Below are 281,883 nucleotides of genomic sequence, written 5' to 3' on the forward strand. Positions count from 1 at the left end.
GGACTTACTGTGTTTCAGGTCTTTGTGTTTCTGGGCTGATCTCAGCGGAAAACGTGAGCGACGACATCAGCGTTCCTCTGCAGGTTAAACTGATCCGGATCAATGTGATTGACCTCTGACCCCTGCGGCGCACAATGTGTGTAGGCCACGGGAGGATTAATGGGCTTATTTATCAGCTCACGTGAACAGAACCCGGTCCAGTTTGTGGTTTTCAGGTCAGAGACTCGGTACACAGAAACCTCTGTCCACCAGATCAGCACAGAACAGATTATTCACCAGTTTGGATTATTGAGAGCAAACTGAGATCATAAAAAACAAAAAGTTCAGTGTCACAAGTTTCAGAAACAGACTGTATGAGACGATCGTGTGAATGAAGCTTTTATTAGTGACACTTTGACCCAACACGTTCAGGAATAATCTACATTAAAAGTTTGTTTTTTTTAATGCCGATTCAAACACATCCGCTGGCTGTTTCATTAAAATGGTTTATTTACGTTTTAAGCATTATTCTGTTATTTTTTTGCGCACTCGATCCAAGGCTTTAGTGTGCTGCAGCGGACGGACGTGGCTCTGAGACGTCTAAAACACATTTTCCACCCAAATACCATCAACTCTCTTTGCGCTGCCTCATTTGAATGAACCTCCCACCTGTTTGTTCATCTCCTCTCACCTGAGCACCGTGCGCTCCGCGCTGGGCATCAAAACACCTGGTACTTAATGTATCTGACCTGTATTATAGTGTATTTTTTATATATATATGACGTGACAGTGAGCTGTTGTAGCGAAAGACTTTCCCCTCTGGGATGAATACAGTATTTCTGATTCTGAAAACACCACACCGACGGGCAAAGAGAGTTTAAAGTTCGGGTAAATACCGAGCGGTCGGAGCGCTGCTGGAGCTGGTCGTTGCCCCGCCACGAAAACACGTCCCTCAGACAAAATCTAGAAATAGCCGACACAATGAACAACTGAAGGTCGCTGATTTCTCTTCTGTGGTTGGATCTGAAACCTGACGGGAACACACGATGGACGCTGTGGATAGAAAGATAAATGTACCTCTGTCACCGGTTTGAATCTGCTCAGGGGGCTTCGCTGCCTTTCCCTCCCCACATTATTAAAAAAAACAAGAACAGGATCAATCAGCCCGATTGATCATCTGCAGATAACAAGTGAAACTTCCTGTGTTTCCTCCTGCAGCGGCGTCATCGCCATTAACTCCACCCTGAGCTTTGAGCTGCAGCCCGAGGAGGACGACCACCGCCGCCACCAGGGGGGGGAGGAGGAGGAGGAGGGAGGAGGGGAGAGTGGAGGAGATGGGAGTGGAGGGAGCGGAGGAGGAGGAGGAAGAGATGAAGATGGAGGAGTCCACCTGCTGTTCTCCACCAGCCCTCTGGAGGGCGACGGTGCTGGAGGCTGCGGGGTTTCTCACGCCGCTGTCCCCCCCATCCACAGCTCCACTCACACGCACAGGGTGAGGCAGAAACTCCCCCATCGGGACAAACGGTCAGCAGCTGGGTTAGAAAATGTCTGCTTCTTTGTTAAAAAGTCAGAGGTACAAAAACTGAAGAGAGAGATCAGCTACAACTAATACCCAGGGTGCATTTCACCAGCAAACACACGGCCAATCACAGAGCTTCACATTCTGCTGTGAGCTAAAGTTAAAGATCACACTGTCGAGAAAACTGATTTTACAATCTGCGGTTTAAAGGTGGAGTACGTGATACTGGAGGAATCCAATACACGACAAACACCGCGATACAGAGCGAACAACGCTATGTCACTAATGTTAGCTAGGTTTCAGGTTAGCTTAGCCAGGCTGTGGGTTAGCTTAGCTAGGTTTCAGGTTAGCTTAGCTAGGTTGTGGGTTAGCAGACTGTCGCTACAGCTGCTGCTGCTAAGCTAACAGCCAGAGAGGACGAGACGGTTTCCCAGAGCAGCACAGCAGCTCCAGACAGCGACGCTCACAACTCTCCTGCTGCTACAGCTAACATCACAACAGCAGCAGATCTTAAACTAGAGAGTCAGCTGAATGTTTGCGGGCAGGTCGTTTAATGTCACCTGACGCACACATCGTGGCTGAACAGTGCTGTGCGGCTCGGTCCGAGCCTCTCTGTGTTTCCCGTTCACAGAGCCGGGGCTGAGTACGAACACCGGAGGGTTTTCAGCGCTCACACTGAACGCACAGCTAGCGGACCGCGAGGAATTAACAAAAAGACGTGTATTGGAGTAGAATCGCTGACCCCACCTTTAAATCAGTTCACTTTCAGATTCAGGCTCAGTTTTCTGACTGGCTTCTTCTCCATAGCAACAGCAGCTGAGGCTCATGGGTATTGTAGTATTTAGAGCCGCCCACCAAACAGACAGACAGAACCGGATTTCTCTAACAAAAAGTTAAAATAAAGTTGTAACATTGAGGAGATCATTAAAATAAAAGATGACAATGGGGATTTACTGTGGGGAAAATACTGACGGGACCAGCAGGTCGTCCACTTTGCGTCGTGTCGTGTCGAAGATGAGTTGTGTAGTTAGTCTTCCTGCAGTGGTGGTCGGGGCAGCGGCTGCTGTCAGGTAACGTGTTGCCATGACAGTTGTTTTTTGCTCCGCCTGCAGAGGAAGAGAGACATCCTGTCTGAGACCAAATACATCGAGCTGGTGCTGGTGGTCGATAACCAGGAGGTCAGTGTGTTTTCATTATTGATTAATCTGCTGATTCTTTTCTTAATTAATTGATTGAAAGAGTTTTCCACTGATTTATCATTACACTCCTATAAAACCTGTCAGACTCATGATGGAGTGTTTAAAAAAAAATAAAAGGATCCAAATAGAAACAGCAGAACCAGAGATATAACCTTCTATTGTTCCACACATTATTCTCCTTTGTCAAAACCTGGTCGTGGAGCGTCATGCTAGTAGCAGCTAACGTAGCCTGCAGCAGAGAGGAGCAGCGGGCTGCAGAGCTAGCTCCACACCAGCACAACACGTAGCCTCCAGCCCCAACCGACGCTGACTCAGGTGACATCACTTGAGGACATTTATCAGCTCCCTCTGAGACACTAAAGGCTTTATACTGCTTTTAAAACATCTGCAGTAGAACTCCCCAACACCTGGAGACACACTGATGTGGAAAATCACTGGAGTTCACCTTTAATCGTAAAACAGCAAAAAAAAATATCTCGTTTTGTCCAACAGTCCAAATCCAAAGATGTTCAGTTTACTGTGATGGAAAACAGAGAATATCTGAGTCACTTGTGTTACTGGAACTAGGAAATGTTTGTCTTTGCTTTGCTTAGTGTTTTTCTGCAGTAATGTCTTTTTGACACAAGATGGCGGCAGTTCATTTAATTCAAAATCAACTAAATGACAGAAACTGCATAACTGGCATCGCCTCTTAATGACTCGCTGTGTATTTGAATTTAAACGTTTGTGTTTTTCGCAGTTTCTGAATTACCAGAAGAACAATAAGACCATCATCTACCGCATGCTGGACGTGGCCAACCAGGTGGACTGGGTGAGAGCCGCGACCTCTGACCTCCCTGTAACCGTGAACCGTGTGAATCTGCTGTAGAAGAAGAACCGAGCCGTCTCCCTTCTGTCTGTTTCAGTTCTACCGTCCTCTGAACGTCCGGGTAGCGCTGACCGGTCTGGAGATCTGGAGCGACCGCGATAAGATCCGGGTGGAGAAGAGTCCCACCGACACCCTCAACAACTTCCTGGAGTGGAGGACCAGAGAGCTGCTGCCGCGCCTTCGCCACGACAACGCCCAGCTCGTCATGTAGGAGGACAGCGGCGTTTAACGGAATAAAAGCTTTGGATTGTGATTGATTATGATGTCACAGGTTCATTGTTATTTTGCAGGGGGGGTTCTTTTGATGGCACCACAGTGGGGATGGCGTCTCAGTCGTCCATGTGCTCCAGAGACCGGTCGGGTGGAGTCAACGTGGTGAGCGGACGCTGCTTTGTTTCATAGCCAGGAAACAGCCGAGGCGGAGACTGTGTAGTGCGATGTCGTGGGTTTAAATCCAGTAGAAGTTACTGTCATTGTCTCCATGTACAATATTCAGTGTGCAGGGGAACCGGTCGCATTAATCGAGCTTTCTTCTGTTTATAGAGCTGAGAAGTGCGAGGAGGTATTTTGAGTTCCCATTAATTTTTCCCGGAGACAGTGTTGGTGTTGGAGCACTTTTACAGTTTGCATCAGCATGAAACTCTCCCGCTGAACTAAAGATGAACAACTGGTTCTTTGATAAATAGTCAAAGGTACAAGAAGCCTGTGAGAGCCTGAGAGAAGTCACCTACAACTCCCAAGGTGCATTTCACTAATTAACATCCAGTCACAGAGCTTAAAATCCTGCTACGTGCTCCGGTACAGATTACAGTGTTGACAAAACTGAATTTGGGGGGGGAATTCAGCAACTATGACGCCACATTTTGTTTACACCTGAAGTGAAGAAGCATTTTAAAATGGCTTCAGCTCTGATTCACACATCTGACTGGCTTCTTCTCCATGGCAACGGCAGCTGAGGTTCATGGGTACTGTAGTATTTAGAGCCGTCCACCAAACTGACAGAAAAACCCTGATTTGTCAGAAACAAAGTGTAAATAATTCAAACTGGTGGTCAGAATATAAACATTCAGATCATTTGAGAAAATGTTTAAATGGGAAAACAGAATGTGATAAACATACATCCCACTTCACAACTCTTTTAAATTCTTCAAGTCTCTACGAGGTGATTTCCATAGAAATGAACTGAAACCAGGAAGTGAGCCAGTCTAAAAACCTGTCTCTCTCTCAGGACCACCTGGTCAGTGTGTTGGGCGTCGCCTCCACTGTAGCTCATGAACTCGGTCACAACTTGGGGATGAGTCACGACACCGCCGAGCGCCGCTGCTCCTGTCAGAACGAACCGCGGCTCGGAGGATGCATCATGGAACCCTCAACCGGGTCAGTACCAGAATATTTAACGTAGTCACCGGGTACGGCACCGGCTGTCACTTCATCAGAGAGTCAAGTTTGAACAAGTTCGAACTAACATGTAATTCCATGAGTTATATAAATTCATGAGCTTCTGTCACCCCCGAGGATGAGTGTGGTGAGAAGTCGACTGCCTCACTTGGGTTGCAGCAGCTGAGTCCTCAGATTTGTTCAGTGGTTGTGGAGTAACACATCTGCTTTTTACAAAGTCGCAAACAGTCTCATCTTTGTAGGTCATTTTACCGTCTCCTGTACAGCTAGCTGTAGTAACTAATTGCTTTCCAGATAAGATTTTATATACAAAACAAATATAATAAGCTTATAAAATGCATTGTTCAAGATTAAACCACTGGTTTCCAACCTTTCTGTCTTGTGACCCTTTTACAGAAAGTCTACTTGGGGCCCCTTGTCACATGTTTTAGTGTCTCTCATCTCACGACCCTTCAGATTTATCTGGTGACCCTTTGGAGGGGCCAACCCCTAGGTTGGGAACCACTGGACTAAACTAGCTAAATGTATATAAAGCAGTTAAAACTAGCTGACTGTATATAAAGTAGTTAAAACTAGCTAGCTGTATATAAAGTAGTTAAAACTAGCTAACTGTATATAAAGCAGATAAAACTAACTGTAGTTAAAACTAGCTAACTGTATATAAAGTAGTTAAAACTAGCTAATTGTATATAAAGCAGTTAAAACTAACTAACTGTAGTTAAAACTAGCTAACTGTATATAAAACAGTTAAAACTAGCTAACTGTGTATAAAGTAGTTAAAACTAGCTGACTGTATATAAAGTAGTTAAAACTAGCTAACTGTACATAAAGCAGTTAAAACTAGCTAACTGTGTATAAAGCAGTTAAAACTAGCTAACTGTATATAAAGTAGTTAAAACTAGCTAACTGTATATAAAGCAGTTAAAACTAACTAACTGTAGTTAAAACTAGCTAACTGTATATAAAGTAGTTAAAACTAGCTAACTGTATATAAAGCAGTTAAAACTAACTAACTGTAGTTAAAACTAGCTAACTGTATATAAAACAGTTAAAACTAGCTAACTGTGTATAAAGTAGTTAAAACTAGCTAACTGTACATAAAGCAGTTAAAACTAACTAACTGTAGTTAAAACTAGCTAACTATATAAAGCAGTTAAAACTAGCTAGCTGTATATAAAGTAGTTAAAACTAACTAACTGTATATAAAGCAGATAAAACTAACTAACTGTAGTTAAAACTAGCTAACTGTATATAAAGTAGTTCAAACTAGCTAACTGTATATAAAGCAGTTAAAACTAACTGTAGTTAAAACTAGCTAACTGTATATAAAGCTGTTAAAACTAGCTAACTGTATATAAAGCAGTTAAAACTAGCTAACTGTACATAAAGCAGTTAAAACTAGCTAACTGTATATAAAGCAGTTAAAACTAGCTAACTGTATATAAAGCGGTTAAAACTAACTAACTGTATATAAAGCAGTTAAAACTAACTGTATGTTAAAACTAGCTAACTGTATATAAAGCAGTTAAAACTAGCTAACTGTGTATAAAGCGGTTAAAACTAACTTACTGTATGTTAAAACTAGCTAACTGTATATAAAGCAGTTAAAACTAACTAACTGTAGTTAAAACTAGCTAACTGTATATAAAGCAGTTAAAACTAACTAACTGTAGTTAAAACTAGCTAACTGTATATAAAACAGTTAAAACTAGCTAACTGTGTATAAAGTAGTTAAAACTAGCTAACTGTATATAAAGTAGTTAAAACTAACTAACTGTAGTTAAAACTAGCTAACTGTACATAAAGCAGTTAAAACTAACTAACTGTAGTTAAAACTAGCTAACTATATAAAGCAGTTAAAACTAGCTAACTGTAGTTAAAACTAGCTAACTGTATATAAAACAGTTAAAACTAGCTAACTGTGTATAAAGTAGTTAAAACTAGCTGACTGTATATAAAGTAGTTAAAACTAGCTAACTGTACATAAAGCAGTTAAAACTAGCTAACTGTGTATAAAGCAGTTAAAACTAGCTAACTGTATATAAAGTAGTTAAAACTAGCTAACTGTATATAAAGCAGTTAAAACTAACTAACTGTAGTTAAAACTAGCTAACTGTATATAAAGTAGTTAAAACTAGCTAACTGTATATAAAGCAGTTAAAACTAACTAACTGTAGTTAAAACTAGCTAACTGTATATAAAACAGTTAAAACTAGCTAACTGTGTATAAAGTAGTTAAAACTAGCTAACTGTACATAAAGCAGTTAAAACTAACTAACTGTAGTTAAAACTAGCTAACTATATAAAGCAGTTAAAACTAACTAACTGTAGTTAAAACTAGCTAACTATATAAAGCAGTTAAAACTAGCTAGCTGTATATAAAGTAGTTAAAACTAACTAACTGTATATAAAGCAGATAAAACTAACTAACTGTAGACAAAACTAGCTAACTGTATATAAAGTAGTTAAAACTAGCTAACTGTATATAAAGCTGTTAAAACTAGCTAACTGTACATAAAGCAGTTAAAACTAGCTAACTGTATATAAAGCAGTTAAAACTAGCTAACTGTATATAAAGCGGTTAAAACTAACTAACTGTATATAAAGCAGTTAAAACTAACTGTATGTTAAAACTAGCTAACTGTATATAAAGCAGTTAAAACTAACTGTATGTTAAAACTAGCTAACTGTATATAAAGCAGTTAAAACTAGCTAACTGTGTATAAAGCGGTTAAAACTAACTAACTGTATGTTAAAACTAGCTAACTGTATGTAAAGTAGTTAAAACTAGCTAACTGTATATAAAGCAGTTAAAACTAACTGTAGTTAAAACTAGCTAACTGTATATAAAGCAGTTAAAACTAACTAACTGTAGTTAAAACTAGCTAACTGTATATAAAACAGTTAAAACTAGCTAACTGTGTATAAAGTAGTTAAAACTAGCTAACTGTATATAAAGTAGTTAAAACTAACTAACTGTAGTTAAAACTAGCTAACTGTACATAAAGCAGTTAAAACTAACTAACTGTAGTTAAAACTAGCTAACTATATAAAGCAGTTAAAACTAGCTAGCTGTATATAAAGTAGTTAAAACTAGCTAGCTGTATATAAAGTAGTTAAAACTAGCTAACTGTATATAAAGCAGATAAAACTAACTGTAGTTAAAACTAGCTAACTGTATATAAAGCTGTTAAAACTAGCTAACTGTATATAAAGCAGTTAAAACTAGCTAACTGTACATAAAGCAGTTAAAACTAGCTAACTGTATATAAAGCAGTTAAATCTAGCTAACAACTGTATATAAAGCAGTTAAAACTAGCTAACTGTGTATAAAGCAGTTAAAACTAACTAACTGTATATAAAGCAGATAAAACTAACTGTAGTTAAAACTAGCTAACTGTATATAAAGCTGTTAAAACTAGCTAACTGTATATAAAGCAGTTAAAACTAGCTAACTGTACATAAAGCAGTTAAAACTAGCTAACTGTATATAAAGCAGTTAAAACTAGCTAACAACTGTATATAAAGCAGTTAAAACTAGCTAACTGTGTATAAAGCGGTTAAAACTAGCTAACTGTATATAAAGCAGTTAAAACTAGCTAACAACTGTATATAAAGCAGTTAAAACTAGCTAACTGTATATAAAGCAGTTAAAACTAGCTAACTGTACATAAAGCAGTTAAAACTAGCTAACTGTATATAAAGCAGTTAAAACTAGCTAACAACTGTATATAAAGCAGTTAAAACTAGCTAACTGTATATAAAGTAGTTAAAACTAGCTAGCTGTATATAAAGTAGTTAAAACTAGCTAACTGTATATAAAGCAGATAAAACTAACTAACTGTAGTTAAAACTAGCTAACTGTATATAAAGCAGTTAAAACTAGCTAACTGTATATAAAGCAGTTAAAACTAGCTAACTGTATGTTAAAACTAGCTAACTGTATATAAAGCAGTTAAAACTAACTGTATGTTAAAACTAGCTAACTGTATATAAAGCAGTTAAAACTAGCTAACTGTGTATAAAGCGGTTAAAACTAACTAACTGTATGTTAAAACTAGCTAACTGTATGTAAAGCAGCTAAAACTAGCTAACTGCATATAAAGTAGTTAAAACTAGCTCCACCTCGAGCAGCTACAACAGTAAAATGCTGCTCTAACGTTGATGCTTCAGTATTAACAATCTAATGTCAGAAAGAATCAGAATCAGTCACAGGAGACGTTTTACTGGAGAACCAGTACTTTTCCGTTGATACTTTAACTACATTTTGCTGATGATACTTCAGTACTTTCACTTAAGCAGAATGCAGGACTTTTACTTGTAATAAAGTATTTTTACATTCTGGTATTGGTACTTTTATTTAAGTAAAGGATCTGAATACTTCTTCCACCTCTGCTGTTTTAGTTGCAGTACCGTGGGCTGCCGTATTCAGCTCTCTTAATACCTGTGACCTCTGACCCTCAGGTTCATGCCCGGTCAGCAGTTCAGCAGCTGCAGCGCTGCAGATCTGTCCGTCAGCCTGCTGCACGGCGGCGGTATGTGTCTGTTCAACGTACCGCAGCCGGACCGTCTGCTGGGAGGACCTCGCTGTGGAAACCTGTACGTGGAGAGAGGAGAGGAGTGTGACTGCGGCCTGCGGGAGGTACTCACCTGTATACCTGTCTACCTGTCTGCCTGCTGTCTGATTGCCTATAAGCTACTGTTTTTTCAGGCATTAGTAGAAATAACAACACTGAGTTATTTTTAAGCAACTTTGTGTTGTCTGCAGTAACAATATAAAACAAAACTGTCCAATCAGGTTCCTTGTGGAGACAGGTCACACATGTTTCTTCTGTATGAGAGGCGTCTTACGTGTTGTTCGTCCTGTTGATGTGTTGCTGTGCTCTGATTGGTCAGGAGTGTGAGGACCCCTGCTGTAACGCCTCCACCTGTCAGCTGGTTCCTGGAGCTCAGTGCTCGTCTGACGGCATCTGCTGCCACGACTGCAAGGTCAGCCTGACCCGACACACTCGGACACGTGATGTTAATGTTTCTGTCAAACTCTGTTTAAATGCAACCCCCTTCCTCAGTTGCGGGCGGCAGGTTTGGTGTGTCGCGAGCCGCTCGGAGAGTGTGACCTCCCAGAGTTCTGCACAGGCTCCTCCCCTCACTGCCCCCCCAACGTCTTCCTGCAGAACGGAGAGCCCTGCGAGGACAGCGCCTCCTACTGCTACGGAGGAGTCTGCGCCAGCATTGACACACAGTGCCAGATGCTGTGGGGACCCAGTAAGACACCAGTTTATACTGGTCCAACTACAGCTAAAACCAGTTTATGCTGAGCCTAAACCATTTTCTACGGAACAGAAAGCAGTTTATACGTAGGCTAAACCAGTTTACACTGCTCTTAAACTAGTTCATACTGGTCCTGTTAGTTTATACTGAACCGTAACGAGTTTACAATGGACCTAAACCCGGTTATATGGAACTAAGACTAGTTTATACTGAGTCAAAACGTGTTTATACTCAGCAGTTAATACAGAACCAAAACCAGTTTATACTGAGCTGTTTATATTGAGCAAAAAACCTGTTTACACTGGACCATATATCGAGCTAAAACCCTTTTAATAGTGTGCCAAAAAACTGTTTACACCGAGCCAAGACCAATTTATACTAGTTCAATTATTACATACATATCCTAAACCAGTTTATACTGGTCCAGTAAGTTTATGCTGAGCCTAAACCAGTTTACACCAAGCCCGATTTGTTAAGCAGCTCTGATTAATCAGTTCACACTGACCCAAAGCCAGTTCTGGTCTAAAACCAGTTCACCTGTGTGTCTGTCTGTCTGTCTGTCTCAGATGCAACCAGCGCTCCAGCCGTCTGTTTCTCGTCAGTCAACAAACAGGGAAACAAATATGGAAACTGTGGTCAGCTGACCAACGGCTCCTACGTCCCCTGTGGAAACTCGTGAGTACACAGACCGTTAAAGTGCCTGTCTGTCTGCTGCGTGTGTTTTACGTCTGTTTGGTCAGTGGCTGTGTCTAAATCCTGTGATGCCGCTGTGTTGCAGTGACGTCCACTGCGGCAGGATCCAGTGCCAGGGAGGGAGGGAGCGCCCCCTGCTGGGCACCAACGCAGAGATCCTCACCACCACGGTGCGCTTCAACCACAGCGACCTGGTCTGCAGAGGAACCTTCTTCCACTTGGGCGACGACGTGTCGGACCCCGCCACTGTGGCCCAGGGCACCGCCTGCGGCCCCGGCAAGGTCAGACAGCACCCCCGCAGGCCTGGAGGAACTAATAGAGCTTAGGTTTCAGAAAGAACTAAACAATGTCCCCTATCTGTAAAATCAAGTATGAAGAGAAAAAATAAATATTGAACACAACAGCGCTTTAAAGTTGGACAGCAGTGTCATGGAACATCTCAGTTTGACACGAATTATCTTTGATCATCTAGATGCTGTAAATATTCTCTATTCTTTGTTCATGGAAAAGTTTAATTAAAGATTTATTTTAAAGTGTTTTTGTGTTTTAGGCCTGTTTGAACCAGAAGTGTCAGGACGTGTCGGTGTTCGGTGTGGACGAATGCCACAGGAAGTGTAACGGTCACGGGGTGAGTGGAGGACGGCTATAAGGGTCAGTTATACTTTGGCAAGAAAGTGTAAGATGAGAAAAGTTCTGGGTTGCAAGAACTTTGTCACATGACACATTTTATAGTTATAGTTCAGTCGAACTCTAAATATAAAGTTTTGAGGGAGCAGATTGATCAGCAGAATACACAAAGATAACATTTGTCCTTGTTCAGAATTGCCTTCGCTGTCATCCAGTCAGGTCTGTGGGATGCTTGTGGTGACATCACCAACCTTACAAAATATGAGCAGGTACACCACACCTGTCCCCTGTGTTCAGACCTGCTGTCTGGGCATCAGAATGGGCACCACTTTTGTCCCATGTTACACTTTTTCTCCAAAGAGAAAACTACATTAAATGTCTCTGAGTTTCTGTTAAAGGGCCAGTAATTTAAAGTAACACGTAAAAGTACTTTGAGCAACACAAACTAAATCTGACTGATTAGAGACTGCTGGAGGGAAGAGAGAGAATAGGATTTTTTACTAAGGAGCAGGAAGCAGGACGCTGAACCCAGGTCAGATGACCTTTGTTGACCTGTAACCTGGAGCTTGTGAGTCTTTGGTTTCAAGGCTCTTCTGTATTTTACAAACCATGGCGTTTCGGATATACGTCGTTAAACAGACGGCAGCAGGACGTGTCTGCTCTGTTCAATTCAATTTTATTTATATAGCGCCAATTCATAACAGAAGTTATCTCATTGCACTTTTCCTACAGAGCAGGTCTAGACCGAACTCTTTATAATGTTATTTCCCACCAAATCCCACCATGAGCAAGCACTTGGCCACAGCGGCAAGGAAAAACTTCCTTTTAAGAGGCAGAAACCTCGAGCAGAACCAGACTCAATGGTGGGCGGCCATCAGAGAGAGAGAGAGATGTTTTGGGAGAGAGGGAGGCACAATGCAAAGACCACTATTTTTTTAAATAGTAGAAATGTAATTATAGTGTTAATATTAATAAATTAGTAATAATAGGAATGACAGCCATAGGAGTAATGTCAGCATCAGTAACAGAGCCAATAACAACAACTGTAGTAGCAATTGTCGAGCAGGAACACGGGGGCAGCAGGTGGCCCACAACCACAGATCCAGACTCTGCAGGAACACGGGGGCAGCAGGTGGCCCACAACCACAGATCCAGACTCTGCAGGAACACGGGGGCAGCAGGTGGCCCACAACCACAGATCCAGACTCTGCAGGAACACGGGGGCAGCAGGTGGCCCACAACCACAGATCCAGACTCTGCAGGAACACGGGGGCAGCAGGTGGCCCACAACCACAGATCCAGACTTTGCAGGAACACAGGGGCAGCAGGTGGCCCACAACCACAGATCCAGACTCTGCAGGAACACGGGGGCAGCAGGTGGCCCACAACCACAGATCCAGACTCTGCAGGAACACGGGGGCAGCAGGTGGCCCACAACCACAGATCCAGACTCTGCAGGAACACGGGGGCAGCAGGTGGCCCACAACCACAGATCCAGACTCTGCAGGAACACGGGGGCAGCAGGTGGCCCACAACCACAGATCCAGACTTTGCAGGAACACAGGGGCAGCAGGTGGCCCATAACCACAGATCCAGACTCTGCAGGAACACGGGGGCAGCAGGTGGCCCACAACCACAGATCCAGACTCTGCAGGAACACGGGGGCAGCAGGTGGCCCACAACCATAGATCCAGACTCTGCAGGAACACGGGGGCAGCAGGTGGCCCACAACCACAGATCCAGACTCTGCAGGAACACGGGGGCAGCAGGTGGCCCACAACCACAGATCCAGACTCTGCAGCTCCGGAGGCAGAAATACCTGCTGAAAGCGACAGAAGGAGAGAGGAGAGAGACGAGAAAGCACAGAACTACGGGAGAGAGAAGATGTCGAGTTAGTAACATGCAGTAATGGGATAAAAATACATACAGGTGGAGAGGGAGAGGAGGAGAGAGGTGCATCATGGGAAGTCTCCCAGCAGTCTAGGCCTATAGCAGCATAACTAAGGGATGGTTCAGGACTCACCTGAGCCAGCCCTAACTATAAGCTTTATCAAAGAGGAAAGTCTTAAGCTTACTCTTAAATGTGGAGACGGTGTCTGCCTCCCGAACCCAAACTGGGACCTGGTTCCACAGGAGAGGAGCTTGATACCTGAAGGCTCTGGCTCCCGGTCTACTTTTGGAGACTCTAGGAACCACAAGGAACCCTGCATCCTGGGAGCTCTGTTATGAAGTGCCATTAATATTGATTCAGACTTTCTTTCACGTTTACATGAATGACTTTTAAACATCGAAATCCTAAAATGAATTGAAGGGTATGTGTACGTGATGTGTTGTGGTTCTTTAGAACCCTTTTATTTTTTACGGGTTGACAGTACCACGAACTCGTCCCCACAGCGGGTGGGAAACAACGGAAACAAGAGCAGAACCAGAGGCAATAAATACATGCTGCATTATGGGAGCTGAGGTTTCTACAGTTGAAGTGGGACTTTACAGACCGTGTGACTGTGTCAGTAACCTGCTGTGTTTTCGTGTTTCAGGTGTGTAACAGTAATAAGAACTGTCACTGCGATGTGGGCTGGGCTCCACCTGACTGCAGGTACTCCGGTCACGGAGGCAGCGTGGACAGCGGGCCGGCCAGAGCTGCTCGAGGTACCACGCTCTGAAAAATACTGTATGAATAAGACTGGCGTGCGCCTTCTCTCTCCGGTTAATCCCGTGCCTCTCCCTCTCTCTGTTCAGAGTCTGACCCGGTCCGAGCGGCTCTGCTCGTCATCTTCCTCTTCATCCTGCCCGTGGTCCTCCTCTTCCTCGCGCTGCGCTTCCCTCGTTTCCGTCAGAGTCTCTTCTGTCTGGGACCCAACAGCCCGTTTCATAAAGCTCGACAACACAACCGGTAATGTGTGTGTGTGTGTGTGTGTGTGCGCAATCAGTAAATTCAGGATTTTGTTATTTTCATTATCTTGTGTTTTATACAAAGTAATGAAAATAATACATCGTCTTTATTTTATAAGCAGCCTATAAAACATTAATAAATGGTTTATAACACTATAATACACACTGTATTAGTAGTTTGGGGCAGATAAAAGGACACTTCTTTATGAATATATTCATTAATATTTATAAGCACAGTTAATGAATGTTTGATAGCAGTATAACATAGTTGTAAATATATATCATCATATGTGTTTACATTTCTATAATCAGTTAATGAATTCTTTATAACGCACTAAAATTAATATATGCTAGTATGTTAATATATTATAATTGGTAATACATTACTTTTTATTCTCATAAAATTAGGATTGCATTCTTAAAATATTACATTTTTGTAAACTTTTGACTTAATTCTTATAATATTACAACTTTTTTGTAAAACAATGACTTCAGTTTTCAGTTTCATGCTTTATTACACATTTTGTTAATTGTAAAATTACTACAAGGTATGCAGTAGTTGATAAAAGGCGTCCTTATATCTGCTGAAAGCGACATTATGTGTTTAAGTGTGTTATAACTTATTTAATAACTCACTCGAGTCTGATTCTGGTTTTCTTACCCACGATGCAGTGTGACTCACTGTGAGATGTTGGGTTTGGAGTTTGACCCCGCCCACGTCTCCAGGTACTGCTGGTCCAGCCGGGACCTGCTGGGTCCTGGTCTGTAGTCTGTCCCTGTAGAGTCAGAGAGGTGGAGTTTTTAATGTCTGACAGACTTTAAATGTTAGCAATGTAAATCTAATTATATTTTAAATCTTCACCTCACTGACTGTCCTCTCAGATCTGATCACACCTGCAGAGGAAAACCACCTCAGAACTGAAAGCTGCACCGATCCAGATTTCACCGCTCCTGTAGTCTCACAGTCAGCCAGTCACCTCTCAGAAATGAGGATTCGTGGTATGAATCTGTATTCTAAGACGTGCCGACTGTCCGGAAGTCACTGAGGAAATAAGATGGATAAACGCTGGTCAGGCCAGAGAGGTTTCTGGGTAATGAAGTCCTTAAAGCTTAAACGGAGAATGCACAGGTGCAGCTTTAAGTCTGTTTGCTGGGCAGGTTGTTGTAGTTTAGTCTCTCCTACACGTCTTTGTGCTGATGTGTGATCGGCCATCAAGTCATTTTTAATCGGAAGATGAAATTCTTCTACCTGTTTACTACCTGTTCCAGCCAAGCCGACAGATTTCTCCCACTGTAATGCAGACCCTGAACTCCTCATGTTAACCCATCGACTGCTTGCTGAGCAGCACCAGCTGTAACTGCTGTGTTTATGTGATGTGTTAGTTATTATTTAGTATTGTGGCTGTGATGACCTTTATAGACCTGTGCTGTTGTTGCTGTCACATCTTCCACCAGTTTAGCTGTTTGGTCGTTAAAGTGAACAGCAGGAAATAGTTTCGGTGGCGATCCTCCCAGATCCTGACACACACGGCGGGGGAAGAAGCACTCAGTAAAAGTACCAACACCACAGTGTAGAAATACTCTGTTACAAGTAAAGGGCATGGATTCAAATTTTTACTTAAGTTAAAGTACAAAAGTATTAGCATCAAAATATACTTAAAGTATCAAAAGTAAAAGTACTGATTATGCAGAACGGCCCATTACTGGATTATAATTATCGCTGCATTCGTGTGTTCATCGCTTTAATGTTGCGGCAGGTGACGGTGGAGCTCACGTTAATGACTTTATGTAAATGGTAAATGGCTACTGTTAAACAGCGCTTTTATCCAAAGTGCTTTACGAGGTTTTTGCTGCTTGTTCACGCTCGCGCACCGACGGCAGCGAGCCGCAGGCTGCTGGCCAGCCGTCGGGAGCAGTTTGGGGTTCAGGACAGGAGGAGGTGGGGATCGAACCGCCGACCCTGTGATCAGCGGACTGACTAACTGAGCCACAGCCGCCCCCGATTATATTTTGCATTAATCACAATCTGCAAAGAAGCTAATGTTGTCAAATAAATAGTAAAGTAAAAGCGTGAAGTAGCATTTACCCAAGTAAAGTACAAATACCTCAAATTGTACTTAAGTACAGTGCTCGAGTAAATGTACTTAGTTAGTAGACGTCTAAAGTTAAGCCTCGTTAAATATATTACATTTGTTCCTCTGTTCTCTTTTCCTGAAGAATAATGTGGTAATATTAGGAGCCTGTTTATGACGTTAGCTGTGGGACGATGACAGAGTTTTCTAGCTGCTTCATCAGCGTTTTTTTAATTGAACACCTTGTCAGGACGCCGGTGATGGAGCGAGTGGACGGCAGGAACGGAGAGCAGGTCCGACCTCTGAGATACCACCTGAACCCACCGACTGACATCCCGCTGACCGTGCCCCACAAAGAGGTAACCATAGCAACCTCACCGCCACTGACTCCACCCCCCAGCCAGACTCCCACAGGCCTGTTTTCTGAATTCTTCTGCATAACGAGGTGCGGTGCGATATGTCAAATCGACGTGGGCTTATGGGAAATGGTGTTTGCTAAAGGCCGCTAAAGAAAGAAATATTAAATAAACAACAATGTTGGATTTCTGGAACAGGAACCTGAAGTTCTGGTTTCACTGCGGCTCTCTGCAGCAGTGGTTCCTGAACCTCAGCGCCTCTTTTTATACGGATTCTTCTTTTCATGGAAACCGTCCGAAGAGCATTTTGAAATTTGTGAACTATTATGTAAAAAAACCCCAAAAAAACCAAACATCTTTCAACGTGGATTCATTGTGAAAGGAAAAGTAGAAGGAAGTGACATAATATCACAGCTGTTCTTTCCCCCTCACATTAACACGCCTGCTTGTTTGACCTTTGACCTCTGGTAGATGCTCTTCTCCAGTGCATGTATCAGCTGTCACTCTGCCTCTGCTTCCTGTTTTCTCTCCTATCAGGTTCGTGACAGACCTGCTCCTCCCACTAAGCCACTCCCCCCTGACCCCGCCCTAAAACCCCCACCGCAGGTAACCTCACCTGACCACACCTGGAGGTGTTAACGTCTGTGTCGATGTGCTTCGTGTGTCGCTGCTGCTAACCAACAGTTTATACTCCTGTCAGTTATTGTCTGATCAGCGTTTCTGTCTCGTCGTCGTTCTCGTGCAGTCACTGTTGTCCTGGTCCGGCTGTGCATGATCTGTGTGAGGGGTTTTGTCTGAAGTAGAGGTCTTCACGGGTCCAAACCTCTGGACCTGATCTGAAAGAGACCGTCAGAACCTGTCAAAAACACTGAGCAAACGCTCAACAAACTCTTTAAACGGAACATCAGATTTGATGCAAAGACGAGTAGTTTTACCTCTTTGTGTTTCTGTTCTTTCGACTTGTTCCTCGTGTCGGCAAAGAGCGCCTCCGTTTCTCCTGAATTTTAATTTTTCTGCCTCAAAAAACACATTTTCTCCTGTCGTCATGATGATGATGATGATGATGATGATGATGATGATGATGCACCATGAGATCCGAGCTGAATCCAAATGTTCGGACTTCACGAGTTCCCGTGAAGTTTTTGGGTGCCTCGGTCGGTCCAAATCCACAATTCATCACATGAAGCCTCAGGCGGACTTTCTGCTTCCAGAGAGTCCGCTTGCTGTGATGACATCACCAGACTTCGCTCAGAAATGTACCCATAATGCACTCTGATATGGATATGTCATGTAGTGACGTCTGATACACAGAATATCCACAAGTTGTCACTATCAATATCTCAAAGTTCGCTTCATCCCCTGCGCCCTCACAGACGTGACGCGCCGACAGTGAGCGCATCGCGGTCCAGAGGTGGACGTCTGGGTTCAGCCACGTGGAGTCACCCTGGATCCATTCGGGTATTAGACATACTGACCCACAGACCTGAGATCTGCGGCTACACATCAGGACCCTGCCAGACCCGATTAGGTCTGCAGATCATTTCTGAGATCAGTTCTCCGATACTAGGAGTGGACTGGACCTGTGAAGACCAGCAGGCTTATGTGAAAATATTTATTGATGTGATCTGTGTCTAAAATTAAAGGTATCGTTCGGATTTTTTCACTTAAGTGGGTTTAAGATGCAACAGTAATATCTGAGAGCAGAAGACGTAACCGTCCTCAGCAGGATTCTGATGAGAACTGATGTTTGGCTCTTTGTGTCAGGAACATTTTAATTCATTTGATGAAACGCAGCACGAAACGTGGCGTTACATCGTTGCTGCTGTTCACGTTGTCCTGGCCACGGTATCCGTCCGTAGTCCAGTAAATAACTTACCTGAAAAATCGGAACTGTCCCTGTAGCTCTGCGGCTCACCTGCTCGATATCGATCAGTTTCCCCCGAAGATCAAACAGCACGACACAAAAAGAAACAGAAACCTTTGATCGGGATCGGGGGAAACGATCCAAACACTGATCTGCTGCTCTTCTCACTTTGATTTCTGCTGCTCCAACACAGCGACCGGCCCCCCCCAGCAAGCCTCTGCCCCCCGACCCCCCCAACCAGGTACAGTCACCGCTACCTGTAGTGTGTAGTGTTACTGTCCGTCCTGTGTTTGTCTGTGCAGAGATCAGGTGGGTTCTGTTGCAGGCTGCAGCGCCGCCTGCTGGTTGGAGGAGCAAAGTAACGTCCCAAAGACCAATCGGTGCCGGTCACACCAGAAACTGGTACAGTGAAAATGGTCGTTGTGAAACAGGCTTAAAATCAGTCTCGTGTTTTTCTTACTGTTCACAAATCTCACGTTCGGACTCAAACCAGCAACGCGTCGCTCCGTCTCTCAGCGCCGTCTGACTTCCTGTCTGCGGCACTCAGCTGCGAGCCCATTGGTTCCTGCTGAAGATCTTTAAAAACACAGATCTGTAGTTTCCTGTTTAAAAAGGCTCAGTAGTTTCCTCAAACAGCTGCTCGCACTTCAGACTGTTTTCAGCGGTGGATGCATTTGACCTTTTAAGTGCAGTGGTTCAAACTATCTTTTTCATTATTGATTAATCTGCTGATTATTAACGATTAATGAGTCCAAGGTAACATCTTAAAGTTGCTTGTTCTGTCCGAACCTGATCCAACCAAAGACTGGGGGAAAAAAACATTTGAGAAGTTTAAACCAGTGACTTCAACTCTTAACTAATTATTGAAATCGCGGTCAATGAATCTTTTGACTAATCGTTCTATATCTTGTTAGTAGCTTCAGTTCACAGGTGGTTCTGCTCATTCCAGCTAGCTAACCACTCCTGTGTGATGACTGAGTGCAGATAAATGCATTCGGAAGGTGACACACAGCTAATACAGTAGCTTCTCTGGCTCTCTGTCAGCACTGTGAGGATTTACTTCAGCTCCACGAGTGGATCCACTGATTTCAGTCTGAAATTTCACGGATTAATGCTGGTGTGACCGGCACTTTACAGCACGATTTGATTGTTGCTCTTTCTGTTTTTACATTTTCCTTCCCTTTTAATGTTCCGTTCTGTTTCTGTCTGCATGCCACACTAATAATAATAATAATAATAATAGTTTAAGGATATTTTTAAATTAGCAGGAAAAGCAACTGGAGAACGTAAAAGAAAAGCTGAAATCCTCGCAGCGTGCTGTAAGTGTAAAACATCTTCTCATCTTTCTGGTACTGAAGCTTCGCTCTTCTCTCTTCCTCCTCGCTAACCTTCCAGCTGCTGGTGAGCCGACCAGCTCCACCCAACAAGCCCCTCCCCCCTGACCCCGTCACACCTGGACAGGTACACCACACCTGCATGCAGGCAGCTGTTAGCATGTCGCTCGCATGCACTTAGCACGTAGAAAGAATCTGATAGCGCTGCACACTGAAAGAAGTGATGAGAAGGTGACGTGTAATTCTGCCTGATTGCTCGGTGTAATCTTTGTTTCTGATTGGTGAATCGTGATGAGATGGACTGATTTTACTGGTTGAATCAGGAGCCAATGAGGGTCATGGAGATGTGGTTTGATGGGAGGTGATTGATTGGACGTGAATGCTTTGATCAGACTACATGATACCCAACGTGGGGCGTTCAGGAACAGAAACGAACATCGGGCGTTCCAGATGCTGGCTTTACATTAACACTGAGGGCGATGGAATCACCTGTACTATAATGTCTTACCTGATAAATTCAATCTAATTCAGCACTAACTCCATCAGTGCGATGACAGAGTCGTGTCATACTCAACATTCGGCTCAAATCGTTCTGTTTTTATTCACTAATCCATCCACTTCTGCTTCGCTGCTTTTTCTTTTGCTACGAGCAGCGGAAATCAGTCCCTGCAGATGTTTCTCATTAAACGTTTCCTCGTAAAAGCTTTCTGAACAGCTGAAAGGCTTCTGATTTGAAACACGGTTGCGAGAACTGTTGAGTTTCGTTGACGGCAGATTAAAAGTGATAAAACAGCATCTCTGTTAACAGAAGCGGCGGCGTGGCGAGTGTGATACTCCGTGGAGACATCACGGCGCTGGAATGATAAATGAAGTGATGTGGTTTTCTAAATTTGAATAACTGAATGAAGTAGTCCCTCATTCGTCCAGGAGTGATCTATCGTAGAAAAGGTTTCAGTCGTGGTCGTCTGGACGCTGTTTTCAGAATCAAGACGTTTCGGCTCCCATCCGGAAGTCATTCTCAATTGTGAAAAAACGGGACGGGAACTAGAAATTTAAGCTACTCTGTGTTACATAAGCCCCGCCCTCAGGGAGGAGTCTACCTGAGCAATGTAGTTTACTCCATTCAGTGCAGTGAGGAAAACTGCAAAGAGTGGTACACAGGTGAGACCAAACAGCCACTTCACAAAAGACTTTATCAGCACAGACGACACGCTAACTCAGGATTACAGAGCGCCGTGCGTTTGCATCTAAAAGCTACAAACCGCACATTTGAAGACAGCGAGGTGAAGATTCTAAGTAGAGAGAAGAGTTGGTTTGAAAGAGGAGTCAAAGAAGCCATTTTTGTGAGAAAAGAAAACCCCTCTTTGAACAGAAATGGTGGTCTGAGATTCAACCTGCCCAAAGTTTACCACAGTGTGTTAACACCGTGGTCAAGCCAATCACATGCTAATCAGGTACTTAACAGTGATGAGGGAGGTGCAGCCAGAAAACAATAGGCCTGATTACTGATTACTGGGCCATCATGGAAACTATTAGGTCAGTTTCAGGTGAAACTAGCTAATCAACAGATACTCAGGTAGACTCCTCCCTGAGGGCGGGGCTTAAGCAACACAGAGTAGCTTAAATTTCTGAGTTCTCAGACCATTTTCACAATTGAGAATGACTTCCTGATGGGAGCCGAAACGTCTTGATTCTGAAAACAGCGTCCAGACGACTACGACTGAAACCTTTTCTACGATAACTGAATGAAGTGTTAATGAAACTGAAAATTAACACAAACTGTAAACCTGTGGTGGAACTGGTCTTTTAGTTTAACGCTATAACTGGTGTTTGTGTTGCTGTGACACGAGGTGAGTGAAAGAGAGTAAAAACTTTATTGTTAACACTCACGTAGCAACTTTCTGTTTCGCTGAGATTAATATTTTTTCCCATGATTCTCTCTTCAGGTCTCTGTCCCATCCAAACCCGTGGTGCCCGTAAAGCCCCGCCTTTTGGTCCCGCCGTCCCACCCCCACCTCCCCCCTCACCCCGGCTACACCTCCAACACCAAACCGCCACAACACAGAGCCGTCGCACCTGCAGCCGGTCCCAACAGGTACGACTGTCCCACTAAGTAGAGATTCAGACCCTCGCGGACTTGTTTGAAAGTCACATTACTTGAAAGAAAAGACATTTTGGAAAGTCAGGAATTTATTTATTTTTTATTTTTTTACATAATTTCTGTGCAGAAACCAGAAATGAAGATGAGGGGGGGAATAATGTCAAAAATATTGTGTCACTTTACTTTAATGTTTTCAGTACAACTTGGTAATAAGACCCAGTTTACAGTGTTAATATACATGATTTATATTATATACGTAACATCACACAGTGGACAGTATTTCCAGGCAGGAGTTCGGCTGCGCGGAGGTGTTACAGGTGTCGCGAAAAATCTCCGTCACGAGTTCCTAGAGTCCAAGGTGGCGTCATCAAACCCTTGTTTTTTCCAACCAACAGAAAGACAAATCAAAAATTAATAAAATCGATTATGAAAATAGTTGCTAATTAATTTTCTGTCGATTGACTAATCGTTGCAGCTCTAATTAAGATACAGTTTCTTATGATAAAAAAATTTAAGGCGATGAATTTTCTTGTTTGTTTTGACAGAAAAGAGCTCCCACAGTCGACCTCTTGAGTCGTCTAATTTTTTATCAGGCTCTTTTTTGTTATTTATTCTTATTAATAATTTTTAAAAAAGGGCAAAGTCGTTTTCTTCTAACAAAGAAAAGGACGAAACAGAACACCTTAAAACAGCAACTGTTGCTTTGTGTCTCTGCAGACGACCTCCTGCTCCTCCGATTCGACCCGCAAACCCTCAGAAAGTCGACTCGTCTCCGCTTTGACCTCCGAACAACAAACTCGGCGTCTGCGGACAGACGTTACCTTCCGGCCTGTAAGCCTCCTAAAGATGAAGATGACTTTATTATCCAGTTTGCACTCAGTCATCGGATTCCTCACTTAATCCTTCATGAACTGTAAATAAAAGGTCAGTGCCTTGCTCAGCAGCGCCTCGGCAGCGATGATCTGGACACCCGGGAATTGAACCCCCGACCTTTGACCGACGGCTGCTGGAGATGATGTCACATTAAAGTGTCTTGGTGTCAGCGACACAGCGCCCCCTGGAGCCAGCGGGGGGGGTTCAGTGCCTTGCTCAAGAACCCTGAGACGGGACTCAAACCTGCGTGTCTCAAAGTAAAGACTAATTAGCAGAGTGGTTCCCAAACTGTGGTCCAGGCCCCTCTGCAGGGCCCGCAGGACGTTCCGCAGGAAATTCAAAATATCTTTTAAGTTTCAAACGTGATTTATTTTAATTTTTTTTAAGCAAAATAACTGAATGTAGAAGTTTTTCTTCGCTCCTGCAGCTCGGACGGACCAAACTTTAACAAATCTTCATGATATCATCGCGGAGTCGGACGTAACCTTCATCTAATGGACTTAATATATTTTTAAAGGGGATTGAATCGTCATCGGATTGGACATTAAAAAGACTTGAGATCCTGGATTAAAGGATTAAAGGACGGCGGCAGATTTACGATGTGTTGGCGGAAAAAACTGTTCGGGGGGGAAATCCTGAGATTTTGAAAATGAAGTTGAGAAATTTTAGAAAAAAGTCATAATTTTGTGGAACATTTTTTAAAAATATTTTGAGAATAAAGTATTAATATGTCAAGAAAATAGTTGTGATATTACGAGTATGAAGTCAAAGTACTACAAGAGAAAGCTTGCTTCGACAGCTTTATTCTCAAAATGTTACAACTTTAATCTCGAAATGTTGCGACTTTATCGTCGAAGTTTCTCGACTTAATTATAAACATTTTTCAACGTAATTCTCTAAATGTTTTTCTCAAATTATCGCATTATTTCCAAAATATTACAGTTTTATTCTCTAAATATTATGACCTTTTACTTGTAACCTCACGACTTTTTAAAAATATAAATATATTTGGACTTGATTTGGACCGTCGTAAAGGATTTTATTTTAACTCTTTAGAATTGTCTCCGGGCTTCTTGACTGCTGCAACGAAGGAGCCGCCTTCGCTGATGTGGCCAAGAAACTGCCGGAGACCCGAACCCACGTCCTGGATTTTCGGACGACGAGATCCTTGCTGGACTTAAGCCTTACCAGGAGAACTGGTTCTGTCCCAGTAACCCCGCCTGTTTCTGCTGGGAGATGTCGTGATTCCGTGTGCTGGATCAGGTTTTTATTTTTCTAACCCGCCTTGAGATTTCTATCGGAGACAGCCGGGAATGTAATGAATGTTCGTAACGTTACGCCAAAGACGAGATGATGAATGTCATATAAGAGATGCTGTAAGATTATCTGATGTGTGGAAAATGTTTTGCCTTTTTCCCCGGTGCTGGGTGTAGTGGGATGTTTCTCGTGACTAGTAGAGATGATGGATGATACCGAAGCTCGTTTCACTCCTGTGGTGTCACAGTTTCACGACTTTGTGTCGGAGTTTGTGTCAAATAAAGAAAAGCAAGTGACCGATGACGTCCGGAGCTTCAGACGTCTCGCTGCTTCAGAAAGATTCTTTCAGTTTGACCGTTTTGAAAGTTTAGCAGCTAAACTCTGTGAAGTTTCCACCTGATACCAAGTAATAATGTAATAAAAGTCATCAGCTCATTTAATGAATATCACATCACATTGTGAGTCAACCATGAAGTTAAAACACAAGTCCACAGCGACACTAAACTACACCAGGAAGGTTTGTTAATATTTAATGTCAGTAAAAACATTTTATATCTAAGCTTTTTATTAAATATTTTACTGTAACGTGTTGCAACATTTCCTTTATTGCTCACATATGAGACTAAAACTTTTCACATCAGAGAGAAAGCCCCGCAGCGCCATCAGCCTTCATCCGTCCATCACTAATAACTAGTGCTGATATCAGCGCAATACTTTATCAATACCTTTGACAAATGTTAAACAAAACCCTTTATATCATTGAACAAAAGAAACCAAAGTTCTCAGATGTTACATGTCGAAACACAAGCAGCAACTAAATAAATAGTCTAAAACTAAAAACTCGTCTGGAACTATCTGATCCGAGTCAACAACATCACGAAACATATTTGATAACAGTGTTTGGACAGTTTTGGAAATCTCTTGCTACAGATGTTGAGGTTGGATGCTCAGCCCTGTTCTCACCCAGACTCAGGTGAGAAGATAAAGTCAAAGCAGAGTTTTATACCCGAAGAAGACCACCTCTGCTTACGCCACGAAATATTAGTCCAATAACGTGACGTGTCACCTTTTGTTTCTGTGAGCTGTTCACTGTCATCACTCATTTTTTACAGTGGACGCCAGAGTCTCCACCTCCACAGAGACTAAACTGTTCAAAGGCGTCAGCCAGCGGTGGAGGAAGTATTCACATCCTTTACTGCAGTGAAAGTACTGACGCCACACTGTGAAAATACTCCACTACAGGTAAAAGTCCTGCATCCAAACCTCACTGCAGTAAAAGTATGAAGTATAATCAGCTAAATGTACTTAAAGTGCGACAGTGAAAGTCGGGCTTCTTGACTGCTGCAACGAAGGAGCCGCCTTCGCTGATGTGGCCAAGAAACTGCCGGAGACCCGAACCCACGTCCTGGATTTTCGTACGACGAGATCTTTGCTGGACTTAAGCCTTACCAGGAGAACTGGTTCTGTCCCAGTAACCCCGCCTGTTTCTGCTGGGAGATGTCGTGATTCCGTGTGCTGGATCAGGTTTTTATTTTTCTAACCCGCCTTGAGATTTCTATCGGAGACAGCCGGGAATGTAATGAATGTTCGTAACGTTACGCCAAAGACGAGATGATGAATGTCATATAAGAGATGCCAGAAGAGTCTGCACAGAGACTAAACTGTTCAAAGGCGTCAGCCAGTAAAACGCTTCCTGTCAGTGTTTTATTATATCTGATGTTTCTGGATTCATATTCCTGCTGCATTCATGTGTGTGTTGCATTTTACTGCTGCAGATGTTTCAGGTCGAGCTCATTTTAACTGCTTTATATCCTGTTGGGCAGTTTAACCTGCAGCAATGCATCATGGTCTATAAGGTCATCACGTGTTTGCAGCGTCGCTGTCCTGTGAGAACCACGTATCTCTAAAAAGTCTCCCTGAGCTCAGAGAAACAGCCTGTTTTCAGCTCTGTGACGATGCGTTTCCCAGCTGATCCGAGGGGGGGTTAAAGAGTTTATTCAGCTTCAGGAGGAGGAGGAGTTTCCTCAGCACATGAAGGAAACTCTTCATCCTTCAGCTCGTCACAAACACCTGGAGATACGAGGTTTCCACTGGACAGGAAGGGGATGAAACACTGTGATCTGTAAACTGAAGCCGTCAGACAAACGCAGCGCAGTGAAAAGTAGGAGAGTAGAAGTGTAAAGTAGCATGAAATCGAAATACTCAAGTGAAGTACAAGTACAAATACAGCAGTGTGAAAAAGTGTTTGCCCCCTTCCTGATTTCTTATTTTTTTTGCATGTTTGTCACTTAAATGTTTCAGATCAAACAAATTTAAATATTAGTCAAAGATAACACAAATAAACACAAAATGCTGTTTTTAAATGAAGGTTGTTATTATTAAGGGAAAACAAAATCCAAACCTACATGGCCCTGTGTGAAATAGTGATTGCCCCCTAAACCTAATAACTGGTTGCTCCACCCTTAGCAGCAACAACTGCAATCAAGCGTTTGCGATAACTTGCAGTGAGTCTTTTACAGCGCTGTGGAGGAGTTTTGGCCCACTCATCTTTGCAGAACTGTTGTAATTCAGCCACATTGGAGGGTTTTCGAGCATGAACTGCCTTTTTAAGGTCATGCCACAGCATCTCAACAGGATTCAGGTCAGGACTTTGACTAGGCCGCTCCAAAGTCTTCATTTTGTTCTTCTTCAGCCATTCAGAGACGCCACAACAACATCCAGAGAACTGCAGGCCTCACTTGCCTCAGTTAAGGTCAGTGTTCATGACTCCACCAGAATACCAACCTTCATTTAAAAACTGCATTTTGTCTTTACTTGTGTTATCTTTGACACCACTGTATACACAGATAAGTAACATGGGAATAGCCGTCAATCTCGGAGATCCAACTCTTCTAATAAGTTGCTAGCGAGCATGTAAGAAGCCTAGCTAGTAAGGAAGCTATATTTGTTATCTGTTTGACACAACATGAAGCAATGGAGCTGTATATATTGTCCAGTTATTTGTCACAAAGTACTTAGCAATTTAAATATTGTATAAGTGGTGCACCTTATACAGCAGGTAAAATAATGTATTGAACACCATTTTTCTCAGTGAATATATTTCTAAAGGTGCTATTTACATGAAATTTTCACCAGATGTTTGTAACAACCCACACATGCAAAGAAATCTAACCATAGATGTCCGTAAATTAAGTTATGTGTTATAATACGGTGTCGTCCCTCATTCGTCCAGCAGTGCTCCATCGTAGAAAAGGTTTCAGTCGTAGTCGTCTGGACGCTGTCTTCAGAATCAAGACGTTTCGGCTCCCATCCGGAAGTCATTCTCAATTGTGAAAATGGTCTGAGAACTCAGAGATTTAAGCTACTCTGTGTTGCTTAAGCCCCGCCCCCAGGGAGGAGTCTACCTGAGTATCTGTTGATTAGCTAGTTTCACCTGAAACTGACCTAACTGTTTCCATGATGGCCCAGTAATCAGTAATCAGGCCTATTGTTTTCTGGCTGCACCTCCCTCAACACTGTTAAGTAGCTGATTAGCATGTGATTGGCTTGACCACGGTGTTAATACAACGGTTTAGTGTATTAACACCTTGGTCAAGCCAATCACATGCTAATCAGCTACTTAAGAAAACAATAGGCCTGATTACTGATTACTGGGCCATCGTGGAAACAAAAGAAGGGCAGTTTCAGGTGAGTCACGGCGGTTGAGTGCATTACTTATCGTTTTCTTTGAAACAGTTGTACCTGCTAATCCCAGGTCCTTCTGAAGCTGTCCACAAGTGGTCCTCGGCGCTTGAACAACTCTTCTGATAATTCTTTTCACTCCTCTGTCAGAAATCTTGCGAGGAGCACCTGGTCGTGGCCGGTTTATGGCGAAATGATGTTCTTTCCACGTCCGGATTACGGCCCCAACGGCGCTCACTGGAACATTCAGAAGTTTTCAAATCCTTCTGTAACAAACGCCATCAGTATGTTTTGCAACAATAAGGTTGCGAAGGTCTTGAGAGAGCTCTTTGCTTTTACCCATCACGAGATGTTTCTTCTGTGACACCTTTTTATAGGCCATCAGTTGGGACTGAACCAGCCGATATTAATTTGCACTGACAAGGGGCAGGACTGCTTTCTAATTACTGACTGTCTTGGCTTTCCAGGCCTTTTTGCACCTCCCTTTCTTCATGTGTTCAATACTTTTTCCCCCTGTGTCATTTAACATTATAACACATAACTTAATTTACGGACATCTATGGTTAGATTTCTTTGCATGTGTCGATTTCCTGAGTTGTTACCAACACCTGGTGAAAATTTCATGTCAATAGCACCTTTAGAAATATATTTACTGTGAAAAATGGTGACGTGTTCAATAGTTATTTTACCTGCTGTAGAAGGTGCAGCAGTCCACCACTGGATGTTAATAAAAGTCAACAAGTTTGCATAAAGAGAGGAAAAAATGCTTAAATAATATCTTAAGGCAAGTGAATAGGGCAAAAAATAACCATCAGATATCACCGTGTTTTCTGAAATGTTATGTTTAAATATGCAAATGATGCCTTATCTAATTAAATATGCGCTAATTTGCATGTATTTCCAGACCAAACATCTGGTTCAAACTTCTTGTTTCATTTTGTTGACATATTAGAGTCAAAGGTTTTTACGGGGGGAATTTTGGAAATCTCATTTTATCACTCCAAAAATCAGAAAATACTGTCAACAGCCATAAAAATCCATTTTCGCCATGTTTTTAGGAATAAAATGTCATAAATCAGGCTGTGAAGGATATATGAACAAAGCCCTCATTTAAAACCTTCAGAATATATAAAGTTTGGTGCATGTAAGTGCTACTGAAGTGGAGATTTCTGGCTCAGAGTATGAGACAAAACTCATTTTGAGAAAATGGTATCTGTATTGTAAAATTTAATACATGTTGCAACACACAACAGTTATGTTATGGAAGCAAAAAAGCCCCAAAACTTTAAAATTGACCAGTGCATGAAAAAACAATGTTTTTGCCTGGAGCGTCTCCCCTTAAAGGGACAGTTCACCCCAAACACGAAGCTACACCTGTCTCCTCTCACCTGCAGCGCTGGATGGTTTCGCTGCGAGCTGCAGAGGTCTGGAGATATCGGCCTTTGTTGAATATAACGGGACAACATGGCGCTCGGCTTGTGGAGCTCAAAGCGCCCAAAACATACATTTAAAAACTCAACAGCAGCGTCTCTTTATAACAGCACTACGGGTAAGAGGAAAAATCTGTCTTTGATTTTGGGGTGAACTGTCCCTTTAACGTCGACACAGGAAGCTTCTCTTTCTACTGAACTTCACTAAAGTGCTCTTTCAGCCCTCCCGACCTCGGGCCGCAGAGAAGAGGAAGCTGTGGCGAGTCTCCCTGAGTGTTTCTACTCAGTCACACTCTTTCAGCGCTGAGTGTCGGCAGCACGTTTACAGCTGAGGACGAATAGATCTCAGTCTTCATCCGTCCATCATCTGCTCCTCTGCTCCTCCGTCATGGCTCCATCAGTCGTCCTTCTCCTCCTCCTCGGCCTGCTGAGCTCCGCCAGCTCGCTGTCTCCTCCACGAACCTCCTTCCTCCTCAGTAAGTCCGAAAAACATTTCTGATCGATTATCAATCATTCAGTATCCTGTCTTCTGGGCGCGTGTTTGTGTCACTGCAGGAAGAATAAATGAAGATCTAATGATTCAGAAATGCGTCTCTTTTTAATCAGAAAAAAGATTCTCATAGTTGCATTGATTTTAGTATTCTGTGCTTTTATGAATCAATACTCACATTGTTAACTGCTATAACTTTTCTTTTATTTAGTGAGTCTGGGTGAGGCATTTCTGAAATGTTTTAGGCGCTGCGACTGACGATTCTTTTCATTATTGATAATCGTTTCATCTGTAAAATGTCAGAAAATAACAGAAATGCTCATCACCGTTTCCCAGAGTTCGAGAGACGTCTTCAGATGTCCAAAGAGATTCGGTTTATTATCTGAAACACAAACCAGGAAATATTCACGTTTGAGAAGCTGGAACAAGTGAATTTATGGCTTTTTTTTAATCAAAAGGCTAATTGATTAATCGAACTGAATCCATGTAAGATTGTATCATTTGTTGTATATTTTAATGTCATTTAATATATTTTTAGATAATTTATTCGTATATTGTGGATTGTATTATTATATGTCAGCATTTTAATATGACAGATAGTAGATTCTTGATTATTCGGTGTCATTGTGTACACGTTTCCTCTCAGCGTTGGTCGTGAGGCCGTGTTGCGACACAGTTTGGTCACACGTTCAGCTCGACGTCCAGGATGATGTTTGTTAAAAAGGACTCAACACAACTTCAGTCTGTTTGATATAAACAGGAAAATGATGTAACAGAAAGTTTGGGTGGAAATTCGAGGTCAAGTGTTTGGTATTTAGTAAGCAGTGAAGTTCCCACTTGAGGACGTACTTGCAGTAACAGCCACAGAGCCTGTTAAAGCAAAAGTTTCACAGTTAGTGAAGTCCTCTTCTTCTCTTCCTCTCCGAGAGTCCGAGGTTCAGACCGACGCCTCTCTCAGCCAGCAGCTGCTTAGCTTAGCTTAGCATAAAGACTGGAAACGGGGGGAAACAGCTAGCCTGGCAGCAGAGTCCACCTCCCAGCAGCTCTGAAGCTCAGCGTCTTATTAACACGTTACATCTGTTAGTTTCATCCGAACTTGGTCGCAGCCAAGAAATAGTCTGTCACGTAACACTTTGGTTTCTGTAACATGTTAATTACTGGACATCCTAAAAAGTGTACATTTGAGCACCACAAGTCACTGTGAATGAGGCGGCTGTGGCTCGGGAGGCAGAGCGGGGCCTTGGGTATATAACCGCAGCCATTTGGTGAAATTAGACTTTCACGATAACTCGCCTAAAATCTTTAATAACCAAAGCTGCGTCACATCTGAACCGTCCATCCACCTGACAGCTGATCAAGGAGTCAGATTACACCCTGACATCAAGTGAATAAATAAATAAATATATATATATGTATATGCATATATATATAAATATGCAGGGAGGACTGATGAGATAAAACACATCTCCTGCACAGTCATTGACACACACCGTTATGTCCCTGTGACTGTAACAAACATGTTGCAGCAGTGATGTGCACACAGTTTGTTTCTCATAATGATGCCACACATTTCCTGTCTGCACAGTAACTGACGCTCGGAGAGGTTTTAATGTGACATTTCCATGAAGGCGTAGGTCTGCGTGTGTCGATGCATTATCTCACCAGATGTGACTCATCAGAGCGTCGTCATAAAAGCAGCTCCTCTTTGTCCATCTGACGAATGCGTGTATTAAATTATCTTGTTGAATTAAAACATGCAGCTTGGTCTTAAATCTTGACAAAAGGACATTATTGGTAGTAAGTACAGTGTTCCTCCTGTCCTCTGTTTTATTAATGTGAGTTTAAGATAATTTTTTGCCTGTATTTGATAGTGACAGGTGAAGAGGTAGACAGGAAACGGGGAGGGAGAGCACATGTGCTGTAGCCGGTCGACTACCGAGGCGCTCCCGTTGATGTGAGTTTAGGAGAACTCAGATCCACTCTCACAAAAATGGAAAAATCAGAGCAGATGTGCTGCAGTTTGGCCGGACGAGACGCAGCGTCCCTGTTCGTCTTAACCTTGAACTGTAGCTGAAATGTGGCCTGAAGGGAAAACATCGTGTTTACGTCAACTGCAGGTCTGAGACGGGACGTCACGTCAGACATGGCGCGCACCTGTCCACGCACCGCTTACTGCACCGACACTGAAGCTTGGCACAGGAAGTAAATCGTGTGTTTCAGGGGCCCGTTCTGCAAAGGTGATTTTCAACCGCCGCCTACACGCAGATCGCGAAATGGTGGCAGCTTCACATTTTAAAATGATCGTCTGGGTTCTACAGGTGTCTCACCTGCTGTCTCACCTGCTCACGCACAGGCTGGTGTTTGTTTTGATCAGTGAAAAGTGTCAAAATTACCGTGAAAGAAAATAATGTCGCAAATGCTTGTCACCGCGGTGTCGACAGTGATGGTCTCAGTAGCTTCAAAACTTCAAGCCATGCCAGAGCTTTTACTCTGCAGTTTATATGAAACTGAGCTCAAAGGACACTGTCCTCCATTTTGGACTCTGTAGTGCGGCCAAACCAGCTCAGTAAAGTCAGTTTGTCTTTTCCCAATTGTGTAAACTTCCTGTTTCCACTTGTGACTCTCCATACGGCAACAATTTAATCTACACGAGCTGAAGCAAGTGTCACTTTACCGTGCTAACAGTCGTTCTTTACGGCTGTGGTGAGAGTGGCAAACGTTAAGTGACTTTAACATAAACCACACAAACTGAGACTGATGATGACTCATGGATAGCAACAGAAATCTTTGGATGCTGTTATGATACCTGAGTTTCGATACTTTGAGGAATATGAACACATTTTCCTACAAAACCTTTTTTTTTTTTATTGAGCAAAAGAAGCTAAAGGTTTCAAATGCCGCTCCAGTTTTCACCCTCCACTGGCTCCCTGTTGCTGCTCGCATGAAGTTCAAGTCAAGTCACTAATACTCGCCCACCTACCTGAATTCCCTCATTCAGGTGAGCCTTCTCGTTCACTATGATCTGCTAATGAACAATGACTTGCCCTGCCGTCTCCTGTGTGCTCCCTCGTTGGTTGGATGAGTTACTGAACTCGAGTCGGTCAGCAGAATCTCTTCGCTTGACGTCGTACCTCTTCTGTTAGTACTTATTGTCTCTGTCTCTATCTCTTGGTCCTTCTCTAGCTTTTTAAAAAAAAAAAAAGAATTTAATTTGCGAGGTACATATGATACTTTACGCACCTGCAGTCTTGTGGCACTTGAATCAGGTGGAACATGAACTGAGTGCACTTTTTCTCGAAGGCCTCACTTTGGCTTGGATTGTACCTCATTTGTGCGTCCCTTTGGACGAAAGCCAAATGAGTAAACATAATGTAAAATGCAAAACAAAGGAATGACTACTTGTGACCCCTTGACAAAGTGTCTTTCGGTTGTGACCAGTTCAAATTGAAATCTGTATTTAGCCGTGTAGATCGTGTGAATAACATGAAACTGTCTGATGCTATCTCCATCATACTGCTTGTGTTCTTATTTTAAACTCTTATCACTGTTCAGATGTTGTGCAGCTCCTGTGACACTGATAGATCAGATACAGACCGTGAGTTTCTCTGCAGCTCCGAACCACATCCTCTCCAGACCTGAACCCACACTGTCGGCCTCAGCCTCTGAAACAGGAAGTGGTGCTGTCTCTGTGTCGTCAGCTGACTACAGAAGCAGACGATGTGTTGTTGGTGCTATTTATCGCTCTCTGTTCTCTCACCTCCCGATTTACACTTACTTATTTACCAAAAACCAGGTCTTTGGTTAGTCCCCATCAATATGAAGTTAGATGTGAGAAAACCACATGACCGTAACAACCTGTTTCCACTCACGCTGAGAACAGGTGCATTGTGGGAAGGCTGGGGGCTCCTGAGGCCACTGACAAACTGCAACTCAGTCTTTTATTGTTCGAGAATAAATTATATTTGTTTAGAAACTGATTCAGCCAAGATTTCAGTTGTAGTTTAATTAGATCTGCCTTCGACACAGGTGACCATACAATGCTGCTGAACAGACTGGAAACTGGGCTCTCAGGCTCAGTGTTAAAGTGTTTTGAGTCATATCTTCAGGACAGGAACTATAATATGCATCTGAGTGGACCAACATGATGTGTGGCGTTCCCCAAGGATCAATCCTCGGCCCTCATCTAGTTAACATTTACATGCTATTATACAAAACAATAACATCAGCTATCATAATTATGCAGATGACACCCAGGTTTACCTTGTTCTGCAGCTGAACCAAAAACCAAGAATAACTGTTTGTGTAATTACTTACAGACTATTTTAACATGCAAACATACCGCGAGAACCCAGCCAGCCAGGTCTAAATTCAAACCTTCGTGCCTCCGTGCTGTGAAGTGACAGCGCTAACCACTGCACTGTCGCCTTACTTTGCACTATGGCGCTGCCTTAAATTTGTAAGTAAATGTTTTCATTTTGTGTCGTTGACTCGACGCTGCTCGCTGACTCCTCTCAGTGGTGTTTGTGTCCAGACTCTGCAGACAGACCTCTGGTCCTCTACAGCCTCCCCGACGTCCACAACACAACCACACTGTTGCTAAGCGACGATGGATCCACCCTGTACGTAGGGGCACGGGACGCCATCCTCTCATTGGACGTCAGTCAGAGTGATGTCATCAACCTGAAGAAGAAGGTGAGCTCTCTCGACTCCCATGATGCTTTGATTTATAGAGTTATTCTTTTGTAAAGTTTTTTTTATTGATCCCTGATGCATTCAGACTCAGCAGTGTGTCTGTCTGTCTGTCTCTTGTCCAGGTGGAGTGGAGTCCATCTGAGAACGAAATAAACGATTGTAAATATAAAGGGAAGAACCCAACGGTAATTATGAACACACCTCCATCCTCTGATTTATTAAATGATTTTTAGCTCTTGTCTTGTTTGGTGGGAATGGTTTCCTCTCAGTGAAATGTTGCAATGCTAAGCTAAATGTTGTTGTTCTTTAAATGAATGTGTTTGTCCGACTTGTGGCGCGACTACGACTGGAGTCGAAGTGATCCTTGGAAAGTCGACTCACTGAAGGTGGAAAGCCTGTTGTCGGATCCTCCTGATCTGCGCCCAGCAACGCTGCGTCTTTGTAGTCTCGACGCCACAAACCGTACAAATGTGGATAAGAGAGCACATTTTTCAGACGGTCTTTCCTGTCAGACATTCGTAGTGTTGTTCACATGAAAAGTGACAGAACTAGTGAAGTATAAAAAAAAGAGAACAGAGAGAGAAACTGTCTGAGCTCATGTCTCACTTACTTTCACACCTCCACGCCTGACCAATCAAATCAAATCAACATCCTTTATTGGCACAAGTGTAACAAAGACACTGTCGCCACAGCGTCAAGTAATAATGAGATTAAAAGAAAAAAAAAAATCATAATTAATAAAATCAGGAAAATAGCAGAAGTGTGTTTGTGACAGAGTGTGTTTCATGTCCTGGTGGGGACTCTAACCCACGGGGACTTGTCTTGTGTCACCGACGGCTTTCTGAGGGTTAAGACCTGGTTTTAGGGGTTCAGGTTACAGTTGGGTTAAGGTTTGGGTGAGGGGCTAGGGAAAGCATCATGTCAGTGACAATGTATTTAGCTCCTGCATTACAGCCTCCATCAGACAGTGAGAATCAGTATAAGAGCAAGGAATTATTCAAAACTGTCAAAGAGTTAAAGTATTCACAGTTTGAAGTGTGTGAGATTATCAGCTTGTTGGTTTTTACACAAAAAGGCCTTAACAGCGTTGCGTTGAGTTGATCAGTTGTTCACTTTGGTCCAGAGTGAGAACTCTCACCTGAGAATATTTATGCTTTTGAGAGAACGAACCCTTTAGATTTTAGGTTTGGTTTTACATTTAAATCGATCCACCAAATAAATTACGATAAAATTGGAAATCGGTTATTGCTCTTCCCATAATAGTGGTATTATAACAAAAACGCTACTTCAAACTTCGTTTTTAGGTTCCTTTATAGATACCTAATGCTTTCTGATACATAACGTTGTATTTGCATCTTTACCACAAAGAGCACTGCTGTCTTATCTTTGCCTGGTGTTTAATTCTGGCTGTTTAGGAGAATACTGACTGTAGACAAGTCTGTAATGAGTCTGGACAGTCAGGATAATGTTCCCCCCAGTGGAAACGATTCCCCGGCACACGGGGCTCTGTTTTCATGGCAGTTTGGTATCTTCCTCACCTTGAATTTCGCTCTGCATCTCATTTTGAATCAGCTTCTGGAACTGGTAAAGTGGTGAATTTGTCAAAAAGAGCAAATTAAATTCTCGGAGTAACATCGACTGTGGAATAATGCTGAAAATATAAATAAATAAACCATTTTTATTGTGGCGCCATATATTTCTGCGTTGCTGCGTGTTCACGTCGTGTCAAACGCTGCGCAGAACAAAGAAAGCTTCAAAAAACAGAGTTTCACAACAAAAACTGTCACGCGGTTAAGCTTGATAGCCGATTGTCTGTCTGCAGGTCGACTGTCCAAACTTCGTGCATGTTCTGCAGCCGATAAACTCCACCCATCTCTACGCCTGCGGCAGCTACGCCTACAGCCCCCATGATGCCTACATCGTAAGTCAACACAGGAACACTGAATAATTCTGGTTGATTAACACCTTTTTGTTTAAGGTTTTCTCCGGTTCAGACGTGATTTCGATGATTCTACAGTTCAGTTCAGCCTCTGTGTGTGTTTTCTTCTCCTTCAGGACGCAGAAAGCTTCTCCATGGTCCAACAAGGCGGAGCTAAAGGTCGCTGTCCGTTCAGCCCCTTCCAGAGGAACGCCGCCATCACCATCGGTACTGACTTTAATATATTGGCTGAGTTATAGATGTAACGGGAGTCAATGGAGCTTCAAAACACGTCAGTAATAGGCTTTAATGCATTACGGTATATAATTCATAAACCTCGCGTACAGTTGATCAGTGTGTACAATACTGAGCATTTTGGAATTTAAATACTGTACACGAGCTGAGATAAATATAATGGAGGTTAATGGGTCTCCATAGGCTTTAATGCAATATGTATCTCATAATAACTGTCATCATCACGAGCTTATGTACAGTTGATCAGTGTGCAATAGGCATTTTGAATATAACGTAATATAATGGATGTGTATTAGGTTGTTTTTTGAATATTAATAACTCAAGAAGTATAACAGTTATCAATAAGAAAAGTCATAGCTGCCATCTGCAAAGAATTACGCATGATTTGACATATCAGTTGTCTTGGTAGCATTAAAACTGATGGAGGAGACGCGTACTAAATGTAAATAAAAAAACATGTTTTGCATAACAGATGCATTAAATATGCAAATACTGTAAAGCCACAGGAAACTACATAAGATTATATCAACATATAATTAATATATGGAGCATAATCAGTTTTTGAGTGCAGGGAACACAAATATCAGTCTGCAAGTTCAGTATTTTGTTTCTAAACTGGAGTTGAGGTTGTCGGTCACACGTGTTCTGGTGCTCCACGTGCAGACGGCGAACTGTTCACCGCCACCACAACTGACTTCAGAGGAGTCAAACCACAGATTTCTCGACACTTCAGCAAAGATGGCCGCCCGGACGTCAGCCAGGACTCGTCCGTCAGCTTACTGGAGGGTGAGTGAAACAAGAGCGTTGCATTCATTGGTGAACTGATTAGTCAGTCAAGAGATTCATAGACGATTGATCGTTAGATAGTAGAGACGGCAAAGGCAGGGGGCAGAGAGGGGCGGGGCCGGACTCGAACCCGGGCCCTGCGGCGAGGGCTCAGCCTTAATAACGGCCTCTACCAGGTGAGCTAACGGGGCGCCCCCTCCCTTTGCGTTTTAAACTGTTGGTCAGGCTGAATAAGCAGAAATGGCGAGAGAATGAGAACAAAGTGTTGTGGTGAGTCGCAGACGAACAGGAAAAGGGGAAGAAAGAATAAAGGTGTGAGAAAGAGACTGAATGCAAGTTTACAGCTTGAAGAGTAAAGCACAGTGTCACAGAGTCTGCCATGATCCAAACTATGTCGGGTTTGTAGGTTTACCATAGGTTCGTTTTGGATTGGGTCCAACATTTAGGACCAGGGAAGACACACGGAGGTTCAGAGCCTTACCAATTTGATCCTCAGGCTGGAGCCACGCCTCCCGAACCCGAGGCTAAAGCCGAGTCCGTGAGGACAGGAGAAGTCAGTCATTGGTCACCTCAGAGTCTTGGTATATGACATCATGGTAGGGGAGGGGCCAGATTAACTCACGGGGAAAGTGCTTCCTGTACGTGTGTTTTGTAGGAAATGTAGTGCCGCCCAGATTACGTTTGTTATCTACATAATGAAGAAACGTTGTTAATTAAAGTATCCGACAAGCCGCAAAATGTTGATACTGAAAACATCAGTAAAATGTTCATTGATAACGTATTTATCTGATCGTAAATATCCACTCTTGCGATACAATATCTACTTGTAGCAACTACAGCATTATTAAGCTGTTTATGGTTCTGTTTAGACTCTCACGGCACATGGTTAGGGAAAGATCGTGGTCTGGTTTAATACGGAACCGAAACCACAATCTTTACAATTACAGCAATACAACAATGTTTTGTGCGACTTTTTGAGCCCAGCGGTCTTAAGAAATTAAAATGCTGACATTTAAAAGCCATAAAAACCTCATCATCAAATACTCCACATGCATTTCTATCACCTCGCACACTTTCAACCAAACCACACTGCAGTGAGGTTGCAAAAAACGACAGACTGTACTTCCTATTTTCCGCCCCAATGATTCATTTCCTTTTTCTCAATAAAATCACTCAAATTTTCTAGACGGATCTCACACTTCCATGTTTAAAAGGCCACACATGTTTTAGTCCATTATCTAAAAACCCTGTATACTGTGTGCGCTCTTACTTATGGAACCTCAGTTTCTTGATCGATAACTGTCAAGTTACGAATCTGGCATCAAATGTCTGGACATCATTTTAAAAACTGATGATGTGATTTGAAAAATGAGCAGCAAAAAGAATTAGTAGTTAATAAGGTACAACGTGCAAAAACAAAGATGTGGTCCTTTAAAATATTCCTGTATTGTCACATCTGAATCTTTCTCTTTCACTCAGCTGAAAACTTTATCTGCTCTCAGATCTCTTTTCCCCACATTCAGACCACATGGCACAGCACCCTCATCTTCCTCATCTGTAATCACTTCCTGTATTCCAGAGCCAGTGTTTGTCAGCTCGTCGTTGGACCCATCAGACAGGAAACTCTACTTCTTCTTTAGTGAAGTTGGGAAAGAGTTCAGCTTCACAGAGGAGTTGCGAATCGCCCGGGTGGCCCAAGTCTGCAAGGTGACAGTAAACACAGAGAGGAGCCGCCGACTGCAGAGTGGGATGGTTTATAAAGTAATAACATTAAAGTTTGTTCTGTCTTCGTTGGCTTTCAAGGATGATGTTGGTGGACAGAGGACTCTGCAGAAGAAGTGGACGTCCTTTGCCAAAGCCCCTCTGCTCTGTCAGTCTCCTAAACAGCTTCCCTTCAATGATCTCCAGGACGTGTTCACCCTCCAGCCACCGGAGGGCGGCGACGCCTCAGACACTCTGTTCTACGGCGTCTTCAACTCTCAGTGGTAGGAAGACGATAGCTAAACCTCCGGCCTCCGTTTTTGGTGTCAGCCTTCGGATTTGCGACACCAACCGCAGGACCTAGTGATAGCGATGCTGTTTGGGTCGTTCTGTTCTTCTGTCCATCTCAACTTCCACTGGCCAGACTTTCATGAAATGACAATGTGCCCATTTGATTTTATCGTTCCTGTCTATAAGTGGAAGGTTTGGTCTGATGGTGGAACTATAGAAGAGGTCAGGGGGTTATTAAAATCATCAGCATTTACCCTCTGGGGAAACACATTTTATGTAGGTGTTGAGATACTCTAGACCGAAGTGTATGACCGACTTACTAAACTACATTTCCAACCTTAGCTCAGCTGCTACCAGGGCGAGTCAAGTCAAGTCAAGCCAGGTTTATTTACACAGCCCAAAATGAGAAATTTGTCTCGAAGCAGAAGACTTTACAACGTCTCCAACATACGACACCATCTGACACCATGACGAGAGCGAAAGAGGAGGGATCCCTCCTTCAGGACAGACAGACATGCAGAGTAGACAGAAAGACCAGGAGTAGAATTACATCTACTCCCGGACAGTGAAAATGTTAAGTAAGTAAAGCACGTAAACTATAATAATTGTAATAAGATAAAGAGTGATGGGTAAGATTCTTTGCCGAGAGATGACCTGACAGGACACATACACAGAATCACGAGTCGATCTTCAATCAGGCTGGATTTATTTATTTATCAGCTGAGGAGCATTACAAGGAATACTCAAAGAACCAAGAAAAGCTTAATGTGTATACACCATTCTAGAAATTGACCTTTAACCTTAGTTGGGGCCCTTCTTGGTTACCTTCAAAACATATTTATCTTACTTTCCTGGACCCCCAAGACACATCTGGAAACTCTTTTTCATTGGGGCCCTGTCCCTTTACGTTACCTCATGTCTTTCCTGACCCTGCAGCCACATCACGTTGCAAACCGATGTGGTCCCAGTCCAGTTGATATAGATAAACATATCGTAGAAAAGGTTTCAGTCGCAGTCATCTGGACACTGTTTTCAGAAGAAAGACGTTTCGGCTCCCATCCGGAAGTCATTCTCAATTGTGAAAATGGTCTGAGAACTCAGAAATTTAAGCTACTCTGTGTTGCTTAAGCCCCGCCCTCAGGGAGGAGTCTACCTGAGTATCTGCTGATTACCTGCCTAGTTTCACCTGAAACTGACCTTTTGTTTCGAAACGTCTTGATTCTGAAAACACTGTCCAGATGACTACGACTGAAACCTTTTCTACGATTCTCCGTCAGTGGCTCATTCATCAGCTGTATGGCTATCAGCTGACTAGTAGTGCCCAATCATATTTGTGCGTGGTCGTTATAATCTCACACTTCTCACCATCACTCTGCTGATAACCTCTTGCCATCCCCTCCTCATTATGTGCTATATAAGTGATATTGTTGATTTAAGTCAGATTTAATATCACGTGTGTGTTTATTTAGGGGGATTAGTTCTCCCAGCAGAATCCTTGTTGCTGCTCAGATTCTTTAAAAAGGCTACAAGCCTTTTTCACCAACTGTATAACCATTTGCTATAAATGATCATCGTCTCAACATAAGTGTTTCTCACTGACCTGAAAACAAGTGAAACTAGTCCACAGTAATCGATGTTGGAGATAAGATATTACAACTAAAAAATGTATTTTGTTATGTATTTTTTCAGTTCAGCAGCAGTCCTCTCAGTAATAACATGAGTATTATCTCTGGTCTGGTTCAGGTCCTCGGGTCCAGAATCTGCCGTGTGCGTCTTTAAGCTGCAGGACATCAGGGCAGCGTTCACTAAAAGCTACAGGACCTTCAACATGCAGACCTACCAGTGGAGTCCAATGCTGGAAAAACGCTCCTACCTGGGAAAGGTGGGAAGGTCACTTTCACACAAAATGTAGGGTCAAATGTAGAATAACCTAAGATAGCCATGTTGCACCAGGCAGGTGAGGGAGGTCTTTTGGTAATATGTTAGCCATAAGTCCTTGTTTTTATTGTTTTTTGTTTTGAACTTGTAGTAGCATATACAAGAACTAAAACAAGAGACAGCTGCACACTGGTCGAAAAGCCCCCACCCCAATACACCCACCAACATACAATCAAACAAACAAAACAACCAAACAAACAAAAACAAAATGGTTGCCAGAGTAGCAAATTATTGTCCACGCCTGCCCAGATACGCTGTATCTCTAGTGTCCACAGCCGCCGTGACGGGGTGAAATGATCAGTACACTGTCACAGCCAAGTATTTGTTAAACTGGATTTATTGTTTCTGATGATCTTTAAAAAAACTGAGAAGGTCGTGTAACAACACCGCTGTTCTTTCCAGAATCCTCAAAGACTCTTCTGAACATCTGGATTAAAAATATCTGCTGCATGGTAAAGATTTTTACCCTCTATTTCCTAATTCAAACAAAAATGGTAGCTGGAAATGGTATATCTGCCTGCTCTTTTCGTACGACACAAGAAAAATACAAACACGTTATTGTGTATTAAAATATAAAATAAAGGCATGTAACGTTAATCTAGACAAATATAACTGATCAGAAGACTTTTGGTTGGTAAGTGCTGTCAAAAGACCTTTTGGGTTTTTTAAAGATCGTCAGGGATTTATCTTTCAAAAAAACTAATGCCGAGCTCCGTGACTCCACTTTAATGATAATACATGAGCAACACAAACTGGGAGTTTGTTTTGCAGTGTTACTGCCCCCTGGTGGTCACAATTAGCTTCAGGCAGTTTATATCTTAACCACATTAAATTTAAGACTGCAACCCAACATAAACAACTTACACAGAAAAAGTAACACATAAAATACTACAACATTTTACATTCTTAAATGACTAATTTCACATTAACATATTACTAAAACACATTATTTCTTACATAACAACCCCACACACGATGTGATGTACACACACACTCTACAGATCAGATAAAGTGAAGTGTAAAAAACTGTTATTACAGAACAAAGGGAAATGGCGTCCCTCAGGGTTTGATTCTAGGCCCGGTTTTGTTCTCATTTTAACCAATTTTCACTCTGGGCCTGTTTTATTTAAAATACTGATTTAACGCTGTCATCAGATGTTACCGTGTGACTCTCCCTCCATGTTCTTCTGACAGTGTGGGCTGGACAACGCTTCAGATTCTGACTTAGCAGAGGTGAAGAGGAGTTTCCTGACCAGCGACAGTGTAAAACCAGTCGGAGTCGGTCCGGTTCTTGTTTCTTCAGCGCAGCAATACAGTCGCGTGGCTGCCATGAGGACTCAGGCAGCCAATGGAAAACAGTATACTGTCCTTTTCCTTCTTACAGGTGAGACGTCCTTCCAAACCGTACTGATGATATTCATAATGAGGACAGTTTTAACCTCGATATAACAGGCCTGAAAAAGGTTATTTTGCTGCTGTGTCACCTGGAAATCTGTATTCTCTATTAAAAATTATTCATCATCTCTCTCTCTCATGTCCAGAGTCTGGATTCCTCCACAAAGTGGTTTTGCTTGATCGGGGTGCACAGGTCATTGAGGAGATTCAGGTCTTCACACAACCTCAGCTGGTCAAAAGCATCATCCTCTCGTCCTCCAAGGTAAACCTCACACCTTCGGGGCAGGTTGAAATATTTTACAAAACAGTCTAAATGGACTCATTGGGTTATATGACCCTACCTACTGTGAGAGGATTTAGATTTGAAGATTTTTCAACAGGTAGAGATTATGCTTTACTATTCATACTTTAAATCTGTGTCTCTAGCTGCATTAGGCCATTATGGCCAATGTTACCATGACAAATACCATGATATACAGCGAACAACGACACAGTAACTAACGTTAGCTAGGTTTCGGGTTAGCTTAGCTAAGTTGTGGGTTAGCAAACTGTCGCTACAGCTGCTGCTGCAAAGCTAACAGCCGGAGAGGACGAGACGGTTTCCCAGAGCAGCACAGCAGCTCCAGACAGCGACGCTCACAACTCTCCTGCTGCTACAGCTAACATCACAACAACAGCAGATCTTAAACTAGAAAGTCAGCTGAATGTCCGCGGGCAGGTCGTTTAACGTCACCTGATACACACATCGTGGCTGGGTCAGTGTTGTGCGGCTCGGTCCGAGCCTCTTTGTGTTTCCCGTTCGCAGAGCCGGGGCTGAGTACGAACACCGGAGGGGTTTCAGCGCTCACACTGAACGCACAGCTAGCAGACCGCGAGGAGAGATTCGCTGAATTAACAAAAAGACGTGTATTGGATTAGAATCGCTGACCCCACCTTTAAGTATGAATTGTGATGTTAAAAATATTAGTAATTGTTAGTAATCAGTATTAGTATTGAGTAGAAACAAAATACTTTTCAACTGCTATCAATAAACATTTATTGGAAAGAGTTAAAATGTATTTATCTTATCATTAGTTTATTGGAATATTAAATATAAATATTAAACAATCAGAAAATAACGTTTTTATTTCTCTGATTCACTGCTTCTTGCTAACCAGGCTCCCTCTCTTCATCACAGCTGCTCGTTGAGCCAGGGAGGAGGCTTAGCAGTTTTAATCTAATAAATAAACACAATAAACTGACAAAATGTCAAGAAAGGAAATATTCTTACACCTATCTTCCTTATCAAACAGAAAAATACAACCGTACGCTTTCTGGATTCAGGTTTCTCTCTTTCACCGAGCTAACTGCCTCGTTAACTCATCCTAAAACTCTTCACTGAAACTCGACGGAAACAAAATAACGTACGCTCTGCTCATATCATGTTCACGGCTCAGCGCGAGAGGAGGTTTGTGCAGCTGCTTCAGCTTTAACACGTTTTTACCGGTATAAAATCTTCTTGTGTCTTAATGTCCTCACACTGTGTGAGCTAGCTAGCGTTTGGCATATCGATCGAAAAAATTGACAGACCTGTCAGCCAATAAAAAACAAGTATTTCCACGTGTTTTCCTGTAAACCCTCTGATTGGTCGATTAGAAGAGGGTATTAGAGAAGAGGGAGAATTAAATAAAATCTCTTCTGGGCTACAGCCCCGGATGTCCAGGCCGGGCGACGCCCATGGTAAAAAAAAAAAGTCCTGGGTTCAAAGTTCGCACCATTCTGAATGACCTAAAATTTACTTTACTAAAAATGTATATGTATATATATTTGGTAATTCAGGGAAAAGAGAATTACACTACAGTGTCTGGAATCACTCTCTCATCTGTAACTTGGCTTTTATCTGTTTGATTACACAGCTGAGCCGTGAGTGCAGTTTCTGTCTTTTTACCCTCAGTGCTATAATCAGAATATCTTGTTTCCTCGCGCAGTTTTAAAACGTTTTTGGCCAGAAATATACAACGGTGCGTCATCTGGATAATGACAACGTTTGAAATAGTAATGTCAAATAATGATACAAATTGGGAGTAAAGAAAACAGAAATTCTACCATCTAATTCTACCTTCCTACCAAGTACCAAGGAAATGAAATCATGATCTAAAGCTGCTTCGTTAGATGTGAAAGATCAGTGAGGTTGGTTTGGGCTGAGCAAAAGCTTTGCATGCGGATGACGAATATTTGATGATTGGTTAATATTTTACATGCATATTACAGAGCACATGTCACAGTGCTTTCTGGTCCTGTAGGGAGTTCTCTATGTGGGGACATCGGAGGGCGTGACCGCTGTACCTGTGGCCAAGTGCTCGATCTACAGAACCTGCAGCCAGTGTATTCTGGCCAGAGATCCTCTGTGTGGATGGAGCCGGACCAGGAGGGTCTGCACCGGCCTGGACGGCAGTGACGAGAACATGTAAGTGAAAATGTTTTATTGTTCTGTAAAATCTTTATAGAGCCTCACAGGTTAAGAAATTCAGCTACTACCGAGGGCACTGAGGTCCTCTGTATTTGGGGGGATGTGGGAGTTTTATGTATAACTTTAACTGTACATGGAAATACTCTAATCAACTCTAGTATTACATTTTATATCAGATTCTGTGGAGGTGGCCTTTATATAAGCAGACAGGCTTTTTTTATTTTGGTGTGGTTGAAGGAAAATGGTCACAGTTGCCATATTTATTTAAAAAAATATTAAGAATGTCCAATAACTTAACCGTTAGCTTTGATTTAAGGTGGCTGCTTTCTTTGCTTCCATGCACATTTTTTTTTACTTTTACATAAAAATACTTCCAGGCACCTGAAATGATTAGTTAAATGATTAGACAACGGATGGTTACATGGAGAGTTTTTGATGTGATACCAATTATAACAGCAGCAGTTATCATTTCAGCTGCAGTAGTCTTATTACCAAGAGCCCTTGTTATAGTGCAGTATTAATAGTAATAGCAGTAGTACATATATCAATGGTATTATTAGCAGTAAAAGTGCACAGGCCCTGTTTAGACCAAGTATGAGGACGCTGCCAAAAGGCCAAACCTACCAACAGCAAGTACAAGTCAACGATAATCCACAACCTGTCAAATTCTGTCACCACATAGCAGCGCTCAAAGTATTCAGTATAATATCTTTATAGTTTGTGTTGCAACCTTGAACTAAATATTGCTTCACCACTCCATTCAGTAGGGGGATCTGTAGCAGCTTTCCATCAATGAGGATTCATTTAGAAGGCAGATGAGTCCAGAAATGCTAACAAGTCCTACCTGCAGTAGGCTTTACTAACATTTCGTGAGCATCAATAACTTAAAGTAAATTACAGGAGCAGATTAAGTAATGAAAGAAACTGACATTTTGCTCAAACAAAGTAGAAAAGGTTTTGCTTTTCTATCGCACGTTGTACGTGGTCTAATGCGCACACTAACCTGTTCGTATCTATCCTGAGTCCAGAGATCTATTTAAAATGTGTTTCGATGCAGCGCAGGCGGGCTGCGAGTCTCAAACGTATCTCGAGTGAGTCGTTTTAATAACTAAATAGCACCATCGGCCCTGTGTAATGACTGACAGGCTGTCCGTTTTCTCCTCAGGGCTCAAAACCTGGAGGACGGCAATGTGGAAGAGGAATGTCAGAGACAAACCAAGGCCAGCCTGGACAGAGGTAACATCTTCCTCGCTGAAAGATTATAAATCTACTGACAGATCTGAAACATCTCCAATTCATTTTAGAATCATTTAGAAAGCTATTACTGGCTGAAGTTAATACCTGATCTTAAGAGTCTCTAACATTTCGGAGATTTGACCTTTTTAAGTTATTTTCTGTAACCAGACTAAGAGTCTACAGCCATGCAAGCAGCTCTGTGAGGCTGCACTTACACAGCGGTGCCAACATCAGCATGCTAACATGCTCAAAACAAAAATGCTAACATGTTGATGTTTCGCAGGTATAATGTTTGTTCAACATCTTAGTTTAGCGTGTTAGCATGCTAACATTAGCTGATCAGCAGTAGACACAGAGCGCAGCTGAGGCTGATGGGAGCGTCAGCAGCTCTGCAGGTGTTTGGTCAGAAACCAAAGTGTCGGACACGTTAACATGTCGACCTGATGGCGGCGCTAGATGGAAAGTCAGAGGATCAGCAGAGTTATTACAGTTCATCCTGAGGGGAGCGTGAACGATGAAGCACGTCTCATCACAGTCCAGGAGTTTTATTTCACTTAAAACCAAAAACGTCAACCTCATGGTGGCGCTAGAGGGGATCATCATAGTCAGTAGGATTCATTGTCTGGGCACCATGCATATCTGTTCATGGCAATCCATCCAATAGTTATTGAGATATTTCACTCTGAGCCAAACATTTCAAAATTGGAGTGGAGGCAGAGGAAAATTCAGGGGATCACAAAAGTCAGTAGGATTCATCCTCCAGGGAACACGAACGTCTGTGTACAATTTAATGACAATCCAACCGATAGTTGTTGAGATATTTCAGTCTGGACCAAGGCGGTGTTGCGATCCATAGAGCCGTGCTGCTAGCATGACTGAAAACAGTGAGCCTTACTCAGCACCATCAGCGCCTCTCACTTGTGTTTAATCTGAACTTTTCTGTCCTGCAGAAGTCATCGTTCAATTATACAAGGCAGTGAAGCTTCAGTGTCGGAAACCTTCCAACCTGGCCACCCTGACCTGGACCTCCTCCCGATTCCAAAACCTGCCACGGGAACTCTTTATCCAGTCAGCTGACGGCGGTTTGAGCTTCCACGCCACCGCCGACACCTTCGGGACCTATCGCTGTGAGGCAGAGGAAGGCGCGTACAAGGAGGTAGTCGCAAGCTATGTCGTCCGAACCGTTGCTTCTCCTCGCTCCGTGAGTCCGATTCCACAACCCGTGACCACCGACAAAGACGAGTCCTACGAGGACATTGTAACGGAGAAACCAGTGACTACTATGATACGACCTTCGGGGGAGCCAGACTACAAGATCAACGACAAAGATGAGGAATTCGAGCCAGTTCTAAAAGACAAGGGCGTGGATTCGAACATCATCCCGACCTCCAGAAAGGACACCCAGTCCGGGAAGAAGCCGCTTGATGACAGTCAGGTGACATCAGAGAAGAATTACTACAGCGAGCTGGTTGTTGTGTCCCTCCTGCTGGCCGCCTGCATCTGCGTCCTGGTGCTCGCAGCGCTCCACGTGTGGCGCCAGAGGAAAACTGGCCTCAAAATGAATCTGGTCGGTCCAGACGAGGGCAGCAAAACAAACCGGTCTATGGAGAGCGTCCCCTCTCTGAGCAGCCCGGAGGATCCCGAGGTGAAGGTGGTGGAGTAACGCCGTTGCGGTGAATGGACGCCTTACGGTATCTCAACGTTTGCCTTCGAGAGCTCGTCTCGCGAGCCTACGTCGAAACACTTCAGCAGAATCTGTCACAAACTGCTTGTTTCCGAGGCAAAGTTGATCCTGAAATCATTTTTCACGTAGTTTAAGTGAAGATTTAATCACTGATTTAGTGCGACGATGAACTGGTCCATCCGACACCGATCGGTGTTCGGTTTAAATGGGGGTGAAATTAATATATAGACGTTAAAATATTTTGCGTTTTATTAGACAGAAATGTGTAACAGCGATGTTTAAATGCAGGTTGAATAACTTTCTTTTTTAAATTAAATTATCCGTCTATATGTTTAGAATCAGGGATCGTGCTGCGTGAACATCGTCTGCTGTTGATGTGTTTGAATGTCACGAACACAGCTGCTTTTCGCCGCGTGGATGAATGTAAACAGAATGAAATGTGAAACCTGCTGTGAATGTAAAGAGGGCCGGGAACAATATATATCGATATATCAGTAATAATCAATAACACGTGAAATCTGCAAAAAAAGTTACAGTCAGAAAGAAGTTAGAAGGAAACCGTTTGACGTGTTTGTGTTTTTCTGTTGAACGCTGTCGCCCCCCCGTGTCTCAGATTAAAACTACAGAATGCGATCATGTTGATTAATTATCGTTGTCCCTCGATATTGATTCATCAACATTTGCCCGGCGCTAAATGTAATTCTAATTTTGTTTCCAGTGTGTGTTTTACTGATGAAGATGATGTTGATCTCTGATGAATCCTGATAGTGTACAGATCCGTTTGTTTTTAAAAATATCTGCAGGGATTCAAACTTTGAAGAAGTTGTTTTGCTCTTATAGAGTATTGATCTGTCTTTCAGCGCAGATATAAAAACTCCTTTAATGATCCTCAAACAGCTTTTTCAAAAAGAAATTCTGATCCTGATGGTCAAATAAAAGTTTTTCAACACACAAAACGCGCTTTTGAGTGTTTTATCAGCGTGGCCTTTTATTTTTATCGCAGGTTCGAGTTCCAGCACGTCGACGCGTTGCCGTCTGTGTTCAGAATGTGTAAAACTGATCGCCAGATATTAATTCTCTGAAGCCAGGCGTTCAGATTTTGACATTTTAAAGGTGATTTAAATCTTTACCAGATAAAAACAACAATATTACTTATTGGTTTTATTACATTACTTTTATTTGTCTTGGCTTTATTCTTGCGATATGACTTTTTCTTGTAAAATTCACTGTTACAGCTTCAGTGACACAAACGCACTCGTTAGTCTTCAGTCAAAATTAGATTTGCGTGTAAAAAGTTCCGAATGAATTGATTATAAATATATATATATATTGTTGTTTAACATAAAAACATCTGGAACCAAAAAGAGCAGATTACAAACCTTCAGTCCATCCAGCTGCTGCTGGGAAAACACATCTAACAAATGTTGTCAAACTGAAATGCAAAAGTGTTTCAGTAGAATTTTCCTTTAATTGTATCAGTGGGTTCAAGAAAAAAACACATTAGAAATTGATTTTCTTTTTAATTAGTTCAACATTCAACCAAAAGATAGATTTTCAGCGAAATATTCCTTTAAACTAACTTAAAAATCATCTCTTTAAACAAAGTGTCCCATGTCTGTTGCATTAGAGTGGATCTGCTCATCTAACGAAATAAAAAACTTTCTCTAAATGTCGGTGAGACGTAATCGACAGTCTTTATGTAACAGTTTCTACATGATTAAAATCTGCAGCACCAGCTTGAAGCTGAGGTCTGACCTTTGACCTGAGTCGAGTTCATTGTTACCTGTGGATTCTTGGAAGTGATGCTGTGCTGGCTATGCTGCCTTCAGGTGTTATCGGAATGACGCCAATCTGGGAAGTCAGCGGCCAAAACTGTGTCTTACCTACACGCCTGATACATACTAACCCGAGCAGGTTTTAAGTCAAAATAAATGTACTCACAGATGTCAATATGACTTTATAATTGTAATACTTTTTAATGATGAGTTTTAATGATGCACATTGACAGCTGCTGATGTGTTTATGCGTCTCTTTTGTGTAGATACGTGATATTGTTAAATATGTTATGTGTGTTTTTATTTGACAGTAAATCGAATAATATCTGTTGTATCATACAAGAGAAACAAAAGTAATTAAATACTGTTTTTGCTGTAAAGTCGTTTTTTTTTTTAAATTTCCACTCGAAAGTAATTTATTTGGCCGGTGTGTCACATTTACGAGTTTTCGATGAGCACCTGAAGGCAGCAAAGTTTAACCAAGTTTGGAAACTTCCGCATCTCCGCCTGAAAACTGCGAATAAACTGCAGGTAAACTGTTCTAATTTCATCAAACAGCACAATACATTTGAAGATATTTAAGAGAAGATGTTTACTTTTACACTTATGCCGCCGTATGGTCAGAAAACTTTAGCTAACGTTTCTGCGCCACAAACAGTTTAGCATGTGTCGCTACGTTAGCTCAGCTAGCAGCGGTCTGTTTGTCTGGCTGTTGTTTTTAATAACACAATAAATGGGAACGTAAAGTCTTTTTTAATAACACGTATTAAATATTAAAGAGCCAGCACTTAACACGTGAGTGAAGTGAACATGTCATTCCTGAGAATTAGCATATCCCGGCCATGCAATGTAGAACTCTACACCAGACTCCATTTAAATTTCAGCGAATTTAAGATTTCTCAGCATAGCAAGAGCTGTAGACACCTGCTTGAGAAAGTTTTAAGAGCGTCCATGACTGCAGGGACTCTTCTGGTAAATTCGGTGCATGTATTATAATCTAGTGTATCTAGTAACCGTAGCAAATTATTTGATTATTAAAATCAACACATCAGTTCACACGTTGCAACGCGATAGAAATAGAAATTAGAATTTGAAGTCCTACAGCCGCAGTTTAGTGGATAATGTGTAAAACAAACAGCAGCAGAGTGGAAGCAAGGCGGCTAAACTAAGACAACAAAATCCGCTTTTAGTGGCACAAAGCTTCATTTTAAGGTTATGATGTGAAATCTGTAACAGTGGAAATATTTCACATGTTGTTGTAGCTGATTGATTTAAATGTCACGTTCAGCTGTGAGCCTAAATAACAGGAACACTGCTCCACCTTTACCAGCTTACAGCAGTGCACTGTGGGACTTGTAGTTCTAGACACAGTCTGTCTATATGAGGGACGTGTTTTTCAGTCATGATGACTCACCAGCTGTTTTATTTGTTTTTATTTTTTTCCCAGAGTTCCCTCTGAGCTCCTGTGACCTCTGACCTCTGCCATGACGTCCACGTCCATCGCCACGCTCGGTGGGGTGGTGGTCGTCACTCAGGTCATTCCCCAGGATGAGAAAGCCATCCCGCTCCAGACTCCTGCCACCGCCCCACAGGCCCCGCCCCCAGCCACGAAGGCCCCGCCCCCATCTCCCGCAAAGATGAACGACATGACGAGGACCTTCCTGAGGGGCGAGCCGCTGGGCCTCGGGGTCAGACACTGAAACAGATCAGAAATTATGGTTCACGCTGGTTCTGTGTTTTTACCTGTTTCTGCAGATTTAATGGACGCTTCAATCCAGAGCGCTTTGTTCATTTGTCAGTTCTTTGCAGTGAGATTTGGTGAGGGGTCCGTGGAGCGGTGCCTCCCCAGGGCGGTGCGAGAGAGTTAAGGGGGGGGTGAAAGGGATAGGTGCATGCAGGTGTCGTAAAAACAACAGGAAGTCACTTATTGTAGTTTGGCTTTTGATTTGGCAACAAAAATCGCACTTGTCCTTCTCAGAGTCATAACTCGGTGAGATCTGAACTCGCAGACACGATACTCATATTTTTAGGTTCGGTGCGACTCGCACGTCCAGAGGACGTCATCGTCTCTGACGTCCGTCCAGAATAAACCTCCAGAAACCAGCTGAGACACCAGAGAAGAAAGCCGCTGCAGAACCTGCCTGAGAATCCTGCTGTTTCTAAGTTTCCTTCAGTCTCGCAGTGATCCAGAGACAGCTGTCTGTCCGTCCACGGGTCCACTGCAGACAGGAGCTGCTGACTGCTGGTTCGGCTGCTCTGACGGGACAGTCTGACTGCATGTGAACACATACAGGCTAAAAAACACTTCACTGACTCCATGGCAGCAGGGATGCGATGAAGGGGGCACTGGGAGGGGGGGCCCACAGAGTCAGGCTTTGAAAACCCCTGTTTTAGAGTGTAAAGCTCCACTGCAGAATTTAAACGCAGGACTTGTACTTTTACTGCAATAATAGAGGACTGTGTGTGTGTTTCAGGTTGTTCAGATCTCCGTCGGCCTGCTCTGCATTCTGTTCAGTCTGACCGCCGCCTACTCTCCGATCCTGATGGTCCACGCTCCGCTCTGCCTCGCTGTCGCTGTACGTAAACATGACTCGCTCACAACAAGTAACAGATTACTGATTAACAGCTGTGAGCAGCCGGAGGTAGAACAGAGTCTGTGACGTTAAAACAACCTGTGTCTCTGCTGTGGTTCAGTTCGTGGTCTCCGGCTCTCTGGCCGTGGCGGCGGCGAGACGGACTTCAGTCACACTGGTGAGTTCTCACACCTCATCTGTCCTTTTGTTGTATTCACACTCAAAGCTTCTGGATGGACGTGGAGGGAGACTGAACACGTGATTCAGCTACAGGATGGGACATGTTTTGTCTTTGTTTGACGCCGGTGAGACGTCCACTGTCTTCGCTCCTCTGGTTCTGTTTATGGGGAAATAGCACATATAGACAGGAAGTGGAACTGAACCGTCTGCACACGGCACCGCAGTTAGACATGTGAAAACATGTAAGATTTTTTGTTAAATACGATATATGCATGTAGTGTATTACTATAATGTAGTTTTCATTTTTTATATATATGTTGGCTGTTCAGTGTATATGTACAGTATATCTGTATATACTGTGTGTGTGTGTGTGTGTGTGTATATATATATATATATATATATATATACACACACACACACACATAGTGGTGTGCAAAAGTGTTTGCCACCTTTTAAATATAAGTCAAAGATAACACAAGTAAACGCAAAGTGCAGTTTTTAAATGAAGGTTGTTATTATTAAGGGAAAACAAAATCCAAACCTACATGGCCCTGTGTGAACAAGTGATTGCCCCCTAAACCTAATAACTGGTTGCTCCACCCTTAGCAGCAACAACTGCAACCAAGCGTTTGCGATAACTTGCAATGAGTCTTTTACAGCGCTGTGGAGGAGTTTTGGCCCACTCATCTTTGCAGAATTGTTGTAATTCAACCACATTGGAGGGTTTTCGATGATCCAAAACACACCAGCAAGTCCACCTCTGAATGGCTGAAGAAGAACAAAATGAAGACTTTGGAGCGGCCTAGTCAAAGTCCTGACCTGAATCCTATTGAGATGCTGTGGCGTGACCTTAAAAAGGCAGTTCATGCTCGAAAACCCTCCAATGTGGCTGAATTACAACAATTCTGCACAGATGAGTGGTGGGCCGAAACTCCTCCACAGCGCTGTAAAAGACTCGCTGCAAGTTATCGCAAACGCTTGGTTGCAGTTGTTGCTGCTAAGGGTGGAGCAACCAGTTATTAGGTTTAGGCGGCAATCACTCTTTCACACAGGGCCATGTAGGTTTGGATTTTGTTTTCCCTTAATAATAACAACCTTCATTTAAAAACTGCATTTTGTGTTTACTTGTGTTATCTTTGACTAATATTTAAATTTGTTTGATGATCTGAAACATTTAAGTGTGACAAACATGCAAAAAAATAAGAAATCAGGAAGGCAAACACTTTTTCACACCGCTGTGTGTGTGTGTGTGTGTGTGTGTGTGTGTGTGTGTGTGTGTGTAAATTTCTGTTCAAACGTGGGAACAAATTAAATATTTAACTGTAATGACGTTCGAATTCAAAATGCACAGTAACAAGATTCGAAAAGGGATTTGAAAGGATTCGGATCCGATGAGCAGATTCCAGTAAGAGGACGGGTTTTAGTGAATGGCTCAGACCTCAGCTGGACTCTGTGTGTTTGCTGTGGGTGCAGGTCTGGGCGTCTCTGGTGTGGAACCTGATCAGCGTCGTGCTCGGCCTGGTGGGCGTGGCTTATGTCTGCTGGCTGCTGGCCGATCGCCCCCCCTCTGAACGGTTCTGTGGTACCAAGACCGTCGGGCAGTTCGTGAGCACTAATTACGAGTGCATCAACACGATCTGGATACTGAATGTAAGTTCATGTGACTGATCCGGGCCTCGGGTCCAGACTGTTCAGGTCTACGGGACTGAACGCGTCCCCTCAGGACCCGGAATCACGTTATGATGTTATATTGAATATGTATCAGCAACGAGCGACGGACGGACTTAAATTCTAGCGTCTTTTTTAAAAGAATGATCTGTAAATAAAAAGAGATTTAACTTAAATGAAAGAGTCGGATCAGACCCAGCGTCAGCAGCCAATCAGTGTTAAAGGATTCTGATCGGGTCCCTAACGAGACATTTTGTTTGTTTTAAAGGTGAAGTTTCTCTTTAATCGCTTGTAATGCGGTAAATTACATTTTAACCAAAGTTATTTTACTTCCTGTCTGGTTTAGAAAGACTGAGGCGGGATTATTAATACTGGAATATTGTAATAATGTTCGAACAGAGCTGGAAGACCAGATAACACAGTTTGATTGTTTCTCCGAATATCTGAAGTTTGACGCTAAAATCTGCAACCAGGAGCTGGTAACGTGTGTGTGTGTGTGTGTGTGTTTCCTCTGGTGTGTGTGTTGCAGGTGTGCGTGTACGGACTCCTCGGTCTCGTCCTGGTTCTGCTCGTCCTGCAGGTTTGTGTCGCCGTCACTGTCTGCGTTTTCTCTGGCAAAGCCATCAGACGCCGCGACCGCCGCCCCCCCATCACGGTGAGGCGCTTTACTTCAGACACTTTCAAGCTGTTTTTTATATTTAACATGTTTTTAATGTTCTGAGCAGGATTTAATTCGGTTCGAGCAGCTAGTTAACCGCAGCAGCACAGCCAGAGTAATTCCCACGGCACTGTAGCGGTGATTTTAGGAAACAGTTAAATATAAAAGTTGTCTCCTTGTTAATTATTTAGCTTTGTTTATGTTGAGTTTATTCTGGAAAACAATGAAATATATAATAAGAAGGAGTCATGAAATCTTACAGTTAGTTATGGTCATTAATCCTCCACAGAGCGGATTTTTAATCTGTGCAAAGTTTCTCAATAAGAGCTAATCATGTGGCAGCCGAAGGGTTAAGGCACATCACTTCCGCTGTAGACAGGAAGTTAAAGCTCTAAGTAACGCGCTCAGAGCACTTCCTTGTTCACCTGGGCAGACAGAACATCGCCTCACTTGCTGCTTTTAGGCCATTTGGCGAGAAAGCTACCGAGCGTTTAGCTCCTTTTACCAGCTGCCCTCCGTGAGCTCGGACGTACAGTCTGTCACGAACCGGTTACCAGGCAGGCTCTAATGAGAGACGCTGTCCAGGTGCATGATGGGAAATGTAGGATCCGGTGTTTTGGGAGTCAGATTCAGGATATCTCCACCTCTGCTGCTCAGATTTAGAGCTTTTTAATCCGTCGCTCACAAGTCCAAGCACTTTATGGAAGTGACAGACGAAGACTAAACAGTTAACATGATGATGATGATGATGATGATGATGATGAGTTTTTGGTTTGACCTTTGACCTCCAGGTGGAGGTCCATGATGGCAGCGCTCTGCTGTCCGGTGCAGCGTCGCAGCTCGGCAGCGACGTCGACCTGTTGGACAGCGAAGACTAGCAAACCTCCACATCGCCTCCAAACTCACCGTGAGCGAGGAGGACAAAACCTCTGAATGCCACTAGTATACTGCAGTAATACCACAGTAATACTGCAGTAATACCACAGTAATACTGCAGTAATACTACAGTAATACTGCAGTAATACTACAGTAATACTGCAGCAGAGTACATCATATTCTGACTCTGGCTGTCTTTCTAATCTGTAATCATCTTTCCAGCAGTTTCTCTCTCTCTGCTCGCCATCTGTCCATTTCTGCTGCTTTGTCACTTTGACAGGGGTCACACGGTCATCGTGTGACGCTGCATTGTGGGTAATGTAGGGGTTAATCTGCTAAAGTTGTGATTGTGTTTAAATATGGAGCAGATGATACAGACTCTAGTCTTGTGTTTTATTTCAAGAACTGGAACTGTAATGCACAGTCAGCCGTCAACAGAGAGGGCAAACTGAATGATGACGCTTTGCAAACAGCAGGAATCTGAGTTTAAAGATGGATGTTTTGCTCAAATAACTGAAACTTAATACATTTTATTTTCATGCCCGAATTCATCAGAAGACACTAAAAGTAAAGAGTGACTTCTTGAAAGCTTTTCACAGGTTATCTAATGTTTGTCCCAAGCCAAGGCAAAATTAAACAGACACATTCTTGAAGGGAGTCTGGTGACTTTGCGCCAGTATCACAAATGAGCATATTTACAGTAACTGTTCAATAGGTGTGTGAATTTAGAAGAGTTGGAAATGACCTTCAAGTCGTTATCCATCATGAATTTAGTTAAGTCGGGTAAAAAAACAAATCCTTCTTCTTATGAAGCTACAATAAAAGCAAGCAAAGGCAGAGATAACGTGCTCTAAACCAAACTCTACCAGAATTGTCACAAAAGCAATTGCTGCGGTACTTGGGCACACAGCATTTCTAAAACACATTTACCAACAAAAACAAAGGTATTACGGTATTTTAACGAAGCTTAGTCGAGATTAATCTGCCACAGGGACGCAGCCGACTGCTGGCTTCAGGTCTGGTTCCTCGGGTCTGCAGGAGCCCAGCAGAGGGCACACATCAGACCGGTCCCAGTGGGAAAGGAATATAGTACAAATTAAACAATATTAATAAAAATTGAATAAGAAATAACATCATATGGATTTACAGTGATAATGAAGTGTGATCGTTGACACTGTATAATAGATAATGAGTTCATGTCTGTAAATTATATGAAGTCACTTTATGACCCTGGGAGTGGAATCCGGCCCGGTCTGTTCATTGTGACAGCAGTTACTTGCCTTTTTCCATAGAACCTGTAGTGATGCTGGAATCAGACCACACAGAGCTCCGATTGGTCGAGATAAAACGTGCAGTCTGTCGCGTCTCCGAGCCAGAGGTGTTCAGACACACCTCAGGAGGATTTCATGGTGCTTTCAAACACGCGGTGACTGACTGAGTCAAAACTCAGATCTGAACACACATTTTTAGATCGATCGTCTCTGAGTAAACCTCATGAATCAGCTGAGACGCCAGAGCAGAAAGCGGCTGCAGAACCTGCCTGAGAATCCTGCTGTTTCTAAGTTTCCTTCAGTCTCGCAGTGATCCAGAGACAGCTGTCTGTCCGTCCACGGGTCCACTGCAGACAGGAGCTGCTGACTGCTGGTTCGGCTGCTCTGATGGCGGGGAAGTTAAAGTTAGTCTCACTTAATTTTACTGATTTGAACACTTGCGTATGCTCTGATATGGTGTTTTCACCTGAAAGGTGGCAGAAATCAGTGTGCACTTCACTGAGTAACTAAACCACAGTGAGAGCTTTTCTTAGCGACAGAAATGAAAAGTCAGATGTGATGGATGAAAATGTGTAAACGTTCCAGTAGCCGAGATGAAAGTGTTTGCGCTCTGAGAGGCTTCTCCTGTGTCTTTGTTCCTCTAAGCGTTTCTGTTTGTACACAACGGTGATTCAATAAACTGAAGCTTTTTCTCACTGAAGAAACATCAGCGCAATCTGCAGACTTTGCTTTTATAAATGTAGATATATTTTCACTTGAATGTGTACCTGCTGTCATCTAATTCAGTTTGTTTGGATCAAACCTATAATAATATGAACTAATCAGTATGTAGAGAACAGCCACATTTATTGATTTCAGATTATAATTCTCTGTTTTCATTTGTGAGACGCCTGTGTGTGTGTGTGTGTGTGTGTGTGTGTGTGTGTGACAACAGGAAGTCCAAAGATTCGCACACAAACCAATCAGATTGTTCCTTTTCTTCAGCGTCACACAGTCCTTTTTATCCATTACACAATATCTGATGAAAACTTCCTGCGTCAGCACTAACAGCAGTTTATCTGCACTGAAACACAACAGAACAGAGCGTGTGTCATATATTCAGTAATTACAGGACTTTAATTAAAGCAGGACTTTTACTCCTAACAGAGTATTTCTACACTGTGGTGTCTGTACTTTTACTGAAGGACAGGATGTGAGTACTTCTTCCACCCAGCACACACGCATATATTAATATATTAAGGGGTGGGGGGGTTGTAACCTCCCCAATACTCATAATGATGAATGAAAAATATGAGCCGTTATAAAACACGATAAAGTGGTTGGTTTTCTCACGTGGCTGAAGATATGCTGAAGTGATAAATATCCATTTTTACTAAAACTGGAACAACAAATTGAAACTTTACAAACTTGGTGCTTTTATACAAAAGTGAGTGATTTTACGCACGAGGTGGTATCCTGCAAGCTTCCGGCTTTTATTGTGAAGTTCGTAACCGGATGTAGAATCCGGTAAAGTGGGCCGTTAGCGGTGTCGCGCCTCTCTACCGGCAGGTTTTCTACTCTTTCTGGCGGTGTCTATTCTTACAATACACATCGAAATGTCTTGAAATGTCGACAATAAAACCCGTAGAAGTTAAAACAGAAAAGCCGTTGTATTTCCGCTGAATGTCGGCGTTGACTGTTAGCTAACGGGTCAGTTAGCTGCTGTTCGAGCTTCAGTCCGACGTGTTGCCTGTTTAGGTCAGTTAGTTAGTTAGTTAACGTTAGTCTGCTGTGTTAGCAACATGCTAACTGCTCCTGTGAGATTAGAGAAGTGGATGAAGATGATTTTACTTAGATGTTAAGCAGCTAAATGGCATTAAAAACATAAAAAATGATCAGTAATATTGTGCATCAAGAGCCTAAAACGAGCTAATGCTCTCAGCTAATGTAACAGAGAGTTCACACCGCAAGTCTTAATGCTCAGATCAGATTTTTTTTTTTTTTGCTCAGATCCGATTTTTTGTTTGGCTGTTCACATTACTTTTTAAAATGTGGCCTATATCTGATTCCAGTGTGAACTGTCTGAGGTTTCAAACTAACCCGCATGCGCAAAAGAACAACAACAATGACGTCAGACGCAGCACGCGGTCGCGCTAAAGTTCGGGAGGTTATGGAGGAAGTAAGCATTTTCGCGGTTAGTGGAGGATCCTTCCAGTTGAGCTTGAGTTGAAGTTTCTCCCCATGTGCTAATCAGGTCTAACACCTCCCTCTCCCTGCGCTGACTCGCTCCATCGCTGTTCTCCACATCTGGTCAAGTTTTTAATGTTACTGTCTGTCGTGTCTGGGGCTGACTCGCCGGCGCATAACTGTGACAAATGTCGACGCAGATTGACGTAAAAGTCGCATCAAATCCGCCTTGGTTGTTCACACTGCGGCCGCATTGAAAAAAAATCAGATCTGGGTCTGATTCAGGACCACATATGTATGTGGTCTAAATCTGATTTGAAAAAAAATCAGATCTGGGCAAGATTTGAGCGTTCACACTACCTCTGAAGAGGTCTGACCTGGTCACTTGACCCCCCAAAAAATCGGATTTGGGCCACTTTTGCCTGCAGTGTGAACGGGGCCTTATTCTCGTTGTCATTTGTTCCAAATGTGTTCGTTGTTTTAATAATTAAACGTTTTCCTTTCCTTCCCCCCGGCTGTGTGACTGTGAAGCGTTCAGTTTGGCGCCACCTTCAGGCCAAAACTCCTCTCGCACACAACAAATATCCAAATCTACTGGTAAGATTTTTATAAACTCACTTTTACAGTTTTCTCCAGTTGCTAACAAGCTGTTCAACACTGAAACCACATTTTCAGAACTCTTCACACAGTCAAACAGCTGATCTCACCTACAAAACCAAACACCGGCAACACGTCTCATTCAGAAACACACATTTCATTCACACACTGACCTGAAACACTAACAACAGGCAGCGTCACATGACGGATGAACTCTTCTTTTTTAAAGTTTCACTGATTTTAAATACTGTAACACAGTTTCACTTTATTTATTTAAATTTTTATATGAATATAGAACTTGAGAATTAGAACCAAAAGGTGAAAAAAGAGGGGAAAGCTCCAGGGCTGCAGTGATAATAAATAAAGAATAAATAAAATGCTTCCTACACGTTACTGCAACAACATGTGCAGCTGTTCGTTACAGTAAATCACAGCGATGCTTCCAGTCTGCTCTCTGTCCTCATCAGCATCACAGCTGATAAACTTCCTGCTGGACGTCCGATCCGTCCGGCGGCCTGCAGGAGACACGTCTCCGCTGCCTCCAGGGTTTCAGTTTACTTTCAGCAGTTTAAAAGAATTACTGCGGAAATGCTCATCGTTCTGTTTTGAACGTGTGTGTGATCATTTTGAATGCAGTGTGCACCTGTCCAGGTGCAGGCTCCACCTGGACAGGTGCTCAACATGTTAAAACATGTAGTATTTGAGGTATTAATGCTTTTATGCACGTTTCCATAGACTGCCATTAAGAAGTATCCATAAAACAATTGATACTGTCCAGTATATTCAAAATAATCTCCTAAATCTGCTCAGCGTGTTTCCTGCAGTGACCCGTTCAGACCCCGTTAACGTTAACAGACCTGCTGCTTGCTCTCGTCTTCCGGCGCAGGTGAGGAAGCGTCATGGATAAAGTGAGGAGGATCCTGGTTCACGTTTGTAAGGAGCGAGCGGCTCCGCAGCGAGCTCGGTTCGTTCAGGTCAGTGCAGATTATTTAAAGGGCCGGCTACCAGCGCACGTCACCAAACATTCTTACTGATTTGAATTGCTTTATGTTACACCTGGAGTCAGTTCGGCTCACGTCATATTTCTTCTTCTTCTTCTGCTGTCAGAGTGTAACCGGTCACTTCAGCGACTGCGGCGCTGACCAGGTGGAGGTGAACTGCTCTCTGGAGAAAAACCAGCTCATCCTCTACAGAGGAGACAAAGGACGAGGGATTCCTCTGAAGGTCAGACACACGAAACCTTCTGTCTTTAGAGGATAAAGCTGCCGATATTCAATATTTCTCTTACTGTCAACAAATCTCAACGTGTCTCTCCGTCTCTCAGCGCCGTCTCACTTCCTGTCTGCGGCGCTCAGCTGCGAGCCCGTTGGTTCCTGCTGAAGATCTTTAAAAACACAGATCTGTAGTTTCCTGTTTAAAAAGGCTCAGTAGTTTCCTCAAACAGCTGCTCGCTGTAGTTTCTATCAGACCAACAGGAGGAAACAGTGCATCTGTTGGGGACTATTTCCAGCGGCGGATGAATCCACGTGTGGTGCTGTAGTGAGTGTTTGGGGCAGCAGGACGGTGTGTGTGGGGCGGAGTCAGAATAAACTACAGTGTGTGTGTTCATGCTGATACTCACACACACACCTGTGTGACTGTTCATTCAGGATTTGTTGACAAGAAGAGAAAACACAGAATATGATCAGAACTCTAATATTTACCCCTCCACCTCTGTAACATCCCTCTCGTCCTTTTCTGTCCTAGAGGCCCGCCTTCTGTCCCATCAAACACCTGTCAGTCACGGAGGCAGCTGCGATCCCATTGGACGTCCAGCAGCGTGGAATAGATGTGGGCGTGGCCATAATCCTGCAGACAGCCAATCAGAGAGTGTTGCTGACGCGACGGGCGAAGGAGCTTCGGATATTTCCCAACGTCTGGGTTCCTCCAGGTCTGACACACACTGATGTCGGGTAAAGGGGCAGGTGCATTATGGGAAACGTAGGACCGAGTGTTTTTGGACTAAATGTCAGGATGTCTCCACCTCTGCTGCTCAGATTTGGACCGTTCTGTTTTTAATCTGTCTCTTCTGAGTCCCCCAACTTTATGGAAGTGCGATACTACATAACTGCAGTGGCCCTTTAACACACATCGTATTTAACACGCACGCACACACACACAAACCTCTGTAGGAGTGTTTTTGTGTTTTTAATCTTTCATGGCTTTGTTTTTTCTAGGCGGCCATCTTGAGCCAGATGAGACGGTAAATAATGAATTCAAATGATTTTATGTGACTTGTGCACAGTGCGTCTTCTTTAAAGTGTCATTCACGCCAGAGTAAACCTTTTGTATTGTGTGTGTGTGTGTGGGTGTAGCTGCTGGATGCGGGCCTCAGGGAGCTGATGGAGGAAACTGGACTGAAACTGGAACAAGAGGAAGTTTCTCCAGAAATACTGGGACTCTGGGAGGTGAGGCAGACACACAGACAAAGACATGTACTAAAGTAAAAACTCAAACCAGACTCATTAAAGAAAACTGTATATTTTTAGTTGTCTAGTTTCAATTCAGTTCAGTTTAATTTTATTTATCAGAATCAGAAAGACTTTATTGATCCTGAAGGGAAACTCTTTGTTACAGCAGCTCGCCTTTACGTCAGCGCACACAGGAGGAAGTGCTAGCAAAATATATAATACACTATAAAAACTATAAAAACAGGTCAGAAAGTAAATGAAGTATCAGGTGGGTATAAGTATAAGATAAAATAAGTGTGACGTACCAGGTGGGTTTACCGGCAGATGATGATAATACAGTATAATAATACAATGTAATAATATAAGTAATAAGCAGAGGTGCATGTACTGTCGAGTTAATATATAGCGCCAATTCATAACAGAAGTTATCTCACTGCACTCTTCCTATAGAGCAGGTCTAGACCGTACTCTTTATAATATTATTTACAGAGACCCAACAAATCCCACCATGAGCAAGCACTTGGCCACAGCGGCAAGGAAAGACTTCCTTTGAGAGGCAGAAACCTCGAGCAGAACCAGACTCAGGGGGGGCGGCCGTCCACCCGCTGCCGGGTTAACTAGACAGGAAGTGAAAATAATAATAATAAATAACGTTCCACGGGCCATTCTCAACACGTTTCTATATGTCTACATGTCTCTATATTCCACAATAACCCCTTTTTGGCTGCATAAAATAATGTTTTAAGTTTGTGTGATGTTTACTAGTTTAATGTATTGAATCAGTTTTGAACCTCGGGGCTCCTCAACCTGCCACAGAACTATAACTGGAGGTTTGACGACCGACAACATGTCAGTCAGACAGCTTTGAAGTTGGAGGTGGATGTTTTGACTCTTTTGATGGAGCTGCCTGCGTCCAGTCTTTGTGCTAAGCTAGGCTAAACATGTCCTGGACCCGTCTCTGTAATGAGAAGAGTTTTCTGCTTTAATACATGCATTAATGGTGAACATTTAAAGGTATATTTGACTAAAATCAACCCCGTCTGTCTCCTGTCCTTCTGTCTGTCCTTCAGTCAGTGTACCCTCCCATGCTGTCCAGAGGACTTCCTCAGAGACATCACATCGTCATCTACATGCTGCTGCACTCCTCCCTCTCTCACCTGCAGCTACAGGTACTTTGTGACTGTGGACATGGCTTTGACGTGACGTGACCTCAGTACGTGACAGTATGGTATCCGTGTCGTGTCTTCAGTAGTTTTCCTGTCTGGTTGTCTGCAGGCCTCTCTGAGCCCGTCTCCTGCCGAGGTCAGCGCCTGTCTGTGGGCCGACAGCCGGCTGGTCAGAGCCATCGTGTCCTCCGCGGACGGAGAGGACGCTGAGGTTCGAGTGGACGGCCTGCCGAGCAGCATCAGGTATTACTGTCTGTGGACGTCAGCGAGCCAGTGTTTTGAACGAAAACCCCGATCCTGCACCGGAAATAAGACTGAAATATATTTTCTTTAATATTAATGTTTTAATTTAATCAGGTGTCTCAAACCTCAAACTGCCTCAAACCGCCCTCCTCTTTTTTTGTAATGTTTGAAAAATAATGGTGTCTCGTGGGTCAAATGTTCGGCCTCGTGATGCCGTCAGACGGTAGTTTGAGACCCCTGGTCAAAACTTCTCCTGGCAGGTAAATGATTTTAGTGAATTTCAGACCCCGCATGTAGCTGCAGATGTTTCCAGACTAGTTTCAGTTCCTGCACCGACCTCTTTGTGTTAAAGCAGTCTGTCTGCTGTAAGTGTGATGTGTGTTTCTTTCTCTACGTGACCTTTTTATTGTTATGAAAACAAACCGTGTACGATAAGCACGCAGGCCTCAAGAGGACATTTAATAAGCACAAGTATATTACAGTGAAATTCTGATTGCGTCATACTGATCCAGCTCAGAGCTCATCTTGTCGAGTACTAACTTCCTCCTGACCACTGTGACCTTTGACCTCCGGCTGTGTTTCCAGTGTGTCGCAGGTTTCCACAGACGGAGCTCTGAGTGACTCCACTCTGCCTCTGACGGTGTTCGTCAGCCAGGCGCCGGTCAGCGGCCCGGACGTGGAGCGGGTCAGCACCGGGACCAAGTTCGCCCTGGAGCTGTGGCTGAGGAGCCTGGAGGCCTCTGACCTCTGACCTCTGACACCCCGACCCTGCAGGCATCAGGAAGGACGGCTCTGGATCAGAGAAATGACCCTCTCTGTAAATGTCACTTTTATTTTTATGTACTTTAAATCTCATCTTTGTTTTTCAATAAAACACACCTGAAACAGAAATGACTCTCCAACAGTACCTGAGGCTCCCCGGGTGGCAGCGCGGACATCTTAAAGCCCGGACCGCCTCGCGGCCCTCAGTGGCGTTGTTTTCTCAGGAAGCAGGGGCCAGACTCCCTTATTATGCAAATCACTATCATTTCAATAAAAATATTTAATATATTCCTTTTGTCACATAGCAGGCAGTTCTGAGTTAAATGTAACACCCATCCCGTCTCCATCTGCAATGACTTATTACTAAATCTACGCTTTCTGCAATTACATGACAACTGCGCAAACTCCATCTGCTGATGAAGATCAAGTGATGTGACAGAAAACATCAAAACAGCTATTAAATGGCCCTTGAGGTGAAACTATTTTGTTCACAATTTAATGCAAAAAAAAACAAACACTTCAGACTTTGACTGCTTTGACTGTGGATGTATTTCATCCATCTTTTCATTGTTTCTTTAAATTGGTGAAACAGCGCCCCTCCGGGATTTAACGGCTGGTAAGCGTCGGTCTGTGTGGTCAGAGGTGGTATTGCAGCCTCGACGGCACCGCCAATCACGTCCAGTTTACAAGCGAGAAGCAGGTGAGGCTGATTAAAAGATTAAAACGTCTTATCAAACGGTCAGATATCGGAAATAAACTGTCAGGTGAGCTGTCGCACTCTGGCCTCACAACATACAAATCATAGCAAGTTAAGTTAGTAACGTTAATTTAATCAAATGTTTATTTTGCTAGATTAGCTATTTTAGCTAGCGGCAGCGATGGCGGGAGAAGTTCTGTTAACAAACAAACAAAATGGCGTCGCAGCAACAAAGTGCAGCGGGACGTTAAAGTTACCTGAAGAGGAAATGGCGCAGTTCGCCTCCATGAAGGAGAGGAATATAAACAGTGTGAGTGAATTACAGCCTCTGCCGTCTGTAGGCCCGGTGTCTTCTTCCTTCCTGACTGTATCTGTCTTGTTGTTGTCGTGGAGGTGACAGCGAAGGGTGATCTAACGTTAGCAAGGTTAGCTTAAATGTACTGCCTTGCTTTTCCTGGACACTGTTACTGTCACACATAAACACTATACATTTAGAAATAATTTACTATTTTCCAAGTACTGTAATCAAGTACTGTTTTGGCATACTTGTACTTTTACTTGAGTATTTCCATTTTGTGCTGCTTTATACTTCTGCTCCACTACATCGCAGAGGTTGCACTTTTTACTGCTCTACGTTTATTTGAACATTAAAACGCTCTTACATGTGCAGTATTTGTTAGTGATTAAAAAACAGAATAATATAAATATTTGAAAGGAGCCATTCTGCATAATGAGTGCTTTTAGTAACATTACAATAACTCAGGACTTGTCCTTGTAATGGAGTATTTTTAGACTTTAGCACTTCTTCCACCCTGATTTTCCTGTGTTTTGTTTTTAGCCGCACTCTGTAATGAGTTAAACGTCCCTATTAAAGCCTCCAAATCTGCTTTTCAGACATTTTAATACGTTCTGCCCCAATGTATGTGAAAACATTTTAGTTAAAATAAAAGTGTCAGCTCATTTATACCAATTTCTAATGTTTTTATTGTTGAATTTGTCAAAATGTCAAAAGTCTGGCATGGGCTTAATGGGCACCTAACATAAACTGTCTTAAAAAAAAAAACAAACTATATAATTACTGATGTTCTGAGGATAGTAAATGAGTCAATGTCAGGATATACAGTTAAACAAATAACTTTAATTGATTTTCAAATGTTAATTTTAAACATTCAGGCTAGTAGTTTGGAAACACCGTTAAAAACAAGAAAGAAGTCGACATCTCTGCAGTTCCCAGCTCCTCCTGGGCTCAACGTAGGCCTTAATGTATACAGTCACATATATAATAATATGATATTTAAATATGAGTATTAATTATCTGAGTTATGGAGCCGATTCATCGGCTGAGTCAAAATTAGCGAGGAAAATCCCTTTATGGTTATTCTACCCACGTGACATTTAAAAAAACAACTATATGAAATAAATCTATATACGGTGCACGAACATAACATGAAAAGTAAATATTGATCATGCAGAGAAGGTATCCCACCCCAGACTGATTACGCCACCAGCTAAACACACACATGTACTGTCTAATTAACAGTATAATAAAATAAACTGCATACAGTAATGTAAACTACATGCTTACGATGCAGCATGTGGTCTGTTTGCTAACATGCTAAACTCATATTTTCATTTCAGAAGAAACAAGATTTCTAATCCAAGTAATATTCTAACATTTGTCTTATTTAAAAACACTAATCACTTCAATTTGTTTCTGATAACAAATGAGCGTTTATCAAAAACAGGAGGAGAAATATGCAAAAACTGGAAACCAAAACCTCTCCTGGGATCATTGTCAGTATCGACAAATCTGATTGGCTTAAAATAAAGTGTCATTCATGTAACGAGCAGCTCCATTGGAAGAAACAACACACAGCAAAAAATTGTTTTTAAAAAATATGGTGCGTGGGCTTAATAATGACGTTTACCCTCATTAATGACTGAGGTTATTATTATATTTATAATTGTTTATTAGATAGATTTCCTTAACAACTATTTTAGATATTTTATTAACTGTATCACAGATATGTTTTAATATAAACTGTCACAGATTATATGGCACTAAATGTTGAAGTATATCAAACATCGTCTGCATGTTTATATTGATTTCTTTTTCACGTAAATGAACAAATGTTTCTCCTTTTTAATGAGGCGATGAGACACGTAGCACCAGATTTACGTCTTTATTTAAAACTGTGGAACAAATCGGGTCCAAAGAACATTTGATATATATATTTATTATTATTATTATTATTATTATTATTATATATTGAGATATTTCAGGTCCATCGGAGCCGAGTCAGTTTATTGATCTGTTGGTGAGCTGATTGGCTCTTTATTAACTCACGTCATCAAAATAAGCAAAATAAGCAGGTCTTAGTCGATAAAGTCCATCGAAAGAAAATTAATCTGCAACTATTTTAATAACTGATCAATCATTCAAGACAGTTTTCAAGCAAAAATGCCAAACAGCTCGTCAAATGTGAGAATTTGCTGCCTTTTCTCGTCTGCTGGTCGGACAAGACGTTTGATGGCATTTTTCACAGTGTTACGAACCGAATGAATAATTGATTATTCCAGAAGATAATCAGCAGTTTAATCGCTGATGAAAACAATCAGAGCTGCTTTTAGTGTTAAAAGTTTAAGTAAGCGCTTTAACTCAAAATGCGGAGACTGTCGCGTCCCTTCTCTGCCGGCTGCTGTGGAGCTTCACCTGTGCTCGCACCTGAGCCTTCAGGCCAGCAGGTGGCAGTGCGGGCCAGACTGTAAGCACCTCAGCTCCGCAGACATCAGAGCATGTCTGCAGGCGGGCCTGTTGCCAAGCTTCGGGGCCAACGGAGAGACGTTTCTTGGTCTTGAGAAGCTGTTTATTAACTGACACGCTCGCTCTGCGCTGCACGTCTGAGCTCTGCCCGGCTACAGACAGAATGAATTAAAGTGAAACACAGCGTGCAGGAGACAAATCATGGTTTATGTATGTATGTGCATGTACACACACCTTAGAATTCACCGTGGCGGTGTTTTTATGGCCCAAAAAACCCAAATCATCTAGCCCTGGCAGCTGGATAGGCACCGCGACTGATCCAGTTAAATTGGCCAGAGCCTACTTTAGTATTCATGACTTAATTCCTGGGGTTTTTTAGATTCACACACACACTCACACATTTTGAGTTTTCACTTTATTCTTCTTTCACCTCTTTAGTTTCTTTTGTCCTTGTTGTTCTGAGATGTGCAGAAGCCTAAATAGTAAACAGTTAGGACAATTTAATACAAAAGCCTGAAAATCAGCAACAGACGCTCAGATAAACCTTTTCTGAAACTGAATTTATGATCACAACCAACTGGTCGCTTTTAAACAGAGAGAACTTTTCTAAATGTCCTGTTTGTTTCTGTTGATGTTGGGAAAACAGACACATTGCAGACTTTTATTAATAATGATGTTTTATTTGTTTGATCCCTGCAGACCGAAGCAGACGTCGCACCTTCAGACAGAAGAAAAAGCAGCAGCGACGTCAGTTCGGATCAGAAGTGAAGCTGCAGAGTCATCGCTGATATTTCTGTCCTGTCGGAGGCGGAGCATGAAGGCGACCCACCTGAGGCGGTCAGGTCTGTACACGCCGCCTGCACGGTGGATTTTATGGCCGTAGACTAGATTCACGTCGGAGACGTCCAGAGTAACACAGCTGATATCAGAGTGGCTCCTGAATGTCTTCGAGATGGATTCAGACTAGCTCGTTTGTGTCATGATGATACTTTAGACGCAGCAGTTCCACCTGCAGATAGTTCGTGACGCGCTGGATGTTGAGAAGTCTGGTTGTAAAAACTGGACCAGATCGCAGCTTTCTTTCATTAACTCGTTATTGTAATTTGACAGTGAGACCGTTCAATGAACCCCTGAGCTGATCCACAGGGTTTCTGTGTTTGATTCTGGGACAGCAGGGAGTCTAAGAGGCGCTCAGGTGAATTAACGCTGACAGGAAATGAATCACGTTAATGAAACAGCCGAGCCCAGTGACGCCATAGAAGCGGACCGTCTTTGTTCTGGTGCTGTTTGCAGGACGGGACGACGGAGGAGGGACGACCTGCGAGCCAGTCACATCTTTAACTCTACGGTCAGTTACGTAAGAGTCACAAAATAAAATCTGGAAACGTTTAATTCAGCTGCAAGTTTCAAACTGAACAGGATTAATTTCAAAGCTTCCTTTTTAATGTGTTAAATCTCTGCCGTCTCTGCTGCTCCAGTGTTGTAACATTTTAAACTGAAACGGCTCCATTTTGAGTCAACACAAAGTTTTATGGGAAGTTTTGTGAACACATTCTTACGACCGGACAGTCAGACCAGCAAAAAAATGGTTAAAAAAAACTTTATTTATATCTTGTAAATGTATTTTACTAAACCAGGTTTTCATTTAAAATATGCAGCTCAGCTGTTAAAGCTCCCATGTGCAGGATTAGGAAATGTCTTACTTTGGCGCCCGTCATGAACTGCTTTCAGTGCAGTACATTCTGCGACAGCTTTACCTGGTCAGGTATGACCAGCAACATGTGGTGGCTAATGTTCGCAAACCGTAGCTAGATGTTGCCGTGTGACTGGTGCTACTGACGTCACGTGTTACACGGCGTTCTGGCATTTAAAATGATTGTGTAGTCACCGCTTGTGGTCATAGTTCAGCAGCAGTTGCACCTGTAGTCTACCTGTCAATCAGCCGTAGGTGTGGCCCGCCCGGGGCGAGGTCAGGTCTCAGGTCGTCACGCTGCTCCGGTGAAAGCGGTGAAAGAAAAAGTGAACGTCAACAGCCGAGCCCTGCCGCCCGTCAAACACTGACAGGCGTTCCCTTTGATACCACACGCCTGAGTACACACCTGAGTCACCAGCTTTAACTGGTCACCTGTCAGTCCGTATGAAGCCCCGCCTCTTCCCCTCAGTCAGCAGCCTGGATTTTTGTTTCTCTGCAGCATGAAGACAGCCGGTCCCAGAGCTGTGCAGGATAACTGATCTAATCAAGTGAAACTTTTAACAGCAACGTGAATGATGGCTCTGTTCCAGCGATTATTGCAATGCAGCAAATAATAACTTTATTAGTTACGACCGTGATTGACGAGTCAAAGTCTCCTTCAGTCTGGATTCACTGACTAACATTTATTCTGAAAATCTGCCCTGAGAATAAGTGAATTTGTCTCCCGAGAAAACTTTTTGTAGGGAGAAGTAGTGAGTTCACGAACACATGAAATATAGATATTAATGAGGTCCAAACGGGGGAAAAACACTGGAGAGAAAACTGGTTTTGAGGAAAATTAACAAAATTTAAAGAGATAAAACTAGTTTGACGCACATGAAGAAAATGACTGAATGGAAAGTTACGTGACGACTTTTATTCACAAGAAATACCTGACCAGAAACATCCACCTGAATGTGGCTTTCGGTCGCGTTGAACGGTAAACGGAGCCTCTTCATGCTGATATCACCTCCATCGCTGGCGTATCGGACGCTGCCTCGCTCCACGCCTCGCCTTCTTTGTCTCTGGGAAGCTCTTTGTGATGAAGCCGGTTTGTTGGAGGAATAAACCTGGATTTCGGTTGAAAAACAGGAATCGCACCTGCGACACCGAGGATCCACTTTCAAACTGGGATTTTCCTGCTTCAAAACACAATACGGAACAAACTGGGACACTGACGCTGCTGCCAAACGGAAATATGATTATTAACAGCAGCTGCAGCGACAAAAACACATAATAGTCATCAAACATGACATCAAGTTAGTGTTTAACAATTCCTGTTTTTAAAATGTGTCCAATAAAAACTGTAATGGCAGTGATGATAATATCAACACATTTAAAATATAATATATTGGCACTAAAATAAGAGTTAATATGGTATCAAATTAAGCATTTTGTGTGTTTTTAAATGTTCAAAATATGATTTTAAAAAGCTTCATAAGTGGAATCGATTATCATCAGTGGCAGTTACAATAAGCTCACGTATAAAAAACAGTTATAGTCATAACAGCTGACTTTTATATCAAACAGTGTTAACTCAGTGTGAACATTTATAACATAATTATTATTCTCAAATAAAATATCAGAAAATATTTAATACAAAACAGTAATAGTTGTGACAATAATTAATATTAATAGCAGGATTTAGATTTTTGACACATTTACAGGATCAAATATATCAATGTGACTTTTTTAAAAGAATTTAATACGTAATTATAAATAATTATTGCAAGTCTAAAATACATACAGTACAGAAATAGTGACAATTATCACAACAAACTTAAAAGAAAATAGGAAAATAAAAGCAGTTTTTTGTACTGAACAACTTTTATAGATGTAAAAAAAAAACATGAGCAGAGCCAATAAATGGAAATAAGATTAATATTAGTGTCAGTTATAGCAAAACAAAAATTACATTTTTTTAAATAATATAGTAAAATAGTCACAACTAGAACTGTTTCAAATCTGATTAAAACAAATTTAATTATTTTATAATTGGTATAAATTATACGACACAATATTATCACAACAAATTTAAAAGAGAGAAATTGTAAAAAACATGAAACTATCGGTGAAGTAACAGAGCAGGAAGTGGGAGGCGGCGCCGCTTCTGGACGCGATTTTTAACATTTTCCTTTAAACGGTCCTGTTAGCGGCGCACGTCACAGAAGGCGAAGCTCTGTGATTGGATGGCTCTCGCTGAAATGCACCTTTTTTGGAGTCGTAGGTAACTTCTGCTCCGAGGTTTTAACGTCGACAGGCTTCTTGTGCCTTCGACTGTCAGAGAAGCAGATACTTTCCGAGGCGGTCGCCGATCTGACGGTGGAGCAGACGCCGATCCGAAGACCGCGAGTCACATGACGTCGGACTTTCACTTCCAGAACCAGAGGCGCCCAGAAAACTCCCCCCACTTCCAAAACAGCGACTGTTTTATAATACAATATAAGCACTTTTTGTTGTATAAAACACATTTTTAATATATATATATATATATATATATATATATATATATATGATAAGCAGAGCTAATGAATGGGGGGAAATGATAATTAATATTAGTGGCAGTGGAAATAATCTCAAAACAATTTAACAGAGAAAATGTAAAGAACCGTAATCGTAACAACGGTAACATTTATATGAAACAATGAGTTAGAGGGACAGTTCATTCACCGGGGCTTTTTATTTTGTTTATTTTTTATTTACAGGCCGACGTCTCCAGACCTCTGCAGCGCTGCAGGTGAGAGGAGACAGGTGTAGCTTCGTGTTTGGGGTGAACTGTCCCTTTTTTAAGATTTTGTTGTATGGTCTAATTACGTCCTTAATATACATATTTTAAATGTATATGAAGGATGTAATGCAAAACAGTCATAGCAGTGACAATATCTTAAATAAAAAAGGCAATATATAAAAAATAGCAATGACTCAATTAATGAATATAGTAAAACAATTTTATCAGTACAAAATATAATTATGATTTTATCGTGACAATTCTGTAATTTTCAGCTCTTTTTAAAAAGAAAAGGCTTGTCATTATTAGCAGACAATAAAAAAGCTAATGAGAGAAACAATACAAGTGTTAGAGGTTCATTAAACTCAGGACTGTAACTTTAAAAACAGTGAAACACAAAGCGTGTTCAAGTGATTTTGTCCCGTGTTGGTCTTCCTCTCTGCCGGCCGCTGAGCCGTAGAGCGTCGTTACTGGTTGACCGTGTACATCCCCGTCCGGCTCTTCGTCGGCCTATCCAGTTCCTCCTGAAAAAGACAGAGGATGATGATGATGGGACGAGCGCCGAGGGCAGAGCAAATATTTGCTTTAAAGCCACAGTTTGACGAGGGTCGGGCAACGGCTACCGAGCTGGCATATGATGCCGTCCACGGCGAAGCATCTTTACTTGTCCTCCCTGTTTTGTAATAGGAGTAGCGTGGACAGGGCAGTGCGTAGTGAGCGGGCAGGAGAGTGACGGTGGCGCCGACCGCAGCAGCTTTAAGTCACCGCGTTACGATGGGAGAGGGCTCAGTGGCCGACGGCTGTTAGCCAACATGTTGCCCGATCTTCTCGTTTGCCTTTGGGCCTACAAAAACTCTAAACTTATTCAAACGATAATCCAAAGGACAACGTGTTACAGTGCCTGTCAGTGGGAATCAGAAACACTTTATTGATCCGCGAGGGGAAACTCTTCGTTACAGCTGCTCGCTGTCACGTCACGCAGGAGAGGAAGTACTAATAGAATAGAAACAGACATAATAATCAATAAGTCTACAAACGAGAGGGACCCAGGTGGGACGGTGAGGTCACAGGGAGCAGAGGTGAAGACGGTGCAGGACTTTAAGTACTTAGGGTCAACGGTTCAGAGCGATGGAGACTGTGGAGAAGAGGTGAAGAGGCGAGTGCGAGCAGGTTGGAGCGGGTGGAGAAAAGTGTCAGGTGTGTTGTGTGATAAAAGAGTCTCAGCAGGAATGAAAGGAAAGGTGTTGGAGACGGCGGTGAGACCAGCGATGTTGGACAGCTTAGAGACAGCGGCGCTGAAGGAAAGACAAGAGGCAGAGCTGGAGGCAGCAGAGCTGAAGATGCTGAGGTTCTCTTTGGGAGGGACGAGGACGGACAGGATCAGGAACGAGGACATCAGAGGGACAGCTCATGTTAGATGTTTGGGAGATAAAGTCAGAGAGGACAGATCGAGGTGGTTTGGACGTGTTCAGAGGAGAGACTGTGAATATATTGGTAGAAGGATGCTGAGGCTGGAGCTGCCAGGCAGGAGGTCTAGAGGAAGACCAGAGAGGAGGTTTATGGATGTAGTGAGAGAGGACATGAAGCTAACTGGTGTGAGTGAAGAGGACGCAGAGGACAGGGTTAGACGGAGGCACATGATTCGCTGTGGCGACCCCTGAAAGGGAGCAGCCGAGAGGAGAAGAAGAATCAATGAGTCTACAAGCAAATCGAAATATGATACACTATAATACACCTAATCAAAATAAGTACAAGTGGGTATGAAGTATAAAGCTAAGCGTACAGTTCAATGTAATAAGTTGAGTGTAGCAGATTTAACCAGCTTATTAGTCGGTGGATATTACACAGCAGTAATACAGTTTAATAAATATCAACAAACATGGAATCATTAAACTGAGAACAGAGAATATTGCACAATATTTCAGGTATTGCAGTAATGTTAATGATCCAATGTCCAGTTGAGTAATATCAGTGCCAGTTTCCCCGACACTTCCTCGTGCGGCGCAGAAATAATTTAACAAAAAGAGCTGAACAACACAGCAAAGTGTTGCACTGAGCTGCAAGTAAAAATCAATGCCTGTTAGCAACATTAAGATAATAGTGCTATGTTATTTCTTAATGTAATTAAGAAGAAACTAACAAATAATATAAGTAATAACCAATATTATGTAGCATTAATAAGGAGTTGCTTACATAACTAAAATATTAGTAACATACAAGCGGCAGCCTCCGGGTCTGAAAACTGAAGCCAGTATTCGTTCTAACGGCCTGCAGGGGGCGCCGCCGCCGCCGCCGCTGGCTGCAATAAGAAATCCGACCCAGCTTCTCACTTTATTACCTCAGTAAACGGTTTCCTACGGAGTTCACGGTCTCAGTCGCTAGTTTCAAGTCTTCTTCAGTACGGCACGATGTTCATTTAGTAAATTACGGTCCCATTTAGAGTAAAACAGACGATACAGCAGGGTTTGCTTTAGGGCGGGGCTACAGGTCGTTACCACGGCGACCTGTGAGGCGATGCGTTTACACCGCGTACGTTTAACTAGCCGTGAACTTTGTTTTTGGGTGTCGTCGTGTTTTTTTTTTCGTCTGAGAACTTTGACCCTTTCGGTGTTTTCAGTTCACGAAGTTAACAGTTAAAAATGTCTCCGAGGAGTCGGTAAGCACATTTTGTTTTCATCCTGGTTTTCGCTAGCCGAAATTAGCATCCCGATTTAATATCACAGTTGATGTGAATTACGGATGCACATGCTGAACCTAGCTAGCTAGCTCCACCCTCTCGTCCAAATATGGTCACTTCTGGCTCCAAAAAAAACCAAGATGGCGACCTCGAAGGCTTCAAAACGGTGGTCCGCAAACCAATGGGTGAAGCCACGGTGGCTACGTCCGCTTCTTTTATACAAACTAAGTTAGCATATTTGCTAACAGTTATCACAATGCTACTTACAATAGTTAAGAGTTGCAAATGTGACAAAAAAGTTACCAATACAAGTTAATTAATCGCTAATAGTAACTAAGAAGAAACTAACAATAAATATTAGTATTATGATGAAGAGTTCATAGTGTTCGGAAGATGTTACTTCACTGAAATTAATTATATTCAGGAGCTAATGTAGCATAATTACTGTTATCACAATGCTACTTACATTAGCTAAGAGTTGCTAATGTTTTACAGTATAAAGAGCTGAGCAACACAGTCAATAAAAACAGAAACTAAGCTGTTACTAACACGTACTGATGTATTACTTAGAGTCATTTAGATGCTAAAGCGCTGCTAACAGTTAATAATTTATCAGCACAGAGACACTTCAGCCGATGCAGCTGAGCAACACGGATGAAAAGTGAATAAAAAGAAATTAAGATGCAACATGTGTTAAAGCTGGAGTTCAGGACGAGTTCACGCAGCGCTGATCGAGCCGTCACCGACAGGTAAGCGCGCTAATCACAGGAGCTGAAACAAATTTACTATTTTTATCTCTGGAGTCAGACTCACGCCCACTGACTGCTGTTGTGTGTCCTTGTTGTCACGGTGACAATCGCATTAGGTGGGTGCCACCTTTTTTATTTCTCCATGTTCCCTGAGCAAATGTTGACTGTGACTCATTTAAAATACAAAAAAAACAAAACAGGATTAACTGTTGCAGTAACCTCCCCGAGCCAACACACACACACCCGTTCAGATCTGACAGACGTCACAGCGTGGACGGGACTGATTCAATCTGCATCATAATACCAGACTTTCACAAAGAGTAAGATAGCAGCTGATTGACTTCATATAGTAATAATTTATCTTGCAGCATGAACGCTATCAGAAGAAAGCTACTTGGCAGATCCGAAGAAAAATGGTTAAACGATGTCGCGTTGCAACCACAACTACGAACATATAACCCGATCAAGCACAAATTACGGCCCCGAATCTTGTGTTACAGCGAACTCATGAAGGGGTCAAAGGTCTGTAGTTTGATGTAGTTTTTCTGTATGATGAGTTAAGAAGATCTATATTAAATGAAATGTCAAACTCCAGAAACGCTCCGGTGCACTGACGATGACAGACGGGAATGGTTGTTTTAATTTTAATGCTTTTAAGTTGGCTGCCTTGGAAAAAAAAAAGCCAAGATGGTTTATTAGTTTAGTATTACTTGTGACTGACGCGCTGCTCCGACTTCTTCTTTTCTTTCTCTTTAGTTATGTTCGTGCTGCTGCTCACGTCTCTCTTTTTTCCGAATAATGGCGTCCTGTAAGCGCGTTTGGTTCCCGAGCGTGTTGTGTACGCGCGACTCGGTAATACAATCAAAAAACATAAACGAGCCCTCGGCCCCGTTGTGTCCCTGCTGCTTCTGAACAGACGAGTACACAGTGATGAACTCTTTCCCAGGCGTCACATTACAGCACACAAAGACACAAACACACACACACAAAGGGCGGTGTGTGTGTTTGTGTTTGTGTGTAGCTGCGGTTGTGAGCACCGGCTCCTGACAAACCACTGTCCTTGTGAGGACATTAGCGTTGTGATGTGTCCTCATAGATGTTTGTATTCAGAGATGTTTGACTTTCATACGTGCGGTCTAGACCTGCTCTGCATGAAGTGTGTGTGTGTGAATGAATATTTATATATATATCCAGACGATGTTCTGACAGACGAAGAAGAACAACAAAATGAAGACTTTGGAGCGGCCTGGTCAAAGTCCTGACCTGAATCCTATTGAGATGCTGTGGCGTGACCTTAAAAAGGCAGTTCATGCTCGAAAACCCTCCAATGTGGCTGAATTACAACAGTTCTGCAGAGATGAGTGGGCCAAAACTCCTCCACAGCGCTGTAAAAGACTCATTGCAAGTTATCGCAAACACTTGACTGCAGTTGTTGCTGCTAAGGGTGGAGCAACCAGTTATTAGGTTTAGGGGGCAATCACTTTTTCACACAGGGCCATGTAGGTTTGGATTTTGTTTCCCCTTAATAATAACAACCTTCATTTAAAAACTGCATTTTGTGTTTACTTGTGTTATCTTTGACTAATATTTAAATTAGTTTGATGATCTGAAACATTTAAGTGTGACAAACATGCAAAAAAATAAGAAATCAGGAAGCGGGCGAACACTTTTGCACACCGCTGTGTATAAGAATATAAACAAACTGAATTGAGCTTACGTATGGTTTCCCGTTGGGCCCTTCGAAGCGGCTGTGCGTGGTGTACAGAGGGATGTCGTCTCTGTGGCTCAGATGGTCGTAGGGACTGAAGCCTTTGTAGCGCCCCCTATAGCAGCAGCACCACACCAGCTGCAGAGGAAAATACTGACTTTGAATATGCAAACAGCTGACAAAGAGTACACTGAGCATGGGGGGGGGTAGACCATCTAAATAGAGGAATACAGCAACATTTACACACAAGGGTCTATTTTTGAGGCCTGAAATTCACTTGTGAATGTATGTAAATCTGCAAATTTATTGGCAATTGACTTTAAATAATCTGAAATAATTCGTTTTGTTTGTTACTGAATTTGTCTTAACACAAATACAGGAAAACTCTCGTGTTTGTAGTTGAAAAGACGTCCGGTCCCTGCTGCGTCTCGGCTTATTGAACCTCTCCTGCGCTCACCTGTATTGTGTTTTACAGTTTTTTTACAATACATTTAACAAGTTTCCTAAACTCTTAACACGTTAGCACAGCATCCGTCTTTGTAGGCTAAACACTTAACACACGTCTTGTTGCTTTGATACAAAATGCACACAGTTAACACCGATTTAAAACGCTTGAACTGCTTTTACACACGAGCTCAAAGACCAAAACAACTTTACACTTTACAGTCAGATTTACAAACGCTTTCACGCTGTATGTCAGAACAGAGAACATGTTCTGAACGTAACTCATACAGGCTAAAGTCAAAGCGAACAGCTGCAAACACAAATATATTCCCTGTGTTTTATTCCACTGCTAATGAGAAACAGCTGATTGCAGTTATGCAAATATATAAATCGCAGCTGATTCCCATCAGGAACCGCACTCAGGTGCTTCAGTCACATGATCACATGTTCTGAAAGAACTCTTTGGGCTGATCTTCTGTGGAAAAGGAACAATATACATGCATTTACTAAACCCAACAGAACAACGATGTAGAGGATTCAGAAGAAACTACAAAACACAATCTGTGATCAATACAATACACTGTCTGCTGTATCAGGGCAGACCTGACTCACAGAAGACTGCAGTTTCTGTCGTTTCAGCTGCTGATAGTGTTTCTCTGTCACTGTGTTACGACTGACTAAATGTTGCTGTTGGAAGAGAACATGTGTTCGTGTTTTGAATAATTATTTGATTTTAAAACGTGTTTGCAGTGTTTTGTTAGACGCAGTGTATAGTGTGTTAGTTTATTATTGTATTTTGAAAATCAGTTTTGGGGGTTTAGATTACAATGTGTGATTCTGAGCATGAAATTTAACCATTTTGCCAGTTGTGTGTTTTAGGCGTGTTGGTGCGTTAAGAGTTTGGGAAAGTTGTTAAATGTATCGAAAAAACTGTAATACAGCAAACCTCACAATTTATTTGTTCTCATTTAAACATTTTTCAGTTTTTGTCGACAGACTAAAAAATCACATGTTAACCGGGGAGTCGTTACCAAGCTGCTGCGCTGCGTTTTTGTTAAAATCCTTATTTTACATTTGCAACAATGTCGGACAAAATCAACACGAATACAGGTTAAAGACAACAATCTGTGCTGTGCGTTCGGCTATACTGACGTTTAAAATGATCGATCGCAGAAAGCTGGAGGCGACTTTCTGCAAAAGCTCAGTTTTGGGGTCAGAAAAACGCGTTCATACGTTCCACCTGCTTAATGTTTTCTAATATGCACCATTCAGGAAATACAGGTACAAGACGGCACAGGAAGTACAGTGATTAAACCGAGTAACGTGCAGCCACGACGCGTCCGTTTCCATCGAAACGCGTTTTCAATCTGCTGTAAAACAAAAAAATGGTGACAAAACAGCTGTGGACATTAGAACCGGGACAGAGCCGGATTCAAAAACACGTCAGGTGTTGGTAGGCGTGTTTCTGAACTTCGGATAGAGCCGGGCTAGCTGTTTCCCCCTGCTTCCAGTCTTTATGCTAAGCTAGGCTAACCACGTCCTGGCTCCAGCTCCGCACTTAACACACAAACACTCACCAGTCCGATCAGCAGCAGGATCAGCAGCAGCAGAACCAGAGCTGCCAGGACCAGCAGAGCTATGCCCCACCCAGGAACGCCGCCGCCGCCGGCCGGGGGCGTGCTCGTGCTCGGGCTCTTGGATGTGATTGGTTTATTCGGGGAAACAGAAACAGGTGAGCTGCTGGCTCTTGTAGTTCTTGTTGCCATGGTATCAGTAGACGGCTTCGCGGCGGACGTAGAGCTGACGTGAGTGTTGTTGCCAGGGGAAACCGTTGCGGCGTGTGTGGTGTTTGTCGTCGTGGTGACAGAAGAACCGTTTGTTGTGTGGTGCTCAGTACCGTTTGGAGGGGTGGCTGTCGTGGCAGCGTGGGGCGGCGTCGTGTTGCGGGATCCATGTGTTTCTGCTGTGGTGGGACTGGACTGGGTGACGATGTGGTCAGAGGTGGAGTTGACGGTGTGACTGGTTTCACTGGTTGTGGTGGGTCCGTGCGTTGTTCTGTGGTCACTGGTGGATCCATGCGTTGTTCTGTGGTCGCTGGTGGGACTGGGCAGACTGGTGGTGGACCCGTGCGTTGTTCTGTGGTCGCTGGTGGGACTGGGCAGACTGGTGGTGGACCCGTGCGTTGTTCTGTGGTCGCTGGTGGGACTGGGCAGACTGGTGGTGGACCCGTGCGTTGTCGTGCGGTCGCTGGTGGGACCGGTTTCTCTCCTGGTGGTTGAACTGGTCGAGCTGGAGGTGTGATCGGTTGTCATGGGTACGGTGTGTGTAGAAACATCCTGAGACGGTGAGGCGGTCGTCAGGGCAGCAGGAGTCGTGGAGGACGCTGAAGAATGAGCAGAAGAAGAAAAACTGTGATTTCTGGCCCCCAGAAGAAAAGTCAGATAAACGTAGCGGCGCTATGAATGTTTGTTTCCGCTCTCATGTCTGTACGGCAAATAAGAGGCTACAGCTGGTTAGCTTAGCTTAGCATCAGCACCGGAAACTGCTAGCCTGGCTCTGCGCCTTTTTCCTCCTGGGCAGATTAAACCACATTTATTTCACTAAACTTAGTTTTGATGTTCCAAGTCTCATCAGCCCATTTTGATTAAATATAAACTTCTTCTCACCTCACGGACACTCGGCCCGATGGCCTCATGAGGAGTTTCTGTTATAGTCTACTTATTACTATTAAAGTCAGTATTGTTTTTTTATTATTTTGTCACTGATGTTCTGCTTTTCTTTGTCTCGTGCGACAGAAAGTGAACCTCTTTGGGTTTTGGACTGTTGGTCAGATAAAACAAGACATTGATGGACATTTTTTCAGACTGAACAATTTATTGGTTAATGTAGAAATGAATTGGCAGATTAATAAACATTGTAAAGAATCATTAGTCAGAGCGCTAAACAAGATATTATAAGACCCTTGCTGGACCTCTTCTCCTAGACTTCCTTTTTTGAAAACCCTCCTCACGTGTCTGTAAACTGAAGGAAAATTCTCTCTAATCTCTCTGATACATTTTTTTTTTTTTGTCATCTAGAAATTCATTTGTCCCCAGTGAAACAAACTTTCAGAAAAAGTATAAAACGCAGCAGGTAAGAAGATTAGGTATTTTCTTACCTGAGGCGGCGACGGCGAGAGCGAGCCAGAGTGCGAGCAGCGTCTCCATCTTTCTGCAGGAAATCCGACAGTTTGTGACAAAGATCTCAGTGTGAGCGGCTGCTGGAGTCTGTTTCCAGCCAGAGAAAGACTCCTTTATACACCTGCACACAGGTGGAGGAGGAGGAGGAGGAGGAGGAGGAGGAGGGGCACTCTCCCGTCATGCCCTGGGATTTCCAGCAGGAACAGGGCTCCACTCTGTGGTCACAGACCCAGGAAACTGCACATCGACTCTAAGCATGCAAACTAACTGGATTTTTATTTTTATTTTAATAATTCCTACAAGGATGTAAATTACAGTCGAACAAACTGTCCAGAATATCTGATATTCAGGAAATATGTGAGACCAAAGAACAAGGACCTTCTGTATCAAGTGCGGGCAGCAGTTAATGCTGATTTCCATTATTTAATTATATTTTTATTGATCTAAAAATAAAATAAAAAAATAATCGAAAATAATGAAAACAGTTTGAAGAGTCCAAGGTTTCGTCTTCACATGTCCAAAGAGATTCAATTTACTGATATAAAACATAAAATCTGAGAAACTGACACCAGCTTGAGTTTTAAGTTTTTTATAAATGACCTAATCGATCACTAAAGTTGTTGCTGATTAATTCTGTTAATTGATAAATTGTGCAAATTATTAATTGTCTTTGTTTTCTGGCTTTCTGTTGAGATGACATCATCAGGGTTGTGTGACGACCAATCAGTGGAGTCCTCCTTCAGCTTTCATTTGGATCGGCGAGTTTTTCCATCGGTTGGTCGTTTCCGTCATTCTGTGAGCCGACACCCACCTGTGACTGGCCGAGACACCTGTCCGTCAAGGTAAACATTCACAACACAAACTTGTCTTTAAAAAGTCTCGATTGTTTGCCTCGTTCATCGAACACTCGTACGATCCCTGAGAGCTCAACGGAAATGAGTAAACGTTCTCATTGAATTGATAAGCTATAATCGACGATTATAATAAAAACTTTCCAACATTGACGGATAATCAAACAACTAAGCGTGTGTCCAGGTGTCAAACGGGTGAAGCGGTTTTGTCCATTTGCTTGTTTTCTTAAGTTGCAGTGAGCACTCAGGGCCACCGTACTTTGTGTTTAGTGCTAATTAGCAAATGTTAGCATTTAGCTCAAAGCGGCGCACTGGAGCTCCACTGCTACCAACTAATGCTGCGGTTTGATCACAGCAGCACCTGGTGGACGTTAGAGGAAGTGCAGCTGAGGGATCACAGAGACGAACAGCAGAGAGACTTTAAAATGCTTTTTTTTATTGATCATTAAAAACTGAAGGGATGATGTCATTGGTTTAGCTGTAGGCGTCTTTCTCAGTCTGCGATTGGCTGGATGGTGCAGCCACTGGGAGCTCAGGGGTCAATGCAGGCTGGACAGGCTCCGCCCCTGACTCACCTGGAGACACAGAGACAAGAGTCAAACTTTTTACACCCTGAGCCCCAGTTTATTCAGATTTAATATTTTATACCAACGTTGAGTTAAATAATTAATTAAAGGCCCATTTTCATCCACTCAATACAATTTAATATCTCCAAAGGTAAACAAGAGCAGACCTTCGCTAGAGAAGGACAGCAGTAGAAAACTATTACAACTATTGATTATATCAGAGATTTAACGGGGGTTCAGTAGAGCGGACTCTACTGGGTTCCTCTCACCACTCAGGCGGGTCAGTCTGGTTCCCAGTTGGCTCCAGAAGGAGCAGGAGCTCTGACTCAGACCCTGATTCTGTCGAAGGGCGGGGCTTAGCTGCAGGTAGGTGGGCGGAGCCTCAGAGGACAGGACCTGCTGCCAGCGGGGCAGACCTGACTCCCCCGACACAGGCGACGGGTTCGGGTTCCTGGTGGGGAAAAAACAAAACCGCGATTATCTAACGCTCATCTATAACGTGGCCGAGTGATTATTAGTCGAGTGTTTTCATCTGACCCGGTCCGGACGAAGCTGGAGACGTAGGTCATCGCGGCCAGAGAGAGGCGTCGGTCAGAGGAAGTGAAACGCTGAGAGCTCATTGGCTGATGAGGAGACCCGAACACAAACTGAACGTCTAGAGGAACCGACACATCAGCCCTGCACACAGGAAACAGGAAACAGTCATCGATATCTCTGATCAGTGCTGGGGCACGCTATGCTAACATTAGCCGAGTCGTCACGTACAGGTAAAATGTGAGTCCCCTGAAAAGTGGAAATACTCCGAGTACTTTCATACCTGTTGTGAGCGCTGGTGGCAGGCTGGTGGTACAGGAAGACGTTAGCTTTGCTGTTAGCCCAGTGGCTAGCCATCTGCAGGCTGGGACAGATGATGAACAGATCTCTGCAACACAGTTCATTTGTCCGTTTAGCGGCCGGATATCAAAGCCTGCCGGTCCGATAGCTCCCGGTAAACTCTGATTTAAAAAACGGTTTTGTGCCGGTAAAGCTCACTGATCTGACCTGGTGGCGTTGTCGAGCGCTCTGGAGAACAGGTTGTACCCAGCAGCCGAGGGACTGTGATCCAGAGAGTAGAACCAGGACGCCGCCTCCTTCAGCAGGTCACTTCCTGTCTCTCCACCCAGCGAGCGGCTCAGAGCTTCGTAAAACGCCGTCTTACCGTCAGCTCGACCCTGCAGAGCCTCAAAGTCCTGAACACACAGAAGAAGAGAGGAAACGTTTCATCAGGAGACGCGCGCTTCCTTGTGGACTCTGTAAGGGTTTATAGGGAAGCGTGACCTCTGACCTTTATCCGGCGAGCTCGGCTGATCAGACCGTCGTGTTCGGATGTTCCCAGCAGCAGGTCGACTCTGTGGAAGGACGATGGAGAGACGGACTGACGGACCGGAGACCAGGACTGAAACGGACCGCTGACCGCCAACAGCTGCAACACAAGACGGGTCAGACACGTAGAACCTGGACTTTTCTCTTTCAGACCTTCGTGATTAACCCGCCCTACCTTGGTCTGAGCAGCGTTCAGCGCGTGCGCAGGCGCCGCTCTGAGGCAGGCGGCCACGTCGTCGTCGTCAGCGGGGTCAGAGGTCACGCAGCCGAGCTCTGTGGCCAGATCGACCGCCTGACGCCTGGAGGCGGAGCGAGTCTGAAGCAGTGACGGAGAAAACACAGAACCGCCCTGCAGGAGCAGAAACACCGCCGCCGCGTCAGTGGATGAAAGTTCAGTTACAGTTACTGTGGTTGTATGCTCCTTACAGGTGATTGGTTTGCAGGTGAGCTCAGGTGAGGGGAAGAGAGCAGTTCTCACCATCAGCATCATGCGCTGGAACAGAGGAGGGGAGGAGAGGAGGTGAAGGCTGGTGATGTCGGCACCATGTCGCTCCGCCCCAATCGTCACTCTCCTGTCGTCTCCGCCCACCAGAGAGATGTGGGCGTTAACCCAACGAAGCACCGCCTCCTGGTCCGACAGACCGTAGTTGCCATGGAGACCTGACGAACCTACAGAGGTTTAAAGTAAGTAACTCAGTAAGGTGTGTATAGATATATAATCTGACACACACACACCTGTGCTCAGGAAGCCCAGCGCAGCGGTTCTGTAGCCGGCTGTTACCACGACGATATTTCCCACAGCAGCGAGGGTGGAGCCATCCAACAGTCCTGGGTTCTGATTGGCCGAAGGGTTGATGAAGAAGACCAGAACTGGGACACGCCCCCTCTGTTTCACACACACAGGTCAGCTGTTACAGGTGACTTAATTATCATTAATTAAGCAACATTAAAGTGTTTATGGTGCCGGGAAGAAGTACTCAGATGTTTTAGCATCAAAATAAACTTAATATATAATTATTATATAAAGCTGCAGTACTGAGGACTCACCAGAGCAGCAGGAGAGAAGACGTTCAGGTAGAGACAGTCCTCGCTGGAGGCTGCAGACTCGACGTCACCTGGCTGGATACAACTGGGACTGAAGGACAGACAGTTTCGGTTGTTTAGTTTAGTTTTTGACGTCTTGACAGGTAGATGACAGACAGGTAGTTACCGGGGTTTGGTGGCGTCCCAGGTTCCCATCCAATCGGCTGGCTGAGCTACTTCAAAGCGGAGTGATCCTATTGGTGGACGGGCGTACGGGACTCCCAGGAACTGGACGACCGTCTTCCTGTCCGAGCCCAGAGCTGTTTCCACGGCAACACCCTGCAGAGTCCCATGACCGGGGACGAAGACAGACGTGACCGACGGCAACCACTCTGAGAACAAAAACAGGTGAGCGCAGCGGGAATCAAACCATCATCCTCTCAGAAACTGTGCTATTCTCCACTGTGATTGGTTGATTGGCTCACCTGTCCTCAGGTACACCCGGGGGGCGGGCTCTCTGATGACCAGCCTGCAGGAGGGGGCGGAGCTGGGGGCGGAGCTTAACCCACAGAATGTGGTGTCGGGGTAGAGGACACAGCGAGTGGCGGACTCTGCCTCACTGAGTGACACAGCGACACAAGACTCCGCCTCCTGACAGGCTGAAACAGGAAGTAAACAGGAAGGTCAGGGGCTGCCACTTCCTGTTTGAAGTACGTCACAAAGAATAGTTTGTTGCTTTTTTTTTTTTTTTTTTTAAAGCGGTGGTTACCATGGAGACACCAGTCCCTCGTCTTGTCAGGGTCGGTGGCGATGTCACGGCTCACGTGGATGACATCATACGTAGAGACAGACGGGTCGACGAGGACCGATGAGTCCGAGAGGAGACTCCACTGATCCAGAGACACTGAGACACACAGATATTCAAGTATTAGCAGTAATGGCCGTAGTACAGGACCAGGACCAGGACCAGACACTGGCAGTGCTGGTAGTAACAGTAGTTCGTGTAGTTGTAGTCTTGTAGTCTCTCACCGTTGTTGGTGGTTGTTGGCAGGGTGAAGGGAGGACAGAGAGCGGGAGAAGAAGTCCACTGGTTCACTGAAAACACAAACATGTCGATAAATCTTCTTCAACTCAAATAAAACTGGAATCCTTGTTATCGGCCCCAACACATCACTAAACAAATACTGCCCCCTACTGGCTGCCTGTCGCAACACGTCGAGCCTGTTGCAGGAAGCCTCGGTGACCTGTTTGACAGCAGTTTGTTTTGAGCAACGTGTCACTGAGCTCGTCCAATCGTGTTTCTATCACCTCAGAAACAAAAATCTGATCTATTTTAAATCTTAGTGACGCAGAAACTGTTGTACGTGCTTTTATCTCCTCACGCCTCGATTATTGTAACAGCCTGTTCACTCGTCTTAATCTAAAAACTCTGACAGACTGCAGACTGTACAGGACTCTGCTGCTCGGCTGTAAACCAGGACCAGGTGCGACCACATCACACCTGGTTCAGCCTCTTTACATCGGCTCCCTGTTGGTTTCAGGATTAATTTTAAGATCTTGTTGATGACTTTTAAGGCTCTTCATGGCCCCAGATTATATTTTAGACCTTGTAATCCCTTATGAACCTTCATGTAGTCTGAGATCTTCGGGCAGGGGTCTCCTGTCTGTTCCTGAGTCCAGGATGGAAACTAAGGGGGACAGAGCTTTGGCCATCAGGGCCCCGAGGCTCTGGAACAACCTGCCCGAAGACATCAGGCTGTCTGAGTCAGAGTCTTCGTTTAAGTCTCGTCTCAAAACACATTTTTATCTGAAAGCAGATCCTGATTTTACCTGAACTGGTTATTTTATTTCTCTTGTTGTGAAGCACTTTGTACTTTGTTTTGATAAGCGCTGTATAAATAAAGTTTTATTGTTATTAGAACTGGGCCTGTGTGTATGTGTATTCAGTACCAGGTTTCTGGTACCAGCCGAAGGGGTCCGGTGTGGTCTTCACTGCAGACGGCCTGCAGTCCTGAGTCCTCCAGGTCGTCGTGTCGTCCTCACCGCAGGTCTGAACCCCGAGACTGATCAGAGACAGACACACGACGCCTGACCCACCTGCAACACACACACACACACAGTAAATGTCGGACTTTAACAGATTTTTGTTCACATCCTTTACGAAGTGGCTCCTCTGGTTTTACAATATTCAGCATTTATAACTTATTTTGTTATGAAGAATAGATATTTGATAACAAGTTTCAATATTCAACATAAATATCTTCCATTTTATTTGTATTTCAGTTGTTCTGTTGTTGACTTTTACACGAACGACACGCACGTGGTTACCACGGTTACCTGGTGATTTGGCGTCTCGGACGAAGCCGATACCGCGGCAACAGGGATCCTCATCACAGCGCCGCTCACACTCCATGAACCTGAACACACACACACACACACACCTGGTCAGGTGATGCTGTCAGATGAAAACCACGTATCTCCAAAGTGCCAACACTAGAGGAACTAAGACAACTGTCCTTTCTCTTCTCATCGTCCTCAGACCAACTTCTGTTTCTGTTTCGACTGTGAACCACAGCGTCGGGGCCGTTCTGACACTTTGTAATTTTACAAGAAAAATGTGAAACTTGAAACGGCTCAGAGCGGGTCGGCGGTTCGATCCCCGGCTCCTCAGCACCAAAGCACTTTGACTTTCTGCTGTGTTTGAAATGTGTTACAAAAATAAAGTTTGCTGGTTTGTAAAATAGTTTCAAAAGAGTGAAAAATATCATCGCGCCTGGAGACACGTCGTTATGGCTGGATAATCAATGAAGATTAAAACTGCGTGTGTGTGTGTGTGTGTGTGTGTGTTACCCCTCAGACAGCAGTGTGTTTCCTCTCAGACTGACTCGGCTGCGAACAGAGTAGGAAACCATCTTCTGAAAGGAAACTCGCTCATAGAAACTCTTCACCGGTCCGGACAGATCCACTGGAAACACACAGTGTAAGAGGTAAACCTGCTGACCTGGTCTCTCTCTCCCTTCCTGCTGTGATTTTGTTGTTTGCCGTTTGTTTACCCTTCTTGCTGTAGGTGTTGCTGGGCGTCCTGTCCAGCAGGGGGCGACAGGGCCGTCTCAGAGGTGTGTCGTACGCTCCACAGACTCTGCTGTTCGGATACAACGAGCAGCTGAAGAAACCGGCTGCGTCGGCGTCTCTGAGGTCGGCGACAGAACACCGCCGCTCCTCGTCGCAGCCTGAAACACAGCCGTGATATTCACTCGTCTTCGTCACTATAAAAGTGGAACGAGGAGCACAAACTAGTCCAGAAGTTCTCTGTTGTTTATCACAGTGTGTGACATACGTGCGAGACACCAGAGCAGTGCCTGCTGGGAGTTGTAGTTCTCCTTGTTGAGCCAGAAGGAGAGCGTGGGGAGTTTTCTCTGAGGATCCACGAGGACGTCGTCGTCTGACAGAGACTCAAACTTCAGCCGCACCGACGCTGAACACAAGAGCAGAGTGGACACTGGCATCTGGAACATTTACTCAACTGCACTACATTCATCTGACGGCTTCAGTTACGAGTTACTTTACAAACTAAGATTTCTGCACAAAGCATATGAAAATATACACGAACAGCTGATTAGTTAAATGATGTTTGAAGTCAGTTTCTCCTGTAAATCCCTTCCTGGCTGCAGCTGCTCAGATGTGCAGATCTGCTGCTTTTCCTCTGAACGACTGTAATAACTGTGATGTTTGTTAATAACGTCGAGCTTCGGACTGTCGGTCGGACACGACGACACGCTGAAGGCGTCGCTTTGGGCTCTGGGTCGTCGTGACGGCGTTTCTCACCGTTTTCACCAGTTTTCCAAACCGATCGATCGATCGATGGATCGACGGAGAAAAGAATGGGCAGATGGATCCAGAATGAAAAGCATCATCAGCTGCAGTCCGATACAAACCGGTTCAACATGAGCTCCGGCTCCACCAGCTGCAGCAGCAACATCCTGCTTTACATTAATGCACGAGGAATAATAACCTGATGATAGAATATATAACAGCACAGCAGCCACAGGGACGCTGCACTGCTTTAATGCTTTAAGGGCTTTTTCCTGATCACACTTTCACTGCAGCAGAGGGTTTCAGTGTGTGTCAGTGCTTTTACTGCAGTAACGGGTCTGACTACTTCCTGCAACACCGGCTGCAACGAACATTTGTTTTCATTATGTGCAGATTATTTTCTGGATTGATCGATTGATCCTTTGGTCAATGAAATGTCAGGAAAAAGTCCATCACAAGTTCCCAATGAGCTCTCATATCCGACACCTTCACAGTTCTTTTAAAATGCATTTTATAGCATTTCTTTTCTAGGTGAACCTAAATTCTACATGTTTATATAATTCATTATAAGTCTTGACTGCAAATATTCACAACAAATTCACAAGTCTTGAGTTTTAAAATCCTGGATGTTCTGAAAAAAACGCAACACGTCCTCCGTTGAAGCTTTGAGACTTTGTGTTTTGGTCCTACTTCCGTTTCTCAACACACTTTATCCTGAAACCAGTTCGGAGGTGATACAAACCGTCCAGAGGAGGACTGAGTTCTGCTGCTGCACAGGAACCAGAACCAGAACCACCAGCTGCTGACTCGGCGTCTGACAAACAACAACAACAAACAACAACAGTGAGAAACACTAGAAAACACATCATCATCATCATCTTCACTCTGGCACCGCAGGAAAGGTCATTATTCCTCTGTACGGTGGCCTTTTAAGGACATCTCAGATGTTTGTGTGTATCTTTGCAGAACACGTTAGCATGCTGACTTGGCTTAAAGCTCCCCTGTGGAGTTTTCTCGTAAACAGACAAAAGCTTCTGTTTCCATTCAGCGTTTCTCTCAAAAACTCATCATCACGAATCCTTAAACTCTGACCAGCGAGTTCGAAGTATTTCCTTCCTCGCAAAACATTTGCAAAGCTGCTTCACTCGCATCCGTGTTCACTAGCTTGTAGCGACGTTTCGCTCGAAGCAGACGACTGGAAACCGCCTCGCTTCACCGCGCCAAACATCACATGACCAAACGAGGCCCCGGTACGTTACTGGAGACTCTTTAAAAGTCGTCAGTGTTTAGAATATTTACAATGAAAGCTCTCGTTTTTTTGACTCGTCACTACTCAGCAGGTGTCGCCACTGACTGTCAAATGCTTTGAAACGAAGAACCATTTTAAACACAACAGGCTGACAGACCCGCGCAGTCCAGATCGCCGTCTTGCTGAGTGCATTGCACGATGGTTAGTGACGGTCTGACCTGCTGCAGAGGCGCCGCCGTTTCTCTCCACGAGCCGCAGAAGCGAAATGCTTGATGGGAAACGTCGTGCCAACAGATCGAGCCGAGCGCTCGTTGGGCGTTTATCATTCCTCACCATCATTCCTCAAAGCAGTAACACGTATTTACTGATTTCTGACGCCTTGGTGCATAAATGCAAACTGGTCAAAACCACTGATGATTGGAGAAGTTAATAAGTGGGTATTGTGCCTTTACATGTATTGATTTGTTTTAAAACTTGAGTCACTTGGGATTCCTATTACAGCAACGAAGAACGCTAATGCTGCTTCCACCACTGCAAGTGGAGTCAAGCTAACTCCGAGCTGCTTTTTGACACCCCCGCAACCGTCTACTCTCGAGGAACGCCGCAACTCCTCTCAGACGAGCCGGACTGCTTCACGTCGAGTCAGAGCTTCGTTTCCTCGTCACGACTAGCTCGCGGTCTTCTTCTGCGCTGCCTTTCTTGGCGCGTTAGATCAGTGGAATCATTGCGTCACGTGTGCGCGTGAACAAACAAACTCACTCATAAAAACATTTCTCCGTGGCGCCTAAAGATCAGAAACTCCACAGGGGCGAATGCTAACGTCATGCTAATGTAAAAGTACAGCTGAGCGTCACTATAAGGGACAAGATAAAATGTCTGAAGGTACCGGTGTTCAGGTAGACGGCCTGGAAGCTGACGATGGAGGCCTGGTAGTCCTCCTTGTTCTTACTGTCAGCCGGCAGAGCCGAATCAGCTGCTCGGACAAACATCATCAGAAACAGGAAACAGAAGACCGTTAGCGTCTGTGTGTATTTTAATCAGACAGTAATTTAGTTTTTTCAGTTTGGTTATTTTTTTTTTACTGATGGTGAACTTTTGTCCTCCGAAGTCGAACGCGAAGCTCCTCTGCTGTTCGTTGTAGGTTAGCCCCGCCCCACAGATACGATTGGCTGCTCCCTGTCCAATCACATCCCAGTCCCGGTCCCCGCACAGCAAGACTGACGGCGCTCTCAGCCAACCACAGAGCAGAGAACCTGAGGGGGGGAGGGGCAGAGGAGGAAGTGAGATGCTCCGCCTCCGAGGTTTTATTCATTCATCTATTCAGTCATTCACTCACTAATTAATTGATTATACATTTCATTTATTCACCCAGCTCACTCACTACTTTACTCTTGTTATCTATTCGTTCATTCACTCAGGTGACGTGTGTCTCCATGGTAACGCACCTCCGTTCAGGCTGCTCTGGCTGAGGATGAAGCCGTCGCAGCAGGCGTCGCGGCTGCAGCCGTCCTGACAGACACGGTGAGCGTCAGAGAGAGACGCCCGTCCGGAGGAGAACACCTGAGTCCTGAACACACCTGAGACCGCCTTCCTCATCCTCATCCTCACGAAACTCTGCTGCTGCTGCCGCGAGGAAAACTCCGCCCCTGAAACACACACAGGTACACACACACACACCTGTTGACTGCGCGTCTGTCATTTTGTCAGATGTCAGTCATCTGGTTGCCATGGTTACCTTTCTTCCTGATGACCAGCAGATCTGAAGCTCCGCCCCTCACTCTCAGGGAGCAGCTCAGCCAATCAAACAGCTCGGCCCGAGGATTACCCAGAAACCCACTGGTCTGAAAACAATAAAAGCCAGGTTTAATCAGCGTCACTGAGGATCCCTGTAGAAGACGCTTAATGATAATTAGAATATAAACCAGTAAAAAGGCACCTTATGAATCAATCACGACACCCGATAACCACGTGTAAATCAAGACTTCATTGATTAGAAGGAATATAATTATTTAGTGAATACAGGAAGTGTGAGAAGCTGCTGGTTAAAAACGTTTCTTCTAAAATGTTCCTCAGGATAAAAACTGCCACCTTTTAATTATTTCAAACTTTTCTCTGTTTGGTGGACGGCTCCAAATACTACATTACCCATGAGCCTCAGCTGCTGTTGCCATGGTGAAGCAGCAGCAAATTTAGAACTCGTTCTTAAACCCGTCGCCATGGTTGCTGAATTGACCCCAAACTGATCCAGAAACTTAAAATCAGCTTTCTCAACAGCGTGATCTTTAGCTTCAGCTCACAACAGAACGTGAAGCTCTGGGATTGGACGTTTGTTGGTGAAATGCACCCTGGGAGTCGTAGTTGACTTCTCTCCTTCATGCCCACGGGCTTCTTGTACTTTTTAATCATAAAACAGATATTTACAACACAGCTGTTCATCTTTCGGCCCGATGACTCACCAGAGACCGGAGCGTCATGTGTTATCGACTGCTATCCTCAAACTTTGATCGTTGTGAACGACGTCAATGCAGCTAATTTACTGGGAAAGCTGTTGTTGTCACCCTCCATGTGTGTGTGTGTGTGTGTGTGTGTACCTGCTGGGAGGTGTTGCAGTGTGTGTTCAGTGTGTGTGTGCTGTACAGTTCACACTGAGTCCGTCTGTTGAACAGCGCCACATGGTGGCAGGACGGCTCCACTGCACAGGCTGAGACAGACGACACAAACACAGACCACAACAACACCGTCAGCAACAAACAGCTGAGCCTGTCAGAGTAAGACCTCTGACCTTTAAAGGTGGGGTAGGCAAATCTACTCCAATACACGTCTTTTTGTTAATTCAGCGAATCTCTCCTCGCGGTCCGCTAGCTGTCCGTTCAGTGTGAGCGCTGAAACCCTCCGGTGTTCGTACTCGGACCGAGCCGCACAGCACTGTTCCAGCCACGATGTGTGCGTCAGGTGACGTTAAACAACCTGCCCGCAAACACTCAGCTGACTTTCTAGTTTAAGATCTGTTGTTGTGCTGTTAGCAGCAGGAGAGTTGTGAGCGTCGCTGTCTGGAGCGGCTGTGCTGCTCTGGGAAACCGTCCCGTCCTCTCTGGCTGTTAGCTTAGCAGCAGCAGCTGTAGCGACAGTTTGCTAACCCACAGCCGAGCTAAGCTAACACACAGCCTAGCTAACGTTAGTGACATTACTTGCTGAGTCGTTGTTCGCTCTGTATCGTGGTATTTGTCGTGGTGTTGGATTTCTCCAGAATCACATACCCCACCTTTAAAAAGGACCGTACCGCTGTTTGTAAAGGTTTAAGCCAACTGACGCTAAATCACATGAACTTCACATCATCTGCAGATTATTTTCAAATCATCCTTCGGTTTCTAGATCGATCTCCTTCCTTCCAGGCAGCAACTGGTTTCAGCTCATTTCATCACAGTCGGTGAACTTTCTGATCTTTGTAAAAGTGAAATTACCATCATGAGGTAACGCAGCTGACAGCAGTTGTTGGGCTAAAACACAGGTGTCAAACTCAAATTTGGCCCGCAGTGTATTTATATTTGACCCGCGAGGCAATATCAAATGACTACTAGAGCTGGCTCGCCGGTATTATACAGCGCATTCACCGCTAATACTACAAATCCCATAATGCTCTGCTGTTGATGACAGGACCCAGAAACGCCCTCTCTGACAGTAAAACAGGAGCTTTTTGGACAGGTGGGCGGCAGAATACCTGTTTACCTGTGTGAAAGACACACCTGTTCGTCTCGTATGTGCAGCCGACGTGGCTTTAACTAAGGAGCACAGCATCAGACGGCGCTGTCTCGCTGTCAGCGTGCCAGATGGGTGTTCAGATGTGATTCTTGGGCACGGAGAGTCAATAAATTATTAATTTCCCTAGATTTTTGTCGGAATAAACACATTAAAAAGAAATTGCATCATATAGGAAGCTAAAAAATACATAAAAATAATATCAAAAATAAATATATTTTACATTGAAATTTGGTTCAAAGCAAATGTCAATTCTAATATTTTCATTTCCCTGTAATGTTGTCGGGGACTGTATATCGTACGGTAATAAGCGTTGCTTGTTCCATGTTAAAAGGTTCATTTGTTCAATGTCGGCCCGCTGTGTATTTGAGTTTGACAGCCCTGTGCTGAAACATAAGAAAAACACCGTAATGGTCCTTTAAAGCTGCTTCATCTTTATCACATTATGTACATTTTACTTTGCTATTATACTTTATATGTTGAATTTCGATCCTTTAGGAGCCTTATTTCACGACACAAACTCTCTGTTTGTGACAAAAACACCTGTGAACACGACTGTTATTTCACTCTGGTTAAAATGAACGGCGCGCGTCACCTTGGACGCAGGTTGTGAGGTCAGAGGTCAGTGTTTGCAGGACTTCAGTGTCTTCAGCTCCGACAATCAGATCTGATCCAGGAACAGCCTGAAACCTGATGAGAACTGCAACACACACACACGCATTATAAAAGAACACAAATTAATCTAAAGTCATAAAAAAAAGAATTGCTGCTCTCTGATTGGCTGCTGAGACTTCACCTGAGCACTCGTCATCGGTCAGAGGCTTGTCACTGTCGGTCCACTCAAGCTCCGCCCCCTCACTGTTGAAACATCTCCACCTGTCCGACAGGAAGTCAGGCTGCGCTGACAGGAAGTCACCTCGCTCTGAACACCGCAGGCCCCGCCTCTGACACTCTGTCACACCTGACACACACAGACAGGTAAATAATGGACTCAGTTTATATCTTTGCTGTCATTTTTAACGTCTTTTTACAAACAAGCCAGAAGCTGTAAACATGGAGTCACATGACTGACAGGCAACTCACTGATTGGACAGTTTTGGTGATGTCATCCTGCATGATCACAAAGAGCTCACAGATCAATTACTGATCATCAGCTTTATTAGTCCAGACTGACAGGACCTCACCTGTCAGAAACAGTGACAAACCAACACCCCAATCTCCCACCCAGCTGTCAGAGGAAGAGTTGCATTGTGGGTAATGTAGGAATAAAAAGACGACATCTCTGGTTCTGCTGCAGCGATCTTAATCCTTTTCTTTTTTTTACCTGTCCATCGTGAGTCCGACAGAGTTACAGGAGCGACGTGATAAACCAGTAAAGTTCTCTTCTGATAGTCGTTCAGCTTTTTAATTCCTGCTAAGATCACGAAACCAGTATCACACCACAAACGAACAGAACGGAGACTCTTTTTCAGGCGGTCTCGGTCCGGTTGTTCAGCTTTCACACCATTAAAATCTAAAGGGTTCATCCTCTAGAGAGCAGGAACGTTACTAAGTACATTTACTCAAGTACTTGTACTTTTCTTGAGTATTTCCATATTCTGCTACTTTATACTTTCACAACCATTTTGAGAAAAAAAATAAAATAAAAATCAGTGTGTAGTCGTTTCTCCTCGTCATGTTTCAGTCTGAGTTGTTTTCAGTTCCACCAAAGAGACATTTGTCCTCTAAACTTCTCACATGGTTTCATTTTAAAACTGTTTGAGATTCACAGTTAAAATTATCTGATATTTCTCCAAAAATCAAAGATTAGAGAAAAGACCCCTCAGATTTATCTGGTGACCCTTTGGAGGGGCCCGACCCCTAGGTTGGGAAACTCTGGACTAAACTAGCTAACTGTGTATATTAAAACTAGCTAACTGTATATATTAAAACTAGCAAACTGTGTATAAAGTGGTTAAAACTAGCTAACTGTGTATAAAGTGGTTAAATGTACTGCAACACTGACCAGTAGACGTCAAACTGTCGGAGGACTCACATTGATTGACAGATGATGCTCCAGCAGGTGAGGAGCCTCTGGGACACTTGTTGCAGAGGTCCCGCCCCTCTTCATCCTGATAGGTTCCCTGAGGACACAGAAGACACGCCCCCTCCCTGGAGAAACTCCCAGCAGGACAAACAACTGCGGAAACAGACGGACAGACTAAATCCCTGTCTGTCAGCTGTATCTCCAGGACAGACACTGAGGCATCATGGGAGTTTGAGCCCCTCTGATGCGAAGGTCAGGTGTCAGAGGTCAAAGGTCACAGACAAAACACCGACCAAATATTGCCGTCAGCTGTGACGAACGAACGACATAAACTCACCGCAGCCTTCGCCGTCACTGTCCAGGTGGTAACCACGGGAACAGCCAAAGCTTGGTGTTGTCATGGAAACCAGTTTGCGTTCTGACGTGAACACGGACCGGATATTACCCAGAAGTCCTCGGACCCCCTCCAGGAGTCTGGACTCGTTCAGAAACAGACCTGATTTAAAAAACATAAAATAAAACAGCACGTCAACATGAGAATCCAGAATGCCTTAAAAGAAAGTGATGAGACAAGAGACGGAGAAATTATCCAGTAATTCACAAGAAGAAAAAGGAAACAAAATACAGAAATATGTTTTTCTTCCTCAGATTTATCTTGTTCCCAGCCTGAAGTTGGACCTGTATTCTACCTGTACCAAATTTACCTGAAAAACTCAGAGTCGTGAAGTCCTAAATTCTGTTCTATCAGCAAAAGAACAAAACAGCATTTTTTTTGAATGGAGTCTGGTAGACAGTTTCTCCCTCAGCGTTAGTGAGACAGGTTGTCTGAACTCGTCTGTCTCTGCTCACCGATGTCGTGGAGGTCGGGGAGGTCGGAGGTCGGGAGGTCAGACAGCTCGGCGGTCCACCTGACTGCCAACTTCAGCGTGTCGCCGCCGCCGCCACACTGCAGACGCACCGACGAATCGTCGCACACCGACACCGAGCGACCTGACATGGGAAGCTACAATCACGCACACACACAGATAAAAACTTCACTTTTGATGAAGATGTTTTATGAGTCTGTGGTGGCCGGTGCTGTCCTGTATGCTGTTGCATGCTGGGGCAGCGGGCTGAGGGTAGCGGACGCCAACAGACTCAACAAACTGATCCGTAAGGCCGGTGACATTGTGGGGGTGGAGCTGGACTCTCTGGCGGTGGTGTCAGAGAGGAGGATGCTGGGTAAACTACACGCCATCTTGGACAGCGTCTCCCACCCGCTCCATGACGTGCTGGTCAAACAAAGGAGCGCCTTCAGCGGAAGACTCATCCCCCCACAATGCACCACAGAGCGCCACAGGAAGTCCTTCCTGCCTGTGGCCATCAGACTCTTTAACTCCTCCCTCTAAGTGTCAGTCTGTATGACCCGAAGTCACTAAACTGGACACTGATCATTAACATCTCTGCAATACTTGAGATAATTGAGCAATATTCTGTTTAATACTCCCGTGCAATATTAGTTTTTCCTATTTATTATTCATACCTCCATTACTGCTGTGCAATATCTTAATAATCTCAATAAGCTACACTTAACTCAACAGTACATGCACCTCTGCTTATTACTTATATTATTACATTGTATTAATATACTGTATTATCATCATCAGCCGGTAAACCCACCTGGTACTTCATTTACTTTCTGACCTGTTTCTATAGTTTTTATAGTGTATTATATTGTTTGCTAGTACTTCCTCCTGTGTGACTGACGTAAAGACGAGCTGCTGTAACAAAGAGTTTCCCTTCAGGATCAATAAAGTGTTTCTGACTCTGACTGTCTGCCAGCCTGCTGTGTACGCTGCTACAGATCCAAAGGCAGATTCAAAATATACTAATTTTCTATATTAAAACAGGCTCTGTGGACTTCTTTCTTTTAAATCATGTTGGTCTGTGTAACGTCAGACATTCAGAAAATGAATAAATCACCTGAGAATTATAACAGAAATAATAATAATAATGATAGAAACATATATACACTGTGCTGTTTTTCATAAATCATGGAAGCCCATTTCCATCAAGAAAAAAAGACACATGAAAGGTTTTCACGGTGCACAGCGTCGTCGAAGTGGAAGGTGTGGGACAGGTAAGTTCAGTGTTCACCTGTGCAGAGCAGAGCCCCCTGCTGGTCATCATGTTGAACAACAGAGACTGTAAGCTGCTGATCTGAGAGCAGGACGACAACGACGTCCAGAGCTGAGAGGACGACACCGACTGCAGAGGCTGAGAGACTGCGCGCGCACACACACACACACACACACACACACACACACACACACACACACATATGCATAAACACACACACACAGTGTTTAGACAGAGTAAAATAAAATAGTCCAAAAGGTTTATTTGTCACAAAGAGCGTTCGTGTTGTGAAATGCAATGTGACGTTCTTGTAGAAGAACTTCCTCTTTTATCAAAAGCAATTTTAAATTTATTTGCTGGTTTACATCAAGAATTATTGGTAAAACACAAAAAAAGGCACGTGAGATTATCAACGTGACGAAGCCGCTGCCATCAGAGACGTTTAGATCGTCTGAACGTAAAACAAAGAGGAAGTTTGGTTTTATTGAGGGCAGTTCCTCTCGTGTACAGATAAATGCAGCTGTGCTATTGATCCCTTCGTATTAACACTGCGACTGATTTGTGTAATCGAGTTCTTCCCTTTGCAGGCTCGTCTGCCTCGAGCGGCTCGAGGGACAAATAAAGTTTTTTGAACTGAATTGAAAGACAAATAAAAACATAACAGAAACATGGAAATATACGTGAAAAAGTTTCACAGCTGCAAATATGTAATGCGCATGGCAGTCCAAAACCTGCATTAATCAATTATATTTTTGATATTGACTAATATGGACAGAGCTTTTGCCATCAGGGCCCCGAGGCTCTGGAACAACCTGCCCGAAGACATCAGGCTGTCTGAGTCAGAGTCTTCGTTTAAGTCTCGTCTCAAAACACATTTTTATCTGAAAGCAGATCCTGATCTTACCTGAACTGGCTGTTTATTTTATTGCTTTAGTGTGTTTTATTTCTTAATATTTCGTCATTCACCGTGATATCTTGTTGTGAAGCACTTTGTACGTTGTTTTGATAAGTGCTCTATAAATAAAGTTTTATTATTATAATGTTTTGAAGTTCCTCTGGTGGCAAAAACTGGATCGACGCAGCTTTAACGTTACAGTGTTAAAGAACCATAACAGTGTTTTGTTAAAGCCCAATATCTACGCACGGCGCCCACTTCAACCTGACTTGTGTTTGCAGGATCGACACCGACGCTACCCGGCGGGAAGAAATCTAAAACGTTAAGACGAGCTGTGTGGTGCTTCAGAGGTCGGGGCTCTTACTCTGACAGGCTCCCCTCAGCGGTTTGTCGTCCCAGCGCCGACTCTCGGTCACGCACAGGAAGCTGCTGACAGGAAGCGAGTTCTGGTAACCGCGGTGACAGACGAGATCGCAGCTCTGACGACCGTCGGCTGCTGGGCGGCAGACCAGTGCACCATGGGTAACGCCGGAGTCGGGACAGAGAGGACCTGGAGAGGGGAACAACAACAACCAATCAGCAGCCTCCTCTGAGCTGAAGCGCGTCTGGCTGCAGTTCCTCTGACGTCCACTAGATGCTGCTGTGGTCAAACTGGCTGTTGAAGTGAATGAGAAAACTTTCTACAGCAAGTTCAGCTCTCAGCAGATTCACTGGGCTTCTTCTACTTCTTCAAAATAAACCTAATTTTAACGAGATGCTGAGGCTCAGAGAGGGGGGTGTTAGCGCTCACGGTCACATGACGGCGTCCGTCCCGTCTGTCGAGGCGTTCGGGTCCCGCCCACTTCCTGCCCGTCCTCAGAGACGCACCAACAGGAAGTGACATCACACTGCAGTGGGACGAAGGAGCCGTCGGGGCGACACTGGAAACCCTGCAGCTCACACCAGCTGGGACCTGAACGCACCACACACAGTTTACCAGTTTACTGACTGAAGTGTAACAGTGAACACATCACTGAGAGTGTGTGTGTGTGTGTGTGTGTGTACATGTCAGCTGTCCTGCGGGGCTCCGTGTTGCCGTCTGCATCGTCTCTCCGGTCACAGGGTTCACACACCAGCCTGCAGCGCCTCCTGTCTGCAGCACCGAGAAACGACCGTCCTGAAACGCACACACACACACACACCATCACCGACCGATTCGGTGTTTAGAGGTTTCGAAGAGATTCATACACATTTAAACTTCAAAAGGAAATGACACGAAATTCAAAAGTGAAAAAAAGAAAATGTCAACATGTATTTCAGAGGCAAAGAGTAAAAAAATAAATGTAAGCTAAAGAGTGTTTCTGTGTGTTTCTGTGTGTGTGTGTTTCTGTGTGTGTGTGTGTGTTTCTGTGTGTGCGCATTTCTGTGTTTCTGTGTTTGTGTGTGCGTTTCTGTGTGTGCATTTCTGTGTGTGTTTGTGTGTGTTTCTGTGTGTGTGCGTTCCTACCTCCTCACACTTTGGGCGGTAAGGTGAAGTGGTGGAAAGGTCAGATCCTTTCATCCAACCAGAGAGCAGCGTGTGAGCCCGAGCTCTCTGACAGCGAGTCGGACCTGCAGGACAACACACACACACACACACACACACACACACACACACGTGTTATTACGAACAAACGCTCCCGTCTGGTGTCGGATGATGCGTTTGTCTCGGAGCTGTTCTGTAACATCTCCAACGCTCCTGATGTTGAAGACGATGAAGAGACATTTTAAAACATTGTTTTCCTGACGTACAGCGCGCCCGGCGTGCGCCCCTCACCTGCGCTCCTCACCTGCGCCCCTCACCTGCGCCCCTCACCTGCGCCCCTCACCTGCGCTCCTCACCTGCGCCGCCTTTTGGGATCTGTTGGGTCTCTGTAAATAGTATTATAAAGAGGTCCGGACCCGCTCTGCAGGAAGAGTGCAGTGAGATAACTTCTGCTATGAACTGGCGCTGTATGAATAAAGTTTTCTAGCGGTTTTTAGACGCGCATAAAGTTAAAACGTTCTCAACTTTTCAGCTCCGTCGCTCCGTCTCTCAGCGCCGTCTGACTTCCTGTCTGCGGTGCTCCGGTGAGCAGGCGTGGGACGATGATCCCGGCCAAAATATGGCACTGAAACATGCTGCAGTCACTTCCCCTGACATTTGGTTAAGAAACATATTTTTATTGCATCGCAGATAGGACACACATCTTTAGTGAAAAACAAACTAACAGTCTTAAATGAGGTGATCATGAATCATAAAGTCGCGCTGCATAAATAAAGGATAAATAAATAAAAAACAGCAACATCGTGCGAGTCTGGTCTACTCTTCACTCCTCTGCCAGGATGTCAAACGGTAAAGACAACAATTGCATCACTATGTATAATTTACCCGACTTAAGAGATACAGTAATTATCCTTTAACGTGAATAAAGTCCTGGCGTCGTGGCATAAAGTCAAACTGTGCTAATTACAAAACCTTTGCTGTCAGCCAACAGTACGGCAGTGAGACGCGTTAATCAGTAAACGACTGCATGTTAACGAGCCAGACAGCTTTTCCGAGTCACTCGTGAGGATTTTCAAAATTATCCCGATAATGATAATTCACCACGATCAACTTCGGTGTTTTTTTAATCGCGATCGGCCCGTTCCCCACTAGTGAGCGGTGTGTGTGGGGCGGAGTCAGAATAAACTACAGTGTGTGTGTGTGTTCGTGGTCAAGCAAAGGAGCACCTTCAGCGGAAGACTCATCCCCCCACAATGCACCACAGAGCGCCACAGGAAGTCCTTCCTGCCTGTGGCCATCAGACTCTTTAACTCCTCCCTCTAAGTGTCAGTCTGTATGACCCGAAGTCACTAAACTGGACATTGATCATTAACATCTCTGCAATACTTGACACAGTGTGTAATATCCTGTGTTAATACTCCTGATCAATATTTAGTTTTTTGTATTTATTATTCATACCTCCATTACTGCTGTTGCACCACGGCTTATATCTCTTATTACAATATTCTCTGTTTAATACTGCTGTGCAATATCCTCCGTCTCATAATCATCTTAATAAGCTGCACTTAACTTGACAGTTCATGCACTATTACTTATTACTTCTGAATCAGAATCAGAAACCCTTTATTGATCCTGAAGGGAAACTCTTCGTTACAGCAGCTCGCCTTTACGTCAGCGCACACAGGAGGAAGTACTAGCAAACAATATAAAACACTATAAAACTATAAAACAGGTCAGAAAGTAAATGAAGTACCAGGTGGGTTTACCGGCTGATGGTGATAATACAGTATAATAATACAATGTAATAATATAAGTAATAAGTAGAGGTGCAGCAGCAGTAATGGAGGTATGAATAATAAATAGGAAAAATGGCGTGTAGTTTACCCAGCATCCTCCTCTCTGACACCACCGCCAGAGAGTCCAGCTCCGCCCCCACAATGTCACTTATATTATTACATTGTGTTATTACACCATACATACTTATCAACCGGTAAACCCACTTTGTACTTCACACTTATTTTATTTTATACTTATACCCACCTGGTACTTAATGTATCTGACCTGGATTATATGTTTTGCTCAGTGCTTCTCTTCCTGTGTGACTGACTGACAGCGAGCTGCTGTAACGAAGAGTTTCCCCTCGGGGATCAATAAAGTGTTTGATTCTGATTGTGATGGAGGAACATGTCAGCCGGTGCAGCAGAGCGGCTCGCTGATGTGTTTTAATAGTTTCTGGACAACGACGGAGGAAGAAGATCCATCAGCTGTGACTCACACACACACACCTGTTAGCAGAAACAGGAAGTGTTAAAGAAGGTATAAAATCTGACTCCTGCGTACTTTTATGCATTTGTGTGTGTGTGTGAGTGTGAGAGTGTGTGTGTGTCTGTGTGTGTGTGTGTGTGTGTGTGTGTGTGTGGGGTCTCACATTTCGGCAGGTGGAGTGAGCGGCCGGTCAGAGACTCAGGGATGTACTCTCCATCTTCATCAACACACCAACACTGACCTGAACGCACACACAGAGTGATGAAGCAGTGTAAACACACCTTCACATGTATTTAATGTGTGTGTGTGTGAGAGTGTGTGTGTGTGTGAGTGTGTGTGTGTGTGAGAGTGTGTGTGTGTGAGAGAGTGTGTGAGTCTCTGTGTGTGAGAGTGTGTGTGTGTGTGAGAGTGTGTGTGTGTGTGTGTGAGTGTGTGTGTGTGAGAGACACCTGTGCTGTGGTAACACTGTGTGTGAGAGAGTGTGTGAGTCTCTGTGTGTGAGAGTGTGTGTGTGTGAGAGTGTGTGTGTGTGTGTGAGTGTGTGTGTGTCTGTGAGTGAGTGTGTGTGTGTGTGTGTGTGTGAGAGACACCTGTGCTGTGGTAACACTGTGTGTGCAGCCAGCGTCCGTCAGCGTCACACTGTGGCGTGAACAGCTGGTACGAACGACGCTGAGGAGGCAGGAACATCTGGAGAGCTGAAAAACATCATCATCATCATCATCATCATCGTCGTGACTCTCCGTGAGCCCTTCAGAGACTCCACAGGTGCCAATAACGATCGTTTGACAGATATGGGAATAAGAGCTAAATATGGATTAATATTCATGCTGATCATTTTCTGTAAACTGCCGTTAACTGTAACGGAGTCTCTCTGCGGGTTCATTTCTACAGAAACGAACTGAAACCAATCAAATCGATCTGAAAGCTGACGGACGATTCAGAAAACGATCAGCAGGAACACGAAGTGACAATCTGTGTCCGAAACTAAAAACATTCAACGTGGAAATTTACTCTGAGATCGAAGAACTTCGGATTTATTTCCAGGAATTTTCTATGACGTTCATCTTAATTTCTACTTTTGACAGAATCAACATCTGACTGCGACTCACTGGAGAAAGCAGCCAATCGCAGAGCAGCTTTGGAGCGGCTCAGCAGCCTATCAGAGATCTGCAGCTCCTCCTGCGGTTGGCTGACCCGGAGCTCCTCTGGGGTCAGACGCAGACCTTCAGCCAATAGGAATCCATATCCCAGAGGGAGGTGGGAGGAGTTAGAGAGCGCGATGACGCTCTTCACTTCCTGCCTGAACGCGGCGACCTCAGCGAACGCCTGAGAGCACCGACCTGCAAGTTAGCATCAAGCTCTGGTTAGTGTCGCTAACAGGTTAGCATACAGCTCAGTATTTTATTGCGTTTCCTCTTTATTATACTCGTTATGTCATTAGTTAGTGGTTATTCTGCTGGTTTGTGTCACCGCTGGTAACCAGCGCAGTTAGCCCGGTTTAACAAGTTAGCGTGTGAGACGTGGGCAGGTGAAAACAGTCCGTCTGCCATTTGCTGGTCTTCTGTGCCTGATGATGTCGCGCAGACTGACATCACCTGGATGCTTTTATGATTCTAACGATAATAATGCTTTCTTCATTATGAAAGGCGACATTTCACATTCACAAACTTCAAATAAACAAAAAAGAAACATTATTTTACCAGAATCTCACCTCGCCTAAATAAAAAAAGTTTGTAATATAAATCAAACCGTTCTTTTTCATTTTAAATGTGATAACATGCATACAGGGTTTATACATTTATATAATATATTTCCATGCTCTGAAACATCTGCGGTAAAGATAGAAAAGTGGCATCAAAGTTGTGGTTGAGAAGCACCGAAGCAGCTTCACTTTGGTTTAATACGCTGCTGTTTTCAGCAGAGACGAGACAGCAGAAAGGAAATAATCCCATAAAACTGCAAAAACGTCTTAAGAGACTTTGTATGCAGCAAAAGTCAGATCTTCCCAAAGTGGTTTCCTGCTGCACTTAGTGTCTAAAGTATGTCGAACGTATGTGGGATTAAAGCAAACTCAGCAGTTTGTTCTGACCTGCAGAGGACTGAAGCGTCTGTGTTGATCCCTCTGGACCTGAAACAACAGAAACACAGAGCAGAGCACGATAAGATTTCCATCACTTCCTGATCGCCTTCCCTGTAGCGCCATCTTCAGGACAAACTTTACGACTGGAAGACCGGATAAATCCCCTGGCTGCTGGTGACACTGCAGCCTCGAGGGGAACTCAGTTTAACCTTAAAATGAATAAGATCTGCCGGTGACGGTCCGACCAAAGAGTGATTTCCCCCTTGTTTTATTTTAACACATTTTAGCGGTTAAATGAACGTAAGATAAGAGGGAAGTCTTAAAAACTAAACATGATTTGGTACAGCTGAAATATGTTTTATTGCTCTCTCATCCTGTTAATCATCTAGCGACCCTTCAGATTTGTCTCATCGGCCCTTGTGGGGGTCACGACCCCCGTGTTGGGAGCCGCCGGTCCGAAGACATCAGTTTGAGAAGTTCCCTGCAGCTCTTCGTAGTTTCAGAAATGTTCCTGAACTTTTTAAAAACGCAACAACATGTAAAATCTTGTGTGTCAGCCTCATAGTGTGATGTCTTACAGGTGACGGCGCCCCCTGCTGACGCAGCGGTCACTGGTTTTCCCTGAGCGTCCACACAGAAGCAGCGCGATCCCACGCACTGCAGCGGCAGGAAGTCTCCGTCCTCAGAGCACGCCGGGATGTGGATTTCGGCGCCGGCCGCCATGTTTCCTTTCACCTTCAGCGCCGTCGCCCGCTCGCTCTCACAGCGGGACGGACATCGAGGTCGACGGCCGGCGGTACGCGACCCCGCGACCTCCTGACCCAGAGGATCGACACACCAGCACTCTCCGCCCCGACACTGAACCTCCTGGAAACCACCGCTGGACGAGCAGCTCGGGACGAAGACGGCCGCCGCATCCTCCTCCCCGTCTCCGGAGCAGGACCGCAGCAGAGGAGTCAGAACCTGGAACGCCAACAAACATGGACTGAAGCACAACATTTCGTCTCGACGGCGCTCTGGAGTTATCGGAAATGTTTGGAGCGCACGGAAACGGTTCGGCCTGGATGTTACCTCCAGCCTACTTGCTGGAGTAGTAAACCAGTTATTAGTCAGACCCCATGTGTTTCCAGGGAAACAGAGAAAACAGAGCGAATTGCCCGACAGTATAAAAACATTTTGATTATATCTTTTATTTTGTCGGTAACTGTTGTGTAATCCCAATATTACACTCGAGGGTTTGACGTCATCATTGGCTCGACAGCGATGCGGCCGGGAGGCGCACGCCCCCCCCCCTCGTGTAATATTGCTTAAGTAGCTACCGACCGCATTCTCAGGACATGAACTGTAGATACTGAAGCGCCTCAGACCCCTTTAGAGCTTAACGACCCCATGATGTTTCACCCTCAGGACAAACTTTACGTTTTTAGCTCTATGAACAGACGTTGTGTATATATTATCTCGAGGTACTTGTACTTCACTGCAGTATTTCCATTTCTTGCAGCTTTCTGCTTCCACTCCGCCACGTCTCAGAGGGAATATTGGACTTTTCCCTACGTTTGTCTGACGGCTTCAGTTTACAGATCACAGTGTTTCAGCCCCTTCCTGTCCAACCTCGTATCTCCAGGTGTTAGTGATGAGCTGAAGGATGAAGAGTTTCCTTCATGTGCTGAGGAAACTCTCCTCCTCCTGAAGCTGAATAAACTCTTTAACCCCCCCTCGGATCAGCTGGGAAACGCATCGTCACAGAGCTGAAAACAGGCTGTTTCTCTGAGCTCAGGAAGACTTTTTAGAGATACGTGGTTCTCACAGGACGGCGACGCTGCAGACACGTGATGATCTTATAGACCATGATGCATTGCTGCAGGTTAAACTGCCCAACAGGATATAAAGCAGTTAGAATGAGCTCCTCGTGTGTTCTCAGATGTATTTTGAGCTCCCGGCTCTTTGTTTACCTCAGAGTGAGGTGTGTGATCAGGTGTTGGAGGGTGTGTTGTGTCTGACCTGGTCCAGTGAGCGTGAGCTGCTGAGCCCCCTCAGAGTGTGCTGGAGGGCAGAGAGGAAGGCGGGGTCCTCCAGAGCTCTGCTGACAGACCGGACCAGGTCCCGGTTCTTCTGGAGGCTGACGGTGACACTCTGAGAGGAGAGCCGGTCCAGACCCAGGGCCCCTCGAGCTCCCACCGCCCCGCTGAAGTTAAAGGAGGCGGCGTTCTTCAGGAGCTTCCCGCCAAACAGGTTCTCCTGGAGGCGACGAGGGGAGGAGCGAGCCAGAGCCTGCAGAGCCCCGTCCACCGAGGGGAAGAGACCGTGGAGGACTTCGACCAGGTGAGACAGGAAGGAGGTCGGATCCGCCTCCACCGGCAGGAGCTCCCTGAGAGGACGGAGGAGGGGGAGACAGGAGGCCGGAGATCCGCCGGAGGGGGCCCGGAAAGGAGGATCAACGGGACCGGAGAAGAGCTGGGACAGAGCCAGGCGACGCTGAGAGAGACAGTCACCAAGACCTGAACCTGGAGGAGGAGGAGGAGGAGGAGAGGGGTAAAGAAAAGAGATTAGAATAAACGACATAAGACAAGAATGGAATGAGAGAAGAGAAGAGATATAAGGATAAGAGATGATAAGAAAGAGATTCAGAAGAGATGAGATGAGATAAAGGAGATTGAAAGAGAACATATGAGTTGAGGAAAGACATGTTCCAGGAGACTCACTGCAGACCAGGGAGTCTCCGTGCTGTCGTGTCCCAGGAAGCTCCCTCCCTGTGGGGTCGACACACCAGCACTGCCCCCCCCGCTGACACTGTCTGGAGGCGAAGGATCCTCCGGTCTCACAGGACGGGACGAAAATGCTGGACGCCGCCATCGCTGCCCGCCGCTCCTCCTCACAGGGAGAGGGACCTGAGAGAGAGAGGGGCGAGAGACGGATCCAACTCCTGTTTAAAACCAGTCGAAACCAGCGTTAACTGGTCCAGATGTTACCTCTCAAGTTTCCTAAAATGGGTAGTTTACAGTGCTCACCTCGTTACTGTCGTTTACTAAACAGTTTAACTGGTCTAAACTAGTACAGATCTTTAGATCCAGCGTATGCTGTCACGACAAGTTTAAACCAGTCTAATCCAGTTTAATGTCACAAACGCGTGGACCACACCAGTAGCTTAAACCAGTCATAACTAGTCCCTGAAGCTCCCTGAAATGGTCAGTTTAATACTTTAACCCAGCTGAACGCAGATGAGTTTACATCTGAAGTGTCCGGCGAGGGCGAGGCGGACTCCCAGCATCCTCCTCTGCAGGACTCTGTAGATGCTGGTCTGAGAGAAGGAGCGGAGACCGGACCGAAGACCGGAGAAGGCCGAGTCGTACACCTCAGACAGGAGGAGCTCCACACCTGCGCAGGAAGCACACACCTTCACCACCAATCACCTTCATATAATGACGTTTTGTACAGTTTAGGGGTCAACTACCAACTCAGTTTGTATTACCTGTGTGTGTGTGTGTGTGTGTGTGTGTGTGTGTGTGTGTGTGTGTGCGCGTACCTGTGCCCTCCAGCTCTCTGCCTCTGCTGTCTGAACAGAAGCAGTAGGAGGAAACCATCGGGAAAAACTTCCTGAAACTACTGAACGTCTCAAAGGCTTCTGGGAACCTGAAACAACACAACACACAGACAGACAGGTGTGTTACCTGTTGAAGGCAGAAGGACAGACAGGTGTGTTACCTGTTGAAGGCAGAAGGACAGACAGGTGTGTTACCTGTTGAAGGCAGAAGGACAGACAGACAGGTGTGTTACCTGTTGAAGGCAGACAGACAGACAGGTGTGTTACCTGTTGAAGGCAGACAGACAGACAGGTGTGTTACCTGTTGAAGGCAGACAGACAGACAGACAGGTGTGTTACCTGTTGAAGGCAGACAGACAGACAGACAGGTGTGTTACCTGTTGAAGGCAGACAGACAGACAGACAGGTGTGTTACCTGTTGAAGGCAGAAGGACAGACAGACAGGTGTGTTACCTGTTGAAGGCAGAAGGACAGACAGACAGGTGTGTTACCTGTTGAAGGCAGAAGGACAGACAGACAGGTGTGTTACCTGTTGAAGGCAGAAGGACAGACAGACAGGTGTGTTACCTGTTGAAGGCAGAAGGACAGACAGACAGGTGTGTTACCTGTTGAAGGCAGACAGACAGACAGGTGTGTTACCTGTTGAAGGCAGACAGACAGACAGACAGGTGTGTTACCTGTTGAAGGCAGAGACAGACAGACAGACAGGTGTGTTACCTGTTGAAGGCAGACAGACAGACGGACAGGTGTGTTACCTGTTGAAGGCAGACAGACAGACGGACAGGTGTGTTACCTGTTGAAGGCAGACAGACAGACAGACAGGTGTGTTACCTGTTGAAGGCAGACAGACAGACAGACAGACAGACAGGTGTGTTACCTGTTTAAGGCAGACAGACAGAAGACAGGTGTGTTACCTGTTGAAAGGCAGACAGACAGACAGACAGACAGGTGTGTTACCTGTTGAAGGCAGACAGACAGACAGGTGTGTTACCTGTTGAAGGCAGAGACAGACAGACAGACAGGTGTGTTACCTGTTGAAGAAGACAGACAGACAGACAGGTGTGTTACCTGTTGAAGGCAGAGACAGACAGACAGACAGGTGTGTTACCTGTTGAAGGCAGACAGACAGACAGACAGACAGGTGTGTTACCTGTTGAAGCAGCAGACAGACAGACAGACAGGTGTGTTACCTGTTGAAGGCAGACAGACAGACAGACAGACAGGTGTGTTACCTGTTGAAGGCAGCAGACAGACAGACAGACAGGTGTGTTACCTGTTGAAGGCAGAGACAGACAGACAGACAGGTGTGTTACCTGTTGAAGGAAGACAGACAGACGGACAGGTGTGTTACCTGTTGAAGGCAGACAGACAGACAGACAGGTGTGTTACCTGTTGAAGACAGACAGACGGACAGGTGTGTTTACCTGTTGAAGGCAGACAGACAGACAGGTGTGTTACCTGTTGAAGACAGACAGACAGACGGACAGGTGTGTTACCTGTTGAAGGCAGACAGACAGACAGACAGGTGTGTTACCTGTTGAAGGCAGACAGACAGACGGACAGGTGTGTTACCTGTTGAAGGCAGAAGGACAGACAGACAGACAGGTGTGTTACCTGTTGAAGGCAGACAGACAGACAGACAGGTGTGTTACCTGTTGAAGGCAGACAGACAGACAGACAGACAGACAGGTGTGTTACCTGTTGAAGGCAGAAGGACAGACAGGTGTGTTACCTGTTGAAGGCAGAAGGACAGACAGGTGTGTTACCTGTTGAAGGCAGAAGGACAGACAGACAGGTGTGTTACCTGTTGAAGGCAGAAGGACAGACAGACAGGTGTGTTACCTGTTGAAGGCAGAAGGACAGACAGACAGGTGTGTTACCTGTTGAAGGCAGAAGGACAGACAGACAGGTGTGTTACCTGTTGAAGGCAGACAGACAGACAGGTGTGTTACCTGTTGAAGGCAGACAGACAGACAGGTGTGTTACCTGTTGAAGGCAGACAGACAGACAGGTGTGTTACCTGTTGAAGGCAGACAGACAGACAGACAGGTGTGTTACCTGTTGAAGGCAGACAGACAGACAGACAGGTGTGTTACCTGTTGAAGGCAGAAGGACAGACAGACAGGTGTGTTACCTGTTGAAGGCAGAAGGACAGACAGACAGGTGTGTTACCTGTTGAAGGCAGAAGGACAGACAGACAGGTGTGTTACCTGTTGAAGGCAGAAGGACAGACAGACAGGTGTGTTACCTGTTGAAGGCAGAAGGACAGACAGACAGGTGTGTTACCTGTTGAAGGCAGAAGGACAGACAGACAGGTGTGTTACCTGTTGAAGGCAGACAGACAGACAGGTGTGTTACCTGTTGAAGGCAGAGACAGACAGACAGACAGGTGTGTTACCTGTTGAAGGCAGACAGACAGACAGACAGGTGTGTTACCTGTTGAAGGCAGAGACAGACAGACAGACAGGTGTGTTACCTGTTGAAGGCAGACAGACAGACGGACAGGTGTGTTACCTGTTGAAGGCAGACAGACAGACGGACAGGTGTGTTACCTGTTGAAGGCAGACAGACAGACAGACAGGTGTGTTACCTGTTGAAGGCAGACAGACAGACAGACAGACAGACAGGTGTGTTACCTGTTTAAGGCAGACAGAAAGACAGGTGTGTTACCTGTTGAAGGCAGAAGGACAGACAGACAGGTGTGTTACCTGTTGAAGGCAGACAGACAGACAGGTGTGTTACCTGTTGAAGGCAGACAGACAGACAGGTGTGTTACCTGTTGAAGGCAGAGACAGACAGACAGACAGGTGTGTTACCTGTTGAAGGCAGACAGACAGACAGACAGGTGTGTTACCTGTTGAAGGCAGAGACAGACAGACAGACAGGTGTGTTACCTGTTGAAGGCAGACAGACAGACGGACAGGTGTGTTACCTGTTGAAGGCAGAGACAGACAGACAGACAGGTGTGTTACCTGTTGAAGGCAGACAGACAGACAGGTGTGTTACCTGTTGAAGGCAGAGACAGACAGACAGACAGGTGTGTTACCTGTTGAAGGCAGAGACAGACAGACAGACAGGTGTGTTACCTGTTGAAGACAGACAGACGGACAGGTGTGTTACCTGTTGAAGGCAGACAGACAGACAGGTGTGTTACCTGTTGAAGACAGACAGACGGACAGGTGTGTTACCTGTTGAAGGCAGACAGACAGACAGACGGACAGGTGTGTTACCTGTTGAAGGCAGACAGACAGACAGACAGGTGTGTTACCTGTTGAAGGCAGACAGACAGACAGACGGACAGGTGTGTTACCTGTTGAAGGCAGACAGACAGACAGACAGGTGTGTTACCTGTTGAAGGCAGACAGACAGACGGACAGGTGTGTTACCTGTTGAAGGCAGACAGACAGACAGACAGGTGTGTTACCTGTTGAAGGCCTGCAGCAGATCCAGCTCTGTTCTGTCGGTCATGTTGATGAATTGACACTGAACAGGGAGGAAGCTGCCGTCTTCGGCGCACTGCGGGGGAGAGCGAGACCCGGAGGTGTGGAGGAGACGCCGCGACCTCACCTCACAGCTGCCAGGACCTGCAGGTCAAAGGTCACGCGGTCAGTCACCTGATGATCTCAGGCAGTCAGTTAAAACACACTTAAACACAACATTGGGCTTATTATTTGTACTGAACTAAACACCAATCAGAGGTGCTGTTTCTGGAGGTGGGTGTCCACCTGTTTTCACGCTCCGCAGAACGAGCTTCCTGTCCGAGGCGTGGAAGCTGTTTGAATAACTGCTGACGTCATGAAGCCTGAAGAGCTGAGAGCATCAGCTGTGCGTGGAGCGATGAGGAGGCTGGAGCCTTCCTCACATGAACACACGACGCCGACAGAAGCGTCACGTTTCCAACATCTGAGCTTTTAATGACGTCGTCTCGCCGCGTCCTCTTCTTCTGCGGCGCTTTAACGGCAGCGGCTGGAGGATCAGCTCCACCAGCTGTTCATCTCCATCAGCCAATGAGCTCGCGTTCTCGCAGCTCATGTCTTGAGCTGAGTCAGTTAACTTATATCTTCTTGTTGGAGTATCCAAAGTAGTAATCGTGTCAGCGGTATGAGTACTATCAGTAGTATCAGCAGTATTTGTACTTACAGCGCTGAGGGGTCCCGGTCTGTCTGGTCCCGTAGAGCTCCATGCCGTCCTGGTCCACGCACCAACACTGCCCCCTGCTGGAGTCACACTGAACTGACTCAAAGAGTCCTGAAGGAGAACACTGCAGGACCGACTGCAGCTGGCAGGGAGACGCACCTGCAGACAGAGACAGACAGGTGGAGAGAGAGAGAGAGAGAGACAGGTAGACAGAGACAGGTAGAGAGAGAGAGAGAGAGACAGGTAGAGAGAGAGAGAGAGAGACAGGTAGAGAGAGAGAGACAGAGAGAGACAGGTAGAGAGAGAGAGAGAGACAGAAAGAGAGACAGGTGGAGAGAGAGAGAGAGACAGGTAGAGGGAGAGAGACAGGTAGAGCGAGAGACAGGTAGAGAGAGAGACAGGTAGAGAGAGAGACAGGTAGAGAGAGACACAGGTAGAGAGAGACAGGTAGAGAGAAAGAGAGAGAGAGACACAGGTAGAGAGAAAGAGAGAGAGAGACAGGTAGAGAGAGAGAGACAGAGAGAGACAGGTAGAGACAGAGACAGGTAGAGAGAGAGAGAAAGAGACAGGTAGAGAGAGAGACAGGTAGAGAGAGAGAGAGGTAGAGAGAGAGAGAAAGAGACAGAGAGAGAGACAGAGACAGGTAGAGACAGAGACAGGTAGAGACACATTCAGATGATCTTAACCATCTGACTGCACCAGTGATCGATATGGAACTGATATCTTGGAGTTTCATGTTGTAAATAATTTGATCGTCTTCTTCATGTCGAATATCACCTGATGAAGACGAAACATCGTAATTGTGCTCAAGGACGTAATGTCCACCTGGGGGGGGGGGGGGGCGCCCTCGCTTTTAATACCGGATGAGAGAACAGACGCTTTTTTGCATTTCTTTTTTGGGAGGGGTTGTACTACCATTATTATGGAAATCACTTATTTATCAATAACTTATTTCATCTTAATGTCTTATTTGCTAGATTTGTATTATTAAAAATTTAAATCAAATAAAATGTGAAAAAATGTTTTTATAGTTTTTTTATTTACTTACTACTCTTGTGAGACTGTTTTTGTCTACGCACCACAGTCTAATTGTAATAAAAACATCTAAACACAAGAATTTGAAAACACAAAGATGGGAAACACAACTTACAAAAACAACTCACATATACGGTATATCTATATAACATGTGATCAGTAACAGCTGTGATCAATCAAAACGTGTTAAAGTGTCGTCGTGTTTCTCACAGTGAGGAGCAGAGCTGTTGGTTCGAGTCCCGACGACCTCCTGACCTTTAGCATCAACGCACCAGCACTCCTGACCCCGCCCACTGCACTGCACAGGTCTACACACACACACACACACACACACACACACACACGTAACTTTACTGGTAAACAGCGAATAAGACATTTTGTTATCAAACTTCAAAAAATAAATGTAATGATGGGATGTTATTTGCTTAAATATGCTGATGAAAAATTTGCGATAAAAACAGTGAAATGATGCTCCATTGCGTAAAAATCGTAAAAAGTTGGCTGAATGCTCAGTTTGTCCGTTCGGGCCCTCCTCAGAAGTCAGTTTGATTTATAACTCGGGCCGAGGCATTACATACGGTCTCTTTATTTAGACCTGTGTGGTGGACTAACAGCGTGGAGCCATCATCAGGTCTAAATGATTGTGTTTCATTCTATATTCTCTAACTTTCAGTTCACGTCGTCAGTTTTCTATTTCATTTCTAATTGTTTTCTGAACGGCATTCTTTAAAACACAGATGTAGAAATACAGGCTACAGGTAGCTAGTTATCTGTATCAAGCTCCTCTCCTGTGGAACCAGGTCCCAGTTTGGGTTCAGGAGGCAGACACCATCTCCACATTTAAGAGTAAGCTTAAGACTTTCCTCTGTGATAAAGCTTATAGTTAGAGCTGGCTCAGGTGAGCCCTGAACCATCCCTTAGTTATGCTGCTATAGGCCTAGACTGCCGGGAGACTTCCCATGATGCACCTCTTTCCTCTCTCCTCCTCTCCATCTCCGTCTGTTTGCATTTTTATCCCATTACTGCATGTTACTAACTCAACATCTTCTCTCTCCCGTAGTTCTGTGCTTTCTCGTTTCTCTCCTCTCTCCTTCTGTCGCTTTCAACAGGTATTTCTGCCTCCGGAGCTGCAGAGTCTGGATCTGTGGTTGTGAGCCACCTGCTGCCCCGTGTTCCTGCAGAGTCTGGATCTGTGGTTGTGAGCCACCTGCTGCCCCCGTGTTCCTGCAGAGTCTGGATCTGTGGTTGTGGGCCACCTGCTGCCCCGTGTTCCTGCAGAGTCTGGATCTGTGGTTGTGGGCCACCTGCTGCCCCCGTGTTCCTGCTCGACAACTGCTACTACAGTTGTTGTTATTGGCTCTGTTACTGATGCTGACATTTTTCCTATAGCTGTCATTCCTATTATTACTAATTTATTAATATTAACACTATAATTACATTTCTACTATTTTAAAAATTCTTGGTGGTCTTTGCATTGTGCCTCCCTCTCCCCCCCTTTCCCAAAACCTCTCTCTCTCTCTCTGATGGCCGCCCCCCCTGAGTCTGGTTCTGCTCGAGGTTTCTGCCTCTTAAAGGAAGTCTTTCCTTGCTGCTGTGGCCAAGTGCTTGCTCATGGTGGGATTTGTTGGGTCTCTGTAAATAACATTATAAAGAGTTCGGTCTAGACCTGCTCTGTAGGAAAAGTACAATGAGATAACTTCTGTTATGAATTGGCGCTATATGAATACAATTGAAAATACATTGAATTGAATAGATACATACCTGAACCTGCCATCCTCTGTACATTGAGGGACGGCACCTTGTTGCTTGGCAACAGCCACGCCCCTTAGCGACTCACACTGGCTCAGGGTCTCCGACTCCAGCTGGTACTCTGGACGACAACAGCAGAAAACAGTGACATCATCAGCAAACAATGACAACAATAAATAATTAGCAAATAATTACATTTACAATTTTCTGCATCATTGAACACAGAGCAACACAGGAGAACAACATGTCAAGTTTTAGTTTACAAACTGAGTCAAGGGCAATGATTTTATTGTCTCCAGAAAAAGAAAACTTAATAATTTTTTTTAAAAAACTTGAAAACACACTATTCACAAAAACATGTAATAAACTCAGTTAAGAATACAAGAATTTCAAAAACATAGCCCCACTGAGTTACACACAATCCTTTACAAGCATACAAACACACATCTCACTTTACCTGGCTTACAACCATCCTGCAGTTACTTCACTGCTATGTCAGAGTACCGAACTGACTTTCACAAGTTTTGTCTCAAAATGGCCTCACTGCCAAGCTAACCACAGCAGAAACAGAGAAGTGGGATAGAAAGGGAGGGAAAAGCAGCATGTTGCACATCCTGTTTCCTCACATGTTTCAAAATGCTCTCAGCTCCGGTGCTGAATGCTAGCAGAGTCTGCTAAACTACTCCTGAACCAGAGCAGGCTTGGCACTACTTCCTCTACTCCCATCCAGTGTGATCAACACTTCAGCTCACAGAGCTGTCGGCAGCCAATCAGGAGAGACGATGATCATGTCAGATACCCATTAAAAAGGTATTAAAACATGAGCCTTGAATGATATAGTAGTATTTGTAAGTAAGGTGTAATGATGAAAACGCATCAGTAATAATAATATACATCTATAGATAATAAAAAGCAAGATTCACCAAATAAATAAAATAGTAAACGGACTGTACTTGTATAGCGCCTTTCTAGTCACACTACACGTCATTCACCCCATTCACACACTGACGGCAGGTGCGATTAGAGGACGACCCGCTCTACCACTAAGCCACCGCCGCCAGCTGGATGTTAAAGAAAGAATCTGTTTCAAGTCAACTTGGAAAATTCTTAGTCTGGTATTTTAATTCTATCCCACACACACCGTCCTGCTGCCCCAAACACTCACTACAGCACCACATGTGGATTCATCCGCCGCTGGAAATAGTCCCCAACAGATGCACTATTTCCTCCTGTTGGTTTGATAAAAACTACAGCGAGCAGCTGTTTGATGTTTAAAAAGGCTCAGTAATTTCCTCAAACTATATACCTTGTTTTTAAAAATTTACGACTTCAGCGGGAACCAATGGGCTCGGAGCTGAGAGCCGCAGACAGGAAGTCAGACGGTACTGAGAGACGGACCGACGTGCTGCTGGTTTGAGGCTGAACATGAGATTTGTTGATAGTAAGAAAATAGAGAATAATGTCGGCCTAAGACTAACATTTCTATTTGTTTACCTGAAGCTTTGCCCTGCGGCAGCTCCGGGCAGCAGACCAGGATGCAGGCGATGCGGAGCAGCCAGGCCATTGTCTCCGTGGTGACAGACTGAGCATCGCTGCCTCTTTATAAAGCTGCAGATCTGCTGAGTCACCGTGAGGAGGACCGACAGAACAACACACCCTTCATCCCTCCTCCCTCCTCTTCTCTGTCCTCGTCTGTCCGTCTCGGTGGAACCAAGAGTCCTCGACCACGATTCAGGAGGCGGGCAGCGAGCTGTGACGCCCTCTGACTGGACGAGAGGATCTCTGAAGCACAGATGATGGGGGTCAGTGTTCAGTGTGACGTCGGTTATTGTTATTCCAGCACACTGAAGCTGTCTCACCTGAGGACCAGGTGAAAATGTGCATGTTTCCACACTGACAGAACATTTGTAGTAAAAGAAGAAATATATTTTACCCCATATCACAGGATTGTTTGTATTTTGGTTCCCGTTCTTTTATATATCAAAGTTCAGTTTGAAAAAGGAGAGTGGAGAAGAGTCTACACCAAGTGAATTCACTCAAACACGAGTGATAAAGAGTCTTAATGCTAGCAGCTCTGTGAGGCTGCACTTAGACACAGCTGTGCTTTGAGCTAAATGCTAACATCAGCAGGCTAACTTGTTCGCAATGGTAACGCTAACATGCTGATGTTTAGTAAGTGTATAATGTTCACCATCTTAGCTTAGCGTGTTAGCATGCTAGCATTAGCTAATTAGCAATAAACACAAAGTACAGCTGAGGCTGATGGGAACGTCATTAGTTCTGCAGGTATTTGGTCATAAACCAAAGCTAAAAACAAGGACAACAAAGCTTAACAAAGATAGTTCAATGTACCTATTATTAACATAACATACAATATATATGAGTAATCTATTATCTGCAAAGTATCGTAACTTGCCGAGGGACTGCAGATGAAAATGAGCTTTAAGCTAACTCTGTTACAATACATCATGGTAACATTTATGTTTCATATTGTAGACGCTTCCTTACAAATAAAACACATGTCTATAAACAGTATATACAGCGTGCAGGATTTATATTTGACAACGATTCTTCTTCCACTAGTTGTTGAGGTATTTCAGTCCGGACCAAAGTGGCGGACAGACTGACAGACTAATGCGGCCATCCATAGAGTCGTGCTGCTAGCATGACTAAAAACGATGCAAAATGTCTGGCTATATATCACTGCATCATGTCCTTTCCTCTGTCCACCTTCATTGGATGATACAACCGTTCTCCTAAACAGATACTGTTTCTCACCAAAATAAGGTGTCAACATCACAGGAAATGTTAACACACACACACGGTAATGCTTCTTGAGAAAAAAAAAGGATGAAGTAACCACAAAGACATTTAAAGCAGCCTCTCAGCTTGACAGCCAGTCAGTGTCTTAATCAGCACTAGTTTGATAGTAACCGTAGTTTGATCAAACATCTGAACGAGAAAAAGGTTAAATTAAGAAAGTAAGGATGGCGTTTTGGGACAAAAAGATTCCCTGGGGCTTTCTGTTAATGCTGACTGGTAAGACACGGACTTTATCTAAGTTACTGTATGTTACTTTAATCTTTTCTGAAACGATACATGTCTTTGCTGCTATTTTTGTCACAGTTTGTCTCCTGTTTAGTTCACTCTGCATTTTCTATCAGCGTTTTAACACGTAAGCACTCGCTCTAAAGGTCCTTTATTCCTAAACTCAGCCGTCATCGCCGTGTTGTGCGTTTCCAGGTGCTGTGGGTCAAAGCGTGAACTACCCAGATCCTGTTTGTGCTGTGAAAGGATCGACTGTCACCCTCCCCTGCACCTTCACACCGCTGAAGTCCGTCATTCAGAACGGAAGAGAAGTTTCCATAGAGATCATCAGAGTCGTCTGGTGCCAGAACTATGCCATTTGTCAGGGCCCCGCCCCGTCTGTGTACGACAGTGAATCAAACAACAACAGTCCTCGTTACAAATACCTGGGAGACAAGAAGGGAAACTGCACTTTACAGATCTCAGATTTACAGGAGGACGACGACGCGACTCTTCGCTTCAGAATGGAGGCTGATAAAAACAGAGGACATCATACTGGCCAATCAGGAGTGAAGCTCACAGTCACTGGTAAGAGCATCATATGATGATCCTATAGTGGCAATAAAAATAATAACTGATCATTTTTTCACTGAGAGCCAGGCTGTCTTTTGCAGGAACACCCCGTTCATATTAACACAGTTACAAACGGTCACACCTAAAGGCTGCCCAGTACACCCGCAGGATCTGCTGGGGGTTAAACGTCTTGCTCAAAGGCACCTCAGAGGTTGTAAACAGAGAAAAATGTCCACAACAGTTTACCAGAGTCCAAGGTGACGTCTAAGCTGCTATGGTTTCGGGTTTTAGTTCAGTGACTTTCTGTTTTATTTTCTTCCTCGTGCGTCTTGGTTAACTTCACTTCCTGTCTTGGTATGTTTCCCACCTGTGCGATTGTCTGCCCGCCTTGATTAGCTGCACCTGTCCCTTTGTTGTCCTTCCCTAGTGTATTTAGTCCATGTGTCAGGTCGCCAGCGTCTGTCCCCGTGTTTGCTGTGCATTTCTGGTTTGTCATTAGTTCAGTTTTTGTATTTCCTCTTCTGTTCTTTGCATCAGCCTGCTCCCACTGGTTTTAGTTGCCTGCCTCTTTTGTTTGACTTGTATCTGCTGTTGTTATTAAAGCTTGCTTTTATTTCTTCAATTTCAATCTTGCATTTGAGTCGTTTTTTGCACAACTAACGTAAACATCTTTTGTTTTGTCCGACCAACAGTCCATGTCCCAAAGATATTCAGTTTACTATCATAAAGACAATGAAAAGCAGAAAATCCGCACATTGGAGAGCCTGGATCAAGCAGATGTGGCATTTTTGCTTGAAAAACAATAAATTATAATAAATTATTTATCAAAATTGTTCCAGTTTGATTTTTCTGTCGAGCAACTAATTGTTTCAGCTCTATAAATAAACTAGGCCTAATTGAAGACATCAGTAAGTGACTTTAAATGGTGACTTCAAGCTCTGACAAGTCTTAAACACATAACTTTGCTCAAAACTATGTACTAAATGTAAATATTAAATATTTATAATGAAAATTAATTTTACATTACACTGATTTAGATTGGACTCGCATGGAGATAAACAGCTGCAGCGGTGACAGACAGGTGAGAAGAGGTGAAACCGTCACGCTGTGCTGCACTGCAGACTGTACTGTCCACCCACTGGAGATCACCTGGTTCAGAGATGGCCACGCCCTCTCAGAGTCCGGCCCCGCCTTCCACCTCAGCTCTCTGACCCCAGAGGATTCTGGGAACTACACCTGTAGACTTGAAGACGTCAGGACGCTCTCCCCGCCGTACAGCCTGCATGTGGAGGCTGAAGAGGAAGGTTTGTTTGATCAGTTTTCTCTGTGGTGGAAATATTATTTATACTCACACAGAGTTGTGAAGAGGGAGGAAGCCATTACCATTTATTTCTTTAAACGATCTCTTTAATGTTACTGACCGCAGAAACTCAGGACTCTCCTGGATAATGCGACGATCACACGGGTTTATGTTCTGACCACCAGTTTGAATTTTTCACATTTAGTTTCTGAGAAATCACGTCAGTTTGGCTCACAGGTCTAAATACTACAATACCCATATGCCTCAGCTGCGGTTGCTATGGAGAAGCAGACAGTCGGAGGTAAAGCCTGGTGTATGCTTGACGCAGTGTCCCCGGCATGAGGGGCTGCGGGCCAAAATGACGTCATCGCGCCTTTCGCGTCGAGCCGCAAGCTGTCACGCCGCTTGTCTGAATTTCAACATGGACGCCAAAGGTAGACTTTCCGAGCAGGTTCGCCTCTACAAACACCTCTACCGCCCTTTTTTGAGAGACCACGGGTACAGCCACATGACTCAGTTCACGGAGAGAGATCGCCGCCACCACACAGGCAACATGAGTCCTTCTCTAAGAGAGCGTGGGAAAGTATGAGGGATCGCCATGTTGATAATTCTTCGGTAACTCGTTGACTTCTTGCTTATTCACAGGATATTTTGTTTGTACGCCCCCTGGCGTGTCGGAGAATATAGCAACGAAGGAGGCGGCTTGTTGTTAATGACGTATCGAAACGATCCAACCAACGTGGGACTGAACGGTCTCCGGCCATTAATATACCTGGGCGGCACTGCATCACCTGATCGGCCTTTATAGAGACCGCCGATCAAACTATTTAGAATGAAGATCGGCCGATAACGATCGCTGGCCGATCACTCTGAGCATCGGCGCCGTAGCGAATTCAAAATGCTTCTTCGCTGAACAAATGTTTACCGAACTCTACGAAACTGAGCAAGAGTCTGGAAGTGAACTGGTTTAAGTTTGCGTTTTCAGTTTCCTCAACAGTGTAAACTTTAGCTTTAACCCCCATCAGCAGCACACGTAACCGAACGTGAAGCTCTGGGATTGGACGTTTGTTGGTGAAATGCACCCTGGGAGTCGTAGTTGACTTCTCTCCTTCGTGCCCACGGGCTTCTTGTACCTTTTTAAAATCATAAAACAGATATTTTCTAACACAGCTGTTCATCTTTCGGTCCGATGATTCGACAGGAGAGTTTCGCCAGAGACCGGAGCAGACAGAACTGTTAGTCACCAACATCGTCTTTTACTTCTGGAACTACGGGCGCTTGATTTATCTCCACCCACTTCACAACTCTATATTGCACTTGACTGAGATTTAAAGTATTTCTTGCTTTTAGAAGCCAGCTCATAATTCCTTGTGTTTGTTTTGACTTGCGTACTTATTTGGTCTAAGCTGTAATGATCAAAAAGAGAATACATTTATTTGATTGAACAGCAGTTGACAAAATCTCACCTCGAGGTCGATTTACTAGCTTCTCTGGTGCTTTCAAATCACATCACATGATCTTCATAAGTCTTCATCATCACTTGAAGACCAAAATGGGCATTTGAACATCTACACTTTCGTGACAACATGTGCTGCTGACTGAAACGATAACATCAGAATTCAGAGAACGTATAGAAAAAGATAACAGAGTGGATCTTCCTGATGTTTCAGTCCATCTGATCTGCTTCACAGGAACAAACGGTGGAACAGCTGACGTACTGCTGGCCGTTCGCCTGCTTCTCTTCACTCTGCACACCGTGCTCATTGTCATAGTGGCAGCCATTGTCATCAAAAGGTAACGTTCACCTACACGAACCAAAATCACACCAGCGTGGTTCCTGCTGCTTCGTGTGCCTGTATTCATTACTCAGCCGTGAGAGAGTTTCCATAATCAATCCCACATTCACTGCCAACTGAAATGAAATGTTCTTGTCTGCTACAGCAACACATCTGCTCTGTAAATCACTTGTCCTGTGTTCTCCTTTGAGAAAAACATCAGAAACCAAGAGGGAGACATTTGTATTTCATATATTTTTTGGTTTCACGACGCCGGCCACAAGTTCTGCATTAATTCGATGGAATACAGTTACTTCTGTTTCTACGCAGATAAAAGACCTTATTTCAATACAACCGATCAAATCTTGCACGAAGCAGTGACATCAGTGATGTATCATAGGCAGAGCAGACGGTCACACTGAGCCGATCAGCAGCTACACAACAACCACATATTAGCTTCACGCTAACGTCTCCTCCTCCTCCAACTTACAAGCAAAATCTTCTTTTCCTTTCGGCTGTTCCCTTTCAGGTGTCGCCACAGCGAATCATGTGCCTCCGTCTAACCCTGTCCTCTGCGTCCTCTTCACTCACACCAGTTAGCTTCATGTCCTCTCTCACTACATCCATAAATCTCCTCTCTGGTCTTCCTCTAGACCTCCTGCCTGGCAGCTCCAACCTCAGCATCCTTCTACCAATATATTCACAGTCTCTCCTCTGAACACGTCCAAACCACCTCGATCTGTCCTCTCTGACTTTATCTCCGAAACATCTAACATGAGCTGTCCCTCTGATGTCCTCATTCCTGATCCTGTCCGTCCTCGTCCCTCCCAAAGAGAACCTCAGCATCTTAAGCTCTGCTGCCTCCAGCTCTGCCTCTTGTCTTTCCTTCAGTGCCGCTGTCTCTAAGCTGTACAACATCGCTGGTCTCACCACCGTCTCAAACACCTTTCCTTTCATTCCTGCTGAGACTCTTTTATCACACAACACACCTGACACTTTTCTCCACCCGCTCCAACCTGCTCGCACTCGCCTCTTCACCTCTTTCCCACAGTCTCCATCGCTCTGAACCGTTGACCCTAAGTACTTAAAGTCCTGCACCTTCTTCACCTCTGCTCCCTGTGACCTCACCGTCCCACCTGGGTCCCTCTCATTGACGCACATGTATTCTGTCTTACTGCGGCTAAGCTTCATTCCTCTGTTTTCCAGAGCAGACCTCCATCTCTCTAGATTTTCCTCCACCTGCTCCCTGCTCTCACTACAAATCACAATGTCATCCGCAAACATCACAGTCCATGGAGGTTCCTGTCTAACCTCATCTGTCGGCCCGTCCATCACCAGAGCAAACAAGAAGGGGCTCAGAGCCGATCCTTGATGCAGACCCACCTCCACCTTGAACTCCTCCGTCACACCTACAGCACACCTCACCACGGTCTTACAGCTCTCATACCTGTCCTGCACCACCCTAACATACTTCTCTGCCACTCCAGATTTCCTCATACAATACCACAGCTCCTCTCTCGGCACCCTGTCATACGCTTTCTCTAAATCTACAAAGACACAATGCAACTCCCTGTGACCTTCTCTGTACTTCTCCATCAGCATCCTCAGAGCAAATACTGCATCTGTTGTACTCTTTCTAGGCATGAAACCATATTGCTGCTCACAAATGCTCACCTCTGCCCTTAGCCTAGCTTCCACTACTCTTTCCCACAACTTCATTGTATGGCTCATCAGCTTTATTCCTCTGTAGTTGCCACAGCTCTGCACATCTCCCTTGTTCTTAAAAATTGGCACCAGTACACTTCTCCATTCCTCAGGCATCCTGTCACTCTCCAAGATCTTGTTAAACAAACTAGTCAGAAACTCTACTGCCACCTCTCCTAGACACTTCCATACCTCCACAGGTATGTCATCAGGACCAACTGCCTTTCCACTCTTCATCCTCTTCAACGTACTCCTCACTTCACTCTTGCTAATCTTTGATACTTCCTGCTCCACACCAGTCACCTCTTCTACTCTTCGTTCCCTTTCATTTTCCACATTCATCAACTCTTCAAAGTACTCCTTCCATCTTCCCATCACACTCCTGACACCTGTCAATACATTTCCATCCTTATCTTTAATCACCCTAACCTGCTGCAGATCCTTCCCATCTCTATCTCTTTGTCTGGCCAACCTGTACAAATCCACCTCTCCCTCTTTAGTGTCCAACCTAGCATACAAGACCTCATATGCTCTTTGTTTGGCCTTTGCCACCTCTACCTTCACCTTACGCTGCATCTCCCTGTACTCCTGTCTACTCTCTTCAGTCCTCTCAGTGTCCCACTTCTTCTTAGCTAACCTCTTTCTCTGTATACACTCCTGCACTTCCTCGTTCCACCACCAAGTCTCCTTGTCCACTATCCTCTTTCCAGATGACACACCGAGTACCCTCCTACCTGTCTCCCTGATCACAGTAGCTGTAGTGGTCCAGTCATCTGGGAGCGCTTCCTGACCACCCAGAGTCTGTCTCAGCTCCTCCCTGAAAACTACACGACATTCTTCCTTTTTCAACTTCCACCACTTCGTCCTCTGCTCTGTCTTTGTCCTCTTCATCTTCCTCACCACCAGAGTCATTTTACACACTACCATCCTGCGTTGTCTGGCTACACTCTCCCCTACCACTACTTTACAGTCACTGGTCTCTTTCAGATTACAATGTCTACACAAGATGTAGTCCACCTGAGTGCTTCTACCTCCGCTCTTATATGTCACCCTATGTCCCTGCCTCTTCTGGAAGAAAGTGTTCACTACAGCCATTTCCATCCTCTTTGCAAAGTCTACCACCATCTGTCCTTCTGCGTTCCTGTCCTGAAGACCAAACCTGCCCATCACATTCTCATCACCTCTGTTCCCTTCACCTACATGCCCATTGAAATCTGCACCAATCACCACTCTCTCACCTCTGGGGATGCTCTGCATTACTTCATCTAACTCACTCCAGAATTTCTCCTTCTCTTCTAACTCACATCCTACCTGTGGGGCATAACCTCTCACAACATTGAACATCACCCCTTCAATTTCCAGCTTCAGACTCATCAACCTGTCTGATACTCTTTTCACCTCTAGAACATTCCTCACAAACTCCTCTTTCAGGATAACTCCTACTCTGTTTCTCTTCCTATCTGACCCATGGTAGAACAACTTGAACCCTGCTCCTAAGCTTCTAGCCTTGCTACCTTTCCACCTGGTCTCCTGGACACACAGTATGTCCACCTTCCTTCTCTGCATCATGTCAATCAACTCTCTAGCTTTCCCTGTCATAGTCCCAACATTCAAAGTCCCTACTGTCAGTCCTACATTCTTAGCTTTCCTCTTTTCTCTCTGCCTACAAACACACCTTCCTCCTCTCCTTCTTCGTCTTTACCAACAGTAGTCCAATTTCCACCGCTACCCTGTAGGTCAACAGCACCAGTAGCGGTCGTTAACCCGGGCCCCGACCGATCCGGTATGGAAGTCATTTTCACAATTCGCATTTTTAATTTGGCATGTGTTTTACGTCGGATGCCCTTCCTGACACAACCCTCTGCATTTATCCAGACTTGGGACTGGCACAAGAAGACACTGGCTTGTGCCCCCATGCAGTTGCATTAACTTACAAACAATATAAAGTTATTATTGCATTTTGGAGTGAAGTCACATCTTAGATTCTTTATTTTTACATCTCCACAGGACGCGTCTGCGAGACAGCAGCTGCAGCAGCAAAGAGCTGAAAGACGTGGCGGTGCAGGTGGATCACTGACGATCGCATCAGACAGACATGGTTTTCAGTACGTAAGTTCGAGCCTTCGGGTCTTTATGGAGGGTCTCTGAGCGTTCAGCCCTGCCGCTGAACAGGTTGTTATTGCACAGGAAGAGGAAACGGCCTCCTGTCAGAGGAGGACGACACTGATGGAACATTTCTGCCGTTTAAAGCTGATAAAAACATCAACAAAGTCATAATTTCCATGTGCCAGAGACCCAACAAATCCCACCATGAGCAAGCACTTGGCCACAGCGGCAAGGAAAAACTTCCTTTAAGAGGCAGAAACCTCGAGCAGAACCAGACTCGGGGGGCGGCCATCCGCCGCTGCCAGGTTAGGTTTTGAGAGAGAGAGAGAGAGAGAGAGAGACAGGTAGAGACAGAGAGAGGGAAGCACAATGCAACCAACCTTTATTTTAATTTTTTTTTTTACTTTATTAACAACACCAAGCGGTCATTCAGTCGCTGAGCTAGAGCTGGTGTTCCTTTTTTTGTTAATTACTGCCCTTTCACTGCATACGAGAGTGATAATTAGTGTGAACGTGAAAAATTATTTGGTGCGACTGACTGAGTTCTGACGTCCACGTTGGCTTCATCAGACTCTCTCTCCTCCTCCTCATCAAAGCTCAGAGCAAAAAACATTCAGGTTCAAAAGACAAAGCGCCTCCAGCAGCAGCTCAGATCAGCGGTCACTGATTAATGTTAATTATGTGAGAAACGCGATGACAGAACAAAAGTAAACTTGTCTGAACTCGACCAAAGATCGTCTGCGAGGGAAGAAGCTCCACTCTGTAACAAGTCTCTACAACCAGAGTGCTTCTGCAACTCCAGCAGAGTGAGACGTCTTCTCTCCAGCTGATCTCACGTCAGTATTTTGTCAAATTCTTGTAAACTTCCTGCTGACTGAAACAAAGCAGCCCCTCCCCCCTCCGCCAGGTAACTTACCTGCAGTGAGTCGCAGCAGCAGCAGAGGGAGGCGGACTGACACTGACTTATGTCTCAGTTCTTTCTAAACTTCACAGAGTTTTGATGTCAGGAATATGATTTATTTTACTGACATTTTAAATTTTCCAGTGAGATATTTACTGTGTTTATATAGTGACTTTGCTGTTGCTGCTCTAGAAACAACATTTAGTTATATTTAAAATATTAAATTCTAATCCTTTTCTGAATTTATTCTTTTCTAAAAGAATATATTTTTTAAAAAAGCAATAATTTAGTAATGAAAAAGAACAGATAAGAGTAGTAGTATCGCTAAAATCCTAACGATACCCATCCCTAAACACAAGGTTAACACTACAATGTGTCAAAAAACTCAAATTGTATTGGGGACCCACTGAAATGACCACCCTATCAACATCACCGACCCATGATTATTATTATTAATTATTATTATTATTATATTAACACATAGAAAAGTCCCCTGAGCCAGTAAGCTTAGAGTGTGAGCTGTACTGTGCTGTCTCTGTGCCACCTGTGCGCATATGATGTACTGTGATGTGCTGTTGCTTCGCCTGGCTACGATCCCGGGAAAGTCCGGGTGTGCCGCCTCTTATAAATGCGCTTCAGTTAGCACCAACTCTCTGAAGACGCTAATAATTTCACTCTGCGCGTGGCTGTTAGCGCTGGTGTTTGTGGATTTGACCTTCAATGAGGCTCATTTGCATAAAAAGGGGCCAATTTTTCCTAATTTACATACCTGCAAACAGCACCGGAGCACCGAGACGCTACTGGCTTGGCAGCGCAGTGAGGGTTGCGGGTGCTTTGAGAATTACACGGTTTCTTTTTGGCGTATTTATGAAGGTTTAGCGGCCGCAGAAGCCGCGCAGTCCTTTTGTGAATTTGCCCCTCAGTGTGTTGTTGGTTTTGTGTGACACTTTACTACTGTGGCTGTAATGAACTCTGCAGCGGGACGGTAGAAGGACTTCAGTAACGATAACTCAGGATGTTTCACAGGTAGAAGTGTTTCTTCCTCCTCACTGATCTGTGAGCTTTCGACAGTCTGGCTGCTGGTCTTCGTCAGCTGCTTTGTCTTGTTCTCTTCTTCGTCTCATCTGTACTGTTTGAACTCTGCTTCCTGTTTCAGCCTCCAGACGCTGTCAAGGAGCTGCGACGCCCAGAGGAACGAGGCCAGGCCGTCTGACATGATCACATCATCATCATCTGTTTGTCCTTGTTTAACCGAGCTTGTTTTATCTCTCTGATGTTGTAAATCACAGTACAAACATACACAAACATTGTGCATTGAAACATTGTACCAGTTTAACCAATAAACACTTAAACCCGATCACCGTCTGGCTGCCTTCTTTCTGCACACGCCTTCTTCTTCTTCTTCTTCTTCTTTCTCCGTCCTGACGTAAATGCGTGTGGACGTACGCTTCTCCGCTTTCAAAAACGCACGCGTTGTTATCTACGATAAATACGGCACTAAACAGACGATAGATATCTATCTTCAGGGAGCCAATCAATCACACGCGCCAGGCAACCTTTGAGGAAGATGGACGCATGTAAACACCAGACCGTATTAGTTCACATCCAGTTAACCCGAAATCCTCAGTCAGAATGACAAAAACGTGTGCGTGTAACGCAGCTACGGTCCACCTTTTCTGGCAGTTTCAGTTAATCATTTCTATTCTGTTTATAATAATAATAATACATACTTTTACATTTTTGTATGACATTTCTTTATTTTTTTTTATATATTAATTACTATAACGACATGAAATTATTTAATACTTCTTAGTATCTCTAATTAAAAATAAACAAAAAGACTATTTGTTTCAGCGGGCTAGCTTTATGGTTTCAGCTGACTGCTGCTCACCAGACACGGTGAAAAACTTGGCATTTTAAGAAAGTCTTTGTGCAGAAAAAGACGCCCTTGGCAGAGTCGGTGACTGAAATTGGTGGTTCAGGAAAGATATGCAAGTCAACTACAAAAATATGGCAGAAAGTCAAGAACTGTGTTGGTTTAGTTCCAGCTTCTTGAACGTTAACATTAGGGGGTTGTGCTCAGTCTCTGATGATAGTAAAGTGAAGACGGCTCTGGAAACTGTGAGACATTTTTCACTATTTTCTGACACATTATTGACTAAATGATTAATGGAGAAAATAACCGGCAGATCATTCAATAATGAAAGTAGATGATAGCTGCAGCCCTAGTTGTATTGTGGTGTAAAACAACAAACCACATTATTCGCTCAGATTACCCTACCACAGGATTAAATTTAGACAGATTTACACATTTGTTTATAAAAAAAGTATCAATGCATATATTAAATACATTACTTACACTCCTTATCTATAGAAAAACAGACCGCAAGACCTAAAGTAAGATTAAAGCTTATACTGAATATACAGTAGGTCACACCTTCAACTCAACAAACTCAGTAAAGATGTAAAAGTTCAACTGTCAGACCTTCAGACTACAGACGTTCACACATACAGCCAACAGTAAACTAAACAACCGAGTAATGTGTCCAAAGTCCCTGACTGCGTCTGTGAATACAACACAAGTCCAGACACAGAGGTACAGTACAGGAAGTACTCCGTAACAAACCCAATCATCTTCACCGCCGTCGTCGTATCGGTCAGAGACGTCATTTCTTCAGTATGTAAAGTTTTAAACAGTTTTAAGAGCTCTACGTGGCATGGCTCCTGCTCCTTTAAGCCTCTTCGTTTAACTTGGACGTTTTCTGTGAGAGCAGCAACTCTTTGGACTACTCAACCTATTCTTTCACACACACACATATATACGGGTATTTGGGGGCGGTGACTAATCCGCCATGTTGTTGGAGGGGCAAACAAACAGATCATCTCCGCTGGGACTGCACTATCATTCAGGTTATCACTGAAGTATTTCTATTTGTGTCGGTGCCAGTGCACGACCAATGGACTGTAAAACCCGTTCATTTATTAGCAGTCAGATTAAGGATTTTCTAACAAGTCGTCACCTGCTAAATGTGCCCCCTTTTAGGACAGAAATTCATAAGTGAAGAAAAATAGAGGTAACAGTAAGCTTAAGTCAATTCTTTCAGGACAGTTTGCAATTCAAGTGCACTCAGTCTACAGGTGTAAGTATCTCACACGTTACAATGCAGTCTGCCCTCGTATCAATATTATCACTCAAATCTTAGACAACACATTATGAGTACTCAATATATCAGCCACACATAGCACGAGCGATTAATGACACTTCGTTACTAACCAGGAGTGTCTATAAGGTAAACGTAAATGTTCCTGAAGTCAGCTGGTGGCCATTCAACCAAACGTCACCAGGCAAACTGCAGGGACCAGGGTTGCCAACGCGAGCAGGGTCTGCGTGAAAAACCGACCTGATGATGATGATGATGATGATGATGATGATGCAGTGTGGGTTGGGAGAGGACATTAATTAGCGGTGATTGTAAACGGTAATGTGATGCCCACTAAAGCGTTATCACATTTGTGGTAGTTTCTGTAATGTTATAATGAATGTTTTTGAATATTTGTTCAGGGGTAATTAACCTGGTTCCACCATCCATGCACTAAAATATGTTAAATCGAGGTCAGGAGTAATTGTGGAGTTCGCCAGCAGGGGGTAGTGTGGCGCTTATTGTGCTCCACGCGGCTTTACGTCAGTTTCGTCCGCTTCGCGGTTTTCCTCTTTCTGCTGAGCGAGATGAAAACCGGACGCAGAGTTTGCCCTGTCTCATTTATTTCTCCTGTTTCCAGGTTGGTGAAATAGTAAATTAAGCTAAGTACTTGAAGTGTAATATGTTGACATTTCGCTGCATGTTTTAATGTACGCTAATAAGGCTGTGTTATGAATATGTGGACATATATGTACATATAGCAGGACCCGCATTTTCGCGCCTGTTAACGTCACCTGTTGCTACCAAAGTCACGTCGGAAAGAGTTTTATTTTTAGCTATTTTTAGTCTTAATACTTTTGAAATGTATGATATTGTGTAAGATGTTAAAAGCTAATGTTAAAAACAAAATGTGATATATTTTAAGATGGTTAAAAATAAGTTAAAAATCTGTTTGCTCATGCATTTTGGGAAGAGTAAAAAGGACTTTAGCTGGAAATGGAAAATGCATTTAGGAACCATATGTAAGTGATAACATAAGATATGTTTTATTTTGAGGTGAAAAGAGACAACTTACAAGGTAACTGTGGTTATTGTCATTTTGATTTATTTAAAATCACACAAATCTTATAACTCAGCATTTGCTGAAAGATGAAAAAAAGACTATTTTGAAGTTGTGTTTATTTCATAGTGAACATAGAGTGTTTGTAACAGAGGAGGATTTAAATTGTGAATGTCTAATAAATCCTCTCTCCTCTTTCTGCTGAGCGAGATGAAAAACGGACGCAGAGTTTGCCCTGTCTCATTTATTTCTCCTGTTTCCAGAGAGAGCATATAAGCTGTTTACGTGGTGCCAGACGGTACCTGTAACAGTAAGAGCAGTGTTTTCAGCTAACTCACCAAACTTCATTCATAAATCCTGCAGTTTTGTTTCCCGCTGATGTACAAAAATGCACAAACGGAGTGAACTCGCTTATTTTAGATGTTTTACTAATCAAGAGGAGGCACAGACATGTAATCGGAAACTTAAGATACGGTTAAATTCTACTCTGACATGTACTCACTGATGACCTGATGTTTTTATAGGTTAACCAGTTTGTAATGTTTTATACTTGTCTTGCGCTGTACTGTAATTTTTACATTAATGTTGGTCTTATTCTATTTCAGCTTCTTTCTGTCTTCTATTTTGTTTTACTCTTTTTAAAAACCTATTTATGTCTTTTATTTATATATCGTCTTGTGTTTCCTTTTATATCTTCTACTTAATGCTTTTCTGTCTCATGTAACACTGAATCTCCTTGTTGTTGAAAGATGCATTACAAATAAACTTACCTTGTCTGATTGTGTTATTACTATAAGGCTGTTAGGACAGTGTTGTTTTTGTTATAAATAAACAAAAACAACCTCCATAACTTCAGCAACAACCAGCTTCAGAGCCCTGACACACAACGTAACGCAGCACAATGTCCTCCACTGGGATTATACAGTAAACATACATCTTACTAAATATTTAGCCAGCTAGCAGACAAAGACACACAGAGGGCGTATTTTACTCACGTTATCTGCAGTCTTTTCCTTCGTGGAGGTGAACTGCTTCTTGTCCACTGTGTCTAATAACGTCCCGCTGCACTTGCTGCTGCGACGCCATCTTGTTTGTTTGTTAACAGAACTTCTCCCGCCATCGCTGCCGCTAGCTAACAAAAATAAATTAGCTTATATAGCAGAAAAACTAGCTAATTCGTTTAATTTAAATGACGCTGTTAACCTTCTATAATTAGTTTGCTGTAAGGCCAGAGTGCGACTGACCTGAGACTCGGTTTCTTTTCCAAAATCCTGTACTTTTCACAGTTTCACCGCATATGAACGACATGTTTTAATCACCTTCACCTGCTTCTCTCTGGCAGACTCAACACGATTGGCGCTACTGTCGGAGTGCAATACCACCTTTGACCGCACAGGCTGCCGTTCACCAGCCGTTCACATCCAGAGGGGCGCTGTTTCACGCATTTTGAAGAAACTAAATTAAAAGTGGTGAAGAGAAGAAGAGATGGCCAAAAAAACATTATTTAAAAAGAGCAACTAAACCCCAAAACCACTTTTTTCAGCTAAAAACCAAAGTATATGGGTAACTGGGAAATAGGAAAATTATTTAACCTTTTAACTGAAATGTCACTGTTACACTATCTGGCCAAAAGTATGTGGACACCTAGACCTGTCCAGGTGTAAAAACATGTTTGTGGCCAATTTAAACATAATAAAAAAAAACTTCATTGCATTATGCAGAACAGCATTTTAAACGACAACAACAATAACAACAAAAGGCTGCATATACATAGATTTGTAACATAAAGCAGGGACAGTATAAAAACTATTATATAAGATTGTAGTCATCATTACCTAATGATTCATCAATATATTATCTCCCAGTCTGTTCTCTAGTTACTCATCATTATCTGCTATATAGTAGAAAGTAGAAACCTCCTAGAAGGTGTCGTGTGCTTTTTACTCCACTGGAGGGCTCCAGCTGTACTTGAATAAACGGTTGGGGGAGTTTAATTTATAACAAAACATCATATTTGATAAACTCCTCATATGTTTTGTGTGCAAAAATCTTAATCTTAACTAGTAACTAAAGCTGTCAGACAAATGCAGTGAAGTAATATTAAGTAGTAGTAGTAATATTTCCCTCTGAGATGTAGTGAAGTGGAAAGTGGCAGCAAATGGAAATACAAGTAAAGTACCTCGAATGTGTATTTAAGTACAATACTTGAGTAAATGTACTTAATTACGTTCCTCTACTGGCCAAGCGACGTGTCCGAGAGCGAAGCCCCTGCTGCTGTTTGTTCTTTGTAGTTTTTCTCTGCTGTGCTGTCAGGCTTCATTCACCTCCCATCAGGAATGTTTATGCACAAGAACAGGCGGCTGGTTGTAGGTGTGTAATCGGTTGTAAAGACACGCTGACAGAGACGATGTCGCCACGCTGGGATGTTTCAGTGCAGAGTGCCACACATTACGCAGAGATTACGCAACTCTCATGAGTGAGCGGAACTTGTTTCTCCATGTGAAGTGAATCCTGATCCGAGACTTTGTCTTTTTCCTCAGTGAAGAGGATAAGATATACGTGTTTTTTATGGCAGAGTTGGTACTTTTGGAAACTGTGGGATCTCCACTAGACTTGAAATTAAGTTCTGTGAGTCTGAACTGTCTTCTTCTGTCTTCGGGCTGCACCACAAACCTGTCCTGCCTGCGACTTGTAAACCTGACATGACACTAAACCTCAGATCATCATTAAAACACTGTGTCATGTAGTCGAACAGATTGTTTAGTCACCACACTTTTAACATTTACCAGTACTACTGCTAAAGTACTGCTACTACAGCGTGAAGCAGTACTGTGTGTGTATCACAGGCTGACATATATTCTGTATATCTGGCTCTTTAGCTGCTAAATGCTCCACTATCTGTCTGTCTGCTGTCTGCTGCTGAGCAGCTCGAGTTCAGAGAGTTTATCAGAAACACTGAGACCGAACCAGACAGGAAATGTGCCGCCAAACCAAAAACTAGGAGCTGAAAGAGGCTAAAAAGCTCTGTGGAGCCGCAGAGATGGTGAGAATTTCTTTATTTCACAACTACAAGCAACACGTTTCATCAACTGGTAATATAAAAATATTGGCAGCAGGTGTGAATAAAAAAGAATGACTATGATTTTGCTGATGAATGTCTTCTTTCAATGGCAAATACATTATAAATTCAAATAACAAAACAGTCGATCATCTTTTTAGTTTTAGTTTCTCATCATGAATGTTAAATTAAGATTTTTGGACAAAACAGCCTCATAATATTCAACCAAAACGAATAAAGGTGCAATAAAACTACAATCATCTTTATGTCAGTTATGAAAACGTTTAATGTCTGATGGTGATATTATGTACTTCCAAAAGTAAAACTGTTAAATTTAAGATGAATTTCTGTAGAGAAAACAGAAGTAGTTGACGTTTCATTTAACTGATCTCAGTCTTGATTTATCTGCAGCGACGTTATGAACTTCAGTATTTCAGATAAGTTGAGGTCTGATTGAAGAGGAACTTCATTGTTCTTCTGCAGATTCTGGCAAAACGCCCACAGCAGGGCCGGGGTGGAGGAGGAGGACCGGGGGGGGGTGTCCCCCCTCTGAACACCACATCACATAATGAGTTCAGGCTCCTGCGTCAGGCGGCGGCTGAATGAAGCGGAGGTCATGTGGTGTGACGGCCTCACTGAGTTTCTGCACGGTCGGTCAGCAGCAACACCGGACGACAACGAGGAGGGAGAGGATCGTAAAGACACTCTGAGGTCGCTGCTTCATCGCTTTCATCAGCCAGATCTGTAGAGTCGGACCTTTTGAAGGCTCTTTTTCTTCTTCACGTCAAGTCAAAACAGAACTCGTATCACACGCACACAAAAGAAAAAATAAAATACCAAACTGCTGCAAACGTTGCGTCCAAAAACTGCACGGTGATTTCGTCGTCACGACACTGAAGAATTCTCCCTTTACAAGCAGGAATCGCTGTGCAGAGCTTCAGCCAACATGATGAAACAGAAGTCGTGCTGAATTTGTGTTTAAAAAAGAAAAGCCTTTATTGATTAAAGAAAAACTCAAACTCAGTCACTAACAAACATTCCTTAAAGAGGCTTCAGTTACACCAACTTCCTCAGTTTAAACTCTTAAATCTGTCTTGAGTGTCAGACCTCGAGCGTCCCTTAGCTCGAAGGATAACGGCACAACCGGGCTTCAATATTAGTATCAAACTTGACAGTTTTGCCACTTCAGTTTTGTCACATATTCAATGCACTTAATGTAAATCTGAGAAGTTTAGGGGCCATTTAAGGTTGAACATGAAGCGGTTCTATTCTCTGGTGCATGTTAACTGTAAAAATGACTTCAAACCACCCGCAAGTGAAGCAGCCGCGTCTCTTTCAAATTCTGTTTTCTTCGTCGCTCTTCCTCTCGTAGTAAACTCCCCCTCCTTCTTCTTCTTCCCTTTTTCTCGCCTCAGTGGTTCAGGATCAGAGGTGTAAGTCTTCGTCCTCTGCAGAGACTCAGCCGCGGTGTTTTCCCTCTCAGTGACAGTGAAAGTTCAAACTCTCCTCTCAAGTCTTTGCTGCAGAAGACAGAAAACACCTGCTCAGTCTCACTTTCAGTTTCTCACTTCTCCTCTTTCTTTCAGCCGATGGTGCGGAGTGTTTGGTAGCTTCTCTTCTTCTGTGACCTCAGCAGAGGCGTCTGAGTGTCCACGTCTCGCGATAAAACCCTCCTGCCGGCTCGGCGGAGACGTGCACGAGTCCATCCGTAGACCAGACAGTTGAGGAATCCCTGCGAGGCCGAGGTGAAAGCCTGAGGACGGAAGACAGACTCGAGTCACTGAAACTTCAACAGCTCGCGTTTCCTGCACGTTTTAAAGCTTCGTTCTGGTTGTTTTGCATGTTTTATGCCAGTTATGCTCAGCATCTCGCCGAGCTTTGAGCAGAGTGGTGACGTTCCTTCACATTTTAATAGATTTTAGAGGCCTGAAGAGGTCAAATTCTCCAGTACTTCACAAAAAATGCAAAGATTTGGGAACAATATAATATTATTTTTCATACTTTTTCTTCTACTTTATTAACTTGTTAACCATCTGGTGCCCCATCAGAATTCTCTTGGGACCTATTGGGGAGGTCCTGACCCCCAAACCACTGTCTTAACTCAGCACTAAATATATACACATGTAAGTTACAAATATGAACTTTGGCCTCTTAAAACAGTGTTTCTATGTAATGAAGTTTGGCACACGGTGTGACACTGAAGTTACACATACGCTGCTTTTAAGGGCCAAAATCGGTACTTGTAACCATGCATAGACTACTGAACAGGTCAGGGGCCCCGGGGCCCATTTCTTGTTAGTCAGTCAAATGACTACAAAGAGACACATAAAGAGACTGTTACAGACATGTTACAGTGCGGAGACTTTTAAAGGCTGATGAACAACTACAGGCCCATAGTCCTGCTGCAGACTGACCTGTGATATGTAGAGGGCGACCCCGACCTTGCCCTGCCCGGCTGACGGCTTCACCTCCTGAAGAAGCGCCAGACCCACCGCTGACGAAGCAACACAGAAACAGCGTCAGCATTCACTCGTCGCATCAGAAACGTCTGACCTCCTGTCTCACCTGTTCAGTAACCATGGTGATTTGAAATAGGACGAAGAAACAAACCTGGACCCCAACAGAGGACGAAGATCAGCGGGTAAAGGAGCATCCGCCGGTCCATCACACTGAAGGAGGCCCGCTGCTGGTTGCCTAGGAAACCGTTTGACGTCACGACCCGCCTGTAAATACGACGGGCCTTCACCACGAGCGCCTGCAGCAGGAGAGGACATTTAGACGAAGTGAGGCCAGTTTGTATCAGCACCATTTGGTTCGTGGTCCAAACTCCCTCAATAAATACGCTAAAAACAGGAGCTGCAGTGAACACGAGCATGTTATTATTTAATTTCATATTACGTCCTTTCCTGCTCCGTAACAGCCACCCCAACCGCATAGTGCGTTTGATGTATTGAACCCTAATTAAAGCCTGTCCACAGGGATTCAAACAACACTATTGATTTAGCAGAACATAAATAAGTTCCCATACCGGGAGTTGAACCCGGTCCGCCTGGGTGAAAACCAGGAATCCTGACCGCTAGACCATATGGGAGCTGGTTTCTAAACCCTATAGCAGCTTTGTTGACTCACAGGTTACCTTTAACCTGTTAAATTAAGATTACTAACCATTATGTTTGGATTATGACCTAATTATTTTGTGGTAACCATCCCTCCCCTGTATGTATGTCCCATATGGTCTAGCGGTCAGGATTCCTGGTTTTCACCCAGGCGGCCCGGGTTCAACTCCCGGTGTGGGAAATAACATGTTCCAAGGTGTTAGTTAGTGTCAGGTAACGTCCTTTATGTCACTCACTACGATGCTGAGAAGTGTGAGGAAGAAGGTGGCGAGGAAGATGGTGATGCAGTAGGTGTGCAGCAGGCTGCAGGCTCTGATTGGCTGCTGGTGCTCTGAGGTAAGATACAGCGCTCCGGTGTGCATCAGCAGACACCTGGTTTGGTACGGTGCACAATGAGGGTCGGTACAAACAAACAAAAAAATATTTTTAATTCAAACATCACACGCATTTTTAAAATCAAAACAAAACTTGAATTTTCACGTTACTTCAGTTTGAAGTGGGATGAAATACTTGACAGTCGTTTCCACTGTTTTTCTAAATAACTTTGTAGGTAAAGTAAATAACCCGCTATAATCACGAGTGACTGCAGAAGTTCGGAGCAGGTCGAGTTTAGATTTTGTGTGGTGTGCCTCGACTGTGTCTGAACACGTCAGGTCCTTTCCTCACCTGTAGGGCTCGCTGAAGTTGGCTTGACATTGGCTGATGTTTCCTTGTATAAATACAGGTGTCATCAGCAAAACAGGGAACAGACTGCAAACACAAGAGGACCAGAGGAGCTCAAATACATTTTAAATCACAATTCCCTGTCAATACACGCGTGTTAAGGTTTTTTTTTTTTAAAGAGACTTTCAAACGGGAACATAAACATCACATTGAACAGTTTATTCTCACCCTGAAAGCAGCGCGGTGATTTTGCCAGCCGTGCTCACTCTGTTGGAAAACTGGACAAAAAGATGGGAAGACATGATTCAACAGAGACGAAACAGATTCACATTCACGCAAAAATAAGATTAGCTGGACAGCTCGTGAATTTTGGCATTAAAGGAATAGTCTGACATTTTGGGAAATTTGCTTTCTTGCAGAGTTAGATGCCAGGCAACCGTTTTTTACACTTCAGTTTTTGTACGGATTAAACAAACGAGATATAAAGTAGATATAAATCGGTGAGCTTTAGAGCTGCTGCCAGGCAGATTTCTTACCTGTGGACAGAGCCAGGTCTTCTTGCTAAACTATGCTAAGCTAAGCTAACTGGCTCATGGCTCCTTCATATTTACTGTACAGACATGAATAGTTCAACAGCATTGAACTGAACAGTAAATTTAAAGGAACAGTTACTTATTAGGAAGCTCGGCCAGACACCACTGCCAGTGGAGGAAGTGTTCACACCCTTTACTTAAAGTGAAAAGACTCCACTGCAGGTAAAAGTCCTGCAGTCAAACCTCACTGCAGTAAAAGTATGAAGTATAATCAGCTAAAGTTCCTTAAAGTGTGACAGTGAGAGTCGTCCCTGTGCAGTAAAACGCTTCCTGTCAGTGTTTTATTATATCTGATGTTTCTGGATTCATATTCCTGCTGCATTCATGTGTGTGTTGCATTTTACTGCTGCAGATGTTTCAGGTCGAGCTCATTTTAACTGCTTTATATCCTGTTGGGCAGTTTAACCTGCAGCAATGCATCATGGTCTATAAGATCATCACGTGTCTGCAGCGTCGCCGTCCTGTGAGAACCTCGTATCTCTAAAAAGTCTTCCTGAGCTCAGAGAAACAGCCTGTTTTCAGCTCTGTGACGATGCGTTTCCCAGCTGATCCGAGGGGGGGGTTAAAGAGTTTATTCAGCTTCAGGAGGAGGGGCGTACCTGTACTGGGTATCCGTTCATGCAGCTGTAGAACTTCTCTCTGATTCCCGTGTAGAGGTTCCACACGTAGTTGAGTGTGTAGAAGAAGGAGGCCATGTACAGAATCTGACAGAAGGAAAACAGAGGTTTCGATCAGAATTTCTTTTCACGTGGAGCTTGTTCGAGTGCACGCAGACACTCGTGCCACACTTTCTGAACAGTAAACATCCGCCAGTGAAAAGATAAAGGGATAAAACCAGCAGCTAAGCCCGGGGCTCGATGCTTTTGAACAATAAATGTAGGTCAGGAATGCTTTGTGGTGTTTTCCCTCTTTACATCCAGTCTGTGGTCTGTCCTGGTTCTGCTGCTCTATTTCATCCCAGACTGACCCAGTTCAGGATCAGTTCTGGACCGAGTCGTCTGGGACAAACCGCCCAAAATACGAGGACAGGATCTCTTCTATCTGTTCACTGCAGAATCAATATTTCAATATTCAGCCAAATACTTTAAAGGACCATTCTGTCCTTTCTGCATGTTAAGCTCGTGTTTTAGGTAGAAAACAACTTTGCAGCCTAGACTTCAATAACTATGAAAGTTATTATTGATGCCACTGAATTGTTAAAACAGGGGTTAATTGATTTAGCTGCAACAATATGCAAAGTCCAAATGTTTTTACGCTTATTAAGGATTTCCAAATTGGGGAACAGCCCAAGACCTCACCAGCTTTCTAATGTATAGAAGTCAAAGTACTGAGTACACTGAGTGTCGTCTGAGTTCCCACACCGGGAGTTGAACCCGGGCCGCCTGGGTGAAAACCAGGAATCCTGACCGCTAGACCATATGGGACATGCTTTTGAAAGCTGTATACACAGCAACAGCTAAATCAATTAACCCCTGTTTTAACAATTCAATGTCATCAACAACAACTTTGGAAGGTGTTGTTTCCCACACCGGGAGCTGAACCCGGGCGAAAACCAGGACTCTAGACCGCTAGATCATGTGATGGGTCAGTAATAGTGGTCATGGCTGCGAGAGTATAATGACAGCATGTTCTAAGCTTTCAAATGCATTTCCCATATGGTCTAGCGGTCAGGATTCCTGGTTTTCACCCAGGCGGCCCGGGTTCAACTCCCGGTGTGGGAACTCAGACCGTTAATTATGACACTCAGTTTAAATATATATGTGGACACACGTTACCACGAAACATAAGGAATGCAGGCGCACTGCGTGGTACAATTAACATCCAATCGTGCTTGTTTATAATGTATGGCATGCTAACAAGCTTATGATTACGTGTGAGTGCAGGATTTCGGACACATATCCAATCCAACAGATATTTTAGTCTGGACCAAAGCGGCCCTACAAACTGCCATCTCGGTGGAAAGTAGAAATCCTGAACGTGACTGCAGCTGAGGACGGCTGCCAGAAGATTATTAGTATTATTATTATTATTATTAATAGGCCGAAGACGTTACCGGCAACTCAACAAGACTGATCTCAGTTAGGGACTTGAGCTGGTTTACACCCAGGCGGACCTGGTTCAACTCCTGGTATGAGTGTCTACCTGCAATAGCCTGAACCTCCTCAGATTATTGATTCTTTCTTGAGTCCAACACAAAAGAGGCTTTAAGTCTACAACAGACCGTCCTCATCACAACTGATGGAGTTTATCAGGGTTTTCAGCAGCAAATTGGAAAAATCATTTCAGCACTTTTGTCCAGTGGAAACAGTTTGTAGGAAATCACGAGGTTGACTGACACACCCATCCTCCAATCACTAAGCTGGTAGGAGGGACCAAATTTAAATGTAGACGATCGCCGGCTGCAGCTGGTGACTGACAGCTGCCCTGTCTGCAGGTAAATCTCAGGTTGTTTGTTTGGAGGAAACAGTTTGTGAAATGAGCAGTGATGTGTTTTAAACTGATGAACCGACCGGTTCTGTATCACATGCGATGCTTTTCTCCTGAGGAGTGCGTGGAAGCGTTTATTAAAATCGGGTTTATCTGATCGTTTTGGTAAATGCCGGTTGTTTAACTGGGAGTTTGGGTTGATGTTTGTGGTAAAACACATGGTGCTGGTGAAACGTCGTATATCGGCTGCAATTCTCAGAAGGAAGTTGAGATTTTCCAGCTGTACACCGTCCGTCCGGGTCAGGAGGATCAGCATATGAAGGTTCCTCATTTTGATTGCTTTTTATAGAAACACGTATTGGTTTGTTTTGAGGAGAAGGAAATCCCATAACATCTTCCAACATTAGTTAACAAGCACAAAAGTTTCCCTAAAAAACCTGCATGAAAAATACAGAGTCTCTTTTTGAACAGTGGATCACATGTTTGTGCAGCAGCAGCTGACCTGCCGCCTGTTAAAAAATCCCGAACGCTTGGTTTCACATGTGAAGGATTTTATTAAATATTCCATTTTTGTGACTAAATAATCAAGTTGGACTCGCCTGCTGCGAGCCCGTTGGTTCCTGCTGAAGATCTTTTAAAACACAGATCTGTAGTTTCCTGTTTAAAAAGGCTCAGTAGTTTCCTCAAACAGCTGCTCGCTGTAGTTTCTATCAGACCAACAGCAGGAAACAGAGCATCTGTTGGGGACTATTTCCAGCGGCGGATGAATCCACATGTGGTGCTGTAGTGAGTGTTTGGGGCAGCAGGACGGTGTGTGTGGGGCGGAGGCAGAATAAACTACAGTGTGTGTGTTCACGGTGATGGAGGAACATGTCGCCCAGTGCAGCAGAGCGGCTCGCTGATGAGTTTTAATAGTTTCTGATGACGACGGAGGAAGAAGATCCATCAGGCTGTGTGTGCGGTGTAGTGTAGTGTTACCTGCTCCACAGTGTGCAGGTGGTAACAGTGTGTGTTCAGGCTGCTGCAGTGTTGCGAGAACAGAGCCGCTCCGATCAGCCAGCAGAGAGCGAGCAGCAGGTCGGACACGCTGAGCAGGAACAGAGGCTGCAGCTGCAAACAAAACAGCCACACGGTGACGTGCGGTGGGAGTCGTTTCTCAGGTGTACATCCCAGCCGATCCCACCAGCTTTCACGTTATTTCACGAAGCCCCCCGAAAGGACACGGTGGGAATTTCCTTTGCTCTAAGCGAAGTTTTGCGTGGGAATGCAAACGTATTACAGAAAGAAATTCCCACCACGACCTTTTTGGGGAGAGACTAAAAGCTACAAATATACAAATGCACAGACTTCAGTAGGGGTCAAAAAGATTTAGAGTTTGTGAAATCATTTTTAAAGCATCAGCTTCTGTGTGGAACAAACGCTCCGCATGATAAACTCAGGTTTATCATGCGAGTACAGAATCAAAGTACAGAATCAAAGAAGCGACTGACCTCCGGCGTCCGGCTGAGTCTCTGTAACATCACACAGACGATGATGGAGCCTGAGCCCAGAATACTGCGAACATATAATCACAGACTCGTCAAACATCTGCATTTTCTGAGTAAAATGTTTATTACCAGTAAAACTTTTATCTAATAACAGAAAGTGTCTCTGTGGAAAAGTTGCAAGAACTGAAAGACACGAAAACAAGAGGTGATCTAATCGGATTATTTCACGCTGACTGGAACTGACTGGAGAGCTGTGACCTTTGACCTTTCGCCTCCTTCCTGTTAGTCACTTGCAGTCTAGATGACCCAGAAATGAAAGCTTAACGTACCGAGGAGTCTCTGGACGAGACAGATACGGGCGTCAAACCTGTAATCTGCACCATTTCCACTTCAAGACCCACGATCCCGACGACAAAACAAAACGAAAGCAAACGCACGACGGCACGTTTCCCACCAACAAACTCTCTGAGTACAGTTCATCAGTTCAGTTCAAACGATCAGGACCTTCAGATTCTGATCTCTGTGCCGCAATTTAAACCTGGTTTACAGTTTGTTTGTTTTAAAGTCCACCTTTTTACGTACTCTTTAATTTCCTCTTTTCTTTTCCATTTCCAGATAATAATCCATGTCTTTCTCCCAGTGCGGCAGCGGAGGAGTAAACGTTTCTTAGATATAAGAATAATAACTGAACTCTGCCGATACCTAACTGCACCCTCTGATACATTCTGAACTATACAAACCAAATCTTCTGAATTTTGAAACAATCCTAAACACTTAGGACAGTTTCCTGATATTTTTTTATTAACGGTAGATCCTGTAAATCATTTTTTACTGGATTAAACTCAAATTTTCACTGACCGTAATATCCGATTTAATGAATGGCGTTTGATGGCGTCACTGACCTGAGCGCAGCCATGACGAGCTGGATCCACCCGATTGCTTCGTACACCTGCAGACAGCAGACGTCAGATCAGTTGAACATCACTGCTGTCGCATTAAAAACAAATCAGCTTTCAAAGAGTGAATATAAGAAAACGTGAACACACATTTATGAGGCGAGACTGAAAATACAAGTAAGTACAACGAAGTGTTTGACTGCAGAGGCTCATGAGCGCAGTTTACAAGCATCAGTTATCATTCGATAAATAAATCTAAATGTTCTCAGCACGTTTGGCATCAGAAGCGTTGTAGGTAAGTAAAGTGATTTAAAGGATAAGTTGTGTGTTTATTCTATGTTTTTGTTTTCATCAAATCACACGTTCAGACCCAAACCAGCAACGTGTCGGTCCGTCTCTAAATACTTCCTGACTTCCTGTCTGCGGCTCTCAGCTGCGAGCCCATTGGTTCCTGCTGAAGATCTTTAAAAACACAGATCTGTAGTTTCCTGTTTAAAAAGGCTCAGCAGTTTCCTCAAACAGCTGCTCGCTGTAGTTTTTATCAGACTAACAGGAGGAAACAGAGCATCTGTCGGGGACTATTTCCAGCGGCGGATGAATCCACATGTGGTGCTGTAGTGAGCGTTTGGGGCAGCGGGGGTTTGTTGACAGTAAGAAAAACAGAATATCAGCAGACTCGTCCTTAAAGTTCAGGTGTTTATCAGGTGCAGATGTTGGAGAGTGAAAGTGTTAAAATGGAGAAGAAGGCGAGACACAAAAACCCCGCGGGCTGAAAGAAGAAGAGACGCGACTGAAACCAGCTTCAGCGCCGCCGCCGGTGGTCGACGCCGAGCTTCGCGCCGCGGCTGACTGTCTCTCAGGAAGCTGTTTAAAGTCTGAATCCTTTCTAAACTGATGAAATCTGAGCTGATTTTCAAGATTGATTCATATATTTTGACAACCTGAGAGTTGATCACAAATAGCATTCACTGATGACAAATAATATTTAGATTATTAATCATTTGATGAACTTCAGTGAGACTATTTTAACGCTGCCAATGAGCGGTTTGATGACATCACAGACCGATTAATGTCCTGACCCATAATGACAATAATGTGGATTTTACTTTTGATGCTTAAAGCAGCAGTGGAAAGTAACTATACTTAAGTACAATCTGAGGTACTTGAGTGTTTCCATTTTATGCCACTTCGTACTTCCTCCGCTCCATTTGTTTTAAAGCTTTAAGTCGTTTCTTTGCAGATTCAGATTATTAATACACAGTATAATCTACAAGGAAATGATGATGTATTATTAGAGATTAAGTTACCCAGCAGAATATAAAGAGCTCCACCAGCTGCAGCATTAAAGTGATGAACACATGAGTGCATCAATAACTAGAAACCAGTCATATATATATATATATATATATATATATATATATATATATATATATATATATATATATATATATATATATATATATATGAATGATTGTGCAGAATGAGTTCTTTTACTTTTGGTACTTTAAGTTTATCCTGATGCTGAGACTTTTGTACTTAAGTAAAGTTTTGAATGCAGGACTTTTTACTCATAACAGAGTATTTCTTCCAACACTGACTTCAAGTACAGTTTGTTCTACTTTACATGTAATAATAATAATGATGTATACTTCTCTAGTTTTACTTCAGTGAAATAAAACTCGGAACAGATTCTTTACTCAAGTTAAAGTAACAACACAGTGTGAAAGTGACCTGAGCTCCCCTGCAGTCTAAACCCTCACCTCGGTCCAGTCCTGGGCTGCGGTGGTGTTTTCCTCAGTGCTGTTGGTAAAAGCCTCCTGCAGTCTCCGTGGAGCCGACATGCTGATTCATGTAAAGACAGAAACGGTGAAAACGAAGATCAGGGTGCAGCCTGGACCTGAGACCTGAGACCGATAAGCATCCGGCAGCCTGACACGAGGTTTTATCCTGCAGCTCACAGACAGAAGGCTGGCTTTATTCCCACTGGCCCCGCCCACTTCACCACACTGGCCACGCCCCCCCCAGGAGGCTGGAGATCAGACCAGACCAGGACTCCTGACCTTTCCCTCCAGCGCCACCCTCAGGACTAAATCCCCCCTTTCTATGCAGGACACCTCGTGGTTTCACAAACACTGAATTCATGTTTCTGCAGTCAGTGTGGACTGAACTGTGGAGCAGTGATCTGACACAAACTGCCTTTAATGACCGCAGCTTTCAAACTTCATCAAGTATTTGTCTATTTTAAAAACAGCAGTTTGTCTTGTCTTCAGGTAAAGACCCACGCAGGTGACTTCAGTTTTTCATTTCAACTGTATTCTGTAAAGAGGGGCAATCATCCGATCAGCATTAACTGCTGAATCATTTCTTCTTCTTCTGTGTCTCTGGAGGACAAATGAACCCTGATGACGTCACAGTGATGTCATCAGGGGGGCTACAAATGTCTAACATACAGTGTGCGTTACAAACCGGAGGCGTGGAGTTTGAAAGACGTGTCTGTTTACCAGGAAGGCTCTAATGAAAGACACTATCCAGCTGCATTATGGGAAATGTAGGATCCGGAAGTCGGGATATCTCCACCTCTGCTGCTCCGATTCGCACCTTTCTGCTTTTAATCCGTCGCTCGCAAATCCGACGACTGAGAGGAGGAAACGTTCCGGTGACCCGTCGGATCTAAACGGTTTCCTCTGCTGCGTTCGTTTCGCCAGGATAAGTTTTTCTGTGAAAACAGGTTTTATTTTCTCCATGCACTCTAAACACAAGGCACATATATTGTGTGTTAGCGAGTTACGTCGCATCACTGTCACTTTCTTTTGGCTAGAAATGTATTTTAAATCGGCGCTTCACCTGCAAGAAGACATGAATGCTTTCAGTCATGGGGTCGTGGTGCGCAGCAGCCTCTTGTGGCCGAAATGAGTCATTACAACAACAAACACCAAGGTGATCCCGACTAAAGAACATTTTCACCTGTTTTAAAGTCATAAACACGAGAGAAAACAATGAAGATCAGGTTTAGAAAATGGATGACCCTTGCTTCTCAGGGCTTCTGCAGACAACTTTGTGGAACAGTAAGTCACTTCAGTGTAGCTGTGGTTTAATCTAACAATGGAGTGAAATGTAGAAGTACCTCAAAACAGGACTTCTTACTCTGCTCCACCGCGCGCAGACCTCCTCCTCCACCTCACTTTGTGTTTATTCAGATCGAACAGAAGAGATTTCCTACATCTGAAGACGTTGCAAATCTGTTTCCTGCAAGTAAGAAGCAGGTTAACTGCGTTCGTCAGGTTTAACCTCCACTACCACAGTAGTAGTAGTATTATAGTGTATTATATTTTATTTGCTCAGTGCTTCTCTTCCTGTGTGACTGACGTGACAGCGAGCTGCTGTAACAAAGAGCTTCCCCTCGGGGATCAATAAAGCATTTCTGATTCTGAAAATGAAGTCCTAACTAATAAAATAAAAACTAATACTGTCGTAGCAAAATTAACAAGTTTATAAACTTCGAATTCTGATGCTCGTCTTCAGACACAAATGCTGTGCAGTGAATGGGCTGTAAAGCTGCAACTGACGACCGATTAATATGAATTCATCTGATAATCGTTTCGATTAATCGCTTCGTAATAAAATGGCAGAAGATAGTGACAATTTTTTAGTTGACACGTTCAAGCGAAATTCAGTTTACAGATAATAAGCACATTTGTGGAACCAGAAAGGGATTTTGTGCTTAAAACAAAATGTTTTTGTTGCAGATTAATTTTCAATCATCAATCATCTAATTGTTCGGCTGTAGTGCTGCGAGCTGTCACTCTTGACGTAATTAAAAAAACATCTTTATTCACCACTTATTATTTTAATCACATTGTGTGGAATTTGTCTTGTTTTGTTAAATATCCTGAATCGTGAGTCCTTTGAAACCCCCGACGGCGTGGACAGGCGGCCCCGGCAGCTGAAGAGCCTTCGGACAGCTGCTATCAAGCTTTATTCTTCTGTTAACTGGATGAAAGACGTTTAAACTCGAACTCGAACTTAGACTTGAACTTAGTCACTTTGTCTTTTCCAGACTTCTGTCTCCGTCTCTCTGTGGAACAGCGACCTTCAGCAACACGAGTTTCAGTGATTTCTACTATAAATACATGAGGCGATACTCTGATCTGCAGCACAGAGGACACGAACACACTCAGCGGCAGCACGACACAACTGATCGACCTTACAAAGGGTCCTTGAGCGAGGCGCCGAACTGCTGCAGGCTGCAGGTGTGGCTCTGTGGATGACCTTTGACCTTCACATGGCGGAAGTGATGTCTTGCGTCACTTTTGGCTGATGTATCGGGAAGGGTCTCTCTGCAGACTACACGACCCCCCTGAGGTCACTTCCTGGATTAACGTACTTACTTTAACCCAAGCCTGACCAAACTGCGAGCGTTTCGAGGGCGTGTCATGTCGTCGGCGTGCCCTGCAGTTGTGTGCAGCCGCAGAAAGACCTGCTTGGACGTATTTGTGTCTGTTAGCTGTGCGAGCTAGCTAGCAGGGCCGTGTGTCAAACCTATTGTGAACGATACTCTGTGAGCGTCCGCTGCTCCGTCAGCCTACAGCTTCTCCAGTGACATCACTGGTTACCCGGCAACTTCTAGTCCACACAAGACTGGCTGCTGACAAGTCAAAGGGTCTTTATAGAGACTGGCGATTTCCCTCGGCGTCTCTCGACTCGCACCGTCAGGCGTTCGTCTCCGTGTCTTTCGGTCCGGCTCGCGGCACCAGCGACAGCGGCGAGTTTGGCGACTCGTGTTTCTTCATGTGGTTGCGGAAGATCCTGGCTCCGCTCAGGTTCTTCTTGCAGATGTCGCAGAAGTACGGCCGGGTGTCGGAGTGCACGTCCACGTGGTAGGTGAGCTCGAGGGCGCGGCTGAAGCTCTTGCTGCAGAGCGGACACTGGTAGCGGACTCCCGAGTGCGTCAGCTGGTGGCTCTTGAGCGAGCTCTGCTGTTTGAAGGTCTTCTGGCAGACGGAGCACTGGTACGGCCGGGCGTCGGTGTGCAGCCGCTGGTGTCGGCGCAGGGCGCTGGAGAAGGTGAAGCTCTTGCCGCAGTCGGTGCAGGTGTAGGGCTTCTCCCCGGTGTGGATCCTCTGGTGCTCCGTCATGTGGACCTGCTGGGTGAAGCTCTTCCTGCAGGTGGGGCACTGAAACGGACGCTCGCCCGAGTGGATCCTCAGGTGTTTCTGCAGCGCCGACGCCTTGAAACAGTCTCGACCACAAACGGGACAGCGGTGCTTCCTCTTCCCGTCGCTGCCGTCTGCCTGGATCTCGGAGCGGCCATCTTGTTCTGTCAGTGACAAGAAGGGGATTATCAGTGAGGCAGCTCTGTTCACGTTTGTGTATTCGTACTGAAAAGAAACTCGTATGAACTGGCAGTAACGCTGGATGGGACTGTGGCAGGCGGGGCTCTCCAGTCTGCGTTACCAATATTCTGTTTAGTCGTTTATATAACGAGAATGAAAACGGAGACACGTGCGGATAAAGGCAACACTGGAATACGCAATAAAACACGAGAATAATATTAAAACTGAGGCTACGTAAAGTATGCTGAGCTCACTGCAGTAATCAGTAACACGGCTCATGCTCTGCCTTGTTGCTGTTGTGTACAGAGAATACTGGTTTGTCTGGTTCGTGATATCAGTCGCTGTAGGGATTAAGGCAGATCGGAGCCCCCAGTCGCTCTGACTCGTTTTAGACTCAAGGCAAATGTGGCTCCATTGGATGTCGTCGCGACGGCTGATTTAAACTGCGGAGCGCTTGTGTTAGCGTTACTGAGTCTCATTTTGCGCGCTGTGTGTGAGCGCTGACGGAACGGATCTGCACCGTCCGTCTACAGCGGAGTCGCTCCGAGAAACGCCGCCTCTCTGCGTTCCTGTCAGCGCCGTATCTGGACGGAACCCGTGTTCGCGCTCAGCGTCGTCTCCGCTCAGCTGACCTGCGCGAGATCAATAACACGTCACGGTTCAGAGGGGCGACGCCCACGGCTCGCTCCCACCTTTCAGAGGCCCGCTTCTCTCTCTGGCTGCGTTATTAAAAGTGATGACGTACCGATAAGCGCCGGCCTCCAGTCCTCTTCCTCTCCGTCGGAGTTTATCAAACCGCTGATGTCTCCCTCCTCGTTTTCTTCTCGGCTGTCCTGGTCACCATGGTTACCAGGTAGAGGTGTGGACTCGGCGATGAAGGACTCAGTGGAGGTAGAAAGGTCTTCTGAGTCCTGGAGACATCATTAGACATTTAGCAACTCGATCATTTCACATGCTCTTCATCAGCAGACGGAGTTTCTGTAATATAATAAACAGCTGAATTTCATACCTGCTCGTTCAGACCTTCCTCCTCCTCCTCCTCCTCCTCCTCCGTCTTCATGTTGAACCAGAACTCCTGAAACAGGCGACACCTCATCAGTTTCCACTCAAACTTCCACATTGTTCTTTTAAATTTTGACTTTCCTGCACGAAATGCGCTCGTCATCAGCCTCACTTCCTGACTACACAGGAAGTGGGAATGTGTCGCGCTGCGTGGACTGACATCGGCTGCTTGTGATCTCTTTGCGCCTACGTTTGATCAAATATCTGATCGGTTTTCTAATCTAACGCGGAGCTGAAGGACACGAGACAAACGCTGATTATCAGACCAACTGCTTTGTTACACACAGTCCAGTTTATGACGTGAGCTCCTTACTGTGAAACGAAGCTGATTATTCCAAATTATATCATCAATAAAATGTAAATTACAGTGAAAATCAGCAGGTTCAGCAGTTAATAACCGGCATCATCGAGCTGAGGAGTTAAACACCAGAGCTCCTGAACGTTTCGCCGTAGAAGCCGCCGCTGCAGTAAGCTGGTTCACCTGAACGTAACTTTGGTCTTTTTAATCTGATGTCTGCGGTCACATGACCTCACAAAACGCAGCAGGCTGTGTGGACCAATCGGGACCGAGACGTTCAGCTTGTATTCACTGCAGCCGGACGTTAAAAGACAGAAGAGGAAATGGGCGGCACAGTCACTGTATCTGGTCTCTGCCTTTGTATTTCTTCTGTAAAGCACTCTGAACATCTTTGTTCTTGAAATGTGCTGTACAAAAAAAAAAACTTGTAAAATCTGTCCTGACTTCTTCTTATGAGACAGAAACAGATCTGTGTGCTTTCATCGGCCTACAGAAATTGACCTCAACAGAAAAATATGCTGTGTACACTGAAGCCTTAACCCTGAATCCCCCTCCAGGCGTCCAGAGGACTTTGGTCTCACCTTGTCAGCGGGATCGGCGATGAGTCCGTCCCTGATGTGGATCCTCATGTGTTTGCGGAGCAGGCAGGGTCTCAGGAAGCTCTTGGGGCAGATGCTGCAGGGGTGAGGTTTGTTGGCCATGTGCGTCTTCTCGTGGGCTCTCAGGCTGGTCGCGGTGGTGAACGCCTTCCCGCACACCGAGCAGCGGTGCAGCTTCTCCGTCGCGTGGATCTTGACGTGCTCTTTGAGTCTGGACGGCCTCGTGTAGCTCTTCCCACAGACGGAGCAGCCGTGGAGCTTCTTCACGCCCCCGTCTGCACATAAACACGGGGGTAAGGTTCAGGGTCGGCGGGACTCGGACAGGACGCGCTCCCTTAACGGGTGTTATAGCAGGGGTTTGTGTGTTCTACATCGCTGATTTAAACGTTTGAAATCTTGAAGTTATATTGATAACAGTTTTACGTAAACTAAATGCAAAAAAGGAATAGTTCACAATTATAAAAATACTCTTCTTCCTCTCTATAAGACACTATAAGGCTACGTATGCAATGGTATACATGATAGCTGGTTTGTGGTACATCCCCATGGGAACTCTTGTTTGAATTATTTATTCTTATTACTATTATTTGTTTTATGTCCCAGTGTAGTTACTGTACGTGATGTGAGCTCACACCAAACAAAAAAACTAACTAAATTCCTAACAGCCACGTCGAAGTATTGAATCTCGACTCTGAATATCTATTTCCGGTCCGTGTGTTAAGCACAGAGCTGGAGTCGGGCGTGGTTTGCCTAAAAACAGCTCTCCTGGCTCCGTCTAAAGTTCGAACATCCACCTGCCAACACTATTAAAGCTCGCTGATTAACACGCTGCATCTCTTTTGTGTCATCTGTACACAGACAAACGGAAAAATGGCGATTTTAGGCCGAGTCACACGCTGGAACTATTTTTTGCCGTACAAGAAACTGAAACTGTATTGCTGCTATTGATGCTTTCGTGTATTTTTGTCTATTAAATGGAAAATTTTAAACTTAAGACACACTTGGATGGAAAAAGTGAATCTAAATTCGTTGTTGCACATTATCTCCAGTGCAAAACGTGCTGTGACTAAAAGAGTGAATGCTTTCTGCTGTATTTAATGTCTTTTGACTATGTGCACTTCAACAAACATGAACGGATGTAAGCTGTGTGTTCTCACCGGCCAGTGAACGCACCGCTTCCTCTTCCTCGTTTCTGTTCTCGACCCGCAGCCCGTCCAGACCGCTCCCTGCAGAGACCGCCGCCGTGCCGGCGTCACCGGGCGGCTCGCCGGGTTTCTGCAACAAACGGCAGCGGTGAGATTAGTTCAGCTGCGAGAGATCATGTGTTTCAGTTAGCAGGGAACTTACTATGAACCCGTTCTTGGACTTAAGCCCATTAAATGGACCGGTTTAACTTCTGTAGTTCTTTTTCTTGTGCTGAGTCAAGAACTGTTGCTGTTGTGAGCCCGTAAACCCCATCCGGACACCGTACGCGAGATTACAAATTAATCTGACTTAACAGTAAGACTGAAGCTGCTGATGCCGACAGAAAAAATTAAAACAACTGAATTATAAAACAAACAAACATGAATTTAGGTGCAAACCTTTAAAAAACACACAATCCAAGATGACGTCTTCAAATGTCTTGTCTTGTTCGATCAACAATCAAAAACCGAAAGATGTTCAGTTCACAATGATTTAAGGAAGAGAAAAGCAGCTAATCGTCATATTTAAGGAGCTGGAACCGGCAAAGTCTTTCTGCTCGAAGAGTAAATGAAACAATTATTCAATTATCAAAACAGCTGCCGATCGCTTAATCAGCTGATCATTTCAGCTGTGCTGTGACGCGTGGAAGCGTGGCCTCACCTCGTCTGGTGGCGAGCGGCTGCGTCGCTCCCTGCTGTGGATCTGCTGGTGCTTCCTGAACACTCTGTGCATGGAGAATCGTTTCTTGCAGACGTCGCACTGGAACGGCCTCTCTCCGGTGTGAGACCTCACGTGCTCCCTCAGCCGGGACGCTCTGGCGAAACCTCGGCCGCAGACGTCGCACGCGAACTGCAGCGTCCTCTGGTGGAGCCGCTCGTGCTGCTGCAGCTTCTCGGCGGTGGAGAAATCTTTGCGGCACAGGAAGCAGCGGTGAAGCGTTTCCTCCTGATGTTTGAGACAGTGCGCGACCATTTGATTTAGTAACAAAGGAGCTGAGACTTTGTGTTATAAGGCAACTTAACATCCTGTTTTAGCTCGAGCACACGAGCTAAAACACAGCTACACACGAGCTAGCCCCCCCCGACTATGCCCAGATATTACTTCTGCCCGTCATCTAGGGATGGGGCACGATGGCATTTCATCAAACTAACTACTAACTCAAAAAAGATTTAGTGTTAAGTTGCTCTTTAATGGTCCACTGTCACTCACCTTGCTAGCTGCACCTTCAGCTTTGACCGCATCTTTGCCCTCTGCGTGTTTCTGCAGGTGTTTCCTCAGCAGGCCCGGCCGGTTGAAGCTCTTGCAGCACAGCGAGCAGGGGTGGGGCTTCTGTCCCGTGTGGAGCCTCACGTGATCCCTGAAGGACGACGGCGTGGAGAAGCCCTTCTCGCAGAATGAGCAGGAGTACAGGTTCTCCTCTGCGTGGCTTTTCTGGTGATCGGTGAGGCCCGTCCTGGAGGCGAAGCGTTTGGGGCACAGCGGGCAGGAGAACGGCCTCTCTCCGGTGTGCGTCCGTTCGTGTTGTACGAGATGGCGCCGCTGAATGAAGCCGCGGCCGCACACCGAGCAGTTGTGGGGCTTCTCGGCGGCGTGTCGGAGCCGGTGCCTCCGCAGGCAGCCCAGCTGGGCATAGCTGACCCCACAGTCTGGGCAGGAGTACGGCTTCTCACCGGTGTGAACCCTCTGGTGCACCACCACGTTTATCTTCTTCGTGAAGCGCTTCCCGCACACTGAGCAGCTGTGCGGTTTCTCGCCAGAGTGCGTGACCATGTGGTCCGCCAGCCGAGACGGACGAGAAAATTCCCTGTCGCACACCGAACAGCGGTGGCGGCGTTTTGACTGGCGGCTGCTTGGTTTTGACGCAGGTTCCTCTGGTGTCTCGATATCGGGGCGAGCCCCCTCTCCTGCAGGAAATGAGACATTCATGTCTTAAAGAATTATCCATATATCAAGAATATAAACTGTATCCTTAAAGGAACAGTTCAACATTTCGGGCATCTTCTCTTCCTCTCTGAGAGTCAGATGTTCAGATCGATGCCACTCTGATGTCTGGACAGTGAATATGAAGCTACAGCCAGCAGCTGGTTAGCTTAGCTTAGCATAAAGACTGGAAACAGGTGGAAACAGCTAGCCTGGCTCCGTCCAAAGGCAACAGAGTCCACCTCCCAGCAGCTCTGAAGCTCCCCGATTAACAGGTCATATCTCGTTTGTTTAAGCTGTACATAAGCCGTCACCATGCAGCGTAAAAACGACGACTTTGGATTTTATGGGAGTTATGTGCCAGACTGCTTCATCGTCCTTTACGGGTTTCGGCGTAAACGGAGATCTTTACACAAAACCCCAGCGTGGACGCACATTGTTTTCACACGTAAACAGCCTTTTAAAAAATTAGCCGGCTCAGCGTGAACGAAATAATCCCCGACCTTCATCGGGAAGCTGCTGACAGTCCTCTCCTCTTTGTTCTGCTTCCACTTCCACTCCTTTCATCTCCTCATGCTCTGCCCCCTCTGAAGGCGGACCGGGCTCCTCGAGGCCTCTGAAACAAAGACAGCAATAAGAAATCACGTCCTGATCAGAGCTGCAGCTGCCGCTGAGGTCACGTCCTTGGTGTTTTACTGGGAATGTGTAGGTTTTTAGTACGTGAGGCGAGGCTGAGGCGCAGGGCCGGCCACGTTCCTCCCACAGCAAACCGGGAAAAGCACTTCGTTGTGGAGCTGCTCTGTGCACGGGACAAACGCTAACTGAACCTTAAGGATCATCTTCGACCCGGGAAAGAGCAGTTTGACAGAACATTCGTGTCACAAGGCCCGCTTCCTTAGTTTGTCCAGAGTTTTCAACCACGTCTCGTGGCCTTCATCGGCAACTGGAGTTGCTCAGTTGTCACGGAGACGGTTCAGGTTACTGATGTGTCGGCTCCGGCCTGCGAGCCAAGGAATATATCCAGTATGTGTCTGTATAAGCCGCACAGTTATTTATTAGCCACAGCCTACTATTTCATTATCAGGGTGTTACTTTTGTATGTGTATAGTTATAAGACGGTGTAGTCCGTCATTCGTCCAGGAGTGATCCATCGTAGAAAAGGTTTCAGTCGTAGTCGTCTGGACGCTGTTTTCAGAATCAAGACGTTTCGGCTCCCATCCGGAAGTCATTCTCAATTGTGAAAATGGTCTGAGAACTCAGAAATTTAAGCTACTCTGTGTTACATAAGCCCCGCCCTCAGGGAGGAGTCTACCTGAGTTTCTGTTGATTAGCTAGTTTCACCTGAAACTGACCTAACTGTTTCCATGATGGCCCAGTAATCAGTAATCAGGCCTATTGTTTTCTGGCTGCACCTCCCTCATCACTGTTAAGTAGCTAATTAGCATGTGATTGGCTTGACCACGGTGTTAACACACTGTGGTAAACTTTGGGCAGATTGAATCTCAGACCACCATTTCTGTTCAAAGAGGGGTTTTCTTTCTTCACAAAAATGGCTTCCTTGACTCCTCTTTCAAACCAACTCTTCTCTCTACTTAGAATCTTCACCTCGCTGTCTTCAAATGTGCGGTTTGTAGCTTTTAGATGCAAACGCACGGCGCTCTGCAATCCCGAGTTAGCGTGTCGTCTGTGCTGATAAAGTCTTTTGTGAAGTGGCTGTTTAGTCTCACCTGTGTACTGTTCTTTCTTACTGATTACTGGGCCATCATGGAAACTATTAGGTCAGTTTCAGGTGAAACTAGGCAGGTAAACAACAGACACTCAGGTAGACTCCTTCCTGAGGGCGGGGCTTAAGCAACACAGAGTAGCTTAAATGTCTGAGTTCTCAGACCATTTTCACAATTGAGAATGACTTCCGGGTGGGAGCCGAAACGTCTTGATTCTGAAAACAGCGTCCAGACGACCACGACTGAAACCTTTTCTACGGTGTATAGTTATACTTGACATTTCTCACTTTTTAATATGACCGAACACTTCGATGCAAGATGCAGATCTTGCACGTTTATTTCTTGCAACAAATAAGTGATTGCGTAATGTGTAGCCGAGGCAGTGACCAGCAGAAGCGGCACTTAACGAAGAGCCGTGATTCCCGTCACTAGCGCAGGTGTCATCACGCGTGTGAAGCGAGGCGTTTTGTTCGGATGACACCAGGCGGTTGCGTATATATAAGGGGGAGAACCCGTGGCTCCGGGGTCACAGGTGAAGGGCCTCCTCGACCCCCTGCACGATGACCTCGACCCCCTTCCAGGCAGCTGAGCAAACTCCATCCGCTGAAGAAGGCCACAAGAAGTGGCTGAAAGCTCTGGGGAAAAAACCAAGTGGACCTTAAATAAAAAAAAGATAAGAGTTTTATCCAAAATATAATATGCTGAAGCATGAGAAAGGAGCCAGGAACAAAAAGGACTAAAGTAAACAGGGGTGTCACTTCACTGGCCATGTAGTACCTTTAGCACACAGGAGGGATGACTTTACAGTTTCTGATGAAGACAGACGAGGTACGTGGTTGCTAAGCAACACAGCAGCTTTAAAAAGGGGTACATTTCAGTTCTTCACGACTCAAGCTGAGGTTTAACGGCTTATTATTGTGCTGCGTTAATTATTCTGACTGCAATTAATGTATTAAAACATCACATCGACCGTTTACTGCCCCGTAATGTTGAATTAATTCAAAAACTTAAGCCGGTGCGTCCGCGCGACATGTTACAGCGATTCAGCCAATCAGCGACGAGAAGCGCCGTTAAACGTTAAAACATTAGGGTTAATCGATACCGAGCTGATCCTCCCCAGTTGGAAGCGACCGTTGATAGTTAAGCTAGCTTGCTAATCGTAGAACTGACGCGTTGACGTTCACCGAACACACATAAACACGTACCGTAACCGTAGGTTTCCGTTAGAGGGACGAACGCGCCAAAAAGGGTCCAAAGACTCGACGCCTCCTAAGTATGAAAATCCTCCGGGAGCGGGCGACTGCTTTGACTTTAGCTCAACGTCATGTTAGCTATGCTCGCTAGCTCCGACGCAGGCGTAACGTAACACACGTCCTGGACGGCCGCACCAGCGAAAACACCCACTTCTGCCGTCTAATGCTAATTAAGTTGTTTTTTAGCACACGTGTTGAGAACACCTACCAGCCGGAGGAAACGCGACCTCCTCAACTGCCCGTCGGGAGAGTTCGCGTCGGTGTCAGGAGCCGCTAAAGTAGCCGAAACACAACTTACTCCGATAAAAAGCGGAATTCAACGTAAAATCCAACATGGCGCACACGTCTCCGTCGCAGCACTGACGTAGGAGGAGTATGGCGGCGTCTGCCTCTCATCCTCATTTTCTGTTCTATTAAGTTTCAGTGTCACCATAGTAGGACTGGGTGATTTGGCTGAAATCAATATCTCAGTAGTAATAAGAATATTAATCAATATCAGTGTATATATCACCATATTAAACTCTGTAAACCAAAACCTTAAAAAAAAAAAAACCTTTAATATTTTCTTAGAATAATTCATATATATTAATTCATCATGGTATACTGCCACCGAAATCAATATACTGTATTATAACACAAGATCACCCAGCCCTTTGCCAAAGTCAGAATGAAATGTTCGTTCTACACAGAAGAAACTGCCATAATTGTGAAATATAATAAACCAAAATGTTCATTTAGCCAGAGGCTCAGTTTAAAGCTTTCCCTCTCAGGACTAGAAACAAAAATCAAGAGTTTTAACAGCTTTTTAGGGATCCACGGGAACCAGGATGCGTTTAATTTTAATGAGGATAATAGAGGACATCTGACGCAAAGTCATCTTCCCGACAGACTAAACGACCACGGTTTCCTGTTTCAACATGTCAGACCTCATCCCTCATCCAGCACCTTTGGGACGTGCCGGAGCACCAACTGGGGAACCGGACCCGATCCCCCCCAGCATCAGTGTGCGGTGCTCCGGTGTCTGAATGGGAGCGAATCCCTGCAGCTGGTTCAACATCTGGAGGAAACCGGACGAGTGGAGGCTGGAGCATCCTGACCAGCTGAATCTCAGTCTGGTATGGGAACCGCTCTGCTTCACCCCCTGCCGGGCTCTGGAGCGGGGGTGGGGGGGGGGTGAAACCTGCCCAGCGCATCACAGGGACTCCACTTCCTGCCAGAGGACGTCCAGAGGAAACGCTGTCTGCGTCGAGCCCGCAGCTTTCTTACGGACCCCCCCCGGCTTCCACCCGGAAGTCATTCTCAATTGTGAAAATGGTCTGAGAACTCAGAAATTTAAGCTACTCTGTGTTACATAAGCCCCGCCCTCAGGAAGGAGTCTACCTGAGTATCTGCTGATTAGCTAGTTTCATCTGAAACTGACCTAACTGTTTCCATGATGGCCCAGTAATCAGTAATCAGGCCTATTGTTTTCTGGCTGCACCTCCCTCATCACTGTTAAGTACCTGATTAGTTGCAGTTTTCCTCACTGCATTGAATTACTCAATTCAGTGCAGTGAGGAAAACTGCAAAGAACGGTACATAGGTGAGACTAAACAGCCGCTTCACAAAAGACTTTATCAGCACAGACGACACGCTAACTCGGGATTACAGAGCGCCGTGCGTTTGCATCTAAAAGCTACAAACCGCACATTTGAAGACAGCGAGGTGAAGATTCTAAGTAGAGAGAAGAGTTGGTTTGAAAGAGGAGTCAAAGAAGCCATTTTTGTGGAAAAAGAAAACCCCTCTTTGAACAGAAATGGTGGTCTGAGATTCAATCTGCCCAAAGTCTATCACAGTGTATTAACACCGTGGTCAAGCCAATCACATGCTAATCAGGTACTTAACAGTGATGAGGGAGGTGCAGCCAGAAAACAATAGGCCTGATTACTGATTACTGGGCCATCATGGAAACTATTAGGTCAGTTTCAGGTGAAACTAGCTAATCAACAGATACTCAGGTAGACTCCTCCCTGAGGGCGGGGCTTATGTAACACAGAGTAGCTTAAATTTCTGAGTTCCCGTCCCATTTTTTCACAATTGAGAATGACTTCCGGATGGGAGCCGAAACGTCTTGATTCTGAAAACAGCGTCCAGACGACTACGACTGAAACCTTTTCTACGATAGATCACTCCTGGACGAATGACGGACTACACCGTCTTATTTCCATAAACTTCACTGCTTTATATTCACTGCACTACTGTACATATCCATCAGTATGCTTCTGTTTATAATAATGCCATCTGTATATAAAGTCCATAGCACCACTTGTAAAATGTTTTCATAATACTGCTCTATCCTGACACACACTTTATATCCTGCACTTCTGGTTCGACCTGAACCGCATTTCGTTCCCTCGTACTCGTACATGTGTAAAAAAAAAAAAAAATAAATAATGAACGCACACGAGTGGACTATTCGGGTGTCTACATACTTTTGGCCGTGTAGTGTATCTGACGGCCCTTTTGAGACAGTCACCCACATGATGGCGTAATTAAGAGCACATGTATTTATTAAACAACTGACAAACACACATTTCCGTCACGGCGGCGTCCGTCTCTCGCTCTACTGCTTCTTCTTCACCACGTGAGCACAGTCATATTTGCCTCTGACCACTTTGAGTTTGACCCCGGGCAGGTCCTGCGTCCTCCCGCCCTCCACCAGCACCACGTTGTGCTCCTGCAGGTTGTGCCCCTCCCCGGGGATGAACACCACCGCCTCCTTCCCGTTGGACAGCCGCACCCGAGCGCACTTCCTGTTCGCAGAGTTGGGCTTCTTGGGCTTTCGGATCATGGTCTTCAGTATCACCGCCTTCAGCTGGGGACGGCCGAACGTGGCGCCGACAGATTTAGGAGGCGGTTTGGGCTTCCCCTGGCGGTGCATCTGGTTGAGGGTGGCCATCGTCCTGGAGAGGATGGGACCTGTCCAGGCAGAGGCATGCTGGGATGCTGCAGAGAGGGACACGTCCTTTACACGTTAAACATTTGGGGGGGGGGGGTCTGCACCCGAAGGAGCCTCTTTGAAAGTGTGCAGGTGTGTAAACTTACCTTGAAACAGTGATGTCAGCACTGGTCTCAGGCTCCACAACGAAGACATTCCTGAATGAAACCAGGGGAGATTATGAAGCTCAGGTAAACTTCATCACCTTCTGGTTTAACTGTACAAGTCAGAGAACTTCACAACACCTGTGAGTTACTGACTGAGATGCTCAGACATCATTTATTTAACTTTGTGTGACTACGAAACTGCAAAAATCCCCACAGGGTTTCCAAGAGTTTGGAACAAACTGTTTAGGATCAAGTAAGGCATCAATAAGTAAAGACATTGATTTAATAGGACTATAATGTGTCTGATAGGCCCCCGAAATACACAGAAACCTACAAAAACACACATCAGCTCACACCATCCCCACTGCGATACATTCTGTTGACTTTTGCACCAAACTCTGTTTAAAACCTGCCTAACTTTTCTGGACTGTACCCATGCTGGTGGAACACAACTAAAGAACCAATTCGGCACGATGATCCGCTGTCCACATCGGTGATACGGTGTTTAAATTATAACATGACCTGAATTAAGATGTTCTGGATGTGACACATGCATGCCGAAGTAAAAGGTGACCCCTGATGATTTTTATAATGTCTCTCAAGTGTGCTCGGTTACTTGTCTTCGGCTTTCTGATAAGCGAGCAGGTGTGAAATGACAGTTTTGTGAATGGAGTCTGGTGTCACCTTCGTTCCACTAATAGAAACTTAACCAAACGGGGATGCTGCAGGCTACAGCTTGTATGTAGCTTTTATTAAACTTAACGAAAAGTTAAAAGAACACGTCAGTGCGTGCTAATGCTAACTTGTGCTTGTGCTCAGCGTTTCATTCAACATGGCTAATAGCTAACGTAGCTAACTGACAGAACACAACACAGAGATTATCTGAACCTTTTTCGCTCCACATACCGGCTCAGAGAATCCCGGACCAACCGTCAGGCTATCAGAGAATATCCGGTTGGATAAAACGGAATTTATAATTCGTTAATTTGAAGATATTTATCGCATTTTGACCGAAAAACCACCCAAGGACTTCACATCATAGCGTGAGCAACATGAACTCCTGTGTCCCGGAAGTAATTCATTTCCGAGCTTCCGGATTTCGTCTCCCACCAAAATAAGAGACGTGCATTTAATTAAAAGTAATATTGGCACATTTTTAAAGCTGGTACTGAATCATTTAAACACTTTTTTTTATGGTTTTACTTGATCCTGCATTCACGGATCCAATGCAGCGATAATATTCCTAGAATCTTAATGCAGGTTGATTATCTTGTAAACAACAGGGTGAATGCTGGTAAACACTTTCTGATGATTTACCTTCTGCGTCATTTTTAATTATGATCCAAATGTCTTAACTCCTCATATGATACTATTCTAAATAGCTTAAGAGTTCTACTATAGTATACAGGAGGAAAACGACTCTTCCTCCAACGCACAGTGACCAAAAACCACTTTTTCCCCCAGTCGCTACTAAACAGGGACACTTCAAACACAGTCAGTTGTTATTCAAGTAATGAATTAAATACACAATAATAATATAAACAATAATAATAATCATGCAGGTACAGCAGATTCACCCCCTCCCTCCCTACCTCGTCCACAGTATTTTGTGTTGAGTTTAATTTATTTCAGTTAAATTTTAAAAAGAGGAACCTTCACGAGCATCTTCTCACAGGCTAAATGAGGCGATTCTCCTCGCAGCATTGCAAGCTCGCAAACATAACTAAACCTTTGTTGAAATATCTTCTAGCTAAATTTCACGAGGGACCCGTAACAGGGAACCACGACTGGAACGGCTGTCCCAGTTTGGTCTAAAGTTTGGATTAACATGAATATGAATACGTGCAAAAACATTTACACGACCGTAAACTTTCTCTGAAACATTTAAAAATTCATTTTCTAAAATCTAAATAAAAGACACATCAGCAGAAATAATAATCAAACAAAGTCATTCCTTAGAAATGTGCTTTCAGTAGCCCGCTCCCCCCGCGCTCATTCCACAGCGTCCTCGAGTATATTGTCATTTCTTCTGTTTCATTTCTTACGATTCACATCGTATTTGATTTGTTTTGGCTACAGAGGCTCAAACTAACTAATCTGTGACCATAAATTCATTATTTGTGGCTCAAATTAATGCACACTGCAAACTACGTCAACAATGTGTTTAATGTTTTGTTAATTCGTCCTCACAAACTGATCTGAGAGCATGAATGAAGTTTCAAGAGCACAGATTAGTGTTATTAGTGTTCATAAGTGATTTGCCATCAGTGCAGTTTCTCCACCAGAGGACCCCAACCAGCCAGTCCTCTTCCTGCACGCGTTTCCTCTTGCAAAACCGAAAAGTACCGTTGATAGAGCATGAATCTACAGTTTACAGATACGGCAGCAGAACACGTCTGATGTCCTGCATCAGCGTCACCTGTATCAGATCACAACACGGTCACATGGAGACGTTTTCAAAAGGTCACAACTGGTTTGGGCTCCAACGCTCTCTGATCTTTAGCACCCTGCGTTGGCAGCTGTGAGCCGTTTCTATGTTTTTAGTTGGTCTTTAATAGTTTAATAGTTAATGTGTTTGTTGGTTTGGACGGCCGTCACATTCAGGGATCTATTGGCTGTTTGTGTCTCACCCCAAACAGATAAACTGATATCACCGTATACGTAGTAATAAATAAAGTGTAAAAAAGGAATAAGAGGCTGTGCACATGGGGGACTTCAGTCTCCTCCTCTTATTTTATCATTTCACTCTCTGTTGTACGTTTGTTTTAACACTATTTCTGTTTAGAAAGATCAGAATCAGAAATACTTTATTGATCCCCGAGGGGAAACGCTTTCGTTACAGATGCTATATAAGTAGTTATTTTTATTAATTGTACATTTTGGTTCTCTGACTTTACTGTTATTTTCCTGTTTACCAAATAGGAAGTAGTCAGACCCGTTACTGCAGTAAAAGCACTGACACACACTGAAACCCTCTGCTGCAGTGAAAGTGTGAGAGTGTGATCAGGAAAAAGCCCTTAAAGCATTAAAGCAGTGCAGCGTCCCTGTGGCTGCTGTGCTGTTATATATTCTATCATCAGGTTATTATTCCTCGTGCATTAATGTAAAGCAGGATGTTGCTGCTGCAGCTTTTCTCTTATGTTCGATTATGAAAAGGTTTGTTTTACCCGGAAAAATACAAAAACCATTTCAGACACACGAATGAACCTTTGACATTGAAGTTTGACAAAAAAAAAAAAAAAATGGGTTTACCAGAGTTTGCTTCACATGACGAGGACTGCCGTCTCCGTGACGTCAGGTGCTGACGAAGACCGTGAGATGTGGTTGAAAGTCCTCAAAACAATTAGTGAGTGGACCTTGAGTTTTTTTTTTAAAATGTATTATTTTTCTCTTGACCTGCTGGTTTATGATCATTTAATTTAGTTTTCATCCAAACATAGCTCACAAACAGGTCTTTGAAACCTTCAGACTGGCCTCTGACCGCCTGCAGCCTCATCACATTCCTCTTAACGTGGAAAACCTTCTGCGGAGCGTGATTCGGTCAAACACGTCCGCTGTTTTTTGCTGTCACGTTTATAAATGGCTGAACTGAGCAAGACCTCGGAGCAGCTATCAGCCGGGTCCACTGATCACTGATGGCGACGGATAAAATCACCCCGATAAGGATCCATCTGAGCTCCGCTTCCAGTCGAAGGTCCCGTCCTTCACGGCAGATCAGCAGATCTCTATCAGAGAACCACAGTTACACATTAAACGGGGGGGGGGGGGAGAGCTACAGGTGTGCAGGCAGGTGAGGTCTGGCTGAGCTGCAGTCAGTCGGCGTGAAGATGAAGATGAAGCTGGAGCTCTTCCTGCTCGTCACGGCGGTGGTGCGCGCTGCCGGCAAGCCGCCGAGCAAGGCAGCGGAGAGGAAGAAGCTGCTGCTCATCTCGTTCGACGGCTTCAGGTGGGACTACGACCAGGACGTGGACACGCCGAACCTGGACCGGCTGGTAGAGGACGGAGTCAAGGCCAAATACATCACCCCCCCGATGCTGACCATGACCTCCCCGTCCCACTTCACCACCATCACCGGTAACGCAGCACTGCATCATCATCATCTGTTGAAGAGACTACTGACTTCTACAGTTACAGTAATCTGAGCAGAGCTGACATTATTTACGCCAACACTACAGTTGAGCTGCAGTAAGTGGCGGCAGCTGCAGACGGAGTGTAACGCAGAGGGACATTTCTATGGAAGCAGATTACGGCCACAACGATTTGAATATCATAAAACAACTGAATTCTCAATGCTGACGTTTAAATACCGCCGAAATATTCATCTGTGCTTCTCCCGAATGCTCCGGTCTGAACTTCATATCTTGAATTTTTTGGATCAGAATTGAACTTATTTTGAAATTCAATAACGGTTTGAAATTGCACAACTTGAAATTGACTTTCAAAAAAGTGGGAATTAAGACCACATACATTTCAGATCGGTGGTTTTCAAAAAAGGAAAATATCTCAGTGCTGCAAATTCAATGTTTAACTTTAAGAATTCGTTGGTGTTTCATTTTCACAAGTAGGTATTCAGTTGCTACAGTACATAATACATAATAATAGAATAAAATGAACGTGAGAATAGCTCCACTCTGTGCTGATACACTGTATGATGATGGTGCCCAGTGATGCACCACGCATGCTATTTGCTGAACATTACGATTGTCCTTGAACGTAAAACAATAATTAACTTTACATAGTATTATTGTTACTATCTATGAATATATTCTAACAATAGTACAAAGTGCATCTTGCTCAGCCTCTTGTTCTGACTGGACAGCAGATTCGTAAACTGCTTGACTACACGTCGGTAGTTATACAAGTAATCAGATCTGTAGGATATGATAAGAGATATAGATAAGTGGAAAAAACAACACAGCATAAAAGAAGATAAATGACTTAGGTCAAAATATATTGCACTTTGGCAAAAAGGCATATAGTGTGTATCTACAGTAGTAGTACTATATCCGCATGGTTACATACCTGGTGACAAATTACTGACATGTATCCTACATATTCTGTTTGTTGAAGACTTTTTCCGGATTGATGGAAATGTAAGACCTAAACTGTCCGTACAACTTAATCTGATGACCTTCATCATTCATTTTAATAATATCTCTCAAACAGAGGGACTTGACTTTCTGTTAATTTTGAGCTTTTCGTCGGGAGAAGTCTTACTTTGAAATGAAACCCTTCCTGTCTTGTTTCCTGTTTGTTAGGCAGGTGGGTGGAGGATCACGAAGTCGTCCACAACATGATGTTTAACGGCAAGACGAACCTAAAAGTTCCTCACAAACAGACTCTGAGCAGATCAGAGTGGTGGGACAACGGAGTTCTGCCGTTATGGATCACAGCTCAGAACCAGGTGAGTCATCGATCAGGGGAATTGATAACTGACTTAATATTACTGGTCCGAAGGATGAGCTACAGCAGCCAAGATTAATTTTAAAGTGAGGAATGATCATAGTTTAGTTAAGCTTGTCTTAAAACAAGTTTTAAAACTCAACTGAATGAATGACCATAACATGTAGTTTATTCTGACTCAGCCCCACACACACCGTCCTGCTGCCCCAAATACTCACTAGAGCACCACATGTGGATTAATCCGCCGCTGAAAATAGTCCAACAAATGCACTATTTAGGAGGAAGTCAAAAAGTATTGACGGACTAACACATTGTTGGTTTGGCACCTGGGATTTACTGATAAGAAAAATATAGACTAATAATATTTAGCTTGATAGCAATGTTTTGGCCTTAGCAGCTATAATCAATATTATATCAACAAATGATCACATGACTATTTAATGGATGATTACTTAATTGAGGAAGCCAGGTTATCACATTTCTGATGAGTGTAATGACCTGAACAGCATTATTTCTGATTTTTCTTCAGCTGAAAGTTTTTAAAACATCCAACATTAGATGTCAGTTCTTTAAGGACGTCGACTGCTGGTGGTTCTTGATCTTACAGATAAAGAGTTGTGTGTAAACGGCATAGCAGTGAAAAGTAAAAGAAAGTAAAGAAATGTTATGATCATTCAGCCAAGTGGGAGCGCGTAGATACAAAACAGAAGGGGACCTAAGATAGAACCTTGAGGTACTCCGCAGTTGAGAGGGGCAGTAGACGATGTGAAAATACCACGAGCAACTGTCCGTTTGGCAGGTAGGAGATAAACCAATCATGAGCAGTGTCTGCAACTCCTGAAATGTTTCTCAAAAAAGCTTAAAGTGGCTATAATCAATACTTTTACAATACCAATGTGAAAACAATGTGCAAGGTATCTCTGGTAGTAATGAACCTATCATCCGACTCTGCAGTTCTACTCAGCTTTACAGAGTGTTTTAGTGAGCTCATTGTTTATCTGTCCGGCTGCAACTTCACTGTTCTGGTTCCCTCTCAGCGCTCTCATAGTGTTGTTTTCAGAGAAAAAGTTGTAAAAAGCTGCTGAACTTGAGCTGCTCAGCAGCAAACAGCTGACAGACGCAGTCAGAGAGCAGCTGCTGAACATAGCGGAGCATCTAGCTGCTAAAGAGCCAGATGTTTCCCTCAGCAGCTGCTGGAGACCAAACACAGAGCTGACAGAGAGAAGACCGGACTGACGTCCATCAGGAGACACAAACTCGCCTCCTGATGAAGGATCACGTTGCTCCGTGTCAACTTAAATGATGGTAATCTGTCGTGTGTTTACAGCTCATTTCCTTTCTGTTTCTTGTGGTTTCAGGGTCTGAAAACTGCGTCCTTCCACTACCCGGGAGGTGGAGCCAACTACAGCGGCCAGGCTGTCAACCGAGCTCTGGTGGAGGAGTCTGGCCACCCGGACGACAATGAGACAGAGTGGCGTCAGAACATCGACAAGGTGATCAGCTGGTTCTCCGACGAAGACTTCCACCTGGTGACGCTGTACTACGGCGAGCCAGACAACGTGGGCCACGCCAAGGGGCCGGACCACCCGGACAGGAAGAAGATCATCCAGCAGATTGACCGCACCATCGGTTACCTGAGGGAGGCCATCAGTCGCAATCACCTGACCGACAGCCTGAACGTCATCATCACCTCCGACCACGGCATGACCACTGTGAAGAAGCGACCGCAGGTGGACGAGATCATCCTCAACAAATACCTGAACTTACTCAAGCTCACCAGCTTTGAGATCCTCGACTACGGCGGGTTCGGCATCCTGACGCCGCGGCCGGGGATGGAGCAGAAGGTATTCGACGCTCTGTCCAACGCGCCCAATCTGACGGTCTACAAGAAAAACGAGCTTCCTGAGAGCTTCCATCTCGCCAAAAGTGAGCGGTTGCCTCCCATAGTCATCATCGCAGATCTGGGATTCAACCTGAACTCTGTGAGTTTCCTGGAGTTTAGCCTAAAACCTCACTTAGCAGATCAGGTTTTCACCTTTCACATTTTCAGATGTTGGTTTAGTCTTCACCCACAGTTTGATTCTCTGATAAAGAATGTTTCCCAGACCGGACTCCGGAGACACTGCGGTACATGATCGAGGTCCTAACCTCAAGGCGCCCTTTCGGTTTGATTCTCTGACAAAATACCAAACAAAAGCCACAACACAAACACAGCGTGATGCTTAATGGGTGAATGATGACAACAAATTAAAAAAATCCAATTCAAAATGTTGCCGGTTTTATTCAGAAAAGAAAACGTTGTCACGACTCAAACCACTTGAACACCAGCACTCTGAACTCAACCTTACATGTCGAATAAAACCTTTACAGCTCCATCTGAAGGCGGCATCAGTCGTAGATCAGCAGCACTACAAGCGACTGTCAGTGAGGTCAGAGGTCAAAGCAGCCACAAAACAAAAAGGAAGAGGAAACTGAAGAAGACTGACACTGGACATTTTCTAATTCTGTTCCTTCATCTGTTTGTTCCCACCAGAGATTAATCGTCTACGTCAACAAAGGCGATCACGGCTTCCATAACGGAGAGATGGACATGAAGACCATCTTCAGGGCCTTCGGACCAGACTTCAAGAAGAACTTCCTGTCCGAGCCATTCGACAGCATCCACATCTACCCGCTGATGTGTAAACTGCTGCAGATCGAACCGGCGCCGCACAACGGGTCGCTGACTGTAACCGAGAACCTGCTGCAGCACAGCGGTGAGTCTGACTCTCAGCTGCTGTTAATACAGACAAGGTGTCCTCAGAACACCTCGTTCAAAATCACACAGACATCCATCCATCCATCCATCCATTTTCTACCGCTTGGTCCCGTTAGGGGTCGCGGGTGACTGGAGCCTATCCCAGTGACTTTGGGCCTTAGGCAGGGTACACCCTGGACAGTGGCCAACTCGTCGCAGGGCTAACACAGACACAGACAAGGACAGACAACCATTCACTCTCACATTCATTCAATACGGGCAATTTTAGAGTTATCAATTAACCTACACATGCACGTCTTTGGACGGTGGGAGGAAGCCGGAGAACCCGGAGAGAACCCACGGTAACACGGGGAGGACATGCAGACTCCACCCAGAGAGATCGTGTGATGTTGGTCTGGTCCGGGAATCGATCCCACGAACCCACGATCTCCTTATTGGGAGGCTCTGCCACCGTGCACCCCACACAGACATTTGTAATAAATTATTAAAAATCAGACCTACATCATCACCTTACTCAACTGTATGTCATGCTGGTCCATTTGTCTAGACAGAAAGGTAAAAAACAAAAACAGTATTTATTTATCTAATTGTTTTTTTAGCGGCCTTTAAGCCCACAGACTTCCACGGGTTATCCTGCCTTAAATGCATCGTTATTTCATCAAACATTCCTGCCTCTGGTCTTTAGAGACGTGTTACTGATGTGACACCGAATGAGCTACAAAATAAAATATTGCCTATAAACTTTTCAAAACAGTAATATCAATTATAAACCCCTCAAACCAGAGCCAGTAAAAAGTTAGTTTGGAAAGTAACTAAGTACATTTACTCAAGTATTGTACTTAATCACAGTTTTGATGTACTTGTGCTACTTGAGTATTTCCATTGTATGCTACTTTATACTTCTACTCCACTACATTTATCTGACAGCTGCAGTTACTGGTTACTTTGCAGATTAAAATATCAAATTAAAAAACATGATAAGATTACAAAATACAATGCATTGTTCAAGATTAAACCAGAGGTTTCAATCGTTTAGTCTTGTGACCTCTCAGTGTCTGGTTGGGGCCCTTTATCATGTTTCAGTCTGAGTTGTAATCAGTTTCACCAAAGAGACATTTCTCCTCTCAACTTCTCACATGGTTTCATTCCAATAACTGTTCAAATGATCAATATTTCACTAAAAATAAACAAAGATTAGAGAAAAGGCCAAAAACTGGAAGTGGAAATGGAAAACTGATTTGTGTATCAGGACTTATTCTTTCCTCTCCCATTAATCATCTCACGACCCTTCAGATTTATCTGGTGACCCTTTGGAGGGGCCCGACCCCTAGGTTGGGAACCACTGGACTAAACTAGTTAACTGTATATAAAGCAGTTAAAACTAGCTAACTGTATTCAAAGCAGTTAAAACTAGCTAACTGTATTCAAAGCAGCTAAAACTAGCTAACTGTGTATAAAGCAGCTAAAACTAGCTAACTGTGTATAAAGCAGCTAAAACTAGCTGTGTATAAAGCAGCTAAAACTAGCTAACTGTGTATAAAGCAGCTAAAACTAGCTAACTGTGTATAAAGCAGCTAAAACTAGCTAACTGTATATAAAGCAGCTAAAACTAGCTAACTGTGTATAAAGCAGCTAAAACTAGCTAACTGTGTATAAAGCAGCTAAAACTAGCTAACTGTGTATAAAGCAGCTAAAACTAGCTAACTATATAAAGCAGCTAAAACTAGCTAACTGTATATAAAGCAGCTAAAACTAGCTAACTGTATATAAAGCAGCTAAAACTAGCTAACTGTGTATAAAGCAGCTAAAACTAGCTAACTGTGTATAAAGCAGCTAAAACTAGCTAACTATATAAAGCAGCTAAAACTAGCTAACTGTATATAAAGCAGCTAAAACTTCACCTTGAGCAGCTACAATAGTAAAATGCTCAGCTAACAAAACTTCATGGGAGCAGTATTTTTTTGTATGCTAACAAATAAATTGCTGTTTATTAACATTGTGGAGGGTTTAAATTATAATATCATGGTCTGTATTCAATATTTATTTTTTCTTGGAATGACAAACTCCAGGAACACGTCTCACTAAGTAGCAACAGCAGTAATCATAGTACTATGAATTAATCATAGTACTCCACGCGGTGCGAGTAAACAGTAAAGCGTCTTGTTTGTTTTCAGGTGGATCACAGAGAGCTCGACTGTCTGTCGCTCTGCTGCTGTCGATGCCGCTCTTCATGTTCACTGTGCTGTAACAGATCCAGGATCAGACCTACGGATCCAGGATCCGCTTCCATCACCTCATCTGAAACATCTGCTTTTATGGGTTTTAAATCTTGTCCACATCCCTGTGCTCCGACTTCACAACAGTATATCTAGGTGAACTATTATGTGTAATATTTATACACAATACTAACTTCATATCGTATGTTATGTTGCTGTGAGTAATTTACTGGTTTATCCTGGTGCAGTCGATGCGTCTGATGAACGTCAGCTGTTAGTGTTTGTGCAGATTTCTGCCTGCAAGAACACAACAAACTGTATGAACCGTCTTAACTGCAGTTTTCCAGCGGCGGTTATATCTTTGTATATTTAAATTTGTTTAAAAGGAAAACAAAGAAAAATGCAGCTTCCTCAGAATAAAAAAAAAAAAAAAAAAAAAAAATCAATAAAATCAGGGTGTATTCCTTGGATCTGTGGATTATCTCGAGTAACCGGGTCATGATTTCTGGAGAGAGACGTTGCTGTTGAGTTTTTTAATGTATTTTTTTAGCGAGTGCATATTTTTAATATAACGGGACTGTATGGCAGACATCTCTCCAGAACTCGGCAGCTCGCACCAAAACAATCCAGATGATAAACAGCTGAGAGGAGAAATATGTGTTTTTGATTTTGGGGTGAACTGTCCCTTTAAGTATAATTTTGAGGTACTTGAGTATTTCCATTTTCAGCTAATTTGTAGTTCTACTACAATTTAGAGGCGAATATTGTACTTTTTACTTGACTACATTTATCTGACTACTGCGTTAAGACTTACTTTGAAGATCAAAGTTTCACACACAAAATATTTGCAAAAATATTGAAAAAATATGATGCATTTTGTATTAATTATAGAGTAATTGTTATGGATTCAACTATTCCACAGTATACGTCATAATCAATTACTATATATCACAATGACGAGTCATTCTGTTGCCTAATGTGTACTTCTACTTCTGAATTTGATAGTTTAACTACATTTTGCTGCTAATACTTTTGTACTAAGATTTTAAATGCAGGACTTTTACTTGTAGTGGAGTAATTTTACCTTGAGGTACAACTACTTTTACTTAAGTAAAAGGATCTGAATACTTCTTCCACAGTTTCAACACGTTGCACCGGAGCTTTTATCAAATGCTATCAAGCGATCGATAAAGTCCAAAGCTTCCAACGTCAGTGTTGCTCAGGAAGCATTTTTGTTGGATTTATGTGTTATGAGTATATATTATATTTTTGTTGTTTTTTTCCCTATATATTACCGCTGCACAGTGAATATTTAGGCTTCAGCAATAAAATGAGAACAGCAAATTAAAAACGTTTGCTTTTATGACTTCTATAATATTCCTCTTGTATTTTGTATTATGTCCGCGGAGACGAGTGTCAGCAGATCTGCTAAGGAAAATGCAAATACATTCATACTTCATGCCAAAGTTATATTGCACAGCATGATATATATATTTACTGCAGTGCTCAAGGTCCACTTACTAACTAGGTCACGTGATGACAGCTGAGTAAACTCCGTCTGCTGAGGAAGATGTGGTTGATTCAAATTAACTTTACTGATAACGGCCTGAGAACAGAAACGTGGTAAATAAAGTGAGGACAATTTTAATTTCATATTTTTAATTTCACTTTTTTTTTTTTTTTTATTCAATGAAACATTTTAATATCTCGAGGCCTCGTTCACACAGAAGACCGTAAACAAGCTCGGTGACTTTTCACTCTTCGACAAAAACATCCAGCCGCGTTGCAGCAATCCCAACTGCAACTCTAATAGTCGCCTTTAATGCTTTAATTAAAATACATGGAGTACAGAAGTGTTTCTCCCGAGTGAATCGGTCCTCAGACAGGAAGTTTTCACTGTTTCAACTAACTTTATTAAAGTGTCACATCTGACAGACTCTGATCGTCGTCGCCAAACTGATTTTATTGAAACTTTAAGAAGAAACTATGAAGACAGCGGCTGTGACATTCAGTCGGCCACTGCAGGCAACAAGGTGAGGCACAACAGTGATCTCACACACACACACACACACACACAAATACACAGCCACGCATACACACACATACATAGAAACACTCACAGACACATATACAGTTTAAATCAGCATGATGGATTAAATAAAAACTCCTTCCTGCGTTGGACCTGTCGGAGGTGAAGAGCCTCGTCTGCTTCATGAAAGCAGAAACAGAAAATTTAAAACGATAAAATTAAAACTTCAGGTGTTTTTTTTAAGATCATCAGTCTGGAAAATTAGGCGTCCGCTGAGTCTGTGTTTCGGTTCGACGCTTAAGCAGCCAATCACAGCGCAGCAGAGGACCGCCTGAGTAAAAACCAACCAAAGAAACCTGAGGAAGCTGTTTCCAAAAGTGGCGGCCATATTTGCTCCCAGTGGCGGAGTCTCCGTGTTTCACCATAAAACGATGAGAAAATAAAACGTTCACCTTCGTCCGAGAAAACGCAGGATGAGAAGTACGGCACGGCGAGGTAAAGCCTGATTGGTCCTCCCACGACCTTTGACCTCAGCTGAGAGAAGACGGAGGGCTACAGTAACCCATCAGCAGCCTCGCCCTCCTCGTCCCCCAACAGCGCCGCCGGGTGGTGGAGAGCGGCAGTGGATCATAGCGACGTCTCGGCGTCCACGACTCTCCGACCGTCGTCGTTCTCCACGTTTATCTGGATGCTCGGCAGCTTCTCCACGCTGGAAGACACAACGGCAACAACGAGGCGGAGACATCTTATTGATTTATAATCAGTCTGTCAAAAATAGAAGTGCTGCACACATTGATCACTCCAGTTTCTTAGCACCCACCTAAAACGTACTAGCAACCACATAGTAACACATTATCAACCACCCCAACATCAACTGAACAACACCTTAGAGACTATTAATACCCTAGCAACCACCTCGTAACCCCCTGGGAACTACATTAACAACCTAGCAACCACGTAGTAATGAATTACCAACCATTAATACCATAGCAACCACCTGGTAACCCTGTGAGGGAAATTCCTGTAATAATCAGTAGGTGTAGGAGGCGGATGTTTGAGATGTTGTGACGTACGAAGGACAAGAGAAGAACAATGTCTCTTAAGCTAAGAAGATGTCATGACCAAGTAAAGAAAGGTTGAATAACACCTTGAAATCATGTGCATCCTGTTGTTGGCTACAGTTAACGTGTGTTGTCTCAAAGTACTATAAGAACTGAGGAGAGTCACATGTGTTTAACGCTGACGATGGCTCTTGTTTGCAAGCAATAAAGATCGACTGAGAATCAGAATATTGTGTCACCTGGTATTTGAGTACCAACTCTCATCGGCACTAGACAAGAACTGATATTTCAGTTTCCACGACAACCCCTAGCAACCGTGTAGTTAACGCATTACCAACCACATGAAACGATATCACCAAGCAAAACCTTAGTAACCATCTACTTATCTCCAAAAAAACATGTAGTAATGCATTACCAAACACCATTACAACCACCCAACAACATCTTTAATACAGCAATACTAGCAACCACTTGGTATCGCCCAAGCAACTCCCTTCAGTACCCTAGCAAACATGTAGAAATGCATTTACCAGCCACCCCCAAACGAATTAATAACCACAGAGCAACACTTAAGCAACCATTAATCTGGTTGCCTGCCTAGCAAACACCTTGTAATCTCCAAGCAACTAGTTTCAATCCCCTGGCAACCACATAGTAACACATTACTAAGCACCTTAAAACACCATAACAACTACTGACCTACATCTTAGCAGCCATTAATACCCTAGCAACCACCTTCAAAAACCTAGCAACCGAGTAGTTAGGCATTACCAACCACCCCAAACACCATTACAACCACCGAGCAACACCTAATAAACAATTCATACCCTAATAGCCCCCTAGCAACCACCTTCAACAATCTGGCTACCTATTAACATTTCAGCCAACACCTCCAAACATGCTACTAAGCGCTTAACACTTAAGCAGCTTTTCTGTCACGTGACTCAGATCTGATGTAGAAATCTGTGCAAACTTTTATTTTCTAAATCACACTCCTTACACAACGAGTCATTATCATTTCTCTAACAGTCGACCTGCAGTGTGCTTGATCTGGATCAGTAAGATTCCCCGCAGAGAGCCCGCTGGAGTTACAACAGTCTTGTGCAATACACTTTAGTTCAGAGTGAGTGAACCAATCACAAAGAGCCTCAGCAGGTGATGTCGCCCAGTATCCAGTAAGGTTTACCTGTTGCTGCGTTTCAGAGCCTTGCTGCTGTCAGAGTTCATGGAAACTGATTTCCAAATGCCGCTTTTGGCCATTTCATCCGAGATGTTCACCTCTGATGGGTCCATGCTGCACCACACACACACACACACACACACACACACACACATTACTACCTGCTGCAGAGTCCGTTAACAGGGATCATTGTGTTCTCTTGTTTTCGACTCACCGTCCTTTCAGGTTTTTGATCGGGAAGTTGATGACATTTCCTCCATCGAACGGCTGATCGTCCTCCACCTCCTCCAGCATCCGCAGAGCGTCCTGGAAAGACAAAAAAAAACCAAAAAAAAAAAAAAACCCACACAGTAGTGTCAGCGAGAAGCAGAGTCACGTTGTTTTTAAGATTTCAGTTTAGGGACTCACCTCCTTCTCCTTCTTCTTCTTGTCATCTTCCTTCTTCTTCTTGCTCTCCGGTATCAGGTCGTCCAGCCAGCTCAGCTCTCTCTTGGTGAGGCAGAAATCCAGAAGCTTCCGGATGAACACCAGAGCCAGAACCTGCAGAGGACAGCAAGAAGAGATGCATTATCGCGTTTAAGCATTAAGAAAACGTTCTCTCGGCCGTCTCTCCGTTTGCCTCACCATCATGGGGAAGACAACAGCGGCGGCCGAGGCCTTGATGATCCAGAGGACGATGAGGCAGGACAGCTGCACCACAGTGAAGACGTGGACCTTCCACAGAGGGACGTAGCGCAGGTAGATCAGGTCCGGCTGGTGTTTCGCCGGCATGCCGAACAGTTTGATCCGGTCGAACAGCTGCAGGACGGACAGACGGACGAGACGTCAGAGACACCGAAACACAGACTGATGAAGCTGTAGCAGGACAGACGGACACGGAGACAGACCTGAATGCCTTTGAGCGAGGACACTCCCATGTAGAGGAAGACTCCGTACAGGACAGGCATCGGGATGAACTGAAGGAGAGCAGGAAAAACTTAAACTTAGATAGAAACATCTTTGCACTCTTCTACAGAGAACTGATGCAGTAGCTGGAACAAAAGCAATGAAAGGAGTTAAAGTGGAAGAAAATGCGCAAACACCAAATTAAGTTGAAGTGTCAGCTGAACTGTAAGCACACTGAGTGCAGTTGCAAGTGTCATTTGAAAAGTAAATATTGAAAAGTTAGTATCAGTTTAAGTGTAAATGCTACAGTAGAAGCACTGAAAGAAGTTAAAATGGCAGGTTAAGTATGAACACTGTATGGAGTGTCACTTGGGGTGCTGAAAGGAGTAGAAGTGTCATCTGAAGTATAAACACTGAAAAGTTAGTGCTGAAAAGTTACTATCAATTGAAGTGTAAATGCTGTCAAATCAGTTTATTACTTATTTATAAGTGTGAATACTACAGTAGAAGCACTGAAAGAAGTTGAAGTGGCGGGTAAAGTATAAACACTGTATGGGTTGTCAGTTGAAGTGAAAGTGCTGAAAGGAGTAGAAGTGTCAGCTGAAGTGTAAGCAGAAAGAGTGAGCACTGAAAGGGGTTGAAGTGTAAATGCTAGTTAGTTAGTTAAGTTAGTGTCAGTTGAAGTGTAAATACTGAAAGTTAATTGAAGTGAAAATGCTGACAAGTTTGTGTCACTTTCATATTGTACATATTGAAAAGTTAGTTTCAGTTGAACTGTAAGTGCTGAAAAGTTAGTTGAAGTGTAAATGCTTAAGTAATTGTCAGTTATAGTGTAAATACTGTGTAAGTACTCTGAAGTGTAAGTACTGAACAGCTTGTATCACTTGAGGTGTACATTTCAAAAAGTTTGTCAGTTAAAGTGTAAATGCTGAAAACTTTGTGTCAAGCAGTGCTGAAAGCAGTTGAACCCTCCAGCCCCTCAGACAAACATGAGCACTCGGGGTGTTATCTATCTCTGTGAGGACCACAGGGGCGACGTTCACCTTGAGGGCGGAGGTCATGAAGACGGAGCAGCCCATCAGGACGAAGATCATGAAGCCAGTGACTCTCTGCTCTCTGATGCCAAGGAACTTTGGCTGCTCGCCCGGCGCCGCGCACTCCGACTCCAGCTTCAGACTGTTGACATGGGAGATGGAGAGCACGGTCGCCGCCACGAACCACGGCAGGCCCATGATGGAGCACACGCCCAGCATCACCGCCACCACCAGAAGGTCCAGATGGTACCCACAGCCTTTCTGCATCCGAAACACACACAAAGGGAGGGAACGTTTATCACTGAGCTGCTCTGTCAGAGACAAACCCGTCTGCGTTCACCTCCTACGGTCAGCTGTCCTGACCTTGAGTTTGTTCTCCTTCCTGTTGACGATGACGGCGCTGATCTGCTGGTCCATGAAGATGAGGATGGTGCAGAGCAGAGCAGGGACAGCAGCGGCCAGCAGCGTCCACCAGGGGTTCGGACCCAGCGGGGAGATCAGCCACCCTCGAGTGTTCGATGTGGGCTGAACAGACGCAGGCAAACAGCAGCGTTAGAACTTCATATCAACACGCTGTCCGTTTACAATGTTGACGCGGAAGCCCGTTAGCGTCCCAGCTGATAGATGTTTCTGCGCTTTCTGTAATATTGAATCCACTGAATCTGAACCGCAAGTTCAGATTCAGTGGATTCAATATTACAGCAGACTTTGGAGCGGCCTAGTCAAAGTCCTGACCTGAATCCTGTTGAGATGCTGTGGCATGACCTTAAAAAGGCAGTTCATGCTCGAAAACCCTCCAATGTGGCTGAATTACAACAATTCTGCAAAGATGAGTGGGCCGAAACTCCTCCACAGCGCTGTAAAAGACTCACTGCAAGTTATCGCAAACGCTTGGTTGCAGTTGTTGCTGCTAAGGGTGGAGCAACCAGTTATTAGGTTTAGGGGGCAATCACTTTTTCACACAGGGCCATGTAGGTTTGGATTTTGTTTCCCCTTAATAATAACAACCTTCATTTAAAAACTGCACTTTGTGTTTACTTGTGTTATCTTTGACTAATATTTAAATTTGTTTGATGATCTGAAACATTTAAGTGTGACCAACATGCAAAAAAATAAGAAATCAGGAAGGGGGCGAACACTTTTGCACACCACTGTAGCTATATCACGGATTTATTGTCCTGGATGCAACCTCACATCTTTGGCTCCACTATTGGTAGTAGTCAAGTGTGTTGTTTGTTGTGTCCAACAGTTTCATATTGTGGCTGTAATAAAAACTGCAGCCTCTAGGAGACACTTAGATTTGTTTATTGAAATGTTAGCAGCGTGGCTTAAATGATGGTAATGTCAGTTGTTCAGTCGGCCTGATGGAAAATTTGTTATAGACATTCATCTTCCCCAGAGGGTGAACTCTAATGACTTTAGCGCCACCAGCAGACGACAAGTTCCACTTGTTCAACACTTGAGTCTATCCTCAGTACTTTCTGAATCAGCTCCAAGCCGATTGGTTCTTGCTGAAGACATAAATCTTTAAAAACAGCAACATATGTAGTTTCACTTTTAAAAACACGCTCAGTAATTTTATTAAAAACAGCTGCTCACTGTAGTTTTTAAACAAACATAAATCAAAAAGGAGGAAATGGTGCATTTGTTGGGGACTATTTTCAGCAGCGGATTAATCCACATTTGGTGCTCTAGTGAGTATTTCGGGCCTCACACACACACATTCGTTTTTGTGTGTGATCGTACTGAAGCTTGAGGTCGTTGCTCTTCGTTTTTGAACCCTGCAGTAACAGAAGAAACTGACCTAAAAAAACACCTGTACACAGTGTTATGTAATATACCATTGGAGCCTAAAACCCAAAGAAAGCAGCTGATAAGCAGCGTCCTCTGACCTCTGACCCGTTACCACACTGAGCAAACAGCTGCTGAGGAGGCTCCTCATTCGACAAAACTAACTTTAACATCAGGAAACAAAATCTATTATAAACCTAGAATTGTATTAAAGAACAGTTACAGCATAATTAGATTTTGATATTTGACATCATCAGTCCCTTTAATGTTTATCCTGACACAAATGAGATTAGAATCGATATACGGTATACCACTTTACAGATTACAGACAGGAACACACAGGTGTTACCTCAAAGCGGTCGGGTACGTTGAGTTTGGGCGAAGGAACTCCGACCAGATAATCCACCAACACCATGATCATGATGGTCAGAAAGACGGCAAAGTCGCTGATGGTCGATCGAACCTGCAGACACAAAGCATTTTCCCTCTTCTCATATTTTCTTTACCCAATAAAGTGCGATCATTTCAAACCCAAGATTTGGGTGTCAGTGTATTTTTTGAGCTCCTACGATCGTTCCTGACATTAAGTCCGGTTCTTAAATTCTAATTACAGAAGAAAATGATGATCTCAAAGTCGTTTCACTTGAGCTTTAATGACTGTTGGACCCACCAGTGTTTCCCCCTTTTGACAAACTCATTGTTCAAACCTGCATTACTTTAATGCTTGTAGTGATGATCCCAAAGAGACCAAATACGTTCTGTTGAATTTTAGGGAAACGCATATTTTGAGGCTTGAGTTTGAATATTTAGCCCAATAAAAGTTTAACAAGCTGATACAGAATACGTCTGTGACACTGTTGTAAACAACGTTAAATCATTTTCTTCATCAATCAGATGCAAGTTTTAGCAGAACTGAATAAATGGCGACACATATTAAACGTCACATGTAGTTTAATGGAGAATATAATTCCCCTAATCTCGGTAAAATAAAAAATAAAAAAAATAATTAAAATACTTAAAAATAAAAATTTCAGGTTGTTGTCTTGTGTGAATGTTTGTATTATCTATTACGTATGCCAAAAGGTTAGTTTCAACATCTTAACTTCATTTTAAAATGTATGAAACATTTGATAAAGTTTATACAATGTTTATCTTACGTGCACATCGTAACGTTTTGTATACGAGACTGTTCAACCATGAGAACATGAAGCTGGAGTTTGAACATTTTAAGATACAACTGTTACGCAGGAACAATTCAGTCAAGCATCTGAACAACACGATCTGCGAAGTGTTCATGAGGTTGTTTAGAAAAGGGATATTAGAGAAGTTCAGGGTGAAAAGTTTTGACAAAATTCAACAACAAGTCGATGTCGCAGTGACCTGCTGAGACCGCGGAGTGTTATTTTAAATCTCATCATCCTCAGTATTTGTCATAGCGCTCAGTGTGTGTGGAGGACGGACAGATACGGACCTTGGTGGGGAAGTATCTCTTGGTCTTGAACTGCTTGAGGAAGGAGGAGAGGAAGAAGGTGGTGAAGAAGAGGATGACGGACCAGAAGAGGACGTCGGGGACGTAGGGGCCGTGGGGGCCGCAGGCCGAGCCGACGAACTCGCCGTGTAATTCCACACAGTCCTGGAGACAGAAAGAGGGAGATGACTGAGCGTGCTGAGCCGCAGTTCCTCCGACGCCCACTAGACGCCGCTGTGATCCGACTGTATTGAAGCGAATGAGAAAACCTCCAACTTCTCTCGGAGGAGTCCGTACAGTTTTTACACAACAAGTTCAGCTCTCAGCAGATTCACGGAGCTTCTTCGCAGGTCAGTCTGAGGCGAGACGTTCAAAAAAGATTGTTTAACGAACGAGAAATTAAAGCGTAAATCAAGGCTCGTTTGTGTCCGACTGTCGCAGTCAGTGGCGGCTGTTTGCTCTCTTTGTTCAAACCCTCTCTGACGTCACAGCGTCGCCAAACAAACACCGCCATGTTTTAATGACAATTGCCAAACTATCTGCCAACTTCTGCTTGTAGTTTTGTCCTGTGGAAATGTAACTTAAATGTCCTTTCATTTAGTACAAACTGTTTAACATCCCTGTAAATCTTCAACCTTTTCTCCAAAGTGCCCCGTGAGCCTGACAGACTTCAGCCAGATATTATTATACTTATAAACCAACAAACAACAGCACGCAGTCTGCTCCCACGAACATTACTTTGGCAAGAAAGTTTTTCTTGCATTTGCTGCTATTTCGCCCTCGTCAAGACAAAACATAAAATCAAACATCAAGTGATAAAAACTAAAGATACATCACTGACAATGAACAGTCGAAGGGAACGCCAGAAGTCATTTTAAAGCTGTGTTTTCAGTTTTCTCAGATGTCCCTGCCCGTGTGTCACATGAGCCAAGCTTCTACAAGAACACACACATGCTGTTTGTGTGTGTTTTACGGCTGCAGCTAACATTTCATTGATTTTCACTGTCGATTAATCTGCCGACTCTTTTCACAAGTAATCGATTAGTCTGTGAAACGTCAAAAAATTGCTTCAAATTGCTTCTTTTGTCCAACCGAAGACGCTTCATTTGCTATCAGAAACGACAAAGAAAAGCAGCAAATGTTTGACATCTTTGCTTGAAAAATGACCGAAACGATTAATCGATTATCAAAATAGTTGCCAATGAATTTTCTTTCGGCCGACTAATTGACTAATCGTTGCAGCGCGAGCTTGATGAAGAGTAATAAAACACACACACGCTGTTTGTGTGTGTGTGTGTTTGATGAAGAGTAAAAAGCTTCCAGCAGCTTCACGTCAGACCTTCGCACTCAGCTGATCCCACTGGACGTTTTCTGAGGTCACGTTTCTGTCGCTCCACACCTGTAGGACTTCGGCTGAGGCGTTGGCAGGCGGAGAACACTGACACCTGCAACAGAGCAGAGAGGTGAGTCAGGAACACGTTACATTTCTGATCGATCGATTCGCTGATTTGATTCATTGAACGCTTTAGATTTTAATGACCTTTACAATTGCTAATAGAATAGCGAGGTTTTTGTCTGTTGCACTTTTTGCCACAACCATCGTCACAGGTGGGTGTTGCGACTGTGACCACACAGCTGTGACGTAGCGTTGCACTACAGTGGACATGAAGCAGTGTAAAGGCAAAGCACGTGGCAACCGCCGGTCAGCAGCACAAGCAGGATTATTGGCCTGCGTGTCCTTAACTGGCGGATAGATCTGAACGATTCATTACTTTCTATCAAAATCACAAGATGAAAGAGCAACTTTAAACATGTTAACACGCTGCGTTTGGTCTCAACCAGCTTTAAACACAACTGCAGCCGGCACATTTACTCAGCTGTAGCTGACAATGTTAATTTCACGAGTTGTCCGAACTATAAAACGAAACCCACGGACGTTGTTTGGTTAATATGCTCGGCCAAAGACGGCCTCGTCAAGTAAAGCTTCACTCGAGCGGTTACGTCGCACCTATGGAGGAACGAAAGAGGATGAAAGACGGATGAAACCTTTGCATCGTCGCTCTGTGCCACAGAGTGAATCAAAGACTGTGGGGAATATATTAAAGCACAATGCGGCCCGATCACGTGCAAGACATCTGTTGTTGTGGCGACAGCAGGACACTGAGCTATACATCAGAACCTACACCGAGGATGGCGGGACTGCTGTTAGTCCCAGCATGCTGCCTTACGTGTAGAAGGTGAGGTTGTCCAGCTGGTTGTGCATGTTGATGGGGTAGACCTCCCCGAGGTGGACCAGCTTCTCCAGAGCCTCATAGATGAAGATGATGCAGATGAGGGAGGCGAAGGCCTCCTCGGTGAAGCGGGTAATGTAGCAGACCAGAGAGCTGGCGTCGGTGGCGACCAGCAGCAGGCAGAGGAAGGCCGTCCAGAGTCCGATGCTGGTCCGCAGGGACAGGTAGGACAGACCGTAGTCACTGAGGAGAGACAGGACGGGACAATGAGGCAAGACAAGAGGGGTCACATCAGTATTCTGAAAGGACCACTGGTTTTAAAATGTTTTAACACAACCTGACACAAAATCAACTCGCTGCGTTTGTAAAAGTAGCGCCACCTTCACGTGGTAATACAGCTGCGAGCAGGAAACGGTTTTAATACAGACAACTGTCCCTGTGGAGGCGTTCAAGGACCAGGGCTCGGTATCGTTTCAAGCTTTCGATACTTTATCTCTGAACATGTTTTTCTACAAAACTCCTTTTCTCTCAAATGTTAAATGCTGTCTGAACACAAACAGTCGTACAAGAACTTTAAATCAGGAACTATCTGATCTGAAGCAACCAAGTATAAAACGGTTTGATACCCGGAACTATGAAGTCAACTTTGACACCTGACATTTAAAAGTCAGCTGCTGAACTACAACATTTTTAATGCACGAACAAACTCGCACGACGTTGCAAAAAAACACCCTGAATCTGTGCGTGAATTTAAGGCTTTTCAGCAGGTGACTCTCAGATGTTGGACTGTGGAACTTAAATGCACCACCAAGGAGGCGTTTTATTTTTATTTATTATTTTTTACCGTACTTGGTTTTGCGTGGCGTCGCTGTGAACAGCCCCTGCTCACAACTACATGACCCATCAATGATAACATAACTGACAGAAACATATCCGTGACTAAACATCAGATTTTCAGAGAAATGAAAGGGAGCGTGGAGGGAGGGAAGTCGATCTAAAAAACTAACGGATGAGTTGGAAAATGAGCAAGAGGAATATGAAGTTTGCAGGATTTGTAGTTAAGCGACTAAACATTAAACTAAACGTTGACCTCAAGGAGAAGATGACTGAAAGGCTGCGAGATGTATTCTCACAGAAGGTCACTCAGTATTTGGTTCAGCCTGTCGGCCTGTTCGTCACCTGCAGGCCACAGATCAGACATCTGGACTGAGCAGCGTGATCAGTAACTGAACACTGACCCGATCAATACTCCACCAATCAGTAACCAAATCAGAACACACTTGTGGTGGGCGGCCTGTGGTTCACATGACTCTGGTTTCGCTCAGCATTTATTGTTTAGGTAAGTGCTTTACAGTGTGATGACACTTTATATCTAATACAGTCAAGAGGTCAAAGGTCAGAGTCATATGGCTACTGTGGCAATGTGCCTTCTTCTTCCTGCGGCAATAAACTGAACTGCAATTCTCCCCACTGCAGTTTACGAGAAGCTGGACTCTATCGGAGAGCGAAGGCCCGGACACACCACGGTTTGAAACTGACATTTTCTGGCGAAATCAGTTCATTCGAACGGAATCGGTGCGACCCGAGGATCCACTCGAGGAGGAGAAATTAACCTGCGCGGATGTTTCACGCAGAGCTCAACTTTGACCTGCGCTGTCGACCAATAGCAGGCCGTCTTAACAGTGCTGACCTTTGGGGGACGGAGAGCTGAAGAGTTATCGTAGCTTAGCTGCGTGTCACCACCCAGTTTTATTTAACTTCCTCTAATGGAGTAAAATCTGTTCCACCAAAGACCAGTGGACTGCAGACAGTGACGAGACCCGAGTCTCAGTCTAGGTCCTGTTTCTGAATACTGAAGTGGTGTTTTGATGCAGCTCTGCAGGACAGAGTCTCCCTGCTGACCTGGGTTCAGCCTGACTAATCAGTCATCAGCGTTATCAGTGATCTCAGTCAACACTGACTCAGGACAAACAGTTCAACACGTCGGCCGAGGACACAGAGAGGGTCTCTATAAGAAGCAGCGGCCTCTCGGTCCTCCTCATCCTGTCCCATCATGTCTCGGTGTCTCCCCGTCCTGCTGCTGTTAAGCCTGACCTGCCTGGCCCGGCTCGGCTCGGCTCTGCCTGTGGACAGCCGGGCCGAGTTGAAGACGGTTCAGGCCGCCCTGGAGGAGCTGCAGGCCGAGAGACGAGGTGGGGCGACTTCTGAATATTCATTCTACGATTCGAACGAGAACAAACAGAAAGGATTCGTCTCAAGTTGACAGGATACTTTCTTAAAAGAGTAACACCGAAGCCGCTGACAATCGATATTACGCTAACATTCAATATCTAAAAAACAGTCAGCGATGCATGTTGCAGAGTTTTAAGCTCAGCGACTGGATGTTTATTGCCAAAATGCACCCTGGGAGTTCGTAGTTAACTTGTACGTCCGCAGTTTTGTAGCTTTGACTTTTTAAGAACCAGATGTTTTCTATCGCAGCTGTTCGTCTTTTGTACTGATGAGCCGCTGTGACCCGGAGGAAGCTCTCCACGCTTTGTTAGTTCCCGCAGAGACTCCTGTAATGCGCTCTGTGTGGGAGTTAACCGAGCCGGTCTTCGCCGTTTGCAGCTTGTGCAGAACGCTGCGGCCCGCCTGCTCTCTAACAGTCGGAGACACGAGCACATCGCGCCCGTGCCGCACTCGCTGCACTGGCTCCCCGTCCAGTTCAGAGTTCATTTTAATGCGGTCAGCGGCCTCGCACCTTCCTATCTGTGTGAGATCCTGAGCCCTCAGCGACCCGGCAGAGCTCTACGATCTGCTGCAGGTCCCCCGGTCCCGGGGCAAACAGTGGGTCCGAAACTCTGAACTCTCTGCCCGCTGACGTACGTTCATCACTGAGCTGCCTTTGTTCAAAGCCAAACTTATTTAGAAGAGCTTTAACACTTCTCTTTATCTTAATGTCGTAACGTGCTCTGCTGACCTGTTTGTACTGTTATTATTATTTGTTATTGTCATTATTATTTTTTTTTATCTTGTTTTTAATGTTGTACAGCACTTTGGTTCAGCTTCGGTTGTTGGAAAGTGCTGTAGAAATAAAGTTTGACTGATTGATGATTCAACCAAAAGAGTTTCATGTCCATCGAAGGCTCGGACAGACAGAGCGGTCAGTCACGTAAACGTAAACGACTTCCTCTGCAGGAGTCTGGAATAACTCCGTGTCCGTCGGGCTCCACTGCAGCTCCTCAGCTGGATTCTCCCCGTGTGACCCGCAGAGGTGCACTGACCGCTGAACGGAGTTCTGTTTGTTCAAGTTAATTTTTAACGTTTCTCGTCTGTAACTGTTCGCAGCGATGAGTGGGCGCCTGGAGGCGGCCGAGAGGGAGCTGAAGAGGGTCAAAGGTGAGAAGTCTCAAAGGTAGCTAACACTTTAATCCCAGCATTTATAAGCAGCGTAGAAACGTTGAATAACGGTTTATAACACTATAATGTAGCTGTAAGCAGATATGAGAGATATATATATATATATATATAGTGTTTAGTTATTTATTTGTGAACAAGTATAACACGTCAGCAGAGATAAAGCATGACAACATCGTAAAACACTGTTGTAATAGTTTAAAACATGTCTACATTGGGGAAAGTAGAATTGTTGACAAATACTGAACATTAATAAACACTTAATGTCCTTATATCTGCTGACAACTACATTATAAACCATTTATTAAATGTTTGTAATATGCTTATAAATGATAAACAGGGGGACTTTAAATCAAGAGTTAGCATCTCAAACACATTATGTTAAAAAGGACAGAACTTGATTGTGACATTTCTGAACCCCAGATATTTTAAACAGGAATGTCTTTTGTACAGAAACGCCTAAAGTTGCGTTCGCTGCCTCGCTTGGAGGAAACGGCCTCTCGAAGACGACGTCCGGCAACAAAGACCTCGTCTACAGGGACGTCCTGACCAACGTGGGTGGGGCTTACAACGCTGAGACAGGTGCGATACAGTAGTCAAGTTTCCATCCAGATGTAGCTCAAATTTTTTATGAATTTCCAGAAATTTGGCAAAAGAAAATGCAAATGAATGCTCGTCTCCGCCCGCTGCTGCGAGAACGCGAGCTGATTGGCTGATGGAGGTGAACAGCTGGTGGAGCTGATCCTCCAGCCGCTGCCGTTAAAGCGCCGCAGAAGAAGAGGACGCGGCGAGACGACGTCATTAAAAGCTCAGACGATGGAAACGTGACGTTTCTGTCGGCTTCATGTGTTCATGTGAGGAAGGCTCCAGCCTCCTCATCGCTCCACACACAGCTGATGCTCTCAGCTCGTCATGACGTCAGCAGTTATTCTCTCACACACAGCTTCCACGCCTCGGACAGGAAGCTGTTTTTACAAACATTTAGACGTATTTTCGACCTGGTTTCCACTCAGGTCAAACTGAAAGTGCCAACAGAAACAGGTAGATGGAAACACACTTAATGTTGTGGCAGTTCAATAAGAAAGAGATGAGTCCATTGTTTTTCCATTTCAGGACAATGTGACCTTGTTTTCACCTTCAGTTCGTCTAAATCTTCCTCGTTACTCTTCATTTTCCCTCCAGGTGTGTTCACAGCACCTGTTCGTGGAGTCTACTACGTCCGCTTCACAGCCAACGCCCCCACCGACTCCCCCATGAGCGCCGTTCTTTACAAAAACGGCGTCGAGATCCAGCTGATCGTCCACGAGCAGCCGTCCGGCCAGGGCAGCGACACGGCGTCCAACGGCGGCGCCCTGCTGCTGGAGGCGGGCGACACGCTCTCCCTGCAGCTGTGGCAGGACACTCAGATCTGGGACAACAGCAACCACCACAGCACCTTCAGCGGCTTCCTGCTGTTCCCCATGTGAGGGCCGACACGTGTTCAGACTGCACCGATTGGCTGGCAGCTGTCTTTTAAAATCATATGAATTGCAAACGAATTGATGTTACTGCTGCTACCATCATTACCACCACCACCTCCACCTCCACCTCCGCTGCTGCTAATAACAGTGACAACCTTATCTGTACAGCACGTTTCAAAACACAGTTAGACAGAGCTTCGCAGAAAAGAGGACTGATAAAAAAAGCAAGCAGCCAGAAACATCAAAGCAGCAGCATTCATCGCATGTCACGACACGCACCGACTGCTAAAGACGGACATTTGTGTCTTTGTGTCACAGGGTGGACGAGCCTCCGACACAGTTTGAAGCCGAGCTGAAGACTCTTCAGGCTTCAGTGACGCAGCTTCAGACAGAAAACCTGGGTAAGACTTTTGATCCTCACTACTTATTTCACCTTCACGGTTATAGAGCCCTCCTTTAGTTATTTATTTATTTATTTATTTATTTACATACTGAATATTTTAAATGTTAAACACTCTGGTTTGTCAGTGCGTTTTGTGCACGATGCATCCCGTATTTCACACACTTCAGTGTTTGTCACCTCCTCATTTTCCTTTGTATATTTCTGCCCCGGAACATATTGTGTAACAACAACGACATATAAAACCAGATTTTGGCCTCAGATTCGGTAACAGTGCGGTTGTGTTTTCCTGAACTTGTTGCGGTCGAGGTCAGCGTTTCTGTTAAACGGTTGAGTGAAATTAACGACTGCTTCTGAACAGATTTGATAACTGTACTAACTGCCTTTTCCTCAGAGTTTTGTGTGCAGATATCTTCTAAAAAGCATCTAAAACGTCTCATTAGTGATATAAATAAAGATATAAATAAAATAAAGGATTAAATAAAATGTCAAAAAACTCTTTGGTCCGGTCTGACTGGATTACTAACTGTTGCTGCGACTTCTGGGATTATTTTCCAGGACGAAAAATAAAAATAAAATAATATGTGTGTGTGTGTGTGTGTTTGCAGGCGTCCGAGAGAGACTGGAGTCCACAGAGAGGGAGCTGAAGGCGATGAGAGGTCAGTCGCTCCCCCAAACATCAGCAGCAGCAGCAGCATTAACTGCGGTCCTCTCTGAACACACGCCGCCGCTTCCTCCCCCAGCTGGCGCGATATCACGCCGATGGGTTTTAATAGCAGCAATCAGTGCATGTTGGGCAGAGGGGGCCGCACTGAGGCACCAAACAAGGGCTTCTCTTCCTCTTCTGGCACCGTTAACGGTGGAGGAGGAGCGCCCTCTTGTGGATATTATCCGTTCTTACAATAATAATCATAAATCTGACCCAGTCAACTCAGTCCTGATTCAGTCTAGTCAATCTAATTCCTCGAGGTTTTGTCTAGATACATAGATGGATGGATAGATATAAATAAAAGGGACCCAGAAACACAAAAACAAAGCTTCTCTCTCTTCGTGCAGATACTTCGGGTTTTATTTGTCCAGATTTTGGGATTTCTGCCTCCAGCCCAATGCAGCAGAGGTGAACGTAATTTCATTTGCGCTGCTCGCAGCAAAAGAAATTCAACAGCAGCAACATCTCTTCCAGAAACAGCGTCCCCGTTGCTTTGGATAATCCACAAAACTGACAGCTTTTGTTGGGATTATTTCTTGTGTGGAAATTAAAAACTGCTCACAGTGACGTGTGTTAGAGCGACTGCCTGGCAGGACGCCGCTGCTCTTTGTCAGTATTTGTTCTGTTGGGTTAAACTGGGCCTCAGTTCAGTTTTTTTGCTTCTATTAAAAAGCTGTTAAAGGCTTTGAAATGTGACCGACTGTCACTGTTTCAGCTTTTGTTGTACATACAGAGATAACATTTAACTTTCTACTCAGAGCAAAAGGTGTATGTAGTATATTGTTACTTTAAAAACAGACCAGACGTTACAAAGATTTCAAAAACATTTAAAATCTTAAAAAGACTGTTTTCAGTTGTCGACGGTTTTTGTTCTCCTTCAGACGTGCCGAAGGTGGCGTTTTCAGTTTCTCTCGGAGGTAACGGGCTCCAGAAGGCGACGACAGGAAGCGAAACACTCCTCTACCGAGACGTGCTGACCAACATCGGACAGGCGTACAACCCTGAGACAGGTCAGTGAGCGCAACACACCTGCCGGCAGGTACCTGCAGCCAGCAGCGGTAAGAGAGGAAATATCGGACACAAACATGACTCCAAATGATCGATCGTGTTGCTCTGTAACTGCTGGAGGCGCAAATGTTTGCTAAAATGTTAGCCAGAAGAAGTTTAAGCTGAAAGTAGGTCAGACGTTGCGTTTACAGTTGGATTATATAATCTGGAAAAACCCAACAGTGAATAAAACTGACATCATGTTTTTCTTGTGCTTCAGTTATTCTGTCCCTTCTCGCCTGCCATACGTCACTGTTTATTAACCCTTCCTCCTCCAGGTGTGTTCACAGCACCTGTTCGTGGAGTCTACTACGTCCGCTTCACAGCCAACGCCCCCACCGACTCCCCCATGAGCGCCGTTCTTTACAAAAACGGCGTCGAGATCCAGCTGATCGTCCACGAGCAGCCGTCCGGCCAGGGCAGCGACACGGCGTCCAACGGCGGCGCCCTGCTGCTGGAGGCGGGCGACACGCTCTCCCTGCAGCTGTGGCAGGACACTCAGATCTGGGACAACAGCAACCACCACAGCACTTTCAGCGGCTTCCTGCTGTTCCCCATGTGAGGGCCAACGCGACGCGTTCTCACTGCAAATCAACACCGACTGCTCCGGCTACGCTCATCTGTCCAAGCTGAACCACAAACTGGTCTTTGGACTGAAGGACACTGGTGCTTTAAACTGACCTCAGCACGACGGCGGATCCGAGAGGAGGCTGTAAAATCACGTACACGTTACATCACTGCTGACTGAACTGGCCAGTGAGACCTCAACATCTACATTTCCCGTTTAATAAAGTTTGACTGGTTAAACTTCCCCTAACTGTTTTAAAGCTCAAATTAAAAAAAAAGAAACCAGATTGTTCCAGCTCTTTGAATTATTTTAAACCCAAAGCTCTTTTTTTATGGACTTCACCATTAAATCAAATTCTACATAGTTTGTAGTTAGCTAGTTTTAGCTGCTTTGTATACAGTTAGCTAGTTTAGTTCAGTGGTTCCCAACCTAGGGGTCGGGCCCCTCCAAAGGGTCACCAGATAAATCTGAAGGGTCGTGAGATGATTAATGGGAGAGGAAAGAATAAGTCCTGATACACAAATCAGTTTTCCATTTCCACTTCCAGTTTTTGGCCTTTTCTCTAATCTTTGTTTATTTTTAGTGAAATATTGATCATTTGAACAGTTATTGGAATGAAACCATGTGAGAAGTTGAGAGGAGAAATGTCTCTTTGGTGAAACTGAAAACAACCCAGAGACACTGAAACATGTGACAAGGGCCCCCAAGCAGACTTTTTGTAAAAGACAAAAAGTTTGGGAACCAGTGGTTTAATATTGGAACAATGCATTTTATAAGCTTCTTATAAAATCTTCTATAATAATAATAATAATAATAATAATAATAATAATAATCTTCTATAAATCTTCTCTGAAAAGTAATTAGTATAGCTCTTAAAATAGATGTAGTGGAGTAATAAGTACGTTATTTCCCTCTGAGATGTAGTAGAGTAGAAGTATGAAGTAGCAGAAAATGGAAATTATAAGCATAAGTACCACAAAAGTGTACTTGAGTACAGTACTTTGTTACTTTCCACCACTAGAGTTTAGAAATATTTTTTTTTAAGTTTAAATAATATTGAGACAAACAGCATGAGTTTATAATGAGAAGAATCTGAGCTGACAGTGCCACACCAATATTCCTACAAAGTTTCAGAACATAAATGTGACACACATTCACGCTGATACACCTGTGTATCAAACAGCACGATGGCCGACGAACCCAGGCATGAATTCACACGTGTGTGGAGTCAACTCTCAGCACTGTGGTGATAAAAATAAAACCCTCAAATGTGACAGTACAACGTAAGATCCAAGTATCAGAGGGTTAAATCCTGTTTCAAAACTGAAAAACACAAATGAGGCAACGAACAGCTCCGAACTGTTCATTCAGCCGTCAGACTCAGATTATATCAGAAAACAAAGATGTGGAAACGCAAACAGGATTTCTAAAGCGAGCAGAGAGACATTTCCAATGTCAGGCTGATATCTGACGGTCAATATTGGATTTATTTTAAACAAACGTTTTCTTTTCTTGACTTACATTTTCTGTGAAAGTCAGAATTTATTCAGTTTCACCTTTTCCTGTCTGGAATCAACAAAACATTCACTTCATTTGTCTTTGTCATGTTGGCGGATCTAAAACCTGAAGCTGATTCTGCTGCTGAAATAAAATAAAAAGCATCAAGTACGTTCAGCAAATGAGACTAGGACTGCAACTACAGATTATTTTCATTATATAAAAGTCTGCCTATCATTTTGGTCTATAAAATGACAGAAAATAGTGAAAAATGCGCGTTACAATTTCCTAAAGCCCGAGATGATGTCTTTAAAAATGTCTTATTTTGTCCAGCTAAGTCTAAAACTCCAAAAATATTCAGTTTACTATCATAAAGGACGAAGAAAAGCTGCAAATCCTCACATCTGAGAAGCTGGAACACGGGAACCTTTGACTTAGTTGGCGATTAATTTCGTGTTGGTCGACTCCAACAGTTAAAACATCGTCATTGATTATAATTATTCTGATCTTTCGATGCTGCTCGTCTCACCACATTATGGGAGACAATAACTGCCGACGCTGACAGTGTCTCTGACGTATTTTCCTGGAAATAAATGTTATAAAAAGGCAGTATGATATAATCTGGTGGGAAATGGAGCACGTTAAAAAAATATATACACTTTATATAAGTGTTACAAAACGCTTTTGTAATCACAAAAAAAAAGCCTTTTTAATCCTCAGACAAAACAATAAAACATAAGAAAACTCCTCTAAAAGCTCATGAAAACAAACGCACAATCCCTCCAAAGCCAATCACATCTCTAATCCAAATTCCCACAAATCACGATAATCTGCGACCTCTTTGGCTGCAAGAAGGATAACGAAGCCTCACTGGTTGGTTTGAGCTCTTACTTAACTACATTTTTAAAAAACACACCTCATCTCATTATCTGGGTCATTAATGACATCACCGAGGCTCCAGTTTTAATTCCCACCGGCGTCACCTGCAGGGGGCGTCGGAGCTCCACGCAGAGGCCATCTAAAGCCGGGCCAGAGCTCATAAACAACTCCGACTAATTTACTGTGTTTAATAAAGCAGCTACTAAGTATTCAGATCCTTCACTTAAGTAAAAGTACCAACACAACAATCTAAAAACATCCATTACAAGTAGAAGTCCTGCATTCAAAATCCGACTGAAGTGAAAGTACACAAGTTTTATCAGCTTCAGTATCAGCAGTGAAAGTAAAACAGATAAATCTGAGGGCTCGTGAGGCGATTCTGCCTTTTGGAAACGCTGCCGTGTGCAGGTTTATCAAACTCAGGTGCTGCCGCAGGAGGAGGAGCCTGACTCACCTGCAGAACTTGAAGAGGATCTTCTCGAAGACCAGAACTGGACCGGTGCTGCCCAGGATGGTGAGAGGCTGACCGGCGAACAGAGAGTAGGCCACGCCCGTCAGAGACGCCCCGAACAGAGACTCTATGGCGCTCTGCCAGAGAGAGAGAGAGAGAGGGGGGAAGACAGAACGAGGATTCACTAACGTGGGACGGAGAGGAATCGTGTTCAGCTCGTCCCACAGAGCTTCGCATCCTTACTATGTTTCCTTTGGTGGCTTCTCCCAGCAGACCTCCGAACGTGATGACAGGCGACATGCAGGCGCAGTAGAGGAAGAGGACAGACGCCAAACACTGCAGGCTGAAGGCGTCTCGGATGTCACTCCACAGGAAGGGAACTTTCCTCCGAACGTCGTTCACCAAACCACCAAAGATCCTGACAGACAGACGGATTCGATTCGCTCACGAATGATGTCATGTTGAAATTATTCTCACATTTCAGAATATCTGCGATGCAGAAACCTTAAGAACTGGTCTCAGTCTGATTTCTTACCCAGAAAAGAGATTTCCTACAAACATATTTAGGAAATGTCTGATGATAAGTTGATAAAAAGGTACGAGGTCTGTCTAACGAAGTCATCTAAAGTGACGCTGCAGACAGTCACACTTCGATTTGACTAAAAATGACTTGGGTCCTGATGTTTTACTAAGAATGTTTTGACTCGAGTCAACGTTTGACTAAAAATCACTTCCTAAACTAGAAAATATAAAATCTATTAATAAATTAAAAACTGTAATTAGCATTTTGTAGTGTATTTCAATGAGTGTGTTCTTCGTAGGGCTGCAACTATCGATTATCTTCATAATTTAATAATCTGTTGATCAGTCATTGGCGTATTTTTATTTATTTATTGGTTTATTTATCAGCGACAGTGCAGATTAATAAACTTTAACCAAGAGGCTGTTTTTCATCTGTAGTCCTGATGAGTCACTCTGAAAACACAATATCATTAATAAGCATTCAGAGCAGTAATAAAAAAGGAAAGAGAATATTAATGTTAGTAAAGAAACGTCACACACGTTATATTACACTGTTAAATCACAGAAGCACATATTAAAAAAAAGACACGCAAAGCAATAAAACAGGGAATATCACTGTTAATAGAAATATGGAGTATAAAATGTCAGAAAATAGTGAAAAACACAGCTTGTCGAACTAACAGACCGAAGAGATTCAGTTTACGAAGATAGAAAAGCAGCAAATCCTCAAACTGGATAAACCGCAGCCAGAGAGAAAGTTTTTACTGATTAACCATTTATCAAAAGGTTCGATTGTCCAGTAGATGCACCGACGTGATCTTTTCACAGTCCTGTGCAGTGAGACAGCGTGCAGACTGACCTCCCTGTCCTCTGCAGCTCTGGTCCTGTCTGATGCTCCGCCTCCTTGACGGTGTCAGAGCTGTGGGCGGAGCCATTAGGGACGGACGCCATCTTCCTCTTCTCCTGCAGAGAGACAGAGGACGAAGACACAGAGCTGAGCTCAGGCCGGACAGGACGTCGCTGTAGTTTTATTTCAGAGACCAACGCTGTCTGACAGGTGGAGGCAGGTTAAAGTCCCGTGTTGCCACAGTGGCGGATCTCACCTGAGACGGGACGCTCTTTGGGGGTTCGATGCGGATGCTGGGGTCCCATTCCCCCGGAGGAAGGACAGTGACCTGATCCAGGAACTCATCGATCCCCGACAGCAAGTCGTTCCTGTCCTTCGCCTTGTAGGCGACGTCGTGGAAAATCTACCAGAGAGAGATGAAGTCTGTAAACAAGTAAACAAGCCACATCTCACCTGTAAAGTAATATTAGCTAAACGTAAAACTTTTGCACAGTTTTTGCTAAGAAATCCGTCTCCTGTTTTTGCTGTTACATGTCGAAAACAGTCACTGAAATGACATTAAAAGAACGCTTATAATGTAAACAAAGAAATCAATTTTACTTGAATAAATCTCCATTAAATGTTCTGTTTGAACTCAGAGCGGCATGCCAACAAAAGGACCGGCCAGGACAAAGACTAGCTGTTATTATCAGCATGTGTTTCCTGCCATGACTTTTTATTGAAAGAGTCCTCCACTGATTTATCATGTTGCTCCTGTAACACTGTCGGACTCACAATAGACTGGTTCTGCTGCAGCGATTTTAGAGATATCGTCATTTTATTCAACACATTCCTCTTCCTTGTCAAAACCTGGCGCCTACATTATCCACAATGCAACTCTTTATACTACTTTATAAACACCTGCAGAAGAACTCCCCAACACCTGGAAACACACGCTGCTGAAATCAGCAGAGTTCCTGTGTAATAATTAATTTCAGACGAAATTTAGAGAGTGAATAACTTCCACATTCACGCAGACAGATTCAACACAAACACCTCTGCTTCCACTGTCAACATATTAATCAGCCAGCGTGTCAGTGTGTAGGCACTGAAATAATCTGATGTGAAACTACTGGATGAAGAATGTCATGTGACATTTTGCCTGCTCGTCGTCATATTAAACCTTCAGCCCCCGATCTGAGGACTTCTCTCAAGAGACTTGTTTTGTTTTTTGTTTTTTAAACAAGAAACTAAACGGCCTTGAATCTGTCGCGGTTTAACCGATTCTTCTGTCGTCTCACCTCGTCTGTCATCAGAGTGGCCATGGAGCGTCCAATCTCGTGGTACTGCGGACCTTTTCCAAACGGACCGAGCAGCAGGAAGAGAAACCTGGACGGACAAGACGACAGTCAGCAACACAAACACACAAATCACAGCTCGATCCACAGTAACGTCCAGTTTAACGGCGTGACATCTGACCAAATTAAAATCAGGAAAGTCACCAAAATGAGCAAAGTACAAATTAACTTAACTAAAGGAAGCAGAACCAGAAGTAAATGAACAGTTTTTCACCAGCTGGCAGAGCCAATGTCCATATTATCCGGCTGCCCGAATAAGTCCCTTAAGACTCTCCAGTTGATCCAAAATGCTGCGGCACGTGTACTGACAAGAACTAGGAAAAGAGATCATATCTCTCCAATACTAGCTTCTCTGCACTGGCTCCCTGCAAAATACACAATATAATTTAAAATCCTTCTCCTCACCTACAAAGCCCTTAATGGTCTGGCACCATCGTATTTTAAAGAGCTTATAATACCTTATTACCCGACTAGAACACTGCGCTCCCAGGATGCAGGGTTACTTGTGGTTCCTAGAGTCTCCAAAAGTAGACCGGGAGCCAGAGCCTTCAGTTATCAAGCTCCTCTCCTGTGGAACCAGGTCTCAGTTTGGGTTTGGGAGGCAGACACCATCTCCACATTTAAGAGTAGGCTTAAGACTTTCCTCTTTGATAAAGCTTATAGTTAGGGCTGGCTCAGGTGAGTCCTGAACCATCCCTTAGTTATGCTGCTATAGGCCTAGACTGCCGGGAGACTTCCCATGATGCACCTCTCTCCTCCTCTCCCTCTCCGTCTGTGTGCATTTTTATCCCATTACTGCATGTTACTAACTCGACATCTTCTCTCTCCCGTAGTTCTGTGCTTTCTCATTTCTCGTTTCACTCTCCTTCTGTCACTTTCAGCAGGTATTTCTGCCTCGGGAGCTGCAGAGTCTGGATCTGTGGTTGTGGGCCACCTGCTGCCCCCGTGTTCCTGCAGAGTCTGGATCTGTGGTTGTGGGCCACCTGCTGCCCCCGTGTTCCTGCAGAGTCTGGATCTGTGGTTGTGGACCACCTGCTGCCCCCGTGTTCCTGCAGAGTCTGGATCTGTGGTTGTGGGCCACCTGCTGCCCCCGTGTTCCTGCAGAGTCTGGATCTGTGGTTGTGGGCCACCTGCTGCCCCCCGTGTTCCTGCAGAGTCTGGATCTGTGGTTTGGGCCACCTGCTGCCCCGTGTTCCTGCAGAGTCTGGATCTGTGGTTGTGGACCACCTGCTGCCCCCGTGTTCCTGCAGAGTCTGGATCTGTGGTTTGGGCCACCTGCTGCCCCCGTGTTCCTGCAGAGTCTGGATCTGTGGTTGTGGGCCACCTGCTGCCCCCGTGTTCCTGCTCGACAACTGCTACTACAGTTGTTGTTATTGGCTCTGTTACTGATGCTGACATTTTTCCTATAGCGGGCATTCCTATTATTACTAATTTATTAATATTAATGTTACCACTACCATTACATTTCTTCTATTTTAAAGATTCTAGGTGGTATTTGCTTTGTGCTTCCCTCTTTATCCCAAGTACAGTACTTTGTAAATGTACTTAGTTACACTCCACCACTGCAGGATGAATGTGTTCGCAAACAGCTTCCTGTTTACGCGTCCAACAGTTACGGAGCAACATTAGCATTAACTGCATGTTACATCAACAAGACCTGAAACTAAAGAAGCTGCTTTCAGATTTGATACAAACTGTGAGTGTGAGTGGGCCTTTGAGCTTAGATTCTCTTCATCGTGTACATTAAGACTTCTAAGTGATACTAGCAGAGCTGAAGAAGCACTCAGATCTTCTACTTCAGTAAAAGTACCAACACCACAGTGCAGAAATACTCTTGTTACAAGTAAAAGTCCTGCATTCAAATACTCCAATTTTTACTTAAGTTAAAGTACAAAAGTATTCGCATCAAAATATACTTAAAGTACCAAAAGTAAAAGTACTCGTTATGCAGAACGGCCCATTTCAGAATAATATATATTATATTGTTCGATTATAATTATTAATGCTTTAATGTTGCAGCTGGTGAAGGTGGAGCTCATTTTAATGACTTGATATTCTGCTGGGAAGTTTGTGAATTTCCCCCCAGGAATCAATAAAGTCTTATCTTAATCAGTAATAATACATCTTAATTTATTTGTTGATTATATTTTGTATTAATCTGAACCTGCAAAGTAACTAAAGCTGTCAGATAAATGTAGTGGAGTAAAAAATACAATATTTGCCTCTGAGATGTCGTGGAGTTGAAATAGAAAGTAGCAGAAAATGTACAAATTTGAGGTACTTGTACTTTACTTAAGTACAGCACTTGAGTAAATGTACTTCGTTAGATTCCATCTCTGGATATTAGAGCTCATGTAAACATACATCCAGAACCAGCTGCTACAACAGGTGTGTGTGTTGTTCACCTGGTGGGCACGGGGACCTCTGTGAGGCCGGTCAGCAAAATGGCGGGGGCCAGCCGGACGAAGGCGATGATCGGCCGCTCCAGGAAGTCGACTTCACCCACCAGGACGTTGGAGGCCTCTGCACCGGGAGGGATCTTCTTCATGAAGTTCATATCCACCTGAAACACACACACACAGGATCAACCACACTGTGACTCCGTGATCCACACTGCGGCCTGCAGGGGGCGCTAGCAGCAGACTGCGAGTCTGGTTTCTGAGAGCAGAAAGTTGTGGGTTTGTTCCTCCTCCTCCTCCTCCTCCTCCTCCTCCACCTCCTCCACCTCCTCCACCTCCTCCTCCTCCTCCTCCTCCTCCACCTCCTCCACCTCCTCCTCCTCCTCCTCTGTTAACACTCAACGTGTTGCCGTCACAGAGCTCAGGTGAGTCGCTGGTTTCAGGTAACAGCAGCAGGTGGAGTCTCCTCCGAGACGAGGAATCAAACCAGAGAGAAACCTGCTGTTTCTCAACACGTTTGCTTCAGTCTGGCTGCAACGATTATCATCATTAGCAGATCGTTTTCTCAAAATCAATAAAGACATCTTGATGCAAGACTAACATTCAAATGAAATCATGACAACAGCCAAAGAATCCACCACATTTTCACATAAGAACACTGAAACACAGCCGATGGTCGAGTCAGAGTCACGCTGACTTCACTAAACAACACAATCCAAACACACATGAACACAGTGCACAACCACGATGAGCCACAACACAGGCCACTGATTGGTCGACAGCCGGCGGTTGACAGGTGAACAGACTTACGGCGGGCTTTCTGCCGGTCGGCGGCAGCAAACAAACACAGTCGCAGTCCTGCCGAGTACCAGACGTGTCATCCTCCAAAGCACCAACACAGCTTCTGATTGGCTCCTTCAGGGTCACACGGACCAATTAGCAAAACTCTAACAAGACTCAAAGTCACATGACTGAAAGCAGCTTGATTATTGTTTACTGGTTTTCTGTAACTTTAGCTCATTGTGAAATTCACGTTTTCCTTACTTAAAAGAAACGCTGTGACGCGATTTTGTTTAAATTGTAAATTAATAAACAAACATATTCCCGTTCCATGAAACTCCGCTTCAGTTTCAGTTTCCACTTTCAAATTTGCCATTTCATGAGATCTATTAGTCATTTCATCTAAATTTACAGTCACTCTCTTTATGAACCGCAGCGACGCGCTCTGCTCTGCAACCAGGTTTAGTCGAGTTCAACCAAAGTGAACTTCGACCGCCAGCACACACGTCCAATGGCGGTCCGGTACCGACGGGTGGCGGAAGTAATATAAAGTGCAAACTTCACTGTAGAAATTAATTTAGAGTTCTACAACTGTGCTTCATGAGAGGACGGAGGGGAAACCAGGTATCATTCCGATGTAGCGTCGCAGGTAGCTGCTTTATAGTGCAGCAACACGTGGAAACATTAACTGAATGTTTTCACGCAGTCTAATCAGACTAAAACAGACGGTTTCGCTGCGAACGCCCCGTCGTGTATTTCAGTGAGACGGCTGTGGTGGAGCCTTCAGCTAAATACAATGCCGGCAATGCTCTGCGTTTAGAGCTGCAACTAACGATGATTTTCATTAAATGATTGATCTGCCGATTGTTTTCTTGATTAGCTGATTAATGGTTTGGTCTGTTAAAGGGACGACTTTTGTCCGACCAACAGTCCCAAACCCAAAGAGATTCATTTTACTATCATGTAAGAAAAGATGAAGCAGCAATTTTTGACATTTGAGAAGCTGGCACCGTCCAACGTTTGGCATTTTGGATTGAAAAGTGATTTAACTGGTTAAATCGATTATCAGAAAGTGCAACAGTCGAGCTGTCGATGGTGGAGACAAAAATGACTGTCACTGAAAACCTTTTTAAATCCCTCTTCAAACTCATGGATCTGCTACTCAAACCAGCCTCCCTGGATCTTTGATCCAAACGTTACGTAGCAGAGGACAGAGGACAGCAGCAGGCGGGAGCAGTCTTTACCCTGCTGAAGTCCACGGTGCTGTTTTCCCGGCTGCCTCCGTTGATGCGACTCTCGCTGTTCTTGTTGTTGTCGAGGTTCCCTGGAGCCGAATGAGGGGACGCCAGCAGACCTGCAGAGGACAGGAATAAATATGAGCTGATGGGTAGAGAATATTCTGCTCTATTCTTCGAGTAAATCCTGAAGGTGTCTACAGGTACAACACAAAAGCATGAGCCGTGGTCTCAGGTGAACCACAGGAGAACTCAACAGGTCTTTAAATTCGATCCAACGGGCAGAATCTAAATCTCTTTTCATAATAAGTTTCACAAGATTCTTTTCTTAGTAATGATTCCTGTTCCTGAGCTGAAGCTGCCGATTTAAACCACATGACTGACCACTTACAGCCTGAGAAAACACACGAGACACGTGTTACTATCACACACACACACAGTTAAAGCGTCCCGTTACAGTCCAGCCTGATGTTAAATGTCACTCTGTACCAACACTGACTCCCTCTGACTTCACTCTTTAAATGTAGAAACGATCCCACTCAGCCTGACTGAACCGCACACTGACAGTTTGGAAACTCCAGAGGTCGAGAAGTTTTCCTTATTTAAAAAGATATTTAAGGAAGAAAAAAAAACATTGTTTTAATGTGATTTTGTTTAAATTGTTATTAATAAATAAAACTGTTTCCAGTTCCATGAGACTCGTTTCCTTTTTTTAGGCAGTTTCCGCTGGACTCGGCTCATTAAAAGATGTTTTTCATTTCTATTTTACATTTCAGGTTTTTCGTTCTCAGTCCCACTTTCAATTTGCCGTTTCCTGAGATCTATTAATCATTTCAGTATCTAGTTTAAGGTCACTCTCTTTACATTTTCCGTTTCCTCTCGGGGTTAATCCTTTCGTCCCAGCACTGTCAGCGTGCTGCGCTGCGTCATTAGTCGTCACACGCGCTGACTGCTTCCCTTGTCAGCTTGTTTTTTTTAAAAGCTGTCAGCTTCAGCACATTAACATCAGTAACTTAATAACGAGGAGTCAGATGACGATGTGTCAGCGTCGGTCCACAGCCTCATTTCACCTCTACTGAAGGTAAAACGCAGAGGAACAAATGTAAAGTCTCATGATCCACAGCACAGAAACTCACACTGTAACGATGGACGTTAAGTCATTTCCAGACCAACGTGTTTCCTGCTCGTTAAATCGTAGAGAAGCTGTTGGCGACGACGACCAGCAGACTCAGCACTCTGAGTTTCTGTTCGACTGGTTGATGCTCCGGTGTGCCGGAGGTCTTTTCATTCTTTCAGTCTGGTTTTTCGAGGTTAAATTCACAGCGAGTGGCGTCTTGTTGCGTCTCCACTGTTTGAGTCTGTACGCGTGAACGAAGCGTCGTATTTTCTTTTTCATTTTTATTCTGTTGTCTAATAATCTGTTTATCCCCCATTTTGCTGGGCTAACAAATTCGAGGAAGCTCGAGACACTGAAACATGTTTGTTAGTAAAGACATTAGTAGCAAAGACACAGTTGTGACTGGCTCCTCCTCTTTCATTATAAACTTTACTTTTATTTAAATGGGGAAGCTTTAATGAGAGCAACGGCCTGTTCACACTCACAGTTCCACACATGCAGAGCTGGGAGCCGCCCAGTACAGCCAGTCTGAGGTGGTGGAGCAGCGTGCGGCGTAACGTACGGGGCCACGCCATGCTGAGTCGTGCTGACGGATATTTGCCTGTGTGCCGGTGAGGAAACAGCAGATCCTGGTGGGAGACGTGGTCCTGCTCGTCCTCCATCCTGAACGCTTCCTCTTCAGGGGGGTGAACCACCACCCGGGGGATCCCTGCTCCTCCCCACAGCCCCCCCGGAGCGGAGCAGCGACGTGGAGCGCCGGAGGAGGCGTGACCTGATGGGGGAGCGTCGGTTAGGGGGCCGGGGAGGGAGGGGGTGAGGCTGGGTGGGCAGGGCTCAGAGAGGTGGCGGCCATGATGGAACTGGGTGGGAGTGGTCTGAGGCAAGGAGGCGGTGCTGGGTAGGAGGCGTCCAAACAGGTCGGGCAAACGGGGGGACGGAGGAAGCGTGGAGGTGTCACAGGCGACGGAGAAGCGACGGAAGGGGGCGAGACGAGAGGAGGACAGACCCTCCCCTGAAGAGGAGACGAAGAAGAATGAGGCGAAAGGACAGAAACATCAGCAGGACGACTGAACGACGCTCATGCCGGTTTTTAAAGTTTCATGCAAACTGAAGACGCTGACAGACGACCAGACGACCATCTGATGAGTCACATACTGATCCAGCTGAGGAGTCCGAGCCACGTATTGTCCCGGACCCACCTGACTCTGTAAACCAGTACAGAGATCACGACCAGAGAGTTTTACTGTAAAATGTGGCAGAGATTATATATCCGGGTCACCGTTCTTTAAAAAACTAAAGTGAAGGGATCCATATCATATCATTATAATAATATAATAATATACAGTATTGAGCTTAAAAACATTTAACATCAGACTAACAGTGTTCCTGTGTCTCCTGTGTGTTTGATTAGCTTCAGCTGCAATAACACAATGCGTGCATGTGCGTCCGTATGAGTCTGACGTTACTGTTGCTTTTCTGTGAATTTAAATGTTCTAGTTTTCTTGGATTCATGTAAAAACGGTGCTCCTGTGTATTTGGTTACTGCGTTTCATTGTTCACCTGCTCCATTTTTAAAAATACACATCTTCTTCACGAGCATGTTCGTAATATATCGTGGTCACGTGAAGAGTTATTCATTGGTCTTTAGAGTCTTTTAATACAAACGCTAGTGTTTCCTCAGACAAACTGAGTGCAGGCAGGTAGGTGTTAGAGATAAAACACTGAGATTTAGAAGCTTTAACTGCCATATCTCTCACACACACACACACACACACACACCTCTGCAGGTTTCAACACAGCGGAGCTTCAGGTTACATCAGCAGAATGAAAACATTCCTCACTCACAAACAGATTTTTGAGTCTGGATATTAAAAGGCAGACTCGTCACGTGGTATTAGCTGGTTATTAGCCCGCTGACTCAGCAGGTGGGTTCAGGTTAGTGCTGACCGGCAGGAAACAGACCAGACTCTCGCTGAGGACAACAACAGGCTTCCGGACTCGGCTCACATTAGCCTCTGAGAACCAGACGAGCCTGCGAGCTCACGCTTCGTTTGCTCCGGCAGGTACGCCTGGCCATCTGTTCGGGCCAATCGCAACCTTCTATCTAACATGTGGCGGGTTTGATACGACGACTGACAGAGGAGCGTCACCGGTCCAGATTTGAAAAGTCACATGCGACACATTTCGTTGCTCCGATTGGTTGTAGGCGTTCTGGTCTGCGCCCGTCGCTAACGCCCCTTGGAAAGGAGAGGTTCGGACTAATACGCATCTGCGAACTGGTCTGGTGCTGCCAGGTTACATCACAGCTGCCAGCAGGTGAGAATCAAGCGCCAGTCACTGTGAAGGCGTTAGCTTTAGTGGAATAAAGCTGGAACACACTCGTGCAGCAGCAGACGACTCTGTTCAGAAATAACAATAAAACCAATCACCAGCTGTCGGGGGAGGCAACGTTCGAGTCAAATCGCAGACCTCCGTCACGTCTACAAAACACAAGTGTGCAGGAACTCCACAGCGTTACCATGCCGACACGATGCCATGCACCAATCAGAGACCCGTCGTCCTGTCACTCTGTTACCTTAACCAATCAGGACAGATGAACTCTGAAACCAAAAACACTGAAGGAGTTCTTGAAAACAAAACAGCAGAACTCACATGAGAAACATTAAAAATATTATAGAAAATTTCTCAAATCACAGGAAACACTGTCAAAAATCAGTTACTGGGTTTCACAGAAATATGCAAATATCGTGACCTGAGAATTATCCGACATTTGTCAAAAATGAGTTATCCACATGTTTGTTTTTACTTTTATGCATCAATAGCCACATCACTTCAAAAAGGAAAAGTTATTCTCTTCCACCTGCAAAGCCAATCAGTGCCTCCGCGCTCCGTTACGGAGCTGAGAACAGCGAGACGTGAACAGCTGGAGGTGTTAGGAATCCTAAAAAGTGACGATTTTGTAGATGACACCGAGTTAACAGCTTCAAACGCCATCTGAGCTTGTTGACTTTCACCACTAGCTACCACGCTAAACAGCTAACTAGCTATGGTTGATTTCACGGCTCATGATAACTTTCGTTAGCAAGAAGTTCTTATTGATAACTCAAAGTCACTGTGACTATTTTAGAGATGACAGCAATTGAGTCCAAACTACAGTAAGTACGAATCTGAGACAAATTCAGGTTTGCAGCTGGCTCACTGAACACTGAACATTTGGAAACAGGTTATAATCTGTAGAAAGCGTCGTTAAAAACGTAAGAGAACTTACGAGGGAAACTGTTGTGCAGCATTCGCGGTAAAAAAGTAGGAAAGAGTGCAAGTGTTTCTGAATTTTTGTTTATGCTCAAATATCTTCTATCAGTAATTAATCGACTGCATGCATTAAAACAAAGTAACTGCCTAGTTTCTGTCATCTTCAGTACAACCTGATAGTTCAAAGGTCACGATACGTCAAAAAGCTTATCTGCCAAATGTCTCTCTTCCTGCTCCTGGATAACATCTGTGATTCATTGGAAAGATGAATTAATTTGGAGAAATACATCATCCACCTGGGAACTGAAGAATCAGACCTTCCTACAGCAGATGAATATTTAAAAAGTGACTTTCAGAATGACAAGAGCGCTGTGGTCTCACCGTTGCGTTCCAGCAAATGGGGGTCGGAGTGTTTCTTGCCTATGTCAGCGAAGGATCGAACCAGCGGGATTCGGTTGCTCAGCTTCTTCTCGTTCTGATGGTGGTGACGCCGCAACATGGCCTCCCTCACCTTCTCTCGAACGCCCTCCTCCAGCTGACCCGACGCCAGCATGCTGTCAATCACCATGTCTGCATGTGAGGGGGGACAACATGAGGTTAGCGGACATGCTACATGCATGATCACACACCTTACACCAGTCAGGTAAGTGAGTCTGGGAGACCGCGAGTCCTAGTTACAGGAACGTTTTGGTTTCAAATCGACAGCTACGCATCCAAGCGGACAAACACGACGTGCGGACTTCCTTAAGGCTCAGTACTCGCTCTGCTTTTATTTAACATGCATCAACTAGGCCAAACAATAAAATCAACTATTATTAAGCAGATGACTACATTTATCTTACCTGTCAATAACTCCTGCTCTGCTACTCTGACATGTGATTAAATAACTATTTTTATGATCATGAAGTCATAAGCAGGCGTCAGAAAAGTTTAATGATTTATTCTGATATTTAAAATGAGGAGACAGGAAGTTTTCCTTAAGTTAACTTTACTGACACACAGCTCACGTTACAGTTTCACTCTGGAGTTCCCCAAAGCTCAGTCCTTGGGTTTCTTTTACTTAAAAATCGGCCAAATTACGCAAAACAATAAAATCAACTACCACCCAAATGTACCGTTCTCTGTCAGTGCAACAGTCAACGACGGGATGAGCCTGAACTTCCTCCGGCTACACAGATACGAAACTCCACTCTGTCTTTAAAAACCCACTTCAAACCAACAACAAGTCTGCAAACTGTCTTCTTAAAAAAAATCAAGATCAGAGGATTCTCGTCCAGATCAAACAACGACATAAGACTTGATCCGACTATAAATCCATGTTAACGCCCCGACTGAACCTGTCCTCGCCCCAGCTTTGAGTCAGTTCCACTATTCATCATGCGGCTGGGACAGGACGGGGGTATTTCTGCGCGCTGACCTGCGATCTCTTCGATGGTGCTGGCCCTCATGTCGAGCAGCACGGTGCCGTTCAGGATGCAGGAACGCAGCTCGAACAGACTGTGAAGGGACAGCGTGGCCACGTACGGTTTACTCCAACGTTCGCCACCGTCTTCCACGTCCTCCTCAAACTTCAGCCACCTGGAGACAACACAAAGACAGATTAAACTTCACATGCCAGAGCACGGGCGCATAAAACATTTTTGGTAGCTCCCCACATGTAAACCGTCAAATCAGACATTTCCGGCCTCTGAAGAATCCTTCGGCCTGATTTCTGTTCCACTGACGCTCAGAAAGACGCTCATTTTGGCAGCATTTCCTGTCACAGTCCTTGTTTCAGGCTTTCAGATCATATTTACTCTGCAGTATCGATTCTCCTCCTCTGGTCTGAAACAATCCAGCCATGAGAAAATAAAGACGAAACTCGCTGTGCAAACGCAATTTAGTCAACTTAAAAATATCAAAACAAAATCCACTGGATTCGTAAGGAAACTGTTCAACAACTGACAAAGACTCCTGGAGGAACATGAAACATCTTCAGCGCTCAAATTATAAATCCTGAATCAATAAAAGGTTCATCCTGTACAAAGAACAAAGGATTACCAATGAAAACAAAGAGTTATTATACGGAGGAACAGGCATAAGGATCTTCTTAGATGGAACTGAAGAGATAGTGGAGCATTTTGCTAAACATTTTAATAATCATAAAAGAAAAACAAAGTGAGACAAAGGCATAACAGAAAGTGTTGAGTGTGTCCTCGCCTGGCGGTCTCCTTCCACTCCTGGAAGTCTCCGTCTCTGAAGGCGAGCTCGTCCAGCTCGGTGAACAGGTCGTGGGGGATGTGCTCCTCGTCGCCGTCCTCCGTCCCGAGGATGAACTGGACTCTCTGAGACGGCGTGTCTGCAGGGACACAACAACAACAAGCTCTGTATCAGATAATCAATTTACGATAATCAGCGCGTGCGTGATTAAATGCTGTCACTTAGTCTGGACGGACCATTCGTGGGCGACTCTCGTCCGTCCTCCCGGTCTGAGCGGTCCCGTCGCTTCCGGTGATGTCGGTGTCCTCGGTGGCGGTGACGCCTTCGACTCTGTCGGCCCAGAGGAACGTTAACGCCGACGTACACCGCTCTGTGACCTGACGGAGGGAAATACAGTCACAACTAACAGGAGCCCCAAATCAATCAGAAAGCCTGCTGGTCTGGTAATCAATACATTCATTAGCAGACATTTGCGTCCAAAGTGGGAACAGCAGCTGAAAGCGCATCGCTGCCAAACAAACAGAATAAAAGTGGCTTCTAAAGACTCTGCATTCCTGCTTCTTCTGATACAAATGATATGAATACAACAAATTCAAAAATGTGTAACTTAGAAAGACTGCAGGTTTTCTTCAGAGCATATTTTCCCCCACCTACAGTGAAAGTGTGTAGTAAGTTTGATAATCACCAAGTGATCAGCACAGACGTCAAGTTTGTGTATGTGTGTATATATGTATATTTTTACACTGCAGCTGCAACATTTATTAAAACCAGTTAAAGTCCTTCTAGCGCCCCCTGGAGGCTGCAGTGTTCGTTACAGCCTTTCTGACGACCCTATATTTCTATTTTGTGAATTTTATGATGTAATATATTGTTTGCCGTGCCCACTCCGCTGCTGACTTGTGTATAAATACAGGCCGAGTCATCTCTGCTACTTCGTGTTTGACTGTAAATACAGACAGAAGCTACTTTGCTACAGCGCGTGTTTGTGTGTAAACTCACTCTCCAGTTCTTCTTTCTCAAAGTTAGTGTAGAGGGTGGAGCTGGTCTTCCCCTGGTCCAACACCGCCTCCTCATCGTTGCCCTGCAGCACACACACACACACACACACACACAAACACACGGGTAAAACAACGGAAAGGGAACGAATTAGTCAATAAGCAAAGGGCGTTTCAGTTTGACAGGAAGCAGCACACACACAGTATTTTTTCAAGAAGGTGGGGGGAGTTCATAGTCAACACCAGAGCCAGTGAGGCAAACTTTAAAAGGTGCCCTGTGGAGCTTGAGACCACTTGCAGCCCTGCAGAGCACACGACACACACCTGCCGTTAGCGTCACGTCATTCCACTGACCTGCAGGTGGTGGTAACGCACCAACAGACAGAATCAGAAATACTTTATTGATCCCCGAAAGAGAAACTCTTTGTTACAGCCGCTCGCCTTTACGTCAGTGCACACAGGAGAAAGTACTAGCAAAATATATAATATACTATAAAAACTATAAAAACAGGTCAGAAAATAAATGAAGTACCAGGTGGGTATAAGTATAAAATAAAATAAGTGTGAAGTATAAAGTGGGTTTACCGGTTGATGATGATAATACAGTATAAAGGCAGTGAAGAAGAAGACTGCTAGCAAGTAAACCACGCAGGTGTCAAGCCTCCTGTTTTATGAGGAAGGAAATGCATTTAACACATTTGTTAGATACACGCTACGGCTGCAGCTAATTATTTACATTATCGATAAATCTGCAGATTATTTTCTTGATTAAACGGTGTGTCTGACCACCAAATATATTCAGTTCACGTCTGACGAAGAAAAGCACCAGATCCTCACATTTGAGAAGCTTCTTGTTCGCTAGTTCTTAATGTCTGACATGTTAGGGCTGCAACTATTATATTTATTATTAATCTGTAATTATTTTCTACATTAATCGATTAATCGTTTGGTCAATAAAACGTTGAAAAGACGTGAAGAAGTGAAAGACGGCCTTCAGCTTATCATATAAGACAAGTAAAGGCCTTTTCAGACCAAACGCGAATAATCGGTGTGAATAAATCGCACGTCAACTTAAAAACCCGAGCCCATCTTCCTCTCTAACCACGCAAGTCCGAGACCTTCGTATTTCGGCGTGCGGCTTTGCTTCATTCTGTGCGGCGAATTTCGGACGCCGACAAAAAAAAAACGAGCCGACCAATAAAAATCGCGACTTCCGCTCACGCGATCGATAGATTCGAACGTTAACGTCGCAATTCCATTCACGCTCGTCAAGACGGGTATCGATCGGCTGATCCATTCGGCCTCACAGCGCGGCGCTCATCTGTCTACAGACGACAAACACAACATCTGGGAAAGCGTAGCGGTTGAACCGGCTCGTGGCGGTGAGCAGCCTACAGCTTCGTTGTCAAGGTAACGCATAGAAAACCCATTCATTTGCAAGTGCATTAGGTAACGTCATGCTATGGACATTAGCAGAAAATAAAGCGTTGTGAAAAAGGTATACGTCATATATAACCGTAACCGTATTACGTCGATGAATCAGTGACTGTGTGCCGGCGCGAAGCTTTAGTTTTGTCGGTGGAACTCACGGAGCGCGAATACTCGTGTCAGACTTCTTGCGAAAGGTTTGAACGTGAAAAAATGCGTTGGTTTGTTTCGTTTTTTCGTTTCGTCCCCGGTGTGAAAAGGCCGTTAAGAAGCTGGAACCGAAGAATGTTTTGCTAGGAAAAAGAAATGACTTAAAAACGATTACATTTCTTCAGCTCTAGCCGGTGGACTGCGTAAAACACCGGGGTCACGATGGAAATAAGTCCAGGACGTAAATGTTCTGTCCCTGAAAAAGTCTGATGTGATGGATTATTAAAAAGTGTATTAGAACGTTAGAATCAATAAACCAAAACAAACAGCGTCTGTTAACTGACTAAATCAAACGGAGGTTTTAGTTTCTGTCAGTGCCTCCTTCTGGTTTTGGTGGTTTGTTTCCTTCTGCAAACTTTCTTATCTCACCTTCCTGCCACCATCATCATCATCAACATCCTACTGCAACTTCTCTTTTTAAGACTCCCTTTATCCAAAACTAACAGATAATAAAACTTTGTTTTGATAAGCGCCCTATAAATAGAGTACAAAGTGCTTCACAACAAGAGAAATAAAATAAATAGTTCAGGTAAAATCAAGATCTGCTTTCAGATAAAAATGTGTTTTGAGACGAGACTTAAACGAAGACTCTGACTCAGACAGCCTGATGTCTTCGGGCAGGATGATCCAGAGCCTCGGGGCCCTGATGGCCAAAGCTCTGTCCCCCTTAGTTTCCATCCTGGACTCAGGAACAGACAGGAGACCCCCGCCCGAAGATCTCAGACTACGTGAAGGTTCATAAGGGATTACAAGGTCTAAAATATAGTCTGGAGCCATGAAGAGCCTTAAAAGTAATCAACAAGATCTTAAAATCGATCCTGAAACCAACAGGGAGCCGATGTAAAGAGGCTGAACCAGGTGTGATGTGGTCGCACCTGGTCCTGGTTTACAGCCGAGCAGCTGAGTCCTGTTCAGCCTGCAGTCTGTCAGAGTTTTTAGATTAAGAGATCTAAGGCGAACCCGTTCAGGGCCTCCATTTTAAATATTTTAGTATTCGATATTTTTATTCATAATAACTTGGGAAGCCGTGGTGGCGTACGGCGCCGGCCAGGAGCCGCAACATCTCCAGTTCGATTCTGACCAGGGACCAAACATGACGGACACGTTGTTCCCCATCTCTTCCCTCGTTTCCTGTCAGCTCTCGAACAAACACACAAAACGCCCCCCAAAGAATACAGAACATAATCACAGGGTTGGTGGTTTGATCCCCAGCTGCTCCCGTCCACAACGTGTCTTCCAGCAGGACCGTGAACCTCAGGTTGGTCCCCATGTGTCACTTTGGACAAAAGCATTTAAACTGTGTATTTCTGTAAGCTGTGCAGCTGCTGCACTGACACACTCAGACTGTCTGGCTCCGCCCACACCCAGAGGGAACGCCGTGACTCATCGCACCGTCACCGCTGATGTCAACAGGAAGTGCTCCGACAGCCGGACATCACGTCACTGTCAGATCCTGCAGCTGCAGCAGTGGACCGAGAGAGACACAGCGGATCAAATAAACACGATAAAGATGATCGGAGAGTGTTTACTGTTCAGAAGTGAGCAGGACGACACACACACACACACACGTTTTCCACTATCCCTGTGGGGACAGCCACTGACGTAATGCATTCCCTAACCCTCACAACTAAAAGCCTAACCCTGACCTAATTATAACCTGAACCTTAAAACCAAAACTCCCCCACTGGGATATAACACACACACACACACACACAGCGCTGCGATGTTGGCGTGTGTCAGACAGGAAGTGCAGCTTCATGCTGGTTGGCTGTAGCTCTGCTGTGACTCTGAGCTTACAGCCCGCTGTCTGTTTGTACAGCAGCATGCTGACAGACCGCACACACACACACACACACACACAGAGCTCGCTGTATAAACCGACATTATACAGTTTAAACACACCACTGCACAGTTTAATGTATTTTCAGGAGGCCTCCCTTACATCGAGTCATATAATGTTAACATGATGCAGAGTGATAATGTTAAATGTTCGCAGCCACACAAGGAAAATGGAGCATACTGCAGAACAAGTGCTTTCACCGTTGTTACTGTAAGTTCATTTTACAGCTAATGCTTCCGCACTTAAGTAGGATTATGACTGAAGGACTTTTACTTGAGTGTTTTTACTTTGTAGTATTGGTAACTTTTACTTGAGTAAAAGGATCTGAATGCATTAACGGTGTCCTCGCCCCTTCAGGAAGTGATCAAACTGTCCAGAAGATGACAGAAACGAGGATCTCCTCGCAGAACAGAAGGAAACAGAAGCTCCTCTTCGCCAGACGGAGTTTCTCTCCGATGATGCAGCGAAAGCGTAGATGGCTGAAGCGCGAGTGACGGATCCATCCGGTTCATCGAGGTCAAATGATTTCACACTGTGGTGGACGCACAGAGCTCAGAGGATTCCTGCCTTCCTGTCATCACAACGCCTGTTATCGTACCAACAGGAAGTGGGGAAACGTGGCTCTGCTGCTTCTGCTTCACTTCTTTTGTAATATTCAGCCACAATGACCTCCTGTTTGTCTGAACTGGCGGCTGCTCCGGTCATTTAAATCCCGTCCTTCTGTTTTAAAGTGGAGTTTTTTTCAGCAGCTGCTTGTCCTTCTACTTTATTTGTTTTTATTAATCAGCTCAGTGAGAAATTTGACTTGTGTGTGAAAATGGAGGAAGTGAAAATGTTGTTGCTAATCTGACAGATGCTAACACGCTAACACCAACATACAGGCCTGTTTTGGGAACCAACATGACAACAGAGACTATCAAAGCCGTCAGGAGAGCGAGAGCCCGTAACAGCTCATCAGGTGTGCTGCTGTTCTCTCTACAGCCACGTTAGTTCAGCCTGAATCTGTTCACATGCAGTCAGACTGTCCCGTCAGAGCAGCCGAACCAGCAGTCAGCAGCTCCTGTCTGCAGTGGACCCGTGGACGGACAGACAGCTGTCTCTGGATCACTGCGAGACTGAAGGAAACTTAGAAACAGCAGGATTCTCAGGCAGGTTCTGCAGGTTTCTTCTCTGGCGTCTCAGCTGGTTTCTGGAGGTTTATTCTGGACGGACGTCAGAGACGATGACGTCCTCTGGACGTGCGAGTCGCACTGAACCTAAAAATATGAGTATCGTGTCTGCGAGTTCAGATCTCACCGAGTTATGACTCTGAGAAGGAGCGCGATTTTCGCCTCCCCTTCAGCTCTGCGGCGCCCCCCCCCCGGGGAGGCTTTAGTCTCTGTCCTGCTGACTGTCTGTTACAGACCAGATCCTGTCATGTCACCAGGGTTAACGTGTCGTCCCGAACGAGGAGTTAAATCAAAAGAGAAGCAAAGTGAATATTTCATTCCCCACCTCCCCCCTGTGGTGTTCATCCCGTCCCAGTGAAATATCTTCTGTTAGTTAAGTTCAGTTCACTCTGTTTGCAGAAACCCACAGCAGCAGAAACTGAAACTCAACCTGACTTCCAGTAAAAACACAATCAAAACGCACAAGTGGTTGTTAAGTGTGATGTTCTCTCTGCAGGCTGAACACAGTTAGTCTTAGTTAGCTGTCCTGTTCACGCCAGGTGACTGAAAGGGAGCATAAATTTACTTTTTCATTGAATCAAAACTCACTGAAGAAGCTTTCTGAAGCCAAGTAAGACCGAAGTGGACGTCTATGCGTAGACAATAGTTCACAAATACAGAAGATAAAATAAAGCAGTGGTGGAAAGTACATTTACTCGAGTACTGTACTTAAATACAACTTTGAGGTACTTGTACATACTTATATACAATTTATGCTACTTTATACTACTCTGCTATATTTCAGAGTGACATATTGTGCTTTTTAAACTGTTACTTACAACGTATTAAATATGATGCATGGTTATAGATTAAAGGCCCCCGCAGACCCTGACTGGTGTTTTCAGCTGCTGATCAGAGCTGCTCAGGTCGGAGTGAAGCATGAGGTCATCAAGTTTAAAAAGACACTAAAAATAAAATGTGGCCCGGAGGAATCAGACGACGACTCGGAGATCAGCTTTCAGATTTCCAGGTTCCACGCGCAGAGGATCGAAACGTCTGGAACGCCGAGGCGGATCCTGCTCGCAGTTTCTTCACTTGCGACCCTCGACCCGGTTCTCGGGTGTCATGGCGGCCCGGCGTCACGGCTGAGCGCGAGCTTAAGATCTGTTTGCTGTTACACGCCATCGTCACAAAAACGGAGGGAGTTTAAAATTATGGAAAGTGATTTCTATATCGAACCAAGTGAACTGATTTTTTTTAGAAACATATAAAAATCACACAAATAAAGACTTTTAAAACATTAAGTATATATCAGCTTTCTTATTGACCTCTACAGCACTTGTTGCTGTGAGATTTACGAGTTACTAATATGGGTTATTTTATGATAATATACTGCTGAGGTCCTAATACCCGTTACGCATAAATGTGCTGATCAGTCAATATTACTGCCCGTCTATAACCGAGGATTAAACGTTAAACAAGAGATGTGTCGACGCTGGTCGCAGGTTGCACGGATTGTAGCTGAAATGACTGTCAGCTGACTTATTGATGAATCGACCAGACAGTTCTGAAACGGAAATATCTGGTGCTTTTCTTCCGACAGTAAGCTGAATATCTCACCTCTCTGGGAAGCAGACAGGCTCTTTTCACATTTTTTGGACAGACCATATTATTAATCTATTAATAAACCTAAAAATGAATTGCAGATGAATCATTTTTGCATTGATCAGCTTTCACAGCGTTTAGATATCTGACTGCGTATGCAGAGGCAGCATGTATTATGCGAGGGTTTGCCGTGTGGATGTACTTTGTCTTTGCACACGGGGCTCCTTTCCTTTTTAACTCATTTCCTCAACGTTTCATGAGCCCGATGAAATACAACACGTCAGTCATGTTCTGCTTAAAGCGCTGTGTGTGGTTATCACCACAAAACAATCTGTGACTTTTCTAACTATATCTGTGAAGCCACATGAGGCCCGGCCACAAACTTCACCGACTCTGGCTGTCAAACACACTTTGTGTCTCACATTATCGTCAGATCGAAAGCAGATACATACCAGCGACATCGCTCGGGCCACCCTCTGACTGGCAATATCTCCCCAAAAGTCTCCCATTGCTGCTCTGTCCAAAACACAGACGACTGTGCCAAATTAACTCTCCTCAGAGTCCAAAAAGCACTAAAAACAGAAAACGTCCAAAACCAGAGGAAAAAGGTTCTGGCAGTAATCTCCCCACAGTTTGAAAAGCTGCGTGAAAGATGAATCCAGCAGCTGCGAGTATCTGCGGCGGCAGCGTGTGGATCCGCGAGTCGTCCGGGTTCAGCGTGTAAATACAGACGCTGGGCAGCCAGCAGAGCCTCGGCTGGGACTCGTGTATTTATAGCCGAGGCGTGTTGCTTCAGCGAGCGCCTGTCAGAGCGACCAGCGAGCCTGCAAGTCTGCAAACACAGCAAGACTAAAAAAAAAAAAAAGGAAGACAGAAAGCAGGGGGCGGGTCTGATGAAGGTGTCTGACACATTTCTGAGCAGGAAACAGGTAAACCATTTACAGACCGTTCTCTGACAGGAGCTCATGTGTTTGAATTATCTTACACATCAAGACCAAGACAAGTCAGTAATAGTAAAAAAATAAATGAATGAAGCTGTGGGAACTCCCATGTTTTTCCTTCTTGTGTAGCTTTGGTTTGTTTCAACATTTGAAAGCAGTTTTGTGTTTTCCACGTAAACAACAAATTGTTTCCATTTAACAGGAAAAATACTTTGGAGGCCGTCTTCCTTCCCCGTTCGTGCCGCGCAGCTCAGGAATTCGAATAAGAAACAACAGCCGCCCTCTACATTATCTCACAGCACACAAACACATTTCCACACACTGCGCTGGACTCTGAAACCCACAGACAGACGCAGGCCTCGACTCAAGAAAAACGTTAAATGTCGTCCGACTGATATTCAGCACCAGCAGGATTTCCCAAAGTCCCCGCTTTTGAGCCGACTTCCCTCCTGCAGCACCTCAGTGGCTCAGGGCTGGGGGGCTATAATGGATATTTTTATACTAACTGTGTATGTGTGTCAGCGCGTCGGTGAATCGTCAGCTGAACCTGCAGCGCCGCTCGGCTTCACGGACACTTTCAGCTCGTTGTTTGCGGCTCTGGTTCGCTCTCAGAGCGTCGTCGCTTCCAGAGAAGAAGAAGCCGCTGAACTCGAGCTAGCTCCATAGCGGAGCATCTAGCAGCTAAAGAGCCAGATGTTTCCCCCCCCCCCCCGAACACAGAGCTGACGGACCGGACTGACGTCCATCAGGAGACACAAACTCGCCTCCTGACGAAGAATCGTGTCGCTCTGTGAACAAATTCACCATCATAATTCCTCATAGCTACTCAGAAAAGGTGATGATGCGTCGATGTCGCTAGTTTCCGCTGCCCCCAAGTGGCCAAGAAAACCATCGCAGGTTAAAGGTCACGATCGGCTTCGTTTTCATGGCGAGGACAAAGCCACGTGGTCGTAGCTGCCCTCATGCTGCTTACTGTAGAAGAAAAACAGAAAGTAACTACTAACTCTGTCGACTGCGAGTATTAAATAATGTAGCCCACTAAACCTTCATAATGACATCAACTGGAGCACATCTATGCTTTTTGGCGCAGGTACACGTCGGAGTTCGCAGCAGTAATAGTAGTTCTCAAGGTCCAAGTACATATTTTCTCCTTAGAAGAAGAAAAACAACAACAATAAAATAGAAATAAACAGCAGAATAACCAAAAAGTAGAAAGACTTTGAAGCTAGAGAGCTGCCCTGAAAGTATAAAAGCATAAACTCGTACAGCAGCGTCATGTGGCCGTGTACGCCGACGTACTGCACACACTGCAGGAGGAAAAAGCGTCCAGCGCAACGGGACGAGCTTTGGTTATAATTTCAGTGCGTTCAGATGGTTCAGTATCTGGTCTGCAGAGCTCTGCTAGTTCAGTTTGAGGGCATTTGTGCAAACAAACTCTAAAAAAAAAAAAAAAAAAAAAACCTAATCTAATCTGTGCAGATAACAAAAAACTGCCAAACCTCCAGCTGACACTAAGCACAGAGCGAGCGAGGAGGCTAGTGTGTGCTCACAGCTCATAAAGTACACCAGCCTTCTTCTGTATGACAGAAAATCAAAAACCAATAAATCAATGACCACAACTGCACCCGTCCCATCCGATCATTCTCATTGATCCAGACCAGCAGCCAAGTCGCCCGACACGGGGTCCTGATCCTAAGTTTCAGAAAGATCTTTGAGTTCTCGTAATTCTTCTGGATTATAATGGTAAAAAAAAGTGGGTGCAAACACTGGATCCTACATTTCCCATAATGCAACTGGATAGAGTCTTTCATTAGAGCCTCCCTGCCTTTAAACAGACGCGTCTTTTAAACTCCGGACCTCCAGTTTGTAACGCAAACAGATCATCTGTTGGCAGCGCAAATTTTTATTTTTCAGTTTCTGAATATACTTCAGCTCATTTTAAGCTCAACAGAAATATTGATTTAACTTATGCTGTGATAAATATTGATACTGACCGACATGGGAAAAAAAAAAAAAAAAAAGCTGCACGCTTTAAACTCGTTGCCGTATCGCCCGGCCCGGCCGTGAGCGGAAACATGAATGTCGTTTTATTGCAGCACGTCGGGTCCGGTATTTTAAGAACTGAATGTTACCGAAATATCTCTCTCACACACACACACACACACATAATCAGATTTGCTCCCGGGACTCCCCCGAGAGCAGAGACATATCTTCCAGTCTGTGCTGTCGCTGCCATATTAGGAGAACCAGCTGAGAGGAAAAAACCACATGAAACCACATCTGGACTGCAGCAGCGTTTACTAAACACACCAGGGACTGTGGGAAAGTTAACACACACACACACACACACACACACACGTTTCACCCCGTGGGAGACAGTCATTCACATAACGCTTTCCCTAACCCGTCACCTTAACCCTAACTGTAACCTGAACCCTAAAACCAGGTCTTAACCCCCAGAAAGTCCCCGTGGGTTAGTGTGCATTCAGGTTAAAGTCCCCACTGAGATATAAGAACATGAAACACACACACACACACACACACACACACACACAGCAGAGTGAGCTCGGGTCACCGCTCAATAACACACTTACTGGCAGTGAGATTATCCAATCAGAGAGCAGCTCTCAGCACTCAGTTCAAACCCTTTACCAGCTCAACAGTTTACACTTTAAAAGCAAAACAGAAAGATTTTCCAAGGAAACACACTTTTTAACTCTTATTCTGTAAATCAACACTGCACTTGGTTGACATTTCTCAGAATAGTCTCCGCAGTAAAACTCCCCAAATTGGTCCAAATCACCAAAATTGTGAGTCTAAAGCTGAACTAGAGGCTGCAGCGCTGATTACAACACACAGGGCCCTGTTTTAAAAATCGCACAAGAGCAGCGACGCGTGCAAAAGGTTAAGGTGAATGTAGATCAGAGGGTGTGGCGATTAATAAATACACTCTCAGCCAGTCACAGAGCTCTGAAACAGCTGAGCCAATCACAGTCAAGTATGACGACGACAGCTCAACAAACGGAAAGACGCGTCGTCCTGAGGAGATCATACAGTGGTCTGGATGATGAACCCCTCAGGGTCTTTCTGCTGATCTCAGTCCAGGATCACCTGACAGTGTACCGTCACCTGTCGTGTCACATGACCGGCATGTCATATTAGGCTGAAATTCACAAAAGCGCACCTCGTCGTGAACAGCTGACATTCATCAGGTGAATCTGACTCGCACGAGCAAACCTCACAGAAAAAAGTATCAGACGTTACAGTTAAAGTTACAGCGCAAAAGCCTACACGTACCAGCATGCATTGCGCGTGAGCTTCTCACGCCCACTCGGCGGCTTTCCGTATAACAAGCTAACCGAGCCTAGCTGCGCTCCTACGGTTAATATCACACCACAATAACCGCTTCTAAACCAAAAACCTGAGCAGCGCACATGTTGGGGCAGGAATCTGATCCGCATCAGCCTCGGCCTCGCTAACGTTACAGCTTCGTGGTGCGAGCAAGCTAACTGCCGGGTGCTAATCTAAAAATAAAGTTACTCCAAGAAAACGTATTCCTGCAGTTTGACCTTTTATCTGCATCGTCACCTTCAGGGCGCGTCTATCAAACACGTTTACATAAAAGCAGCAATAAGCTCGACGTATTTGGACTCTGTGGACGCTTTTAAAAAGCAGCTAGAACCCTGTTCAGACAGGCATTTAGGTAGCATGCGGTATTTTAGGTTTTAACTTGTGTCTTATGTCTGTTCCCCCTGAATATTTTATCTTTGTTTGACTGTGAAGCTCTCGGTGTCTGTGAAAGGTGCGATATAAGGGAACTTGCTGCTTGCTTGCTTGCTTATATGGAGCGTTTTTATAAAAGGGATATTGTATATTTCCAGTTAGCGAAGACAACTGAGAAGTTATGTAGTTCTGTATAAATCCAAGGAGTGTAGACATACGACCCGTATCAGCCTACAACACGTGTCTTTGTTTAGGAAAGGAAATGTGGATCAGATGCACAGTGAGAGTTACAGCACGGCTTCTACAGGAGGAAAAATCCCATGAAGCAGCTGTTCACAACAACAGGTACCCACCCCTTCTGTCGGAGCTGCTGAAAAGCATTCTGGGTACTGTAGGAAATCACTAACACAGGTTGAATCACTGCAACTTCCAGCAACATGTAGAAGCAAATGTTCTGCCTCCTGACTCTCTCTCTGTGATGTGTTGTTCAGCGCCGGAGTCCGCCTGCAGTCACCGTGACGTTACAAACGGCGTCTGATACTGGCTGCATCAGGCAGCGCTGGTGTGGGATCATGGGATACGGCAGGCCGGCTGCAGGCAAACAGCCTCCACATGACACACCGCCTCTCACAAACACACCTCTGAATCGCCGTCCTCGTCTCCAGTTTTTTTGTCAGCGATCCAAAAAAAAGGTCTGCCGTCGTTCTGGTGAACTTCCCCATCCGAGAAACAGTTGAGCCAATCAGAGCCTTTGTCACATCTCTGCTGGTCAGATCACAAATCTGATTACAGTCTTTGTTTTGCGGGCTACATGTAAATCAGGGTCGGCCCTCCTCCAGTCCAGAAGCTGGTTGCAAACTGACAGAAACACCAGAAGAAGAACTGTCAACAATATTAGAGACTGTGCGTCAAAAAACTACCATCCTTATCTAAACATATGAAGCGAGTGTGAACCCACAGCGCCTCCTGCTGGCGTGGATGTCTCGCACCGACTTCACGGCCGTTTGCTCTCAACGGTTTTTGTACCAACTGAGACTAAAGAGTTAAAAACACCTCCACCGCTCCAGTTCCCAGACTCTCCTCTTTGCTCAGGTTTTGGTTTTCTTTTGTCCGTTTTGTTCTTTTTTTGTCGTCCCGATTTCTCTGTTTGTCTTCAGCTGCTTATCGAACCTGCGCAAATATGCATTTCTTGTGTATTTCCTCCGTCTTTGTTCGAGACATTGTTCGAATCTACAGATGGTGAAAACATCTGAGATAATCCACGTGAGACGGACTGGTCCGACACGCACGCGCACACCTGGACAGGTACCGCTGAGTCACAATAGAGTCGCTGTTCCAGCCGACTGAAGGTCTGAATTACAACACTTTGAAACAATAAGGCAGCCGGGTGACCGGGGTCAACCAGGTCTAACCTTATCCTGAGGGGGGCGCTGCAGGAAAGTTCATGTGGTCACTGCAATCTAACACTTCTAAAGGTTCGGTACCAAAACAATACTTTTCTGATACTTTGAGAAAAAAAAAAAAAAAAAAAACATCTTTATCTACTAAACTCTTGTTTCTACAAAATCTTTACAAAAGGGGTCATCAAAACATTAGGAATAACTGAGGTTCAAAGTTCATTCGTGACGTTGGAAACAGCAGCTGACAAAACGACCCCACCTCGAAAGGTCCATTTAGTAGCTGCTCTGGAGCTTTCAACATATCTTCATCAGCAGACGGAGTTTTCCACAGTTCATGTTGAAATTTTCATTTTTTCTGAGCGCTTTTAAAAAAAAAAGGCAGAATAAGTAATAAGTATTTTTCCGATTTGTCCGTAAACGCAGCTCCGAGCGAGCGTCTCGCGTAGCCACGCCTGTCTCCTCCACGCTTCGTTTGTGCCGAGACGGCAGAGGACGGAGACGGAGAAAGACACGTAAGCTGCTCGCTACGTTACGACCTCTCCGCCTGCGCTGCCATTGGCTGGCGGCTGCACACCACTGGCCAAAAAGGTCGACGCCCAGGAACGTCCCGAACGCGGCAAACTGAGAAAGTGCAGGCAGAGGGCGGCAGCACCGCCACGCGCTTCTCGTGGGTCGTAAGTGATGCTTGAGAGGGATTGTGTAGGAGTCAGTACATTGTTTTTTAGGAAAATCCTACTTATTCTGCCTGGAACATTTACAATTCCACTACTGAATATTTTAATTAGCAATATAGCAAAATGGCCAAGTGCAATATCCAAATCACAGAAGCTGCGATAAAATGTGTGATTATAAAGAAGCGCTGCGGTGCTGCAGAGACGCCCCCGGACTACAGATGTTGCTCTCCAGATGTGAGAAAACAACCCAGTTTGTTTGGTACAGACCCCAACAAATGTCACGTCGTCGTGATCTTAAGTTTTTTTTCCCCACTGAAAATGAAAACTGTGATGCGAAAATGATCATTCCCACTAATCGTGAATCACATCGCGATCCTAATATCTGTCAAAATAATCGCAATATGTTTTTTTTTTTTTTAACCACATCGTGCAGCCCTGATTTTAAATGTCACTCTGTCAAAATTCATAATTTCCCCGTTTATTGTTGCGCACAAATGATAAATAAGCGCTCCACTGTGAGGACGAGAACCTCGCGCTCAAGTGCATTTAATAAGACGTAGCGGCAGCGCTAACCTGCGCACGCTGCAACTGTGAGATTTTAGGCTGCATGACAGAAAGCGTGTTCCTGTTATTTTGTCTCCATATTTGCTGCTAGTTGCTGTTCAAGCAGCCCCAGGATCAGACGGGCGAGTGACGAACACGTCAAACATGATATTCATGCTTTCCGGAGGGCGACTCCTGATCTTCCCCCCCCCCCAGGCGTCACCATCATGACAAAAGGAAAGTCTGCAGAGCACGCCGCCGCGATGCTTACTGGACACGTTCAGGAGAGCAGTGGTTCCCAACACGGGGCCACGGCAGCGGAGGGACGTAACGAAGTTCATCACTCAAGCACTGCACTTAAGTACAAACTCGAGGTACTTGTACTTCACTTGAGTATTTCTAGTTTATGCAACTTTATACTTCCACTCTCCTACATCTCAGAGGCAAATACTGTAGTGACGAGTTATACCTTCAAAATGTAAAGCAGACAACGAACCAACCCGGCTGCTCACGTGCGTCCAACTGGTGATTATCAAACCAGCTTCAGCCAGTTGTTTGACTGCAGCACTGTTTCCCCGAACACACCCACACCCGACTCCTTTTGGCTACGTCTCCTAAATATCTGATGTGGCTGTTGCTGATGAGGTATTTGCATGTAAGTAGCACAAGCACGGAGGTTGAGGTCACATCAAAAGTCTCTCCATTCGAGTTTGTCAAGTTGATTTTTTTTAACACTGTAAAACGCTTTGCTCAATACACCTCTGGGTCCCAGTTCTTAAAAACTACAATTATTTAAGGGATTCCTATCAAAAGTGTTTATGTAAAAAATAATAAATACTGAACGATATATCGAACCAGAACTCTAAAATATCAATATCGGGTTCTGAAATCCAGTTTCAGTTTCAGTCCAAAACGACAAAACAGAAAAGCAGAATGCAGAAACATCTTTTCTGATAGTAAACTAAATATCTTTGGGTTTTGAGATGTTTGTTGGACAGAACAAGCCATTTTTATGACGTCACCTTATTCAAATTGTGATAAACATTACTCACATTACCATTTTATGGACCAAACCATTAAAATCGAGAAAATAAAATCAGCAGATTAATCGTTAGTTCGGGGTTCTCCAAGAGAATATGGAGAAGCCGGCCCCAAAAAAGTTTGGCCATAAAAGCCAAAACTTGGTTCCATCATATAATAAGATAATTCATTCATTCATTAAACGTCTGTGTGGCGTATGTGGAACATGCAGCCGTCAAGCCGCTGCCACCGGTGTAGTAGCCCGTCTAATGAGGGCGTCCCCCATCTGTCCAATCAGTGCAATTCTTAATGTGTTTTGTCATCATCATCATCATCATCATGCTAAATCTGTCAAACACTGACGACGACTCTCCGCTCGGCTGAACACACACACACACACACACACAGTTTTGAAGCAGAGGCTGGAGGTCGTAAAATGTTATCTAAACTATTTTACTGGACATAAACGAGTAGTCTGCAGTAAACACGGCCCTCCACTTCATCCTCCAGCACCCGGACTCCTCAGGAACCTACGCCAGGATCCTGTTTGTGGACTTCAACACCTTCGTCCCGGCTCTGCTGCAGGACGAGCCGAGCGTGCCCGACTCCACCCGCAGGTGGATCACAGACTTCCTGTCCGACAGGAGGCAGAACATGCCGCACATCCCCTCGTATACTTACGCACGCCTGCACATACAGCCACCTTCCCAGAGCGCCATGATACCTTGTGTGAATCATCACGTTATTCCTTTCACTCGGTTAGCAATGTGCAACAGGTGTCTTCCTTTTCTTAGAGAATTTTTGGGAAATAAACGAACAGCTTAAATGCGATAACGTGAACGTAGCCCTGCCTGCTACTGCCGAGGGACAAGGGGACGACCTGAAGAAGCTGCCTTCGATAACGTGCGGTAGCATAGTTAGCTGCTTTATTGATTCTGTTGCTACTGACGGTGAATCGACCGAGTCCCGTAGTAATAAAGTCGGTATTTTAAGTATTTTATTACACGAGGTGGAAGACCACCTTGTGTATTTAAAAGCAGGCATGGTAGCAGCAGACAAGTCAGCTGATGCATTAGATTTATGTTCTTGTATAATAATATTTGGCGATGAATGCGTTTGTGTCTGTGCGCTGCCTGTTCTGCTTCCTGATGGTTATCTGACGTTAGATCAAAACGCCGCTCTGTTAAATTAAAATTAGCTGATCATCAGCAGTGCGCTGATCTTTCGTCTTTACCTGCAGACGCGTTCTTGGATGTGCGTTTGTCTTTCATATAAACGCGATGTAAAAGATATGTAAATGCTCATTATTTTTGTAACGACTACATTAAACATGACGGAGCTCAGACATTGCACTGACCCTGCCGGGGTTGAGCCCCACCTGTACCGGCTGCGTTTGACCCCCGTGCTGCTGCTGCTTTGGATCAAGAGAGCCTAATAAATGTTGTATTATTGTTGAGCTGAAAACCTTCAGAGAGCTGCCACTTCCGCCTCCATCTGCACCGAACAATAAGCTGCTCCATCAGAGCTCCGCAGCCGTCACACAGCTCACATTGTTCAGAGCTGAGGGTGATTTGAATGGAGGGAGTGAAAAGCTTCACCTCAGTTTCCACGGAGCGTCTACTGACAGGAAGTCAGCGGCAGATTGAATGTGTTACAGAGGGATCCCGCCTGCTTACAAAACACACGTAGATCAGCAACAAAATCAGCAAAGGAGGACGGAGAGAGTCGGGGGGCCCGCAGAGCCACAAATCTGCAGATCAGAGTACTAGTTTAACCTGCCCCAAGCTGCTTAAAGAGACCACGTCGTTGTAGTTGTTGCGTCTACGAGCTTTGTGGCTCGTGACCTCTTAAAATAAAGCCGTTCCTCGTCGAGTCCTCTCACCACGGGTTGAATACGTCTCTGAGCTGCGAGTCTTTTCCCCGTCGAAACCTCCTCAGACATGTGGTTCATGTGAGTAACTGCGGCGTCAGCTAGTAATCGCAGGCCCTATGCACCCAAACCGAACTGTAAACACAAACAACGTCATGAGAACACGATCATATTTTATTTATCCCCATCAAGGTTTTTTTTGGCTCCGATCTAGATCTGACTCCTTTAATACCGAGTCTGATCTGATCCTTATATGTTAGGGGTGTAAGCTCCTCTGTATGGGAGCGTTACGCTTTCCCGGTTAGTCACGACGCTCCATGAGCGTGGAAACGCTTCAAACACGTCATTTACGACGGCTTCGCCCGGACGTGTCGATCAGCGGAACGAGACGGAACAGACAGGAAGTCCTCCTCCTCTCAGCGTTCACTAACCAACGCTATAGGAGTCTTACTGACATCTGTTATTTATTTTTTCTTATTGACAATATGAGTTGCATTAACTGTTACAGTAAGAATCACAGCCACTGTTAATGCATTTTTTTGTTCTCCTGCTGTACCGAAACCGAACCGTGAATTCGCGAACCGTTGCACCCCTATTATATTTACATAGAAGCAGAAGAAGTGCAACGCTGATTAAATATGCATCCGACACACTGGAATAACAGCTGTAGCTGCTGACTTTACTTTACACTAACTTGATCAGCTTAAGTTATTGTCATAATATAAGTTTAACCGCAGAACGTGACTCCTGAAACTGACGCGAGATCAGCTGGAGGGAAGACGTCTCACTCTGCTGAGAGCTGCAGAAGCACTCCGGTTGTGCAGACTTGTCACAGAGCGGAGCTTCTTCCCTCGCGGACGATCTTTGGTCGAGCACAAAACAGACGAGTTTACTTTTGTTCTGTCATCGAGTTTCTCACATAATTAACATTAATCTGTGACAGCTGATCTGAGCTGCTGCTGCCGGAGGCGCTTGTCTTCTTGAGCCGCTTCCTGAATGTTTTCTGCTCTATTCCGATGAGAAAGAAAGACACAACAAACTTGTAACCTACTAGTGTTATGTCAAACTTCTAGATGTGGTGTTCCCAAACTGACAGCTGGTTCGCTCAGTGTGTCCTCTGCCGTGCTGCAAGTAGTTTTTAATGTGCTTTAACTAAAAAGGGATCTATCTGCTGATCTGACTGAATGGTGGTCCGCAATAAGCGTCTTGCAAGTTGGCCACATCCTCCACTACAAGGACCAAATACAGGGTGCATTAATACACGGGTGTCTTTTAAAATTTAACCTTAACGAGGTGACAGTTAATCACAATACTGATTTCAGGTGATAAATCACCCCAGCGCCTTGAATACCAGGTGCCAAGTGCTTTGTGAGCACCGCAGCTCTCTCTGTAACAGTGCAGACATGTTTGAACAGTTACGCAACGAAGACATGTATGTTTAACAGGCCAAACAGAAAGCGATGTTAGAGGCTCCGTGTCTGAAAGGGACATAAATAGCCCTCAATCTGTTTGATGATGTTTGCGATGGGACGGGATGTAACTAATCATCTTAATACAACTGAGAGCAGAGGCCTCAACATTTTACTCGCAGACAATCATCCACAGAGCTCGGTGTGAACAGCATGCGTTTCTCCACAGAGGCGGACAGGCAGCAGTCCGGTGAAGTTTTCAATGAAAGTCTTCGCAGAGCGTTTTTAACTAAACTGACTCACGCCCTGTCTCCGTGGTAACGGCAGCATCCAGCATCACGGGCGAGGACCCTCTCACTCAGCATCATTAGAGCAGGTGCCTTGCTCAGTGGCACTCAAACTGGGCATTTGCTTGAGTTTCGACCCGGCTGTTCCCTGCTGACTAAGGACAATGTGATTCACTCCATCCCGTCACAACGCAGTGTTTGAGGGCTTTCAAACTTGAGGTTTACTGGCTTCCTAAAGGGCACTTCAATAAGTTGATGTCAAGGATTAAACACCCGTCTTTCAACCTCTTACACATGAGATACAGTGATATTGTTAACAATATAAACGAAACTCCATCGGTTAACTTGCTAGTTTCATGCATTTGTGCTTACTGGCAAAACTGGGTATGTTATTTAACAACTCAAATCATATAGTCTGATTAATTATAGGCAAACCTCATGTTCGGCAAGAAAACAAGAGTTCTATCAGTTCGTATTTAAATAGTAACTTTGATTTAACTTTGATAATAGGCCACACTATTGGCCGCTACCACCAAGACCGGTGTATTTCGGCGGTAGAGAGAGTGATGGAGATGGTAGCCAAGCAAACAAAAAAGCCGAAATGTCATGAAAAAAGAGTCCTGCTGGGTGGATGTGATTCACGCCGAAGGTAAGGGTAGTTACTCATCAGTCAAATTCGGCTTTTCAACGTACTTCAGAAGCTACACAGATGTGGCGGCAGCACCTGTAGCAAGAATCAGTACATTTTATAACGGGGTACCGTGAAGTTCCCTCCTCTGACAAACGGGCACGCATCGTTACTTCACTTCCTGGCATAAGCGTGGTGCCTTAAAAACAAAAGCAGTCGGTCGCCGGCCGTTGTTTTCCAACCGGGCTGAGAAGTTCTCCGTTCACTAACAGACATTTTAAACAGCAGTTTACACAGAGCTTTTATTTCTGACAGCAGGCGACATCTCAGCGGGGAAAAGCCTCACTTTCTCAGATAATTCACAGCCCGCTGAGGAGCCGCTAGCCGCCGGCTAACACTTGAGAGGAAAGTGGGAACTTACAGATGTGAGGAGCGGTCTCATCTGTTCGCTGTTGTCTTCCTCCATTTCCACAAAACGTTGTGAAAAGACCCTTTTCTCTCCTCGGGGAGGCGATAACTCATCCAGGCTAGCTAGCCGCCGGGTGCCTTTCTTCTGTGCGCGCGTCTCTCCACCACCACTTCGTAACTGCCTGAATATATTAACTCCAGCTGTAAAGCCCGCCTCTTTTTGATCGACAGCTCGGTTCTCCGTTGACGTGGCAGCGAGCTTTTTACTTCCACCAATCCTCGAGCTGGAAAGTGCAGTGGGCGGAGCTATGCCGGTAACGAGGCACGAGAGCGTTTTCCTCATTTCAGTCTGTTATTGTTAGTGAAACAACTTTATTAATTAAATCTATATACTAATACTGTATATAAACCTCTTTAAAACTGTAACATATGTGCATTTTATATTTTTACATATTTCTATACTAAATTTTAAGTTTTTATCCTTTATTTGTTATTTCTTATTTTTCACACTTTTTCTTTTCTTTCTATAAAAGCACGCTGCAACTATTATTTCACTATACATGCTGTTTGTGTATGTGACGAATTTATTTTATTTTATTTATTTGTTTGCACGTTAAAAATACAATTATTATAAAAGATATGATATGTACATTCACATATATACAAACACACTTTACCTACATATGCTCTATTACTTATTATACTGTTATACTATATGAATGAGTTTAAAGTAGAGGCAGGAAGCTGCAGAGATCTCTCCCAAAAAGATAAACAGGATCGCATTAAATAAAAGTAAGAAGGGATAGCAAGGCTGCTACAAAATAAACAAAAGATAATAATATATTAATATAATAATCATTATTTCTCATTCCAGCTGTCCAACAGTCAGCACTGTCACTGGGAAGTTGCCAGCGTTTGTTCATGATGTTTTTAAAAAGTAAACAAACATGATGAATGAATATGTAACTAAACCCTCGGACCCTAATATTGTTTTATGTCTTTGATAAGAACGTTTCACATAGTGTAAAAGGAGGGAAGAAGATTGTTTGGATAATTTGGAGCAACTAAAATCTGACTGATGTGAACTCTGATACGCTGACAGGCTTCTTGCGAACACGATCAATTGGTGTTGGAGTCAGAAAGAGAATCAGCTTCATTGGCCAAGTGTGTTTACACATGCAAGGAATTTGACTCCGGTTTCTGGTGGCTCAACGTACTTTCACGCAGACTAATGTTCAGTAAGATACACATTCAGCTAAACAGGCAAACATATAACTTATGTACAAGCAGGTGGGAGGTGGAGAAGGCGTCTGAACAGGCGCACACATGCTGAAAATCCCGGCTTTCCTGCAAGTAGTTTTCCCTGAAAAATGGAGATTTCTGTGAGGATTCCCAGTAAATACCTGGATCTTAATTCCAGGTATTCACCCCCGTCTGTGTCTCTTTGAGTAGCAGGAACTGCAGGTTGGTTGCAGATCATTTCAGCCCTAAAGGGTTTTGCGTTGAGTAATTACTTTGTTTCAAAAATCCTAAAATGTGCGTTGCTTTGTGGAGATGATCGTGTTGAGCACAACATTAACTGCATTTGTTCACTGCAGAGCTCATTTATCCAAAAAAAGAGCCACAATCCTCTGAGAAATCCTGTTGGGCTCGAATTGCAAACTATTTCTCCAGGTGTGTGAAGACAAAGTGTAGTGCAGCATGCAGACTGAAATCACTGGACTTTAGGGAGTGGTGTTCATGGACACTGTTGTCCCACAATGCAAAGCTCAACAAAAATGAAAGAGCTGCTCTGCAAAGAAGAAAAATCGTGTTGGACGCTGGTGTGAAAGCTCAGCAGGCTGCTCATAACAAATGAGTAAATCCTCTAAGAAATATATTTTACGTGCTATTTGTGAAGTTTTCAAATTAGAAACTGCGTGTAGTCTCGCAGAGTAACTCGACAGCAGGCTGCAAAGCACTGATTTGCTCTAAGCACACCCAACAGTGACGTCACAGGGTCCTGGAGTACACCTGTACGTCACTGCAGCCAGGTGAGACGTTACAGGTTGAGTTACTCTTTAAACTTTCAATTCAATTCAATTTTATTTATACAGCGCCATATATTCATAACAGAAGTTATCTCATTGCACCTTTCCTACAGAGCAGGTCTAGACCGAACTCTTTATAATGTTATTTACAGAGACCCAACAAATCCCACCATGAGCCCTTGGCCACAGCGGCAAGGAAAGACTTTCTTTAAGAGGCAGAAACCTCGAGCAGAACCAGACTCAGGGGGGGCGGCCATCCGCCGCTGCCGGGTTAGGTTTTTTTGGGGGGGGGGGCACAATGCAAAGACCACGTAAAATTATTGTAACAGCTATAGGAATAATAATGTCAGCATCAGTAACAGAGCCAATAACAACAACTGTAGTAGCAGTTGTCGAGCAGGAACACGGGGCAGCAGGTGGCCCACAATCACAGATCCAGACTCTGCAGGAACACGGGGGCAGCAGGTGGCCCACAACCACAGATCCAGACTCTGCAGGAACACGGGGGCAGCAGGTGGCCCACAACCACAGATCCAGACTCTGCAGGAACACGGGGCAGCAGGTGGCCCACAACCACAGATCCAGACTCTGCAGGAACACGGGGGCAGCAGGTGGCCCACAACCACAGATCCAGACTCTGCAGGAACACGGGGGCAGCAGGTGGCCCACAACCACAGATCCAGACTCTGCAGGAACACGGGGGCAGCAGGTGGCCCAAGAGAAACGAGAAAGCACAGAACTACGGGAGAGAGAAGATGTCGAGTTAGTAACATGCAGTAATGGGATAAAAATGCAGACAGACGGAGAGGGAGACGAGGAGAGAGGAAAGAGGTGCATCATGGGAAGTCTCCCGGCAGTCTAGGCCTATAGCAGCATAACTAAGGGATGGTTCAGGACTCACCCGAGCCAGCCCTAACTATAAGCTTTATCAAAGAGGAAAGTGTTAAGCCTACTCTTAAATGTGGAGATGGTGTCTGCCTCCCAAACCCAAACTGGGACCTGGTTCCACAGGAGAGGAGCTTGATACCTGAAGGCTCTGGCTCCTGGTCTACTTTTGGAGACTCTGCAATAACAGATGTGTTTGTCCACTTGTTTTCAACAGAAACAAATTCTGAACACAACATCAACATGTCGTCACCTTTTAAGTTGACGTGTTGAACTTGTCAGCGAACAGCTGCTTATTTCCACGTCCGGCAGCGACGGAGCAACATGACCCTTCATCAGGATCCAGTGTCTGCAGATTCAGCTGATTCTCTGTAGCTTCATCACCAGAGACACCTTTGCAAAAAACAAGTATATCTAAAAATATCCAGTAAAGACGCTTTAATTGTGTGTGTTGGCACACTTGGCCTGGTCTCCTGCTAGTACGGTACAGCAAAGTATATTGAAAGGCATTGTGGGGAAACATAGGACATGACAAAGTGAAGCAGACGTAAGTAAGAGTAAGATGAAGGAAAATCAAACAAACAAAGACATGAAAAGTCTACGAAAACTAGTTTGGCAAGCAGGGACGTAATTTTTCCCAGACTGTAAAACAGGCCCTGAATGCACCACAGTCCTCCTCCTGTGGGAAACACTGAGAGAGTTTTCAGCTGACGATGGAAAACCAAATTATAATTGTTACAAATCGGACTAAATCATGCCGGAGGAGCCACATGAAGCCGGTGACACAGTTTCACAGTAAAGTGACCTTTTGAACAGCTTATCTGTGATTAGCAGCTCCATGTTTGTGCGGCGTTTCCCTCCTGCTGCTCCTGCCGGCTGCCGTAATCCTGACAGATTATTTCATTACAGCAAAGTCATTGTTGTTCCCACAAAGCAGCGCAGGGGCCTCTGGCTACCCCCACAGTCTTTTCTTTAAAGGTTTTCTTCAGGAAAACAACACGCGGGGCAGTTTTCCAAAATGTCACACATTCAGTATTAATCACACAAAAAAACAAAAAACAAAAAACTTTCTCATGAATTTGAAAGAAGAAAGAAAGAAGCAAAACATTAGGTTTCTTATAGTTCTGACTGCGAGTGTGTTTCCATCCACCTGTTTGGAAACAGCTCATATAATTAGCTCAAAATTATAATATATTTAATAATTAAGGACTTCCTGAACTTCTGCAGTATAATGTGTGTGTGTGTGTGTGAGCGTGTATTACTCATGTTGTGGGGACATAAGTCAGTTTACAGACTTCCCCATAACGTGATTCACTGAATTTTGGGGTGAAGACTTGGTTTAAGGGTCAGGGTGAGTCTCCAGCAAATGAATGTAAGTCAATGTAATGTCCTCTGAAGTGCTGGAGACACGAGTGTGTGTGACGTATACAGACAGGTAGCAGGTACTTTCCTGCTGACCTGAAGCCAAAAGCAGCTCCGCTCGCTTCAGTTTTCATTAACCGAGCAGATTAAAGCTGTCGGCAGGAGACGAGGCCCCGCACAGCTTTCTAATGAATATTTCAGACGACCTTTGACCTGCTGCGTGTTACATAACACCATCCACTTTATAGTTCAGCCCACAGCGTCTGCATTAAGACGGCACAGCGGCCTGTACCTGCTGAGTCGAGCACCAATATATCCTGCTGCCGGTCGGGATGATGATCATGTCTTCTTTTAAAAGCAACAAGGTGTTGAAATGAAATCAGACACACTTAGAATACAAAGATGTTTCGGCTTCTCGGGAAAGTGGATGCAAAAGAACATTTCTATCGAAAAACACACTGTGGAAAGGGGGGTCGACCGGGAGCCAGTTCGCAGGTGGATCAGACGGCTGAGTCGCTGCCCACATCGCAACATTATAGGGAAATAGTGACACACTGTGTTAAAGTGATAAAATCAAATTGACTAAAACATTCAAGTCAATGGAGTCTAACAGTATATTATGAAAACTCAGCACACAGTGTATACAATGTACTGTGATGCTCTGTCAGTATGCCAGTTGTTGTTGATCAATAAACAAGCAGCAACAGGCACAGAAGTCGGAAACAGTTCGTTTATTCAGATATTAAACCAGGAACATAAAGGTCAGTCTCATGTCTGTGCGTTAAATATGGAGCTGGAGTCAGGATGTGGTTAGACTAGCTTAGCATAAAGACTGGAAGCAGGGGGAAACAGCTAGCCTGGCCCCCAACACGTCTGTTAATACTGTTAATACTAACGCTATAAATAAAACTGATCATTATTAAGACAAAGCCATCTAATATTTGTTTTACAGTTCTGATGCAAAGATGCTTAAATATATCAACTTATACCTACACTGCAAAAAAAAAAACAGCAAAATGTTGTTATTATCCTCCAAAACAACGCACACGAGTGTTTTCTGATCCTGCTGCCGTTTTTCTTACAGTATTCCTAACTTTCTGTTTTTCCTTGATGCCCACGTGAACGACTGCACATTCTTTATTCAATATTTCTACATCAGATTTCTGTGTTTTGCAGTACTTTTTTAATTATTTTATAATTTTTTTTATTTTTATTGCGTCCGTTGTGCACCGAAACACCGAGATAAATTCATTGCACGTGAAAACCTACTTTGCAATAAACCTGTTTCTGATTCTGATGAAAAGTTTTTGTAAAAGATCTCAAACGCGTCAAACTGGAATAGAGAAAATGTGAAAGACTTACACTGAACTGAAATAACTCACCTACTAAAAGAGCAGCTCAGATGCAACAATAATGTATTAACTTGTGTTATAAAGAGCATTAACTGTTGCACAGCCTTAAAAAACCCGAAGAAATCTTAAAAATCAACGCAAACGTTTAGTTAAACAACTGTAAAAACTGTTAAAATCCTCACTCAGTCCGCTCATTTGCAAATATGAGTATTGCAAATGAAATTTGCAAATGGCCAAAAGTATGTGGACACTCGAACACTGTGTGTCATGTGACTCCATGTTCATTAATGTGCTGCTCTAACAGCCTCCAGAGCAGCGGTGGAACGTAACTACATGCAAAGTACTGTACTTTAGTACAAACTGAGGTACTTGTACTTTACTTGAGTATTTCCATTTTATGCTACTTTACACTTCTACTCTGCTACAGTTCAGAGGCAAATACTTTTTACTCCGCTAGATTTATTTGATAACTTTAGTTACTTTGCAGATTTTTACAAAACAAACCATGTGATCAGTTTATAAAATAAATGAATAGATAGATTTAAATACCCAGAGTAGCTCCACCTCAACCAGCTACAACATTAAAGTATTGTTATGTTAATGCATCAATAATAATGATCCAGTAATATGATGATATAACACTCACAAACGAATACTTTCACTTTCAAGTACATTTTGCTGATAATACTTTTACAGTTTGGTATCACTACTTTTACTTCAGTAAATGATTTGAGTACTTCTCCACCACTGAGCACTGATGTTGGGCGATGAGGTGTGGCATCATAACATTACCCTCCACCTTCAGTCTTGCTTTTGATCCACCCTCAGAATAAAAAACTGCGCTCCTGTCTATCTGAAGCTCTACGGCGCCCTCCGGTGGTCCAACAGCTCTCAGTTCAGTGCAGCTCATCGTCAACATCACCGCCTGCTCTCCTGCAGCTGGGTGGAGGTGTCAGACCGGCAGGTGGAGGCCTCTCTGCTGGGCGGGGCTCGGCGTCAGCAGCTTCCTCAGGTGAGCCAGGACCAGGTGCTTCATGCTGCCTGACGGCTTGGAGCGCTCCAGAGCAATGGATTCTGGGAGGTCAGGTCTGTGAGGCGGAGAGAGGAGACAGAGCTGTGATACTAATACTGCGACCGTTACTGCTGTGATACTAATACTGCGACCGTTACTGCTGTGATACTAATACTGCGACTATTACTGCTGTGATACTAATACTGCGACTATTACTGCTGTGATACTAATACTGCGACCATTACACTGTGATACTAATACTGCGACTATTACTGCTGTGATACTAATACTGCGACCATTACACTGTGATACTAATACTGCGACTATTACTGCTGTGATTCTAATACTGCGACCGTTACTGCTGTGATACTAATACTGCGACCGTTACTGCTGTGATACTAATACTGCGACTATTACTGCTGTGATACTAATACCGCGACCGTTACTGCTGTGATTCTAATACCGCGACCGTTACTGCTGTGATACTAATACCGCGACTATTACTGCTGTGATACTAATACCGCGACCATTACTGCTGTGATACTAATACTGCGACCGTTACTGCTGTGATACTAATACCGCGCGACTGTTACTGCTGTGATACTAATACCGCGACCGTTACTGCTGTGATACTAATACCGCGACTATTACTGCTGTGATACTAATACTGCGACCGTTACACTGTGATACTAATACTGCGACCGTTACTGCTGTGATTCTAATACTGCGACTATTACTGCTGTGATTCTAATACTGCGACCGTTACTGCTGTGATACTAATACTGCGACCGTTACTGCTGTGATACTAATACTGCGACTATTACTGCTGTGATACTAATACTGCGACTATTACTGCTGTGATACTAATACTGCGACCATTACACTGTGATACTAATACTGCGACTATTACTGCTGTGATACTAATACTGCGACCATTACACTGTGATACTAATACTGCGACTATTACTGCTGTGATTCTAATACTGCGACCGTTACTGCTGTGATACTAATACTGCGACCGTTACTGCTGTGATACTAATACTGCGACTATTACTGCTGTGATACTAATACTGCGACCGTTACTGCTGTGATTCTAATACTGCGACCGTTACTGCTGTGATACTAATACTGCGACTATTACTGCTGTGATACTAATACTGCGACCATTACTGCTGTGATACTAATACTGCGACCGTTACTGCTGTGATACTAATACTGCGACTGTTACTGCTGTGATACTAATACTGCGACCGTTACTGCTGTGATACTAATACTGCGACTATTACTGCTGTGATACTAATACTGCGACCGTTACACTGTGATACTAATACTGCGACCGTTACTGCTGTGATTCTAATACTGCGACTATTACTGCTGTGATTCTAATACTGCGACCGTTACTGCTGTGATACTAATACTGCGACCGTTACTGCTGTGATACTAATACTGCGACTATTACTGCTGTGATACTAATACTGCGACCATTACTGCTGTGATACTAATACTGCGACCGTTACTGCTGTGATACTAATACTGCGACTGTTACTGCTGTGATACTAATACTGCGACCGTTACTGCTGTGATACTAATACTGCGACCGTTACTGCTGTGATACTAATACTGCGACCATTACTGCTGTGATTCTAATACTGCGACCGTTACTGCTGTGATACTAATACTGCGACCGTTACTGCTGTGATTCTAATACTGCGACTATTACTGCTGTGATACTAATACTGCGACCGTTACTGCTGTGATACTAATACTGCGATCGTTACTGCTGTGATACTAATACTGCGACCGTTACTGCTGTGATACTAATACTGCGACCGTTACTGCTGTGATTCTAATACTGCGACCATTACTGCTGTGATACTAATACTGCGACCATTACTGCTGTGATACTAATACTGCGACCGTTACTGCTGTGATTCTAATACTGCGACCGTTACTGCTGTGATACTAATACTGCGACCGTTACTGCTGTGATACTAATACTGCGACCGTTACTGCTGTGATACTAATACTGCGACCGTTACTGCTGTGATTCTAATACTGCGACCGTTACTGCTGTGATACTAATACTGCGACCGTTACTGCTGTGATACTAATACTGCGACCGTTACTGCTGTGATTCTAATACTGCGACCATTACTGCTGTGATACTAATACTGCGACCGTTACTGCTGTGATACTAATACTGCGACCATTACTGCTGTGATACTAATACTGCGACCATTACTGCTGTGATTCTAATACTGCGACCGTTACTGCTGTGATACTAATACTGCGACCGTTACACTGTGATACTAATACTGCGACCGTTACTGCTGTGATACTAATACTGCGACCGTTACTGCTGTGATACTAATACTGCGACCGTTACACTGTGATACTAATACTGCGACCGTTACACTGTGATACTAATACTGCGACCGTTACTGCTGTGATACTAATACTGCGACCGTTACACTGTGATACTAATACTGCGACTATTACTGCTGTGATACTAATACTGCGACCGTTACTGCTGTGATACTAATACTGCGACCGTTACTGCTGTGATACTAATACTGCGACCGTTACACTGTGATACTAATACTGCGACTATTACTGCTGTGATACTAATACTGCGACCGTTACTGCTGTGATACTAATACTGCGACCGTTACACTGTGATACTAATACTGCGACTATTACTGCTGTGATACTAATACTGCGACCGTTACTGCTGTGATACTAATACTGCGACCGTTACTGGTCATGTCAGACTGGACCAGTTTACATTGTGTTACCTGGTGAGTCTGCAGTGGTGTTTGCTGTGGAGGCTGAGGCCCTGCAGCCCGGCGATGGGTTGTCGATGGGGGCCCCCGGGGGCCCTCAGGCTCCAGGACAGAGCCGACAGAGAGTCTCTGTAGACCAAACCACGACGAGACGTCATGGGACAATGATGACACGTCGCCAACTGAAGCACACGGAGACACAGAAGAAGAAATGTCCAGTTTGTGGTTTTGTTTGAATCCATTAGGAGTGCAGGTTATAATAAGTTTATATGAAGTAAATATGGACAAGAGGAAACCTGAACCAACACCCAGTCTGTAACCTGATGTTCACCGGCTGCGGTCAGAAGAAGTGTTCAGACCCTTTACTTACTAACACCACACTGTGAAAATACTCCACTGCAGTAAAAGTATGAAGTATAATCAGCTAAAGTTACTTAAAGTGTGACAGTGAGAGTCGTCCCTGTGCAGTAAAACGCTTCCTGTCAGTGTTTTATTATATCTGATGTTTCTGGATTCATATTCCTGCTGCATTCATGTGTGTGTTGCATTTTACTGCTGCAGATGTTTCAGGCTGAGCTCATTTAAACTGCTTTATATCCTGTTGGGCAGTTTAACCTGCAGCAATGCATCATGGTCTATAAGGTCATCACGTGTTTGCAGCGTCGCCGTCCTGTGAGAACCACGTATCTCTAAAAAGTCTTCCTGAGCTCAGAGAAACAGCCTGTTTTCAGCTCTGTGACGATGCGTTTCCCAGCTGATCCGAGGGGGGGTTAAAGAGTTTATTCAGCTTCAGGAGGAGGAGAGTTTCCTCAGCACATGAAGGAAACTCTTCATCCTTCAGCTCATCACTAACACCTGGAGATACGAGGTTTCCACTGGACAGGAAGGGGCTGAAACACTGTGATCTGTAAACTGAAGCCGTCAGACAAACGTAGTAAAAAGTCCAATATTCCCTCTGAGACGTGGCGGAGTGGAAGCAGAAAGTAGCATGAAATGGAAATACTGCAAGTACCTCGAATGAATACTTAAGTACAGCCCTACAGTGAATGTACACCAGTTATTCTGGTCTTTGAATGAGACTTGCAGTCTGAACGAGTCTCTCGCGCCCCCATGAGGCTGTGATGTTCATTACACACCAGGAAACTAAATTGTTGCCCGGATGAAAACTGGAGAGACAACTCTGAGGTGTAAAATGAAAAGTTTGTCCTGAGGATGAGGAAGGTCATGTTGTCATCAAAAGTATTTAAACTCCGTATGGCACCTGATCTGCATGTTACCATCTGCTGGATGTTAAAGAATAATGCTGGTGATATTCCGTTTCTTCTCGTCGACACGTTCAGACTCAAACCATCATGAACGTCTCTGCTAACATCAGAGTGAATCACAGCTGATGGATCTTCTTCCTCCGTCGTCGTCCAGAAACTGTTGAAACACATCAGCGAGCCGCTCTGCTGCACCGGGTGACATGTTCCTTCATCACCGTGAACACACACACTGTAGTTTATTCTGACTCCGCCCCACACACACCGTCCTGCTGCCCCAAACACTCACTACAGCACCACATGTGGATTCATCCGCCGCTGGAAATAGTCCCCAACAGACGCTCTGTTTCCTCCTGTTGGTCTGATCAAAACTACAGCGAGCAGCTGTTTGAGGAAACTACTGAGCCTTTTTAAACAGGAAACTACAGATCTGTGTTTTTAAAGATTTACGTCTTCAGCAGGAACCAACGGGCTCGCAGCTGAGCGCCGCAGACAGGAAGTGAGACGGCGCTGAGAGACGGACTAACATGTTGTTGGTTTGGGTCTGAACGTGAGATCTGACGACAGAAAGAAAAATGCAGAACAGCAGCAGACTGATGCTTCATAAAGGACTGAAGTTATATGCCAGATCTCAGAGGAGCCTCAGTCTTTCAGGACGTTGGATCTAAATCGAGCTCTCTGTCTGCAGGGCGGCTCCCAGGGGCCCCTGCAGCAGATACAGACCTACTTCTGCTTTAATTAGACCTCCGCCTCCTTTAACACCAGCAGCTGATGACCTGACTTACATTTTAGTTCTACTGCAACAACAAAATAATTTTCAAAAAACATCTTTAACCAAATTGCTTATCGATTTCTTGCAAACTTTGCTTTGTTTTGATGTCAAAAATACACTGCAGGTCTGTCAGATACGGTTTTTATGTGACATGAAAATGTATTCTCTTAAATTACGCACAAGCAGCCCTGCGTACACGGTTATAGTCAGCCAGACAGTCAAGCTACAGCGGGGGCGGACAAAATAACGTGAACACCAGAGAGGGAGTGTTTATTGGATTTTGTTATTTTCTACAGGTGTTGTTGTTTCTGTGTCCACCCCTGTACTGTGATACACAACAGCTTCAGATCAGAAGCATTAACATCCTTCGCTCAAGTAAAAGCAGCTGCACCTCGGGGGAAGATTTCTCCACCACGAGTGAAAGTCCTGCATTTAAAATCTTCCTTAGTATTAGCAGCTAAACGTAAAAGTCCTCATCAGGCGACAGAGTGCATCAGCCTGCATGTTGCAGCTGGGCAAAATGAAACTAAGTCTAACTACTTTTTATACTGTTGGGGAAGCTTCATCTTTAATTGTGTAATATAAATGTGTCATTTTATAAAATGAGCAAATATTTTGAATAACCTGATCTTGAAAGTAATCAATCACATGTGTGCAGCAGGCTGCTTGAGTGGATGCACTTCACTGAAGGCACCTGTGACGTAGGTGAGTTTAACAGCATGAAATGACTTTTTCTGGTGAGAACTGAACATTTTCCAGCCTTCATTTACGTTTTTTTCCTGTGAAAATGCTAAAAAAAACCGTCCGTGGTGTCCCCACAGATCACCTCCTCTCTTCTGTTTCTGAGTCAGCGTGTATTTGTCACCAGCAAAAGCTCCTGATCGACATCATAAACAGAATAAAAACACAGGAAAATATTTAAACGGTGACAGAAAATGAACAAAACAACATTTACTCACTGAGACGAATGTTGCCATGCTGCTGCTGCTGTCGACTGATGTTACTACAGAGATGAAGAGTGTGTGTGTGTGTGTGTGTGTGTGTGTGTCTCTGTCCTTATTATGTGTGATGTCATCAGGAGGGCGGGGCTAAGTATACACACGATGTCATTGTTTGAGACTTCCTGCAAAATCTAGCCAGATTAAAGATTAGAACACACACACACACACACATTCAGTGTGTAATATATATATATATATATATATGGACACACTCGCACGTGATCAGTGTATTTAAGGACAATAATCACACACAATCATTTGACTTGTGAGGACTCACGTTCTCTAGCCCCTAACCTGAATCTAATTCTAATCTTAAACCTAAAATACAAAGAAGTGAGTCAGACAAAAACGTCCTCACTTTCCAAAAAACTGCTTTTGAAAAAGTGTCTCAGTCTCATGAAAAGTCCTCAACAAAAATCTCCCGTATTCCCCAAAATGTCCACAAATGTCCTTTTTTCTAAAAAAAACAAACAAACAAAAAAAAGGGTCTGGAAACGTCCTCTCGACTCACTTTCTAATGTTACCCTCACTTCTCTAAAATGTTTCAGAAATGTCCAAAACTGGAGTTATGTTTCCAAAAAAAAGGTTGTTACTTTACAAAAATGTTCAAAATGTCCTCACTATCGTCTAAATCTGTAGCAGGTCCTCATAAAAATACAACCAGAACAACACACACACACACACACACACACACACACACACACAGTCCTGTTTTCCCGGTGTTGGCTGACAGACAGTTAGATAACAGCTCTGACTGTTACACAACGACAAAAAGCAGAATTAATAAAAGGAGGTTTGATGTAGAGCCAGGATTACTGTGTGTGTGTGTGTGTGTGTGTGTGACAACTGGTCCTCAAACACTATATGTCCAAAAGTATGTGGACACCCCCCGTACACGCACTTGTGTGTACTTTTGGTCGTGGTCTGTTCTTTCTGGCTAGTGTTTGTCCTTTTCCTGTTTCAACATGTGTGGAAGTCCCGACAGGCCTGCACAGGGTCCTGACCTCAGCCCCAGCGTCCGCAGAAATGTCTGAAAATGTTCTAAGTTTCTGAAAAACTGCCCCATGTTTAAAAAGAAAATGTCTTTCTACAAGTGTCCTAATTTCACAAAATGTCCTCGCCTCCCAAACTTGCTCTTACAGTCGTCTAAATGTCTCACAGTTTCAAAAAGCTCCCATATCCCCCCAAATGTCCAAAAGTGTCTTTAGAAAGTGTCCACTTTCCAAACATTTCCAGAAGTGTCCTTATTTAAAAAAAAAACGTTTCCAAAACATGTCAGTTTCCTAAAAGGTGTTGGGAAGAACTGGACCTCCGACTGCGAGCCGGACCGGATCTCTAACGGTCTGGCGTCCGAATGGGATCAGATCTCCGCAGCTGGTTCAACATCACTGAACATGGTGTCGCAGTCACATGTTACGCTGTCACGTGTCAATATTTAGGTGTCCACATACATTTGGCCATGTGTCTGTGAGACCAGAAACACCATATACACCTTTTTCATATGTTTTGGTAAATTCTAACAATGCAAGTTGATAGATAAGTTAAGATGAAGATAAGCTGCAGGTTTTGTTCACAGACCGTCTGTCCGGCTGAAGGACGTCTCCGTGCCGCCATCTTGTGTCCAAACTGAGAATCTGTCAGCAACAACAGACGAGCCGAGCTGCTTCTCCTGCAGAGGAACTACAGTGTTCGATTTTAAATATATTTTCATGCCGATAAGTTCAACGTAATGAAAACACAAGAAGCATCGAGTTCAACATCTCAAGCCGGACTTCTTTCCCTTCACTCTCGTCTCCTTCCTCGTTCTGTGAACTTATTTTGTGTTGTTGTTTTGTTTAATAGAAGCTGAGAAAAGAAACATGATCTCAGAGTCTGTGGAGCTCAAACTGATCTGACTGTCAAACTGACACCAGATCAGATCTTTCAACATCAGAGCACTTTAATAAAATCACTATAGTCACTACAGCTGGTCCTGGTACTCTTCCTCCTCCTGTTACAAGCAGTATTTCTGCTGGGAAGTCTCAGAAAACCTCCTCCTCCTCCTCCTCAGCCACATGAACGCTGATGCGCATCATCTTATGCAAACTTCTTCCAAATCACCTCGTGTTTGACTGACAAATGTGTGTTTCCATCTCTGCAGGCGAGAGGAAGGACGAGGTTCAGGGAAACATTCGGCTGCTGACGACTGACGAGCAGGTAAGACACAGATTTCACCTCAAAGACGAGAAAATGACTCCGTTTGACTGTTTGTTGCAGATCAGGAAGTGGTTACAGGTACAGGTGAGGTGACAAGCAACAAGCAACTAACTCATTCGAGGTACTTTGCTCGATTATTTCGACAGAAGCGTTTTACTGCACAGGGACGACTTTCACTGTCATACTGTAAATGCATTCTGCTGATGATACTCACATACTTTTACTGCAGTGAGGTTTGAATGCAGGACTTTTACTTGTAGTGGAGTATTTTCAGTGTGGTGTTAGTACTTTTACTGCAGTAAAGGGTGTGAATACTTCTTTAAGACTGTGTTTTGAGGAACTGAGGCTGCTGACTGGTTTTGTTGGACAAAGCCGAGAAATAAAATTCCCCTTTACAGTGAGAAATATTATCAAGAGCCCACAGGCAAACAGAACATGGGGGCAGGTATATGTGCTGCAGGGCTGAGGAGGAAATGAGGTGCAGGTGGGGGAGATGGGCGGGGAAGCTCAGGTGAGGGGAATGAGGTGATTGGAGGGCAGACGGGACAGGTAAAGAGTAACACTGAAGGGGCCTCAGAAAATGCAAATGTGTTGTTTTAACCCGTCTGGTCTTTCCAGGTCCTGGCTTTAGTTCTGACTCCTGGTGCCACCATGTGTCCTGTGCTGCCCCTGCTGCTGCTGCTGGCAGCACTGAACTCAGGTAAAACACAGTGAATCACGTAACTAAGTACACTTTCTAAAGTACTGTACTTAAGTACACATTTGAGGTACTTGTACTTCACTACATTTATCTGACAGCTTTAGTTACTAGTTACATTATAAATTAATATTTTTACAGAAAACATTTGAAGAGTTTATAAAATATGAAGTTTTGCTGAAACGATTAGTCGATTAATCAGTTTTCCTGTAAATCCCTTCCTGGCTGCAGCTGCTCAGATGTGCAGATCTGCTGCTTTTCCTCTGAACGACTGTAATAACTGTGATGTTTGTTAATAATGTCGAGCTTCGGACTGTCGGTCGGACACGACGACACGCTGAAGGCGTCGCTTTGGGCTCTGGGTCGTCGTGACGGCGTTTCTCACCGTTTTCACCAGTTTTCCAAACCGATCGATCGATCGACGGATCGACGGAGAAAAGAATGGGCAGATGGATCCAGAATGAAAAGCATCATCAGCTGCAGTCCGATACAAACCGGTTCAACATGAGCTCCAGCTCCACCAGCTGCAGCAGCAACATCCTGCTTTACATTAATGCACGAGGAATAATAACCTGATGATAGAATATATAACAGCACAGCAGCCACAGGGACGCTGCACTGCTTTAATGCTTTAAGGGCTTTTTCCTGATCACACTCTCACACTTTCACTGCAGCAGAGGGTTTCAGTATGTGTCAGCGCTTTTACTGCAGTACAGGACCTGAACACTTCCTCCACCTCTGACTGGAGGTGTGCAGGCATGTTAGGTGTTTGTGGAGTGTCAGAAGGAACCAGAAAGTGTTTGATTGGTGCCTGATTGATACAACGAAATTAGACTGTAAATCATTATATTAACATGGAATGAAAATGTTGCTTAGAGGAGTTTTCCTTTTTGAAAAATATGACGGAGGGTTTGAGTTTTTTTGCTTCAGCAGATTGTTTTTTTTTTTTTTTCCTTTCCCAGAATCCACGGCCTCTCTACCTGAAGACAGCACTGGTCTGAAGTTCATTGTTGTTTTCCCAGAGAACATCGCCTACTATCATCCTGATCAGCCCCAAAACAAGGCCCAAATCACTGCCTTGCATGATAACACAGTGTTCACCATCACACCATATAATACAAATAGCTATAGCAAAACACTGAGTGCAGGAGAGACTCACGAAGTCAAACTTGATGCAGAACAGGACCAAAGCAAATCCATCAAAACTCTCAAAATTGTCAGCACTAAGAAAATCACCGTCCATGCCATCAACCAAAAAAACAACAGCGTGCAAACCGCTCTGGTCATGCCTATTGACAAACTGGGCACAGAGTACTTCATCCCACCGGTGCCCAAGATCCAAGGAACCACTGACCCTCTGGACATGGTCACGACAGATGTAACCGAAAGAAGCCCATTCAAACTCATTATCGTCAGTGCTGACAAACATAGCGAGGTGACTGTTGAAGGCGCAGGGACCAATAATGTTTCGCTTCAGCCCTACGAGATCGCTCAGATCTGGGTTAAAAACGAGGAGGCATTGCGAGTCGTGAAAGCCAACCAACCGGTGGCGGTCCTCTTCGGTCACACTTGCGCCATCCGGCACAACTGCACCTGCGGGCTGCTGTACGCGATGCTGCCGCCAGCCAAAGAAGAGAAGCTGAAGTTCTACATTCCTCCAATTCTGGCCAAGGATGCTGAAGATCAAACCTTTTTACTTCTGTCAGAGAAAGACTCCACCATAGGAAAGGCCTTCGATCCGGACTCGCCGCTGGTTGAGAGTGCTGGCACAGTCATCCTCTACCGTCCAGGCTTACTCCTCACTCTGATACCAGAGACGGACTTCGCCGCCTGTTCTGTAATCAACTCCATCCCCAACGTGCAGAACTTCGCCGTGATTGTGGTCCACAAAGATCTCACTGATGGGGTTCGTGTTAAAAGTCGTCCTTTGGCGAGTCCTGTGTGGCAGGAGCTGAAAGGGACAGAGTATGTCTCGACAAATGTTCTTCTGGAATCGGGTAAGAACGTTATCTGGCACGCTTCCTCCAAAATGGCTGTCTACTTTATGGGAAAGACTGGAAATGCTCTGTTTGGGAACCCAGCACCCATCATCAGTAAAACCCCAGGTATGGAGCTGCATCATGAACACGAGCCATACAGAGTTTACAGTCTGACCTCCACCTTCAAATGAGGTCTACAGAGCCAGGAGAAAGTCCTAAGGGGTGTGTCAGTCCTAACTTTTAAACTCCCCAGTTTTTGGTCTAAGTATTTCACAAAGAGGCAGATTTACTTCTCAAAATTCTTGGGAATTTCTGAACGATGAGTGCATGATTTCAATGAGTATAAACGTCCACAAATCCAACAAAGAAGTTGCCAAAATGTAAAACTCTGATAGCATCCAGGACCGTTTTCAGTCGTGATGATGAGCATCTTGGCCTTGGAAGTAACACTCGTTTACTACTCTAGATAATAAGCCAGGAAATGCTAACGATTGCACTGTTTAATCCATTTTTCACACTTTTGCTTTGATGTTATTGGTTTTTGGAAAGGCTAAGAAAAAAAGACACCAGACTCCAAGCGCTCCATGCCTCGTTCATTGATTGACGTTAGCTCAGGGCTGCCAGCTCTCGCTCACTGACCGTGAGACTCTTTTCACACGCTCTCACGCCACACGTCCATTTTCTCACGCCGTGAAAAAAAAAATTTATAACATCACATTATACCAAATCAACTCCGCCCAGCTGATGCGACACCAGCTACGCCGAGATAGTAGTCAGGTGGACCCGCTCTCGCGCTGTGAGTCTCAGACAGTTTGTGACTAGAGTGGTTTTTATTAATGTTTTTAAAATGGGGAGTAAAGAAGGCAAGTATTCTGAGTTACAATGAGAAGGTATAATCATAATGTACTCCTCATAACAAAGAGTGCTAGACACTGAACATAAACAAAAGCTAACACATTCATTTACAGTGATCTTGATAGCGTGTGACTTCTTTATCTATCTATCTATCTAATCATATCCGCTCATTTATTTAACCCTCAGATTCTCCCGAGAGTCCCATTTTTCGTTGCCCCCTCCCCCCCGTCCTCCAGACTCCACATTTCGTCTCTGAAATTAACAGTTTTCTTGGGGGAAGCTCTCCAGATACCCTGGTCAGGTTTGGTTTCCCTATGATGTCTGGAGGTTGGCGAGTATGCTGATCAACCATACTTTCATCATTGACTGTGATTGACTTGGATTTTGCGTTAAAATTGTGAATTTGGCTGCTGATCTCTTTTAAACAAAGGGAGGTTGAGGTGCGATGACCCCTGCGGTGTGTCACAGAAGGCCGACTCATAAAATGCCAAGACTTCACCGAAAACCTGTAATCAGGCCTCCACAGAATGATGCACGACAGCCCACCAGCACAAAGTGGATGGCTTCTTATCAAAAATGCTTTCTAATTTCAGTTTGTCTCTGTTCTGTTTCATCTGAACCCCCCCCCCAACAGATTTCAGGGGTTGCGCCTTGTCTCCAGAGATCGTAAAAATCGGAGAAGTGGCAGACGGCTGGCGAGAATCCGTGAAGTACTGCAGAGACAAGGAAATGGAGCTGGTCAGCTTCCCCAATGCCCAGCTCCAGAGACACATCTACGACAAAATCATCCAGGCCAAGAATGACACCCTGCAGGAAGTGTGGATCGGCATGCGTCGGAGCGCCCAAACTGGGGAGTGGTACTGGCTGAACAAGGATCCGGTCAATGACACCAACTGGAAGGAGGGGGAGCCTGGCACGGTGCACGACGGCCAGTGTGCCATCATGAGTCTGAAAAGCAGCGAGGACTTTGGCTGGGGTGACGAGGACTGCTGCAAGGCCGCCCATCCCGTCTGCTACAGCAGGCTCGTCCTCCTACCCATGTAGTGGGACGATCCATGTCTGACCTTATCCGTAACCATACTGTAGTTGCCATGCCCAGTTTAGATTAAAATCTACAATGGGATTTAAATCTGAAAAATGTTGTGAAAAAGCCCAGAGGATGTTCGGGAGTTTCGTGTAATTTGATGGGGTTTGTCCGTGTACTCATTCCTGAAAAATGTAGCGCCAGGTTTAAGGTCCCGGTCACACCAGAAACTTGGTCATGTGATATTTCATTGACCAGAAGAATTACTTAAAAACTGTATCAATAGGGCTGGGCATCGTACAGCAGCACTTTACCTGAGTTCAGGTACTTTTACCAACACAAAGCTCTTTTCGACCTTCACTGGGTACGTACAATTTTGGTTTTAAAAACTCCTTAAAATTAAGCCAAATTCTTCAAGTTTAGAGCCTGACTGATTCTGAAGTTTTGAAGCCAATACTAATATTTGACTTTGACTTTTTTTTTTTTAAATCCACTGGTTATTTTATTTATTAATTTATTTTACCATAAATAAATAATATAAACAGGCATTTTTGATGGGAAGATATGTACCCAGTGGAACATTTTACAACAGAAAAATAAACCGACCGGCTGATTTATCAGTTTTAGCACAAACAGATGTACTAAATGTTACTGCTGATGAATGGGACCTAAAATTACACTAAAACTGGAAATATACTCAAAGTTAAAGTTGATTTGTTTTGTGCAGGAACAATGATTTGCAACCGATGTACAACTGACTTCCAGCCTTATGTTATTAATCTGTTTTAACCACGTAAAATCTTTTATTCATCACCCTCCCACATGTTTAATGGTGTCTTGCTGTTTTTTGAGAGTTGTGTTTTCTCCCACTGCATTTTGAAATCTCATGTCATTCAACGAACAGTCGCCGAGGCTCATTGAGCGTACGAGAATTTATCGCTCGCATCTGAAAGATGTTGAACAGACTTGATGAACTTTAGGAGGCTTTTAGATACACTTATCAAGAAAACAACATAAGCCTGTAATCACCTCCACCAATCCCAAATAATGTTTTTTTTAATTAAACGCTGTCTTGCCAGTTCAGAGAAACAGCTAAATGTAGCTTTAGCTAAGGCTAGCTGTGGCTATGTCATGTGCTAGCTTATCTTTAAGGGAAAATTATGCTTTTTTTTTTGTTTTTTGTGCATGTCCACTCAGGGTTGATAGTAAATGTAGTAAATTTAAGCAATAAATTCCTCAGCGAGTGCTAGATTGACAGAGAAAACCTGAGTTTGCCATGTAGCTCTTCCTGCATCCAGTAGTTCTTCCTGTCATGTGACAGGACAGTGACATCATTGGAGGCAGGAACTACAGGCTACTTCAGCTTGGATTTCTGGTCTCGGCCTGCGGTGGGGATGGCGGCGCCGCTGAGAACTCAGCTTTCTCGGTCAATATAGCACGCACTGAGTAATGTACTGCTTCAAGTTGACTACATTTGCCATCAACACTGACGGGACATCCACATAAAAAAATGCAGAACTTTCCCTTTAACTGTACAGTTTTTACCATTGTTTTGCAGCTTTACTAGACATTATAGTTAATACATTTATATGGCATAATATTTTATATGGTAAAATAAACGTCAAAAAGTCAGATTCTGGTCTTAACTCAATTTTGACTGAATATGTACTCACTGCTTTTTGGCTTTGTAGGGCAGTATTGGCTAATGTAGCTATGTCTGTGATCTGATTGGTTAAAATACATATTATCCATCACTTTTGTGTCTTTTAAAGGTGGGGTCAGCGATTCTACGCCAACACACGTCTTTTTTTACGCGTCGCGGTCCGCTAGCTGTGCGTTCAGTGTGAGCGCTGAAAACCCTCCGGTGTTCGTACTCAGCCCCGGCTCTGCGAACGGGAAACACAAAGAGGCTCGGACCGAGCCGCACAGCACTGTTCCAGCCACGATTTTTGCGTCAGGTGACGTTAATCAACCTGCCCACGGACATTCAGCTGACTTTCTAGTTTGCCAAGATCTGCTGTTGTTGTGATGTTAGCTACAGCAGCAGGAGAGTTGTGAGCGTCGCTGTCTGGAGCTGCTGTGCTGGCTCTGGGAAACCGTCTCGTCCTCTCTGGCTGTTAGCTTCGCAGCAGCAGCTGTAGCGACAGTTTGCTAACCCTCAACTGAGCTAAGCTAACCCGCAACCGAGCTAAGCTAACCCGCAACCGAGCTAACGTTAGTTACATAACTTGCTGTGTCGTTGTTCGCTCTGTATCACGGTGTTTGTCGTGGTGTTTAACTCAACATCAGCTTGAATTTAATTTTAAAAATAGCTTTGAATCCATGTGTAGGTAGAATAATAGTGTTACTGACTACCAATAAATCTATTATAATGTGTGAAACTAGACTGCTGTTGTGTTTTTATTTCCCACAGGTTCAACAATCATTTAAACATTACATTATTAATATTCATATACAGTTCAAGGTGTAGCAAACATCTTATAAACATGGTAATAATAATAATCATAATCTGCCCTTGAAATACGGATAAACCGGGTCATTAAAGTGAATAACACTTTCTATATTAAGCATTTATAAGCAGTACGCACCATTTAATAAGTGGTTTATTAGACACTATAATGTAGTTGAAAGCAAATATAAGGACATTTTAAGTGTTTATTAATGTTCAGTATTTGTCAGTAATTATAACGTCTCCTATACAGAGATATGTTACATCATTACAACAATGCTTTACTGTATAGTCGTTCATGATTTGTTTATGCATAAATGATATCAGAGCAGGTTATTTCCACCAGCAGCTGACTCCCTGCAGAGCTCCTCCCTGCACCATCCACACCCCCATCCCCACCAGCAGGAGGACCTTTGCCCCCAGAGACGCAGACAGAAGGAGCAGGAGAGGAGGCGAGGCCCCGGCGACGGACAGCGGGGGTCGGGGGGCCAGGACGTACAGGGTGGCCTGCTCTTTGCCCAGCGGGTTGGAGGCGCTGCAGGTGTACTGCTGGCCCGGCTCCACGTCTCTCAGCTGGCTGACGGTGTGGTAGTGAGCCACGGAGCCCTGAGCCAGCGGAGCGACCAGAGAACCCTCCAGCAAGTCGTCCGGGCCGAGCCACTGGACGTCCGGCAGCGGGGAGCCCTGGACCCGGCACACGGCTCTGTACCCGGACTGCTCAGTGCCCTCCACTGACAGAGCCAGGATCTTTGGAGGAGCTGCAGCACAGACAGGAAGAGGAAACCCCACAGCCGCCCCCCCAACATCAGTCTAAATGTACTTTTAGTTATTTTGGACTCTGCTGTCTGTGTAAGCTTACCCTCCACTCTCAGTCTGGTTCCCATCTTGTCCTCGAAGCTGACATGTTCTCGTCCCTGAACCTCCACTCGGCAGTAGTAGCGTCCGTTGTCCTGTAGGGTGGCGCTGTTGATCCTCAGCGACAGGTCGTGCTCCCTCGGGTTGCCCTCCAGCCGGTAGCGCTGGTCCTGCTGGGGCCCCGGCTCGCATGTGGGGGCCCCGGACCGGCTGGTGCAGCGGTACAGGACCGCGGCGCCCTGGCCGTGGCCCAGACGCCACAGCACCTGCAGGGAGGAATGCTGGGAGTGCGTCGGGTGGCTGAAGGTGCAGGGCAGCACCACCGGGTAGCTCTCGATGGCTCGTACCTCCGCCTGCACCTTCATGGACCAGCCGTCGTCTCCGGAGCCGAGGGCTGCTGGGAGGGCAGGGAAAGAAGAGCGTCCGTGGTTTAATGTCACAACCCTCCAGTCGTACTCATCAAACGGGCAGAGACGGAGACTGAGGACGCTGCAGAACTAAACCAGTGACCCACAGGCTTCGCTTCAAATGTCAGAAGGATTCAGAGCGTAAACATCAACAGGGTCCGTTTTCCTGCACAATGAGTACTTTCACTTTTCACACTTTAAGTCAGTTTTGCTGATAATACTTAACATGCTTTTACTCAAGTAAGGTTTATGGATGCAGTATTTTCACAGTGTGGTATTAGCACTTTAACTTAAGTACAGCATCAGCACTGATCCTGGTTTTAAGGTGACCCAACAGAGATGTGTTCAGATCAAAACCTGGACCAGACCAGGACCTTCGTTTTGTGCGATTCTAACTAAGTTTTATGCTAAACATTGATAGAACAGAAAAACTTGCTTTTTGATTTAAAAACAGTTTGCATTGGTAGTTTAACGTATATTTACTTAAGTACAGTTTTGAGGTACTTGTACTTGACTATTTCCATTTTCTGCTACTTTACACTTCTACTTCACATCTCAGAGGCAAATATTTTACTTTTTACGCTCTACATTTGTCTGTTACTAGTTTCTTTACAGATTAAGATTTTACACAAAAAACAACAACAACCAAAGATACGATCAGCTGATAAAAATACAATGTGCTGTTAAAGATTAAACCAGTATTTCCCAGCCGTTTCGGCTTGTGACCCTTTACAAATAAATCAGTGTACTTGTCTCTCGTCATGATTCAGATGTGTCTGAGTTGTCGTCAGTTTCACCAAAGAGACATTTCTCTAAACTTCTCACATGGTTTCATTTCAATTACTATTCAAATGATCAATATTTCACAAAAAAAGGCAAAAACAAGAGAAAAGTCCAACATGTGAAAACAGATTTGTGTATCAGGACGTTTTTCTTCTTCCCTCTTCCAGAAATCTGACTTTAAGGCTGTTTCAGAGTTTTCCATAATTACAGAAAGAACAATTGATCACATGTTTCTGTGTGTGTGTGTGTGTGTCAGCTCACCTCCTATAACAGATAACAGCAGACTCAAAGTGCTGCAGACCAACCGGACGTCCATGATGAGACTGCTGAAGAAACAACACAAGTTAGGACGTGTGTGTGTGTGTGTGTGTGTGTGTGTGTGTGTGTGTGTGACTCACTACCTCCCAGACACTGCGCTGTTTGAGTTTTTCCATTCTTCTGTTTCTACTTCCTTCATGTCTATTTTTTATTATTAGGAAATGAGTTTGCCAGTAGAAACAGATAAAACCCAGCTGGACTCTGGCTTTGGTGCTTTCTAACTTTGTGAATTCATTGATTTATTTTAGTTCAGAGTTTTTACTAAGCACATTTTTGTTTTGATGCAGCGATTCCTTTAATCCTTTAACTTTTCTCTTTCCCAGTGGATACAATAAAAGTGACGTAGACCTTTGTAACGCGGTGTAACACCAGTGAGACAAAGTTAATGTTACGATCAACGAGTTGGACCCAAACACAGGACCCAGACCCAGGAATGCAGTGAGTAGAAAAGGTTTATTGCTGCGTTTTACGGGGAATGAAGGTTGGCAGCGTTTGTGCTAACGACAGGTCAGATTGTCATAAAGTATCCTGATCTCCTTCCTGCTCTCCAGAGGATGACCTTTCCTCTAGCGCCCCCCCTCAGGACAAACTTTACATTTTTACCTCCACTACTGGTGAGACCGTTGTTTGTTCTGTCCAACACGTTCATTATGTGGGGTTTATATTGAAACCTGCGCTTCCCTACAAAGGAAAACTACATATTTGGTCAAAGTCGAGTTATATCCTGTATCTTTATCTCTATTATGTCATAGAAATGTGTAATTTCTGTGAAAACAGCTTTTTAAATTTGCAGTAGCTACACAATGGACCTAAAAACCAAAAACGCAGTATCTGTACTTTGGCTGTGTATTACTGCACTCTCTGCCATAGAAAGACAACTAAAGTAAGACGGCTATCGCAAGTGAAAGCTAGCCGCGGCTATCTCACACACTAGCTCACAGTAACTAACGTTAGCTAAAGCTAACGTTAGTTACTTTTACTTCCTGCTCGACAACTAATACTACAGTTGTTGTTATTGGCTCTGTTGTTAATACTGACATTATTTTTCCTATAGCTGTCATTCCTATTATTACTAATTTATTAATATTAACACTACAATTACTATTCTACTATTTAAAAAATAAATAAAAATTCTAGGTGGTCTTTGCATTGTGCCTCCCCCGCCCCCCTCTGATGGCCGCCCCCCCTGAGTATGGTTCTGCTCGAGGTTTCTGCCTCTTAAAGGAAGTTTTTCCTTGCCGCTGTGGCCCAGTGCTTGCTCATGGTGGGATTTGTTGGGTCTCTGTAAATAATATTATAAAGAGTTCGGTCTAGACCTGCTCCATAGGAAAAGTGCAATGAGGTAACTTCTGTTATGAATTGGCGCCATATAAATAAAATTGAATTGAATTGAATTACTGATTTTCCTGTATTTGTTATCTGTAAAAGAAAAATATCTGTTTTGATGAACTGACATTTTGATTATTCAGTTTGTTGTTCCTCATAATTAAATACGGCAGCAGCGAAATCAAGTCATGCTGGAGCAGAAAAACAAACAGTAAGCAACAATATATACAGATCTTTTTATCATTCAGCGGACCGAAGGACTTTTCATCCCAGATGATTATCCAAGAACAACAGTAAATATTTCTTATTTAATTTTCTTCTAGAGTAACCGACGGTTACCTCTGCAACCCGAATGTTTGCCAATAAAGCTGAAACCCTGTGTGGTCTCCTGTGTGTCCTCTTTCAAAGCCTTCTCTGACTTCTTCTTCTTTCAGACTGACAGGAAATAATTAGTTTCATATGCCACATTTCACAAGACTTCCTGAATTTGCTATTTTAGTTTGAAGGTCTGAGGGTTTCTCTTATTACTTGAGGTTCTGTCTGATCAGCCGGATGATGTGGCAGCAGACTCAGTGTTTCTGTCTTATTCTGTCGAGGATCATCACAGGTAAGATCTTTCTTTTTTGTTCAGGGGGGGACGGGATCATCCATATGACGCTGTAATGTCTGGTTACTTGGTTACATGTTTTGATAGTCGAACAAAACAAAAAAAGACAAACTGCCTCCCTTTAAAGGCAACTCACAAGAAACAGATTAATACAGAAATCTGTGCAGCAGAGGTGGAGATATCCTGACTTGTAGACCCTAATATGGCTCCAGAAACACTGGATCCTACATTTCCCATAATGCAACACAATCTATTAAGACGGTGTAGTCCGTCATTCGTCCAGGAGTGTTCTATCTTAGAAAAGGTTTCAGTCGTAGTCGTCTGGACACTGTTTTCAGAATCAAGACGTTTCGGCTCCCATCCGGAAGTCATTCTCAATTGTGAAAAAATGGGACGGGAACTCAGAAATTTAAGCTACTCTGTGTTACATAAGCCCCGCCCTCAGGAAGGAGTCTACCTGAGTATCTGTTAATAGCTAGTTTCACCTGAAACTGACCTAACTGTTTCCAAGATGGCCCTTAACAGTGATGAAGTAGATGCAGCCAGAAAACAATAGGCCTGATTACTGATTCCTGGGCCATCATGGAAACAATTAGGTCAGTTTCAGGTGAAACTAGCTAATCAACAGATACTCAGGTAGACTCCTTCCTGAGGGCGGGGCTTAAGTAACACAGAGTAGCTTAAATTTCTAGCTCCCGTCCCATTTTTTCACAATTGAGAATGACTTCCGGATGGGAGCCGAAACGTCTTGATTCTGAAAACAGCGTCCAGACGACTACGACTGAAACCTTTTCTACAACACAATCTATTGTTGTACCCTTCCTGTTTGGTAAAAGCCTACCGCTTTCAAACTCCACACGTCCAGAATATAACTACTAACCATAAATAGGGTATGCATTAAGAAGATTACGAGTGTTCAGCCCTGCTAGCAGCTCTGTGAGGCTGCACTTAGACACAGTTCTGAGCTAAATGCTAATATCAGCATGCTAACAAGCTCACAATGCCAATGCTAACATGCTGATGTTTAGCAGGTATAATGTTTACCACGTATTAGCATGCTAACATTAGCCAATTAGCAGTGAACACAGAGTGCAGCTGAGGCTGATGGGAACGGCATCAGCTCTGCAGGTATTTGGTCAGAAACCAAAGTGTCGGACACGTTAACATGTCGACCTGATGGTGGCGCTAGATGGAAAGTCAGAGGATCAGCAGAGTTATTACAGTTCTTCCTGAGGGGAGCATGAATGTGTATTTTAAAATTTCGTAGTAGAACAAAGTTGCATCCGCAGAGCCGCGCTGCTAGCATGGGTAAACATTCGTCGTCTCCATGGATGTATTAAGGAGAACAGGACACTGTGTTCAAAGATGGCGTCCCATTCAGTTATATGAAAGTTGCACACTGGCCGCATAAGCCGAAAAAGCCTCAATGATTGTGTATGGGGGGAAAAGCTGCTTGTACCGGTGTGCGTGATGAACGCGGATGCAATACCTCGTGCGGCCACTACGCCAAAATGACCTCACAGCCCAGCGCCGTTCCTGGAGGCTTGGTGGTCTCCAAGCCCAAACTGAGATAATCCTGATGACATCACTGTGACATCATCAGGGATATTTCCTCAGACTTCCTGCAGAGCCATGGAAGACATGACACAAGTGTTTTCACAGCCATGACCACAGAACTGATCTTGATGTGTGAAATTGGTGAAACGGTCCTTTAAAGTTTGGTCCAAAACATTATCTGCTACTATCTACTGACTGTTTTACAGATCTGCACCAGGACTTGTGGACATTCAAATCCACATCCAAATCTGGTCCAGATCTGTAAAATGGACCCGGGCCACTGTTCTTTAGTATAATGAACCAATGTAGGTCAGAGAACCAACACACCAAACCAGCATCTTTGAAGTTTTCTATAAAAACAACCCAAAAAGAGTTGAAATAACTCCAAACTGTCATGAGCTCATCCTGATGTGATCCTCCTCTTCAGGGTCTTTTTCTGATTCTTGGGACATGAAGGTCTCTCCGGTGGTCTCTGTCCCCAGAGGAGAAGACGCTGTCCTCAGCTGCTCCTTCACCCATCCCAAACAGCAGGACTTTTCAGGGAAGATCACCGTTAAATGGCTGGCTAGAGAAACGAGTGCTTTTCCGTTCTTCAGATGTTCAGTTCAAAACAACTCCATGGAAAGATTCAGCGACTGTTCAGTTTCCGGATTAAAATATTCCCTGGCGGGAGATCCTCGATGGGGGGAGCTGTCACTCCTCATCAGGAGGGTACATCTGACTGATAACGGGACGTACTTCTGCCAAGTGGAGCTGGATAATGGTTGGTGGAATAATTTACAAAAAGAGACACAGCTTTATGTAACAGGTAAGAGCTTCTGGATCACCATCAGGTCATTTACTTAAGTTGCAGTACTGATACCACACTGTCAAAGTCCTGCATCCAAACCTCACTGCAGTAAAAGTATGAAGTATAATCAGCTAAAGTTCCTTAAAGTGTTCAGTGAGAGTCGTCCCTGTGCAGTAAAACGCTTCCTGTCAGTGTTTTATTATATCTGATGTTTCTGGATTCATATTCCTGCTGCATTCATGTGTGTGTTGCATTTTACTGCTGCAGATGTTTCAGGTTGAGCTCATTTTAACTGCTTTATATCCTGTTGGGTAGTTTAACCTGCAGCAATGCATCATGGTCTATAAGATGATCACGTGTTTGCAGCGTCGCCGTCCTGTGAGAACCACGTATCTCTAAAAAGTCTTCCTGAGCTCAGAGAAACAGCCTGTTTTCAGCTCTGTGACGATGCGTTTTCCAATAGCGAGCCGACCTCAGCTGTCAATCATGACGTGAAACCCCCTTTTTATAGCATGAAATAACTAATTAGAACCAAACTTATTAGAAAAATGAACATTTGAACAAATATCTGCGTGATAAGAACTACCTAAAATGATAGAAACCATCTGTAGGAAAAATTTGTTTGATGTGTACTTGAGTTTTTAGTTTGTCTCATGTCCCATCCGCTGACATGGAGGGGGCGGGGTTTATGACCTGTACTGCAGCCCGCCAACAGGGGGCGATCTAGATGTCATGTCGTCCATCTTTATATACCGTCAGAGTGTATCTTACAGTCTATGAGCTCAGCCGTGGAGCTTTGAAACGGAAACACATTCTTCTTCTTCCACATTAAAATGTTGTTGAGTCGTAAACTTTTTAGTTTAACCTGAAAATGGTAATTTTTGTGAAATATAAAACAAGACATAAACACAGAAAGAAGTAGAAATTTAATATAGTATATAGTCACAAATGATGATACAAATTGTCATGTCACAAATTTTACTTGACTGAGTTATATCGCACATTTAAATTTTGTCCATGATGCTTTTTTCGCAGCTAAACCCCAGATCCTGAGCCTGTCCGTGGTTGAGACGAGCCCTGGCTCAGACAGCTCCACCCGGAGGCTGCAGTGTGAGGCGGAGGGCCACCCGCTGCCCACCATCACCTGGCTGTCAGCTTCCAACAGCCCAATAGGAGACCAGGTCCAGACCTCTAACGTCAGCCCGTACCGGCTGATCAGCTCTGTGCCGTACCTGGAGGAGGATGTGTTTACCTGCAGGGTGGAGAGCCGGCTGGGCGGAGCAGAGTGGAGGTATCCACCCAGTAATACTCTGATAATAACTCTGACTGTTTGTGGCCTCATCGCGCTGCTGCTGCTGCTGTCGACAGGGTTCATCTGCTATACAAGAAACAAAGGTGAGCTGCTGTTAAAAGTACAGTTAAAGTTATTATCCTTATGATATTTACAATATATACCCCATTTTTATACTATTTATGGTCAGCATTATTTCAGCTATAGCCCTATTTACATTGTGTAACTGCCACTATATAGTAGATTTTATTAAAGTTCAACTTCCCTGCATGGCATTCACTTTGTACTCACGCATTGAAATGATGCATGCACATACAGGACGTGATGCGGCAGACAACTTTCAATTATTATTAGTCGTATTAAAACAACATGAAGGTGATGATTCCTCTCAGCCAACAGTTTGTTTGGCTGCACTGTAAACAGATACGCGAGTTGTTCCTGTCGTTCCTCTTCTGTTGCATCTCCAACAGAGTAGCTGCTTTTTATAACCACCGTTAAGTACCACCAGTATTTGTAAGTGTCACCAAATCAACCAGGATTGAAATTTTGACCATTACAACTGATCATTTTCTAATAAATACAACATGCTTGTAGGTCAGACTCGTACATTTTTGGCTGATTAAACTTTAGGGTAAATAATGTCATTATTTTTAGGACAGTTTTTTTTTAAACTCTGTGCATCTTTATTTTATTTATTTTTATTTTGTTTGGTTAGGGTTAGAGTTAACAGGTAACAGGGACAATGGACAGTCATTGACCGTCCCAGAGTTAGCTAGATAGCTAAATTTTTATCAGCAGTCCCTGGGCAGGCAAATCCACAAAAGAATTAGCTCAGGTTGGCCAGACAAAGATGAACAACTTTCAAGTTAGGATTGCCCTTAGCTTGGTTACTTGATTGTGTTCAGCTCCATGGCGAGCATTAGCTTACATGCTAATACTGCTCTGCTGGTTTGTAACCTTACTGTAGTTGTCTTTTTAAAAGTCTGATGAACAAACAGCTTTCCTATAGTTGTTTTTTGTAACAGAGTAAGGTATCAGTGAAAAAGTAGTTTGCTTCTGAAAACACTGTTTCCGTTAGCAAGCTAGTTAGCTAGAAGCTAACAGTACTAGCGAGCTACAGGAGCCAGTTATTCCGACTTCGAAACGTTTATACACTGCTCTATAAGATGGTTACTCCCAGTGCTGACCTTGTTGTCACGCCAGATAATGAAGCTTAAACTGACTTTTACATATTCGTAGCTGTTTGCTAACAAGTTAAACCAAATTCAAGCTAAAATTGTGTAGCTCCTTTTAAGCGGAAGAGTTAATATTGGGTTTTATGTAGTAACTGCCACTAATGTAGTGTTTGGAGCCATTTTGCCATCTGACACTTCTGTAACACTAGTTCTTTACGCCAAGTCTCTAGGAATTAGGAAACTGACGTACAAAAAATAATTCTCGTAATTATAATCTGTACAATATTACTTGAACACTGTGTTACAACACACGCTTCAGACATGACCCTGACCATTAAATTATGTTAACTCAGGTTGTTAAGTTTAACCATATAAACACTTCAACTCTTAACTACCAAACCTTACTTCTACTACTCATGTACATGTAAATGTGTGATGCAACATGGAGGACAAACTTAAGTTAAACATTTCAGATGAATAATTATAAACTTCAGATGTCAAACAATTGCTTGATTCCTGGATTCATCAGGTTCTTTTTCATTCTTATATGCAAACTTTCATCTGCAGCTCGTGTCAAGTCGTCTCCTGGTTGTGAAAATACTGACACAGGTAAGTGAAATCTTACAGGACACCACTGCCATGTTGGAAGAGTGATAATGAAAGGAAAGACTATGACTTTTCACCTGTTGCTCCCGATCTTGTTCCCCTTTTACAGCCCTAAACCTTTAAAAAAGAGGAACAGGTTGTTTTTGTTTTTACTTTCCAACATGTGGTGGCGAGTGTCTGACAAACCACTTTACATATTCCTCAATCTTTCACTAAACATTTTATTTATTTCTTTACAAAACAAACTCCATTAAAATGTCGCGGTCACATTAAGTCACGTTATGACTTAAACAATACTTGTCTCTCCAACCTCACAAACTGTGGCGTTAACTTCAAAATGTCACATTCTTCTGAAATGACCAGATTCATCACGTGTTTGGTCTTCATTTCTTCCTCCTCAGCTCGAGCAGACACTTCTCCTATTCATGGAAACGCAGAAGTAGTTAAGTGGTTCAGACTAGTGTACTGTAGCTTTACATTTTACATTTTTCAGACATTTAGAAGAAGAGTTTTTAGAATATCACTCGCTCCTAACCACTTTTCCATGGATACAGTGGGATGAACAGAGCTGAAAGAAGTATAGATCCTATACTTAAGTAAATGTATTAATACTACAGTATAAAAATACAGTATATTAAATATTAGATTGTTTTTACTGATGCATCAATGTTAGAGCAACATTTTACTGTTGTAGCTGCTCGATGTGGAGTTAGTTTTAACTGCTTTATATACAGTTATCTAGTTTTAGCTGCTTTATACACAGTTAGCTTGTTTTAACCGCTTTATATACATTTAGCTAGTTTTAACCACTTTATATACAGTTAGCTAGTTTTAACTGCTTTATATACATTTAGCTAGTTTTAACCACTTTATATACAGTTATCTAGTTTTAGCTGCTTTATACACAGTTAGCTTGTTTTAACCACTTTATATACAGTTAGCTACTTTTAACTGCTTTATATACAGTTAGCTAGTTTTAACTGCTTTATACACATTTAGCTAGTTTTAACCACTTTATATACAGTTAGCTACTTTTAACTGCTTTATATACAGTTAGCTAGTTTTAACTGCTTTATATACAGTTAGCTAGTTTTAACTGCTTTATACACATTTAGCTAGTTTTAACCACTTTATATACAGTTAGCTACTTTTAACTGCTTTATATACAGTTAGCTAGTTTTAACTGCTTTATACACATTTAGCTAGTTTTAACCACTTTATATACAGTTAGCTACTTTTAACTGCTTTATATACAGTTAGCTAGCTTTAACTGCTTTATATACAGTTAGCTAGTTTTAACTGCTTTATATACAGTTAGAGTTAGCTAGTTTTAACCGCTTTATATACATTTAACCACTTTATATACAGTTAGCTACTTTCAACTGCTTTATATACAGTTAGCTAGCTTTAACTGCTTTATATACAGTTAGCTAGTTTTAACTGCTTTATATACAGTTAGAGTTAGCTAGTTTTAACTGCTTTATATACAGTTAGCTAGTTTTAACTGCTTTATACACAGTTAGCTAGTTTTAACTGCTTTATATACAGTTAGCTAGTTTTAACCCCTTATACACAGTTAGCTAGTAGTTTTAGCTGCTATATATACAGTTAGCTAGTTTTAGCTGCTTTATACACAGTTAGCTAGTTTTAACTGCTTTATATACAGTTAGCTAGTTTAGTCCAGTGGTTCCCAACCTAGGGGTCGGGCCCCTCCAAATGGTCACCAGATAAATCTGAGGGGTCGTGAGATGATTAATGGGAGAGGAAAGAAGAAGAAACAAAGTTCTGATACAGAAATCTGTTTTCAGTTTTTGGACTTTTCTCTAATCTTTGCTTTTTTGTGAAAAATTGCATAATTTATTAAAATGAAAGCAGTTTAGAAGGGAAATGTCACTTTGGTAGAACAACTCTTAAAGGTCCAGTGTGTAACATTTAGGAGGAGCTATTGGCAGAAATGGAATATAATATTCATAAGTATGTTTTATGCATAATTAAGGGCGTGGTCGCTTTGAGTGACAGGTGGGGGGTGCCACTACTAACGGTCTGCTGTCTGCTATCCGCCCATCACCTCAACTCAGCGAGTCACCGAACTTGACCTCTCGACCGTGTTTGTGCCTTTTGGAGACTTTTTCATGAAAATATCTGAAGAATAATATGGCTTGCTGTGCAATCAATTAAATAACAGACCATCCAAGTTTTTTTGGAGAGTGAAATTCTAGTATTTTACTTATATGTTAGCAATAATTAGCAGGATTCGATGTCTGTGCTCACCATACGTGGCTTGTTAGCTAATTAGCCAGCTAACGAATTAGCCTTGGGTTAGCGTTCGAGCAAGACGCCCAACTGTGCTAACGATGTTAACTTAACGGGGCGCGTATGTTAGCCAGAGTTATTAAACCGGCATGCACAGAAGTTAGAATTTAGGGTGATAATACTTTTGACCAAGTGAGTCTGTTCGAGGTTGGAAAATAAAGGTCTACCTCTTTAGTTAGCTAATGTTATGCAATGTTAACGTTAAACTTACCATACGGGCAATAAGACGGTGTAGTCCCTCTACCATACGGGCAATGTAGCGTTAACGTGGGAGGGGAGCTGCTGCGGACACTGATTAGAATAAGTGGCTTCACCTGTGCCTGGTGAGGACTGGAGGGACGGACTACGAAGTGTTGATAGGGAGAGAGTTGAGGTGGGTACTTAGTGGGCGCTTGGTGCGGACGGCCAAGCCTATCAGAGCACTCGTTGCTTGGGGCAGGTGCCATTCGCGTGCCGGTTAGGGCTGCCGGCGGTGAAGACAGGTAGCTGGGCTGTAGGGCGAGGTTCCTGAGTTAGGTAAGGTTAGATTAGTAGTATTAGGACGTGTAATGGCCCCAGCTCTCAGATCCTCAGACCAGCTGCTCCTGGCTGTCCCACGTTCGAGGCTAAGGGGTAAAGGCGATCATGCGTTTACAGTAGCCGCCCCAAAGCTTTGGAACAGTTTACCATTTTCAATTAAGTGTTCCCCCTCTGTAGACACTTTTAAGACTAAACCTAAGACCCACTTGTTTTCTCAGGCCTTTGAGTGCCCTTAATGGTTTTATGCCTCACTTTTTTTACTCTTTTGTGTTTATAAATTCTCCTTTACCTATTTATTTGTGTATGGGATAGTATTTCTATGCTGACTATCATGTTATGTGATTTTATTCTATCTATGTTAAGTTATTGTACAGCACTTTGGTCAACTTTGGTTGTTTTTAAATGTGCTTTATAAATAAATGAACTTGAAACTTTAGAACATGATGGGTTGTCTGACAAAAAAGGTTGGAAACGACTGACTTAGAATAAATATACAAGTGTAAACATGTTGTTTTGTATCTGAAGAGGAGAATCATCAACAAGGCTCGGACTCTCCTGCTGAGGGCGACGTTGAGCTTCAGCTGGTTTACTCCGCTGTCACTGTGACCAGCTCCGCTTCCTGTGAGTCCTGTTAGCACATCGATATTTGAGAAGGAAGTCATTAAAGTGATTTATGAACCAGTGGTTAGTTCTGTTGTTGGGATATGTGTGATGCTTTTGAAATGATATATATATCCTTGCCGATGTAGCCAAAGCTAGCTTTAGCTAACACGGCTACCCAGCACAGCCAGTCTGACAAATCCATTTCTAAAGCATTGCACATATCCCAACCAGAGAAACTTATACATTCCTTTATTTGCAGCTTAGACTAAAGAGTCTACACAATGTGATTTACTGAATGTGTACACAGTTTGCACACTGACAGCTGACAGTGATTTCACCAACATTAGGTCTTGTTTTTGGACGTCTTCAGCCCCCCCCACACGCCATTTGCATTGCAAAATTACATAAATAATCTAAGCAAAGCAGCTGCCTTGTTTTGTGCAAAGCCTCAGTTCTAATAAGAGGTTGTTGTTTTTCTTTACAGCTCAACATGCTACTTTCAGAAGCTCCACAAAACACCAGGAGGAACCAGGTGAGTTTCAGGCTGCACATAAACCAGACCAGGTGATGTCACATTGTAGTAACATACAACACAGAAAGGTACAAGATGGTGGATGGTGTTGGTCCCATATCCCGCGTGTAGCGTGTGATTACAGGAAGTGTCACCATTTTGTTTTGAGAGTTAAAATCCAGCTTTTCATATCACTAACATGAATTTTATATCACTATTTTGTTTTATTGGTTGCAGCCTAATTTAAAGCAGTGATTTGTCCACAAGTATACGTAGTTGTGTTTTGTGTTTTCCGTTAGCAAGCTAGTTAGCTACTAGCAAGCTAGAGGAGCCTGTTTTTGAAACGTTCACACATTATTCCAAGATCTTTGGGGTCATTCCTATGTTCCCATGGTCCTGCTGTATGTTCCCACGGTCCTGCTGTATGTTCCCACAGTCCTGCTGTATGTTCCCACGGTCCTGCTGTATGTTCCCACGGTCCTGCTGTATGTTCCCACGGTCCTGCTGTATGTTCCCACGGTCCTGCCGTGTATGTTCCCACGGTCCTGCTGTATGTACTGTATGTACTATTTGTTCCCATGGTCCTGCTGTATGTTCCCATGGTCCTGCTGTATGTTCCCACAGTCCTGCTGTATGTTCCCACGGTCCTGCTGTATGTTCCCACGGTCCTGCTGTATGTTCCCACGGTCCTGCTGTATGTTCCCACGGTCCTGCCGTATGTTCCCACGGTCCTGCTGTATGTACTGTATGTACTATTTGTTCCCATGGTCCTGCTGTATGTTCCCATGGTCCTGCTGTATGTTCCCACAGTCCTGCTGTATGTTCCCACGGTCCTGCTGTATGTTCCCACAGTCCTGCTGTATGTTCCCACGGTCCTGCTGTATGTTCCCACAGTCCTGCTGTATGTTCCCACGGTCCTGCTGTATGTTCCCACGGTCCTGCTGTATGTTCACGGGGTCCTGCTGTATGTTCCCACGGTCCTGCTGTATGTTCCCACGGTCCTGCCGTATGTTCCCACGGTCCTGCTGTATGTACTGTATGTACTATTTGTTCCCATGGTCCTGCTGTATGTTCCCACGGTCCTGCTGTATGTTCCCACAGTCCTGCTGTATGTTCCCACGGTCCTGCTGTATGTTCCTACAGTCCTGCTGTATGTTCCCACAGTCCTGCTGTATGTTCCCACGGTCCTGCTGTATGTTCCCACGGTCCTGCTGTATGTTCACGGGGTCCTGCTGTATGTTCCCACGGTCCTGCTGTATGTTCCCACGGTCCTGCCGTATGTTCCCACGGTCCTGCTGTATGTACTGTATGTACTATTTGTTCCCATGGTCCTGCTGTATGTTCCCATGGTCCTGCTGTATGTTCCCACGGTCCTGCTGTATGTTCCCACAGTCCTGCTGTATGTTCCCACGGTCCTGCTGTATGTTCCCACAGTCCTGCTGTATGTTCACGGGGTCCTGCTGTATGTTCCCACGGTCCTGCTGTATGTTCCCACGGTCCTGCCGTATGTTCCCACGGTCCTGCTGTATGTTCCCACAGTCCTGCTGTATGTTCACGGGGTCCTGCTGTATGTTCCCACGGTCCTGCTGTATGTTCCCACGGTCCTGCCGTATGTTCCCACGGTCCTGCTGTATGTTCCCATGGTCCTGCTGTATGTACTGTATGTACTATTTGTTCCCATGGTCCTGCTGTATGTACTGTATGTACTATTTGTTCCCATGGTCCTGCTGTATGTTCCCACGGTCCTGCTGTATGTACTGTATGTACTATTTGTTCCCATGGTCCTGCTGTATGTTCCCACGGTCCTGCTGTATGTTCCCATGGTCCTGCTGTATGTACTGTATGTACTATTTGTTCCCATGGTCCTGCTGTATGTACTGTATGTACTATTTGTTCCCATGGTCCTGCTGTATCTTCCCATGGTCCTGCTGTATGTTCCCACGGTCCTGCTGTATGTTCCCAGGGTCCTGCTGTATGTTCCCACGGTCCTGCTGTATGTACTGTATGTACTATTTGTTCCCATGGTCCTGCTGTATGTTCCCACGGTCCTGCTGTATGTTCCCCAGTTCTCGGGTTAGGGGGTTAGGGAACATAGATACGCTCCCAGGTGGTTACGCCCACTGTAGTCACACCAGATATATGATTTTATATATATATATATATATATATATATATATATATATATATATATGAATTTATTCACAATTGTCTGCTTGCTAACAAGATGCTACTATTTGAAGAACTGTGACACAACCACCAGGTGGCAGCTTAGTTTAGATCTTATTACAGTCGTCTTTTAACGGTTTGGCTCCAAACTATGACTCAAACTGTGTTTGATACTGTGGACATATGAAAATGGGTTTTTAAAGGATGAAATCTGTTATTTCAGGCGTCTTCTACTGTGATCGTTCAGCAGCAAGTAAAGTATGAATTATATCTTTAATTTATCTTTCTTTTCTGCAGCCAGGGGGTAAAGGTGTGGGGCACACTTATTATCTTAGAGAGATCGATAGGATAAGATAAGATATTCATTTATGGAGTCTATGTTACTTGTATGAGGGCATTCAGTCTCATTTGTGTTATATTATATGTGTTATATATGCACCTCTGATGTTATAAAGAAATAGTGAGGGTAATAGCTGATGTGTCCTTTGTTCTTTATTTTTCAGGATTAACAAAAAAGTCCCTTCAACATCAGATCCTGTGAACGCTAGAAAATATAAATGTGTTTAGAAAGAGACATTTCACATCGTTCTTCCTCTGGAAATCCTTTTCAGTGCTGCCATGTATTGTGGCAACAGCGTTACTCCCCAATGGCAGATCAGCATTGCAGTTTTTCTCAATTGCTAAAACACAATTTCTGAAACCACTAAACACAAAACCTCCTCTTCGAGCGCTATTTACAAAACCTCTGACTCCTCTCGTGAAATGAAACTCTCACCTCGAAACAGTTTCACCCGCGTTCAAAATCAAGCTCTGCTCTGAAATCATAAACAGAATGACGCACACCATCACGCAGTCAATGAACAACACACCAAACAGCAGAAAGCACATTGTTCAGAACATCGCTCTCAGGGAGAAGCACATTTTTCATCTCAGAACAGACGTGATATTTCTGCGTCATCGTCTTTTGATGAACGGAAACGTGTTCTGTCAGAGCAGATCAAAAATCAGAAGTGACTGTTGTTCTTCCTCCTTGTTTTTCCAGTCCTGCGCCTCACAGACTGCTCCTCTGTGACGCTGCGATGAACCTGCAACCGGTCAAAACCTACGGAGCCGTCAGAGCTGTGAACAGATGGAAAGCACAGTGTTCATCATGCGATGTGTTCAGTGTACAGTATACAGCCTGCACTGCGCTGCAGTATACAACACTACAGTTTTTTTCCAGTTGCTAACAAGCGTCGTTCAACACTGAAACCACATTTTCAAAACTCTTCACACAGTCTGCATCAGCAGCATGAATGTTGGCCAAACAGCTGATCTCACCTACAAAACAAAACACTGGCAACACTTCTCATTCAGAAACACACATTTCATTCACACACTGACCTAAAAACACTAACAACAGGGAGTAAGACGGTGTAGTCCCTCATTCGTCCAGGAGTGTTCCATCGTAGAAAAGGTTTCAGTCGTAGTCCTCTGGACGCTGTTTTCAGAATCAAGACGTTTCGGCTCCCATCCGGAAGTCATTCTCAAATGTGAAAAAATGGGACGGGAACTAGAAATTTAAGCTACTCTGTGTTACATAAGCCCCGCCCTCAGGAAGGAGTCTACCTGAGTATCTGTTGATTAGCTAGTTTCACCTGAAACTGACCTAATAGTTTCCATGATGGCCCAGTAATCAGTAATCAGGCCTATTGTTTTCTGGCTGCACCTCCCTCATCACTGTTAAGTACCTGATTAGCATGTGATTGGCTTGACCACGGTGTTAATACACTGTGGTAAACTTTGGGCAGATTGAATCTCAGACCACCATTTCTGTTCAAAGAGGGGTTTTCTTTCTTCACAAAAATGGCTTCTTTGACTCCTCTTTCGAACCAACTCTTCTCTCTACTTTGAATCTTCACCTCGCTGTCTTCAAATGTGCGGTTTGTAGCTTTTAGATGCAAACGCACGGCGCTCTACAATCCCGAGTTAGCGTGTCGTCTGTGCTGATAAAGTCTTTTGTGAAGCGGCTGTTTGGTCTCGCCTGTGTACCGCTCTTTGCAGTTTTCCTCACTGCATTGAATGGAGTAAACTACATTGCTCCGTTTCTGTGTGCGTAATTTGTCCTTAGGGTGAACGAGTTTCTGTCTTTATTTATTTAAATTTTTATTTGAATATAGAACTTGAAAATTAGAACCAAAAGGTGAAAAAAGAGGGGAAAGCTCCAGGGCTGCAGTGATAATAAAAAAAGAATAAATAAAATACTTCCTACACGTTACTGCAGCAACATGTGCAGCTGTTCGTTACAGTAAATCACAGCGATGCTTCCAGTCTGCTCTCTGTCCTCATCAGCATCACAGCTGATAAACTTCCTGCTGGACGTCCGATCCGTCCGGCGGCCTGCAGGAGACACGTCTCCGCTGCCTGCAGGGTTTCAGTTTACTTTCAGCAGTTTAAAAGAATTACTGCGGAAATGCTCATCGTCCTGTTTTGAACGTGTCTGTAATCATTCTGAACGCAGTGTGTTAGCGTCAGAACAACGTGCTGAAAACACACAGTGTTCTGCGTGTTGTGGAGGACGAACGGGAAAAGAGCTCCTGAACTTTGAAAAGTGCGGTCGCTGAATGAAAAATGGGTCCCAGTCTGGTCCGCACGGACTTCTGTTCCTCTGACTGTGTGAAGAGTTTTGAAAATGTGGTTTCAGTGTTGAACAACGCTCGTTAGCAACTGAGACAAACTGTAATAAGGCTGCTTCTATAGTTGGTTTGACACCTGATTGATTAGAAACGACCAGGAGGAGCGCTGAATTTCACCGCCTCTGTCTGTTTTTGTGAAACTCGTTGTGATATTTGCATGTTTTCTGTAATATTGTGCATATTTTTTTAAAGGTTAAACCCTTTTTTGAACACTTTATTATTATTTTTTGGTCCCAATTCAACAGAACAGTGTAAAGACATATTACAGTGGACCCTTTCCATCACGAGGTTCGTGTGTTTGTCTTTTTACAACACGGGGTTGCACAATGAAATTTAAGTTGTAGCGGCTTCTTGCACATAGAACATATGTACAGATATCTTATTTTACATTAGTAATGACTGTTTTTATGTTCATTCTGTCTTTTTTTATGTGAAGCACTCACACGTGTAATTTCTTTGTTGTAAAGCATTTGAGCTGCATTTCCTTTATGAAAGGTGCTACACAAATAAAGTGTATTATTATTATTATTATTACATACATACTGTATCTCTGTACATGTATACACACAAGCATGTACAGTACAGTATGTGCAAAAAGAATATGGTATGCATGTGGGTGTGGGGGTAAAAAGGCAAGGATCAAAACCAACAACAACAATATAATAAAAGAGATAACGGCGCTCAAAAAGGTCAGAATATCTACTTCAGGATCAATTTATCAATTAAGGGAAACCAGATTCTGTTGTATCCATTTAAATCTCAGTTTCTAAAGTGGAAGGCACGTCACATCTCCTCCTCCTCTCTCCTGTTGTAAGATCTATCACAAGTTCATTTCAGAAGCTGCTTCCTGACACAAGATGTCTCCTTCTTCACTATGAAGTCCATTCTCAGTGTTTGCGACCTTCGAGTGTCCACATCGCGCTTGTGTAAGCTTCACACTGGACCCTGATTGGCTGTAAACTCGCCGTGACGTGCTAAATCCTGCAGGTACGTCCAGGTGAGACTGAAGGTGAGCTCAGAGGAACTTCAGCAGATGTCTGACGCTCAGTGTAACGGATCAGTGGTACAGTTTGTGAAACAGCAGCAGTTATTGTTGACATCAGCACAGACGGCCTGTTCTTGTTGCTTTTAAGGATTTTAGCTGCTGTGTGTATTTATTCCCTCCAGCAGGGGGGGCCAGAGGACTTTCTCCGGGATTATGACTAAAGACTGAATCAACACACGTCAACGGTGTATTTACTTACACTATATTGCCGAAAGTATGTGGACAGCTCTGTCTGTTAATGCTACAGCACACAATGATATTTCCACGGATGGATTACAGAACAGGCCTACCGGGCTCAGGCCATGGGGCCCCAGGGGTGAGGGGGCCCCCCCCTGAGCCAGAGCCTATTATCAACATTTCTCGTTGGAAAGTCAAAGCTCAGTCAAAACAACGGATGTATGTTTTGCTCCTGATCTCCTGCCAATCCAAGTCCTGATCCTGATCCTGATCCTGATGAAGCACTGAGCGTTGCTGCTGTCAGTATAGTCATAGCTGTGTAATTATTTAGCATACTGTAAATGGTGTTTCACTGAAGCACTTCCTGGGTAAGAGGTTAGGGAGTGAGAGGGGTAACGACTCTGCGTTACAGTAATATTATTACTTATTACAGTTTTTCTCGATCGCTAAGACACGTTTCTAGAAAGCTGCTCTCCTTTCCTCTAAACTGTGAACACAAAACACAATTTTCAAGCTGCATTCACAAAACCTCAGACTCTTCTTGCAAAACCAAACCTTCACCTCAAAACAGTTTAATCTGTGCTCAGAACTGAACTGTGCTGTCAAATCGAGTCGATCAAAATTAAAAACACTACCGAACAGCCGCTAAACGCTACGAAGAACAATAGAAAACACAATGCTCGGGACACGAAGCTGGAGAAATAAATGTTTATTGTTCACTGTGGGCTAAATGCATGTTGCAAAACAAAAAAAACCCTGTGCATTTAGCACTCGGACAAAAAGACAAAACAGAAGTCTTATGCGTTTGCTGCTGGTGTGCAGGAAGCTCATGTAAAAATACAGTACAGAAATATCCATGAATACCAGGCCTACAAACAGTTAGACCAGCCCTCCATTACAACACTGCAGTATATTGGTGCAGTGATGTACTGAAACATATATTTACTGACAGTGTACTGTGGTACAGGATAGAGCATGTCATACAGTGATTGCTGTCAACATTTACATGCTGTACTATAATGTCAAAAAAAGGTAATTACCTGTCCTCTTCTCTAAATCTTGGGGTCATGGTGGACACAGTGACTCTGCTGGTGTTTGGTTGTCCAGCCTCCCTCATGCTCACACCACGGACAGGAACATGGTCTGTCCCAGTCGCTCTGAGTTCATCAGATATTACTGATCCTGGTCTTCGCTGACCACCTCGACCTCCTCTTCCTCTCAGGTTTCTATCCGTTGCAGGGCCTCACAGACCAGCGCTCTCTGAGCTGGCTTACTTCACATGTTCCCTCACGTCATTCGCCACAGGTGGGATCAGTTTTGAGTCGTCGTGTTCAGGTGGTGACGTCTGTGCTTTAACTGTGTTTGACTTTTGTCATGCAGCACGGGTGCATCACAGTGAAAACGTGTCGGCGAGTTGTGTCTGAACAGGTGAGAAGCGCTGATGGTTTTGCCAAAAGAGCGATTGATTCAGTCGGTGGGTTCAGGCAGCTGAGCGTTTGGTTCAGGCAGTAGGGTTTAGTGTTTTAGCAACTGAGAAAAACTGTAAGTATATTATTACTTATTAAGTAACATTACTTAACAGGAAAAACGGAGAAAACAAGGTAAGAGTGTTGATATTTAAATAAACGTAGTTGTGGCATCATTTATTTTAAAACTATGATACAAAATATATTCTTTGGTAAATTACAAAAGTACTCCATATTAATCATATACTATATAATATTATATTAATATAAATAATATATCACATATGAAAGGAATGTTCAGCTGTCCACATACTTTTGGCCATGCAGTTGACTGCAGCAGGGGATGTTGGGACGTGGTACCTGTACACATTTTCATAAGGTCATAGATCAAGGTCAAATCGAAGGTGGCAGGATGTGAATGTTTGCCTGAGAGGCTGAGCTCAGGGCTAAAAAACCCTCAGGATACCTCTAAACCGAATCGCTAAAATCATCTTTTTTTTTTTTTTTGTCTTCGCCCTTTGAAGGTTTAACACAGCCAATCAGACCGACGGCACCTCGGGAGAGAAGCTCTATCTCCGGGAAATGTTTTTCTCATGTGCTCCGAGCGCGGCGCTTAAAAACCCCCAAAAGGCCTCTGTGGTTTGGTGAGAGCGGCTGCTGCCTGTGGTGCAGCTGAGGCTTTCACTGCGGCTCGCTCACCTGCATCTGATACTCCTGAAGCTTCAGCCTGATAAACACACACACACACACACACACACACACACACAGGTTGATTTTTTAACTCTCTGCATGTCTCTCTGGTCAGTTCGAGTCCAGCTCACCTTCAGGTTTTAGTCCAGAAGCTGCTGCAGGTTTCAGCCTCGCCTGCTGCAGAACGTGTGACAGTGTGTGTGTGTGTGTGTGTGTGTATCTGCTGCTGTGTGTTTAACCACTCGGCGGCCACAGGATGTGGTTGAAAGTGTGAAGCATCTGTCGTTACGTCTCCATGGTGACAAATGAAGCCGCTAAAGAAAAGCCTGCTTCGGCTTTGAAACGACTGATGATGACGGTTACTGAGCGAGCTGAAATCCGCGCGCTTCGTTATTTCATCAGACCTGAAACAACCATTACTTCTTAAGTTTTCAATAACTACAGCTCCCGTGAGGCTCGACGGCGTGCTGATGACCTTTCTGCTGCCTTCCGATTGGCTGGTCAGGTGGAACAAGTGGCCAGCTCCTCCTTCGTTTGTGTCACCTGTCGTGGTATCGCACTGTCTCACCTGTGCGGGTTGACTGTAGTGTAAGTTCAGTGCTCACATTGCAGTTGCTAATCCCAGTGGCACTTCCTTTGGCCGGTCTGCTGTCTTACCGGCAGTTCGATGGAAGGTAGAGTCGGTTTCTTCGCCCTTTCCTCTGCCTTCCTCCGTGCCTGTCCTCCTCTGGTTCAGTGTTACTGAGGCTGCACCTTAAATTATTAACGGGAGCTCTGAGAGCATTTTGGTCAAAAATTCAGGAGGCTCATCCGGCTGCTCAGCTCGGGGACTCGTTGTGTTTCGTTGTGTAATCTCTAAGACTGGATCAGTAAATTTGGGGGGAAACACAGCTTACGTCTTATTAACACAGCTTTAAAAATAAAACGATCAGCTATCCCGATGTTTTAGTGTTCACCATTCAGAGAACTGATCTTGTAATTTGCCTTTAAAGACCTGTGATTTGATTGGGTCTTTACACGGACTTGCCTTAAAAGCCTGGAGACTCGACTCGGACTTGTCTCTGACTGGGACTTGGACTCGACCTGGACTCTCCTCACGTCTCTAAATGCGGGTGTGAGGATCTGAAGCATCGAACCAAACTGCGGCGCTTTTTAAATCGGAGGGATGAACTTTCCCTCCAACATGGAGGAAACTCTGCAGCCATGCTAGCAGCTCTGCGAGGCTGTACCTAAACACAATGGTGCTTTGAGCTAACTGCTAACACCAGCATGCTAACATGCTCGCAACGACTAACACTTTATTTTCCATAAATCCCTAATCACTCCCGCGGACGGTTCCTGGAAAGAACTGTGTAATTTGTCTCTATTTATAGGTAAAATACAGACGGGTCATGTGGTAATATAATAATCAATTCCAATTAAATGCTAAGCTAATTTAACCTAAACTATTTTAGTCAGTGTAGCCTAAATTAGATAAACATGCAATCAGACAAAGAGTCTACAGCCATGCTAGCGGCTCTGTGAGGCTGTACTGATGCTAACGTGCTGATTTCTAGTACGTATTTACCTGATTTACTATTTTAGCTTAGCCTGTTAGCATGCTAACACTTGCTAATTAGCACTAAATGCAAGTGCAGCTGAGGCCGATGGGAGCGTCAGCAGCTCTGCAGGTGTTTGGTCAGAAACCAAAGTGTCGGACGCGTTAACATGTCGACCTGATGGTGGCGCTAGATGGAAAGAGTTCATCCTGAGGGGAGCATGAACGATGAAGCGCGTCTCATCGCAGTCCAGCTGCTGCTGCTTTCAAGCCACAAATGTACTTATTGTGACTTGATTTGATCGATTCGGATTCTTTATCAGCGCATGTCAATAAAAAAAATAAAAATACTGTAAATATGCCAGAATTAGCCTGAAGGCTAGTTTTCATCAGGTTTATAACAGTAACCGCGATGGAAGGCGTGTCAGTCACAGTGAACGCATGAAGGTAAACTTTGGACAAAACTATCTCAACCTTTCGAACTTAAACATGTTTCATCCTCTTAAAAATGTGATAATCTCCATGACAACTGGGCGACTCCATCTGTTAATGAAGCCCACGAGATGAGGGCGAAAAGCTCCGGAAAGTCAAAGTCAGCGGGCCATGTGTTTCTCTTTGTGTCCTCTGTGTGCTGGAACAGTCTGTCCCGTGTCCGGCGTGTTGACGCAGAAGAGAAACGTCCCGACTGCAGCTCTCTGAACAATCGTGTGTTTGGACTGAACGTCGGCGTCTTTCTCTGAAGCTCTGGAAGCTTTCACGCTCAGCTGCTGCTGCCGCTGCTGCTGCCGCTGCTGCAGGGTTTCCTGACAGAGACCACACCTGCACACACACAGACCTGTCACCATGATGAAACCTGCACACACACAGGATGCTCGCTTCAAAATAAAGCCACCAGGACTCTGCTCTGCAGCTAAAATCTGTGCAGTCTGACGTGAAATATTTAAAAACGTCGACTTTCTAATTTACCTCCTGACGATGTAACCAGCGTTCAGTGTGTTTATAGGCTTTTTTAGAAACACATTCAGTACTTGTTTTCATGACACCGGCTTGACTTCCTCACAAACCTCAAAAATAACACTTGCAAAATCAACATTTTTTCCTTTAAATATGTTTTTTTAAGGAAAACATGTATATTTGTATAATACTATCATTCAATTTGCCTTCCACATTTGGTTATTTGTTGCCTCGTTCTCTGTCACCTGTTCACGTCACGTTTTGGAGCGCTGCAACTTTAAATTGTCTTTGCGTTATTGTTTTGTAAAATCAGGAAATGCAATAAAACAAAAAAAATTAACAAAACCAGTATACGTAGAAAAGTACCCGCCTCTCCGACCCAGACTGGACTGTATGATAAAAAATGAAAATGACCATAAAACATTGTCATTACACCTGATGAGGAAATACTTCAACAAACACACACATATATATATTTGTTTAGTTTTCCAAAAAACTCCCTGTGAGAGCTCTTATAAACAGTGTTATAAAACTGTGTAACAAGTACTGGAGATGAAAATCTATGCATTGAACCAGGTTTTACAGCTGGAGAGAAGTAATAAATAACTTTCTGTCGTGGACTTTGGAAACACAGAACATCACGGTTATAACATATTTATATATATATATATATATATATATATATATATATATATATATATATATACATATACACATTAAAGAAACTAAACTGTAGAAACACAGTACAAAGAGGAGAAACATTTACATTTTTACATTTTAACATTTCCCACCAAACATTCATTCATATTATATTCATCATAAAAGGCAGATTGAGCATAATACAAAGAAAACACAACTGTAACCAGTACTTTTTTCCAATTAGAGCTACACGAGAAGCTCTAATTGCTGAGATCAATAACGTTTGCTCTGTGGAGACGTGGGACCAAGCGTTCATTTCCTCTGAAAACTCAGTGTTTCTAACGATGACAGGCCAAACGGGCTTTACAAAAGTTTTGAACACCTGAATATTGATATGAACACTTTTTTTACAATCTGAAAATGAGAATCACAATAAACTCCAGATGACATGCTGCAAACCAGCTGGTGGGGAAAAAACCATAGTTTAGACACAGTTGCAGTGTTTTCAAAAAGCTGTTTTTTAAGCATATTTACAATGGAAATTTAAAATGGAATTTTGAACATGTAATTATAATTATATTACTTTTTTATTTTAAGCTTTTTAAAAATGTATAATTTAAAAGCACGATTAATTACTTATATATATATATATATATATATATATATATATATATATATATATATATATATAAAATTGTTTTTATTTTAATTTTGAAAGCGCATCACTCCAGCCTCCACGGCGCCTACACGTGGCTTTTATTCTGAAACTTCTCTCCGGAAGTCTCCGTGTTATCCGGGTTGGCTTGACACGGGTGTATCGTTCAGACAGACGGGCGGTAACGGCACCAGTCGACGGCGACTCTCTCTCTCTCTGCTGCAGTTTAACTTGTTTAACAATATATTTTCCCGTGTTGTTTACCGGCGCTGTTTACCATCAACATGTCGCACACCGTCATCACGACAACGACAACAACGACCAGGGCGTCCGGTGACGGTGTGGTGAACATGGGCTACACCCGGACCATCCCGGGACTGCTGAAGACGGGGCAGATGGTGAGAGTCACGTACAGGTTAACACGGAGTTTACCCGGAATGTCAGCGCTTAACACGGAGTTCGTTCACACCGACACACCGGGACATGTTTAGCTAACGTTAGCCGTGCTCAGAGCACCGTTAGCTTCACGGTTTACGTGAAGACCGCCAACTTTACCTTTTAAGGAAAAGTATTAAATTAACGTATTATTTGAATCGACTCTGCTGTTAATGTTGGTAATTGTATTCATGTTGTAACCGGCTTGTTATTGGTTGTAAATATATGACACGCCGACACGGATAAGTCACTGTGTTTAAATCAGTGAAACTATTTAAACAGTTTCACTGTAACCGTTAATTAGTGCAAACTTGGATGTGATGACAAATTAATTTCACCAGAAAATAAGATGTATGTGTCAGAGATTTTTGAGTTAATCCAGGCTTTCTTGGTGTTAGCTCGAGTTTAAACTGTTGCTACTTAAAGCCACGAGCAGGATCTGGCTAACGGTCCACTTTAGCGCCGGTCGCCATTTTGAAATGCTTTGTAGTGTTCAAATTATTTTATAAATATTATTTTACTAGTATTTTTCTAGTAGAGCTTCAGTGTTGCTCGATATTTGATACTGAAAAATAATTTAAAAAAATATGCTAGTTGTTTTAAACACTCATTAATGCACTATTACTTATATTATTATGTTGTATTACACCTTACATACTTATCAACCTCTAAATCCAACTTGGTTCTTACACTTATTTTAGCTTTTACACTTTATATCCACTTTGTACTTAATTTATCTGACCTGTATTATAGCGTATTATATTTAGATTTGCTTAGTGCTTCTATTCCTGTGAGAGTTTCCCCTCGGGGGATCAATAAAAGTATTTCTGATTCTGATTCTAAACACAATCAAAACGTTTTTGATAAAAGGTCCCTGTGACTGAGAGACGGCGCAGAAATAAACCTGTCAGCGCTCTCCGGTGGACAGACTCTGTAATAAATTACCTCAAACATCTCTGCTGCAATTTCTCGTTAATTTTGGAATCAGAAATCGGTTTATTGCCAAGTAGGTTTTCACGCACGGGGGATTTGCGTTGGGTGTTTTGGTGCTTATCAACGCCTACTCCGCCCCGTAATGGCTAAAAACTTAAACACTTAAGTAGCCTTCATTTTATCTGTTTCTGTTCGGGATCCCAACGGAGCTGACATCCGTCTTGTCCGGTTACTTCTGCGTGAGTGAACGCGATATGTGACGTCAATATCAGAAGAGTAGAATCAGGAAGGACAAGAAAACACATGGATTCACTCTCAGTGTGCATCTAAACGTGGGAGTGTTGATTTGCACTTGTCTGCACGTTTTAATCGTAAAACAATTTATCGTCACCGCAGTTTTATTACTCTGTAAAGCACTTTGAATTGCCTCCAGTGTATGAATTGTGCTACACGAACAACGCTGCCTTGCCTTAACGGTCACAGTAAACAAGAGGAAAGAAATGTACAATAAAAAAATATGTATAATATGTGTTTTTAAAATGAAAAGTGTTTTGTGTAATAGTAATGTGCAGTCGTTCACAGTGTGAAGAATATGTGCAATGCGCGAAAATAATAAACCAAGATTTATAACGCGTCGAGTTCGATTCGGAGGCTTTTTGTTAATGTGACGTGCGGCGGCGATGGGAAACATAAATGCAGATATATGACCCTTTCCCTCTCACATCAACAGCTGACTGATGGAGCTGTTCGCTTCACCTTTTAACAATTTGTAAAAACCCCTCAGAAATGGCGACGAGCCGCTCTGAGTAATTTGTGTAAAGAACAATGCGTTCACTCAGTCGGCGGCCGACGCCTCTCGTCTCGTTACTGTTACTGGATGACGGCTTCGACAGTCGCCTCGCTCATTTGAATACGCGGCCCTTTGCTGTGTTAAAAGCTGTGTTTTGTTTCTCCCAGCTCGCCCTGCTCGTCGCCTTCCTGTGCGTCCACCTCGCCCGGGGTTGGCCCAGCTGGGCGGCCTTCCAGTACTTTGAGGTGGTGACGCTGTGGTTCCTCATCGCCCTCCTCATCTTCTTCCTCATGCACCTGTTCATGCTGCAGGAAAAGATGCCCTGCATCAACTGGATGCTGACGGTAGGGGGAATAAAAATCACATCTGCGTGTGTTTTTAAATATTGTAAGCTTCAGGCTGCAGAGACAAAATCCCCTTCAGCAGGTTAATCGCTTCACCATCTCACTTCTGCTTTTCCGCTGAGTTGTGTAACACCGAGCTGACAGCTTTTTCCTCAGCGTTAAACAACAGGAACTTACTTGGGGTTTCACCCACAGCGCATCCTTTTAGGGTTAAAAAAGGAAGGAAGGAAGCTTCTGTAGTAAATAGAAAGTTGCAGGTGTCCGCTCATTAGTTAGGTTTATATTAAAGATGCACTTCCTGTTTTAATTTCTATTTAATAGCACTCAGTAGTAAAACCAAAAAACAAAGTTTCCTCTCGGCCCGTCGACTCAGCTGTGAACTGAGTTGAGTTTCAGGTGACACGTACAGGATTTTTGAGGCCGATATTGATATTTGAGAGTTTAAAAAAATCCCATAATGATGTATCGGCCGATATTCATTTTCTTTACATAACCAATAACATAAATGAGCACTTGAGGTTCCCTTTAAGGATCGTTGTGGTTTACCTCTACCTGGTGTATCACCCCTAAATGTGGCTTGTGGCTCGTGCTGACTTTGCGCTCTCCGCCGGTGTTGTGGAGATTTGGGAAAACGAGACCTTGTGCAAAACAGCGTGTACGGGGGCGAGCCTCCTACAGCTTTTCAAAATGAATCTCATTTTTACACGAATCATTTCAAACGCTGTGTCTGAGTCTGAGCCAAAGGAAACGCAGAAATGCTTTGTCAAAGGTTGTTTCCAACTCAAAATACAATATTTTCATTAATTTATACTATAACTGCCGTACATATTTCTTTCAATTAATATGTTCTATAATTTCCATACATATTATTTCTGTCGTTTTAACATGTTTTTGTTATGTTTGTTTAAATTAATTCATGCATATTGAGTGCTTATGTTAAGTAGGAACTAAAGTACATATGCGTTACACACGGACATTTTTGAAAGATGCAACAGGAAAATCACGGACTTTTGGTGAGAAGTTAATATCTCTGCATGTGGATTTAAGTTGTAAAGAAGTTGCAAAGAAGAAAAGATGTTTTTCATTTTTGTATTTTGATCGGGGTATTTCAAGAACTCCTTCCCTCTTGGTTATATGCAGCCAGCGAGGTATGTGAAGTATGTTTCCCGAGTGTATTTGTATAGAGTTTTTTTGCAATATATGTGAATGTGTTTATGTTTTACATTGTCATTACTGTAGTTTGACGGTGGATTTCATTGACGGTGAACGTGATAGCGGAGAAAAGAATGAGAAAGGCGATAAATCCATCAGTATCCAGAACCATGGCGTCGTTTATTTCCCGGAGGGAATGATATATACATTAATTAGTTCATTTTCTTTAATGTTCACATCTTAAATTGTTCATAGAAAGTTCCTGTTTTGTTTAAATTTTGGTTTATTGAAGTGATCTCCCTTTAAGCGCTGAGTTGCAGGTCAAAAGACATCTCGGTTAAAAGTGCACTAACTTCGGCTGAAAACTAATATTTCACCTGTTTCACGATGAAATGTTCTCATTTGTATGTATTTATATGTAAACTAGACATCAAAAAACAAAAAGTTACATTTTCAACCATATTTAGCTGAGCTGTCACCTGAGAGAGCAGTGGTTTAAGACTGTACAGTGTAATATGGTTTGAAGATAACTGTTCTGTAAGTTCTTAGGAAGTTTCCTTCTCAGTGTCTTCTGTCACTCGGATGAATCTTTTCTGCTGCTTCAGGAGTTCTTTCATTACTCTGTCGGGACCGTCCTCATCTTCATCGCCTCCATCGTCGCCGCTGTGAAGGCTGGAGGAGTTTCGGCGCTGGTGGCCGGATCGGTACGTAACCACACAGCCGCTGGGATACCTGGGTAAATCTACAGCGGACACACAGTCGACACTTTCTCTGACTCTGTTAGTTAAGGTGACGTCTCACCTGAGAAGTCTGCTCGTTCTTCATCGGCAGCGGAGCGAGTGAGGCGTGTAGAGAAGCCAAAAACAAGAATAATCATAACATTATCTTTAAAAAGATTTAAGACTATAGCATTTTGAAAGAAAAGGCGGATTAGGGGGCGAGGAAGCTCGGATATTTAGGAGTAGAGTGACACTGTAAACACTGCGTTAGAGACAGACGTACTGCTGCTCTGATGTACTGACCTCAGACCAGTTCTCAACCAGAGCTCCCAGTAGTCTGTTAGCATGAGCTGCTAGTGCTGTTTGAAAGCCAGTGGAAAAGATAAAACTGGTCAAGAATGAACTAGTACGAGTCCAGAGACTCATCAGTGTGTCTGCATCAGGTTTAATTCCAGTCCAGCTTCTCCGAAATATAAGTTTGTACTCTGCACAAAATGTTGTCGTCATTCTTATATCTAATTTAATTCAAATAAAAGGAATTTGAATTTAAAAGATAAGATAATCCTTTAATGATCCCCGGAGGGGAATTCAATTTATTTCTAAATGTCGGCAGATTTCTGCGCAGGTGCCGACGAGAGTAACTGATGCAAACCTCCGCTGCTGCCTGTCCAGCCTGAAGGATGCATCTGCTTCTCTCACTGCCACTAAAATGCACTGACATCTGTATTACCTTCATTACCTTCTGTAAAGACAGGAATAAGTCCAGATAAATAGAGAAAAGTGAAAAATAAATAATTAGAAGTATAAGAAATAAAAATGAAAACTATATACAAGAGCAATCAAACCGCACATACGCACTGTACCCGCGACCAGTGTTGTCCTTAAACTAACACTGCAGTACTGTGACGTGACACAGTGGTGTGATTAGTGCATGTAAGAATAAAGGCCTTTACACACCGGGGGGCGTGACCAATAAATAAAGTACTCGCCTGCGAATATTTCAAAACTATTCGTACCGGCAGCGATCCGAATTTGCGACAGTTGTTCAATAAAAGATTCGCTTCAGCTCGTGCTAAAACTCACATGGGTTTCTGATATTAAATATGATAAATATAAATATGATATTCACCTCCGCCCACACAGACGCACTTCTGCCCGAGCTGCCACGACATCGTAGACTTCCAGGTGGAGTCTGGGATCAGGCTTCACTGCGCTGCTGCTGCTGCTGCTGCTGCTGCTGCTGCTGCAGAAATCCTCCCTACACCGTTACCAGTTAATAAAACTGTCTGCGCGTCTTCGGACGAAAAGAAACAGGTCGGCCATTGTGACGTCAGTTCCGCGCAACTTCAGTGGTCGACGCCTTTTATTCGCTGTGAGAAAACTCCGAAAAATCGACCTCGTCCCGTCTGTGACGACATGACAAAAACAACAGTAACCGCACAAACAAACGCCCCCCGGTGTGTAAAGGCCTTTATATGGCACCATCTACTATACCAGCAAACACCAGAACATTATATAATATGAAGAAGTACTAATACTTAGTGTTTATCTGTGTTAATATAGAAATATGATGTAGTACATTATGTAATGAAACAGTATAACATATTAATATATTATAGTGTGGGATATAAAATATAAGGTGAAATGTAGTAATATAGTATAAGGTAATGTGCAGCAATATAGCGTAGAATATAAAATGAAATAAAGTGTAGTATAATATATAATAGCCAATATAGTATAATATGTGATAAAATATAATAAATACTTTGTGTTTCAGCCCGATTCCCTGATTGCAGGCTGGGTTGATGTCTGTGGTTCCTGAAAGCCACCACCCCCCCGTCCTTCCTGCGCCAGTCCCTGTAATTACACAGGAAGTCACGCTGACTTCTTTATTGATAACAATGTTCGCCTGAGGAATCAGTTTCTACAGAAACCTCACATCTCCCCTGCTTCTCTAGCAATGAGAAAATCAGTTTTTTATATTTTATTGTTTTATTACACTTTATAAAATAAGAAATAAAGGGTCAATGTCCACTTGTGACCAGCCAATCAGTTTCAGCAAACATCCCAGTATGATTTAATGCAAAAGGTATTTAAAAGGAATTACTACTTTGCAGTTAAATATTGAACAATTATTTTACTCTTATTTTGTTTCTTGAGTTGCCCCTGTGGACCTGGTTTTGTTGGGGGAGCCCACAGGGAGGTAAAGAGCAGGAGACGTGAACATGAAGTGCAGTTAGTGGCGTTAAGTTGCTGTTCAGACACTTGAATGGACAGAAGCGTTGGGTCGGGCGCTCTGAGGGGTAGAGAGAGTAATCTCCTCAATCTGCTGCTTCAAAACTCCCTCACAAGTGAATTAAATAAACTGCGGGGTCCCCGATAACCAGAACAACACACTCATCAGGAAGGAAGTACCCAAAATAACAACATAAACACATCTAAATAAATTTGAGATTCGTTTTAAAATTGTTTTAAACTATGCACATCGCACAAAATCACGCATGAACAAATGTACACTGCGGTCAGAGTCTGACTACAGCTGCTCGATACCTGCTTATTCACGGGCCACCTGAAGCCTGTAGCGACGGTGTAGCTTAGCACAAGCACCAGCTGGCAGCGGGTGGAGATGTCAGCGCTCTTTACGTCCTCCAGCGCCAACGGCGCGGTTTGTACCGTCTTTGACTGCCGTCGTGTTTCCTTACTTTCTCAGACAGGTGCTTCGTATCCCTCAGTCCCGTAACTGTCCGTTACTGGGTGCACTCCATATTTCAAACACACACATATTGACAATTTGTTTAATTTATTGTTATTATTAATGTTTTTTTTTTTTTTTTTGTGGCTCAAAGGCTCTGCTGGCCCGCTGCCGCTGCTTGTGACGTGTTTTCTCGTTGACGTGGACTGTTGCTGTGTGTTTGTCTGCAGGTGTTTGGCTTCATAGCGACGTTCCTGATGGCCATAAGTTTGTGGACGTCTTACAGCGTGACCTGTGGCTCTCATCAGACCGGTACGTCTGATCCCGCACCTGTTTTTATAATTTGATATATTTTATACTGACGGCAGCTGCTCCTCGTCTCCTTCTGGGTGCAGCGGTAACGAACACAACGCAACAGGACATTTTAGTGACGACGTCCTGCAGGAGACTTTTTAAACCAGTTACAGTAAACTGGAAATAGTAGTAAAAACACCAGTATTTTAACAGGGAGGGAGACACCGACAGACGTAGTGCTGAACAATTAAATACCATAACCTCTGCTTTGCACTATGCAGTGGGCTTTCTAATACAGGTATTAGTATTGTAGTATTCAGACAGTAAGATAGATCTGGAAAAAGACAATAACCAAACCTGAAATAATCTGTTACCAGTTTACAGAACATGCTATCAGTGCAGACCTGCAAACGAGGGCGAGGGCGAGGGCGGTATGTATATGTTTGGATACTCCGCTAGTAGTTAAGCCCTCTTGTTTTCATTTGCTGGTTGACTACAGCTACAGTAACGTTACCCAAATCCGTTGTCTCCATTTTGTCTATAAGAAGCGCAGAGAAGTGGTTGAAGTGGAAAAAGTGGCAAGAAAGAGGTTCAGGAAATCCTGGTTCAGGACAGAAGACAAAGAAACCATCACGCAGTTGAACTGAGCCTCTCGGGGGCAACGTATCCAAAACACGTGCAGCCATTGTTTTGTGTCCTGGCTCCGCCCACATCAGGTGGGTGGAGATTCAGAGGTGTACGTCTGGCTTTGTGCTCACTGACGTCTGTTTACCCGAATGGAGAAACAATCAACCAATCGGTGCTTTGTAGAATGGGGATGTCATCGCTAGCCAGCAGTGGTGGAAAGTAGCTAATTACTGTACTTAAGTTCAGTTTTGAGGTATTTCCATTTTATGTTACTTTATATTTCTTCTCCACTACATTTAAACCTGTTAATATTGTACTTTTTTACTTCACACATTTAGTTATTAGTTACTTTACAAATTCAGATTATTAAGCCAAAATATTATCAATAAATAAAATTTTATGGATTAAGCTACAAAGCATTATAGAAAATAATAATAATAAAATAGCCTCACCTTTACGAGCTGCAACATTAAAGTGATACATACATGAATCTATCAATAAGTATAATCCAATATTAGAAGTACATTTTTCTGAAATGGGCCATTCTGCACAATGAGTCCTTTCACTTTTGGTACTTTAAGTATATTTTGATGTCAATACTTTTGTACATTAAGTAACATTTTGAATTCAGGACGTTTACTCGTAACATAGTATTTTTACACTGCGGTATTTCTACTTTTAAAGAAGTAAAAGTACTTGCTAGTACCAGCTACCGTCTTGATGC

At 44.0% G+C, this 281,883-nt stretch overlaps 17 protein-coding genes and 4 non-coding genes across 71 annotated transcripts in view; 12 read left to right on the forward strand and 9 right to left on the reverse strand.

The window, feature by feature from the left end:
• Positions 1–24,620, forward strand: part of adam15 (ADAM metallopeptidase domain 15) — a 37,318-nt gene extending 12,698 nt beyond the window's left edge. Inside the window, exons 6-25 of one of the 12 annotated variants that reach the window (XM_044206798.1) lie at positions 1,198–1,471; positions 2,611–2,676; positions 3,437–3,508; positions 3,603–3,772; positions 3,856–3,940; positions 4,794–4,942; positions 9,428–9,605; positions 9,860–9,952; positions 10,033–10,228; positions 10,801–10,909; positions 11,013–11,208; positions 11,478–11,555; positions 14,092–14,203; positions 14,294–14,447; positions 16,769–16,877; positions 17,412–17,480; positions 18,932–18,979; positions 20,134–20,199; positions 22,019–22,167; positions 22,891–24,620. In XM_044206798.1, coding sequence (XP_044062733.1) covers positions 1,198–1,471; positions 2,611–2,676; positions 3,437–3,508; positions 3,603–3,772; positions 3,856–3,940; positions 4,794–4,942; positions 9,428–9,605; positions 9,860–9,952; positions 10,033–10,228; positions 10,801–10,909; positions 11,013–11,208; positions 11,478–11,555; positions 14,092–14,203; positions 14,294–14,447; positions 16,769–16,877; positions 17,412–17,480; positions 18,932–18,979; positions 20,134–20,199; positions 22,019–22,167; positions 22,891–22,954 — 2,437 coding nt within the window. In that variant the 3' untranslated portion in view covers positions 22,955–24,620. The other 11 variants (XM_044206801.1, XM_044206800.1, XM_044206805.1 and 8 more) reach the window with 11 other exon arrangements.
• A 5,007-nt stretch (positions 24,621–29,627) lies between these two features.
• Positions 29,628–49,205, forward strand: LOC122881087 (semaphorin-4B-like). The gene is made up of 14 exons (XM_044206816.1): positions 29,628–29,890; positions 34,436–34,596; positions 34,719–34,781; positions 36,419–36,517; positions 36,652–36,742; positions 37,433–37,555; positions 39,135–39,262; positions 39,359–39,540; positions 41,291–41,429; positions 42,680–42,869; positions 43,027–43,142; positions 45,163–45,326; positions 46,495–46,565; positions 47,516–49,205. Exons 1-14 carry the CDS (start codon positions 29,803–29,805, stop codon positions 48,226–48,228), a joined length of 2,328 nt encoding a protein of 775 aa, XP_044062751.1. The 5' UTR covers positions 29,628–29,802; the 3' UTR covers positions 48,229–49,205.
• A 1,194-nt stretch (positions 49,206–50,399) lies between these two features.
• On the forward strand, positions 50,400–57,959 carry si:dkey-7j14.6 (uncharacterized protein LOC556585 homolog). Of its 2 annotated transcripts, XM_044206831.1 has the most exons (7): positions 50,400–50,555; positions 51,472–51,712; positions 52,499–52,600; positions 52,719–52,775; positions 54,251–54,427; positions 54,975–55,100; positions 55,895–57,959. In XM_044206831.1, exons 2-7 carry the CDS (start codon positions 51,509–51,511, stop codon positions 55,979–55,981), a joined length of 753 nt encoding a protein of 250 aa, XP_044062766.1. In that variant the 5' UTR covers positions 50,400–50,555; positions 51,472–51,508; the 3' UTR covers positions 55,982–57,959. The 2 variants fall into 2 exon arrangements, with proteins under 2 accessions (XP_044062766.1, XP_044062767.1); XM_044206832.1 differs by lacking the exon at positions 54,251–54,427.
• Positions 57,960–58,093: 134 nt separating this feature from the next.
• On the forward strand, positions 58,094–65,116 carry nudt17 (nudix (nucleoside diphosphate linked moiety X)-type motif 17). Of its 7 annotated transcripts, none has more exons than XM_044206825.1 (10): positions 58,094–58,442; positions 59,948–60,013; positions 60,900–60,987; positions 61,121–61,237; positions 61,760–61,943; positions 62,230–62,255; positions 62,368–62,460; positions 63,534–63,632; positions 63,739–63,872; positions 64,458–65,116. In XM_044206825.1, the coding sequence occupies exons 3-10, from the start codon at positions 60,913–60,915 to the stop codon at positions 64,621–64,623; spliced, it is 894 nt and encodes a 297-aa protein (XP_044062760.1). In that variant the 5' UTR covers positions 58,094–58,442; positions 59,948–60,013; positions 60,900–60,912; the 3' UTR covers positions 64,624–65,116. The 7 variants fall into 7 exon arrangements, with proteins under 7 accessions (XP_044062760.1, XP_044062765.1, XP_044062759.1 ...); XM_044206824.1 differs by lacking the exon at positions 58,094–58,442 and adding an exon at positions 58,496–58,987 and having other exon boundaries at positions 60,869–60,987; XM_044206826.1 differs by lacking the exon at positions 58,094–58,442 and adding an exon at positions 58,497–58,987.
• Positions 65,117–72,488: 7,372 nt separating this feature from the next.
• On the reverse strand, positions 72,489–82,150 carry LOC122881088 (cell wall protein DAN4). 2 transcript variants are annotated; one of them, XM_044206818.1, is made up of 4 exons: positions 81,291–82,150; positions 79,711–80,516; positions 77,699–77,827; positions 72,489–73,079 (listed from the first exon to the last, which is right to left on the reverse strand). In XM_044206818.1, exons 1-4 carry the CDS (start codon positions 81,337–81,339, stop codon positions 73,023–73,025), a joined length of 1,041 nt encoding a protein of 346 aa, XP_044062753.1. In that variant the 5' UTR covers positions 81,340–82,150; the 3' UTR covers positions 72,489–73,022. The 2 variants fall into 2 exon arrangements, with proteins under 2 accessions (XP_044062753.1, XP_044062752.1); XM_044206817.1 differs by lacking the exon at positions 72,489–73,079 and having other exon boundaries at positions 77,538–77,827.
• A 429-nt stretch (positions 82,151–82,579) lies between these two features.
• tg (thyroglobulin) lies at positions 82,580–132,383 on the reverse strand. Of its 4 annotated transcripts, none has more exons than XM_044206812.1 (51): positions 132,113–132,382; positions 131,864–131,996; positions 116,777–117,064; positions 115,295–115,403; positions 113,744–113,841; positions 112,502–112,657; positions 111,786–111,945; positions 108,344–108,450; positions 108,049–108,195; positions 107,523–107,708; positions 106,822–107,324; positions 105,399–105,783; positions 104,830–104,868; positions 103,850–104,080; positions 103,331–103,435; positions 102,904–102,981; positions 100,458–100,561; positions 100,016–100,127; positions 99,762–99,923; positions 99,336–99,521; positions 98,095–98,222; positions 96,808–96,961; positions 96,296–96,454; positions 95,968–96,111; positions 94,729–94,893; positions 94,528–94,632; positions 92,768–92,877; positions 91,912–92,017; positions 91,622–91,822; positions 91,259–91,429; positions 91,063–91,149; positions 89,670–89,741; positions 88,452–88,589; positions 88,168–88,344; positions 87,965–88,079; positions 87,452–87,531; positions 87,065–87,211; positions 86,144–86,209; positions 85,884–86,018; positions 85,600–85,773; positions 85,302–85,506; positions 85,139–85,226; positions 84,827–84,977; positions 84,570–84,760; positions 84,267–84,440; positions 84,054–84,191; positions 83,771–83,958; positions 83,547–83,651; positions 83,267–83,407; positions 82,999–83,180; positions 82,580–82,738 (listed from the first exon to the last, which is right to left on the reverse strand). In XM_044206812.1, the coding sequence occupies exons 3-51, from the start codon at positions 116,844–116,846 to the stop codon at positions 82,638–82,640; spliced, it is 7,236 nt and encodes a 2,411-aa protein (XP_044062747.1). In that variant the 5' UTR covers positions 116,847–117,064; positions 131,864–131,996; positions 132,113–132,382; the 3' UTR covers positions 82,580–82,637. The 4 variants fall into 4 exon arrangements, with proteins under 4 accessions (XP_044062747.1, XP_044062746.1, XP_044062749.1 ...); XM_044206811.1 differs by having other exon boundaries at positions 131,864–132,000; XM_044206814.1 differs by lacking the exon at positions 91,063–91,149 and having other exon boundaries at positions 89,670–89,767; positions 91,318–91,429; positions 131,864–132,000; positions 132,113–132,383.
• Positions 118,152–128,025, forward strand: LOC122881089 (B-cell receptor CD22-like). 6 transcript variants are annotated; one of them, XM_044206821.1, is made up of 6 exons: positions 118,155–118,321; positions 118,526–118,897; positions 119,920–120,186; positions 121,874–121,976; positions 125,669–125,770; positions 127,825–128,025. In XM_044206821.1, the coding sequence occupies exons 1-5, from the start codon at positions 118,270–118,272 to the stop codon at positions 125,736–125,738; spliced, it is 864 nt and encodes a 287-aa protein (XP_044062756.1). In that variant the 5' UTR covers positions 118,155–118,269; the 3' UTR covers positions 125,739–125,770; positions 127,825–128,025. The 6 variants fall into 6 exon arrangements, 4 of the variants coding, with proteins under 4 accessions (XP_044062754.1, XP_044062758.1, XP_044062756.1 ...); XM_044206820.1 differs by having other exon boundaries at positions 118,157–118,321; positions 125,669–125,766; XM_044206819.1 differs by lacking the exon at positions 125,669–125,770 and having other exon boundaries at positions 118,152–118,321.
• Positions 132,384–133,909: 1,526 nt separating the features above from the next.
• Positions 133,910–146,590, reverse strand: tmem116 (transmembrane protein 116). Of its 8 annotated transcripts, XM_044206843.1 has the most exons (13): positions 145,953–146,590; positions 145,707–145,824; positions 144,869–144,950; positions 143,115–143,161; positions 142,216–142,279; positions 141,704–141,835; positions 138,898–139,002; positions 137,934–137,983; positions 137,709–137,792; positions 137,279–137,414; positions 136,537–136,681; positions 136,341–136,420; positions 133,910–135,679 (listed from the first exon to the last, which is right to left on the reverse strand). In XM_044206843.1, the coding sequence occupies exons 3-13, from the start codon at positions 144,947–144,949 to the stop codon at positions 135,509–135,511; spliced, it is 1,095 nt and encodes a 364-aa protein (XP_044062778.1). In that variant the 5' UTR covers position 144,950; positions 145,707–145,824; positions 145,953–146,590; the 3' UTR covers positions 133,910–135,508. The 8 variants fall into 8 exon arrangements, with proteins under 8 accessions (XP_044062778.1, XP_044062779.1, XP_044062774.1 ...); XM_044206844.1 differs by lacking the exon at positions 145,707–145,824 and having other exon boundaries at positions 146,233–146,590; XM_044206839.1 differs by having other exon boundaries at positions 145,707–146,590.
• Positions 136,946–137,017, reverse strand: trnae-uuc. Its single transcript has one exon. It is a non-coding gene; the product is annotated as a tRNA-Glu (tRNA).
• Positions 137,152–137,223, forward strand: trnae-uuc. Its single transcript has one exon. It is a non-coding gene; the product is annotated as a tRNA-Glu (tRNA).
• Positions 139,651–139,722, reverse strand: trnae-uuc. The gene has a single exon. It is a non-coding gene; the product is annotated as a tRNA-Glu (tRNA).
• trnae-uuc lies at positions 139,948–140,019 on the forward strand. Its single transcript has one exon. It is a non-coding gene; the product is annotated as a tRNA-Glu (tRNA).
• A 323-nt stretch (positions 146,591–146,913) lies between the features above and the next one.
• On the reverse strand, positions 146,914–157,730 carry LOC122881093 (zinc finger protein 2 homolog). 5 transcript variants are annotated; one of them, XM_044206837.1, is made up of 9 exons: positions 156,007–157,730; positions 154,009–154,121; positions 152,795–153,489; positions 152,246–152,530; positions 151,558–151,675; positions 150,383–150,675; positions 149,451–149,516; positions 149,187–149,352; positions 146,914–148,425 (listed from the first exon to the last, which is right to left on the reverse strand). In XM_044206837.1, exons 2-9 carry the CDS (start codon positions 154,070–154,072, stop codon positions 147,818–147,820), a joined length of 2,295 nt encoding a protein of 764 aa, XP_044062772.1. In that variant the 5' UTR covers positions 154,073–154,121; positions 156,007–157,730; the 3' UTR covers positions 146,914–147,817. The 5 variants fall into 5 exon arrangements, with proteins under 5 accessions (XP_044062772.1, XP_044062770.1, XP_044062769.1 ...); XM_044206835.1 differs by having other exon boundaries at positions 156,691–157,729; XM_044206834.1 differs by having other exon boundaries at positions 156,435–157,729.
• A 1,283-nt stretch (positions 157,731–159,013) lies between these two features.
• mrps12 (mitochondrial ribosomal protein S12) lies at positions 159,014–163,087 on the reverse strand. 2 transcript variants are annotated; one of them, XM_044206854.1, is made up of 3 exons: positions 162,819–163,087; positions 159,567–159,617; positions 159,014–159,467 (listed from the first exon to the last, which is right to left on the reverse strand). In XM_044206854.1, the coding sequence occupies exons 2-3, from the start codon at positions 159,613–159,615 to the stop codon at positions 159,085–159,087; spliced, it is 432 nt and encodes a 143-aa protein (XP_044062789.1). In that variant the 5' UTR covers positions 159,616–159,617; positions 162,819–163,087; the 3' UTR covers positions 159,014–159,084. The 2 variants fall into 2 exon arrangements, with proteins under 2 accessions (XP_044062789.1, XP_044062788.1); XM_044206853.1 differs by lacking the exon at positions 162,819–163,087 and adding an exon at positions 160,473–160,657.
• Positions 163,088–163,347: 260 nt separating this feature from the next.
• zgc:153896 (uncharacterized protein LOC569930 homolog) lies at positions 163,348–170,385 on the forward strand. The gene is made up of 5 exons (XM_044206850.1): positions 163,348–163,640; positions 164,825–164,970; positions 166,328–166,951; positions 167,503–167,725; positions 169,902–170,385. The coding sequence occupies exons 1-5, from the start codon at positions 163,394–163,396 to the stop codon at positions 169,973–169,975; spliced, it is 1,314 nt and encodes a 437-aa protein (XP_044062785.1). The 5' UTR covers positions 163,348–163,393; the 3' UTR covers positions 169,976–170,385.
• Positions 170,386–171,833: 1,448 nt separating this feature from the next.
• Positions 171,834–226,045, reverse strand: slc4a7 (solute carrier family 4 member 7). Of its 4 annotated transcripts, XM_044206849.1 has the most exons (26): positions 213,399–213,764; positions 206,720–206,801; positions 205,957–206,097; positions 205,721–205,859; positions 204,939–205,099; positions 203,942–204,091; positions 200,871–201,281; positions 199,162–199,271; positions 197,144–197,301; positions 194,682–194,769; positions 193,658–193,804; positions 193,414–193,517; positions 192,276–192,450; positions 192,036–192,169; positions 181,620–181,865; positions 180,731–180,836; positions 179,395–179,556; positions 178,273–178,386; positions 176,496–176,657; positions 176,142–176,393; positions 175,101–175,169; positions 174,838–175,011; positions 174,622–174,753; positions 174,428–174,519; positions 174,220–174,327; positions 171,834–172,681 (listed from the first exon to the last, which is right to left on the reverse strand). In XM_044206849.1, the coding sequence occupies exons 1-26, from the start codon at positions 213,453–213,455 to the stop codon at positions 172,600–172,602; spliced, it is 3,756 nt and encodes a 1,251-aa protein (XP_044062784.1). In that variant the 5' UTR covers positions 213,456–213,764; the 3' UTR covers positions 171,834–172,599. The 4 variants fall into 4 exon arrangements, 3 of the variants coding, with proteins under 3 accessions (XP_044062784.1, XP_044062783.1, XP_044062782.1); XM_044206848.1 differs by lacking the exons at positions 200,871–201,281; positions 213,399–213,764 and adding an exon at positions 225,863–226,045 and having other exon boundaries at positions 203,903–204,091; XM_044206847.1 differs by lacking the exon at positions 200,871–201,281 and having other exon boundaries at positions 203,903–204,091; positions 213,399–213,759.
• On the forward strand, positions 183,601–189,489 carry LOC122881098. Of its 2 annotated transcripts, XM_044206851.1 has the most exons (8): positions 183,605–183,814; positions 184,953–185,003; positions 185,475–185,603; positions 186,204–186,483; positions 186,800–186,882; positions 187,490–187,540; positions 188,472–188,600; positions 188,916–189,489. In XM_044206851.1, exons 1-8 carry the CDS (start codon positions 183,676–183,678, stop codon positions 189,197–189,199), a joined length of 1,146 nt encoding a protein of 381 aa, XP_044062786.1. In that variant the 5' UTR covers positions 183,605–183,675; the 3' UTR covers positions 189,200–189,489. The 2 variants fall into 2 exon arrangements, with proteins under 2 accessions (XP_044062787.1, XP_044062786.1); XM_044206852.1 differs by lacking the exons at positions 184,953–185,003; positions 185,475–185,603 and having other exon boundaries at positions 183,601–183,814.
• A 14,360-nt stretch (positions 226,046–240,405) lies between the features above and the next one.
• On the forward strand, positions 240,406–247,125 carry LOC122881271 (IgGFc-binding protein). The gene is made up of 4 exons (XM_044207274.1): positions 240,406–240,504; positions 241,123–241,204; positions 242,164–243,306; positions 244,670–247,125. Exons 1-4 carry the CDS (start codon positions 240,427–240,429, stop codon positions 245,077–245,079), a joined length of 1,713 nt encoding a protein of 570 aa, XP_044063209.1. The 5' UTR covers positions 240,406–240,426; the 3' UTR covers positions 245,080–247,125.
• A 316-nt stretch (positions 247,126–247,441) lies between these two features.
• si:dkey-11p23.7 (V-set and Ig domain-containing protein) lies at positions 247,442–251,599 on the reverse strand. 4 transcript variants are annotated; one of them, XM_044206856.1, is made up of 4 exons: positions 251,537–251,599; positions 249,815–249,879; positions 248,368–248,760; positions 247,442–248,266 (listed from the first exon to the last, which is right to left on the reverse strand). In XM_044206856.1, the coding sequence occupies exons 2-4, from the start codon at positions 249,867–249,869 to the stop codon at positions 247,842–247,844; spliced, it is 873 nt and encodes a 290-aa protein (XP_044062791.1). In that variant the 5' UTR covers positions 249,870–249,879; positions 251,537–251,599; the 3' UTR covers positions 247,442–247,841. The 4 variants fall into 4 exon arrangements, with proteins under 4 accessions (XP_044062791.1, XP_044062792.1, XP_044062790.1 ...); XM_044206857.1 differs by having other exon boundaries at positions 249,815–249,876; positions 251,537–251,551; XM_044206855.1 differs by lacking the exon at positions 251,537–251,599 and having other exon boundaries at positions 249,815–249,909.
• Positions 251,600–251,725: 126 nt separating this feature from the next.
• On the forward strand, positions 251,726–264,653 carry siglec15l (sialic acid binding Ig-like lectin 15, like). Of its 5 annotated transcripts, none has more exons than XM_044206861.1 (8): positions 251,726–251,804; positions 253,789–254,169; positions 255,187–255,546; positions 257,185–257,226; positions 260,581–260,676; positions 261,143–261,190; positions 263,559–263,593; positions 263,839–264,653. In XM_044206861.1, the coding sequence occupies exons 1-8, from the start codon at positions 251,750–251,752 to the stop codon at positions 263,842–263,844; spliced, it is 1,023 nt and encodes a 340-aa protein (XP_044062796.1). In that variant the 5' UTR covers positions 251,726–251,749; the 3' UTR covers positions 263,845–264,653. The 5 variants fall into 5 exon arrangements, with proteins under 5 accessions (XP_044062796.1, XP_044062795.1, XP_044062798.1 ...); XM_044206860.1 differs by having other exon boundaries at positions 264,378–264,653; XM_044206863.1 differs by lacking the exon at positions 263,559–263,593.
• An 8,641-nt stretch (positions 264,654–273,294) lies between these two features.
• Positions 273,295–281,883, forward strand: part of cmtm7 (CKLF-like MARVEL transmembrane domain containing 7) — a 16,520-nt gene continuing 7,931 nt past the window's right edge. The window contains exons 1-4 of the mRNA XM_044206871.1: positions 273,295–273,571; positions 275,499–275,675; positions 277,433–277,531; positions 280,469–280,550. Of these exons, the coding sequence (XP_044062806.1) occupies positions 273,458–273,571; positions 275,499–275,675; positions 277,433–277,531; positions 280,469–280,550 (472 nt within the window). The 5' untranslated portion in view covers positions 273,295–273,457. The remainder of the gene's footprint in view (positions 273,572–275,498; positions 275,676–277,432; positions 277,532–280,468; positions 280,551–281,883) is intronic.

The sequence above is a fragment of the Siniperca chuatsi genome, linkage group LG9 (assembly GCF_020085105.1).
Source record: "Siniperca chuatsi isolate FFG_IHB_CAS linkage group LG9, ASM2008510v1, whole genome shotgun sequence".
NCBI classification, from domain to species: Eukaryota; Metazoa; Chordata; class Actinopteri; order Centrarchiformes; family Sinipercidae; genus Siniperca; species Siniperca chuatsi.

Bases quoted from the DNA above. Each gene is read 5' to 3' on its own strand.
- tmem116 (XM_044206839.1), bottom strand. From the start codon at position 145,903: ATGCGACGTAACTCGCTAACACACAATATATGTGCCTTGTGTTTAGAG. The intron at 137,984-138,897 runs GTACGCCCCTCC...CTTTTTGTCCAG, and splicing joins TGAACGGATACCCAGTACAG to TTTTCCAACAGAGTGAGCAC. The intron at 135,680-136,340 runs GTCAGTCTGCAG...TTCCGTCCTCAG, and splicing joins TCGCCCTCTACATATCACAG to GCTTTCACCTCGGCCTCGCA.
- siglec15l (XM_044206859.1), top strand. From the start codon at position 251,750: ATGATGTGGCAGCAGACTCAGTGTTTCTGTCTTATTCTGTCGAGGATC. The intron at 251,805-253,788 runs GTAAGATCTTTC...CCTCCTCTTCAG, and splicing joins TCTGTCGAGGATCATCACAG to GGTCTTTTTCTGATTCTTGG. The intron at 255,547-257,184 runs GTGAGCTGCTGT...TTTCATCTGCAG, and splicing joins CTGCTATACAAGAAACAAAG to CTCGTGTCAAGTCGTCTCCT.
- LOC122881093 (XM_044206833.1), bottom strand. From the start codon at position 154,344: ATGATCCTTAAGGTTCAGTTAGCGTTTGTCCCGTGCACAGAGCAGCTC. The intron at 152,531-152,794 runs GTGAGTGACAGT...CTCAAACATCAG, and splicing joins CTGAAGGTGCAGCTAGCAAG to GAGGAAACGCTTCACCGCTG. The intron at 149,517-150,382 runs GTGAGACCAAAG...CGCCTGTTTCAG, and splicing joins TCGCCGATCCCGCTGACAAG to GAGTTCTGGTTCAACATGAA.
- nudt17 (XM_044206825.1), top strand. From the start codon at position 60,913: ATGGATAAAGTGAGGAGGATCCTGGTTCACGTTTGTAAGGAGCGAGCG. The intron at 60,988-61,120 runs GTCAGTGCAGAT...TTCTGCTGTCAG, and splicing joins AGCGAGCTCGGTTCGTTCAG to AGTGTAACCGGTCACTTCAG. The intron at 62,461-63,533 runs GTGAGGCAGACA...TCTGTCCTTCAG, and splicing joins AAATACTGGGACTCTGGGAG to TCAGTGTACCCTCCCATGCT.
- tg (XM_044206812.1), bottom strand. From the start codon at position 116,846: ATGGCCTGGCTGCTCCGCATCGCCTGCATCCTGGTCTGCTGCCCGGAG. The intron at 91,823-91,911 runs GTAACCATGGCA...TGTGTGTTTCAG, and splicing joins GCTGGTCATCAGGAAGAAAG to GGGCGGAGTTTTCCTCGCGG. The intron at 84,192-84,266 runs GTAGGGCGGGTT...CTTGTGTTGCAG, and splicing joins TGAACGCTGCTCAGACCAAG to CTGTTGGCGGTCAGCGGTCC.
- si:dkey-7j14.6 (XM_044206831.1), top strand. From the start codon at position 51,509: ATGACGTCCACGTCCATCGCCACGCTCGGTGGGGTGGTGGTCGTCACT. The intron at 51,713-52,498 runs GTCAGACACTGA...TGTGTGTTTCAG, and splicing joins GCGAGCCGCTGGGCCTCGGG to GTTGTTCAGATCTCCGTCGG. The intron at 55,101-55,894 runs GTGAGGCGCTTT...TTTGACCTCCAG, and splicing joins ACCGCCGCCCCCCCATCACG to GTGGAGGTCCATGATGGCAG.
- zgc:153896 (XM_044206850.1), top strand. From the start codon at position 163,394: ATGAAGATGAAGCTGGAGCTCTTCCTGCTCGTCACGGCGGTGGTGCGC. The intron at 163,641-164,824 runs GTAACGCAGCAC...CCTGTTTGTTAG, and splicing joins CCACTTCACCACCATCACCG to GCAGGTGGGTGGAGGATCAC. The intron at 167,726-169,901 runs GTGAGTCTGACT...GTTTGTTTTCAG, and splicing joins GAACCTGCTGCAGCACAGCG to GTGGATCACAGAGAGCTCGA.
- LOC122881089 (XM_044206819.1), top strand. From the start codon at position 118,270: ATGGCGTTTTGGGACAAAAAGATTCCCTGGGGCTTTCTGTTAATGCTG. The intron at 118,898-119,919 runs GTAAGAGCATCA...ACACTGATTTAG, and splicing joins AGTGAAGCTCACAGTCACTG to ATTGGACTCGCATGGAGATA. The intron at 121,977-127,824 runs GTAACGTTCACC...TTCCTGTTTCAG, and splicing joins GCAGCCATTGTCATCAAAAG to CCTCCAGACGCTGTCAAGGA.
- si:dkey-11p23.7 (XM_044206856.1), bottom strand. From the start codon at position 249,869: ATGGACGTCCGGTTGGTCTGCAGCACTTTGAGTCTGCTGTTATCTGTT. The intron at 248,761-249,814 runs GTGAGCTGACAC...CTGCCCTCCCAG, and splicing joins GCTGTTATCTGTTATAGGAG to CAGCCCTCGGCTCCGGAGAC. The intron at 248,267-248,367 runs GTAAGCTTACAC...TCTGTGCTGCAG, and splicing joins AACCAGACTGAGAGTGGAGG to CTCCTCCAAAGATCCTGGCT.
- slc4a7 (XM_044206849.1), bottom strand. From the start codon at position 213,455: ATGGGAGACTTTTGGGGAGATATTGCCAGTCAGAGGGTGGCCCGAGCG. The intron at 193,518-193,657 runs GTGAGATCCGCC...GTCTCTCTGCAG, and splicing joins CAAAGAGCGTCCCGTCTCAG to GAGAAGAGGAAGATGGCGTC. The intron at 192,451-193,413 runs GTCAGTCTGCAC...TCTGTCTGTCAG, and splicing joins GAGCTGCAGAGGACAGGGAG to GATCTTTGGTGGTTTGGTGA.
- LOC122881087 (XM_044206816.1), top strand. From the start codon at position 29,803: ATGGCTCCATCAGTCGTCCTTCTCCTCCTCCTCGGCCTGCTGAGCTCC. The intron at 36,518-36,651 runs GTAAGTCAACAC...CTTCTCCTTCAG, and splicing joins GCCCCCATGATGCCTACATC to GACGCAGAAAGCTTCTCCAT. The intron at 36,743-37,432 runs GTACTGACTTTA...CTCCACGTGCAG, and splicing joins GAACGCCGCCATCACCATCG to ACGGCGAACTGTTCACCGCC.
- LOC122881098 (XM_044206851.1), top strand. From the start codon at position 183,676: ATGTCTCGGTGTCTCCCCGTCCTGCTGCTGTTAAGCCTGACCTGCCTG. The intron at 183,815-184,952 runs GTGGGGCGACTT...AACTGTTCGCAG, and splicing joins GCTGCAGGCCGAGAGACGAG to CGATGAGTGGGCGCCTGGAG. The intron at 188,601-188,915 runs GTCAGTGAGCGC...TTCCTCCTCCAG, and splicing joins GGCGTACAACCCTGAGACAG to GTGTGTTCACAGCACCTGTT.
- LOC122881271 (XM_044207274.1), top strand. From the start codon at position 240,427: ATGTGTGTTTCCATCTCTGCAGGCGAGAGGAAGGACGAGGTTCAGGGA. The intron at 240,505-241,122 runs GTAAGACACAGA...TGGTCTTTCCAG, and splicing joins TGCTGACGACTGACGAGCAG to GTCCTGGCTTTAGTTCTGAC. The intron at 243,307-244,669 runs GTATGGAGCTGC...CCCCCCCAACAG, and splicing joins CATCATCAGTAAAACCCCAG to ATTTCAGGGGTTGCGCCTTG.
- LOC122881088 (XM_044206817.1), bottom strand. From the start codon at position 81,339: ATGGAGACGCTGCTCGCACTCTGGCTCGCTCTCGCCGTCGCCGCCTCA. The intron at 80,517-81,290 runs GTAAGAAAATAC...CTCATTCTTCAG, and splicing joins TCTCGCCGTCGCCGCCTCAG to CGTCCTCCACGACTCCTGCT. The intron at 77,828-79,710 runs GTGAGTGTTTGT...TTTCCTCTGCAG, and splicing joins TCCTGCTGCTGATCGGACTG to CTGGTGTGGTGCTGCTGCTA.
- mrps12 (XM_044206854.1), bottom strand. From the start codon at position 159,615: ATGTCTTCGTTGTGGAGCCTGAGACCAGTGCTGACATCACTGTTTCAA. The intron at 159,468-159,566 runs GTAAGTTTACAC...CCCTCTCTGCAG, and splicing joins GCTGACATCACTGTTTCAAG to CATCCCAGCATGCCTCTGCC.